Below are 255507 nucleotides of genomic sequence, written 5' to 3'. Positions count from 1 at the left end.
AGCCCTCTCCAAGAAGCCGAGACTTGGAGGAAGAGGAAAAGAAAATCCGGGAATCAGTGTTATGGGCAGAGCAAACAGCACATACAAAGGCCCTGAGGCAGGAATGATCTTGGCATGTTTGGAGAGTAGCAAGAAGGCCAGTGTGGGGCTGCAGCAGAGGGAGGGAGGGTAGGGAAAAAGGTCTGATCACGTAGGGTTACATGTTAAAAGTTTGAGTTTTAGTTGCGTTGGGAGGCCATTGGTTGTGTGGGTTGGGTTTCAGCAGAGGAATGACGTAGTTCTGTTTAATTCAGGTTTCGAGATCGCCCCAGGCTGCTGTGAGTGTTGGACGGGGATCAATGTGAAAACAGGGTGTGGTGGGAAAAAAAATGATAACCCCAAAATGTCCCCGGATTAATCTCTGGAACCTGTGAGTTTGTTAGGATACACAGCAAGGGGAATTAAGGATGCTAATCAGCTGCTTTTAAAATAAGATTAGCCTGGATTACTTGGGTCGGCCCAGTGTAATCACAAGGGTCCTTAAATGGAGAAGAGGAAGTCAGAGGAGTCACAATGGGAAAGATGCCATGTGAAGTAGAGTCCAGTGGTGATTGCTGACTTTGAAGGTGAAAGGAGGCCAGGAGCCGAGGAATGTGGGCATCATCTACAAGGTGGAGAAGGCAAGGAAATGGATTCTCCCTGGGAAGCTGCAGGAAGGAATACAACCCTCCTGGAATCTTGATTTTGGCTCAGTGAGACCTGTTTCAGACTTCTGACCTCCCAAATGGTAAGGCAATAAATGTGGGTTGTTTTCTAGTTACTAAGCTTGTAGTATTTGTTACAGGACCAATCAGCAACCAATACACCAGGGAGACCCATCAGAAGACTATTGTAATCGTTTAGATGAGCTTTGGTAGTGGCTCGAGAAATGTTTATTCACCCTGCCCACTAGGTGTTGAGATCTGTGTTAGGCCCTGTGTTGTGCTGGTCCTCAAGCCCCTTGTTACCTCCACAGAGGCAGGATTTGGCCTTTCCTGGGCCCCTGTCAATATATTCACTCTGAAGTACAACCAGTCCTCGTGCGTGGGATTCCGTGTCACCCGGCAGGATCGACACCTCGTGGCAGTGCCAGGAGCAGACAGCTTCGGAAAATTAAATGGCAGGACACCTCACTGAGCCAGTGTCTGACGGTGAGCTGTGCACTCAGACTGGAAGAGGGATGGAGGTTGTGACCATCACAGATTTGACCTGGCCGCTCACCTGAGGTTTGGAACCAGGAATGCAGGGGAGACGCAGATGCCCGACCCACAAAAATGCACAAAGGCAACCCTGTACTTCTTTCTCCTGACACCCGATAAACAAATCTCTATTGGAAGAAATAATAAACAAACAAATCCATATTGGAAAGGGAATTCCTTCTCTCTGGGACTTCTCCAGAAATGATGGGTGATGCTTGACTAGTTTTTAGGCCTCTTTTTTGCGTGCGTCAAAACTGGAATTCAAAGTACGTGGGTTCAGGGGCCTGTTTTCATAAGGTAACTCTCCAGGCTCAAATAGTCAACATCCACGAGTATTTTTTAAGGATTGGTAGTAAGCAATGAAGGTGGATGCTGTCTTAGAATAATTTTTTTTTTTCTTTTTGTAATCAGTGGCCCAAAACTGTCTCTTATATTTAGAAGCCTGGATCTAGGGTTACGTATCAAGATACATGCATAATGCTGTTTTGCTGAATGCAGCTGTCTTGGTGTAGGCCAGAGATAATTTGCTGATCCAGGAGCTGAGGCCAGCGATTTTATGTCTGCATCTGCTTCTGCCCATAACTTGTGGCCAAAGATAGGGCAACTTCAAGGGCTGTAGCCGTATCAGCCTTAGCAATGCACGGGGCAGTGGGACAGGGACATTTGCTCCCTGAGGCCTCCCCTCTCGGGTACAGCCAGCGGTCCCTCCCGCCAAGTGACAGCATGACACTGTTCATGCCTGTCTTAGCATCCTAATGTTTTCTTCTAATTATCGTATATGTGCCTGCTCCCCACTGTGAACCCTTCCCAGGGATCTCTTTTTTTTTTTTTTATTTTTTTTTTTAACATTTTTTTTTTTTTATTTTTTTGGGACAGAGAGAGACAGAGCATGAACGGGGGAGGGGCAGAGAGAGAGGGAGACACAGAATTGGAAATAGGCTCCAGGCTCTGAGCCATCAGCCCAGAGCCCGACGCGGGGCTCGAACTCACGGACCGCGAGATCGTGACCTGGCTGAAGTCGGATGCTTAACCGACTGCGCCACCCAGGCGCCCCTGGGATCTCTTTTTATCATATTGGAATCTCCAAAGCCTCACCCATGGGTGAACAGGTGCTCTGTAAATAGCCATCGGACAAGGGAGTGGATGAGAGTGACAACAGAGTGGGGAAATTGTCTGAAAAGCTATTACATCACTTTTGGCCTGTTTGTGGCAGGCATAGTAAGAGGCAGCATGCCTAATACAGACAGTGGTTGTTTTTTCTGCTTAGCCTCTGTCTCTCCTTCTTCTGGTAAAAGCACTTTGGTTTTCCTTTGGGAAACCATCCTTTTCCTCCACCCTCGACCCATAAAGTTTGGGTGGATCTGACTTCACCCTCAGTTACACTGGCTGAACCGTGAGCCAGGTGCGGCCAATGAGGGTGCCATACACCCCTGGCCACGGATTCAATTTGTGTTGGGAGGGTGGCCACGCCTGTTTGTTAATGGCTGGTATCCAGACTGATGGACTGGTTCTGGTTCTGAATCAATTTTGCATTATTATTATTACTATTATTTTTAACATTTATTTTTGAGACAGAGAGAGACAGAGCATGAACGGGGGAGGGTCAGAGAGAGAGAGGGAGACACAGAATCTGAAACAGGCTCCAGGCTCCGAGCCGTCAGCACAGAGCCCGACGCGGGGCTCGAACTCACGGACCATGAGATTGTGACCTGAGCCGAAGTCGGACGCTTAACCGACCAAGCCACCCAGGTGCCCCTTGCATTATTTTGAATTGAACGTTTTCCCCCCTGTAGCTGTTAGGGGACAGACACATCATTTCTACAGGCATTGCTAAGCAGATAGGAGAAGCCTGAAGCTGCTGACAGCCAGCATGCTGCTATGAAACCAAAATGAACTCAGGAAGTTGAAGCTGAGAGACCGGTAGAAGTTCTTAGTGCTGAGCACCAAGATCCAGCCATGCCTGAAGCTATTTCTGGAATTTGCAGTTAGTTAGAGGAACCAGTAAACTCCACTCTTTGCTCTAGCCATTTTTTTTTTTTTTTTTGGTCACTGTCTTGCCGAAAGTCTACCCTGGCTGATTGATGCACTTGGTCAATCCTTTTTCTAGCTGTTTTTTTTTTAATTAAAAACAATTTTTTTTAAATGTTTATTTTTTTGAGGGAGAGACACACAGCGTGAGTAGGGGAGAGGCAGAGAGAGAGGGGGGCACAGAATCCAGAACAGGCTCCAGGCTCTGAGCTGTCAGAGCCTGATGCGGGGCTCAAAGTCACAGACTTCGAGATCATGACCTGAGCGGAAGTCGGACACTTTACCGACTGAACCACCCAGGCGCCCCTCTGACTGCTTTTTGGAGTGGAACAAGGATGATCTCAGCCTTGCAGGAAGCCCTGGAGGAGAACATCATCCCAATTTATCAGTATGAAAGCTCTCTGCCAGGTCCCAAGGCCCAGCAAAATTCAGACCCCCTCTGGAGCCCAGGGACCTTATTTAGTGACTTCAGTGTCTAACATTTTCAATGCCTCCTGGAAGGGCATTTCAGGCCCAAGTTAGTTCTAGGTTGACACCTCTCCAGCCCCATCCCCGGCCTCTCTCTGTCTTCCCTACAGGCTTAGACTGGGATCCAGGAACCCATTCCCTCTAGAAGGTTGGGAACCCCGAGAAAACACAACTTTACACACCATGGAAAACAGGCTTACTTAAAACCATTTTTATTCTGCCTCTCAGCAACACTTTTCATTTGATTTGGGTAAAAGATCAGGGACCCAAACACAAACAAACAAGAAACAAGATGTCTGAAACAGAAATCAGGATCCAATATACTGGAATGACGTTAGGATCTCTGCGTGCCGAGAATTCGTGGCCCTGATTCAGTTTCCTCCTGGCACAAGTGCTGGCTCATGACAGACATCCGGCTGAGATGACAGGTGGAATCTGATGCCCATCAACGTTTATTTTTTGCTGGGGTCCAGGATTTTAACAAATGCCTGAGATTCATAGTAATCTAAGAACACTGCTTTGTATTTGTATAGCACTTAGAATCTCCCTCCAGGGGCATTCACATCTATTATGGCGATTAATTCTTGTTAACAACACTCTGAGGTATGTAGACAGGTATTCTCATTTCCATTTCCCAGATGAAGAAATTCGAGGCACAGAGAGGCTAAGAAACTTGCCTAAAAATCAGCTTGCATAGCCTGTGAGTGGCAAAAAAGGCCTTGGGACACAGGTGTTTTAATTCTCGGCCTCTTGTTCATTCACTTAGAATAAGCTGCCTTTTCTCTTGCTTAGGAAAGTTCATTACCACTGTATTTCTGATAGTAGTTCTTGAAGTTACTTTTGCCACGTGTACATATCACCTGTTGTGTTAATCCCTTGATATTTTCTTTGAGTCCACTTATTTTTCTTAAGTAAATTTACTTGAATAGAAACAACGTATCACGTCCCTAAGGGGAAACTGTAAATGGAAGGTAATTAAGAAATACAACGAAAACAGGACTCTGCTATTAAATTATATCTAGACAGAAGACTTTGAACCTGAGGCCTGCTCTTCCTTTATGAAGAAGGGAAAAGAGCCAAAGTAACAGAAAAGGTGTTCAGGACCCATGAGCACTAAACAGAAGCTTTCTCTTTGCTGTAATCGGCATTGAGAAAGAATAGAAAAGGGGAAACATGCTTTGTGATTGGCATCACTTAATGTTGTGTCTATAAACAACTTAAAAATGACCTTTGTGTACCGCCAGTGGTTTGCCCTGCATCTGAGAAACACTGGGTTGGCAAGTTCTGGCAGGCAGAATAATGGCATCATTAAGCCAGTACACTCACACCTGAAGGGGTTACGTTTGACAGAAAAGAAATACGGTGGGTGGTATTTCCAGGTAGGCATCCAGGAAAATCAAAGATCTTGCCTGAGACTTGCTAAAAAAGAGTGGGGGGCGGGGATGGTTTGAATAAAGCACATTCCGTAAACAGCCAGTTTATCCCCAAAACTGGGATGGGGAAGGTGCTCCTGTACCTAGAATTGATCACTAAGTACAGTCTCAAGAGTCTTGAAGTGAAAAGTGAGGTGAGCAGCGGTGGATACAAGCAAGGGAGAGGACCATCGGAAGATTGAGGTCAGGACAAAAGGCCAGAAAGACCCTTCATTTGTTTTCTTTGGTGCGTGATGTGGGGACTCTGGGGGCTGTGGCAGGGAGCACCTGATGGAGTGGGACCCACTAGCTATGACATGTAAAAATAAAAGGGGACAAAAAGCACAGATTCAGCTCCATTGTCAACTTTAAACATGCTGCAAATGTTTGCGCTCGACTTGGCGGATGCCAGCTTCTAGGACCTCCCTCTCCCCCCACATGTAGACCCCCAGCCCCCATGTAGAAATACTGAGATTTCCTGAGGCTCATCTCTGCAGAAGAGGCATGGACACAGAGGCCTTCACTAGACTCAGACAGTGAGACTTGAGTTTTTCTTTTTGTTTAAAAAAAAAAAAAAAAAATCTGTGATGGCTGATCTGTCTGTGCTGCTTGGTTTTCCTTAATTTTGGACTTTTTTTTCCTTCCTTTCTTTCTTTTTTTTTTTTTTCTTTTTTTTTCTTTTTTAAGTTCATTTGCCAGGGACCTGCCTCTGGAGAGTCCTGGAGGAAAAGATCTCACAGTCTGAAGTCAAGGGTCCATTCCTCAGAAACTCCGGTGGGGTGTGTGTGGATGAGGTCCGTCCTCCATGCTCACGGCTGACTGCTGGCCGCTCAGGCTCTGTGGGGTACACACAGACAGTGAGAAAGAGAGAGAGAGAGAGAGAGAGAGCAGGCCTGGGCCTTCTCCACCCAAGGGCTTCCGTTCTCTGTAGGGATCAGCCTTGATTAAACAAGTGCAGACCTGGGCCAGCATATCTGCACAAGCACTGGCTTCCTTTGGAGAAATGTCACATCTGAAACATATTTGATTTTACACTTGGCCCATGCAAACAACAACAACAACAACAACAACAACAGCCACCACAACAACAACAACAGCCACCACCCACAAAAAACAGAAAAAAATCCGACCCACAAATGATACAGATGCAGCAAACTGCTTTGTGAGCATTTCTGAACCTCATTCTCCTCCGAAAAGGTTAGCAGTACTGTTTAGCATTTTGTGTGCATCTTCCAGGTGATTTTCTCTACATTTAAATCTGTAAGTATGCACTTAGAAATTCATCTTGTGTGTGTTTATATACATGGGATAATGATATATCTATATATGATACGTATGTATCATATATATGTAAGATATGGGTTACACACACACACATATTCATTCATTAATTTACTCAGTAAATATTTACACACCAGGCCCTGCTCTAGGTGTTGGTGATGACAGTGCCCAGCAGTTACATAGTGAGTACCGTGTGTCAGGCATTGTGCTTTACACAATTGAATCTTCCCAGTCCTGTGAGCTAGGTGCTGTTTTATCCCCACTTTACAGATGAGAAAACTGAGGCACAGACTGGTTAAAAGACATGCTCAAGAGCACACAGCTACTTAGAGGCAGAGCCTGGATTCAAACCCCAACAGTTTAGCTTCAAAGGAAGAACCGTAAAATGTTATGCTCTATTATTATGGGCAATGACAGAAGTGAAAATGTTTTTGGGGCGCCTGTGTGGCTCAGTTGGTTGAATGTCTTGAGTCTTGATTTCAGATCAGGTCATGATCCCAGGGTCGTGGGATTGGGGCCCCACACTGGGATCTGCCCTGAGTGTGGAGCCTGCTTAGGATTAGGATTCTCTTTTCCTCTCCCTCTGCCCTTCTCCCCTGCTTGCGCTCTCTCTCTCTCAAATAAAAAAGAATGTTTTTGGAGTCTTCATCCTACTAGGAGGAAGTAGACCATAAAAGTGTATGATTATATGCATATTAATATATAAAATGTATAATTTTATGTCAATATAATAAGTTACATATAATTATATATTATACAGTCAGTTTTGCAAGGAGTGGTAAGTACTAGGAAGAAAAGTAAAGTTGGAATAAGAGGACCAAGGTAATAAGGGTGGGGCTGTGGGTGCTATTTTAGAGAAGTTGGTCAGGGGTAACCGCTCTGCTAACAGGTGACCAGGCGTCTCAAGGATAGATGGGAACAAGCCACTTGGGTATCAGGAGGAAGAAAATTCTGGGTAGAGGGACCAGCAAGTGCAAAGGCCCTGTGGCAGGAGCATACTTGCATTGCTCAAAGAAGAGAGGGGAATTCAGTATAGCTGAAGTGGAGGAGTAAGGGGGCAATGTGCTGGGAGATAAAGAGAGGCAGCAGTGAGATCATGTGGGGCCTTCTAAAGCCATAGTATGGGAGATGGACGATGTATATTTAAACTGTGGTGTGGTATCCCGTCCTATGAATAAACCACTGGGTACTTAATCATTTTCCCACCCATGGCCATTTAGGTTGTTCCATGGTTTCCCAGCTGCGGTGAACATCACTGCACATCCTGGCTGCGTTAGAGTCATCTGGAGAGCCCTAAAACCTATGAATGCTTGGTCCTATCACTGGAGATTCTAATTTAACTGATCCAGGGTAGGCCCTGGGCATTGTTAGTTTTTAAAGCTCCCCAGGTGACACTAATGTGTAACCAGGGAAGAGAGCTACTGTTTCATGTGCCTATTTGTACACTTGTATCTAGGGAGGATACTCAGAAATAGAATTGCTGAGTGGGTGGGCACATGGATTTTCAAGTTTAATAGATGTATTCAAATTGACCTTCCAAAGACTCAGTTTACTCCTCCACCAACAGTGTTGTTTTGTATCCAATTCTTCATACTCTCGCCAACCTTGATATTATCCATCTTTTTAATTGTTTCAATCTGACAGTCAAAAGACCCCATTATTTTGTTGTTGCTCTGGTCACTGGTTGAACATCTTTTTAACGGCTATTTTGATTTATTTGTCAAAGTCCACAAGTTTATATCCTTTTCAAAGCCACAGTCTTTCCATTGTTGATGACGACTTAGGTGTGATTTGTCTTGACTTCAGCTTATGTGAACCAACAAAGAAAGGCCCTTCTGACCTTTTGGGAATAGGTAATGTTCCCCATTTTTCATAATGGAATCACAAAAATTCTCTGCAGACACGTCTGTGGAAACCAATCCCCAGGAAGTTTTACTCCAACCAGTAATATAGAAAAGAAGATGAATTTGCTTTTATGTTTTTGCAAAAAGGCCAACTTTTTGCTTCTTTCCTGCCTTGACACATATGCTTATTTCCAATCCTAATGCAATGAAGGATATTTTGAGGCCAGGAAAGGACTCCTTCCGGTTTATTTATAAGCCATAAGCTTTACCAGTGCATAATGGCTTAATATTTGCTAATTTTGTGTCTGCTAATGGAAGACACATGGGATCCTTAATCTACTTAGGAGGCCAAGTTCTTCCTGAATGAAAACTTTGGAACATGAAGGCTTTTATTGCTAAGAATGACAAAGAAGCAATTTTAATACATGGTAGGGCCCTGCCTGGCTATTTAGATGCCTACACAGCCATCCAGAGTCATAAATTCAGTGGAGTTGCATTGTACGTGTGAATGAACGTGTGTGTGTGGTGAATGAACCATACATGTTTCTCAAAAAGAAAAAAGCAACTCTTTAAATGGAGCTGGAGATTCTGGCCATCACCCTGTACAATGGTCATGAGGATGGGTGGGTATGTGACTCCTATTCCTTCTGTGTGACTTTGGGGCGTGGTTCCAGTGTTGAACATATGCCATGCCAACTATTTCAGCTGGTGTTCAACCCAGGGAATGTCATCTCTTCCAACACCGGTGGGAACACTGGGTCTATTGGGCTGACCAGGATACAGGGTGGGTGTGAATCTCTAATAGGGCATCCCCCCACCGTAGATGCTTCCAAGATGAATTTTGATTATACTCAAAGCTCACCTGATGCCCTGATGTTCGAACTTCACCCCTCAGTAAGGTGAGACCTTCCTGAATATCATTTGTCATATTTCTGGTGGGACATTTGTCTGCTTTATACCCAAGCTTTGTCACAGTCAACTGTTTTTGCAGCTAAGGAAATTCCACTGAATTCTGCAGGGCATCAGATATGTGACCATGAGCCTGATCATGAGGAGAGAGGGAAGAACAAACTTGGGAGGTGTGTAAAGTGCGCTGGGGAGTAGGGACGAAGCAGCAGATGTGTCTTCGAGATGTAAAAAACATCTTGTTTTGTGGCACATATTCATACACAGGCAAGAATGTTCCTCCATCAGATGCAAAGCCCTAGAACAGTGTTTCTGCAACTTTGGAATGCTTAGAACTATTTTTGGGGGGATTGCTTGTGATAATGCATCTTTCAGGACCACTCAGGGTCTTGATTAGAGGCCACGAATCTGCATTTTCACAGACATCCCAGCTGAATTTGTCACAGGTGACTCCGAGACTTTGAGAAACACGATTGGAATAACCTCACTTTGCTCGAATCCTCAAGGCACCAGCAGAAAGTAGAAGCCTGCAGACAGGTTGATCTAGGCTGGGGACTTGAACGATTCGATTGATAAATAGACTGCAGCAACGTTTAAATTTTTCAGCTCTGTGCGATTCATTTCTTGCCTTTCCCTAGCAGCTGGAGAGCAGAGAGTTTTCTGACTTTGAGAGCCTGCAAGTTTCTGATTCTGTTTGCACCAGAATGGTTCTCTTCTGAGAGTGCCACATTCCGTCCCAAGCTGTTGAATATTTTAGTGTCAGTGATTCCCAGTTTTTGTGGATTTGATGTCCCAAATCTCTCTTTAACTGCCACATGGCTTACATGGATATCCTATTGAAAGAGACCTTTTTCTGAGTTTGGGTCAAGACTCTTAGGACCCAAGTTTATCCACCTGGGATTTCCATCATTTGGGAGGGAAGGGATTGGTTACAATTCTCTCGATAAGGACACGTAGTAATTTTTTAAAAGGTCAGGACTTCGGGATTAGTTTCGGTGTTGTTGATAAGGATAAAGAGTAATTTTTTTTAAAGGCAGGATTTGACAGTTTTTAAACAGACTTGTCTGTTTATTTCAGACAGTTTTTGAATGAGAATCAGAAAAGTCACCTATTCAAGGCTTTTTGTCTCCTATCCAGGCTTGGGCTCCTCTAAAGTCAGACTTCCCCAGAACCCCTCAGTGCACGCCCTTGCTGCCTTGAGGATTGTTACAAAAGAGCCTTCCTGTGGGTACTCTCCTTGGCGGTAACTTGACTCCCCTCCTTGGCAATGAATGAGATATGACACGTTTAGGATGATGACTTTGCTGATGTAAATGAAAACTGGCCACTCTGTTAAAGGCCAGCTTCTGTTAGCCCATTCTTCCTTCTGGGTTTGGGAGGGAGGGCGTTTGGCAAAGAGGGTTGAGCTGACTACCTGCGTCTAAACCCCAGGGTAGGAATGGGGAGCTGGAAAATGCAGATTCTTGAGCCTCACTTCTGACTTAGCGACTTGGAATCTTTTGAGATGGGGCCCTGATACCAACTTCTTTTAAACTTCCCCAGGTAACTCGCATACAGCTCAAAGTTAGAAACCTCTGTCTTAGTAATTCCACATTGCCACTCGATTCCTCCTAGGGCTGGGAAATTTTATTTCAAAGGATTACTGAGAAATTGGCCCGTTATTGGTCTTAATGGAAGATAGAATTGATTTCATTCTCTAAGGGCTAGTTTCTTTCCTACACACACACACACGCGCGCGCGCGCGCGCACACACACACACACACACACGCACACAAAGCCTTTGTATTTGAGTTTCTCCCTGGGATTCTAACTCTGGAAGATATTTTTGTTTTCTCTGATAACATGGAGGGAAAGGTATCTGAAGGGAACCTGACCATACAGATGGGAAGTAATTCTATCCTTACTTTATGGATAGGGAAATTGAGGCTGAGAGAGTAACTTGCCAGGGTGGTCTATGTAGTAGAAGTAGGATTTGTATCCTAGTAAAGCCAGGACTGAAGTCCAGTCTCCAACCACAGTGAAACATTGTTTCTTAGGAACCACTGCTAACAAAATCTCAATCACAAGCATATACGGGTCCATGCTTCATCTCCAGATAGAAATATTTATATTAAGAATGGAGAAAGTCCCCATATGTGAAGACTTCTGTGTCCCTTGTAGACCTGCTTGGATGGTATCTAATGGGCAAACTGATCTTTGAAAGCCACATTGTCTACCAGAGACTGCAAAGCAGATGATGTCCAGGCTGGAGATGTGGTTTTTGTATGTTTTTTCGTCTTGCTTTGTTTTTGGCCCTCACCATGTGTTTACATAATGTGAATTGGTTGTCAACATCTAAAAAACAGGAGATTCGAAATGAAAACCTAGCTTTCTAATATCTTTTGAAAAATGGGCTCCACGGTCTGCATTCCAAGTGGTAACAATCAGCTGGACTGTGCTCTCGAACACCACAGTCCCCACCACTCATATTATCCTGTAACTGGGAACATTCATGCGTGTTCCTTGCAGTGCTTCCTGCTTCCTTCCTGCAGTGTTTTGATTTTGCTACCCTTGGTCCTGTCTCATCACAGGTTTTTGTTTGTTTGCTTTTTGTTTGCTTTTTGTAGGTTGAAACCTCAGCATACCACCCCCATATAAATCAGCTCTGGAGCTAGCCACAAGTCGAGTGCTATCTCCTGGTTTTGTTACTGAGTATACTAGCTATTGGCTTAGAGGCAGTGTGGCACTGTGGTTAGGAACACAGCTTTCAGGGCACCTGGGTGGCTCAGTCGGTTAAGCATCCGACCTCGGCTTGGGTGATGATCTCACAGTATGTGAGTTTGAGCCCCACACCGGGCTCTGTGCTGACAGTGCAGAGCCTGCTTCGGTTACTGTTTCCCTCTCTCTCTGCCCCTCCCCTGTTCACACTTTGTGTGTCTCTCTCTCAAAAATAAGCAAACGTTTAAAAAGAAAAAAAGAACACAGCTTTCAGAGCCAGATTATCCCAGGTTAAACCCTGCCTTTATCTCTAAGTAGCTGTGAGACATCAGGCAAGTTATTTCTCTTCTCCGAGTCTCAGTTTTCTTATCTGCAAAGTGGGGAGGTTGCTGTGGGGATTCAACAGGGATTAATTCATGTAAGAGCTTAGACAGTAGCTGGCCTATTAAGTTCTATGTCAGTGTCGGCTGCTATTATTATAACCCAGCTCAACACTGATCTGGGCAGTATGTATTTTCACAAGTTCCCAGGAGTTAGGCCAAGACTTGGCCTTTTTCCCCTGGAACACTGTCCTTTGAAATTAGCTCATGAGTGCAAAGCCATGAGCTCTATTTGGTAGCATCTTAAATTCTGAAGTCCTCTCCCAGCCATGTTGATAACAGCAGTAATAATAGGATTAGTAAATGGTTTGCATTTATATAGATATAGATATAGATATAGATATATAGATATATAGATATAGGTATAGATATAGATAGATAGATACATTTTAATGTTGGGGCACCTGCGTGGCTCAGTCAGTTAAGCATCCGACTTTGGCTCAGGTCATGATCTCACGGTTTGTGGGTTCAAGCCCCACATCGGGCTTTGTGCTGACAGCTCAGAGCTTGGAGCCTGCTTCAGATTCTGTGTCTCTCTCTCTCTCTGCCCCTCCTCTGCTCACACTCAGTCTCTCTCTCTCTCTCAAAAATAAATAAAAACTTTATAAAAAATGTTTTTAATGTTTATTTATTTTTGAAAGAGAGAGAGAGAGCATGAGCAGGGATGGGGCAGAGAAGGAGACAGAGAATCTGAAGGAGGCTCCAGGCTCTGAGCTGTCAGCACAGAGCCCCATGCGGGACTTAAACCCACAAGCTGTGAGATCATAACCTGAGCCTAAGTTGGATGCTCAACTGACTTAGCCACCCAGGCGCCCCTGCATTTGTATATATATATATATATATATATATATATATATATATATATATATATATATATATATATATATTTAAGTTTATTTATTTATTTTGAGAGAGAAAGAGAGAACAAGAGAAGGGGAGGGGCAGAGAGACAGGGAAGAGAATCCCAAGCAGGCTCTGCACTGTTAGTGAGAGCTCGACATAGGGCTCAATCTCACGAACTGTGAGATCATGACCTGAGCCAAAACCAAGAGATGGACGCTTAACCGACTGAGCCACCCAAGTGCCCCGAATGGTCTGCAATTTTTGTGCACCAACTAAGGAACAGACATCATGCTATACACATGTTGTGGGTCATCTAATTAACCTTCACAATAACCTTCTTAAGTGGATTATACGACTATAATCCTCATTTTACAGAAGAAGAAACTGAGGTTAAGCACTTGGCTGACCGTCAGTCTCACAGTAGGTAAGTGGCAGAGGGGGAAACTGCGCCCAGGCAGTCTGTTGCCAAACCGGCACCATTGGCCCCACACCCCACAGCCCCGTACTCACACACGAGCACATTATGCCTTCCTTAAAGGATAAAGTTGGTGTGTGCACATCTGTTCTCTACCCATCTTCTTCATAGACCAACACCATCCATTTTCATCTTGCAGGCAAGAAACTTCCTTTGATGTTTTAGTGTCCCTTTTTCCTCTCTTTGGTCAAAGCCATCTATTCCCCCCCCCCCCCCCCCCCGTGACACTTCCTGTTTTCCCATCTTCCTCTCCATTCAGCCGCCCTGATTGTTCCTGGGTCTGGCTCCTCTGATAGGAAGTTGACATGGACTACCCTCTTGGCTGCCAAGGTTGGGTTGGCTGATTTGACAGGCTGATGGGTGTCTGCGTCCTCCCTTGCCCACCAGGTGAGCCTTTTCTGAAACCAACTCAAAGAGGCTGACCTTCTCAGCTTGAGGGACATGGTGTCGGGGGGGAAGAGCTAGAAGATTTCTCAGAGTCCTTATCTGCCTTGCCAGGAGCTACACAGTGAGGCAGAGATGGATCTGGGCTTGTCATTTCCAGGTCTTGATTGTCCATTGCACGACCTTGCCCCTGTCAAGCCTCTGATGGAAAGTGTCATTGATTCTAGCAGATGGAGCCCATCTGAGCTGGTTAGAGAAATCAGGATAAATGTGTCCAAATCCAGAGAGAAACAGCAACAGCATCCATCTCTTTGTGAGACGAGAGCACGTTGGCAATACCAAAAATATGTGGCACCCTTCTGCTCTTACAGTAAGAACAGGTCGGCTAGTTGAGTCAAAATCATGAAATCATTCAGCAGATCAGATGGTAAGGCAGAGGAAGGGACTGAGGCAGTGAAAATCCATGTGGGATTCTCCCGTCTTCCTCTCTCGTCTCTCAGAGATGGGAAAACTATGGCCCATGGGCCAGATACCAATTTTTGTAAATAAAGTTTTATTGAACACAGCCATACTCATTCATTTGCGTATTGTATATGGCTGCTTTTGTGCTGCAGTGGCAGTTAAGTAGTCACGACTGAGATGGTGACAGAGGCCTACAATATTTACCCTCTGGCCCTTTATGGAAAAGTTTTGTTGACCCCTGTTCTACACAGAGCCACTAGAAGATGGTGGAGTTTTGGATAGCCTGGACACTGAGTGACTGAGCAGAGGAGAGACTGTCCACAAAACGACATGGTGTGTATAACACCAGTGAAATGAAAACGAAAACTCTTTTTCTTTGGCATCGTTTGGCACCAGAACATAACCTAACCTGGCCTAACAGATTCCAACGGGCATTTGGGAGAAGGCATTTTACACTGGGACAGATTCAGAGAGCCTACTTACTTCCTTGTGAAGTGAACTGCACAAGAAATACCGATGATCAGAAGGCCAATAATGATGGAGGCGATGGCCACCCACTTGGCATTCCTCCCAAGCCGCTTGGATCCTTCGATGTCTCCATCGTTGTAGCTGTTCAGAGACTGGGGGACACAAGGGAAGAGCTGGTGATGACAGACAACCCACAAGGAAAGACCTGTGTTTCTCAGGCTGATCTGATCATCACCTCCTCCAGGAAGCCCTCCCTGGGCTGACTGACTTCCCCTTGCTGATTATTTTCATCTTAGCATTTACCAGAGCACATTAAAATGATTGATTGGGCCTCTCCTATTAGAGTAGAAGTGCTATGTGGGCAGGGACCACTATCTGGTGTTCAGCACAGTGTACCAGTGCCTGGTGCCATATTTGTTCTGTAGAAGATTCTTGATAAATATTTGTCTAATGTACAGGTATGCATGTCTCGTCCAACAGAATGGGGTTTGCAAACTCTGGCCCATGGGCCAAGTCCAGCCTACTGTTGCTTTTTTAATGCTTATTTTTAAGAGAGAGAGAGACAGAGAGAGACAGAGCATGAGCAGAGGAGGGGCAGAGAGAGAGGAAGACCCAGAATCTGAAGCAGGCTCCAGGCTCTGAGCTGTTTGCACAGAGCCTGACACGGGGCTCAAACTCATGAACTTTGAGATCATGACCTGAGCCGAAGTCAGACACTTAACCGACTGAGCCACCCACGTGCCCCCAGTCTGCTGATTTTTTATAAATTAAGTTTGTTGGGCACACAGCCACACTCATTTGTTTACTACACTCATTTGTTTATCTGTGGCTGCTTTTATGCTACAACAAAGTTGGGTAGTGGATCAAAGACCATACTTACTGTTTGGTCCATTACAGAAAAAGTTCACCTCTCCTGCACTAGAAGTTCAATCCGTGAGGTCAGGGATCTTGGCTGAACTGTTCACCTCTATCCCCAAGCCAAGCTGTCATTCAACTGGTACCTACTCATATGGCTTTCCCAGCTGGTAAAATACTGAACTACTTCTGGCTGGCTGGTAAATAGCAGTTACCCCTCCCCTCCTGGCCCCCCAGCCATCGTGCGTGGCCCTCACACCTTTGACTCCCCGCAGACTTCCCCATGATCCAGCAACTTCAGGGTTACCAGTTGGCCCCATCCTGATTGAATATTTAGTTGTGTATTTAAATACTTGTTGAATATTTTAAATATCACCTTAGTTGCTAGTACTTTGAGCAGTGTCTGGTACATGGTAGGAGTTCAAGAAATAGGTATTGGCTAGTGGGTGAGAGATGTATATCCATTTCCCTGCAGAATATGAGTTTGTTGGAGGGCAAGGTGGAGGTGCTCAGAGAATGTTTGCTGCTGGGCTGATGGCCAGGGCAGCTGAACAGTCCTGTAATAAACCCTCCTTATCATAACTCCTACTGCTGACGATCCCCTCAAAAGTTCTGCTGCAGCTCAAAGAAGTCTGGAAATAAGTATTCATGAGTTACAGACGGAGGTTGATCAGTGTGGTGAATTGCAGATTTCAGTAGGAACCTCTGTTCTTCATCCCGAAACCGCCGCACTTCACTGATAGATTGTTCCTCTTCTTGGACTTTTAAGGGGGATGAAGCACGTGTAGACAATTACAAGCCAGGGAAACACCCAGTAGAACACCAAGCTTTCCACTTCCAGAACCTTGCATTAATTCTTGGATTCTGGCCACCTTAGCAACAAGCTGGGGGCCTCAGCAGTGAAAGGGGCCTCGGCAGTGATGGGGCTTGCTCAAAAGACTGGTGTGAAGGGGAAGGCAAGAACCTGCAATGATATCCAGAACTTCCAACAGCATGAGCACCGGAATTCTGGAGTGCTCAACCCTGAGTATTTACTACAAACATGTGGCTAGTGATTTTTGTTTGTTTTATTATTAGTTTTAATATTTATATATTTTTGAGAGAGAGAGAGACAGACAGACAGAGTGTGAGGAGGGGAAGGGCAGAGAGAGAGGGAGACACAGAATCCGAAGCAGGCTCCGGGCTCTGAGCTGCCAGCACAGAGCCCGACGCGGGACTCAAACCCGTGAGCCATGAGATCATGACCTGAGCTGAAGTCGGATGCTTAACCAACTGAGCCGTCCAGGTGCCCCTCTTTGTTTTAAAAACAGATAGATGTCCTGAAAAGATTCAGATTTAATTGGTATGGGGACCAAATACCAGTTTTCTTAAAAAAAAAAAAAAAAATCGGTAAAATACATATAACATAAAATTTACCATTTTAACTATTTTTAAGTGTGGGTTCAGTTGCATTAAGTGGCAGTCACTGAAGTGGTTTTGTGACCATCACCACCATCCATCATCCCAAAGTGAAATTCTGTACCCATTAAACCCTCCATTCTTCCACCCCCAGCCCCTCCCCTGGCAACTGCCATTCTGCTTGCTGTCTTTATGGATTGGACCACTCTAGGTACCTCACATAAGTGGAATCATACAATATTTGTCCTTCTGTGCCTGGCTTATTTCATTAAGCAGTGTCCTCAGGGTTCATCCCTGTTGTAGCATGGGTTAGAATCCCCTTCCTTTTTAAGGCTGAATAACATTCCACTGTCTGTATAATATCACATCTTGTTCATTTATTCATGTGTCGATGGACACTTGGGCTGTTGCTGCAGAATTTTTTTTTAAGATTCTTAGAATTGAAAACCTTTGGTCTAGGCAGCTGTCCTTAATGCCCTACAAGGTCAAGGTGCCCACCACCTTATGATTTATCCCTGGAGCACCTGGGTGGCTCAGTTGGTTGAGCGTCCAGCTTTGGCTCAGGTCATGGTCTCACAGTTCATGAGTTCTAGACCTGCATTGTGCTGTCCGTTATCAGTGCAGAGCCTGCTTCAGAGCCTCTCTCCCATTCTCTCTCTGTCCTCCCCTGCTCACACTCTCTCTCTCAAAAATAAACATAAAAAAAAAAAAAAGATTTATCCCAAGGAAGCATGTAATAGAGCATGGGCTCTAAATCCAGAGAGAGCTGAGTTCAAATTCCATGTGTTAGTCGCTGTGAGACTTAGAGGAAGTTATCAACCTTTCTAAGGTTGATACATCTGTATAGTTCTCATCTGTAAATTGGGAGCAATGATAATAGCATCTCCTTCACAATAGAGGAGCCAACGACTTAATAGTAGTAGCTAGCATTGCCCCAGCACATAGTATATACTCAATAAATGTTAGCTTTTACTGTGAATTGCCACTGTCTATCTTGTTCTTCCTCCAACACTAAGATCTTTGGGGTACAGTAGAATCATCTGGGGTACTTATCAGAATTATAGATGATCAGGATCTGCCTCTTGCTGGAGCAGAATCTCTGAGGACCTAGGTTTGAGGAACTTTGGGTTTTTTTGTTGTTGTTGTTTATTTATTTTTTGAGAGAGAGAGAGCAGAAGAGGGGCAGATAGAGAGGAAAGCAGGAATCCCAAGGAGGCTGTGCACCATCTGTGCAGAGCCTGATGTGGGGCTCGAAGTCACAAACCATGAGATCATGGCCTGAGCCGAAATCAAGAGTTGGATGCTTAACTGACTGAGCCACCCAGGCACCCCAGGAACTTTGTTTTATAGTCTTCAGATCAAAGTCAATGTGTAGAATGTTAGACCCCACAATCCAGTTCATTTTTTTAAAATTATGTTTTTTTGCAATCCAGTGTAAAATTACGCACATTCAAAATGCTCTTAAATTGATCATTACCCTGTTGTGTTGCTTTGGAAAACCGAGTTCTGAGATGCACTTAGTTAGGGCAACGCACTGGTGTTGATGTAATCAGAGGGAAAATATAGGGAGACTCCTCCCTCCCCGAATATTGTCAACTCCTGGCTGTTTGGATGAAAACACCAGTTCCATGTTCTCAAGTGGGAAGAACAGTAAGCCTGTGCCATACTGAGGGGTACATCTATATATCTGTGCATTGCCCCTGAGCAATGGAAGCTTCCCGAGCCACGTGAGTTGTTTGCTACAGGTCAGCAGAGCCAGGCTGGTGACCTGGCCGAGGGAGATTTGGGTGCAAGCCATGAGTGAGTCTTGTTCAACCTTCATCACCTGCTGCCACTCTGGCATCTTGTATGTGACCCTCCTCTCTGCAAACCACCATGTTGCCGGGGCTCCTAAGGGAGGTGCTGAGTCGTCTAGAATTGAGGCCTTGGTTGGCTTGAAAGACAGATGAAAGCCTCTCTCAGTATTAGCTATGGATTCTCCTTCCACTGCCCCCCCTCCTCACCCCCGCCATGAGTTCTCTTATGAATCTGTTTCCTCCTCTGGTCCTTGAGGAAGGGGCTGTCTATGGCATATCTGCTGGGTAAATGTTAGGATATGGAGAGATGACTGTGGCAGCTTTAGAACTCCCAGATTTCACTCTGAAGGACCTCACTGGTTGGGACTCTCGGGGTTCAAGGTGGAGATCTAATAATGAAGCGAGAAGGAATTAGTTCCTCCCTCCCCCATTCACTGGCTGTCATTCTTTGTGTCTCCCAATTTGGAATTGCATGCTAAGGGTCTCCTGGCAGATGCTATGGACTGAAGAGGTGGAGATGGGTTGTAGAGAAAATGCGTGGTTTATAAATGTTTTTCTGAAAAGCTTAGAAAGCAAACTATCCCATCTGCTGTGGAAGAACTAGAAAGAAACAGGGGATGACTTAGATACTTAACATTTATATGATCTTATTAGTTCCTTTACAGATTACAAATGTAATTTGTGAACACGTAAAGCATTCAAATGCTACAGAAACAGCCAGTAAATAGTAAGTTCTTTTCCTCATCCTGTTTCCCAGGGATAACCGTTGTTTGCAGTCTGGTGCATTTGCTTCTAGATCCACCGCCTTCCCTCCCCCCCCCCCCCCACCTCGCTCAGCCCACCTCCCACCCCCTGCCCACGACTAATATGAAAGGAAAGCTAACACTTTCTCTTGCTTCCATTATGACTAAGTACCTCGTGTCTATCAGTCAAGATAAAGAAATAGCAATTTGTACCCTGAGATAAACCAAGAATACAGGGTCAGTCTGTCGAGCCTACATCCCTCCAATATTGAAACCTTGAGTATTTCCCATAAATCTTGGCAAAGACAACTTCATCTCTGTCTTTTGCGATGTTGGTGCCCAAATGGAGGTCACACTTTTGTGGATATTGTAATCTCTTGAGAGAGATACTATTTTGCTTTGTTTATTTGTTTATTTTTAAATCGTGAACAGATTATTGTAAAACTTGGTTACCTTGGCAGTTTCGCAGTTGTTTTCTTTAAATGCTTGTGTTGTGCTTTTTATTGGGCTAGCTGGTCCTTTTGAAGGTGGACTCCCTTGCATTTCTTTCCAAGTGAATTTTTTTCTTTTCTAAATGTTTTGGCCTCTGAGTCTTTCTTTGACAAAATAATAATGATAACAGGTAACACTGATTGAGCATTTATATATGCTAGGCACTGTGTTAAGTATTTTTCTAGGATTATCTCATTTGTCCTCATAACAGTCCTGTGAGGTAGTTGCTTTATTGTTTCCATATTACTAATGGGAAAGTTGAGGCACAGACAAGTTAAAGTGATTTGCCCAGAGTCACACAGCTAGTTTGGTAAAGTGTGGATGTGTGTATGTGAATGTTTGTTGGTCAAATGTAGTTCTTTTTGATGAATTTTATACTTCTATCATTAGTCCAGTTTTCTATTAGTTTGTCTTTTTCTTACTGATTTGTGGGAACTTTTTACATATTGTAGATCCATATTGTGCAATAGGAATATAATGGGAGCCTCATATGTAATTTTAAATTTTCTAGTTGCCACATTAAAAAATAAGAATAAATTGGTGAAATTAACTTTAATAATGTACATAAAAGTCTGTGTGTACACACACACACACACACACACACACTCTTAGAGTTTGTCTGTTTGTTTTATCTTTATTCCAAAAATATGAATAATAATATACTATCCTGTTCCGCAACTTGCATTTTCCCACTAATATAGGGTGTGCACCTTTCCAAGCTAGTGCTTCTGCGTCTGTCTCATTCTTGTTTTCTTTCTCCAGGCATGACTTAAAAACAGTCATATTGATGGATTTCCTAATGTTGCATTATCCTTACATCCTTGGGGGGAGTATCTTAATTTGTCATGGCACTTTTTGTTGTTGTTGTTTTTAGGTAACTTTTTGTTTTCAAATAGCTTCAAACTTACAGAAAAATTGTCAGTGTAGTTGTCTCATTCTTTTTAGTGGCTTTGTCACTTACATGGTTGCACCTCACCCATAGACATTTCAGTTACTTAAAGGTTGTTGCAATTACTTAATATGCTTCAGTAGACATCCTTATTCGTAGAGTTTTGTGTGCGTTTGAGCCTCTCCTTAGTTAGGATGGATTCCTAGGAATGAAACTGCTGAATCAAAAGGTAGCTGTGGTTATGTTTGGAGAGACAGAGTCAAATTGCCCTGCAAAAAAAAGGCTAGACAAATTTACACCACCACTAACAGTATTTAAGTGCCCTGTTCCTCACGTCCTTGCCAACCTTGTTTATCTTTTTTTTTTTTTTTTTTTTTTTTTTGCCACTCTGATAGGTGAAAAAGAATCTCCAAATAACATTTCTTTGGTTTAATGGTGAGGTACGGCTATCTTTATGTCCTTCAGACCTCTGCTCAAATGTCACCTTCTTAGAGAAACTTTCTAAGAACAGTGTATTTAAAACCCTCTCTGGGGGCGCCTGGGTGGCTCAGCCGATTAAGTGCCCAACTCTTGACTTTGGCTCAGGTTGTGATCTCATGGTTTGTGAGTTTGAGCCCTGCATCAGGCTCTGCGCTGATGGTGCAGAGCCTGCTTGGATTCTCTCTCTGCCTCTCTTTTTCTCTCTCAAAATAAATAAACTTAAAAAAAAAAAATCGTTAAAAAAAGAACCTCTCTCTGGTGACCAAATACAGTGCCTGAAACATAGGAGATCAATAAATACTTGTTATATGAATAAATGTTTATTGGTCACCTGTATTTATTCTTGATGAATTTTGTACTTATATCCTTTATCGAGTTTTCTCTTGGTTTGTCTTTTGCTTATTGATTTGTGAGAACTTTTTATATATTACAGATCACCACTGTGCAATAGAAATATAATGGGAGCCACATACGTAACTTAGAATTTTCTAGTAGCCACATTAAAAAATTAAAAATAAATAGGTGAAGTTAATAATATATATTTGATTTAACCCAACACATCCAAAATAATATCATTAAAAGCTTTGGTGCCCCATATTTCAAATACTCTATAGTCACATGTGGCTAATGGCAACTGTACTGAATAGCACAGCAGATGATATACCTTAACCTGTTACATATATTGCAGAATTTTCCCCTAGTTTCTTCCAGTCCATTTTTCCCCAAAGTATAACTTCTATTTTGATATAGATTGAAGCTCATAAGAAGTTGCAAACTATAGATAGTACCAAGAGTTCTCAAAATGCTTCACCAAGCTTCTCCTAATGATGATATCTTACATAACCATAGCACTTTGTTAAAACCAGGAAACTGACATTGGCATGATACTATTAACTGAGATGTTTTTGTTTGTTTGTTTTGGTTCATTGTTTTGTTGTTTTTGTCGTTTTGCTCTGTGTGTAGTTCTGTGAAGTTTTGTCTCACGTAGATTGGAGTGTCCACACTCAAAGAAATTCTCTCATATTACATCCTTCCCCTGTGTCTGTGTCTTTTGTCTTCTAACTTGTATACGTGGTGCTGGGATGTTGCCTGGGGTTCCTTTCTGAGCTGTAGACCTCATGATTCCCTAAACCAACCACCCTTATTTTCAGGTGCTGGGTGGTAAGGTGTCATCTCTGTTCACCATGAAAATTATGTTGAAAAGAAGGACTTTTAGTTTCCTTCCAGTTTTTATTTTCCTCCGTGAGGCAAATGAAACTTTCTCAGGACGTAGAGCAAAGAAGGCCTCACCACACATTTTATAAGGCTCTTGAGAGTCCCCAGCAGAGCATTTGCTCTGTTGTCCAAGCTTGGGCTTATGCTGGGAGAACGGAATAGTTATTATAAAACCTAAGGACAGCATCCGGGTCTTGGTCAGCTGCCTCGGGCCGGCAAAGGTCACACTTTGATAGAAACGTGGGTAAGTTCCTTTCTCCTGTAGTAAATACTAATGATGTCACAGTCACTGCATCAAGTTATTTCAGGCTTATTTATACATCCCTTCCCTGGATGGACACCTGATACTCAAATACCCACGGAAGGAAAGTTGGTCAGGAACCAGAATTGAGGGTGACTGTTTCTAGGCCCAACTTCAAAAAAACCGTAGCAGGGACCAGCAAGACTGTGTCGTGAGGCTGCACAGCCAGGACGCCTGGCTGCCTGTCAGAAGGTTCAGACGACTCCTGGCATCCACATTTGCAAGAAGGAGAGACTCAGTATAACTCCATAAATTTTGCTAACTGGAGTTGAACACCAGGGGAGCCAACGTTCTAGACATTTGTGACACCTTACATCAAACGGTAAAACTGATCGACTGTCCTGAGCCAGACAGATATGGAAAGCACTTTGTCCTTTCTCTCTGGTCTTAGAGCAGAACTCTTGACACATTCTGCATGATCCCAGATGAGATGGTGTCACCTATGGGGTAACTGCTGTGCAGGCCTGAGATGCAACTCTTCAAAGTCATGCTTTTTAAATTCTCCTATGTTGGTGGTTCCCAGCCCCCAGCTGACCTTAGAATTACCTGTAGGGACTTCACAGATTCCTATGCCCAAGCCCCCTCCCAGAGCAATTGAATCAAGGTCTCTGGCGCTGGGACTCCAGCTTACTTTTTTGTAAGCTTCCCAGGTTATTCTAGAAAGAGTTGAGAACCACTGTTGTAGATGGACATCCATCCATCCATTCAAAAGCTATTTGTTGAGCACCAACTATATGCCAGACAGTGCTCCCCACCCACATGGAGCTCACATTCTGGTGGAGACTGAAAATAAGTAAACAGGCTAATATGATGGTTACAGAATCTTACTGAGGCAAGAAAAATGGGGTATACGGAGGGAGCTTTTGCTGAGGTGGGGCAGGAGGCTGACATGTGAAGATTTGAGAAGGGGCCAGGCCTACAAAAAGAGGGTGGGGGAAGAAGAAGCCTGGCAGGGGAAACAGCACATGCAAAGGTCCAGGGGTAGGAAATAGTTTTCTTGTTGAAGGTACTCAAGAAAACCCAGTGTGACTGAAATGTAAGTGTGAAGGAAGGAGGGGGAAGGAGAGAAGAGGCTGGAGGTGAACCAGAGGCCAGGTTAGTTATAATAATAATGAATTATGGTAAAATAATAGTTAATATTCACGAGGTATCTATTTTATGCCAGACCCTGGACTGACTGTTTATGCCATCACATAATTGAATCTTCACAATGACCCTCAGGGGGGGGTGAAAAATTTCATGTCCCATTTTACAGGTGAGAAAACTGAGACTCAGAGACAAGGAAGCAAATAATGTTTCCACATTCAAAGACAACTCTCTAAGAGGGCTACAGACTTAAGCAAATGACCATAAGTTAAGTGACAAAGCTCTTACAATAACTACGCCATTATGTCCACAAAAACCTATGAGCTTGATTCAATACACTGTTGATAACCTGGCTTCAGGAAGCTGACTTGATTCTAATTTAATGAAAACTTGGCCACTGATGTAAAAAAAAAAAAAAAAAAAATAGGGCAAATATATCTCCAATCTGTGCTACGGATCTCCCTGTCAAAGATTTTGAAAAATTTTTCATTTTCTTTGTTCTTGTCTACCACCAAACGTGCTCAGAAATCCCACGTTCACCCTCAAACAGAATTAGCCCCCAAACACAAAATAATAGCCATGAAAGACATTGTCAGTTGTTTGTTTATATTTTGGTGTCCTGGTCCTTATGGATTAAATGAGTTAATACACGTGCAGTGCTTCGAGCAGCGCTTGAGAAATAGCGTGTCAGTCGGTAAGTATTAGCTATTACATTGATGTTATTATTATTTTGCCATATGCCGATTGACAAAGATGAAAACAAATGAGCTATTAAATATACTTTATTTAATATGCTCTACTTTTATTTAGTATGCTTTATATTCCCCTTGCCCAAATGCGGCCTCTTAGGATTATGCCTACTGTTAAGAAAGAAAGACCTCATAAAAACCAAGAGGTGTCTTCCCCCTTGGTAGGGCATAGAAGGCACATTTCTGTTACCTGGGACAGGTAAGCAGAGAAGCCCCAGCAGCCAGTGACACCACAGTGGGAAGCAGCTTTTTTGGAAGGCTCTTGATGTCTGATAATGCGTAAGAGAAGAGAGCATAAGTCACTTGTATGGGGGGATGGGATGGGAGTGCCGAGTGGCCTTGGCTGGAAACACATCCTTGGCTCCCCATGGCCCTGGAACAGATGCACATTCTTAATCATGGTCTCTGACATCCACCTGCCTCTCCAGCCCCACTTGGAACCTTCCGCCTTGCTCCCCACCTTCCTTTTTCCGGCCCCCTGGTCTTTGTCCTGGTCATTTCTTCTGCTGGGAGCCCTCTTCCCTTGATGTCTCATGTGGCCAGTGCCTGCTCATTCTTCCCGTCTCAGCTTTCATGTCTGCTTCCTCAGGGCGGCCTTCTCGGGTCAGGTCACTCCGTCTTCACTAGGTCCCCTGACCTACACGCTGAGTCAGCCCTCGTCTCTTTCCTTCATGGCATCTAAGTGACTCAGTTATTTTACTCTGTTGCTTATTGACTCGTTGAGCGTTTGACTCCACCATCTGACTGTGAGCTCCATGAGGGTGGGCGCCATGTCTCTTTTTACTCATTATTCTTTTCCAGTGTCTGATGGAGGACCGGACACAATATTTCCTTAACTCTCTTCGACGAGGTCAGGTTGACAGAAAAGCAAACAAATAACACAAACAGTGCAACCAAACACTGTAATGAAGCAGTTGGTTAACTTAACTTTCTGACCAAGGTAACCAGTCATTTTGGTACTGGCAGAACAGAGGGTAAACTGAGTCATCTAACTTCTGTGTCAGAGTCCTGAAGCGTGGGCTTCTGCCTTAGGATAGCAGACATGGGTTTGCTGTCTGAATGACCAGAATGAGGAATTTTTGGTTTGAGGTCAAATGCTTATGAAGGGATTTCAGCTGCTTTCACTTCAGAAGCCAGAGTCACTGACAGTTTTTCACTTAAATGGACCCCACCACCCCAGTCCTTGTATATGTGTATGTGAATTGTGCTATGCCTCATTTTATTACAGACAATATTTACAATAGATGTTTGGATCTTTAATAGGGTAGTAGCTGAACTCAAAGGAAAATAAGGCCTTGTGTGGATGGCTCTGAGTCTGTTTTCCTCACTTGTAAAATGGGGGTGATAATGTCTACAGCACAGGCTGGTTGTGAGGCTTAATTGAAATAATGAGCGTGAAGGGCCTGGTATTACCTCATTTAATCTTGAAAACAATGCGGAGAGATCCGCATTAACATTCCCATTGAATAGGTGGGAAAACCGAGGCTCAGAGAAGTTAGATGAAGGGGTGGGGCTGGGATTCGAACCTAGGAGTTGACTGTAGAGCCTGAACCACAAGTGTCTGCCTTTGAATCTGTTGCCAGTTCTTGTTGGGGAGTAAACGAGAGAGAGGCTCCGAGCAAAAAAAAAAAAAAAAAAAAGTTGTTTCATTGAAAACTTTGCAACACGTAGACCCCCCCCAATGGTCACAAGGCAAGTGAAAGAAACAAGGACCAGACAACCCACTACAGAGGAGACAGTATTGCAGATTACATATGGGATAAGGGACTTGCATCCAGAATATATAAAGAACTCTTACAACTCAACAATAGTAAACAAACAACAATTCAAACAAACAATTAAAATTGGACAAAGGACCTGGGCAAAGGATCTGAATAGACATTTCTCCAAACAAGATGTACAGATGGCCAATAAGCACATGGGAAGATGCTCACTATCGTTAGTCATTAGGGAGCTGCAAATCTAAACCACAAGATACCCAGGAGGGTGACAGGAATAAAAAGACAAACAATGACAAGTTTTACTGAGGATGTGGAGACACTGGAACCCTCCTGCGCGAAAATGTAAAATGGCATAGCTGCTTTGGAAACAGTCTGACAGTTTCTCAGAGTCGCCATAGAGTTACTGTATGACTCCACACTTACACTCCCAAGTATATACTTCTCACTTGAGAGAAGTGAAAACATGCATACACAAAAACTTGTCCATGCACGTTCATGGAATGTTATTTAGGATAGCCAAAAAATGGAGTCAACTCAAAAGTCTATCAACAACTGAATGGAAAAACAAAATATGGTCTTTTCATACAATGAAATATTACTTATCTTTAAAAAGAAGGACTGACGTGCTAAAACATGGATGAACCTTGAAAACGTTAGGCTAAGTGAAAGAAGACAGTCGTAAAAGATCATATAATGCATGATTCCATTTATCTTTATTATTTTTAAAGAGGTATTCATTTATGTTGAAAGAGAGAGAGCGTGCACAGGTGCATGTGTAGGGGAGGGGTGGGGGGGGGCAAAGAGGAGGGCTGAGAGAATCCCCAGCAGGCTCCGCATTGTCAGCCCAGAGCCTGACGTGGGCTCGAACGGAGCCAAAATCGAGTTGGACGGTTAACCGACTGAGCCACCCAGGTGCCCCCATATGATTCCATTTATATGAAATGTCTAGAATAGGTAAATCCAAGGATACGGAAAGTAGATTAGGGGTTCGGGGAAAGAGGTGTGACAAGTGATTTCTAATGATTATGGGATTTCTTTGAGGGTGATGAAAATTTATTGGATTTAAATAGTGGTAATGATTGCACAACCTTGTGAGTAGAATAAAAATCACTTGAGTTATATACTTTTTTTTTTTTTTTTTTTTTTTTTAAGAAGCAAGGCCTGGTGACAGAGCTTTTGTATCTTGAGGGCTCCAGTGGACCAAATGGTGGAGGCCAGAGAATTGGTAGTGTCAGGCAAGAGATGATGTCAGGGCTGAGAAGCAGCTTGAGGGTATATGACTGTTACCCCAATGTCTGCTGGAAACAGCACGAGTTAACCGTTACCACATTGCAGTTTTGTGTGAGAATGTGAGAAGCACCTCTCAGAAATACAGAAAGGAAATTTGTGGGAGGTGACTTAGCAGGGAGGGCCAAGAACCAATGAAGCCTGGGCTATTGTTTGTTTGTTTGTTTTTTATTTTTTTTTAACGTTTATTTATTATTGAGAGACAGAGACAGAGCATGAGCAGGGGAGGGGCAGAGAGAAGGGGAGACACAGAATCCGAAGCAGGCTCCAGGCTCCGAGCTGTCAGCACAGAGCCCAGTGTGGGGCTTGAACTCACAAACTGCGATATCATGACCCAAGACAAAGTAATGACCGGAGCCGAAGTCAGTTGCCTAACCGACTGAGATACCCAGGCGCCCCTGGGCTATTGTTTATTAATGTCTGCTGTATTCGCACTCACAGGCCATTAATGCCTAGGGAAACTGAGACCCAGACAGAAATAGATCTTCTTCAGTGACCAGATTAATTCTGAGTGATTGTTCTAGTTTAGAATGAATTGAAGTAAAAATAAACCAAAAATTGGTCCTAAATGTGGGAGCAGGTTGGCTTGAGGCCTGGGCAAAGTAATGATCTGTGAAGAGCTCTTGTGTGACACCTCATCAGATAACAGAAGCCCTAGCTTTCTATTTGGTGACCGATTCTGGGATTCCTTCCTGGGGGAGTTAGGTCCATTTTCAGTGGATGACATAGATATCATAGCATATGTCCCTGGAACACACCATGCTTTTTCTACCCCTGGGCCTTTGCACTTCCTGGTTCCGCTCAGATCTTGCCATGACTGGCTTATTTTCATCCTTCAGCCTTTGCCAACCACACTTTCTAAAGTAGAATCTCTTCTCCACCACCTGCTCCCACTAGTCCTTCTCTCTCATACTTCTTGTATATTCTCTTTACAGCATTTACCACTCTCTGAAATGATCTTGTTTATGTGCTAACTTGTGTATAGTCTGTCTTCCCCCACTAAGACAAGTTCTCAGAGAGCCAAGACCTTGACTGTCTCATTCAACAAGCAGGGGAAGGCTGTGGTTGTTCTGTGCTGCCCATAGAGTGTAGGGTAGGTGTAGGTTGGCTCAATTTGGGGGCAGAGTAGATCCCTTTGGAATGAACAAACAGATCATCTATTTGTTTCCTGTATCTTATTTCTTAACAAGTTCAGAACTCTAGGGGGAAGAAGAGAGGCTAATTCACTGACCCAACATGTGGGCTGCTTCTAGTCACTGAGAACCAGTTAGCTCACAGATGCCCAAAAGGTTAGCTGTGTAAAGCTGACGTTTATCTACAGGGTCACCATAATGTCTGGCACATAGTAAGTGTTCACGAATTGTTGAATGAGTGAATGAACGTAGGAGAACGCCTGCTCCTTGCTTCCTACCCTTGATAAAGTGGCCAGAGGGTTCCTAAGTGCTGTGGTGTCTTCTCTGAGGGGACCAGGCGTACTCAAGTGACGTTTCTTTGTGTTGGCTTAAAGCTCTCTTCCCTCAACTGAATTCCTTTTTCCAGCTTTTCCCTTTGAAGCTCAGGCCTAAGTGCCACCCAGCCAGCTTCCTACCATAGTGTCAGGGGTCAGAGACACCATAACTGGAGGAGAAGGCTAATGACCCAGGCTCTCTCTGTCTTTGGTCGTACAGATGTCTATTTGCAATACCCCTGCCTCTTCTGTTTTCCTTCTTGTTGAAAATGGGCTTTGGACTTCGTCACAATCAAGCACAAATATGGAAGGGACTTTTTTGGGGGCTCATGGGATGTTGAAGTATTGAAGGTATTCTGGCCAGTGTCCATTTACTTTTCGTTGGTAGATACCTAGGAGATAGTGTGGCTCAAGGGAAGGCATTATGAGCCACGTGTCCTTCAAAAGCATGAAGAACGTACCTCAGGAGCATCAGGTGACCTCTGTGCAGTTGAGAGAACAAAAAAGTGGGCTTCGCTATGGAAAACAGTACGGCATTTGAAATTTTTGTTATTGTTTGATGTGTCGGGTTGCCAGTACTGAAATCCCAGTTTTGGAACGTGTTCCCTTTCCTTCAAGACACGTCTTCTCTCTTACAAGACCATTCTCATCTTCACCATCCCTGTATCTCTAGTACATATTTGGCCAGTGGGAAGTGAAGTTACCTCCCTTTCTCTGTCTCTCTTTGTGTATGTATCTCTCTCTATCTCTCTGTCTCTCTCTGTTTCTCTCTTACACACACACACAGACTCACATACCTGTATAGACTTACATCAATGCCTGAACATAGCCTCAGATACTTTTGTTCGGGCGTAAGAACTCTTTATATAGATCAGTATTGTCTTAGATCCCCAACTCCTTAGTAGCAGGCTCCATCAAAATAGCTTGATGGGTGTGGGTCCTTTAGTAATAATGTGAGTTTTCAGATGACTTTCAGATTTCTCATTTAGATTTTGCTTGCTCCTAAGTTTCTGTGCCTAGAGGTAGTGCTGGAAATTTAGAGATGGGGCTTGTAGATCACAAGGCACATTTCCTTGTCATCACCCTTCATTCATTCATGCTTGTCTGTCTCCTTCTCTTGCTTCTGGGCTGTTTCTCTCCATAAATATCTTCAAGGACAAGTGAGAATTGTCCTTTTGCCCGTCTATCATTAAAACCAAAAAGCTAGGGAGGAATTCTGCCAGGCTTGACTGAGAGTATTACATGATGCTTCTTTTATTGATGGGGCAAGTCTATTAAAAGGGAAAGCTTTCAGAACATCAAAGCTGTATTCCTATCAAAGAGCGAGGCATAGCCACCTGATTATAATCCTTCAAGAGGCTAGATTATAAACTCCATGGGGCAAGGACCATCATGTTTGATTTTGCCCACTAGTGTCATCTTTCTTTCCTTTTTTTAAAAAAAATTCCAGTGTAATTAGTATACAGTGTTATATTAGTTTCAGGTGTACAATGTAGGGATTCATCAATTCCATATGTTACTTAGTGTTACCTTTCTGAGCCTTGCTTCCTTGTGGATAAATGGGGCAAACGGCTTTCTTGCATATCCTTGCTGGGATTTTGTGAGGAAAAAGTGAAGTTGTGTCCATATGAAAATGCTTTGAGAAGTAAAGACATATGGACAAATAAGATGATGGTGATGATGATGATGATAATGGCGATACCACACTACCAAAATTGTCCAGAACAAAGAACAAATGAAATTATCAGAAGAGGGAGTTAAACATAGAAGGCCTCCTTCAGTTTGGGAGAATAGGACACATAAAGAGTAAAGGAAACAGAAAGACGAATTTCTGAATTTCACCTACGGGAAAAGAGAGAATGAGGGAGAAAGAACATCAGCAGAAGTTTGGGGAGGGAGACCCACTAAAAACACCTCTGTTGGAAGAAACACCTCTGTTGGAAGGGGGGAACCCACTAAAAACACCTCTGTTGGAAGAAAGTGGGGAGAGGTGGGCGTACAAGACAAGAATGTTAGGGATGGAACACTTCCGTATCAACAATGGCTCAGTCCGTTAAGAGTGAGAACCTGTATCATTAAGAACAGTATTTCCCAAAGTGTGCTTTGTGGCGTATTAGCCTTAGGATCAAAGGGTCCTGGGCTACATGTTAAGCAAATTATGCCCTCTGTTAACTCTGCCACTGAAGAGCCACAAGGCACAGTGTTGGCCACACATTCTGAGAAACCCTGAAGAAAAGGAAACAGTTTACTTTTGCTAAACTTAGCATTTGACCTCCCAATTTCATAACCCCCTCCCCGCCCCTTTTTTTGGTAAAACTTGTTAACATTGGGCAGAACCAATTGTCCAAGAAGCATGGTTCTGGGAAGTCTGGCTTAATTCTTGACCTTGGAGTTTTGAGATACGAACTTAATGCCAGCATAACTGGAGGTTTTCAGATATGTTCAGGCTCATGCTTTGAAGGCATCACATTTCTGGATGAGTGGCTCTGAACTGAAGAGAGTCGTCCCATGGACTAGCAAGTTGAGGATAGAGACCAGTTTCTAAGCGTGGACCCACTGGTCTGCAGTGTGAGGATGCTGGTGGAGCTCCAGACCAGCCAGGAAAGTTATCGTTGGGAACCAAGCTTTGGCCAGCCTCTCGGTGAATCATGGCATTAGCCTAGTAGATCTCCTGGATATTTTTCAAAAAAGTTGTGGCAGAAATGCAGAACATAGCTCAGAAGCAAGGAGCATCCTCAGAGATAAAGGTAGGAACAAACTTAGGCCTCTGTTTCATTCATCCAGTTCATTCATTCATCCAGTTCATTCATTCATTTATCAAATAAATGTTATTTATTGACAATGTGCTCTGCATTGTGCTAGGTGAGCTCAAGGGGCACACGTGCACAAATTGGTGTGAAGAAATAAAGGTGCACTGAGAGAAATCTATTCCAAGTATAGTGGGCACAACCTAGGGTGAGGGAGAAGGGCAATCAAAAAGGCCCTCATGGAAGAGGTGGTTTTCCAGCTGAGTTTTGAAAGAGAAGTAAAATCTGCATTTTAACAAGATCCTCAAGTGCTTGAAATTTGGGAAGCACTCGTGTGGGAGGTGAGTCCTCCTGCCTGGTCTCCCCTTGATGATTCTTCACAAGTTTCCTCCGAAGTCATCATTAAAATTCATACGTTATAAGTCAGAAATAATTTGCTTATTAATTAGTGACAAACTGCCCCTCAACCATGGCCTGTTTTGCTGACTCATTTAATGGCTGCTATTGTTATCTGGGCAGTGTGTGATGACTTTGGGAAATAGGCTCTGGTTGGACTACTTTTTTTTTTTTTTTTCCTTTTTCCTTTCAAAAAAAAAAAAAAGGTGTTATGGGGGCGCCTGGGTAGCTCAGTCAGTGAAGCATCTGACTTTGGCTCAGGTCATGATCTCCCAGTTTGTGAGTTCGAGCCCCGCGTCAGGCTCTGTGCTGACAGCTTGGAGCCTGCTTCAGGTTCTGTGTCTCCCTCTCTCTATGTGCCCCTCCCCTGCTCATGCTCTGTCTCTCTCTGTCTCTCAAAAATGAATAAACGTTTATGAAGAAAAAACAGCTATTACAGAATTTTTTTAAACATGAAAAAAATCATGTTCCCATGACCCAGCTTCACGAGCCATCCATTAGTGGTCAATCTTGTTTTATCTGTATTTCCCATATTATGTTATGATGCAATCGTCATATCATTTTATCAGTAAATTAAAATAGTATTTAAAATGTATTTTCTTTTAGAGAGGCAAAAAAAATGTTTTCTTTTATAGGAGCACACAGATTAACATCTTGAAATAGATGTAGTCTGTACCTCCAATAACCTAGGACTGAAAGGACTCAGCAGTTTAACGTCTAGATTCCCAAGTAACAAATGTCAGTGGCTACCCTCTGCCACATAGTAACAAACAAAGCAGGGGCTGCTTGGCTGACATGCATATCTCTAAAATCTGCAGGCATCTATAACAGAAATTTCTAACAATGCCACACTTCAGGTAAGGTTCTTACCATCTGGAACCGTTTTTTTACCCTTCAGAGCTTCATGTGCCAGAATTCATAAGAAATAAATCACAAGGGTCTCTTAATATTAATACCCCGTTTCTCAGCTGACAGTCGTGTGGGAAGAGCTAGAGAGGGTTGGGAGAACCCAAACTGAGAGGCCTTATTGGGTCTACAGTAGCTTACAGTAGCAGTAGACCCAGTATTGGGTCTATTGTAGCTTATTGGCTACAGTATTTAGAGCTCCAACTTGTGAACAGTGTTAAATCTCCTGGGTCAACTGCCTGGACTGAGAGATCTGTTATTTCCAAGTTCTGCCTTGGTCACACACACACACACACACACACACACACACACACACACACACACAATCTCCTCTCTAAATTTAATTGAAGTCCGCTTGAAACATAGCTTTGATGGATGAGCAGCCCCTGGTGGAGCCTGGGTCAGATGGAAAGAACAGTCAGTTTGGTTTGCCTTTCATCCTGCGGGTATTTACTTTCTCTTTGACAAACCTTGTCTTCTAGAGCAGATTTGGTCAGGCGTGGGGCAGGGCTATAGCTTACTCTGCCAGCCCGCGACCAGATAATGGATTTTGACAATGGCTTTCAGACCACCCATCCATTACCCACTGAATCTTCTGCGGGTGTATGAGACCCATTGCCTTGTTATGAGGAGGATTTCTCTTTGCCTCTTTTCTGTGTTGGATCTTTTTTTGCTGGATCCTGTGTCTTTCTCTTTCTTGATTTACTGCTTTGTGCTGGGGGAGCACATCCTCCCATAGCTTTCTGAGAAATGGTGTATGGGAGATAGTTTTTGTTGTTGTTGTTATTGTTGTTTGGGTTTTTGAGGGGGGGGGATCTTGAATGTCTGGAAATATTTTTATTCTCTCCCTTGACCAGTTGTTTGGATGGGTCTAAATCGAGGTTGGAAACAATTTTCCTTCGGGATTTGGAAGTCATTGTTTCACTGTTTAACTTTCAACATTGCTGAAAACATGGCATGCTTTTTCTTCTTCTAAGTTTGTAGGATTGGGGAGAAATTTTACCCTTAAATATCTGAAATTTCACCATGATGTGCTTTGGTACACATTTTATTGGGTATCAGGGGACTCTTTCAATCTGGAAACTCAAGCATTCAGTTCTGAACATTTTTCCTGTAATCATTTATTTAATAATTTCCTCTCTTCAATTTTCTTTGTTTGCTTTTGGAATTTTCCGATTAGATGTTGGATTTCTGGGAATGATTCTCAAATTTTCTTATATTTTCTTGAGTATTTACATCTTTGGGGGAGAAAATATCCTTCCTCATTTTTTTTTTTTATTGTGACAAAATATACATAACATTTACTCTCTTAACTATTTCTAAGTGTACATTTTGGTAACATTCAGTACATACATACACATTGTTAGGCAGCCGTGGCCACCACCCTTCCCCAGAACTTTCCCTGTCTTCCCAAACTGAGACTTTGTATCCATGAAACAATAACTCCACATTCCCCTTAGCCTGCAGCCACTGACAACCACCATCTCCTTTCTGTCTCAATGAATGTGACTACTCTATGTACCTCATGTAAGTGGGATCATGGAATATTCGTCCTTTTGTGGCTGGCTTATTTCACTCAGCATAGCGTCTTCAAGGGGTATATTGTAGCATGCATCAGAATTTCCTTTCCTTGAAAGGCTGAATAAATATTCCATTGTATGTGTATACCACCTTTTATTTATCCATTCATCTGTTGATGGACATTTAAGTTGCTGCCACATTTTTCCATCTTTTTGATTTTTGTATTACTTCCTTGAGTTTATCTCAACTTTGACTTCTAATCCTTCTGGTTTTTTTTTAATCTACCCTCATATTTTTAAGTCCCAAGCTCTCTGTTTTGCTTCTCTGATTTATTTTTTTCCCCAACCTATTCTTGTTTTGTGGTTACCACCCAGTTTCTTATTTCTCTGAGGATGTTCATCATCTGTCCTTGAAGTTTTCTTGCGCTTCTTGGCATTATTTATTTCCTTGCACTTCATTTCTCCTGTAAACCACAGGTCTCTTAATTCAGAAGAATTGCTCCCATGTCCAATAATCTGTGACTGCCTGTTCATATTTGAAAGTGAGACACTGAAAAACTTCTTGGAAGTTTTGTGTGTGAGGATGGGGCTTGTCGACGGGTGGGTGGCCTGGCACGACTGGGTGGCAGTTCCATGATTTCTCTGGGGAACCTCTAAATGTTTGTGTCTGCAGGTTTGTTTTCTTTTGGTATGGCCACATTCTTGAAGAGAAGTTCTCCAGTCTCCTACCTGGATGCCAGGGTAGGGGTACTAAGTGGGGACAGGGGCTAGAGCCTTCCTTGTTCGTGGTGTCTTAACTGTAACCTCAGATGTCTAGAGCCATTGTGTTTAATCTCACCAGAGAGCAAATCTCCCATCTTTTGTCAGGGTTGTTGAGGAAGTAGGTGCCTACTGCATGGGCTGATAGATGACCTCTGGTAATAATGACTTCTTAAACACTCGCAAAGATTCCTCCTCTCTTTGGCCCTACTTTTAATTCCTACCTTCAGAAGTGATATCTTCAATGGGTGCCTCCAATTTCTGAGTCTTTCTAGAGTTTTTTTAGGGTACGCTGACTTTATTCTTGTTGGCTTCTTCTTCTGCAGGATTCAGATTTCAGTGTTATCTATTCTGTAAAGTCAGTCAGTGTTGAGCTAGCCATTTTCCATGTTCCAAGATTTTGTCACCTCTTTCATTTCTTCGCCTGTTCTCCTAATTTGTCCTTGGGTGTTTGTGCCCTTTTAAATTCACTTACTTTCATTTTAAGTGGTTTTGGAAGGGAGTGGAGGAGAGCAAGCATGTTTAATATTCCGTGCTTAACCAAAAGTCTTCCTTGTTTATTTGTATGCATTCCAGTTTAGCATTAATATTTACTTTTAGGCTGCAACAGTTATTTATTCCAGTGACATATTTTCTTGTCATTGCTTTTGTTCTTACTGAATTTTCTAGTCTCAATAAAAAGAGAAAAACTGCCACTGAAAAAGCAATGGCTGTGTCCCTAACACACCGTCATCTCCGTCATCATCATCATCATCATCATCATCATCATCATCATCGATACTTATTGAATGCTAGCTGTGTCCTAGGCATTGGGATGAAAACATTTAACTTTTATCATCCAGTCTTCACAGCAGTACTTGGGTAAGTACTATCACAATGGCCATTTTCCAGGGTTGGAAAACCAAGCCTCAGAAGGACTGAGTCTGTGGCATGAGATCACAAAAGTAGCAAATGGCAGAAAAGGATTTGAACCTCAGTGGTTGGTATCTAGACAAGTTCTCTAAGTGTGAGGGACCAGTTCTGTTGAAAGAAGGCTTATACACCACCCAGTCAAATGTCATTGGCTGTTTCATATTCACTCTTAAGAGTGACCAGATTGGTTCAGCTGTGCAAATGACTGTATCACGTACTCATCAAGTATGGAGGCTCAGCATGGATTCAACTCCAGTCTCTTGAGCCAGGTAGCAAATTCCAGCCACACAAACAACAGATGGTGAACTCAACCTGAAATTGCCAACACTCCTGCAATTTGCCTGGAACCTTTCTTCTACATCTAAGAGCACAGAAATCTTGCTGATCTTATTTACTGCTTGACAGAGGTAAAGGAGTATATCGACATCTGGAATCGAGAATGGCACATAATAGATGCTCAAGAAATATTTGTTGCACAGACAGACATTCTTTCTCCAGAGTCAGAAGCCGTATGGAAGTTATGGAGCTCCTTTTGGATGGAATAAACAAAGATACCCAGGGATGGATGGGAGCGTGGGGAATGAGGCTTGAAAGCCAGCCTGAAGCTCCGTTTTCCAAGCCATATGGCCTGATGCAGGGCTCCATCTGTATGCAGAAGGGGTGCCATTTTCAAATTCCTACGAATGTGCAATTTGGGCTAGAAGTGGCTCAGGCCAGGGAGAAGTTCTTGAGACATCTGTCCCTGAAATTGAGTACAGGTTAAGTGCACTTTCAATGCAGGCAGAAGCAAAGATGTCTATGTCTCTGCCCCTGGCAATGCTTGGCTCATCAAAGTTTGGATACAACAAGCCATGTTGTACCAATTCTCACCTGTAGGGCACTGACTGCCTCACAACTCCCAGGACTTCCCTACCTCCACATGGGGGTGGTGGAAAGATCACAGATGCCCACACACAGCTTGAAGAATGTTCTTCCAAATGTATATTTTTCAAAGTAGTTTTATTATCCCTCAACATCTCCAACTGTGTAATTTATAGAAGGCTTCTCAGGCTTGGTTTAATAAAGAATCTCGATTGTTTCGAGATTTGCCCGTTCTTCCTACAGTTCTGGGAACTAGTTATTTTGAGCCTTATCAATATTTTCCATACATTCACGTTCATGTGACTTTGTATTATCTTTACCGTGTTTCTTGATTGGGGTGTTGTTGATATTTGGGGTAGGTCAGTTCTTCATTGGGTGACAGACTCCAGCATTGCAGGATGCGACTACTCTTAGCTCTTTCCAACAAATGCTGGTAGTGCCCCCACATCACTGCGACACCACAGTTTTTGAGTGCCTCCATGGGGAATGGCATCACTCCCAGCAGCGGTGTGCCTGACTTTACCACAAATTATGGATAAGTCAGACTTGGAAATAGCCAGATGGAAGCCCACAAGACACCCTCGGGAAACATACAGCTGGCCAAGTGGGTCAGCCACCTCCTTCCTGCACACCTTTCCTCTTCCTCTTTATTCTTTGGACTTTGGAGTCTTTATCATGAAATGTGTCGAGCCCAGATCCACATGGTTTCAATGGGAAAGCACCTCAGAGGGAGTGCGATGGGGAGGGTGTGGGAAGCTCTTTTTTAGAATTTGGGTTTCATTTATTTGATGTTCTGTTTGGCTTCGTATGTGACATATGTTGTTTCCAGGCTCCAGATCTATCCATCTGTCTGAAAATTATTGCATGTACCTAGCACAATGCTGGGAGCTCGACATGCTTTATCTTGTTCCATGCTTATAACGCTTTTGCTCCAGTTAAAACGCTTTTCAAATTTCCATTTTCTTTCTTTTTTTTTTTTTTTTTATAAATTGTTTTAAATGTTTATTCTTGAGAGAGAGACATACACACACACAGAGTGCAAGCAGGAGAGGGGCAGAGAGAAGGAGATATGGAATCCGAAGCAGGCCCCAGGCTCTGAGCTGTCAGCACAGAGCCTGATGCAGGGCTCCAACTCACAAACCGTGAGATCATGACCTGAGTGGAAGTCAGATGCTTCACCGACTGACCCATCCAAGTGCCCCTCAAATTCCCATTTTCTAGATGAAGAAACCAAGGCTTTGAGAAGGTATGAAACTTGCCCATGGTCAACATTCCCAACTCCAGTGTCTGGTTTCTGGCATTGGAGTGGTGTCTTGCTATAAAACTACTGGAAAAGTCTTGAGAGAGGGAATGGGGAGGAGGGGGTCAAAAAAAGAGGTTTCCATTCAAAGCATGTACCAATCTTATCCCCAGGACACACCAAGCGGCATCATTAGTATCCAACCTGTCACTACCAGCTGGAGTGTTAGCTCATATCCGATCAATGAAGGAAAAAGCCTTTGCAGGCAGTTTTATAATTGGCACTGGGAAAGGGGTGAACTGTCTGCTGATTCATTAATAAATCAGGATAGAGTGTGGGCACCGATTCCAGCCAGAGTGTCTGCTGCTGCTTGGGGAATTTGGCTGCAGCATCCTCCCCAGTTCGCTGCAGAAAACCCAAGACCGGATATCTCTCTGGTGAGGAAGGAAGGGAGGAAACTGGCTGGCTGGTTCTAAGGAACCTGATACCACGGTTTTCCTGGCTCCAGTGGGGAAAAAGGCAGCAGGAGTTGAGCAGACATCATGATCCATTAACACCATTCATTCATTCATTCATTCCCTCACACATGCATTCATTTCATGTATTTATGGAGCATCCATCACCTGCCAGATTCTCTTCTAGGTGCTGAGGATACAGCAGGGAACAACACTGGCAAATACCCCTACCCTCATAGGGCTTATACTCTAAGGAAGGGACACAAACAGTAAGCACAGTAATAAGTAAAACAATGTATCAGATGGAAGAGAAGTGCTTTGGGCAGAAAACAGCAGGGAAAGGGGAGTAGAGCTTGTGGGGATTTTGATTTTCAACACTGACATCTGAGTAAACATCTAGTATTAACGTCATGCTGGACACTTGTTCCAAGCGTTTTATAATCATCTCATTAATACGGCAACGTCAAGAAATTATGGCTATGATTATTCCCATCTGACAGACAAAAAGAGGCGGAAGGTAAGAGAGGTGCAGCGATTTCCGGAGATCGTACAGCTTAGTCTGTGGTCGGAACTCGTGTTTGAAACCAGGCAGTCAGAGTTTCAGCGGCGGCCCGCTTGCATGCTGGTGCAGACAGCGGACAAACGGGGTTTGGGACAGAGCAGGCTGAGCGTGCAGATGAAATCTTTGTGTGTGCCCACCAGGCGAGTGCGGGCGGACTTGCGTGGGGGACGGGGGCGGATCTTCAGCTCGATCTTCCTGAGCTGAATCCCACTCTCGGTCTGTGGTTGCGGAGTTGGGTCGCCCCAGCTGCAGGCGAGGTGGACCCGCGGGAGAGGGAGCTCGCTGCAAGGGTTGTCCCGGGACAGTGCCGGTCGGAACCTCACCCCGCCGCCACCCCCGGGCCAGCTGCTCCAGTCAATAAGGCGAGGGCCTCGAGGACGCTCGCCGCCCTCCTGGTGGGTTTCTCCCGGGAGTTCCCACCGGGGCTGGAGGGGGCCGCGGAGCCCAGCTCTGGGAGGGCAGACTGGAACACCAGCAGCGTCTGGGAGACAGAGGCGCGCGGTTCGGGAGGCGGGCGCGCACAGGGCGCGAGGAGTACCCCAGTGCATTCCCGGGAGCGCCCCGGGACAGAGCGGTGGAGGGGTGCCAGGGAGCCGTTGGGGGACGCCAAGAGAGGCGGAGATAGGGTAGGCGCGCCGCAGAAAGAGTAAAAGAGAGGCGAGGGCGCGTGTCGGAGGGGGCGCTCAAGAAAGGCCTGGAGAGAGTGCAGGCCGCTGGAGAGAGAGGGCCGGGATGGTGGGTGGTGGGTGGTGGTGGAGAGTGCCAAGGAGAGGGAGCTGGCGTAGGAAGAAGCGAGAAGGAACCGTTGCCTGGAGAGGGGTGCCTAAGAAAGCACGGGACCAGGGTCAAGGAGAGGGCGTCGGAAATCGCTTGGGGATCCCCAGAAAGACTGTGTGCTAAAAGAGTGCCACGCGCTGGAGAGGGGGAGCCCCGGGCGCGGCACGGAGCGGGCAGTAGAACCGGGGCGCTCAGAGAGTGGGGCGTGCTGTTGCCCGCACGGGTGGCGCACTTGGAGGTTCCAGAAAAGCAGGTTGAGAAGAGCCGCACCGTGCCCAGGGATGTCAGAGGAGACAGGGAAAGAAGCCGCAGAGTCCACGGAAGAACTCCCCGTGTTGGAAAGAGTGCACCCACCATGGGCGCTGGAAGGACGTGGAGAGCCGGCCTGGGAGAGGCTGGGTCAGGGCTCTGAGCGCCCCAGGGAGCGCAGAGGAGGCGCTAGTGGTTGGTGGCGGAGTTCTGAGAGCCTGAGGAAAAGGAGGGGGCGCAGAGGACGGAAAACCCCGGGTGCGCCGGGCAGTGCGTAAGGGAGCGGTGGAGAGCGCGCTGGGTCCCCAGTACTGGCGCAACGCTGCCCAGGTCTCCCCTCCCTGATTGCTCCAGGTCCTAACTCACTCACCATGATGGAGAAGACGAAAGCCACGATGTTGATGGGGTACGCGGGGCAAAAACACGAGACGATGGCGAGCCACAGGTAGTTCTTGGGCCTGGGCAAGTCCTCCTCGGTCTTGTCATCCTCGGTGTTGGCCTCGGGACTGCTGTCCAAAGCCCTCTTGAAGTCCGCGCTGGGGTCGTTGTACTGAGACATGGGCGAGGCCGGCGGCACAGGGAGGGCGGAGGAGCGCACGGTCGGCGTGGTCTGGGACTCTGGCCGCCCGCTCTGGCGAGGCTCTGAAAAGCCAGCGGCGCGGGGCTCGAGGGAGACGTGACCTCACTTCTCCGGCGTCCTCCGCCTGGGCTGAGGGACCTGAGCCAAGAACCTCGGCACAAGAGGGAGGGAGGGAGCAAGGGGGTGAGGAGAGGTGGCGGGGAGGAGAGGGAGCCCGCCCGCCTGAGTAACAGGGGAAAGGCACTTCTTGCAGACACACCCAGAGACCATCAGACGCACAGACTCACTCCGAGTCCAAAATGGCAGGAGGCACAGGGAAGGGGAGAGCAAAGGCCCTTTAAGGTGCAAACTGGCCCGCCTTCGGTCTGAAGAGGACCAGGTATCTTTTCGAGCTGCTGTATTTGAATACACTAAGTGTAACGGAGGGTAATGCAACCTTATCCATGTGGCCACAGAGTTCCTACTTCCCCTTGACTAACAATTTGCTTTTCCTGACCCAATCCCTTCTGGTACTCAGACCCTGAACACTGAGCCCCAGTAATTTCTCTTCCCCAACAGGTGGTCTGGGAGCAAGGTACTAAACTTCGGGCCCAACCTTCCAGGCACTGCAGAGGGGGCCTCTGGAGACTGCAGCAGGTAGCATGGAAGAGAAGTGCCGGTTGCCCTGGACTTTTTCCCAATTGTGCAAACAAGGAATCCTCTCCTCTCCATTTCTCCACCTATGGAGCCCCTGGAGGGAGAAGCAGGTGGATCTCGTTGGTGTAGACAGTTCAAGTGGATAACTGGGATGGGGAGAAGAGAGACGGGTCCACTTTCGGAACCCAGATGAGTACAGCAATTGCATCACTAAGCAATTCATGGGAAGGGCTATGACCAGAACTGAGGCTCCAAATCCAGACAGAGGTGGGAAATTGTCACATTTGAGCTGAATCACCTCGGGGAAGTCCTTTCACCTCACTGGGTTCCAACTCCTTCATCTGAAAAAAGTGGGTAATAGGGACCCTCAAAGGGACTTTGTGAACACTGTTAAGTTGCATTTCAAACCAGGTGAATCTAAGTGCTCAATACATGTTAGTTATTATTAGGAAACTATTTCTGCAAAATATAGTCCTTCTGCAATATCTCAGACCCAACGTCCATTGGTGAAAATATTTCACCAAAAATCCAGATATTCTGAGCTGGCCGGTCACAGAGAAATGCCAAGTAATTTTATTATGTGTGGTTTCAAAAATAGTTGCTCACATCATAATACATCAAAAGTATTAATCATCTGCTTGGCTTTCTCGGAACATGAACTGATTATCTGGGATGCTTCCACTTCTCATGGGGCCATACTGATTTCATTATCTGCCTTCCTCACTGGACTACAGACTCACTGAGAGAGGGGACCATCTTGTTCATCTTTGTATCACCACTGGCACAGTGCCTGGAACTGAGTATGTGCTTTACATAGCTTGCTGGGTGAACACATAAAAGATGAAATAGTGCCTTCTCCACCATGCCTTCTCCCCCAGTTTGGTTGGTTAATCAAGTGGGAATAAACCAAAACATTGGATCAACCAAGTTCTCAACCAAGTCTTTGCTTTGACTGTTCCCTCTACCTGGAATGCTGTTCCCTTAAACGGCCACATGGGTGGTCCTTATTTCTCAGCTGTCAACTCAAAGTCACTTCCTCAGAGATAGATCTTCTTTTTAGATTTATTTAGTGTAGGTCCTCACAGTAAATATTACCCTACGTTTTACCAGCTTTTTTATGACATGTATCATTATTGTACTTTGTTTATGTGTTTACCATCGGTTCTTTCTCCACCCTGTATGCTTTGTAACCTGTTCAGAGATCTGTCTCCAGCACTTAGAACTTTCCTGGCACATGGTGAGAATGCAAGGAATACTGCTTGAATAGATGAGAATTACCCGTGAGTATAGCAAAAACGATTTCCAGATTTTTTAAAAAAAATTTTAATTATTTTTTGATTTCTGGATCTTCACCAAGACCTACTTGAATTAGAATTTCCCTGGGTGATGCCCCAGAAATCTGTATTTTTAGAACATTCATCAGCGATTCTGACACAACTGAACATTTTCTTGCATGTCACCACTGTCCCTCGTTCTCAGGACGAAGTCTTGGATCTTCAGTTTGGAGATCCCCTCTGGAACTTCGAACTCAGTATGTCAAAGGGAACACGTCTAACCTCCTAAGAACCTGCGTCTCAAGGCTTGGTCCTTAGCCAAGTCCTGGCCACTTGTGCAACCATCTGTCCTACCAATTCTCTCCTCTCACTATACTTCAGTTAATGAAGGTATTTTTGCTCTATTCTCAAATACGCCTAGCCTTTGCCCACCTCAAGGACTCACATCTGCTGCTCCTTCTTCCTCGAATGCTTCCCCTTCTCTCCACCTCGTGGGCCCCTCTCATCTTTCAGGACCCATCACCGCCTGTGTTACCTCCTGAGAGAGTCCTTCCCTGACCATCTAAATATGGCCCTCTTATTTCCCACCCCATTACCCTGTTCATTGCCTTCGTCACAGTTATCACCACCGGAAACTGTCCTCTTCGTTTATTTGTTTACTGTTCACGGTCTGTCTTCCCCATGAAAAGATAAACTCACAAGAGCAGAGATTCCCCAACCCCCCGCGCCCTGCCCCCCCCCCCACCCCGGTTCACTGCGGTATCCCCCGTGCCTGGAATAGTTCTTGGCCCTTAGTAGGTGCTCTGTAGATACTCATTGGATCAGTAAACTTGTGCATTTAGTCGTCCAGTTTGGGAACTCTTCTCTTTCCTTCAGTCTCTACATGAGTCTCTACCAAACCCTACTGATTCTGTCGCAAACACACTCTTCCCTTGGTTCTCTCTTCTCTTTCCCCAAGGCCAGTGTTACAATTGCAGCTCTTATCAACAGTGCAAAGGCTCAGTGGATTCTCTCTGAGCCATGTTTGTGGTCTGAGGCTGGTGAATTTAGTTGGTGTGACTAAGCCCAATGTTTGGGTACCCAGTGGAATTTTGCTGATTCAAGGTCATGGACTGTATTGTTTGCTCCAACCCACTTGTGCCACCCAGGGAAATACAAAAGAAGGAGTTGTTGACTCAGCATGGCCCATCTCCTCTGCCAGGGAAACACCTGTTCAACACTGGTCCGACACTCCAGAATCACCAAACATTTACTGAGTACCTACTGTCTGCCTTTGATGCATTCCCTAGATGCATCATCTCATTTGATTCCTACAGCACCATTGGTGAGGTACAGATGAGGGAACTATGACAAGCTGGGTAAAGGGACTTGTGTAAGGTCTTACAGCTAAGTGGAGGTGCCAGAATTTGAACGAGGTCTAAGCTACTTGTTCAGCTAACAGGTCCAGGCAAGAGAGTTAAATGGACATCTCTGAAGTTTGCTGAAGTTATTATATTCCACTCAGGAGAGATGGTTTAATAGCTGTTGACTTATCTGAAATGTAGCAGTGAAATTGCAATCACTTGAAATATTTACAGTTAAATGGAAAAGAAAGTGCCCACACCAGAAAGTGTAATGTATATGGTGCGGATTCTTGAGGGATGCATTAGACCACTCAGTAGGGGTTTCCAACTCTAATTTCCTGAGCTTCACTAATTTTCTCTTGAGAGGTCAGTTTATTACTCTTGGATGAAGCCTACTGCCTGATTGCTTAATAGTGTGACAATACCTTCCCTGTTTTAAAATGAGAGGGAATAGCCTGACTGGGAGAGAGAGAAGACTTAATTGGAGCTTTCTGGAAGCTGATGTAGCAACTTACACTTTTGAAATTTGAAATAAGTTTATTTCCAAATGTAAAAGTAATGTGTATTCATTCTGGAAAAGTTCGAAAATGAATGAAAGCATAAAGAAGAAGAGAGCTCAACCTATAGCCTACCATCCAATAGTAACCACCCCCTAAAATAAGAGAATATTTCCTTTTTGTTCCCTTTCTACATGTGTATATTTTTCTCCAATAAAGTGGGATTGTAGGGGCACCCAGGTGGCTTAGCTGGTTAAGTGTCAGACTTCCGCTCAGGTCATGATCTCGCAGTTCAAGAGTTAAAGCCCCGCGTCGGGCTCTGTGCTGACAGCTCAGAGCCTGGAGCCTGCTTCAGATTCTGTCTCTCTCTCTCTCTCTCTCTCTCTCTCTCTCTCTCTGCCCCCTCCCCCCACTCACGCTGTTTCTGTCTCTCAAAAAGTAAATAAATGTTAAAAAACTTTTTTAAGTGGGATTATATACAGTTTTGTTTCCTGCTTTTCTCAATCAATGTTATATCACCTTTACCATTCTTTACAGATACATTTATGATCTGCATAATTTCCCATTGATTTGATGGATTGTGACTTATGTAACCATTCCTCGATCATTAGGTATTTAGGTTATTTTTGGTGGGTTTTTATTGTTAAACAAAATATGAAAAATGCTGTGACTTTGTACTCAATTATTAGCATTTGTGATCGTTTCTTTGTAACTCGTGATTTTACAGGGGAGAGATCTGTCTTTGGAAGGGCAGGAAAAAAAAACCCTTCAGATTGGCTGGTTGAGAAATTGTAGCATGAGATATGTACCAAAGGTAAAATTAAAATGTAGGCCAAGGGAACAGTCACAGATTCAATGGACTACAGAAATGAAGTGATTCGAACAAGATGAAATGAGGTGAATTCAAAGAATAGCTTCTCAATGCCAAATGGACCCCCAGATCTATGATATTTAATAGGGTGATTTTAAATCTATGCCTTTTGGTTTTAGGTATGTCTAGGATTCCAAAATAGAAGGAAGGAGGGAAAGAGTGAGAGATAGGGGTAGGGGAAGAGAGAGAGAGAAACGGAGAGAGGGAGAGGAGAGGGAGAGAGAGAGGGAGGAGACGGAGAGAGGAGGGAAGGGGAGAGAGGAGGAGAGAGAGAGAGGAAAGGGAGAGAGGAGATGGAGAGAGAGGGAGAGGAGAGGGAGAGAGGGAGGGAGGGGATGGAGAGAGGAGGGAAGGGGAGAGAGGAGGAGAGAGAGAGAGGAAAGGGAGAGAGGAGATGGAGAGAGAGGGAGAGGAGAGGGAGAGAGAAGGAGGAGAGAGAGGTTCTGCTGATCTGTGAAAATGGAAGAGTTAAGGCTCCAGATCTTTAGGAATGGTAAGAAGTTGAATGCATCTGCTTCCAAATTTTGCATTAGTCTCAAGTACCAGCCTCTGACAGTCATAAAGTAACTGCTATGGTCTCAGGGGTTTGCTGCAGAAGAACAGTGTCTTTTTGGCTAATATTATTAGAAAACCATTTACCGGGGCGCCTGGGTGGCGCAGTCGGTTAAGCGTCCGACTTCAGCCAGGTCACGATCTCGCGGTCCGTGAGTTCGAGCCCCGCGTCAGGCTCTGGGCTGATGGCTCAGAGCCTGTTTCCGATTCTGTGTCTCCCTCTCTCTCTCTGCCCCTCCCCTGTTCATGCTCTGTCTCTCTCTGTCCCAAAAATAAAAATAAACGTTGAAAAAAAAAATTTTATAAAAAAAAAAAAAAAAAAAGAAAACCATTTACCTTTCCAGTGTCCAATAATTTTGATCTTCTCACAAGGATCACAAGTGGTGGTGGTTGAGGGGGAGCAAGGCTGGAGAGAGAAAGTATGAGGGGGAAACAGATTCTGTACTGTTAATTTTTTAAACCATGCCTTATTATGAAACCACTTCCGGGTAGAGGGGCACAAAACACAAATTCTCTGACTTAAAACGCAGTCCTTTTCCCATTCATCTGTCCTCCACTCTACCAGAGAACATGCCATTTTTTATATACCAGTATACCATTATATATATCCATACATGCATATATAATATAATATAATATAATATAATATAATATAATATAATATAATATATATACACATGTAGAATTATATAGATAATATATAATATCCAATAATATTATATAATATATATGCACATGTATAATATATATTGATAATGCATAATAATTGATAATATATAATAATGCTAATGCTGTGTTGTGGACTATCCTGTACAACTCCTGGATGAACCAAATAATTAGCAAATGTTATAGCAATAGTCCTAGAAATCAGAAAGAAGTCACCCACACCCCAATATCCTAGCTATTGATATTTCCCATGCAATTTCTCATGCCTTGTGTATATCCAGGTACATTCCCACACACTTGCAGTGAAGGTGTACACACAATTTTGTATCTTGATTTTTTTGTATCTTAATGCCCTATGTTAAATCCTTCCCACGTTGTGATCCTCTGTTGAATCGTCTTTGATGACTTTAATTAAATTTTATGATAACTGTTTTTCTCTCGTTAATTTTGGAGCTCTGTCAACTTTGGTATTAATAAGGAAAAGGGGATTTTTTTTTTTTTAACAAAGATGCTTCCAAGCCCTTCCTTCCTCCTCTCACTGCCCTACCCTGGAAAGTAGGATGAAATGGAGACATTCCAAGCAGCTGCCTGCGCTGGAGGTGTGGGAGAGGTCTTCTAAAGCAGAATCATTTCCAAAGAATGTGGATTGCAAACCATTTACAGTTTGAAAGGTTGAACATCGATGCGTGGAATTGGAACCTGCAGTAATGGGAGGGGGAGTTCCTGGGGGTGATAGATGAGCAGGCTTGGTCTGGAGAGGGTATTACGAAGACTGAAGTGGAATAGACAAGAATTACACTTACACGTGGACTGGAGAGGAGAGCTATGTTTGGAGGGTATCATTTGGTGCACCTGAGTTAAGGAGACCAGATGTCTTGTCAGCTGTGTCACACTGTATTAGTTAAGTCTTCCCGTGCCTTCAGAAAGATTTATTTGAGAAGCTACCGTGTGTCAGGCACCGTTTTGGGTGCTAGGGATATGGTGGCAAGCAATAAAGCCACGGTCCCTACTCTTATTGAAAAACAGGTAAGGTGCTTACAATTTGTGCTGAAGGAAATAAAACTGGGTAATGTGATAGTGACTTGTAGTAGGGGACACTTAGATGGGGTGGCTGTAGAAGGGATGCCACATAAATCCTGTTGAGCCCTGGAGACACTCTCCTCCTTTCTCCACCCCATCTTCTTTTTTTATTTTTATCTTTTTAATGTTCATTTATCTTTAAGAGAGAGAGAGGGAGAGAGCGTGAGAGAGAAGCAGAGAAAGAGGGAGACACAGAATCCGAAGCAGGCTCCAGGCTCTGCGCTGTCAGCACAGAGCCCGGTGCAGGGCTCGAACGCATGAACTGCGAGATCATGACCTGAGCCGAGGTCGGCGGCCGACTGAGCCCCCCAGAGGCCCACTCCACTCCATCTTCTGACCCAGCGGTCTGCCTTGAATGTTCTACATCCAGGCCCAACACCATATGGCGCACTGCCTGTTTCTGTAAATAATGTTTTATTGGAACATAGCCACACCTGTTCATTTATGTATTGTCTGTGGCTTTTCTCATGATATGATGTCAGAGTTGAGTCATTTTGACAGAGACTGTATGGCCCAGAAAGCTGAAAATGTTTACTGTCTGGCCCTCCGCAGAAAATGTTTGCCAACCCTTTTCAGCTGCAACAAGCTTCTTTGTTCTCTGGCCTCAGATGGGTTTGACCAACACGGAATCCTGGCAGGAGTATAGAAGGAGGGAGGAGAGTGATGTCGGGATATTTTCTTCCTTGGTTCTCTCCTTGCTGAGTTGCCTTGAGCTGGTGAATCACTGGGTTGAAGGTCATGGCTCCTCCAGGGAAGCCTCTCTAAGGAACTCTCATTTGGGGTTCCAGAGAGCCCCATTACCCTCTTTCCTTCAGGACCAGGAGTGACACTGGCCCCTCTGTTGCTTCTGGGGTAACGTACTATCCATTGTGGCTCCCCACACCTTGATAAGTAGTCCTAATGTTCTAATGGGAATATGCCAATTGAGTCTTGCTGGGTCCATGACTGACATAGAAGGTCTCCTTGGGGAGGTGACATTTGAGTGGAGATCTCATGGCTAAAGAGAAGCCAGACATTTGAAGAACTGAGGGAAGAACATTCCAAGCAATGAGAAGAGCATGTGGAAAGGCTTTGAGGTGGAAAAGAACTCAGGATGCTTAAGAAACCGAAAGAAGGCCAGTGAAGATAGGAGATGGGGTAGGAGAAATAGGCAGGGCCAGATGATGCAGGACTTTTCCAGCACAGGTAAGGAGTCTGGGTTTTATTCTAGGAATAATAGGAAGCCTTAGAAGCATTTTAAACCAGATTTTGATGTGAGCCGATTAATGTCCTTTTGTGCTAATCAGTTGGCATTAAGTGAGTTGCCAGATATAGAATGTGACTAAAATTGGCTTTGGGAAATTTATTGGAAGGAGGATTTATTTCATGAGCTCCAAGAAGAGTTAGACAATGTGACCTTGGGACAGGCAGGACTCAGGGCAGATGGGGACTTTACCATAGGAGTTAGGGTCTTCTCGTCTGGCTCCCGACCCACCTATGTCCGTGGATCAAATTCCAAACTCTTGTGAGAGAGAATCTGGCATAACTCAGGTCTAGTGTCCCTTGGGCTCCAGGTAATGGGCTGCGTAGAAGTCATCTGTTCCTTGATTCTTTTGCAAATCTTGTGCCAGATGTATGCCTTGTACTGTCCTAGGTGCTGGGGGTGGTTAAAATGATGAGCTAAACACACCTGTCCATGCCCTCGTGGAACCTGTATTTCAAAGGAAGAGAACCCTTCCTTTTAGAAAAAAAAATGTAAATAGGAAATGCCCCTTGTGGGCAGGGCCTTTATCTGGTCACAGTTCTGTGACCAGAGAACAAACAGAGCCTGGCACAAAAGAGGTGTTTAATAAATATTGGTAGATTGACAACAGATAATAACAAGGGACTCACTTAGGAGCGTCAAGGAAGGCCTCACTGAGAAGTTGACATTTAAGTTGAGGTGAATAGCATGAGAAGGAGAAGCCATGTGAGGAGCAGGGAATAAGCCCACTAGGCAGAAGGAATAGCATGAGCAGAGGCTCTGAAGTGAGAGAGTATTTACACACACACACACACACACACACACACACACACACACACACAGGCTAACACACACACATCTTAAAGGAAGGGGGAATTGGTGTGAACTTGGACATCCCCCTTCCAAAGGGATGTAATTCAACAGACATGTAAAGAAATGGCTGTGGCAGTCTCTACTTCAGGGTCTCAAGTGGACTAACTGTAAAGTGCTTGAGTTGCCTTGCGAATGACCAGATCTCAGCAACTCTTAAAATGGAGCCATTCGTGACTGATTTTTAAGTGCTTCAGAGTTTGAAGAATGCAGAACTTTATCCCTTCCCACACTCATTCTTGTGGTTTCTGAAATACTTTGAAGCAAAAGCATCTAAACTTGGGGTCACATGAGTTCTAGGAACCTCTTTGGACTGGATCTCTGCTACCTTGTGACCTCCGTGGAGATCATGCTTTTTCGTCGTTTCTGGCTGTTTTTGCTCTTTGGTTCTCTGAAGCCTCTCTTTCCTTCCCTGTTGTCTTTTTTCCTCTGAGCTCCTGTATCATATGCCATGCCACTGGTTGGAATGATGATGGACACTTTCCCCACAGCACCAACTCCCCCCCACTGCCCCCAAGGTTGTGCACCCATCACCTGCTCTTCTACAGAGAAGGCCCAAATCACTTTACCTCCTAACTTCTTTTTGTCATTTGTACGTTGCCCAGGTTTATAACATTTAGATTTCTTCTCTATAATACAGAAAAATTAATTCTTTTGGGTTTTGTCCAAAGGTTAAATTGAAACCATAAACTGATAGTTTCAAAGTGTTACATAAACGTCACTTACCAAAGAATGAATTTGTGTGATTGGACTTACTGGACTTAGGTGTCATTACGGTTGTGTCCTTTATTTTTTTTTTTTATTTATTTTTTTTATTTTTTTTTCAATGTTTATTTATTTTTGGGACAGAGAGAGACAGAGCATGAACGCGGGAGGGGCAGAGAGAGAGGGAGACACAGAATCGGAAACAGGTTCCAGGCTCTGAGCCATCAGCCCAGAGCCCGACGCGGGGCTCGAACTCACGGACCGCGAGATCGTGACCTGGCTGAAGTCGGACGCTTAACCGACTGCGCCACCCAGGCGCCCCAACGGTTGTGTCCTTTAAAGGAGATACAATTAGGGCACCTGGGTGACTCACTTGGTTAAGCGTCCGGCTCTTGGTTTCGGCTCAGGTCATGATCTGATGGTTTGTGAGTTCCAGCCCCACATCGGCCTCTGTGCTGGCAGCGTGGAGCCTGCTTGGGATTCTTTCTCCCCTTCTCTGTCTGCCTCTCTGCTTCTCTCTCTCTCTTTCTCTCTCAGAATATATAAATAAAATTTTTAAAAAGTTAAAAAAAAATAAAACAAAGGAGATACAATTAATAAAACTTGGGAGGAGGGATGGTGGAAAGGGGAAAGTATATGACATATTGTAACCATATGGCTATTGTTATTTCCTCAAGCCTGTCTAGAGTCTGTGTCAAATACATTAGATGACTTATCTATTTTTTTTAGAGCTCTCTGACTTCCTGTTATAATTTGGGCCATTTGTTTTCATACCCACTTGCACAGCTGTTATTCCTGGGATTTGTTTTTATTGCACTCCTGCCTTAATTGTTACGGTTTTTTAAAAAGTCTGGATGTTTGGTAGGACAAAGCCAACTATCTTGCTTCCCTTCTTGGCTCTTCTTGGCTATTCTTTTGGCTGTTCTTGGCCCTTTGTTCTTCCTTGTGAAATGTGGGTTTTTGATCTCAAGTGCAGAGAGCTGAGTTAATCATACTCCTCTGTTCATTGTATGTGTTATCATTGGCCTGTTCAAGGTTCTTCCCTTGTTTGGTTTTATTTTTTGACCCCTTTATTTTCATATTCTTAATCCCCTTCCACATCTTACCCACCTGCTCCTGCCATAGGCACCCACTCAAGTTTGATATATGTGTCTGGAGACCTGTGTTTCCCTGTAAAATGGATATTGTTATTTTAGGTGTATATGTGTTCAAGTGATACAAACAGTATCATGCAAAAGATTAAAAAATTTTTTTAACGTTTTATTTATTTTTGAGAGAGAGAGAGAGAGAGAGAGAGAGAGAGAGAGAGAGAGAGAGACAGAGCATGAATGACGGAAGGGCAGAGAGAGAGGGAGACACAGAATCTGAAGCAGGCTCCGGGCTCTGAACTGTCAGCACAGAGCCCGACGCAGGGCTTGAACCTGCGAGATCATGACCTGAGCCAAAGTCTGATGCTTAACCAACTGAGCCACCCAGGCATCCCACGATACAATTGTTTCTTAATTCTTAAAAGCAATATCATGGTTTTCAGATGTATTATGTGCTGTTTGTACCTCTAGTTAATTCCTCTGAACTGTTTGTTGCAAGGTATGCCAAAGCACACATTGGTTACAGTTTTGTTTTTAAATTTTATTATTTTTTTAAGTTTATTTATTTACCTTGAGAGAGACGGAGAAAGCAAGTGGGGAGGGGCAGACAAAGAGGGAGGGAGAAAATCCCAAGCAGGCTGCATGCTCAGCACAGAGCCTGCTGTCAGGAGCTTGAACTCACGAACCGTGAGATCATGACCTGAGCCAAAAGACACTTAACTACCTCAGGTGCCCCTGGTTACAGTTTTCTATTACATTTCCCCCAGTGATGGACATCTAGCAATAGTTAGCTCCCTACTACACAAGCGGGTTTGCAATACACAGCCTCATGCATGTCACTGTGTGCTTCTGTGTGAGAGTTGCTATGAAGTGTATGTGTTCAGGGGGAGGGGAAGGTTCAGCAAGGTTATTGCATATACTGACAATATACAGGTATCTGTAAAATCTCTATAGTACAAGAACTAGGTCCTAGGGCTTACATTGATTTCCTTTCACAGAATACTGCCAGGTTGTTCTCTAGAAGGATGGAACCCATTTACATTCCCGTCAGCAATGCATGAAGATTCCAGTTATTACCTTACTTTCCAATCTTTGCCAGTCTGATAGAATAAAGTGGTATCTTACTGCTTTAATTTGTATGTCTTTGATTATTGGTGAGACTGGGCCTTTCCTCATTTATTTGTCAGCCATTCTGGTTTCCCGATCTGCAAATTGTCAATATCCTTTTCTGAATTTTTCTGCTGGAGTTTACATATTCTCTTGTTGATTTTGAGTTTCTTTTGTTTTCTAGACGTGAATCCCTCATCAGTTTTCTATGTTTCGAACACCTTCTCTCAGGCTACCATCTACTGGTTAACTATGTGATTTGTTTTTTCAACAAGAATCCTTAATTTCGATGTACTCAGAACACCAGTTTTTCACTTATGGCATGAGATTTTGGATTTTATTTAATAAGTTCTTCTCCATGGGGCGTCTGGGTGGCTCAGTCGGTTAAACGTCTGACTTCAGCTCAGGTCACCATCTCATGGTTCGTGAGTTTGAGTCCCGTGTTGGGCTCTATGCTGACAGCTTGGAGCCTGGAGCCTACTTCAGATTCTCTGTCTCCCTGTCTGCCCCTCCCTTGCTCACACTCTGTCTGTCTTTGTCTCAAAAATAAAATAATAAACATTAAAAAAAAAAAAAAGTCCTTCTCTATTTAGAGACCACAAAAACTCGTACAATGTCTTATGTTAGATTTCTGGTATCACATTTGGCATTTAGGTCCTCAAGGAATTTGGTGTTCACCTTTGTAAAGGACTGTGGTAGGGATCCAACTTTGTTGTTGTTGTTGTTTTGTCCAAATAATGAGCTAGTTTTGCCAAATCATTCATGAGTTTGGATTTGTTTGGTAGCAAATTCCTATAACAGAGCTTCATGGTTTTTAACGCTATGACCCTGTATGATGTGGTAAAATTTGGTAGGGTGAAACTTCCTCATTATTCTTATTTGCAAAATTGGCTTAGCCCGTTCATATTCACTTTTAAATGCTTAGTTATGTATTTGTCAGGGGCGGGGCAGAGATAGAGGGAGACAGAGAATCCGAAGCAAGCTTCTCACTGTCAGTGCAGAGCCTAATGTGAGGCTTGAACTCACGAACTGTTGAGATCATGACCTGAACCAAAATCAAAAGTCGGACGCTCAACCAACTGAGCCACCTAGGCTCCCCACATTCACTTTTAGATAACTTGCCTGAAACACGCACACAATATATTTCATGGATGGGAACAAAATTTGTCACATTTTCGAGTGTTTCCAAATTTACATATATTTATTTAGGACTTCTTGTAGGTATTTCAATCTTTTATAGTTTTCTTCATAAAGGTCTTCTATTCCTAGGTATACAATAATTTGTGTTGCTGTTTGAATAGGATAGTTTTCCTTTTACATGTTCTAACTACACATGTAACTACATGTAGTTCTTGGAATATAGAGATTTTACAGATACCAGTATGTTGTTAGTATATGCAATAACCTTGCTGAGCTCTCTTATTGGTTCTAATAGTTTATCTATAAATTATCTTATATTTTCTCTTTACCCAATCATATTGGTTATAGAACTTTCTTCTTGTATTCCATTTGTTTAAAAATTTTTTTTTTATGTTTTTTAAAAATTTTCTATCTGAGAGAGACAGCGTGAGCAGGGGAGGGGCAGAGAGACAGAGACACAGAATCCGAAGCAGGCTCCAGGCTCCGAGCTGTCAGCACAGAGCCTGATGCAGGGCTTGAACTCATGAGCTTGCATGAGATCATGGCCTGAGCTGAAGTCAGACGCTTAACTGACTAAGCCACCCAGGCACCCCAAACATCATTTATTTTTGTTGTCTTGTTGGAGTGGCTGAAATCTCAATTACAATTTTAACTGTAAGTAGCAAGTATGATATTTGATTCCTGACATTAATGGGGATGTTTCTAAGGTTTTAACAATTCATCTGTTTGTGGTAGATTTTTCAAGAAAATGTTAATTCTTTTTTTTATGAAAGTTATGTTTTATTAGAACTCTAAAGTTTACATGTATATCTTTTCAGGTTTGGGTGGAATAGAATTCAGTAAAACTATGTAATTCAGAGTGATGTCTTATCAGTTGTTCTAGAGGTTTTTTTTTTTTTTTTTGATAGATATCCTTTATTGGTTGAGAAAGTTTTCCTTAGTGTGTTAATTTTTAAATCATTAATAGATGTTAGATTTTACTGAATGCCTTTCTTGCATGTATCAAGATGATGCTTCTGTTATTTTTAAAATTATTTTTTCGGGGCGCCTGGGTGGCTCAGTTGGTTGAGTGTCTGACTTCGGCTCAGGTCCTGATCGCTCAGTTTGTGGGTTTGAGCCCCGTGTCGGGTTCTGTGCTGACAGCTCAGAGCCTGCAGCCTGCTTCGGATTCTGTATCTCCCTCTCTCTCTGCCCCTCTCCCACTCATACTCTGTCTCTTTCTCTCAAAAGATGAATAAATATTAATAAAATTAAAAATAAATAAATAAAATTATTTTTCCATTTCCATTTTCTGTTCTCATTTCTGGGATCTCTTATTAGACGTACTTTGAATGTCTTGGGTTATACCTTTATAGTTTTTTAGTTTTCATACCATATTTTGCATCTCTTTTTCTCTCTTTATGTTCTGGAAGATTTTCTCAGATTTTTTTCCAGGAGGTCCACTAAATCAAAAATTGTAGGCAATAAAGTTTTAATTTCTAGGAACTCCTTTGTATTTGCTGCAAACTTCGGTATAATTAGGACCTACAATTATCATTACTAATAATTACTATTATTTAAAAATGAATATCTTCTTGAATCTCTATGAAGATACCAATTATAATTTTAGAGAGTCTTTTTTTTTTTTTTTTTGAGAGAGAGCACATGCACACAGCAGGGGAGGGGGAGAAGGAGAGGGAGGGAGAGAATCTTAAGCAGACTCCACGCTCAGCACAGAGCCCAATGTGGGGCTCGATCCCACAACCCTGGGATTATGACCTGAGCTGAAATCAAGAGTTGGATGCTCAACCAACTGAGCCACCCAGGCACCCCCTAGAGATTTTTTGTTTTTTTTTTTTAATGCTTTCTCCCCTTTGACTGTAAGTCAGTTGTGTTCATCTCAGTTCTCAAATGTCTGGGGACCTTTGGTTGGCCATTGATATTTACAATGGAATTGGTTAACTAATCCTAGAAGCTACTGTGGATTTCTTCCACTTTGTATGAGACTGTTTCCAGCAGGACTTTTTCCCTGAATGGAAGGCCGTTACCGTGTATAACCTGCAGAGTAACTTGTATTGGTTATCTCTTGCTGCAAAACAAATTATCCCAATTATCCCAAAATGTAGCAGTGTAGAACAGTATGTATTATGTCATGGTTTCTGTGGATCAGGAATCTGGGTGCATTTTTGATAGATAACCCTGACTCAGGGTGTCTCCTAGGCTGGGACTGCTGTCCTTTCAAGGCTTCACTTGGGGGAGATTCATTTCCAAGGTTGCTCTCATGGCTGTTGGTTGGCCTCATAGCCTTGCTGGCTGTTAACATGGCAGCTTGTTTCTCTAGTACAAGAGGAGAGAGGGAGGAAGGGAGGAAGGGAGGGGGAGAAAGAGAGAGAGAGAGACAGAGACAGACAGACAGACGGGGCAGTGCGGGGAGGGAGACAACGTTTTTGCAACCCAATTTCAGAAGTGACATCCCGTCATTATTGCTGTTTGCCACTGGTTATAAGCAAGCAGTCACTAGATTCAGCACATACTCAAGAGGCGGGGATTGTACAAGGGCATAAATGCCTGAAGGTGGAGATCATGGGGGGGCCATCTCAGAGGCTGCCTGCCATAATACCCTAGGTCCTGTTACTAGCTCCCAATGAAGAACTGGGGCTGAGTAAGGTTAAATCGCTTGCCCAACATCCCACACCAGTCAGTCGTAGAGTGAAGTCTGGAACTCAAATGGAACCACTTTCAGAGTTTTCCCTCTTAATTGTTATGACACCATCTTCCAAACTGTAGGATGCATCACCGGTGGAATGTAAAATCACTTCAGGTGATACAGAGAATCTTGGGTTGGTGCTAACATGCCTTTTATCCCTTTAACGCTCATTAATCTCCCATTTAACCAAGAGAGAACTGACCTGGAGCTCAAAGTCTTGGGAAGACAGGAGTATCTGGCTAGACTTTAATAACATTATTTTCCATTAATGATGTTTACTTCCAGTTGTGGCAACTAGGAGTGGCTTTAAACTAATGATAGTGACATAAAATTTTCTTTTAAGAATGCACCCTGAACCTGGGAAATATGTTAATTAAAGTAAAAACGGAAATAGCAAAGATGGCGTTCAGATATGGCGAACATAGTGAAGGTGATGCATGGATTGTTCAAGCTTGGGAAATACTGCCTAAATTATAATGCTTCGATTCCGAAAAGGACCTCAGGGATAATAATCGCATTCTTCTGGTTCAGTCTTTTCTTCCTTTGTTGTATAGACATGTAAAATGAAATTGAGAGAGGGTGACTTCCCCAGGGGTACACAGTTCCCATGATCACAGCCCAAAGCTCCATGGCCTTCATGCCAATGTTTTCTTTTCTCCTTCTTTTATCTCTATTAGTTGTCAGCTTGAAATACTTTTTTTTTTTTTAACTCTCCCTATTTTAACTCCACTGTTTCCAATTCACTTTTCTCTAATCAGAGTTTCTCAGGAGTGGCACTGTTGGCCTTTGGGGCAGGAGAGTTCTTTGTTGTGGGGTGTCCTACGCACTGTAGGGCGATGTGAGGCATCCCTGGCGTCCACCCTACTCGGTGCCAGTAGTATCCTCACCCCCAGTTGTGGCAACCAAAAATGTCTCCAGACATTGCCCAGTGTCTCCTGGGAGGCAAATTCAGCCTCGTTGGGCATCACTGCTCTAAAGCAGTGGGTTTTTTGTTTTGTTTTGTTTTGTTTTTGGTTTTGTTTTATTTTGACAAGATCTCAGGTGCTGGTGCTGCTGGTCTGTGGACCAGGCATTGAATAACATTGCTGTAACTACATAGCTCACTAAGGTGGCTATTTTTTTTTTTTCCTTACATTTTTGGAGACTGTGCATCAGAATTGTAATGCAAAATAACACTCCATTCAGTACAGTATTGCTATGTGGAAGGTGGGGACTCCAGCATTACATTTTCAGAAACAAATTGTTCCTGAGGGGGTAAAAGGGAACATCATCTAGTTTTACTCCGCACCCTTAGCAAATTAGAAATCGACTGGATAAATTAAAAGGAAATGTTCATCAAAAACAGACGTTTCGTTATTTGTTATTTTTAAAGAAGTTAACGTGCCTCACCTACGTATTTAGCAAAGCACAGTTTGAGGAAAGTTTATAGAATGTGTACCCTTGAATAGCCGCTAAATGTGCTGCTATAATCCACAGTAAGGCGGGGGGTGCTCAGACTCTTGCTAGGGGGCAGAATTACCATTTTTTTTTTTAAATTTTTTTTTCAACGTTTTTTATTTATTTTTGGGACAGAGAGAGACAGAGCATGAACGGGGGAGGGGCAGAGAGAGAGGGAGACACAGAATTGGAAACAGGCTCCAGGCTCCGAGCCATCAGCCCAGAGCCTGACGCGGGGCTCGAACTCACGGACCGCGAGATCGTGACCTGGCTGAAGTCGGACGCCCCACCGACTGCGCCACCCAGGCGCCCCTAGAATTACCATTTTTAATTGCTTAAGAGAGCTTCCTGAGAGAGCTGCACATTAGTGAGGATTTGGAAGCAGTTTGTGTATAAGCAGGAAGAGTTGTAATGCTGTCCTAAGTATCTTCAATTATACATGAAGGAGTGGGCTTTCCATCACAATCCAGCAAAAAAGCCCTTCCTGGGCTCTTGGGGAATTTTCATGCATTAAGGATTGAAACTTCCCTGGATCTTTTTGTCCAATGAAGGTACAGCATGCTTTTGGTAAGGGGGTGGGGGGGGCGAATCTCTGTATTGTTCTTTTGAGTAAGAGTGAAAGTGGGTTTTTAAAATTCAGAATCATAGTTGGTAGAGCCCATATTTGACTCCTTCTCTTTCTGTCCCCATCAACTGTCTCCTCTCCCAACCCCCGTCTTCCTTTTTCTCTTCTTTCTATTCCTTTGATCTGTTTGCAGAGTGGGTATAATGAGGCACACATGTGACTCTTTTGTTTCATGATTTGTACTCTGAGATGCTCTGTTGTTTTTTTTTTTTTTCCTTATAAAAACCAGAACAAAGCAGCATAGTTCCAGGAAGTGGGATGTAAACTTGTTTATCATCTATAATAACTTTCAACCACATGGCATTGGTTTTTGCTGGATGACTCCCATTTCTTCAGGCAACCAAAATTTGGGAAGGGCAGAGTTCAGGCAATGAAGAAAGAAGGTTCCAAACATTAGGACTAATCAAACTGGTACGTAACGCAGTCCGTTTCTGAAAGTTTCCCGGCAGAGTCTGCCTATGTCAGGAAGGTCGGGCGGAAGGAGCCAGTCTTCTCCCTGGCTGCTCACCAGAATCACCTGGGGGAGTTTTCCAGAAGAGGCAGATGTATTTTTAGACTTGGGTTCAAATCCTGGCATCTCTATTATTATTTTTTTTTAATCCTCCCTAAAAACTCAGATGGAGCCAACTAGGCTCTGGTCCCAAATGGCATTTGGAATCAGTCAGTAAATTAGCAGAGCTAAAAGGTCCGTTAGAAGGGCCAGAGGACTCTCTGAGATCCTCCATGATTTTAGGAACTAATTTAGGTCAGGGATCATGTGCACCACGTGGAGAATAATGGTAGTCAGTATTGTGTAACCTAAAATGGCATGGCGCATGCCTGGACAGGTCAAATCCTTGGTCCCCCACTTGCTTGGACAAGTCACCCAGTCTCTGTGAGCCTTGGTTTTTTTTGCCTGTAAAATGGTGCCAGCCCTTCTGGGAATATTGTGTTGATTAAGGAGATAACGTATGTGAAGTGCTTAGTTGGATCCCTGACACATAAGTGCTTAGTAAGTGTGAACTATTAGGGGGTCGAAAAGACTGTTATTTTTATGAAGAGGACGTGAGGTGGCACGAACTAAGCTAACCCACTGAGATGCTTCAAGTTAGAAGACAGAAGCTTGAGAGTAGTTGTGATCTGAATCTAAACTCAGGAAAGGGATAATGGAGATGCTTGGTTTTTAATTATCTTTTTCAGTTGTTCTTATTGTTATTATAATTTACTTAGCTTCTATCTCCCCTGCTAGTACAGAAACCTTCTTTTATTGTTGTATCCCAGGCCTTAGAACTGTGCCTAGCACATAGGACATGCTCAGTTAATATGGTCCAGTAAAAAAAATACTGAGTGAGTGAATAATGATCAAGAGAATGAATGAATGAATGAATGAATCACGTGACATATAGATGTCAAAGTCATAATTAAAAAAAATTTTTTTTTCAACGTTTATTTATTTTTGGGACAGAGAGAGACAGAGCATGAACGGGCGAGGGGCAGAGAGAGAGGGAGACACAGAATCGGAAACAGGCTCCAGGCTCTGAGCCATCAGCCTAGAGCCCGACGCGGGGCTCGAACTCACGGACCGCGAGATCGTGACCTGGCTGAAGTCGGACACTTAACCGACTGCGCCACCCAGGCGCCCCTAAAACATTTATTTTTGAGAGAGAGAGACAGAGACAGAGCATGAGCAGGGGAGGGTCAGAGAGAGGGAGAAACAGAACTTAAAGCAGGCTCCAGGCTCTGAGCTGTCAGCACAGAGCCTGACACAGGGCTCGAACTCACAACCTGTGAGATCATGACTGGAGCCAAAGTTGGATGTTCAACCAACTGAGCCATCCAGGCGCCCCTCAAAGCCATAATTTTTATAAAGAAACCAGGGTATCTGTGGACAAGCATTCTTAAGACTTAAAGGGTCCACCAAGATGATTAACTTCAAAGTATTTATTTTTAGAGGGGGATGGTATCTTTAGAGATTAGGACCAGGTTTAGTGCCCTGGTATCCAGGCTTTTTTTTTTTTTTTTTTTTTTTTGCATCCAGATGTTTTTAAACCACCATTTTACTCAGTTACCAAAATTTGAGCATGTGTCCCACTGAATGTAAGGATACGCACAATGGCAAGGGAACTACATTTTTGAAATTAGGACTCTGGCCATATTGGTTGTGTTGTCCTGAAAAATTGGAAATAAGTGGCTATAGGTCTTGGAGCAACCAGATTATCCTCCTATCACATATCCTGACAATGAGAGTCTTTCTCAGGGTGGTGGTTGTGTGTGCCTGAATGCTTTTTTCAGCATTTGGGATTGTTAAGGTTAATCCAAAAAGTGACTGAATTTGACTCAGGGAGTCTCCTTGGGCCTCGATGTTTAGTTCTGGGACATCGAAGGTATCAAAGCAGTAGTCGTAATGAGTAGATCGTATTAGCACTTAGCTTGGCTCCCTGATGTCCAACTGGGGATAACTGCGCTCCACTTGGTTTCACTGGCTGAAGGGGAGGGGTCCGGGAAAATCACAAATGCCCAAATATTCTCGGCTCAGGCGTCTGGGATTGAAACATTCTCCCACAAAAGAGATGTTGTAATGGACGCTTCTATCATTCATTAATTCATTTGTTTAATTGGCATAGAGCCACCAAACGGCTACTCTTATGGGCTGAATTGCGCTTTGTCCCCAAATTCCTATGTTGAAGTCCTAATAGGGTCTTTGCAGAGGTGAGTGAGTTCAAGTGAGCTCCTTAGGGTGGGCCCTAATCCAGTATGACTGGTATCCTCATAGGAAGAGAAAATTTGGATATAGACACACAGAGAGGGAAAACCACGGAAAGACATAGGGAGAAGATGGTCATCTACAAGCCAAGGAGAGAGGCCTTAGAAGAAACCAACCCTGTCAACACCTTGATCTTGGACTTCCAGGTTTGGGAATAGTGGGAAAATAAATTTCTGTGGTGAAGCCGCTCAGCCTGTGGTACTTGTTATGGCAGCCTGAGCAGACTACTACACTCACCCTGTGCCAGGCATTGAGGGTACAGAATTAGATAAGACCTAATTCAGACTGATGGGGAGCTCTTAGGTTTGCGTTCCTGTGAATTCAGCGCGAGTCACTTAAGCAGTAAGAGCCAGATGGTCCTTGCCTCCACCTGCTTACCCAGAACCTCCAGCTTCCTGTAAAGGACCTTTAATTCCCACGTGGCGGACCTTGGTGGTATGTCACAGTGTCACGTAGGCTCCCAGACAGGTCTGTCAGTTGTAGTCACGATGTTGAGTCTCCTGAGTTTGTCATTAGCTCTGGCACCGCGGAGGATACCTGGCTGCTTCTGGACTCTACTCTCAAACTCTGGTTTCCATGCCAACCCTGCTTTCTTAATCCTGCCAACAGTTTGAGGTGCCACAGTAGCAACCTCTGATCAGTGAAAAAGTGGGGAGGATGCGTTCTGTCCCCTGATTGGGAATCCAAGTCTTATAGTGTCCTTCGTGAAAATAGGACCTTTAGTGTAATGGGATGAGTTAGGGGTCAAGATTCTTTTTCCATGTGGATGTCTAATTAATATAGCACCATTAATAATTTGTCCAAATACACGTGGGCCCATTCTATCGGTTGGCCTATTTGTCTCTCCTCATAGAAGTACCTGTGCTGTCTTAATTCCTGTATACACATAGTAGTCCTCTGCCATAGAATCTCACCTCCTCTATGTATCTTTTTTTTTTTTTCTCAAAATTTTTTTTTCAACGTTTTTTATTTATTTTTGGGACAGAGAGAGACAGAGCATGAACGGGGGAGGGGCAGAGAGAGAGGGAGATGCAGAATCGGAAACAGGCTCCAGGCTCCGAGCCATCCGCCCAGAGCCTGACGCGGGGCTCGAACTCACGGACCGCGAGATCGTGACCTGGCTGAAGTCAGACGCTTAACCGACTGAGCCACCCAGGCGCCCCACCTCCTCTATGTATCTTATAGTGGGTGGATTCCTTCAGCTTTTGCTGGTATGTGTGTATTTAACTTCCATTGTGTTAAATTAATTTATGTTGAAATAATTTCAAACTTACAGATAAGTTGGAAGAGCAGTGAAAGCAACATCCATATCTCCTTTACTCAGAATCCCAACTTTTTATCATTTCACTGTATTGATTCATCATCCTCTTTTCCTTTCCTCCTGTATATGTCTGCGTGTGTGTGCAAACTCATTAGCATTAGTTTTCACAAACCATTTGAACATAAGTACATACACGTTGCCTTATCACCTCTAAATTACTCTTTGTGTATTTCCTCCAAGCAAAAATACTCTTCTAAGTAACCGCCATATAACCCTTCAAGTAAGGAAATCTGTCTTGATACAACCCTGCCATCTAATCTATACACCTTGTTTGGATATTGCTACCTTCTTCGCCAGGTGGTCATCTCTGGTTCCACCTAAGAACACGCATTACATTTTGTTATCATGTCTCCTTCAGTTTGGAATGGTTCCTCAGTTCATCCCTAACTTTCATATCCTTGACCATTTAAAAAAAAATTTTTTTAATGGTTATTTATTTTTGAGAGAGACAGAGATAGGATATGAGTGGGTTAGGGGCAGAGAGAGAGGGAGACACAGAAGCAGAAGCAGGCTCCAGGCTCTGAGCTGTCAGCACAGAGCCTGACGTGGGGCTCGAACTCATGAGCTGTGAGATCATGACCAGAGTCGAAGTCGGACGCTCAACTGACTGAGCCACCCAGGCGCCCCGATCCTTGACCATTTTTTATGATTTTTCAATTTAAAACATTTTGGGGGTGGGTGTTTTGTTTTTGTTTTTTTTTTTGGTGGGCCAGAATATGATCTGCCTTGGTGAATATTCCATGGGCAGTAGGAAGAAAAATGTGTGTTCTACTATCAGTGGGTGGAATGTTTCATACATGTCAGTTAAATCCTGTTGGTTGATTGTGTAGTTCAGATCTTCTCTATCCTTGCCAGTTTTCTTTCTAGTAGTTTTGTCTGTTGCTGAGAGGGGCATGTTGAAATCCCAACTATAACTGTTTCACCTCTCATGTATCTTCCGGCTCTGCTGTTTGGTGCACACGCAGCTGGGATTGTTATGTCTTCCTAAAGAACTGATCCTTTTGCCATTATGTAATGTCCTTCCTTGTCTCTAGTAATTTTTCTTTGTTCTGAAGCCTACTTTTCACGATACTAATATAGCCACTTCTGCCTTTTAAAAAATTAGTGTTTGCATGACATGTCTTTTCTCATTCTTTTGATTTAACCTACCAGTATCATTAAGTTTGAAGTGGATTTCTTGTAAGCAACGTACAGTTGAATCTTTGTTATCCATTTTTGCCAATCTACCAATCTCTGCCTTTTAATTTGGTGTATTTAGACCACTTCTATTTAAGGCAATTATTGATATGTTAGAACTGAAGTCTGCCATTTTATCATTTGTTTCCTGTTTGTTTCCCTCTTTCTCTTTTCTTGTTTCCTGTAGGTTATTTGAATGGCTATTTGATTCCATCTTGAGTTACTTCTTGTGTTTTTATTTATTTTTTATTTATTATTAAATTTTTTATTTATTTTTATTTTATTTTTTTTTTTATTTTTTTTTTGGGACAGAGAGAGACAGAACATGAATGGGGGAGGGGCAGAGAGAGAGAGGGAGACACAGAATCGGAAACAGGCTCCAGGCACCCAGGTGCCCCTTATTATTAAATTTTTTAAAATGTTTATTTTTGAGGGGCGCCTGGGTGGCGCAGTCGGTTAAGCGTCCGACTTCAGCCAGGTCACGATCTCGCGGTCCATGAGTTCGAGCCCCGCGTCAGGCTCTGGGCTGATGGCTCAGAGCCTGGAGCCTGTTTCCGATTCTGTGTCTCCCTCTCTCTCTCTGCCCCTCCCCCGTTCATGCTCTGTCTCTCTCTGTCCCAAAAATAAATAAACGTTGAAAAAAAAAATTAAAAAAAAATGTTTATTTTTGAGAGAGAGAGAGACAGAGCCTGAGTGGGGGAGGGGAAGAGAGAGAGAGGGAGACACAGAATCCAAAGCAGGTTCCAGGCTCCGAGCTGTCAGCACAGAGCCCGACATGGGGCTCAAACTCATGAACTGCAAGATATGACCTGAGCCAAGGTCGGACGCTTAACCGACTGAGCCACCCATATGTCCCTCTTGTGTTTTTAGATGTTATCTCTTTGTATAGTTTTTTGTAGTGATTATGTTATATATATCTGTCTAACACACATATATTATGAATGATGCATATGTTTATTTTAAATTTCATGATGTAAAGGATTTGTAACATTCACTCTACAAATAATTAAAAATGCAATATTATTATTATAAATTTTAAATATCAAATTATCACAGAATTTTTTTGTTGATTTCCACCAAACTCGTATTCTTAGCCAACCTATGATTGCGTTGATGAATGAGTGTAGTTTTGACAGGAATGTTAGTTGATTTTTTCTTTTTTTAGGTTAATGAGCAAGACAAAAGTGAAATGATGAAGATGTGGGAATTTCACTTATTTGTAAATGACATGAACTGACTTTTTTGCTGAATTGGATAGCAGTTTCAAGTACTGGAAGAATATTTTTCCTTTGTTGTTATTCCTAATGTGATGACTGCTTGTAAATTTAATCCACACTATTAACATGTTTCCAGATTTACTGGGATATATTTGACGTATAACATTGTGCACATTTAAGGTGTACAATGTGATGATTTGAAACAAATGAATAGATTGTAAAATGACTACCCCAATAAGGTGAGTTAACATATCCTTCACGTCACAGGGTTACCATTTCATTGCTGCTGTTGTTCTCGCGAGAACATTTAAGATCTTCTCTCTTAGCAACTTTCAAGTATTCAGTGCAACATTTTAACTGTAGTCATCACACTGTATATGAGATCCCCAGAACTCAGTCCTCTTCTAACTGAAAATTTGTACTCTTTGACCAACATCCCCTCATTTCCACGACCCCCTAGCCCCTGCTAACTGTAAATATACTCTCTACTTCTGAGTTTGGGTTTTTAAGATGTCACATAATCATACGGTATTTGACTTTCCCTGTCTGACTTATTTCACTTATCTTAATACTCTCAAGGTTCATTCATGTCCAAACACCCAAATGGCAGGAATTTCCTTTTTTAAAAAAAAATGTTTTTTGGGGCACCTGGGTGGCTCATTCGGTTAAGCGTCCAACTTCGACTCAGGTCATGATCTCACAGTTCATGGGTTCGAGCCCCGCATTGGGCTCTGTGCTGACAGCTCAGAGCCTGGAGCCTGTTTCAGATTCTGTGTCTCCCTCTCTCTCTCTGCCCCTCCCCTGTTCACGCTCTGTCTCCTTGTCTCAAGAATAAACAAACATTAAAAAATAATAAAAATAAATAAATAAAAATAAAAAAATGTTTTTTTAAATGTCTAGTTGCAACTGCATATAAATGGTTAGAACCTCCTGGAAATGGTTACAATGTAGTTGCTGGTGTTTGAGGTGAGCTTGAGGGGATTTTATTTTATTAAAATTTTTTTTTCAACATTTATTTATTTTTGGGACAGAGAGAGACAGAGCATGAACGGGGGAGGGGCAGAGAGAGAGGGAGACACAGAATCGGAAACAGGCTCCAGGCTCTGAGCCATCAGCCCAGAGCCCGACGCGGGGCTCGAACTCACGGACCGCGAGATCGTGACCTGGCTGAAGTCGGACGCTTAACCAACTGCGCCACCCAGGCGCCCCTGAGCTTGAGGGGATTTTAAAGCGGAGTCCACTTCGTATCCAATTCAGAGAGAGACTGATACTGATGAAAAACAAACCATATTCCATGGCTTTGTGTGCCATTCTTTCCTACAACCTCTGTAGGGCTGAGATAGAGACAGATTTTGGGTGGTATTATTTGAACATCTAGATCCTGCTATGTCTGAAGCTGTATGTTTGGATTTGTTCAGTCATATAAACCAGTGTAATTTCCTTTTTGCTTAGGTGGGTTGGGTTTTTTTTCCCCACCATGTAGCTAAAAGTTTTCCCAGCTGTGTTCTTCATTTATTCAAGAAGTGTTTTTTAAATTTTTTTTTCAACGTTTTTTATTTATTTTTGGGACAGAGAGAGACAGAGCATGAACGGGGGAGGGCCAGAAGAGAGGGAGACACAGAATCGGAAACAGGCTCCAGGCTCCGAGCCATCAGCCCAGAGCCTGACGCGGGGCTCGAACTCACGGACCGTGAGATCGTGACCTGGCTGAAGTCGGACGCTTAACCGACTGCGCCACCCAGGTGCCCCCAAGAAGTGTTTTTTAAAACTTACTGTAAAGAATTGTGGTAAGATGCATACAATATAAAACATACAATTTTAACCATTTCTTTAATTTTTATTAAAACATTTTTTTAACGTTTATTCATTTTTGAGAGACAGAGTGTGAGTGGGGGAGGGGCAGAGAGAGAGGGGGGACACAGCATCCGAAGCAGGCACCAGGCTCTGAGCTGTCAGCACAGAGCCCGACGCGGGGCTCGAACCCACAAACTGGGAGATCATGCCCTGAGCCGAGGTCGGATGCTTAACCGACTGAGCCACCCAGGTGCCTCCAATCTTAACCATTTCTAAGCGTAAAGCTCAATAATGTTAACTATATTCACATTTGCCATAACTTCTTCATCTTGCAAAACTGAAACTATACCCATTAAACAAAAACTCTCCCCTTCCCTTTCCCCCCAGCCCCCGGAAGCAGCCGTCCTACTTTCTGTTTGTGTGAGTTTGACTGCTCTAGATACGTTATACAGGTGATACCACATGACATTTGTCTTTTTGTGATTGGCTTATTTCACTTAAACACAAGTATCTTCAGGGTCCATCCATGTTGCAGCAGGCATCACAATATCCTTCTTGTTGAAGGCTGAGTAATATTCCATCGTATGTATATACGACGTTGTGTTTATCCGTTCATCCATCGATGGATGCTTGTGTTGCTTCCACCTTTTGGCTGTTGTGAGTAGTGCTGCTGTGAACATGGGTGTACAACTATCTAAGACCTTGCTGTTAATTCTCTTAGACACATACCCAGAGGTGGAATTGCTAGGTCAAATGGTAATTCTATTTTTAACTTTTTGAGGAACTGCCTTAACTATTTTCCACAGTGGCTGTGCACCATTTTACCCCCAGCCACGCTCAAGGGTTCCAACTTCTTCACGTCTTCACCAACACTTATTATTTCCTGTTTCTTTTGGTAGTAGCCATGCTAATGGCTGCGAAGGGGTATTTCATTGTGGTCAATAAGCTTTCATCATGTGCGTTGCACTGTGCTTAGTGCGCACGGCGGGCACGCTGGGAGCTTGTGCACAGTAAATATATACAAATAACTGATTCGGTTTGTGCAAATTGTTCTAAGGGAGAAATTACAGGGTGAGGGGTGGAGGGCTTGACTGATTCTGGAGGAGGGGCATCTCTGAAAGACGTAGTAGTTCACTCCATGCATCCTTCTTGGATGGGACCTTTCCACACTGCTCCCTTAGACGGCTTCGGGGAGGTAACTTTCTGGCTGCTGAGTTTTCTGAGGCCCACGGGCCCTTTCATAGTACACAGCAGCTTTTGGGACTGGGGCTTGCCAAACATCTTCAAAGGTCCCCAAAGAGCTCTTACTCTGGCAAACAGTTTCCCGTCAATAAACAGGGCAGTGCTTCCTGCCCAGTTGCCTGTTAAATTTGTCTCCTCCCACAGAGGAGTCACTCTTAGCGAAATGTTCTTGTTGGGCGGGATGCTCTGGGTTTCTCTGATACCATTTGCCAGTTAGTGAGCAGAAGTTGGATGGTCACTGGGGGAGGGAAAAGGCATGGTAAATGGGGCCAAGAGAGGTGGCAGGATAGCTGCTGTGTGGGTGCATTTTCTGTAACTCCTCTTCTAAAACTCTGATTTTCTTTCCTAAAGTGCCAGAGTTGGGCTTGATGGCTCCCATCTGGCTTGGCATTTGGTGAGTTTGAAAGGAGGGGGCTAGGGTAGCTGTTTCAACACTTCCTTTAAAAAGAGAGAGATAGATAGGGGCGCCTAGGTGGCTCAGTCAGTTAAGCATCTGACTTTGGCTCAGGTCATGATCTCACGGTTCGTGGGTTTGAGCCCCGCGTCAGGCTCTGTGCTGACAGCTCAGAACCTGGAGCCTGCTTCAGATTCAGATTCTGTGTCTCCCTCTCTCTCTCTGCCCCTCCCCTGCTAGTGCTCTGTCTCTCTCAAAATCAAATAAACATTAAAAAAAAGAGAGAGACAGATGTAATGGAGGATGTTCTTAGGGTGACCCACCCAAAGTCATGCTCAGTTCTTAGAAGCGTAGCTGCAGTGGCACTCTCGATCAGAGAAAGGGATAACCTGGATTCACTTATCCCAGAGCTCATCATTATGCTCATGGACACCTCAGCTGGAGCCCCTCTTCTCCAGCCTCCACATTGTAGAGCCTGCCTATTTTCCTAGTCAGCCGTGCCTTTGACCTTCTCTCCCCCAAGTCAGTATTGAAGCCCCTGGCTCCCACCTTCCCACTTTGTTCCAGAGATAGGAGAAACCTTCTTTCTCTCCCCACCCCTTTAGAGAGATGTGTCTCTGCCCTCAATAGAGACCTTTTCAGAATAAGCCTTTCCTTCCCCTTCGCTTGATTCAGAGTTCTCCAAGAGTGATCGTCTCAGAAAAAATCGAAGTCTTTCCTCCCCTTCTTACTACGATGAACTCAACCTCTACCTGAAAAGCAAATGAAAAAATACCGGTGGCTTTAAAATAGGTGTTTGGGGCACGTGGGTGGCTCAGTCAGTTAAGCGTCCTGACTCTTGATTTTGGCTCAGGTCATGACCTCTTGGTCATGAGACTGAGCCCTGCTTATGGCTCCCAGCTGGGCATGGAGCTTGCTTAAGATTCTCTCTCTTTCCATCTGTCCCTGTCCCCTGCTCTCTCTCTCTCACAAAAGAAAAAAAAAATAGGAGTTTGTCTTTTGCTTCAAGCTTACAAGGTGCTACAAAATATCAGGGTCCAGTTTCACAGCACAAATGAGTAAATGAATGATTGAATGGATTCTCTATGTACACATATATGTACATGGTAAAATATAATCTATATAATTTTATATAGCATATGTAATACATGTAACACATAGTACTGTATGAACATATGTACTTTTCTCTAGATAGCACACATATAGTAAAATCTATTTACTATATGTAATAAATTATGTAGTACCTTACTATAAATATTTAATTATTTTAAAACTTTGGCCCTTTATGTTAGCGACCCATGATTATGACTCACCTCACAGGGCTTCTGACTCAGCGCAGTTAATCTCTGGTCCAGAACTTCTGGACCTGAGAGAAGGTGCCAATGCCCAAAGTTGTAAGACGAACCAGAGTGGGCTCCTTGGCTTCACTCTTACTTTTCTACGCGTGTAGTCGGGGCTCCTGCTCCAACCTCAGTTACCTCTGCTGTTTAGGCATGATCTCCATAGCCTTCAGGATTGGGGGCAACGGAGGTGAAGGGGTGAGCATAGGACAAGTGTGGGTATAGACTGGTGACCTCCTCTTCCTGGAAGCATTCTTCCAAGCGTATGCCCTACCGGTGGCAGGTTATTCTGGGCTTCTGAGTCTGTGGGGGTGCGATGGTGTTAATAGCTTCACCTGTGCTGAAGGGCACGGATGGACGAAGTGGATACCCAGGAAGCTGGAGGAAGGCAAGAGAGGTCTTGGGTGGGTTTACAGGCTGAGCAAAGCACTTTGATGTTGTACTAGTGGTATCTGGTGTTAGCCTCTGGCTGCGAGGTCCTGCAGGGAACAACGGCCACGATGGAAGATCCGGTGGTGTTGGCAGAGGTGGTGGTGATGTTATTGGCAGTGGCAAGAAAGACGCTTGTTTATGTGTCTCTTCTTTGCGTTTTTTCCTGTGTTGAAACTTAGACATTCATTGCGTACAATTAAAAAAAAGGTAAGAAAAGCCAAGTTGGATTACATTACTGAGCACTTTTGCCAAAAAATATCTATGGAGCTTCTCCGATGCTAGGTTCTAGGTTCTGGGAATAGAGAAAGAATTGAACAGACACCCTCCTTCCTGGAATTTATAAACAGATGAACAAATGAATAAGATGTTTTCAGAAAGTGATGAGGGCAGTGGAGAAAATTGGGCACAGAGAATAGCTTGATGGGAGGTTAGTTTCAGCGAGAGAGATGATCATTATTCACATCTTCGTGTGTGTGCTTTTCAAGGTCTTTTTTTCCCCTCCGTATCTGTCCTTCTCTTTCCCTTTTGATCTAGTTACGTACCATCTATATAAAAATGGGATCATGATGTACATTCTGTGTTGTAACCTCGTTTTTCTCACCTAATATATTGTGAGCATCTTTCTGCTCCATTATTTATTCATCTGCTTCTTCATTTTTGTGGACGCAGAGCAATTCATCACGAAGGCTGCACCATCCTCTTATATAATCGGTTCCTTAGGACTGCACATGGGTTGTTTCCAGTGTGCCGAAGGGGTGATTCCTCGGGAGCCTTTTTCCTTCCATCATTACTGTCACCTTCCTGACTCAGGCTTGCGCTGTCCCTCACTCGGACCACTGAAATAGCCTCCCAGCGAGTCCTGTGTCTGCATTTTACATTCTTCTAAATAGATTTTATACTTCTGATCATGTCACTCTTCTGCTTCTCAACTGTCACTGGCTCCCTATTGACTACGCAACAAAACCTAAACACCTTAGTTTTATTACTCCTGGGTTGTGCACCAGTAACACCTGATGGCTTGAATAAGTACGTGAAAAGATGCTCAACATCCTTAGTCATTAGGGAAATGCAAATTGGAACCACAATGAGGTCCCCCTTCGTACTTACTAGGATGGATATGTATATATAATGGAACATAACAAGTATTGAAATTGTAGCCCTGTACCTTGCTGGCGGAAATATGAAATGGTGCAGTCTTTGTGGAAAACAGTTTGGGGGTTCCTCAAAACAACTGTAAGACCTAGCGATTCTGCTTCTAGATGCATACTCAAAAGAACTGAAAACAGAGACTTGAGCAGATGTTTGTACGTCAGTGTTCATTGTAGCATTATTCACAACAGCCCCCAAAGTGGAACCAACCCAAGTGTCTATCAGCAGATGAATAAACAAAACACGATACATTCGTACAATGGAACATTATTCAGCCGTGCGAAGGAATGAAGCTCTGGACCATGCTACAACACATGATAAACCACGAAGACATTATGTTAAGTATATAAACCAGACATAAAAAGATAAATATTGTATAATTCTCCTTATATGAAATATATGGAATAGGCAAATTCAGAGAGACAGAAAGTAGATTGCCGTGTTCCAGAAAATGGGAAGTTACTGGCTAATGGGCACAGAGTTTCTGTTTGGAGTGATGGAAATTTTCTGTAGTGGTTATGGTTGCACAACAGTGTGAACATAATTCATGCCAATGAGTTATACACCTAAAAATGGTTAAGGTGGCAAATTTTATGCCATGTATATTTTACCACACACACACACACACACACACACACACACACACGCACGCACACACACAACTCAATGGCTTGTCCATACCTGCCTTCATGCCTTTGCTCACCTGCTGTGCTCCTCTTTGGAGACACTTTTCTTACATCTCTGCTGTTTGGAATCTCACTCATTTTCAAGGCCCATCTCAGATGGTATCTCCTTCCTTGATGATTTTCCTAACTTAGTTGTCTCTTAGTTTTTCACAAATCAATGTGATGTTTAATTTGTTTGAGCTCTTAGAGTACTATATATCTTCCTTTTGGGCTATTTCCTTGCCTTAAGATCCTACTAGGCTGTAAGTTCTTTGGGCAGCGAGACCTTACCTTATTTTTTCTTTCTTTTTTTTTTTTTTTCAACGTTTATTTATTTTTGGGACAGAGAGAGACAGAGCATGAACGGGGGAGGGGCAGAGAGAGAGGGAGACACAGAATCGGAAACAGGCTCCAGGCTCTGAGCCATCAGCCCAGAGCCCGATGCGGGGCTCGAACTCACGGACCGCGAGATCTTGACCTGGCTGAAGTCGGACGCTTAACCCTGCGCCACCCAGGCGCCCCGAGACCTTACCTTATTCATCTTTGCATTATTCATTCAACAAATCTTTATTGAGCTCATACTGTGTGCCAGCTTGGAACACAATGCCAGCATTCTGTAAAAGTTCAATTAGTGTTAAACTGAATTGAAATGCCATAGGTGGTCTGAGCCCCAAATCCCCAGAGGAATTTCAGAGTGATAGAACTTTAAGGAGGAGTCACTTTCCTTCTTACTTAAAAGCCTTGTTGGCTTTCATTCTTGGAAGTAGTGGACTAGGATAGGTTTTTTTTCCCCCTTTCTTCTGGGAACATATATCCTCCTTCTTTGGGGAAATTGTTTTCCTTTCCCCTTATCCGGAGTGTAACCCATGTGGTTTGAGTGGCCTGCCCTCTTCTTACATGATCCTGCTGTCTTGGTCACTGCTAATTGGTCCAAAGTGGACAAGCTGGGCAAATCAGAGCTTTTTCCTGGGATTTCTGAAACCAGAACAGAGGAGGGGAGCCTGTAGGAGGCCAGAAATCATAGTGCCACCTGTGTAAGAAGCAGTGGGATAGGCTATGGCTGGTGCACAGAAGCGGAGAGGCACAGAGAAAGGGCCCCTCTTTCCAGCAGCTTCAGTGATCCAGATGTGTCCTTGTCCATCCTATAACTTGCTGTGTCAACCCTTCATTGTATTTGTTGAGGCCACCAATTCCCATCTAGTGGAAGGCAGTCTGAGTTGGGTTTCTGTCGCTTGAAACCAAATCACTGCACCTCTCATTCTGAAGTGATGCTCGTAACCCTCTCCCCGTAGAATTGTTTATAAAAAACGTGATGTGTATACAGTTCTTAGGATAGCGCCAAGCACATAGGAGGTGCCCAATAAAAGTTAGCAGCCATCGCTATTTGAATCAGCACCCACGGTGCCTGGAGGCAATGTGGGAGCTCAACATTCTTGGGTAAGAAAAGAGATGGCTTTCCTTCTTCCTTCAGCACTGTCCAAGAGAGAAGGGTCATTCTTCAACACTTCAGGGCCTCTGTGCCCAGCCATGGCTCCTTCTCTGACAATGACCTGAGTCCTGAAGGCCCCTTATCACTTTCAGTCAGTTCTCATTGAGGTATCTCCCACGGTGGGGGCCTGAGGCACAGATGGGCTGAGTCCATACTCCAAATGGAGCCTCACCTCGCTCCATTCCCATTTGGCTCCAGCTGGTAGATACTCCGCGCAGCTCCAAAGCTTAATTGCATTCTGCTTTTATGTTGCCAAACACTAAAACCTTGTTGTTGGATTTAAGTGTTTTTGGGAAATGGGCTGTGTTATTTTACTGACGGAGGCTTGAAAAGTTGGAACTGCTGAATGAACTGCCAGAACGGACGTTGGTCTCCAATTGGCCCCCCTCTGCTTACCAGGGAGGGACACGTTGAAACGTTCCTTGTGAGCTCCGCAAATTAATTTGGAAGATGTTCTGCTCCTACAGTGGCGTGCAGTGATGCAGAGTAGGCTCTCAATTACTATTTTAAATAGATTATGAATTATTTAAGACATTAAAAGTGTAATAACAGCATACGCTTACATTATGGGTGTGCCGTGCCAGACACTTTTTAAGCATGCCACATCCACTGACTCAAGGGTTCATAAACTGTGCTGCATATAAGAATTACCTGGATAACTTTTAAAAGTCCTGATGCTCAGGCCACACCCTACACCAATGAAATCAGAGTCTTGGGGAATTAAAAAAAAAAAAAAAAAACACAACTCCCCACGGGGTGTGAATGTGCAGTGAAGTATGAGAATCGGTGAATGAACTCATCACAGCCACTCATCTGAATCCTATGAGGTAAGTGCTGCTACTACTCATATTGTACCATTGAGGAAACTGAGGCACAACAGACATGTTCAGGGACGTGTCCAAGGGCACACGGCTGGTACATGTCAGAGCCAAGTGTGGAACCAGGCTCTGTGGTCTGAGTCCATCTCTTAATCCTACAACACTACGACCACACACAACACCATAGCCTGTGACAGAGATCTACACATCTGCTGTCTTCTTTTCTCTTCTTTGGTGAGTTTTCTGGAAATGTAAAACAATATTAGCTTGAAGAAGAGGAGGGAAGTGAATCTGCTTTATGTGATCAGTGGTTCATGAAATAATAAAGTACACATAAAATGTTTGTAAATGAGACCACATTTCAGATGCCCTAGAATCGCTGGATGTGTAATGGAATGTTCTCATGAAGAAGAAAGAGCATCAAATTTATTGTTTTTGTACATTCTCCTGTTGGGACTGCTCACAAGTGAGATACCACTGCTGTTTTATTTTTGTTTTTTAATTTTTTTAAAGTTTATGTATTTATTTTGAGAGAGAGAGAGAGAGAGAGAGAGACAGCATGAGAGGGGGAGGGGCAGAGAGAAAGAGAGGGATGGGGAGAGAGGAGAGAGAAGGAGAGCTGTGCACATGCGTGCACAAGCAGGGGAGGGGCAGAGAGTGAGAGAAAGAGAGAGAGAGAATCCCAAGCAAGCTCTGAACTGTCAATTGGACACTTGACCAACTGAGCCACTCGGGCACCCCTCTGCTACTGTTTTAGCAAAGTGGAGGATGGTGTCTCTGTGCCACCCCAAGTAAAAAAAAAAAAAAAAAAAAAAAAATCACTCAGGGATAGATTATCTGCTTCTTTACTCCTCTGAAGCGTCAAACCTCTTTGTTATCATGGCTGAGAGAGATAATTAGAGTGCACTCAGAAGAGCCACTTTGCAGGAGTAACTAGAAGACATTGCAGAGTGTTGTTTCATGCTCTGTAATTCGGGTTCTTGACCTTCTGACCTCCTAGTAGTCTTAGCCAGGGGAAATGGAACCACTGAACTGGGACTTAGGGAGAAAACACAACTCTACGTAAAGTTAAGCTTCCTAATTGAACAGGTTGGGTCCATTGTTTCTCTTGGCAACCTCAGTTTCGCTGGGAGAGAATCCAGAAAGCTAAGGAGGAGAGAGATAAGGGGTTAATCAGGAAAGCATTTGTCTGGAGCCAGTTAGTGCACATTCAGGTAGCAAATCCCCCAGTACCTGAGAGCATCACTGGGGTACAGAGACGGCAGTGCCCATATCACAGGCATACTTGGTGTTGTAGAAATAATATGGCAGGCATTAAAGAGGAGGCATTGAAGAAACCAAACTCATAGATACAGAGTGGTTGCCAGAGGTGGGGTGGGGTTAGTTGGGCAAAGGTGGTCAAATGGTACAAACTTCCAGTTGTAAGATAAATAAGTATATAATGTATAGCATGATGACTATAGTTAATAGTACCATAGTGTGTATTTGCAAGTTGCTAAGAGAGTAAATCTCAAAAGTCATTATCACAAGAAAAAAATCATAAATATGTATGGGGATGTATGGCATATATATATATATATATATATATATATATATATATATATAAAATCATTATGTTGTACACCTAAAACTAATACAGTGTTATATGCCAATTATAACTCAATTTGAAAAAAAAATTAAAACTGGGGGGGGGGAAGAAGAGGCATTATAATTTATATTGGAAATAAGGCTGGGGAATGAGAAGATAATGAAGCCATAATTAACCTCTTCATATTGTGGAACTCTCATCTCCTCTTGGGTTTCCTGGCTTAAGTGTTTGATCCCAGGTACCTGGTGCCATTCTTGATATAGGCCGAATGAAGGTTCTAGAGCTAATCCACATCTCAGTTACCAGTAGTGCTTAAAGTACACTTTAGCTAAGATAACTACAAATATAAGTTCCAGTATTTTCTTCTGCTCCCTAATGGATTGTCTTGTGCACCATCACTCTCCCCACCTACCCCACTTGGGAGACCACTGAGCTAGGAAATCCACTTACCCAGCACTCTTTTCACAGTGGTAGATAACATGAGGGTTGGCTCTGATAACAGTCCCCACCTTACATTTGTTTCATGCTCTTTTAAATCCAAATTGGCACTTTCACACCTGCTGCAAAGCTGAGTGATAAAACATCTGTGTTCCTAGTCTTTCCCTTTTCTTTTGATTGATGTTGTGGGTTTAACTGGAGATTTTCTCTTAGCTTTACCTGCGTGATACATCTGATGTTAGTCTTTCTCCTACTATTCCGCCAGCCCTGAGAGGAGGGGCCTCTCTTCAGGGTGTCTAGGATTTGGTGAGACCTGCTCAGAGATCTCCTTTCTCTCTCTTTTTGCATCCATTGGATCTTCTTGTTGCAAGGGAAGAAAAACAAACAGAATCTAGCTTACGCAGAAAAGAGAATTTGTTGGCCCCCACAACTAAACATTTCAAAGGTCTGGATAGAACCAGGTGTTCAAATGAGGTAACCAAGATTTGGCATACCTCTTACTGCAATCTCAGCTTGGTTTTCCTCTTTTTGTGTCTCTGTATGTGGTGGCTCCAGGAAGCTCTAGGCTTATTTTATCCTTATAGTCAACGATTCCAGAAGAAAGCTCTCTGTTCTCACCAATTCCAGTGAAAGTTCAGGGATTGACTTTTATTGGGTTACCTTGGGTGTCAAGTTCCTGAATCATTTGCTAAATGATAGGTAATTGTAATGCTTGGATGGGATGGGTCTTGGTCACATGTCTACAGCTGGCACCAGGGTTTAAACTCTCATGATCCACAACGAATAAGAGTCAAGGAGAAGGGGCTGCTACCTAAAGAAGAGAGCATGAGCAGGCACAAGCTATACACGTCTTCTGTATTTTTGACGGAGGCCTTGACTTTCCTTGATGGAGGCCAAACCTCAGTGTTGGGACAATGTAGTCCTTTGCCTGGATTATAGATTTCTCCTTACAAGGCAATGGTGATGCTAACTATGCAGAGTTGGGTCACATCTCACAGGCTAAGGACACTGTCCCCAACAAGAATGCCCTCAAGATATTATCCACAAGTTCAGGGTTCCCCAGAAGTCACCTACATTTCTGACCAACAGGCTACAATTTGGGAGTTCCCATAGCCCCTCAAGATGGAGTAATTTACTAGAACAACTCACAGAACTTAGGAAAGTGTGGTAATTATGTTCAGAGTTTTATTATAAGAGGTACAAATCAAGACCTTCCAAATTAAGAGTTTCACAGGATGAGGTCTGGGAGGGTCCGAAATGTGAAGCTTCCAGGTCCTCAAGAAGCATCATCCTTTTGGCACATCAGTATAGGATTACTGACAAGGGAAGCTTACTGAAGCTCCAGGCACTCAGAATTTTTATTTGGGTTTATTATGGAGGCATGACTGATTGAATCATTGGCCCTGTGGCTGAACCGGATCTCTAGCCCTTGAGGACAGACTCATATCATATGACTCGAAGCCCTGGTACTCTAATCACATGGTTAATCTCTCTGATATGGCCTGCACCTGGTCTAAAACTATCTAGGGGCCCACTGTGGGACACTTCATTTGCATAAACTCAGGTGTGGTCCTAGGGGCTCCACATGAGTAACAAAGATACTCCTATCATTTGGGAACTTCCCAGGGTTTAGAGGCTGCCTCCAGAGAACTAGGGATAAAGAGGAGACAATTTCTTTTTTACATAATGTTCTTCTATGGTGGATCCCAACTTCTTCCCAGATGTGGAGGTTAACCACTATCTACTCTTCTCTTCTGCAGCCACCACTTCTAGACTCAACATCAACTTCCAGCTGGGACTTACAGCATCTCCCTCCCACAGCCCCATGGGAGGTCTCTTCTGGGGTCTCCCCCTATACCCTACTTCTCCCTATTCCCAGTCTTACTCTCACTTCCTTCCAAAGCTTGTGGCCTTGGAAAAGTTCACCACTCTGTGCCTCATTTTCTTTATTGGTAAAATATGAATTGTGGGTTGGTTTCAACTCAGCTGAAATGGTACTTATTCCAGGAAGCTTTCTCTACAAGACATTTTTGCTTTTTTCTGTGGCTAGCATGTGAATCCCTCTCTCTCTCTTTTTTTTTTTTTTTGTATCTTGCACTTTATGAGATGAATTTCCCTCCTATTATAAAAGATGAAAAGTCCATACTTGCTTTCTCAGCCTTTCTGGCAGCTCAGATGCGATCATGTGAGCTAGGTTTTGGCAATCCGAACATAAGTTCTTGGAGGCAGCAATTCAGGGTTAAACTAGTCAGAATCAGATTTTATCGCTTATGTCTAAAGACAGTGACTGATACACCTTCCTTGACTTGCCTGACTGGGGAGGCAGCTTCTGTGTGCTCCATCTGCACCACTTTCTCGGTCACCACTACCATCGTTGTCATAGCTAATGTGTATTGAGTTCTTACTAAGAGCTGGAGGCTTTATACGTGTTATCTTACTGATCCCTTGGTGGTATAGCCATTTTACAGATGACGTGTGTAGAAGTGAAGATATCTCCTGAGGTCATGCAGCTAGTGAGAGCACAGTTCAGATCTGAACTTAATTCATCTGACACCAGGATCTTCTCTCTTAACCATCATGCTGTAGGGCCATCATTTAACCCTTCTGCATTTAAGCCTTCTGCATCTAATTCTGGAGGATAGGGTCTAGATGTCTCTATTTTTATAACTCTGGCATCTTGCACGTGGCCTGCCACAGTGGGTGCTTGAGCTCAAGTAGATGACGAGATCTCACCTGGTTCAAATGCTCCATGAACATCAGTGAGCTGCCTCTTCCCACCTCCCACCCACCAAATTTTTGCTTTCCCTCCCCTTAACTCCTTTCTTCCAGTTGTCGTCTCCAGGACTTGTTTTTCAATCAGTGTGAATCATTCCCTACCTTCACATACCTGTTCCCATGAACACCTTCTTCAAATCAGTGTGAAATTGAAAATTTGCCCCAATTTCCAGTGTTTCTTTTTCACCTCTGTTCCTAGATTTGTGGGACTTTGGGAAAGAAGGTGCCTCATAAAGCACCTTATACAGTATCATGTCCTCCAGCCTCCAATTCTTGGTGAGAAGAATTTCACATTCTTGCTACGAGTTTAAATCTTCAGAAAAGGTTTTGGCATTGTTAATTTCTCTATTTGGAAGACCTGTTGCCTTTTTGTGGAGCCCCAAATAACAAATCTGGATTCTCCCTGGCATGAGGGCACATTGCTTACAAGAGTCAAAGACTTTCTCTGAAATTTGTGAAGAAGGGCATTGTCATTCAAATTGCCACTAAAAGAGCAGATGTTGGTTAAGCGAGAAGAATGATAATGCTAATTCGCCTAGTTCTCATAACTGAGTGTTTTTAGTTGTAAGTAACAGAAAACCCAGACTCAACTATTGAAATAATGAGAGGCTGTATCATCTCATCTCACATTGCAAAAGTCCAAACTAACCTAATTCTCTTGGCTCTGCCCTCTCTTGGCAATAAGATGCCTGCACAATTCTGGACCTATGTGATAACATCCAGGGGGAGGAAAGACTGTTTTCCCCATGTGTCCGTCGTTCAGGAGAAAGAGAAACCTTTTTCAGAAGCCTTCTTTTGCAACTCATTGGTAAAACTCATGGGTCACATGATCATTTATAAATCAATCCTGGCATGGGGAATGAGATTACCAGTATAGATTTAGACCAATTAAGGTTTACCCTGATTCACATGGGGAGGAGGGGTAGACACCTGTACAAAATTAGGACCCCTTTAGCAAAAGAAGACCGGGAGCTGGCTGTTGGGTAGCATTAATAGTAATGGATATAGTCCCAAAGGGCAAGTGAGGAAGACTTTTCATGGGAACACAGAAGATGGACTGGGAAAAGGATGGAAGGAGGGTATTAAGTGATGGGAGAGCCTCTGCTGTTCAATAGTAATCTTGTCCCAAGCTTTGAAAGTATCTTTTTGTCACTTTTAAAAGTCTGAGGTAAACGGAATGCCTCGGCTCTACTCTCCCTAACATAGTGAGTCATGGTAGTAGACGTGTTTGTGCTGGTTTTGCTTCAGTACACTAAGCTTCTGGTTTATTTCTTATACCATTAGTCCCCAGCTTTGTCAGGATGGGTAGTTTTGATTTGGCATATCTGCCACCTCATGGACATCCATATTTCCCAGAAGGCAGTAAATATCTGAGGATCCTTCATGAAGCTGACCCTGATGATGGCTTTTCTCACAGTCATCCATGCGTCCATCTGCTCCTCCACCCAGCCATCCATCTACCCATTTATCTACTCATCTATCCATCCATTCATCCATCATTCATACATTCATTCATTCGTCCAGCCATTTATCTATCTATCGATCCATCCATTCACCCAACCATCCATCTACTCATCCATCCATCCATCATTCATTCATTCATTCATTCATCCACCCAATCATCCATATACCTATCTATCTACCCAACCATCCATCCAACCATCCATCCATCCACCCATCTAACCATCCGTCCATCTAACCATCCTTCTGTCCATCCATCCACCCAACCATCCATCCATCCAGTTGATGCCAGGAGTCCTAAGAAAGGTGCTGGGGATATATTGATGAATAAAGCAGATTCAGTCCTTGCCTTCATGGACCTAAGTCTAGCTGGGGAGACAGACAATAAACAAGCAAATAAACAAACAGAAATTTGGGGAGCTATTTTGACACTAGAGCTGAAAGGACGTTAGGACGCTGTCCCCCACAGTGTGAGCGAATGTGGCTCCTGTGCTCAGTCTCCCAGGCTAGTGAGGTGAAGAAAGCTCGAGGATCAGAAAGCCAGGTCCATATCTCAAGTTACTGGGTATGTCCTGTCTTTGAAATGTGAGTAAGACCTGCTTTGCACATCTCAGAGGATTGCTTTGAAGATCATAGGGTATTAATGGATGTGAACATCCTTTGACAGATGTAAATGTTTTTTTTTTTTTTTAACTTATCACTAAAGCTCTGCCCCCATGGAAAGATGACCAATATGAATCCCAACACAAAAGCCTCTATATAAGTAGAGAGGCAGTGAAATATAGCGAAAACAATATTGCAAAATCTCAAGACAACGAGAATTTGAACTCTGGATCCATTGCTTGAAAGTATGTGACTTAGACAAGCCACTTTACTTTGCTGAGTCTCCACTTTTTTCATCTGTAAAATGAGAGTAAACACAATAATGCCAACCTCCTAGGGTGATTACAAGGATTCAACCAGTGAATGAATAGGAATTAATGATATGATATAATGTCTGGACTAGTCAGTCAGAAAATTATCCCTTTTATTAAATTTTTACTCTGCCTCATCTGTATGTGGCTTCCCCTGGCTACCTCTGGGACTCAAAACAGGGGAGGACCCTCAACCTCAGCCACGCAGAGTGAGACTCAAGGACTGAAATGAGTGGTTTGGATAACGAGGGAAATGTTGTGGGAGTGGTTTTATTTTTTGTTTGTTTAAAGTCTATTTATTTCGAGAGACAGAGAGTGAGCAAGGAAAGGGCAGCAAGAGGGAGAGAGAGAATTCCAAGCAGGGCTCTGCACTATCAATGATGAGCCCAATGTAGGTCTCAAACTCACAAGCAACGAGATCATGACCTGAACCAAAATCAAGAGTTGGATGCTTAACTGGTGCCCCGTGGGAGTGGTTTTAAAGTTAGCTTAGGCTTTCATTCCAGTATTTCTAGTTGGTCATATCTTTTGGTCCAGGTCCTTCCTGATCTGGGATCCATGAAAAATGTCAAGACAGGATGGTGATGACAGTGCAACTCTTGGTTTCCATGGTACGAAACTCCATGGTAGGAAACTTTCCTCCTTCATATGAAGTAGGAAGATAATGAAGTGAGATCACCACCAAGATAAATGAATGCAAAAGTTTGTATATAAGGCTCACTATTTGTGTTAAAAATTAAAAAAGGATATTCACCCAAATTATGTAGCTTTGGGCAAGTTCCTCAACTTTTCTGCACCCCAGTTTCCTCTACTGTAAATATCAGAGTGATACTTAGAGCTGCTCTCAGGATAACTAAGATTAACATGCAAGGCACTTAGAACTATACCTGGAGTACAGTAAGCACACAATAAGTGCTACATTTTAATTTATTTATTTTTGGCTTGTATATGCACAGAGTAACTCTGGAAGATACACAAGCTACTAGGTACGGTGAGGTTGCTTTCTAGATGGTAGTGGGGTCTGAGGTCTGGAGGGGAAAGAAGTACTATTTAGCATATGTCCTTTTGTGGTGTTAGAATTTTTTTTTTTTTAATTTTTTTTTTAACGTTTATTTATTTTTTTTGGGACAGAGAGAGACAGAGCATGAACGGGGGAGGGGCAGAGAGAGAGGGAGACACAGAATCGGAAACAGGCTCCAGGCTCCGAGCCACCAGCCCAGAGCCCGACGCGGGGCTCGAACTCACGGACCGCGAGATCGTGACCTGGCTGAAGTCGGCCGCTTAACCGACTGCGCCACCCAGGCGCCCCAGTGGTGTTAGAATTTTTAACGCATGTGTACATTCCTTTTCCCCATTTCCTTTAAAAAATAATGTTTATTTATTTTTGAGAGAGAGAGAGAGAGAGAAAGAAAGAGAGTGAGCCTGAGCAGGGGAGGGGCAGAGAGAGAGGGAGACACGGAACCCGAAGCAGGCTCCAGGCTCTGAGCTGTCAGCACAAAGCCTGACATGGGGCTCGAACTCACGAACCGTGAGATCATGACCTGAGCTGAAGTCGGATGCTTACCTGACTGAGCCACCCAGGTGCCCCCACTTTCCCCATTTCCTAAAGGAAATGTAAGATTCCCTAACTATTGTGAATAGTGCAAAAAAACCTTTTGTCTACATATTTACCATATTCTTTTCACCAGTTCTCCCTGTCTCAGGTTTTTTTAATTTTAATTTTTTTTAACGTTTATTTATTTTTGAGACAGAGAGAGACAGAGTATGAACGGGGGAGGGTCAGAGAGAGAGGGAGACACAGAATCTGAAACAGGCTCCAGGCTCTGAGCTGTCAGCACAGAGCCCGATGCGGGGCTCGAACTCACGGACCGCGAGATCATGACCTGAGCCGAAGTCGGCCGCTTAACCGACTGAGCCACCCAGGTGCCCCTCCCCGTCTCAGGTTTTAGGGAAAACTAGAAAATTCCCTTTCTTCCTTCAGTTTACGCTCTAACAGGGGTCAGTAAATTATAGCCCGTGGCCCAAATCTCGGTGTAGTCTGTTTTATACGACCTCCAGTATAAGAATGGTTTTTATATTTTTAAAGGGCTACACATATAAAAAGAATATGCAACAGATATTTACTCTCTGCTCCTTTACAGAAAAAGCTTCTGTGAGGGCACATATGGTTTTTAAAACTCTCAGGATAGCCACCCAGGTGGCCTGGTCAGAGCAGCAGGACAGTGGATCCTGGTCACCTGGCAGAGGCTTGACGCATAGTAGGTGCTTAGTTATGATTCTGATGAAGATGCTCACAGCAAAACTTATTTCTCCCTGTGGCTCTTCTTTGAGCCTATGATCTGGGAGGTGATGTATTCTTTCCTCCTAGTCCCCAGTCTATCCTAGCTGTCAAATGCCTTTGTTGTTTGAGTAAATACTCCTTGTCTAAGCAGAATGGTCTTGTTACTCTTAATGCTTGCCTTCTTCCTTTTTGGCAGAGGGTTCTGTTCCGCTGACTAGCATGATGGGAGCATAATGTTGATACCGACCACTAGATGGAGCTACAGCTCTGAGAACTAGGCTCAGAAAGCTGCCAGCAGGAGGGCCCAGTGTCTTGTGATTTTCGGCATGTCCCCTGCCCAAAACAGATATGTTTGGGACTTGGCTCCTCCACTTACCGGCTGTGTGATTGTTGGCAGATGACTTTAAGGTTTGGTATCTTTACTATCCTTACTTGTAAAATGTGGATTAGAACAATGCTCACCTAAGAGCGATGCTGTGAACATCAGCTCAGCTATTACTGGAGTATGTTTTCTTATTTGCACACTGTGGAATGCGCTGCAGCTGTAAATAAATACGATGCCAGGAAGTCCTGCCAGTAGAGCTGTTTCTTTGGTATTTCAAAAGCAAGATAACTTTTGTGACCCCCTCGTCTCATACGGTGAGGACTGGGGTCAGAGAGGGCAGCGGTGGAGGTCGGGAGGGAATTCAGAGTCAGCAGGACACTTTTGGGAGGCTCGATTTCATCGTCTCTAGAGCAGGTGAGCCTGGCCTTGCAGAATCGTGAAGATGAAATGAGATAATCCATGTCAGGTGTTTTCCACAGTGTCTGCAACAAAGCAGTCCCTCAGTCAATGCTAGGTTGTGAGTGGGTTGCTTGATGCTCTTGTCCGTCTGTCCTCAAGGCCTTCTGTGTCTTCTCCTCTCCTAACCTCTCCTCCCACTTCCTGCTTTAGCCATCAGGGCCCATGCGATGTTGATGTCATATTTCTATCTCCACTGCACCCTCTCTCCTGAGTTTCAGATCCTTCCACTTGATATTCCCACTCAATATGCTCAAAACAGAACATTCAGAACTTTCTTTTCTTCCTTTCCTCCTGGTACATTAAAGGCACCATCCTCCACGCGGAGATCTAAGCTGGAAAGCCAGACATGATTCCTGACACTCTGCCTTCTGCCTGCTTGTCACTCACCACACCAGGTTCTGTTGATTCTTTTAAAGAGACTTTCATTCCCCACTGCCATTGCTCTCCCTGCAATCACTGTGACAGCCTTATCTTAGCTCCCTGCTTTCTGCCTTGCACTTACACGGTAGCCTTTTCTTTTTTCCTGAATACAAATCTGATTATTCCCCTGCTCAGAATCCTTCTGTGGCTCCCTATTGCCAGTGAGTTGGTCTTAACCTCATAACATGGCCTAGAAAGCATCTCCAAATTTGTCTCTACCTCCCTCCAGTTTCCCTCCTCCATCTCCCTACCCTGTCAACCTGATCTTACAGTTTAGTCAGACCTTGTTATTTTAGTTTCTCAAATGACATCAATTTTCTTTTTGCCTCTAGGCCACTGTGCACACTCTTCTCTGTACCTGGAACATTCTTCCCTCCCTCCTTACCTTTCTCTACCTGGATCCCACTCATCTTACAGGTATAATCACCTTCTCTAGAAAACCTTTCCTGACATCTCAAGTATGAGTTGAGACCCACTCCCTCCTACCACCCCCAGCCCTATGTCCCCTGGGATGTTCTTGTACTTGCTTTAATTGAGCACCATTGTGCTGATTCTCCAGCGTAATTAAATGTCACCTGACATTTGAGAGATGTATGAGATATATACCAATTTGGCAGAGTCCCATCCCCTGTCTAGTGGGGGGCCAAATGTACATACAGGATTTCTGTAAATCTAGAGAGCTTATGGAATAGTAGTCTGTTTCTGACTTTCTGCTCCTACTAAACTCTTTACTGTGTTCATTTCTGAGTCCCTCAAGCCCTTTCTTTACCCCCAGGTAGACCCAGATGTAGAACATAGCCTTTCTTCCTATTTCCTCAAAACATCACTCACAGATGGCACTTGAGTGTGTGATAGAAATGACTGAAGACCCAAGGTGATACAGTGGAGGGGGTTGGTTTGGTTGGTAGTTCCTGGCCAGCCCCACCTTGGGGACTTTTCCCTGGTTGGTTTTCTCCCTAGTTTCCTTCTCACTCTGTTACTCAGCCCCCTTCCCTTCTTCCTCTTTTTTCCTCCCTTGGTTCCTCTCCTTTATTCTCTCCTCCCCCTCACCTAAATTCCTGTTTAATACAAAGAGGTTTGGAATCTCTTAACTTCGCAGACTTCTTATAGGCAGTGTCTCAACTTTGCACCTCATGGCTTGTCAAGGTATCATGTTAACAAAGGATGTCAGTGTGAAGAGACGTGTGATGCTATGCAATCCCTATGCCCATCCCATTGCCTATGCAATCCCATTGCCGATCCCATTTGACTTGTCTGTCTCCATGTAACATCCAAGACAGAAGGCACCTTGTTTGCTTTGGTCATTGCTGTATCTTCAGAACCTAGAACTTGGTTGATGCATATTGGACTCTCAGTAAACATTCTTTGAATGAATGAGTAAATGATTGACTAGGTGAACAGAAAAAAAAGATGTTGCTTACACTGAAAAATAGTTCTGGTTCCACACTCCTCCCTCCCTTCCAGATCATCATGAAGAGATGTGGAGGGCCAGCCTATGTGAGTGCTCTGCCAATCTGGGAATAAGAGCAAATCAAGTCCAGTTGTTTAATCATTAATCAGCTGGGCCATCAGTGAGAGTTAAAATGACTACAGGTTCTATAACTTAGTGAGAATATAGGTAAGCATAAGACTAAAGTGAGAAAAGAGGTAAAATGGTGATGAGTCCATACACAATTTGAGATGACAGGAAGTTGAACTTCCTTATGCAAGCAAGAGCACCAGAAATATATGAGGACTATTAAGGTGGAGATTTTCTTGCACACCATTTGCCTTGTTGGGGAATGAATGCCCTATCCATCCATCCATCCATCCTCCCATCCATCCACCCATCCATTCATCTACCCACCTACCCCACTATCCATCTGTTGCCTATACTTAATGTTGAGAAATACGCTGTAGCTCCAATGGTGGTAAATGGGGACGACATCACCATTCCCTACTTAACCAAGTTATTGTGAGAATTTAAATGATATTATCAGGCAGAGGCACCTGGGTGGCTCGGTTGAGCATCCGACTTCAGCTCAGGTCATGATCTCATGGTCCGTGAGCTCAAGCCCTGCATCAGGCTCGCTGCTGTCAGCTCAGAGCCTGGAGCCTGCTTTGGATTCTGTGTCTCCCTTTCTCTTTCCACCCCTCCCCCACTTTGGAGCGTTCCCTCTCGCTCTCTCTCTCAAAAATAAATAAACATTAAAAAACATAAATGATATTATCAGGCAATAAAATTTCACCCAACACTGGGGGCCTATTGCATAATGAAAGCTCAATAAATGGTAACTGTGGTCATTATTAGGATCTGAATATCACACCCAAATTCCACAGCTCCAACTCTTTCCCAGCCAGACACCAAATATTCAGCTCCATTTTATTAGCCAGAATTTGAGGAAGAGGAGTAAGGTAAAGGAATTTGGAGAGGGAGTGGGTAGAGTCAGACTGGACCAATGAGGAACAGACACTGGGAGTTTGAGGCGGGGTGTGAGGTTCAGAGGAGTTTCCACCAGGGAGTATCTCCCTCTAGAATGTTGCCGGAAGTCAGTCTCATATATTCTAGTGGGTATCCATGAGAGTAGATAGGAAGGAAGAACCCGGATAGGAAGCAAGGATACTGTGTAGTCTAGTTCTCCTCCACTGGGACAGCTGGTTGACCCAGGCCCAGTCTATGTCCGGAGACTGTGGGATCGGATGGGGATATTGATCCGGTTCTGCAGCCAGTTGATATAATCCTCTTGAGACATATGGATGATGTGTTCACGTACAAACTGTGAGGAAAACACAGTGGCAACCTGAGATTTGGTCTGAAAGCTAGACTCCCTTTCCTGCCCCACCTCCAAGATCCTAGAATATGTGTGATTGAGGTTGGTGGCTCCAGGATACCTTTAACCATGCACATACTCATAATGCCTGGAGCATCGTGATGGGGGTTGTTCTCTCAAGAAAAGAACACCTTTCCAGCTTCCTGGTTCATCAGACTAAGCCCCTTTTTGTCACTGTTGACCCAGAGAAATTTGGGGAGAGCAGGAAAACCCAGCTGTCTGCATTTTTCTTTCTGTCTTACTTTAATATCTTTTTAAAAAGTCATTTGTCCTTATACTTTTTTTGGTTTGTAGCCTTCTTTGAGAACTGATGATAACTTGCTTCCAGGAAAGGTTTAAGATACAAAATGTAGAATTTCATATAGGCTCTAGGATTAAGAGACCCCCACATTCTGTGATGTTCTCACTGAGAGAGGAACATGCTAAATTTTACTAGCCAGGGTGGTGAACTCACCTCAGAGAATGGGGGAGCATCCATACCCCCTTTATCTTACCCACTCAGAGATTGCCTCTTCTATACCCCCATAGCTGGCAGGTGGAAAGTGGACTCCATAATTGGCAAGTGGGGAGTGGAGAGTTACCCTCGAGTTAGTTTTGGACTAGCCTACCAGTCCTTCCTGAAGGAGCTTCACAAGATATGGGGAGTAGAGTCTGGACCTAGGGATTTGTCCACAGGGTTATCCCCCATCCCTGGACTCCTCACCTTGCACCCACATATAATCACCCAGGTCAGCCTGTGGGAGCGCCAGTCTGGCATGAAAACACCCAGAGGACTGAGAATTCCACCACTAGAGTCCCATCTTTATCTTGAGACATTGAAAGCCCTGTGAAAATGTACATATGCCATGGGGTGAAATTAAGGAAGTCACTCTGTTAATCTCTATTAATACCTTAGGATGGAATCCCTCCCTCTCCTCCTATTTGCTGATAGCTTTTGATGCCCTAGGAATGTCTAGAGTGGGTAGTGATGATATACTATCATTAAAAACCATTCAGTGGCTTCCCTGCAGCCTCAAGATGAAGACTTAAATCCTTAACTTGACTTTCAAAAGTCTGCACAGACTGAGCAGTCCCCTTATATCCTTGCACCTCCTTGCTTGCTTCCTCCCCAACCTATTGACTGCCTAGGAGTCCCTCACACAAGTCAAGTTCTGTTTCAGCTTAAAAGTCACCTTCCCCACTCATCCTAGTTAAGATAGGTCCGCTGTACATTTACCTTAAATCAGTGCTCCTTAAACTTTATTGTGCATACAAATCACCTGGGATCTCATTTACATGTAGGTTCTGCATTGGTTTAAAGCCTGAGATTCCAGATTTCTAATAAGCACACAGGTGAGGTCTATGCTGCTGTTTCACGGGCCAGATTTAGCGTGCTTCTTCTTAAGATCGCCAGTTCCTTTATTCATGTGTCCCTTTACTGATGTGTCTCCAAAGCCTCCAAGTTTCCCCAGGGGGCACCATTTACATAGACTATAATGTCCCCTGGATTTGAAACCACCAAGGTCATGTGATAATCCCTCGCCTGTTAGATGATGAGCTCCGTGAAGGCAGAGACCTTATGTCTTTTTAATTGTGTGTGCAGCACTTAAATGGTGCCTGGATGTTGAGAGATGACTGAATGAGGACACTGGAGGCACAGTGAGGACGGGAAAGGACACAGTAGTTACCTCAATAGCCACAGCGATGTCCGGAGAGCACAGTTCCCAGATTCTCAGGTCTTGTAGCACTTTCAGGAGGACATGGGGCCTGATCCTGAGGTCTAGGTTTTCCCCAAACTTCTGTAGTTTCGCCAGGATCTTTTTGACAGGGCGGAAATTCTTCAGATCTTTGGGGAGTTTGGACAGCAGATCAAAGTACCTTCAGTTCCCAGTCCCAAGAAGAGAGAGCCAGTTAGGAACCTGATGGGAGGTGGGTCTGAGTATCTTAGAGCTTCCACCCCCACTTTCTCTTTCTACCACTCATGTAATATCTCCAGGGCAGCACGTCTTCACCTGGGAGGCTTGCCTCCATCCGAAATGTAAACAGCCCACAGATCAGGCAAGTCTTTTTATTTTTTTAGGGGTAGTAAAAGCTGGAGCATGATTTGCATCTCATTAAAAAAACAAATTAAGGGCATGCTTTAAAGCATTTATGATTTTTCTATCAAGCAGACAATGTGAAAAGCTAGAAGGAAGGAAGGGGCACTGAGATTTTGGATGCTTCTCTTTTGAGGGCTAATCAGGCCAGGAGGACATGGGCATATCTGTGGGATACCTGCCAGGATGCAAGGGGCTCTTAAACACAAGATGGAAGAGGAGGAGGGGGAGGGGGAAAAGGGAAGAGGAGGGAGAGGAGGAAGGGGAAGTGTGTGTGTATTTTCTATGTCTCTGATAGTGAGTAAGCTTGGACCACAGCTTTGTGTGTTTCAGCAGGTTTAGAAAACATTTCTGAATGCTGCAGCAGTCTGAGGGTGGTTTGGTAATCCATTCTTGAGATGGTGGGAACAAGGTAGATTCCTACCTGGAGGTGGTTCAGGTGTGACCAGGGTTTAAGGCAGGAGATGGCATCTCTTTAAAAAAAAAAGGTGGGGCACCTGGATGGCTCAGTCGGTTAAGCGTCCAGCTTCAGCTCAGGTCATGAACTCACAGTTCATGAGTTCCAGCCCCATGTCAGGCTCTGTGCTGACAGCTCAGAGCCTGGAGCCTGTGTCTCCCTCTCTCTGCCTCTCCCCGCCCCTCTTCACACTCTGCTTTCTCTCTCTCTCAAAAATAAATAAACATTAAAATTTTTTTTAAAAAAGAAAAAAGGTCCCCCCCCCCCCATATAGATGAATCAATTGTAGAGAAATTTGAAGAAGAAACTGATCATTTACCGTGTACTTTGGGCTACTTGTATTGCTTTGTATTTTATATTTTGTGGTATAGATTCATATATTTATTTGTGTCTCCTTGTAAGTTCCCATTCTACATTATTAAAATCATGGAAAGGATCCTGGGTACATGCTTAGACTTTCTCATCTTACTCTGAGATCTTGATTTACTCACCCTGCCATGATGGGGTGCATGGCAGACTCTAATTCTGTATCTTAGATGAGCATAGAGACTGGGGTCAGACAGGGGTTTAAATCTTTCGGTTTCCTTGTTTACAAAGTGGGTATTAATATGTAACTTTCAGGATTTTTGTGGGGAATAAAATAAATAAGGTAGGAAAATTTCTTAGGTTAGTGTCTGCCACCCAGTAACTGCTCAGTCCATGTTGTTTTTTCTTGTATTTATATTATAACCCCATGCTGGGGCACAGTGTTTCTAGGATATGCCTTCCTGGTTTTATATCCTTAAAGGGTCAACTTATTTGGAGAATGTAGGGATTGCCCCATAAACCTCACAATCTGTAGGAATTTTCATGTGGTTTGCCTCATCTGCATTTTCCAAGAGGCTGGCAAATTAGTCCATATTTGATAGTCTGATCCAGACCGAAAATAAATATGGAGAATACAGTTGTTGGATTGTCTGTGGTTCAGGAACTGAGGGGTTCTTGCCTGACAGCCTGTCTATGGCCAAGAATTGTCTTGATCAAATGTGATTTTCCAACAACAGCCCCTTTCCCCTTCCCTCTTCCCCCATCAAAGACCATCTTATCTGACTCCGGGGATCTTTACCAGTGGTCTGCAATTTCTTTTGCATCTCCTTTTATCATGGAGACTTGATGCCTCATTTTTGCTATATCCTTTTTAAAATTGGAGACAAAGACAAAAGAATGGAACTTCTGGAGACCTCTCTCTTCTTGGCGCCTGCATCACAGGATGTATGAAAAAGAAGAAGATCAGACCCCCTTCTTCTTTATCCATCCCAGTTGCCCTTTGAGATCTGACTTAAACACCTTTTTCTCTATGAAGTCCTCAGCCCTCTCACTCTTCAGTTTACAATGTGACTCAGGCCACAAGATGACACAGCTCTCTCCAAGGTCCTGAAACGCTCTTTTCTTGTGAAAGCCAGTCACCTTTTATCATTCTCTCCCTACTTTATATTGTATTTACACAGCTTTCTAATCTGTAAAATGGAAGATAATAATGGTCCTAGCTCTCAGAGGTGAGGATTAAGTGATACAATGTGTGCGAAGTGCGGAGCTTAGTGCCAGATGCACAGTAGGTGTTTAACTCAGGTTGGTTCCTCTCTTCTCCACTCCTCTTACTGTTTTGGGCATATGCCCTAGCTCTCTAAGGAGACTTTGCATTGTAACTGTAACCAGTGCATTCACCTATATATGACTTTCAATGGCTTTTAGTTTTACTTGGAATAAGGTTCCCTGAGTAACTTGCCCTGTAAGGCTCTGGATTATTCAGTCTCGACAGCATTTTCCAGCTCAGCATTTTATGCTTTAGCTCATGAACAAAGTTCTGAGATAAAGTTCAACCTCTATAGCTGGGCTAGCAAGACCTTTTATGATCTGGCCTCTGTCTCTCTGGTTACCTTGAAAGCAACCTGAACCCCAGCCACACCTGACTAATGGCAGTTCCTGGTCCCCTGTGCCCCTTCTGGCCTTTGAGACTTTGCTGTTGCTTTTCCCTGGAGCTCCTGTCCCTCCTTCCCACTTTGTGTGTGACTCTCTGGGTTCAAATTCCATCTTTACTACTTAACCACTGGGTGACCTTGTCTTGAGAAGACATTTCTGAGCCCACTTTTCTCATCCATAAAATGGGTCTAATAACAGCACCTATTTCCTAGGATTGTTGTAAGGACTCAGTGATGAATACAAAGCTCGTGGGTACATATCAGGTGCTCTGGAAATCTCACCAATTTTTATGAAACAGAAGATGTTGTTTCCTCCAGGAAGACATTTCCGGTTGCTGCCTCAAGCTAGGCAAGACATCCTTCCCCTGTGTTCCCTTAGCCCCCCTGCTCACTCTCATGTTGGCTGTCATCAGCCTGTCTGGTCGTTGTCTGGTTACTTGTCTGGATTCTTCACTAGCCTGGGGGCTCCCAGAAGGCGGAGACAAGTCATCTCTGAAACGGTGGCCCTGAACCCTAACGCCTCCATACTGAAAGGGTGATAGAGCACAGGGTGGCCGTGCAACTTTCATCGAATGGATGAGTTGGGGGTGAATGGTCACCGCAGTCAAGGGGTAGGCTGGGAAGGGAGACAGTTACTGGGTTGTCAGCATAGGAAAGAGAGGCTTCCAGTAGCCCACTGGTGCTCTTAAAATCAAGTTCCAAGTCTTAAGTGTGGCATTCATGGCTGTGCATAATGCAGTTCTCACTCCCCACTTCTCTCTCCTCTGCAAATTTTCCATGTCCCTTCCTGACTTGGAGCTTTGTATGTACTTAGCCTGCTGCTGGTGTACATCATCAGCTCCTCCTCATCTGTCAAAGCTCAGCCTGAAGTCACCTCCTTAGAGAAGTCCTCCTGGATTACCCGACCTAAATTAGTTCCTCATGGTTTCTCTGTCTCATAGTACCCTGTCTCTTCCTGTATAGCAATGATTATAATTTGTACCTATATATTTATAAATTTAGTTATTTGTTTCTGCCCATATTTTCCAGGAGACAGTAAGCTCCCTGAGGGCAGGAAATATGTCCTTACTCCCTGCTAAGCCCCAGCACCTGGCATCAGTGGGCATATGGTGGGTACTAGATGAATGTCCTTTGGAGGAAGGGATATATGTGTGCCCTTACTTCATGAGGATTTCCATCTTGTCCTGAAGACAGAAGCCAGCTTCCTGGGCCACGCTGTAAAACTTTGCCCTCATGGTGTTGCACACGCCACTCTTGCACTGGATAATGTCCCGGTTGGTACGGCTGTAGACACAGATAAGAAGGGCTTAGGGGACAGGGTGCAAGATCAGACCCATGATGTGGCACTCCCTGGGCCCCAAGGTGTTCTGCAGTGGAATGCTTCTCTCAGCATTCCCCTGGATATAGGAAGGACAGATCTTCCCAATATCGAGCTGGTGGTTCAGGCTTTATTAAATAAGTCCACAGGGAGACATCCGGTCACCTGAGCCCAGTGAATGTTAAGGACAGTGAGATGAAAATGGAATTTGGAGCTGGGAGACTCCAGTTCAAACTCCAGTACCACTACTTAGCTATGTGGCCTCGGGCAAGACATCTCACCTGGCCAGGTTTCAGTTTGCTCCTCTGTAGAATGGGATAACACTCCTGCCTCATAGGATTGGTTTTGAGGAATAAGCATGATGGTGAATATAGAATGCTTCACCCAGTGCCTGGCACAGAGGAGGAATTTTTTGCCGTTGTCTGCGTTGGCACCTTGGCCATGAGTCCCTTTCCCTGGGCAACCCTTGTCTTTAAGCAATGTGTATGACTTTGGGGAGTCTGGTCTGCATTGGGTTGTTTCCATACCCCTGGGAAGATAGAGGATGTGATTACCATAGTCCCTTTGGCCAGTTTGTTCCGCTGCCCATCTGGCTTACCTTTTAGACTTCTTCTGGATGAGCAGAGTGTGGCTTTCTCCACTTGTATTGCTAGATCTTTCACTGAAACACAAAGGGATGGTTTCAAGTTGCCTGGAGCCTGCTTTTCACAGAAAGGGTGTCTTCGGGGCTCCTATGACACCTGCTAGCCTCCAGAATTCGGGTAAGGGAAGTGGCTCTAATCAAAGGACCAGTCATAGAACTCAGTGTATATTGTTCTCAGTGTATATTGGCCCTTGCTTCTACCCATGTCCTCTGCCTGGAGGGTCCTTCTTGTTTCTTCTCCACTTTCTCAAATACAACCCCGTTTCATGGTCTACAGCAAGTTCTGCCTGCTCTGAGTCTTGTAGTCTGACTTTGACCTTCTGTCTCTGCATATTGTCAGGATGACATATTTTCTGGATCCCAGTTTCATCTGTACAAAATTGATCTTTCCTTCTGGAGGACAAGTTCACTTGGGGCCCTTCCGTTTTTCTCTCTACACCAATTGGCATGTAAGCTGGGGATGAGTGCAGATTTGGGGAAGGGATAGTCAAGTCTTTCTAGTCATGATGTCGATTTTCCCAAACCCAGACTGCTTCTTCATTCAAGGATTGTCTTCTCTAAACTGGACTCTGAGCTGAACACTCACTTCACTTGATTTTGGAGGCAGACAGAGCTGGCTCCAGAGCCCATCCCTGGCACCACCAGCTCCTAGTCTGTGGGCAAGCAACTCAGCTTGGGATCATCAGTGTCCTCATCTGTGATCAGTCAGCTCTCATGACATTGAACCCTTCCCAGGTATGGGCTGATTTAATTCCTTGAGTGGCTACTCCCTCCTGTGACTTTGCCTGGTCAGAGTTTCTAGAAGGGGTGAAGCTCCATTGTGCATGCCTGTCCCTCCCCTGCACCTTCTCTTGTGTCCTACTTTAGTGGTCTGGTCCTTCAGCATCAGTGTTTCTCACCTTCTCTCTTGCCCTGTCTCCCTTTGTTTCTACAAAATGCTTGGAAGACTTACTTGATTGCCTTATCTGTGTGGTTCTAGAGAATAACCCTGTTTTTCTTATCCCTGTGATGTGCTGCTGACCCTTCCCTTCTGGCCCTGTAGTGCCTGGAACTTCTTTAGGTAGTCCTGCCACTTCCCAAACCCCTCTCCGCAGGAAAGGTCCTGACCTTTGCTGCTTTTCCCCAGAGGCTCAGGGGACTGGATCTAGAGGTCTTAGCCCTGGTAGGTGATGGATTGAGCCCTTATCCCACCTTACTGGGATGCAGGCCCCAGGAGTAGTACCCAGAAACCCTTGTGTTTGGATTCCAACCAGCAGCCCCAACCCCTGCAGATACATTCTTTGGGAGAGTGGGTTGGCTTTGATCTTCCTCCTGATGGTCTGGAAGGTGGCTCTCTTCTTTTCTAGGGCTGATAGTGTGACTCGGGGGACGTGGGAGGTGAGGGAAGTAGTGGCATTCACTGTGATAAACAAGCGAACAGAAGTAAATAACAAAGGACCCTTTGCCTGTCTCTATCTCCCTTTTCCTTGGCCCTCCTTGAGTTTCAGCCATACTGATTTCTGCTCAATGCCTCTATGCTTCCTCCTGTCTCAGGCTCTTTGTACATGCTATTCATTTTTCTTGGAACACGATTCCCATCTATCCCAGCCATAGGCTAGCTAAGTCTTCTTTTCTTCAGGTCTCAGCTTAAATGTCAAACTCAGTTTTGGGCCCCTGGTGTTCAACAATCACCCAATCCTCCTTACTTTTCCTTTAGAACACTTTCCATAGTCATGATTATATGGCTAACTCTGTGGGATTATTTAATAAAGACATGGCTCTCCCATTAGACCAGTGATTCTTAACCAAAGGCAGGATTCAAGGAGCCCATGAATGCAGATGGAAAAAAGGTCACATCTTTATTTCAACTAGCCTTTAGCAGGAATGGAAATCGCATGTATTTGCACCTTGCATCACAATTGTGGCAGATATTTTGAAAGATCATTTATACTCAGCACTAATCTAAAATTATAGTAGTTATTAGATGTGCTAAGTCTTGGGGCGCCTGGGTGGCGCAGTCGGTTAAGCGTCCGACTTCGGCCAGGTCACGATCTCGCGGTCCGTGAGTTCGAGCCCCGCGTCGGGCTCTGGGCTGATGGCTCAGAGCCTGGAGCCTGTTTCCGATTCTGTGTCTCCCTCTCTCTCTGCTCCTCCCCCGTTCATGCTCTGTCTCTCTCTGTCCCAAAAATAAATAAATGTTGAAAAAAAAAAAATTAAAAAAAAAAAAAAAAAAGATGTGCTAAGTCTTATTATATAACTCACTGCTAAAGAAGCTCATAGGTTACTATATCCCACATTTGGTTGTAATGTCATAATCTGTATTACTACAGATTTCTTTGTAAACTTTTGTTATTTACAGCACGGACTTAAAGGCATTTTTCTGAAAGGAGTCCTCAGACTGCCAGAGGGTCCGTGGCACATGAAAAAGTTACAGCTTCAGTCCAGATAGTGAGATTTATGATAGCAGACTGTTGAATCCCTCCAAACCTAGCACGGTTTCTGGCACACATGGGGATTGATGAGTATATTTCAGATGAATAAATGAAATGGGGGCAGACCTCCCTTCCCTCATTACAAGTTGCTCAAGTAAAGAGGGAAAGGGCAGTCCTGTAACACATCCTCCTTGCTTCATATCCCTCTACTACAGGAAGATTTTTAACTTTATGATATTCATTTTGGGATGTGGGGAGAGACACCTGGATACCCCCCGCCCCCCCCCCCCCCCCGCCCGCAGGAATTAAGAAGCTTATTTCTAATGAAGACGGAAAAAGTCCCTCCTCCCTGCCCCACCTTCTATAGTCTGGTAAGGGGCATCTCCGCAATGGTCCCTATAACTGTGGGGTGTCTCCTACCTTGATTTGCGGGTGGTCTGCACGTCTTTATAGGCAGAATCACTGTTGGTTTGTTTGAGCATTGACAAGATACTGCAAAGCAAGATGAGTCTCTTAATAAGGCCTTCAACATACGGTGCCCTGGAGGCAGTCAGTATCTGTGGGAGGATTCTCTTTCGAGAGCAGGGATCCTTAGACTTTATGGGGCATAGGAATCACCTGGAGACCTGGAGAGATTGCTGCTAATACAGAGCCATACTCCCAGAGATTTGGGTATGTTAGGCCTGGAGCGAGGCCCCAGAAGTTGCATTTAAAAACCACACACACACACACACACACACACACTTCTGATAACTGGTGTGCAGAGAGCACATTTTGAAACCTTAGAATTTCTCAACATACTGTGAAATAGTGTTCACTTGGAGTGCTTGTTAAAAAATAAAGTTTCCTCTGGAGATTCCGATTCAGTGGTTCTGAGATGAAGACTAAAAATTTGTATTTTTAACAAGGATCCAGCTGATTCTGATCCCCAGAGACACTTAGAAAATACTGCTAGGGGCGCCTGGGTGGCTAAGTTGGTTGGGCATCTGACTTCAGCTCAGGTCATAATCTCGTGGTTTGTGGGTTCGAGCCCCACTTCAGGCTCTGTGCTGACAGCTCAGAGTCTGGAGCCTGCTTCGGATTCTGTGGCTCCCTCTCTCTCTGCCCCTCCCCCACTCCCTTCTGTCTGTCTCTCAAAAATAATAAACATTAAAAAAAATTTTTTTAAAGGAAATACTGCTGGCAGAGTTTTAAGAAAAGGTCATCTTCCTAGGTGATGTTATGGTCTGAATGTTTGCATCCCCCTGAACTCATCTGTTGAAATCTTAATCCCCAAGGTGAGGGTATTAGGAGGTGGGGGCATTTGTGAGATGATTAGCTCATGAAGTCAGAGCCCTCAAGATTGGAATTAGCACCCTTACAAAAGAAACCCCAGGGTTTCTTACAAACCCTTACAAAAGAAGCCCCTCCCTTCCCCCATGCAAGGTTACAGTGAGAAGACAGCCATCTGTGACAAGGACTGCCATCTATGGGGAAGGCCCTTGCCAGACACCGACTCAGCTGGAACCTTGATCTTGGACTTCCCAGCCTCCAGAGCTGTGACGAATAAATACCTATTGTTTGTAAGCCACCCCGTCTGCGGCATTTTTGTTACAGCAGCCTGAACAGGACTAAGATGGCCAGAGGGCAGTCTGGCTTTGAGGCTGGGGGCTGATCCAGTTGGCTTTTAGGGGTTCTTAAAAACCCCAGAATTCTCTGTCATCCCTGCTGGGAACAGATGTGGGGCCTAAATTGAAAAAGCAATCCAGATTCTAAAGCGAGGAGGACAAAAGAAAATGTGCAGCTTTTCTTAACTGTCTCTCTACAGCTCTAAAGAGAAGCCTCCAATATCTGCTGCCTCAGGGAGAGATTAGGGAGATTTTTCTCCCAGAGGAGTTGAAGATGGGACATCTCAACAGGTTCTCGCTCTTGTAACCATGGTTATTGTATCACTGAAGTGAACACAGAGGCCACGCGGTGAGTTTTGTGTTCTCGCGTGGTTCTGTCTTTTGAGGACCTTATGCATGTCAGTCATCGCCCTTCTTCTCCATCCGTGTGGTGGGGCGTTGGTAATGGGTAGCTGTCAATACACCCGCCTCAGCAACATGCTGCGAAGATTCTGTGGGACGCCACGTGTGAAACAAAAGTACCACCAACACCATCACGGTGGTCATCATGTATTGAATGCTTACGATATGCTAGGCAGGTGCTAATATTAATATGTTAAATGCATTATTTCAGCTAATTCTCATTGAAATAGACATTATTTCCACAAGTATAATATTTTACAAAGATAAGGCTATGTAGTTCTCACTACATCTCTTTGAGGTAGGTTGTTAATGAGTCTCACTTTACAGAATTGGAATCAGGCTCAGAGAGGTGAAGCAACTTGCTCGACATCACACAGCAATTAAATTATGGGGATGGAGATTGACCCTAGCCTCCTTGGTTCCAAGGCCAACGCTTCGAGGCCACACAGTCTCATCCTATAGACGAGAAAACTGAGGTTTAGAGAAAGGCTACATTGACCTGTTCCGGGTTTCAGATGCATGTCAGTCTGCCTCCAATGCCAGTGTTCATGCCATGAGTCCTTACAAAGGAGAGAGACCCGGGGAGCTGATGCTTCATCATTAGCGTCTGTCTCCAACGCTGATAAATCAGTAACAGTGGCCAGGGCCTGAAGGGCTGGCATTGTCTCTGGATGCCTCCCAAGTGCCACCCTCTGAGCCCCGATGCCAGTTGAGGCAGCAGCAGACAAATTCGTCTTTAGCAAGCAGTGGCGGGTGTGATGCATGTGAAAGTGCTCAGTGAACTGTAATTATGGTAATAACAATAACCAATAAGTCATAGCCGGCATCCCAGTAGGCTGAAAGCGATGAAGAACCTCTTCCAGTGTGTCATTTATTTTCAGGAAGTCATTTGCTTACTCAGAAGGATCTGTACTTGGGAAGGGAACTCCAGCTCTAGCTTGCCTGCTCTCTGAGGCTTTTCGAGGTCGGAAGTCCCGTGGATAAGGCTTCCCGCCAGGAGGAGGACACTTCAGCTTCAAGTGCAGCGCCACGAGCCAGTCTCGCCAGTCTCTTAGGGTGGAAACCAGAATCCTGGAAGTGGCCTCTGAGGTCCCCAGACAGACTGATGCCTCTCTCCATCCCATTCTGGCCGCACTTCAGTCCTTGAAGGTGCCATGGTCCCTCCTCACCATGTTTGCACATGTGCTGCCTGAAATGTTCATCTGTCTCCTCACCCCGCCCCCCCAAACTTTGGCTGGGTAGCTCTTTTTCTTTTTTTTTTTTTTTTTTAATTTTTTTTTTTTTCAACGTTTATTTATTTTTGGGACAGAGAGAGACAGAGCATGAACGGGGGAGGGGCAGAGAGAGAGGGAGACACAGAATCGGAAACAGGCTCCAGGCTCCGAGCCATCCGCCCAGAGCCTGACGCGGGGCTCGAACTCATGGACCGCGAGATCGTGACCCGGCTGAAGTCGGACGCCTAACCGACTGCGCCACCCAGGCGCCCCTGGGTAGCTCTTTTTCATGCCTCATCCACAATCTCTTATAGTCTCTTCCTTGGAGGGAACTTCTCTGATCCTCATCCACATCCCAGACTAGATCACATTTCCCTAGTATTCACCCTCTTAGTCCGAGCTTCCCTTTTACAATGCTTCCTGTAATAATTAGTACCTAGTCTATACATGGTCATAAATATTCAGTAAAAGAGTGGATGAATAACCTTACAACTCCTGGGAAGCAGGGTAGCATGGTGGTTAAGAGGATGCTTTTTGGAATTAGAAGGTTTTGTGCCCTTACCGTCGTTGGCTGGGTGACCTTGAACAAGTTACTTAGCCTCTCTGAGCCTCATTTTCTCATTTGTAAAATAAAGACCACAGTATCTTCCTTAGAGGGTTGTTGTAAGAACCCAGGGAGGTGACATACATGAACAAAGTACACAGCTCAGTGCTTGTCACAGAGAAAATATTAAGGATTCAGAACTGCTGTGGCTAATGTTATCACTGTTATTCTGATATCCTGTATTTGCCCCAGGGGTCAAGAGAACAATACCTGGGCGCTTTCTTGTGCATCCCATTTTCCATTATGACTGTCCTCCGGGCATCTTCCCGAACCATCTCCAGGAGCTTCTGCAGATCTGATGGGAACATGAGAGGTCATTGTCCAGAGGGCAGGCGGGGCTGGTATCCCCTCCGCTTCTGGGTGTGGGGAGCTGGAGAGGGTAGATCGGGGTCTAGGCAGCCCACAGCGTTTGGCAGGTTATACACCCGGTGTTATCTCCCTGCTTACAACCAGTGACTGACTCATCGTTTTCCTTCTGGACAGCATCCACATTTCCTCCAAGTGGCCTCTCAGGCTTTGCAGGGTCTGGCTGCTTGTTTTCTCTCCTGTCTCATCTCACTCCCCTCCCCGACCTTAAACTCTAGTGTAGCCAGAGACAAAACGGTTTCTAATTCTCAGAAGAAATCGTCTCGTTCAGGAAACCCTCTCTGATCCCACAGACCTGATGTGGCAACCTGGTGACCCACAGGCTGAATCTAGCTCACAGGTTTTGTTTGATTTGATGCAGATGCCCAGCTTTTCAAACTGGAAGGTTTCACATAAAAATCCAGACCACCCGCTCCCCTGTAAAAGACTCTGAGATGGGGTTCATTCTTGCTGCACGCTGCCGGTGGCCATTGGGCAGGCGTGCACGCTCGGGCTGCCCCATTTCTCCTGCCTCTAGTGGACTTTTCCCTGCATACTTAATGTTGTTGCTGTTTTCTATAGTGTAGAAATACATGTTTGTACCTGACTGTTAGGGGTTGAAGTGTGTCTTCCCAAAAGATATGTGGATGTCCTAATCACCCAGTATCTCAGAACGTGAACTATTCACATTCTTGTTTGGAAACAGAGACATTGCAGGTATAATTAGTTAAGTTAAGATGAGGTCACACTGCAGTGGAGTGGCGTCTTAATCCAATATGACTGGTGTCCTTATAGCAAGAGGGGACAGACACTCAGGGAGAGGATGGCCTGTGATGGCAGAGGCAGATTGGATTGACAGTGCATCTAGAGCCAAGAGCTGAGGGTTGCCAGCTACTGTCAGAAGCTAGAAGAGGCAAGGAAGATTCCCCACCTACAGGTTCTGGAGGAAGCATAGCCCCATGACACCCTGATTTTGGATTCCAGCCTCTAGAACTGTGTAAGACAATAAATTCCTGTTGTTTTCAGCCTTCTGGTTCATGGTACTTCATGACGCAGCCCTGAGAAACTAATATTAGAAAATGAACTGTACTTGGAGTGGGACAGTAGAAATCCTATATGTTTTATATGGATACAGATTTACAAGTACCTGGCACTGTGCTTGTCATCGAGGGTTCTCAGTCAGCATTTGCTGAGTAAATAAGTGGATGGCTAAGGAGAGAAAAAGAGGGAAGAATTTGGAAGAACTTGAGCTAGATTTGGGGGTTCAGTGAAGGAGGACAGTGCCAGTGGGGACCCTTTTCACCCTTTGTCAGGTGCCTGTAGTCAACGCAAGTGCAGGTCTTAAAAGCCATACCTAGAAGAGTGAGGCCCAGTGCTTGCTATGGCCATTTGTATCCAGCCTTGTTTATGAATGCAGTCAGTGGGTGCTTAGGGCAAGGGCGTTCCTCTTCAATGACCTTGGAGCCATCTAGGCTGTGAACAACACCCTCATTCAGCCATTTTCTACTCCACCTTCTTCATTCTCAAGTAATCTATCTTCCCAGTAATTTGAGGGCATGATTCCATTTGACCTGAATCTGATCTTCCTCGTTGTCTTGTCACACCCACCTCCCCTACTGCTGCACATCCCAGAATCCTTGGCGAGTGTCTAGAAGCCTATGAGTAAGGCACCTGTAGCTGGTTCCTCCACTTTCTTCCCATCTCCTCAGAACCAAGGAGCAACATCTGACTGCTCCCCCACTCCTGCCCTCACTCACAAGCAAGCCAGCCTAGGGGTGGGTGGATACCAGCAAATGACCCTAGTGACCTGGCATGTCAGGCAGCTTTCCTAGAGAATCATATAGAAGGCTCCTCGCTCACTTAATGCACCGAAAAAAAAATTTTTTTTTCTGCTTGCCGATAATGCGTCTGGGAATGTATGGTGCCCAACCAAAATCAGGCTCCATTCATCATGTACCTGAGTTTGATTACATATGAATTAGAATAAAGCCTGGGGGCTTGGAGGCCCACATCTACGCCTCATGGCTACCTGGGAGAAGATACTTGTTTGGAAGGGGAGCAGGTGACACAAAATAGGGTTTCCCTGAGGAAGACAGTCCTGGAATGGATGCCCACACTCAGAGGAACCTGCTCAGTCCTGAGTCCCCAGAGCAATGGAGAGGACACTACCCTTTGCTCACAGACAATGGCATCCTGTGTTTTCGAGTGCTAAATCACACCGCCAAAGAAAAAAAATTCTGACTTCTGTCCTCCACCTTCCATCTACAGCCTGTCCACACAGCTCACTCTTGAGTGACAAAACTCATTCCTTCCTCTTTAGGGGAAAATGGAGGAGGTCTTTTTGTTGTATGGGGTTGGGTTCTGGGGGAACGTTAGCCACCGTGGGATGCATCTTTTCTGGGTTGCTATTTAAGTGAGTTTCTCCTCTTACAGTTCCAAGACTGGGAGCTTCAAGACTGGCAGCAGGAATGGCCTGGGCTTTGGTTTCTCGAGAATCCCCTTGCCATTGATTTGGGGAGGGGATCAGTCCATGGAGAGGCCACAACCTGCTGTCTCCAGTGATTTGCCTCCACAAAGACTTCATTATGCAGCCAGCCCTGGAAATTAGACCTTGGTCAAATGGTGTCTCTCAGAATAGGATTCATGAATTCAGAATAAATTTGAGAAGGTTTTAGAAGGCAGTGAAAGTCTGGGAAATTAATCTACTTTTGTCAAGGCTCTGACGAATGGGATGAGGATAATGTATAAATAGAGGGGAAGGGTGAGGAGGTGGAAATAGAAAGACTTTCTTTTTGGGACATAGATATCTGGTGGAAACGTATCTCCTGGTCATTGTTGTGCACCTGCAGTGTGCCAGGCTCAAGGTGAATAAGACGTCATTGTTCCACACCAGCAGGGAGCTCACATTCCTTTCCCCCCCCTCTTCCTTAGTAATAGAAATATGTGCACGTGCACGCACGTGTGTGTGTGTGTGTGTGTGTGTGTGTGTGTGTGCTTTTATGTGTGTGAGGGTAAGCCTTTACTAGACCTGTTGTCCAACATCTTTGCAGCTAGGTGTGCCCCTGTGACTAAATTCTGGGCAATGAGAGTTTAGTAGAAATGTTGTATGGAGCTTCTGAAAAGATTGCTTCAATTCAGCTGGGAGTGAGCAATTTCCTACTTCACCTACTTTCTTCTGCTTCCAGCCTAGCATGTGGCTGTGATGGCTGGCATTCTAGCCATTTTAGATCGTAAAGTAATGCTGAGAATCATGGCAAAGAAAGACAGAAGGAAGCAGGTTTCCTGATGACCTTTTGGAGCCATACCAGCTGTGGACTGGTCTTTTTTAATCTGTAAGAAATATAAATATCTTTCTTAAGCTACTATTTTTCAGATTGCTGTATCTAGCCAAAAGGAGTTCCTGATACACTGAGATACAATTGTAAGTTAAAATTAAGTACTCAGTAAAACCAAATATAAGTACTAAGGGAAATGACAGGGAGGGAACCCAGGAGAGTCAGAGAAGACTTCACAGGGAACATTTGAGTTGGGTCTTGAAGGTTGACTACGAGTCCACCAGACTAAAGTGTCACAGGTTAAAGGGCATTGCAGACAGAGGACAACATGAGAGAATGAGCATTGTTTAAGAAGAGGAAAGCTATTTGGTGAGGTTGGAGTGCCTGGTGGAAGGTATGAAGTGGCGAAAGCTGAGCCTATTGTAACAGCTTGGGACAAGATCAGATGCACTGTTTTAGAGGCAGTGGGGAGTCTTGAAAGATGTTAAGCTGGGCAACACTGCATCAGATTTATTTTTAAGTTTATCTATTTATTTTTGAGGCAGAGAGAGTGAGCAGGGGAGGGGCAGAGAGAGGGAGAGAGAATCCCGAGCAGGCTTTGCACAGTCAGCATGGAGCCCGATGGGGGGCTTGAACTCACGAACCATGAGATCATGACCTGAGCCAAAATCCAGAGTTGGATGCTTAACCAACTGAGCCGCTTAGGCACTCCTACGTCAGATTTTTAAGTTAGAAAGTTCCTTCTGGCTCAACATGGAGAAGAATCCATGGGCAAGTGAAGGCAAGACAGGAAGCAGGGAGACTAGGAAGCTGTTGCTGTCATGTAGGTGAGAGGTAATGAGACTGTGGACCTGGGGGTTCCAAACTCAGGTACCAAGAAGGGTCAGGTACCGGGATGGATGACATGAGCTAGTGTAAGAAAAATCAAATTTTGTGTGACTTGAGGGCTAGACTGGATTTCCTGGGTTCAAATTCTGGCCTCATCACTTATTAGATGTGTGACTTTGGTCAGATAATTTAATCTCTTTGTACCCCACTTTTCTCATCTACAAAAAGGCATAAAATTGTGGGGACTCTTTGAATTTACATGCAAATATATACATACACATAAGTGTGAATTTATATATGTACACAGTATGTATATAGTAGAAGCTAGAATAGTGCCTGATACGTAAAAGTCTTCTTAAGCATTAACTCTTGTACTGTCATCATCGTCATGATCATCATCATCCTTATTCTAAGGAAAATAGTAGGGCACATGATATGATAAATGGCCATGCACTTGGCCAATTGGGAGCAATGATTGGGGGTAATAGGGAGTGGTGGGGATTGTGGAAAACTAGCCAGCACGTGCCCCCCCCCTAAGAGGGGCAGCTCCATTTGGATGTAGTGCATGGTTGCGGGTCCACTCTTGCCACAGTGGTGGTGGTGGTGGTGGGTTTTTAATCAAAATTTTTATGTAAAATCTTTCAATCTTAGAATATCACCCCAGTTTTTTTTTTTTTTTTTAAACAAAACCTTGTGTATTAAAATGTAAGTGGCAGGAACTAGCCTGCACGCCTCAGTTTTCTATCTCTAAACGAAGATGAAAGTGACGGGAATGAAGAGAGAAGGTTTAAAGGAGTTTTAGGAGGTAGGACTGAGGGGACCAGTTAGCTGGTTAGATGTGGTTAGGAGGCAGCGACTGGGGACAGGTCTGCGGTGTCTCAGAGGCCTGGAGAGGTGGCACTGTTCACCCGTCTGCTCATCACAGATACCTTCCCCCTCCACCCCCTCCTTCCTTCGGCATGCCTGCTTCCTCTTGGGGGACACTGTGCCACTTCTGGACTGAGGCAGTTCTTGGAGCTGGGGACACTTCTCTTCTTACTTAAGAGCAGGGCTTTTGGGGCTGAAAGACACACAACATGGATATAACATTGATAACCACACAGACACCTTGAAGAGAAAACCAGATCTGGTTAGTCCTGTACTGAAAACCTCCCAGAGACTTCCTGTTGCCATTGAGATCATTCTGAAGTCCTTACCTTACCCTACAAAGGCCATGCCCACTCTGACTCCTGCCTCCCTCCCCGGCTTCATATCCTGAGACCTCAGCCTAAATGGTCAGAGCTGAGAGAGGCTTTTTTGATGACTGTGGCTAAACTAGCCTCAACCCCACCGACAGTCTCTCTCTGGCCCATGTCTTGTTTTATTATCTTCTGATCACATATCATCTGCAACTGACTTGATATTTGCAGTTTTGTTTATAATCTGCTTTTTCCTTCTAAAACATAAGCTTGGGGAGGCCAGGAACTATAATCCTCAGTTCCAGGTGCTCAGTAGCTGATCAGTAGATATGTGTTGAATGAAAGAAGGTTCAAGAAATCCATAAGAGTCATACGTCTGCTGATGGCTGATCTTGGTTCCTCACTATCTTAGATAGTCTGTTCAGCAAACAGCTTTTCAGGGCTCGGAGCCTTTCATGGATTTTCATGGCTTTCACCCTGTTGACAAGGGTGGGAATTTTTCTCATTGGCAGTCATTACTCTGAGTCCTGACCACTTACTGGATGCTTTGTCCTTCTGTCCATTCTTTGTTTTGATGATTAGGGCCTCAATCAGGCTTTCTGGTCTACCTTGACCCTTATTCAACCTCCTTGAAACTATCCTACACCCAGTTCTTTTCAGCTCAGCCTAGCCCAGCCCAGCATTGGTTGCCACAGGCATTCTAGATGGTCTGAAAGAACACTGGCTAAGAAGGCAGGCCTCCGCTTGGGCACCACTGAGGGGACACAGGAGATGTGGTGGGAAGGGGTCCATGCACCAGAGTCCATAATTTTGCATTGGCCAGCTCGTTCATGATCCTTTCTTTTTCTCTTCTATTCTCTCTATCTTTCTGCATAAATCCCTTCTTTCCTATCTCCTTTCACTATACAAGCTCAACTCAGAAAGTTCTGAGAATAATTTTTTTTGCATGACTTATGGAATCTAGTTACAATTCTATCTGGTGGAAGTCCATAGGCTGTACCTAAAAGAGTATGCAAAACTATGTATATATGTGTGTATAAATTTTCTTATGGAGAGAGGACTCCTAGTTTTTAATAGATTTTCTAAAGCACCTGTGTCCCCCAGATTGTGAACCACTGAAAATGCATCTTCCAGAGCAGGGGGAGGAGGGGATGAGTGTCACAGAGGGATACAACTTCCATATATAACATACTTGGAAAAGACAAATCCCTAGAGACAGAAAGTAGATTTGTGGTTGCCTAGAGCCATGGGATGGCAAAGGAGAGAGACTGCCAATGGATATGAGGTTTTCTTTTGGTTTGATTGAAATGTTCTAAAACTAGATTATGATAATAGTTGCACAACTCTGTAAATTGACTAACAGTCATTGAATTGTACATTTAAAAAGAGTGAATTTTATGGTATGCAAATTATACCTCCATAAAGTTATTTTAAAAAGTCAATGCTGCATTTCAAAAACTTAGTATGAAAAAATGTGAAATATCTCATTAATAATTTTATATTGATTTCATGCTGAAGTGACAACATTTTATATAAGTTGGGCTCAATAAAATATAATTATTAGGATTTAAAAAAAATTTTTAATGTTTATTTATTTTTGAGAGAGAGAGAGACACAGAGTACAAGCAGGGGAGGAACAGAGAGAGAGGGAGACACAGAATCTGAAACAGGCTCCAGGCTCCAAGCTGTCAGCACAGAGCCCAACACGGGGCTCGAACTCACAAACCGTGAGATAATGACCTGAGCCGAAGCCGGACGCTCAACTGACTGAGCCACCCAGGCGCCCCTATCATTATTAGAAATTTAAAAGGAGCAATTGATGACCATGGGCTGTCTCTCGAGGAGAAATTGCTCAGAGTAACCCAAGGTACAGAGTATATTTCCAGTCTCCCCTGGGGAAAAGCAAAGGGGACTGAGGAAATTGAACAGGGCTAGGAGACCCCTGTGTCTCTTTTAACTGAATGGGGGTGGAGGTGGAGTAGGAGGGGTTCTTGATGTCTAGCTTCAAGGCAAAGAGTCCAGGCAGATTGTTCAGATCTCAGGTACGACTTACTGATATGGAGAGGTTCTTCGTCAGGCTTGGTCGAAGAGGATTCATTGTCCTCAATGTCCTTGCTGCCTGTTGCCTGGGTGATCACACTCTGGGGCTCGTCTGAGCCGGGGTTCATGGACATCATACTGCTCTGGGGGGATGATGCCCCACTGGTCCGAGACAGACTGAGGGTGGAGCCTCGCCGGCTTGGCTTGCGGTTGGTGACACGCAGTATAGGAATTTTGAATTTCTTGGTCTGAAGAAAAGAGAGAAGAGAGAGGGGTCTCAGAAAGAAGGGAGGGAGGACAGAATGATGGAAGGAAGGAGAGAAGGAGGAAGGAGGGTGGAAAGAAGGGAGAGAGAAGAATAAATGAGGGAGGGAAGGAAAGAAGAAAAGAAAGAAAGAAAAAGTGAAAACCTGGCTCTGAATGTGAATTTCTTTTGGCTCTTTTCTGAACACCATGAGACGTATCCTGGATCTGTCACAAATCAAGATAGTTTAAAATGTGTATGATTTTTTTAATCTTTTTTTTAAAAGATTTTTTTAATGTTTATTTTTGAGAGAGAGAGAGAGAGAGAGAGAGAGAGAGACAAAATGTGAGCGGGAGATGGGCAGAGAATGAAGGAGACACAGAATCCAAAGCAAGCTCCAGGCTCTGAGCTATCAGCACAGAGCCCGACACGGGGCTTGAACTCACAAACCGCGAGATCATGACCTGAACCAAAGTTGGACACTTAACCCACTAAGCCACCCAGGCGCCCTTTTTTAATCTTTTTATTTAAAAAAGTTTTTTTTAAATGTTTATTTCTGAGAGAGAGAGAGAGAGAGAGAGACAGAGTGTGAGCAGGGGAGGGGCAGAGAGAGAGAGGGAGACACAGAATCTGAAACAGGCTCCAGACTCTGAGCTGTCAGCAGAGAGCCCGACATGGGGCTTGAACTCACAAACCACAAGATCATGATCTGAGTTGAAGTCAGACACTTAACTGGCTGAGCCACCCAGACACCCCTAAAATGTGTATTATTTGAAGCAAACATTATGGGACTTACTCTGTTCAGTGAGTGCCATGGCTGTCCACGTAGTCAGCACAAGAAGCCAAACGCATATTCTAATGATATTACCAGGGAACAGAAGAGCTTTTGACTTTTCTTTTGTAATAATCATCAGAGTTGATTTTTAAACTGTGGGAGGATGGGTCTCATTTCTCCAGCTACCTCTTGGTTTGACCCCACATTGCATGTATCAATTTCTTGTTCCACTGAGTTGACGCCAGGCCCTCCAACAATGAAGATTTGTGTTTGCTGGAATCTTCTGAAGAATGTAGGATGGAGAAAATTCTATAGCTGACGTTTAGGAAGTGGGATATCGGGGAAGCAGATTTGTCTGATGAGATAGCACTCATTGTGGGAGGAAGGAGAGCCATGGTTGTGGTGGACAGAAGGGTCTAGGTGACAAGCCCTCGAAGGTAGTAAGGGGTAGGTAGAGAAAGCCCTGTAAGGGAAATGTGGACTTTTGGGAGGAAAGGAGTCAGACAGGATGGGTTACCGGTGCGTGTTTCTGCACACGTGTGTGTGTGTGTGTGTGTTCACCCGCTTGCATGATTGATGTCACTTCTGAATCTACTGTGCAGGGTCCTGTCTTCGTTTAACTCATGGCCCAAGTCTTCCAGAAGGTTTCTAACTGGCCCAAGGTCACACACAGCTAGCATGTGGCAGAGCCGGGATTCAAATCCAGGTCAGGTCAACACCGATGCTAATTATTGGGCCTTGCTTGAAAATACTTTAAGCAATGCTCTTTTCTCAGTGGCATTGAAAATTACCCTGAGGGGCGCCTGGGTGGCGCAGTCAGTTAAGCGTCCGACTTCAGCCATCACGATCTCGCGGTCCGTGAGTTCGAGCCCCGCGTCGGGCTCTGGGCTGATGGCTCAGAGCCTGGAGCCTGTTTCCGATTCTGTGTCTCCCTCTCTCTCTGCCCCTCGCCCGTTCATGCTCTGTATCTCTCTGTCCCAAAAATAAATAAACGTTGAAAAAAAAAATTTTTTTTTTTAAAAATTAAAAAAAAAGAAAAAAGAAAAAAAAAAAAAGAAAATTCCCCTGATCCCATGCTGATGAAAATACCAGGTTTACAGTGGGACACAGTAGGTCCTCAGCTGCTCCAGGGTAAGAGCTCAGTAGCGCCCTGGGCTATAGTTTATGCTCGATGAATGGAAACAGTTTTATTTGAGAACATTTATTTATTTATGTATTTATGTTTTTGTTTTTTTTTTAATTTACGAACTTTTAAAATGAATGCTCCTGCAGGGAAGACTGAGGTCATCTTTCAATCAGACTCATAGTGTTTGATACCTTCAGAAAGCAGATAGGAAGAAGAGACAGCACTGAGGCCACACCAACATCTAATAAATAGCTAACAGGGTGGAGAGAGTTGTGTCCCTCAGGATTCGTATCATGGAGTCCACGGCATGTGGGCAGAAGTAATTTTTTGGTGGCTGCCTTGTGGGGCCATGAGTACAGGTGGAACTTCGCCCCCCACCCTGGGGGGCGGTCTTCTGGGGAAGACCAGGGGAGGGTCTTCCTGGTTGCACAGGGGAAGAAGAAGGTGGGTTTACCCAGATCTCCAAGGGGGCATGTTCTCTCCTTTGTCCAATCAGGAGCTTGACACAGCATCCCCTTTGTCCTGACATTGCAACTGGGGATAATATATGTGGAAGTCACCTCATCCGGTCTCCTCTGGCACAATATGAATTCCTGGCTCTGGAAACCAGACTCTTTAGATCAACATCATTTATGAAGGCCGGACACATCGTGTCCCAGGGGCAGCCTGGAGTCTGGCAATGAGCACTGGACCTGGATCCGGGGCCGGGTGGGGGGAGGGGGACGAACATCAGAGGGGCCTTGAGCAAGCCACAGCCTTGCCTCAGTTTCTTTATTTACAAAACAAAGAGAATAGACTGGGGTGGTCTCAAGGAGCTTTCTGCATCCAGAGCTCCGTGTGGATCTTCCTTGGGCTAGGATTTCATTTTGTGCTCCAAAATTTGCCATTAATTAAAATTCAATTAACAACCTCAGCCAGGAAATCCGAAGTGAAGGGCTGACACTTCTGATTAATTGAGAGTGGCAGAAAAATAAAATGTGGGGGGAACATGTGACAGGCGTTTCAGCATCTTGCTTACCCTTTATTGAACTGACTCTGTCTGAATTGACTTAAATCCCCAAATGCTTCTTCCCTATTTTTTATATTTCACTCAGGAGCAGTGTTAACCAGCTGCTGTGTTCCACCTCAGTAGGGACTGCTTTTGGCAACAAAGGAAAAGATTTCCCTGAGTGATTCCTTATACTTTTTCAGAAGCAAAGGGTTTCAAACTGGCGGCCCGTGGGGGGTTGGGGGGGTGGGGACATGATTAACTGCCCGGAATGTTACAAATTGGGGAGGTTTTTATATAGCAACCTAGGTTATTAGTCTCTCTGAAAAATGATAAGCCCCAGACTTCCATTCTCACATGGCAAAATGGCTAGAGCTGGGCAGAAGTTCTTCCCTTTAGCTGAGCAGGCATATCCCTGTTTGCCACAGACCTCACCACTCCCTAATGCATTACACCCATCCAGATTTTTTTCATATACCCAGTTTGCCTGGTTCTTACACAAACATGATCTTGGCACTGACAAGCTCTAAACACACAGAAGAATATCAGTTGCTGTGGGAATTGATTGCAGCCCCTCTTTCAAAGCTCTCATTTTAGAGGCTCAGAAACTGAAGTCAGGAGACAGGAAAGGACTTGTCTGAAGCCACACAGTGAACCGGGTCACCGTGGCTAAGCTAGGTCTCCTGACTCCTAATCCAGTGCTCCCTTGTCCTCAGAATGGACCACACTTCAGCCTAGAATGTGACCTATACATTTCCTAGGGAATTCAATTTTGTGAGAGTTCCAGTGTGGTGATTTACTGTCCCCTGTTGCAATTTTTGTCATGAATATTCCTGGAGGACATTTTTTTTTTTTTAAGTTTGTGGTTCCTGCTGCTTTTTCTGTGCATCTCTGGAGACAGATGTACACAGTGTCTCCATAGCAACTTTCTGTGATAAAAAATAAAGGCTTCTATTTCTCGGATCTAGGCACACCCTGATGAAAGAGCAAGAAAATAGTGCAACTCTTCATGAGGGGCAATTATAATCGTGACACCATGGAGGACATGCATTTGACGAGCTCAGTGTTTAATAAACAGTGTTTCATGAACAGACCCAGGATTAACTCTTCGCTCTGCCATTACCCGGTTGTGTGACCTCATGCAAGTCACTTAGCCTCTCTGAGCCTCAACTTCCTCCTCTCCCAGCTGGGGATTAGAATTGTGCCTCCTGGGGCAGAGCTGGCTAATGTACCCAAAGCATTTCCTCAGCATAGAACCTGGCCCATTGCAATTATGTTAAAAAGTGGCTTTTAAAAATTATATAACCATGGGGCGCCTGGGCGGCTCAGTCAGTTAAGCGTCCGACTTCAGCTCAGGTCACGATCTCACAGTTTCTGGGTTCAAGTCTCGTGTCAGGCTCTGTGCTGACAGTTTAGAGCCTGGAGCTGCTTGAGATTCTGTGTCTCCATCTCTCTCGGCCTCTCCCCTGCTTGTGCTCTCTCTGTCTCTCAAAAATAAATAAATGTCAAAAAAATTAAAAATTATATAACCACAATAATTATCAACATTTTACCACTTTCTTTTTTTTAAATTTATGTTAATGTCTTATTTATTTTTGAGAGCGAACAAGCGCACAAGTGGGGGAGGGGCAGAGAGAGGGAGACACAGAATCCAAAGCAGGCTCCAGGCTCTGAGCTGTCAGTGCAGAGCCCGATGTGGGGCTCGAACCCACGAACCGTGAGATCATGACCTGAGCTAAAGTTGGACACTTAACCAACCGAGCCACCCAGGCCTCCCTACCCCTTTCAAAGTGAGTTGGCATGGTGTTTCCTGAGGTTCTTTACTAACGTTGTGAAATAGGCAGGGATAAACATTATTCTCATAGTGTGGGGAAGGGCACAGGTGTAGGAAACATTCTAGGTGCCTGCTCTTTCAACTACCTTTACTTATCTAAATATTACCTCTTGTCAGGGTGCCTGGGTGGCTCAGTCAGTTGTATATCTGACTCTTGATCTCTGTTCAGGTCATGATCTCACGGTTCGTGGGTTCGAGCCCCACACTGGGCTCTGTGCTGATGACTCAGAGCCTGCTTGGGATTCTCTCTCTCCCTCTCTAACCCTCCCCCACTTATGTGCACTCATGTGCCCCCTCCCCCCCCAAATAAATAAATAAACTTAAATAAATTACCTCTTGTCATTATTACTTTACGGTGCTTGTTTGTTGGGTAGATGAATTTGGGAAGCTTTGGGTTTGGAATAGTTTTGAGTGAAAAGAATAGACCTCTCGATGTTCCCTTGGTGGTAAATGCGCGTTCTTGTTTGTAGAACACCCTATCTGTTGAATCACCTACTTCTTATTTTCTGGCTGAGTTGAAAAGAGAGTGAGAGATCGAGAGAGAAATGACTGGTATTGATTAAAAACATGGAGTGAGGTGAGTCCATTTCCTTCCGGTGACATGTAATTGAACAGCTCCGCAGCTGCTCCTCCCCTTTCCCGTGAAGTGGTTTCTGGCCAAATGTCATGTCTCCCGTAATCCCCAGATAGCCGTTTTAATTAAAATTTACAAAAACCATCCAACAGCATGTGGTTCTGATTTCTCTTCACTCAGAGAACCAACTAGAAAAAAAAAAATCCCATCAGAGAAGAGACTGGCAAAAAACGCTCCCAATGCAAGTCAGGGCTGGTAGCCAGACCAGAGCGTCGTGTGCTGGTAGTTACCTTAGGCGCTGTCACGAAGTGCTCCCACCTCTGTCCCATGGACTTGTCCTTATTGATTTTTTTTATTGTGCTCTTGCTTCCACCCGGGTCCCTGAGTGAGAAACAGCTTAATGAGTTTTCCGTTCCCAGAGCCTCGGTTTTACTACAAGTTCTTTTAGGAAATGCAATGAATGGATGATGGATGGTGGCTGTTCTCTGTTACGGTTTCTTCCCCCCCCCACCCCCCCCGCCACTCCCCCCACGTTTGCGTGAAGAAGTGAGAGGCACAGTCCTCCATAGCTGGGTCCTGCCAGTGAAAATTGAGGTTAGGAGAGACCACCGCTTACGAGGTGGGGCTGAGGGAGGTGAATGTATTTGTATTCATTCTGCATCTGTTTGCGATTTGGACTTGGGTCCTCTCCTAAACTCCAGGGCAAGTCTGCAGCTACTCCTGGGGGGTGAACTGAAAGGCATGTTCATTTCTGAATCTCTGCCTGCGGTGGTGTCCAAGAATCCTACCATGAGGGGCACTTGTGAGTAGCATGGAGAGAGTATAACTGAGGGGGCCTGTGGAGAGGTTGTAGGGGCAGGTTTTTGCACAATGAAAATCACTGGTTTGGAGTGTATTGAGCAGAACTCTGTAGATGCTACGTGCAAGATGCTTTCTCACTGAATTGTCTCAGTAAAACCTTGCGATGCAGTCACTGTCACCCCATTTTACAGATGAGAAAACAAACGGGGGCGAGGGTGCTCAGGTCACTCACCCAGGTTCAGATTTACAGTGAAACTAATGACTGTCACTTGATGGGTCCCTGTGGGGCCCTGAACCTAATTTTCCACTGCAATTTTTCTATTCCTTTTCTTAAAAACACCACCATTCCCCAGTTAACTAAACTTTGGGTACCCTAAATCCTGGTTCCTCCCCTCAGGGGTTGGGAACTTTCTGGTTATGAGACTGAGCCTCCAGCAGGTTTTGTTGGTGCTGTGCCCGTAATCCCTCATCTGAAACCCATAGGACCAGATGTGTTGCCACGTTGGCATTTTGGGAAGGATATATGCTGCCTGTGCCATATGTTAACGTAATCCTTCCAGAAGCAGGGACTGGGACAGCATCCTGTAACCAGACACATTACTATTTCTGCAGTGACATATATGAATATTTACTCTAGGTGGGCTAAAGACCTGTAAATAACTTCAAGTCAGATTGTGCCACCAAGTCAGTTTGGTTCATGTCAAAGCTTGCTGCAGAATGAGTTATGGAAAAATTGTTTCCAGAGCCTTTTGGATTTTGGACTTGGGGCTATAGGACAGTGGATCTCTGTTGATAAACAAGCAGGAAGACTCAGTGTGTGCTCTTTGAATTCCTTCTACCTATCAATCAATGATTGATTAACGCACTGATTTCCCTTTCCGTCCGTCCATCCATCCATCCGTCCACCCATCCACCCATCCCTTTCTTTATCTCCTTTTTCTCTGCAGAAAGGATTTTGGATGGCTGGCATCCTTTAAATCATTTGGCTGGCTGTCATCTAGTATAGAGCAGGGACTTGAGGAATTGAGGTGGCCAGACCAGGTTGATGATGGGAGGCACTGACAGGGGTCTAGACTTCTCAGGGGCTGCTGAGCGCTGATGAGGGAGGTGGGAGATGCTCAGATATAGGAGGTAAAGGGTGATCAAGCTCAAACTTGCATAAGACGGGCTTCTCATGGCACAAGGCTCTGGGTAGTGGAATCGAAGGCTTTTACCAGCCCAGATGTGGAGCAGGGGCTGGGGCTGGGGGTGGGGGGGAGGTGTGCCCTCCTCCCTGGCAGGACTTTGCTGAATATTTATCAGCCCACAGCCACAACCCAAGAAACATACGTAGGCGCCAAGGTGGAAGTCAGGCTGGGGAGGGTGGGGCGGGGTGAGAATGTGCCTTCAAGCTTTTTGTAAGACTTTATGTTTGATTACACAATAAAAAGCCCTCTGAATAATTAACAGTGAAGCTCATTTAACGTTGGTTCTGCCTGCTTCTCCCCCGAGTAATCAAATTAGGGAATATTTAAAATCCAGCCAGAGGAAGGAGCAGCAATACTTCAGTCCTATAAACAATATTTAAACTAGCGGCGCTTTTGAAGTCTGATTTAAGGCTCACCAACTGGAAGCTTTAGCAGTTTCTGCTTTGGAGCGTTTCTTTCAAGACCACAGGGCTTTGGGGCTCCTTCCTTTCACTAACGCAGCTCCTGCTGTGCCTCCAGCCTTCTTCTTGAAGTTCAAAAGCAACCCCCTTCCCCTTTCAAAATTAAATCTGGTCCCAGCCAAGCTTTCAAAATCTTAAATATTCAAGCCCGATCGGGAAGATGGGGAGGCTTTCTGTTAACGCTGACTTCCTAGATGACCCGAAATCTATTGCGACTCCAGGCAGCAGGTAAATGAGTTAAAAATGCAGCGAGGCTCCCAGAGATCTTAAACAGCCCTTGCACCCTTGCTCGTGCAAAGCCACTGATAAAGAAAGGGCCCTGGTTAGACAGAATCAGTCTCTCTGATGTTTCATTCTCAGTAGCAAATAAACCAAAAAAAGGAAGATCAAACAGGGGCAGGAAAAGAAGTAAACCACCTGTGTTTCTTTGTCCACAGGGGGCTGGCTGCACACCTTGTCTGAGATGGGCACAGCAAATTGACAGTCCGTCCTTCCCAAGGCTTGGTGGGGTGGTCATTAGTGCTGTTTACCAAATAGTCCCAGGTCTTTCCGGCTCCTTGAGGACAGGGGTAGTGCTGTGACTTGCTTTGTTTAAAAGCGATTAACCTTTTTTTTTCTTTTTTTTTTTTTGACCATAAATTTCATATTTAAATAAATAAATAAATGCGATTGAATGTGGCGTTTAGGGTGGATGCTTTAAGGGCCAGCCCTCAAGGCAGATTCCCTCTGCTGCCGAGTTGATGGTGGAAGCTTATGTTGACAAGGAGCTCCTGTCAGCCTGAGTCCTTGAGCGACTAAGGAGCACAGCCCCATGTTGATGACACGTAGGACGCCCAGGAAATGCACTTGTGTTGCATTAAGCTTTTGAGATTTTAGGGTTGTTCATTCCGGCAGCTTAATTTAGTTTACCTAATTGATGTCCCTGATCTACTGTTTGTGTGACCTCAGGCAAGTCTCTCTGAGCAATAGGACCAGGAAAGCAGTGCATGCTGGTGGTTAACAGTGGGTTTAAGAGTCAGGTGGCCTGGATGTTCGAGTCCTGTGCCTGCCCTCCTTCCGAGGCCTGTCTTTGTGTAAGTTACTTAGCCTCTCTGAGCCTCAGTGTCCTCATCTGTAAAATGGAGGGAATAATATTAGGTATGTCAGAGGATTGCTGTGAAGATGAAATTTGGGGCTTGTTAGGGGCTTGGCGGGGTGCCTTGTACAGAGAACTGAACACAGTTAAACTATTAATAGTGTGCTTTTGTCAACAGCGGTCTAAGTGTGGCTTGGAGGAGGGGCTGATGGTGGGGAACGAGGCACTAGGGCAGATCCATAGGGGCAAATCTGCTACGATTTTCAGACCATAATTTCCCCTTGCTGAAGCTTTCTGGGGGATCCGATTTGCTAGCAATCAAGGGAGGAAAGCGTTGAGCCCCGTCGCATCTCATTTAACTGTACCCACCAAGCACATTTTGTTCCTAGTGTGTCACTTGAAATGTCTCTCCACAGCGGCCATCAGAGTGTTTTTCTCAAATACTTCACTCAGCCTTTGCGAACCGTCATGTGGGGTAAAACACCTACTTCTCAGAGTGGAAAGTCTGTTGACCAGTTTAGAATGCATTCACGAGTCCATGACTGAGTTTGGAGATCGGCGGTAACTGCTGATTGTGCACCAGGGAAGGAGGGGACAGAGATCAGAGCTCCCAGGATCTCCCAGGCAGGTCGCCTCCCTAGTGACAGGTGCTCCCATCATCCTGCCAAGGTCCCCTACTCCTGCAGAGATGTCCTCTTGAGTAAAGCAGGGGAGGCATTTTGCAATTAAATCAGTGCAGAGGGGAGAGCAGGTGAAATCCAAGATTTCACTCAAATGTCACCTCCCGAGTGAGTCTTTCCCGGATGACCCAATTTAAAAGTCACCCCCAACCTGCCACTGTCACATCACCCCGTCAATTTCTTTGTGACCCTTGGTGCTATCTCACAGCATCTTGATTGTTGCATGTTTATTATCTGCTCCCCTAAAGCTGCAGAGAACAGAGATGTTACCTGTTTCCTTCACTGCTGTATCCCCAGTAGTGCCTGAAAACAGCAGGCTTGAGGAACATGAGAGTTTCCGGGGTGGAGTGGGGGCGCACATGACAAGGGAAAACCAACTTAAATGTAATAACTGCTATTTTTGCATGTTCTTCAGAATGATGCTGCATTTTTCCCCCCACAAGATTGACGATCTGGCAAAGACTTAAAGTTCTTACAGGACTTGGTTAAATATGTTGATAAACTCCACAGTCATTAAAAGTGGTTCCAATATGGAGAGACGGTTCCCATATGTTAAGTTAAATACCAAAGCCATAAGTATAGAATGGCCTTTTTTTGTTGTTTCTTAAAAGAAAATGACACACGCACATGTCACATCATCTTGGTAAGCTGCAGTCCCTTTTGTATCCTGGATGCCCCCTCACAAATATTACTTTGCAATGAACTTTTCTTTTTGCTTTTTGACACCAGACCGTGCCCTACATTAATTGAGGACTTTGGGGCTTTAGCTAGGAACAGAGGAAACTGCCATTTAGTGGTTAAGCACGTGTGCTGGGCCCACCGGGTTACCGGAATTCAAATTCTGACCTAGCTTTTACTAGCTATGCAATTCTGAGCAAGTTACTTAAATCTTCTGTGCCTCAGTTTCCTCATCTGTCAGTTAGAATGAGGCTCAAATGATGTAAAGTACTCAGAGCAGTGCTTGACATCGGAAGCACCCAGGTGCGAGCTATTTTCATTATAACACAGTAGGTAGATTTAGGAGCCTGTGTCATATTTGAAACATCAAAGTGTGGTTGCCTTTTAGCCTTCCATGTTTTTCTAAAGGAACAGCAGGTTCTTCGTGCCTGGGCAGCCCAGCCCTTGAGTGTGAGGACTTTCTTTTTTTCTTTTTCTTTTTAAAAAAATTTTTAAATGTTTATCCATTTTTGAGAGAGAGACAGAGACAGAGTGTGAGTGGGGGAGGGGCAGAGAGAGAGGGAGACACAGAATCCGAAGCCGGCTCCAGGCTCTGAGCTGTCAGCACAGAGCCCGATGCGGGGCTTGAACTCACGAACTGTGAAACTGTGAGATCATGACCTGAACTGAAGTCAGATGCTTAGCCAACTGAGCCACCTAGGCGCCCCAAGTGTCTGGACTTTCTTTATGAAAGTCAGGATTATACCCACCTGGACTCCCCGATTAAGAGTGGGACAGTCCTAGGCAATAAGACATAGATGATTGTGCTGCTTGAGTGTGTCCAGGGGACAGCTCCTGACACCTTCACCCCATGGTGTATGCTGTACCCTGCCTGGAAGGTAAATCAGGAACTCTTTACTCCCCTGCTTGGCCAGGAGTGTGCCCAGTTCTTTCCCACGGGAACTAGGGAAGATAGCAGCGGGGGGGGGGGGGGGGGGGTGGTGAATGGAGTTGGGGAAAAGTGGCACTAAGGTTTGTAATGGTTGCTTGCATCTATCTCATCTTGGCTGCTTCTCTGTAAAGGCCCATTCCTTTCTAGTCAGTCCTTGGAAAGTTAATTTCTAGAAAAAAACAATACCAACACAGGGTTACAACCCTTATCCAATTCCAAAATCCAAAGGGTGTTGAAAACTAGAAAAATGTTGGGGCATCTGGGTGGCTCAGTTGGTTAAGCATCCAACTTTTGGTTTTGGCTCAGGTCATGATCTCACAGTTCTGAGATCAAGCCCTGTGTCGGGTTCTGCCAGCACAGAGCGTGCTTGGGATTCTCTGTCTGTCTCTGTCTCTACCTCTGTCTCTCTCTCTCTCCCTCCCTCCCTCCCCTGCTTTTTCTAGCTCTCTCTCTCTCAAAATAAATAAATAAACTTAACATTTTTTAGGGGCACATGGGTGGTTCAGTTGGTTAAGCTTCCAACAGTCTGTGGGTTTGAGCCCCTCATCGGGCTCTGCACTGATACTGATGAGCTTGCTTGGGATTCTCTCTCTCTCTCTCTCTCTCTCAAAATAAACTTAAAAAAGGTTTTTAAATAGCTTATTTGGCAGCAAAACATGACCTGAACTGATGGTAGGCTAATGATGGCCTTTGTTTATCTTTATTATACACTTAGTGTAAATATTCATTCTTTTTTTTTTATTCCTGCAGAAATACAGTGTTGGATGATAGTTGGCTACCCTGTCCTCTCGGTGTGTGTGTGTGTGTGTGTGTGTGTGTGTGTGTGTGTGTGTGTGTGATGTTTTCTATGGTGTTTGCCCCATATTTCCTTTCTAAAATACCAAAAGAGAGAGAGAGAGAAAAAAAAAAAAAAAAAGCAGTTCTGAAACACAGCTGGTCCCGAGGGTTTGGATAAAGATTTGGGTACCTTTATATATACAATAAGTCTTACTTTGCCAAAATAGAGGCCTGCGTCTCTGAGAGAAGGGTAATCAGCATATTTGTTATTGAAAGCTCGGTGTCTGCTCTCTCGTGGACCCAATCACCTTGTCAATTGAAATAAACTCTCCTGCTGGCCGTGGGATTAATGAGGATGCTGGGAAATGATAATGTGTGTGAACTGCCACATGATGAAATTGGGAAGGCCTTCCCTGACCCCGCTAAGGAAAGGGGGGACTCAGACGCAACTCGTATGACATCCTAGAATCTGTCATCTGTCCATTCACCCAACCAGCCACCAATTCCAGCCAAATATGGGATCTCCCTGCAATTAACAAAGATCACCTTCTGCTTGCAGCACGGGAGCTGCCAATTAGCCAAAGTTTGCTGCCTGGAGAAAGCCCATGTTGAGGTATTGAACCACCCCACTTTCTTGCTATAAAATCCATAAGAGGGCAGGATTTGATCTACAGCCATCATCATGCCTAATAGAAGAGAAACCTCTGGGACCTGCAGGTCCCCGATGATGGATGTTTCCTTTTGGAAAATGCAAGGTGGGTGTCAGGGCTCAGGGTTTGTGTTTCAGATGCTTGAATAGCAGGAGATGCTGGCTGCTTGATGGTGGAAACTTAGAAAACACAGTCAGGAGAACTAGAGGTTTGGTGTTTCTCTCTTGGGGTCATTCCGCGATTGCTTATTTTTGCAACCAGATTTTGGTTGACCTTGCTTAGCTTTTTTTCTGTCTGTCTGTATGTTTGTTCATTCTTCCAGTGACATGGATCTCATCTGTTGGTAAAACTCTGCTCAGAAGTTTCTTTCTTTCCTTGCCTTGGGTCTCAATGGTATTGATAATCATACAGCCAACTGCTCTTTGAAATGGGGATTTTAATCTTGAATAGCTATCATTTGGCTGTGCTCTCAGTCATTGGGATAAATGCTCTACGTTCTTTATCTTGCTTGATGCTCACAATAATTCTTCTGAGGCCCGCAGGAACCCATATGATGGATGAAATAACAGAGGCCCAGAGATGTTAAGCGACCAAAGTCACATAGCTACTAAGTGGCAGAGCCTGAACTCATCCATGTGCTTGTTCCTACTCACTCTTAATTCTTCTGGGCTCTAAAAAATGCATTTGAAGATTTGGGGAAATTTGAATTATGGTATCAGGATGAAACATCATAAATAGGGCTTAGGCATTAAAGAGAAAACATCCTTCTCCTTTCTTGCTAACTAAAAAGATTTTCTGGCACTTTTTAGGAAACCTAACCCCCTGCCCAGCCCCCACCCTCAGATTCATATATTTTTTAAAAAAAATCAACCCCCAAAAACGGTGTGCTGGAGTTGGCTCATGCTGACTCACAAGAATTGAACGTGTTCTGAACTGAACGTGTTCCCGGCCCCAGGTTCAATGGCATCACATTGGTAAGCCTGAAATCAGCCTTGGCTGGACTATGCCCACCATAGATATTGGCATGGCTTTTCCTTCTTGGAGAACTGTTCTGTTTATTACACATTTACCAGCATACCACTGACCCCAAACTAAAATCACCATCAGGATCAAATGGTTCACTAGAAAAAACAAGCCCCAGCAAATACTCTGACTTCCCATAGGGATCTTTCTGGATGTATTTTTCTGTCAGGCTGATCTGGTTCATGTTCTGCTCTGATAGAGCTCGATATCCATGGATCCCTGATGGAATTCTGCCCTGACAAGTCACAGGTAGAGCCTCCACTGCTCCTAACGTGACCACTCTTTTTTTTTTTTTTTTTTTTTTTTTAACCGCAGATAACCATTTTGGACTCATTTCTGGGCACATTCTGGGTCACATTTCTGGGCACATTTCTAAAACCAAGCAAAGGAAATGAAGATGTTCCTTTTTTATCTTCTCAAGCCAAAGCCTACAGTATGTTCTTGCCTCAGTTTGGGAGAATGGATGCCCAAATGTTGGAGGCGAAATTGTCCCCGTAGCTTGCTCGGGGACATGAAATGCTATTAGAAGTCCACTGGCCGAGGGTGTTTTTTCTTAGAATCTAAGCAATCAACTGTGAAAAAAATTAGATGTTGCTTTGACCCAGAAATTCCATTTCTCAGAATCTAGCCAACAGAAATATTTTCAACTGGGTACAAAATGTGTGTACAAGGATGTTCTGCGCAGTACTGTTTGAAATGGCAAAAACTTGGAACCACCTTAGTGTCCCTCGATAGAGAAGTGGTTATCTAATTTATGGTCCACCCATACCATAGACCATAGGTAACCATTTCTTTATTGAAGGATGGTATGCTGTTTACAGGATGATGGAAACTGTCAAAAGAATGTGGAAACTTTGTATGTCCCATGGAAAGATGTCCATAAGACACTTTAAAGGGGAAAATAGAAAAATGTACAGGATAATATTTAGAGTATGATTCCAATTGTGTTTTTTTTTTTTTTTTTAAAGTAAGTCTATTAGTAAGGGGAAGACATTAGAAAGGTCTGGAAGGAGGAAGGACATACCTCAGATCTTTAAAAGAGGATTCCTCTAGAAAAAATAATGTGTGGGAAATGCCTTAAGACTGTGGTTTTCAAACAAATTCTGTGAACCACAGAGATATTTTGGAAATACCTGGGGTACTTTGTGGGGGATGGGAGAGAGTTGGAGGGGCCCTAGATCCCTCCGGTCTCCCAACCTCCTGCTTCATGTAGAAGCTCCATTTTGACAAATTTGTTTTATACTATCGGGGTTTCCATTAAAAAAGGGGGGGGGGATTTCTGCTGCTTAAAAAAATAAAGGTTATAAACCAGAGCATTAAGGGAAATTACAGTTTTCAGTTCATCCCAACCCCAAACATGGAATCAATTGGAGTTACCAGTCTATAGATGCATGATTTATATTTCTGGTTGTATTTGATGTTAGTTTATCTGGGCGCTGGTGCATGAGATGAATTAGGGCAGGGGTAGGGAGGGGGTTTGGGAGTGGGTGGTAAACACCTTCAGGAGGAAGGAGTTAATTAAGATTCAGGAAGAGAACGGAGTCTGAATTCTGAATTCGCCTTGGTGGTGGGGCGGGGAGGGGGGGTGGGACTGTGAGAAAGAGGCCATATTAGTTTATTGGGGCAGGAGTGTTGGGTTCCCACTTATGGAGGACGGGGAACTATTTTATTTCACTCAGCATGGGATTTTCACAAAGCGACTCCCAATTCCTTAAGTCAGGGAGTCCTCCCTTTTTCCTCATTCTTAGAGACAGCATGCCTCTCTTTAAAGAACCGATGCCTTCCATGCCTGCCTGTTCCTTGTTCCGCCTTGTATGCAATGGAGTTCCTGCCGTAGTGGCCTCAAGGCTTTTGCATGAGCCCTCCCCTCTGGTGGGGACACATCTAACACTTGCTCAGGCTAGACCACAGGCACAGAGCTTCAGCCCAGCTGCTCAGGACCTGAGTGCTGAGTATTCCCTTGGGTCCAAGTGGAGAAACAGCCACACCAATATATGTTCAAACAAACAAAACCTTAAGAAAAGAAAAGCAAGAACAAAGTGAAAAGGAAGAGAGCAAATAAAGAATAGTGTTGGGGAGGAGCGCCTGGGTGGCTCCGTTGGTTAAGCATCCAGCTCTTGATTTCAGCTCAGGTCATGAGCTGAATGGTTCGTGGTCGTGCTCAGCTCATGAGGCTCAGCTCATGGTTCATGGGTTCAAACCCCATGTTGGGCTCCATGCTGATGATGTGGAGCCTGCTTGGGATTCTCCCTCTCCCCCTGTCTCTCTCTGCCCCTTCCCCACTTGTGTGCGGGTGCTCTCTCTCTCTCTCTCTCAAAATAAGTAAACTTTATTTTAAAAATCTTAAAAAAAAAAAAAAGTATAGTGTTGGGGAGACATGGTCCAAGAAGAGCGGTGGGGAGAAGCCTGGCTGTGCAACCAGTGGTGTGCTGGTCTAGCTGGCCAGTCCCTATGGCGTCAACACTCACAGCATGGCTGGTTGATTCCAAGCGTCCAATGTGACTTTAGTGAATGTGGAGCTGGGGAGACTTTCTGGGAGGAGATGCACACCGTTAGCTCCCACAAGCCTGTATGGCCTGTATGCCCTGGCTCCGAGCTGACCCCTGTCTTGGCCCCACAGAGCACATAGGAAAACTCCTAAAGCAACCCACCCACCAAAAGTAGCAAGAGGAGGGGAAGAACAGATAGGAGGCCCTCCCCTACTGCACAATCTGCTGCTAGTTTTGGCAGGTTGAAGGGCTGAGACCTACTTTGGATTCCAGCAGGTGATCACAGGCTTCATAGTATGGTGGGCGTGGTCGATAGTCAGGGCCTCCAGGAGCCAGTGGAGGGCACAGAGCTGGCGGAAGAGGGGCTCCCTGCAAAGACAGAAGAGGGGTGCACAGTGGGATCCTGATGGAACTGCATCCTTCACCATAATGGACACAGAGACAGTTGTGCTGGCTTCCAGTTAGAGAGGCACGGTAAGTATTTTCCATACCTCATCTCATCGAGCCTTTGCAGTGGGCCCATGAAGATATTCACGGGCTCATGTTACAGATGAGGAATGTGAGGCTCAGAGAAATGAAGGAACTTTTACCAGGTTGCTGGGCTAGCAGGTGTCAGAGCTGTGATTTGATGTAAGATGACCCTAGGCTGGTTATGGGGGCGGTTTTCATGTAGGAGCGGGGGAACAATGGATGGGGTCCCACCACTAGAGGTCTTGACTCAGGCAAACAAGTGGGTTGAAGGACATTCATATCCTACAGATATCTCTACCTGTTCACCTGATAAAAGTATAATAAATACACTAAGAATGTCAAAGAAGGCTGGGAACACAAGGAAGCTGGATTTATTGTAATCTTCCTCCTCCCCCCAGACTAACAGTTGGGCCCATTGTTTTAAATTTATGGGTCCTTGGCCTGAAACTGTAGCTGGATGTTGAAGAAAACCACAATGAACATGTTATTAGAAAATGTAACTAAAACACTGTATAAAAGTATGTCTAACCTATATTTCCTGATTTGGGGTGACATCTTATATTATAATGAGCCAGCCTTTGACTAGGGCACTTTACACACATTATTTAAATCCTCCAACAACTTGCGGGGGTATAAATCATTGTCCCCATTTCAGAGAAGGTTATGAATCATTGTCCCCATTTTAGAGAAGAGGAAACTGAGGCTTGGAGAGGTACAGTCACTTTGCTGTAGGTCACACAGCTTTTAGTGACAGAGATGGGATCTGAACATCTTATCCAGTGCTCTCAACAACCCTTAGAGGGAGGGTACTGTTATTGTGTCTTCTTTGCAGGTGAGGGACTCAGGGGAAGGAAGTTGCTCAAGGCCATACTCCTAGGGATTGGTGAGGTTCTGAAGCCAGCTGTCTGTTTAACCCCAGAGACTGTGCTTCTGTGGGCCCCAGCTGTGTCCAAAGTGCTGCCCGAGCCAAAGTGGTGGTCGCCCTGGGAGTGAGGTCAGGAGGGGGTTAACCTGCTGCCTGCATTTGTTCCTGGAAACAAGGTGGAGTCCCGACCAGCCACCACCTCCCTGCATCATCTATCCTCTTACGCTAATGGGTGAGATGCCTCCATTATGAACCTGTGTAATTGCTCTTCTCTGAGGTTGATCTTGATCAATAATCCCCAGGGTTCCCGGGCCTGATGTGCAGAGTGGCAAGGAGGGATCCACCCTCTCTGCTTCCAGGAAGGCACCAGTGCAGAAGGTAGGGCCCAAGTACAGAGCTGACCCATGGCTGTCCCGGTGAATCCCTTGAGAAACGTCCGTTTCTCTCAGCTTGAAGGGAAACATCCCCCACTACCTCACCCTTCACTCCCTCCAGGGTGGCCATGCCCACCAGGTCTTAGAAGACCGTGGTCAGCAGCTATCCTTTCTTCTTCTCTGGAGCCCTTCCTCCCCGCTTTCTTTGTTTCCTTACCTTATTTACTAACATCTGCTATTCCCTCGTTTCTAATTGAAAGGTCCTGCAGACCCGTAGGCCTTCCGGTTCTTGTCTGTCTTCCCCCCTTAGCACCATCTTGGTCCCTACAGGTGCCTTTTGGCAGCTCTGAGCACTGGGCCACTTCCAGCATTTTGCCAAGAACAGCAGTTAACTGTGCCATGTGCCTGGCACCTCACGTCACCCTCGCCATAACCCAGAAACTTGTGGAAAGCCCAGGAAGATGCCTCCTCCTCTGTTCACCATAGAGAGCCCCTGCCAGCCTGGGCTTTGGGTTGTGTGGGGCAGGGACTGGGAGGAAGGGATGAGCAAAGGGAGTTAGTTGGCCAGGTGGGGCCCTGCCTGGTCATAGGTGGGGGATGTGGGGCATGTGAGCATCAGACTCATTTCTGCAAGTGACAAGAACAGGTACGAACCCGACCCTATGCCTCCCTCCCTTGCTTAAAATCTGCAGACTCCCTACACTCTCTGTGTTGGGCTGAATTGTGTCTCCCTCAAAATTCACATGTTGAAGTCCCAACCCCCTAGGACCTCAGAACGACCGTATTTGGAGATAAGGCTTTTGAAGTGGTGATTATGTTAGAATGGGGCCCTAAGTTAGGGTGGGGCCTAATCCAGTGGTGTTCCTGTAAGAAGAGGAAATTTGGACGCACAGAGACACCAGTGACGCACATGCTTGAAGGATAGACCATGTGAGGATGCAGGGAGAAGGGGGCCTCTGAAGAAACCGACCCTCTGCTAATACCTTGATCTTGGACTTCTGACCTCTGGAATGATGAGAAAATAAATTTCTACTGCTGAAGCTGCCCGGTCTGTAGCATTTTGTTTTGGTGGCCCTGGCAAACTAATGCACCGTCATCTGTGAGACCCCTATCCACCTCGCTGGCCTTGAGTCTCCCCTCTTCTGTCCTCTGCAGCTTGGTGGAATTCTGCTCCATTGCTCAGGCTCACCCCTCTCTCACTTGGTGCTGCCTGAGTTAAAATCCCAGCTTTGCCACCTACCAGCTATGTGCTCTCGGTTAAATTACTTAACTTTCCTGGGCCTCACTTTCCTCATCTATAAGATGGCAGGAATTGCTAGAGTGAGGGTGAGGAGAGGTGGCGGGGACTGTTCTCTGCTCTGATATATCTTCCTCTTCCTCCTCCTTCTCTGTCATCTCCATCAGGAAGCCTTCCTTGATTTCTCTAGGTCTGGGTTAGCCTGTCGCCAAGCATCCTAAAGCATCCCATCTCTATAGCATATCTTTTTGCCCCTACATTCCCAGTCCTTGTTCTAACTACCTGTTTACTTCTCTCTCTAGCCCACGAGCCTACAAGCCACAGAGTCTTGTCCACTGCAGGTTACTGTCGTTGACTAAGGTCATCCTTATAACAACCGTGTGAGGAAGGTACTATTAGTATCCTTATTCGGCAGATAAGGAAACTGAGGCCATATAACTTGTCCAGATTCAAAACAGCCAGCCAATGGCAGAGTTTAAATCTTAGCCCAGACAGTCTGGCTTCTGAATCTGTGCCTCATCCACGATATTCGTGCTGTCTCTTGTTACTGGGGAGAGCCCTCCCTTTTCACCAGGATAAGGGTTTCATCCAATGGGTCTGGACCTTATTCTGTATTTACAAAATGTGCCTCTCAAAAACCTGCACAAGGTATTTATATAGAGCAGCTTTATTCAATTGCCAAAACTTGGAAAGAACCAAGATGCCCTTTAGCAGGTGGAGGGATACATAATCTGTGGTACATACATCCGGACAGTAGAATATTCAGCGCTAAAAAGAAATGAGCCATCCAGCCACAAAAAGACATGAAGAGACCTCAAATGCATATCACTAAGTGAAAGAAGCCCATCTGAAAAGGCTACATAGTCTGTGATTCCAACTGTATGACGTTCTTGGAAAGGCAAAACTATGGAGACCGTGAAAAGGTCAGCAGTTGCTAAGGGTCACGCGGAGCACAGAGGATTTTTAGGGCAGTGAGAATACTCTGTGTGACACTACAGTGGTGTATACATGTCATTCATTACACATCATCTGTCCAAACCAACAGAATGTGCAACACGGAGGGAGCCCTAATGTAAACTGAGGACTTTGGTTGAGGATGATGTCCAAGTAGGTTCATAGGCTGTAACAACTGTACCCCTCCGGTGAGGGATGTTGATTAATGGGGGAAGCTGAGCACGGATTGGGGAGGCATTATAGTGGGGATCTCTGTATCTTCTCACTTTTTCTCTGAACCTAAGACTGCTCTAAATATATATATTATATATGTGTGTGTGTGTGTGTGTGTGTGTATAATAAAGTCTTAATGAAAAAAAAAGCGCCTCAAACCTGATGATTGTTCATCTAACATGTGGTAAAATCAACTGGAAAGAAGAAACAGAAAGAAAAAGGATCCCCAGAAACATATTTGATAACAAGTCAGTACTTCCTCATAATGACTGTGTGTCAGGTCATAGCACACTATCTTGGATTTTATCGACTTAAAAGAGAGGCCATTTTTTTTCTTAAATGCGGGACACAATAGACAAAAACACTGGACAGGGGAGCACAAAGCCTGCTTCTAAAATCCCTGCATTCAGAACTCCAGATGAGCACACTCAGATAGCCCACTCTATCGAAACAGTTCTACCACCCAGAATACGAGTGGGTGAAAACGTGCCTGAGAAGAGAACAACGTTTGGTGCTTTTCCTAAGAGAAATCAGAATATATCTACAAAGCCATTTCAAGCACCCCATGCTGACTGCCAAGGACAAACCTGGACAGGTGACAGGCACTGCTCTTGCTGAACAGTTGCTTACGGAAGGCTGTGAGGGGCAGCCCATCATCCCAGAGAGGAAAGGAGGAGCTCTTTCTCATTCCTAGAGACCATTCCCCCCACCTTTTTATACGTAAAGATCAAGTCTCCCTTGACATGATTGAACTGATCCCCATACAGCCAATTCAGAATATTCAGCCAGCTTTGGGATCAGCTACTTTGGGTGGAAGGGACTCAGCCGGCTCTGATCCACATTGGCTGATGTGACAACTGAGGATTTGAGAACTGATCAGGCACGCCGTGCCCTGATGCCTTTGGGTACACTGGTTACAAAAAAAGCCCCTCTCTGCATCTACACACTTTCTGGCGTGACTTTGCATCTTCCCCATCAAGAGGTGGAATCTTTCCCCCAGTCCTTGTGTCCTTGATGCTATGGCCAATAGAATGTTGTGGATGTGTCACTGTATCCATTCTGAGCCTAAGCCTCAAGAGACTTTGGTGCTCAGGCTCCTGTTTTTGGAACCCTTCCCGACTGCCTGGGCTAGCCTGCTGCATGATGAGAGACATGTGGCCCAGTCACTCTTGTCACCTTGGCAACTAGTCAACCATAGACCTGCGTGTGAGGCCACCCTAGATGGCCGCCCTCCTGCTCACCCTTCATCTGGGCACACGCATGCACAAACCTGGCCAGGATCAACCAAGCCAACCTGGACCAGCAGAACCACCCAACTGACCTGTAGACTGTGAGCAACGAAAAAATGGTTACTGTTTTAAACAACTCCATTTTGAGGTGTTCAGTAATACAGCAATGAATTACTGATACGTCATCAAATGCAGCCAGAGCCTTTTAACAGCCAAGGAGAAGAAGAGGACAGCATTAGCAAACTGTGGCCAGTAGGGGTACTGTCTCTTTGCAAATAAAACTTTATTGGAACACAGCCACAGCTTTGCATGAAAGCTGCAATGGCAAAGTTAAGACGTTGCGAGAGAGACCGTCTGGTCTGAAAAGTCTAAAATGTTAGTGTCTGTCCCTTTAGGACAAAGTCTGCTGATCCCTGGTAAAGAGTTTAATAGAAACCAACAGTAAGTACTGTGATGATAATAATATTCATCATCCTGGCCTAATGAACTTGGTATAAAGATCTGATTTAGGAGTGAGGAGGTCAGAATTCCTGTTGTAAGAATTTTGGCAGGTTCTGCCCCTCTCTGGGCTTCAGTTTCCTTATCTGGCATTGAAAGGAGATGATTAAGAAACTCTCCAGTTACTTCCAAGGTTGATACAAGCCTCAGTTTGTTCAGACCAAATGAATTGAGGGTGGGGCCCAGAAACATCCATTTTCTTTAAAAAAAAATTTTTTTTTAAGTTTACTTATTTGAGAGAGGGAGAGCAAAGAGAGAGAGAATCCCCAAGTAGTCTCCACACTATCGGCACAGAGCCCAGTGTAGGGCTTGAGCTCAAAAATCGTGAGATGATGACCTGAGCTGAAATCAAGAGTCAGATGCTTAACCGACTGAGCCCCCAGAAATAGGTATTTTCCAGACATCACCCGCACCTCCATCCCCAGAGGATTCACATGCAAATGAAATCTTTAGAACCACAGATCTACACCATTCTGTTTCAGAAGGTTTGTCCATGGGACAGATGGGCAGAAGCACGTTTCCAAGGGATGCGATGAGAAATTACAAAGCCTATTCCTGCAAGAAGATGTTTTAAGAACACAAGTTTAGGTTTCCAGTTGGAATGTGCTTGAACAAATAAGTCTATCAAGAATCCAGTCATAATATCAATCAAAGGGAAGTCGGAGGAAAGTTGAGAGTGGGCTCATCAAAAGCTGGAATATTGGGGAGAGATGATGATGATGGTGATGGTGATGATGGTGGTGGTGGTGGGTGGTGATGGTGGCATCTTCCACCCATAAACTAAGTGCTCTTATTAATGATTTTATTTTTTTCCTGCCATCTCATGGTATGATTTCTCTCTTGCGTTGTTTTATTCTTCGAGTACGAGACCTGGCTCTCCAAACATATCATGAGCTCCCCAAAGGCAAGGCTTTGAGATACACTTTCTGTGTAGTGCATGGTAATGCGTGTTTGGGCTGTGAAGTCAGACAGACGTGGCTTAAAAGTCCAGCCCAGTGACATGCTGAGCTCTGTGACCTTGGGCAGAGGAGCACACCTCTCGGCTGCTTTGTCATCTGCAGAGAGGGGATAGTAATACACCTGCACAATAGGGCCGCTGAGAGAACTGAGTGAGATCTGCCTGCAGAGCAGTTGGTAATGCCGTGATCACTATGCATACGGTAGGGACTTAATAAATATTTGACAGATAAGCAGACAGAGGAGTCTGCAATCCATTGCACCATTTTCATTGCCCTGAAGCAGTGGGTCTTAATGTGGGGGAGTGGTGAAGAGGGTAGACATGATTTTGCCCCCAGGGGACATTTGTTAACGCCTAGAGACATTTTTGGTTGTCACAACTCCAGGGTGGGGCGCTACTGGTATCGAGTGGATAGAGGCCAGGGATGCTCCCAAACGCCTTGCAATGCACAGGTCAGTCCTTCACTACAAAGAATGATTCGTCCTCAAAGGTCAGTAGTGCCAAGGTCGAGAAACCCTGCCCTGGAATCAAAAGCTTCTGTCTTTGTGCCCCAAATCTTCCGGTTGAAAAGTGCTAACTGGCAAAAGAGAGAAACATGGGTTTGTAATTCTTTGGAGTTGACACAAGGGGAAGAAGATGCCGAGGTTTTAGGAAGCCACGGTGTTCTTTGGAGGGTTGATGAGCCCCTGTTATACCACGCAATCATGAGTTCATGCCTCGGGTCAGGAGACAACAGGTGCTTCTCTGGGAAATAGCTCCTTGAGTTTTGGGGGAAACGCGTCCCCTGAGCCCGGGCTGAGATGTTGTTGCACGCGCTCATTGAGAGCTACAGACAGATTTTATCAGGCTTTGCAAACTATTTGACATTAGAGCGTCTGGCTCGGTGAGGAATGGAATGGCTCAGTCCCAGCGGATCTGCCACTTAGCTCTAAGCAACACGTCTGCTTTCTGTTATTTCTTCGCGTCAGATAGCGTCGCTGGCTCCAGGCTCTATGTCCCTTTCAGGAGGACAAAGGACGAGCTCAGCAGCCTCCGATGCGTTGTTGGCTCTTTGAGCCGTTGGCTTGAACTGAAAAGCAAGCAAGGCAGATGAGCCAGAGAAGGGACTACTTACACGTGAGCCTCGGGTAGCGAGGATGAGATGATGCAGCTGTGCACGGGGGTGAATGGGCGAAGTACGACTCCAGCGCCCATCTTCCTAACCTTGGCTTGGTCGTATGTACTGAAGGAGAAGCGGAAAGAGAAACAGAGTGAGCAGTGAGCAGCCGTTTTAAACACCTCCTTCTGTTGCCAGTGGTTATTTGGCAGATATGATCGGCACCTACTATGGGCCGGCTCGAGAGATGAGGCTTCTAGAAGCAGCCCGTGAACAGATCATAGGAAAACCCCTGCTCTTGTGGAGCACATATTCTGGTGGAGGAGCAAAGAGAATAAACAAGATAAGTAGGGAAATGGTATGGTATATTAATATAGATCAGGGGTGGGACATGTTTTCTTTTTTTTAAAAAAAATTTTTTTAATGTTTATTTATTTTTGAGACAGAGGGAGACCGAGCATGAGTGGGGGAGGGGCAGAGAGAGAGGGAGACACAGAATCCGAAGCAGGCTCCAGGCTCTGAGCCGTCAGCACAGAGCCCGATACGGGACTCGAACCCACAAACCATGAGATCATGACCTGAGCCGAAGTTGGACGCTTCACCGACCGAGCCACCCAGGCGCCCTGGGACATGTTTTCTTAAATAGGGCCAAATATTTATGACTTTGTCAGACATGTGGTCTGTGTCACAACTACTTAGTAGAATGAAAGCAGCCATTGACATATGTAAACAGTATGCAGATGGCAGTGTTCCAATAAAACTTTATCTATAAAACCTGCCTTAGGGCTGGATGTGGCCCCTGTGCTAGAGCTTGCTAACCCTCCCTCCCCTGCGGGGCTAAACAGTGAGACGTGCTGTGAGGGATAAAAAACAGAGAAGAGGGTTCAGAAGAGCTGGGAATTACAATTTTAAATAGGGTGATGAAGCAAAGTTTGACATTTGATATCTGCAGAGCATAAGGGAGTGAGCCATTCAATGATGTCTTGGGGCAGCACATTTTAGACAGAAGAAACAGCAGGTACAAATGTCCTGTGGTGGGATTGTGTTTCAGAGATGGCAGGGAGAGGAAGGGGAGGAGGGGGGGAGAGAATAGGGGACTTGCAGCTAGTCTTGCAGGGGACTTGGGCCTTTTCTCTAAATGAGAAGGAGAGTAAAGGATTTTGAGCCAAGAGAAGATGTGTCTGACTTGCGTTCAGAAAGGATCCTTCTGGCTGCTATTTTGAAAATGATCTGTGGCGGGGGGGGGGGGGGGTGGAGGGCAAGGCCAGAGGCAAGGAGACCAGTTAGGGGTATTGCAATAATTCCAGCCTGAGAGAGGAAGGTGACTTCAGCCTGGCCATGGGGATGATGAGAAGTGGAAATGAAGGCATGAGACACAGCCAAGGAACTGCCTGGAGTTAGTGTTTCCTGTTTCTGGCCCTTTCCTTAAAGAGGCTTCATTCAGCTCTACAGACTGCTGACTAATTGGTTGGTTGAACCAGCCATGAAGTGTGGGGGATCTCAAACTTTAGAAGCAGGCACAAGTGTGCCCCTAAAGATGAGCCACAACCAGGCATACCTCTGCGGCCACCAGGCTGGCTGCTTTGGGAAACCAGAGCTTCATGCTCTGCCCCCACAGAGAATATGGAAGCTTCCTTCCAAGCCAGACACCATCTGGGGATAGGGGAGGAGGGGGCTTGCTTAGAGAAGGGAGAAATAGCCCAGACAGGCAGTTCATCTTTGAAACCACTGGACATTTACCTGAAAAAGGCTCTTTCAAAAGGAAACATTAAATTACATTTAATACCATATTAGATTTTTTTTCTCCACCATCATAGAGCAAATTATTTCATTTATGTAAAATACTTTTTTTTTTCTAGCAAGGCTGAGTCATAGGTTTTTATTTCTTTTTGCCTGTGACCAAATCTAGCCAATAGACACATTTTAACAAGCCTGTGTGTGTGTGTGTGTGTGTGTGTGTGTGTGTGTGCGTGTGTGTATGTCTGAATCGATTGTATTTTAACAGTGGGAAATTTCACATTAAAATGGAAACGTTTTGGCTCTGAAAACTTGCAGGTTGTTGCCACTCTGGGTCCCTGTTCTGGCTGGCCAGAGTCAGGTGGCACCCAAGATCAAGGTTGCTGCCTGCTTTACCCTCAGTGTGGGCTTCTCAGTGGGTTGCCTGCTTCTTGCTCCTTGTCTGCCTTAATGCTTCCCAGGACGTGCAAGTTCCCTTAGGGCCTTTCAGTTTCTGAGCCTCAGTCTAAGTCCCTCCATTGATTGAATCATTGACAGGTTCCCTGGTTTATTCACTTCTACCCGGATTTATTGAACATCTCTTTGCTGGAGGCTTGTGCACACAGCAATGAATGAGACAGACCCAGCCTCTCCCCTCTGAAGCTCAGAGTCTAGGGACAGAAATGGGCTTGACCAAACACGCAGTTGTGATAAGGCTGAGTAGGAAGAGTATATGGTTCTTTGACAGCACAAAATAGGGAGTTGGGCTGAAACGGAGCCAGGGAATACTCATTGGAGGAAGTTGTGGCCATTTAGAACCACATACCCCAAGTTCTTTGACTCTCTTCCAAGGCAGAGATGGCCGTACGTATCCTTCCCCTGGAATCTTGGTTTTGTGAGTGGTTGAGCTAACAGAACATGTCAAAAAGAAATGGGTGTGATGCCATTTCTGGGCTCAGGCTCTAGGAACCGCAGCTTTTCCTTCTCATGTCTCAGGATGCTCACTGTTAGCACCCAGCCGTGGCCACGCTGTGAGGAAGCTGACAGCCTATGAAGAGATTCATAGGGAGAGGAGCCATGGCTGCTGGGTCTCAACCCCGGCTGAGCACAGCTGACAGACAGCTCTAAGTTGTGGCCCATGTGGATGCGCCATGTTGGAAATGGACCCTTCAAGCTGCCGAGGTTAGTCATGGTAGAGATAGTCCTTCCCCCACTTGCCCAGATCAAGCAGCAGATTTGTCAGCAAAATAAGTGTTTGTTGTCTTGAGTTCTTTTCTTTCTTTAATTTTTTAAAATGTTTTTACTTACTTTGAAAGAGAGAGAGAGAGTAAGAGAGAAGGAGTGTGCAAGCAGGGAAGGGCAGAGAGAGACGGAGAGAAAGAATCCTGAGCAGGCTCTGAGCGTCAGCACAAGCCCGACATGAGGCTCAGACTCACAGACCATGAGATCAAGACCTGAGCTGAAATCAAGAGTCAGAGGCTTAACCCACTGAGCCATCCAGGCACCCCTGTTGTCTTGAGTTGTTAAGTTTGGGAATGGTTGTTCACAGCAGCAGTAACTGGAAAAAAAGTAAACAATCAGAAGGTTAAATGGGAATTAGGTAGGTGAATGGGATGGGGGAAAGCCCTCCTCTGGGGGGCATATTATGAGGGGGAAGGTAGGGGAGTATGTGTGGCTGGGGCTGAGGGAGAAAGACAGGACTGGCCCATCCAGAGTCTTGTAGCCCCCTGCCCAGACTTTGATCTTTATCCTGTGAGGAATGGCAGCCATCCGAGGGTTTTAAGCTGAGAGCAATTTACGTCTTGAAAAAATCCCTCTGGTTTAGTGTGTGTGGTGGGTGGGGGAATGAGGCGGAAGGGGGCAGAGGAGGTGGAGTGGGGACACACGTTAGGAATTTACTTACTCCTGAGAATTCGAGGACAACCCTGGGGTCACAGAGTTAACTAAAAAAATAGGACCGGTGGGGCGCCTGGGTGGCGCAGTCGGTTAAGCGTCCGACTTCAGCCAGGTCACGATCTCGCGGTCCGTGAGTTCGAGCCCCGCGTCGGGCTCTGGGCTGATGGCTCAGAGCCTGGAGCCTGTTTCGGATTCTGTGTCTCCCTCTCTCTCTGCCCCTCCCCCGTTCACGCTCTGTCTCTCTCTGTCCCAAAAATAAATAAACGTTGAAAAAAAAAAAAAAATAGGACCGGAATCCAGGTCCCCTGATTTCCACTTGCATGAGCTCTTGATTCAGCCCTAGAGCTGAGGAAACCACAAATACATCGGCTTGCCCAGTTTTACTGGCTCAGTCATGTCCCCCAGTGGTTTAGATTACATAGAAATTAACCCAACTGTTACAGTCCTTAATCTCTGGTTTTCTGTCGCCTCTCAACCACAATAACAAGACGAATTTTACCCGTTGTTTTTTTCACCTTTTCAGCTAAATTTGCAACTGAAAAACGAGGTCATTGAGCACAGTGGGAAAGACTGCTAGCAGGCAGAAATCTTTTGGGACGTGCTTGATTTCCTTTTTCCCTTTGCCTACTTTGTCAGACTTAAAACTTTTGTCTGAAAGAACTGATCCTATGGTCTTGGATCCAGGGAGGGGAGGGGGGAATAATGTCTCCTGCTTTTATAATGCCCAAGATCAAATACCTCGTTAAAAAAAGTATTTTAAACGAACACTTGTCTTTTTGATACTTCTATGATTGGAATTATATTTATAGCACCTGGCTCTTAGATGAGAGATGCTTTCTAGCCTGCCTGGAAGTTAAGATTTTTAGCCATAAATCTGAGGATTTTAGGTAATTGAGGCCCACAGAGATCAAAGTCACCTTATTGCATAATAATAGCTAGCAGTTACTGAGGGAGTCTCCTTTACCAGGCTCTGTTCTAAACAGTTTCATTCAGTCCTGAATAACCAGCCTGGGAGTTTGGTACCATTCGTAAGGGTGAAGGAGGCTCAGAGAGGTACGGTGACTTACCCAAAGTTAAATAGTCGTATGAGGGAGTCCTGTGCTCTTAACCACTACCCTGTACTGGTATGGAGAATCCCAGTGCTATTTTATAACCCCTGCTTCCCCACCTGCATTTGATGGCTACACTGCAGTCATGGCCTCCAGTTTTATTTTAATAACCAGACTTGTGCAGCTCATAGAATCCACCAGATAAGACACAGCGAGACCGATGTCTGTGAGAAGGATGATCTCGTGCATATTTAAACTTATTAAACTTTAAATAAACCATGTCTCGCACACTGAAACATGGATGGTAGAAGAGAGAATTGTGTTCTATGACCGTGGATTAAAACCCCATCCAAACAAGGGAGACGTGGCAACAGAACTATCTAAATAGCTGCAGGAGAATCTTTAATAGACTCCTCTCCCCTTTCCCCAGTGCCTATTCCTGTGCCCATTCATCTGAGTGCAGCTTGTTCAAAAAAAAAAAAAAAAAGCCATGAGTTCATTCCTTCTCTGTCAGGGAAAGCCTGCCAGCTGGCTAGTGTCACTGGGAGTACCAGACTCTAAGCACCATCAGGCTCAGGGAAGGCAGACTTTGCACTTAACTCTTGGAACCCTCGTGGAAAGAGTAAGAACCCCCTTACTCGTTGAGTAAACCTTCTGTCTATCATGTGCCCCTGTCCTGTGAGGATCCTTCATTGGTAGCCCGGTGGGTGGCTGGATGCGGGTGGCTCAGGCCATGACTTGCTTGCTTTTTTTTTTTTTTTTTTCACTCTGAAGATAATGTTGCTGACTTTGTCAAAAGATGACACCATCAACACCTTCCTTTTTCAGCCCTGGCCTTCCTAATCAGAAATGCTGGCCACCGGCAGTTCTGGTGGGCTGATACTGCTGTGTCTAACCATGTCTCTTTCTATTCAGCATTAAAAATCCTGCTCACGAATCATACTTCTGGGGATTCTATACAGGCTCTCTTTTCACCCCCTAACCAGGAGGGGATGGACATTGTGAGACAATAGAAGCCGTATCTACTGGTCTCTGCCCCTGGCTTCTGGGACAGAGCTCCTAAAATCCTGGTCATTTCCTAAGTGGCAGTAGCACTAGGAAGATATTTTGTTCTAATATTTGGTCTTAGACTCTGGTTCTTGACACAGAACTTCTAAATCCTTTGGAATTTCCCGCGTGGTCGGAATGTCTTTTGTTCTAATGAGACAACTCTTGGTGGGCTCCTGGACAGTTTCAGGATGAGGGCTGGTCGCCAGAAAGACCAGGCCATCACCTTTAGAAGCCTGGAACTTTCAGCCCCACTCCCCATCCTGCAGGAAAGGGGAGAGGGGCTGGCGATTGAGTTAATGATAGATCATGACTACATAGTGAAGCCGCCATAAAAATCCCAAAAGTTCTGGCTTGGTGAGTACATCCGCATTACAGGAAGGTGGCACTCCTCAACTCCAGGGGGACAGAAGCTCTTGATTTGGGACACTTCCAGGCCTCACCCTCTTTATTGATTTACCTCTCCGTCTGGCCATTCACCTGCATCCTTTATTATATAAGTAATTGGTAAATGTAAGTCAGTGTTTCTCTGAGTTCTGTGAGCCACTCTATGAAGTGATCACACCCGAGGAGGGGGGTCATGGGAACCCTGATTTATAGCCAGTCAGAAGTACAGGTGACAGCATGGGGCTTGCGATGTGGGGACAGTCTTGTGGGACCGAGCCCTTAACCTGGGGGATCTGATGCTACCTCCTGGTAGATAGCGTCAGAATTGGGTTGGATGGTAGCATACCCAGCTGGTGTCACAGAGAATTGCTTGGTGTGGGCAGAAACCCCACACATCTGGTGTCAGAAGTGTTGTGAGTGTGGTCATGGCATCACAGTAAAGGGGAAACATGGCAGGAGTGTTTTTCCTTCACATGCATCCTCATGGTGCTTTGTTTCGGTGCTCCTACCAAATGTGGTAGGGACTGTCCCTTAATCCTTTTCATATCTCAATGCCCCCAGAGGCCCTGCACGTAGTAGGTCTTCAATATATAATTATTGGTTGTGCAGTGAGAAGGGGGCCTGGATCAAAGTAGCCTTCTCACCACCAAACTTACTTTCCACTTGGCCAAGATGAAGGTCCAAGAATATCTTGCACTAAGGGGCCATTGATTCTTCACTGAAGATCTTGGAGGGAAACAGAGAAATGGATTTACATCTCACACTATGAGGCAGAACCTCATGAAAATCTCCATTAGATGTCTCTGTTCTCGAGGGTCCTGGGTGGCTCAGTTGGCTAAGTGTCCAACTTCGGCTCAGGTAGTGATCTCACATGGATTCGAGCCCTGCTTTGGGCTCTGTGCTGACAGCTCAGAGCCTGGAACCTGCTTCGCATCTGTGTCTCCTCTCTCTCTGCCCCTCCCTGTTCATGTTCTGTGTCTCTTTCCAAAAAATAAACGTAAAAAAATTTATAGACATCTCTGTTCTCTCCTAGTGGTGGCTGCCTTTTCTCTTTTCTGTCCCCTAAAAGGTCCCTTCTGCTCACAGTTTTGGTGAGTCTTCTGGATGTCTCCATTCTGCCTCTTAGGTGAAGCCCTTCTGCTCTTTCTCTGTATCTACATACTCCCTTAAATACTCCCTGCTCCCCTTAAAAAGACTTCTCTTTGGGATGCCCACTCCTTAAAAGGCATGGCATGGGGATGATAAATCTTAAATATTTTATCTCATTTTAGAATGGATAAGTGAGTTACTAAATGAATGCACAAATGGCAGGCTAGCTTATTTGGATCGACCCTTAGGGTAAAAATAATCAAGAACATTGGACAAAATAGCAAAAAAAAAAAAAAAAAGGGAAAAAAGCAAAGAGCTGACACCAAGTGGGAATCTTTGAGCCAAAATGAAAGCCAGAGATGTAAGCAAGCATGGGTGCTAACTTGGTGTTAACGACATTTACCAATTTAGAAAAGGTTAACTTTTCCTTCTAAAATAGCACGCAAGGGGATGCCTGGGTGGCTCAGTCGGTTGAGCATAGGACTCTTGATTACAGTTCAGGTTTATGATCCTAGGGTTTTGGGTGGAGCCCTCTGTGGGGCTCCGTGCCCAGTGTGGAGCCTGCCTAAGATTCTCTCTCCCCTGCTCACTCTCTTTCTCCCTCTCTAAAGTGAAGTGAAGTGAAGTGAAGTAAAAGTAAAATAAAATAAAATAAATAAAATAAATAAAAAATAATAAAAAAAATAAAAAATTTAATTTAATTTAAAAAAAAAGCACACAGGGCAAGGAGGAGAGAAACCATAGCCCAGGGTCTGCACAAATGAGGCATCAAAGAAAAGGCCCTTCTTACAATAAGCTGGGATTCCCAAGGGCTGCACTTTCAGGAAAGAGTATCTACAAATGTACCAGCCTCTCATAGTCTTGCACTCGGGGTTTGTATCTATCACCCGGAACCTTGAGCTTTAAGGAGATCCCCGACCATTAGCATTCTGGGAAGTGAAACAAGCCAGATGCAGAAAAGTCACACATTGTAGGATTTCACTGATAGGACCCTTGTTTTTGAGAAGCACATATTGGTACTTCTCTGAGTTAACACTGCAAAGAACATAATTTGGGACATGTTGCAGAGGAGAGGGGGTATCTGCTGTGGATTCCGTTTGCTCTTTAGCCTGCAACCTGGCAATTTGGGTCCCTGAAGCCCTAGCACAGTGGCTCTCAACCTCGGCTCCACGTTGGAATCATCTTGGGGAACTTTAAATGTTCATTTATTTTTGAGAGAGAAAGAGACAGACAGAGCACGAGCAGGGGAGGGGCCGAGAGAGAGGGAGACACAGAATCCGAAGCAGGCTCCAGGCTCTGAGCCGTCAGCACAGAGCCCAACATGGGGCTTGAACTCAGAAGCCGTGAGATCATGACCTGAGCTAAAGCCGGGCGTTCAACCAGCTGAGCCACCCAGCACCCCCATTTTGGGTAACTTTAAAAAATACTTTGTCCAGGTAAAACCCCCAGAGATTCTGACATAATTGGTATGGGAAGCACCCTGGGCATTGCTATTTTGTGCTCTCTCACTGCATCCTTGAGATGTGGTGAGCTTAGGGTCCTCCTACTCTGCCATCTTTCCCTGGGCATTGGTATTTTAAAAACTGCCCAGGCAATTCTAATGGGTAGCCAAGGTTGAGACCACTACTGCTCTAATAGGACAATGGCTCCGGGGGCAGTCCATTTCTACCACATATTTCCTTTCTGCCTGCCTCAGCACCTCCTTTCCATCCTGATTTGTGCCTCATTTAGTCTGCACAAGCTATGTATCCCAGGAGTCTGTCCATGCAGAATGGTGCAGCCTAGGAATTTTGGTGTCACTCAAAAATTGGGACTCAGGGATGCTTTCTAACTTATGACCTTAGTCACGGGGGAACTAGGTGAGCACTTCTAAACTTTTGTCCTAATCTGTAAAAGGGGGGTAATAATAGCACCTATGTAAGGAATGTTTTGAAATTTAGATGAGAAGATATGCATAAAGCACATAGTAGACACTCATAATTATTGTTGTGGTTGTCACTGTCATCATCACTGTTGCTGTTACCAATGTAAATGGACATTTCATAATGGGCCAGTCTGTTGATGGTCCTCTCCCAACCAGAGAAAGACCTTTTTTTTATGGAGGGAGCGGGCTACTGTATTCAACAAACCAACAAACATTTCTTGTGCACCTGTTTTGGGTAGACAGCTAGGATTTGGGGATGCAGCTGAAGGCCTAGAATAGAGATATTGACGTGGGTTAAGGTGAACCAGCACACAAACACCTTACAGGAACCGTGAGTCCAAATGAGGTCTGGAGGGGGTTGGGCTGAAATCCAGGAAGTGTCAGGAAAGGGTAGCATTTAAGCTGGGCTTTAATGATAAGTAGAACTTCAGTTGGAAGAAGATGTGGGGAAGGGTATTTAAGGCCCAAGGAACAGCATGGGGAAAGGCCTAGTGGTAAGGGCAAGCCTGGTAAAGAGAGGGAAAGAGGCATATTTGGGGACCAGCAAGAGTTCTTGTATAGCTCTTGGCATCAGACGTGAGGACAGATATCTGTAGTAGAAGATGCTCCATTGGGTACCAGAAGGTGAGGCTGACAGGTAGGTTGGAGCGGACTAAAAGAAACGGTCAGACGCCACACCCCAAGATGGGGCTTCCAGTCTGAGACGGCTGCCATCCCTCAGCCCAACCAGGTGGTGTTCACTCTGCGTGGCCCTTCCCCGGACTGTGGACACTGTAGCTACTGCCATCTACTTACGTCAAAAGAATATCACCATAGTGGACTTCTGAGATCTTTTTGGCTGGCTGGAATTTATGTCTTTCTTCCTCTTTCAGTTGTTGAAGGTACTGTTGCTTCTTTTTCAAGGCACTCTCCTCCTGCAACATGCTAAAGTAGCTGCGGCCTGTCTTCACCGACCGAATCAACATGCTGGAGATGGGGGATGGGAGGAAGAGGGAGGGAGAGACATCAACAGAGTTGAACCAACCATTAAGATGATGCTGTATTGTCCTGGGACTAAGCATCTCTGAAGGGCACTCTCCTACCTGCAGGGCAGGAACCTTCTTGCATTTGGCACTCCGGGGTCAGATGGACCTGACCTTGAGTATTTAACCTCTCTGGTCTCAGTTCCTTCCTCACTCCACAATTCAACAAATATTTATTGAGCACCTACTGTGTGCCAGGTACTCTGTTAGGTGCTATGAAATGGGCATAATAATCTGCACCCTACAGGATCAGATACCTTCATGCATGGAAAGGGGCTTGTCCATGATAATCAGTAGCAGATCAGTACTGTAAGGCCCAGGCCCCTTGGCCAAGGCTGCCTTCTCTCAGATTTGCCTAAGTGCTCACCTTTGCTTCACATTTTCCTAGGGCTGCAGAAGTGGAGTGAATAAGGTCAACGGGGGCTTGTTGTGTTAGATGACATAAGTTGAGACTTCATGATTCTTTTCTTGCTGACTCAGCCACTGGTTTCTGATCAGACGTCTTGATACTGGCCAAGACATTCTGCGCCTGATGGTCCACACAACTCCCCGACTTTGCCATTTGTCACCTTGGGGTTGGAACTCGGCAGCACTGTACTGGAGAAGGAGTGGACACATCTCTCGGCCTGTCCCCCTGTCTTCTGACTCTCTGGGAAGTTGTCAGGCACCATGTTGAACCACCGCCATGTTTCCCCAGGCATGAAGATTGGTTCTGAGATTCAGTTTTATTCTTAAAATCCCTGTTGAACAACCAATGTGTACTAGGGATTGTGCTGACCATTGGGGATACAGTGATGAACAGGACCCTGGGTCTCTAAGAGTACATGGAAAGTCAGTGATGACGGAGAAAGATGGCAGTGGGAAGGACTCTGAGCTTTTTAGGAAGAGGGCACCGAATTCAGACCAGGGGGTAGTTGGAGACATCTTCTGGATGAAGTGACATCTCCTTTCCTTTTTGCTGAGTACCTCTTTGCCTCTCCTGTCTTTCCCTTGCTCTCAGTTTTGGATGGGAATATTCTCAGCAAGCTATCATGGTTAGATTCTGATGTGACCAATTAATCCTTGTTCCTTTTCTAGGAAGAGTTAAGGTATTACTGGGGCATTTTCTTTTCAGCAGTGGACTCTTGTATTGTCCATTGGGAAAATGCTGGGAGGCAGGAGGTGGGGCTTTTCCAGTATTTTTCAAATTGCATCTCACAGTGATAACTTTTCATTCATTTATTTCTCTGGTGGGCATTGCCTGAAAACCTGCTAGTCTAGACACCTGTGAGGAGACTGAAGTTACAGAAAGCAATAAGACAAGGCATCTGCTCCCAGAGAGTTCATAGTATCATAGAGGAAGCACACCCAGAAACATACACTCTGAACACTCCAGTGCAAAGAGCTACAGGAACCTAGAGAAATCTAAGAAGGCTTCCTGGAGGAAGTGACATTTGGGATAAGTAGGAATTTACCAGTAGGAAACATGGGAACTGGCATACGAATGGATGGAATAGCAGTTGTAAATGTAAAGAGGTGTGTTAGGGACTAAATATTTATGTCCCCTTCAAATTTACGTGTTGAAATCCTACCCCCCACCCCAGCATGATAGTATCAGAAGGTAGGGTTTGGGGAGGTAATTAGGATTAAATGAGGTCATAAGGGAGGAGCCCTCATGAAAGGGATTCTTAGTGTCCTTGTTAGAGTCACGGGAAAGCTTGCTTCCTCTCTCTACTGCCCACCCTGTGAGGATACAATAAGAAGCCAGCAGCCTACAACCCGGAAGAGGATCCTCGCCAGAACCTGACCATGTGTGCACTTGATCTCAGACTTCCAGCCTCCAGAACTGTGGGAAATAAATTTCTGTTGTTTACAAGCCACTTAGCCTATGGTAGTTTGTTATAGCAGCTGGAATGGACTAGGACAGGTGAGTCTGAAGATGGCCTGTTTAGGAAAGTACAAGAATCTTTAAAAAGCTGGAGCACAGAAGGAATGTGGGAGAGTGGCCAGAGCTAAAGCTGGCAACACTGGCAGGGAACAGGTGGTGCAGGGCCTTGGGGTCTGGACGGAAGTGAGCCCCGATCTGGGAGTTGCTAGAAATAGAACTTTTAGAAATGCTTCAGGAATCTGCAAATGTTTGAGTTTTCATGAACAGTTTTCTAAGCTAATAACAATACAAAACCCACAGAACATCCTGTTATACACCAGATCAATTTCATTTATACAAGCGTTTCCTGCCATTTCTCTTGCATTGACCAGTTGTCCAGTGCACAACTTTTCACATCTCAGCGTGTTTGTGGGTGTGTCTGCCAGTCACTGCCAGCCAGATGGCAGTTGTATTGTGTTTGTTATCACCTACACACTCAAACTTGGTTGTTACTCCTAACAGCCTGATCGTACAACAGCCCCCTGAATGTTTTAGATCACAAAACCACTGGATCATGAGCTGTAGTCTGAAACATCCTTCTTCTTTCTTTCTTTCCTTTCCTTTCCTTTCCTTTCCTTTCCTTTCCTTTCCTTTCCTTTCCTTTCCTTTCTTTCCTTTTCTTTCTTTCTTTCTTTCTTTCTTTCTTTCTTTCTTTCTTTCTTTCTTTCTTTCTTTCTTTCTTTCTTTCTTTCTTTCTTTCTTTCTTTCTTTCTTTCTTTCTTTCTTTCCTTCCTTCCTTTCTTGACATTTCCTTATAATCAAGACAGTGCCAATATCAAAATTTGCAGACTGGGAGTCGGCAGCTAGGAAGAGACTCTTGGAGACAATAGCAAAGCATCCTTTTAAGAAATGCTGCATCCAGAATGGTTGACTTGGAGTGGAACCGTGTGATTCAGAAGAGCTGGGCTCTAAATGTGAAGACGTTTGACGAAAACCTTAAGCAATGTATTTTCTCTTATAGTTTCCCCTTTTATGCAAACAGAGAGCAATCTATAAAAAATTGTCTAGGACAGTTAAGAAGAGCTTTTAAAAATTAGGACACCCTATTTTTAGGAAATAAAAATTCTAAAGGATAAGCAAGCATTGTCTTAATTTAATTGACAGTGTTTTTATTTCACTCTGTTTTAAGCGATGTGTCTTAGCTTCAATGGCAGCTGAGACGAAATAATGGTATTTGAGTTTCTTATAAATATGTCAGTGTCAGGTCATCAGTGATCTTCTTCTGAACTTAGACCCTGCTTCTTAGCTCCTGTCAACTCTTCTGAGTGTCTACACTACATGTCACATGTCCAACCCAGCCAGCCGATTGCAGGCAGGGATCGGGCATTATCTGCCCAGTTCATATTCTTGTCACAGCAAAATGATCTCTCAGTTTCCCCTTAGTCAAAATTTCCCAAAGTGAAACCACATTACAGATAAATTTGGCCCTGAATTGTCAGTTCTAGATGCTTTTGCCAGGCTTTTATTTATTTACTTACTTTAAAAAATACTTTTTAATGTTTGTTTACTTTTGAGAGAGTGAGGAAGCAGGGGAGGGGCAGAGAGAGGGGGACAGGGGATCCGAAGCAGGCTCCGTGCTGACAACAGAGAGCCCGATGCGGGGCTTCGAACTCACAAACGGTGAGGTCCTGACTTGAGCCAAATGCTTAACCAACTGAGCCACCTAGAAGTCTGCCCCACCTGGCTTTTATTTTTAAGTGTAGGAATGCGAGCTGGTTGATAGGATGTGGAATTCGTGTTTGAAACAACAGAGTGCTTCTGTTTTGCTTTCGAGCTTCTCTGAATCCACTCATCAAAGAGTGTCCTCAGGTTGCAAGATTACCCGGTGAAGAGAAAACTGTTACCATTGGCAACCCCTTAATTTCACAAATGACGGTTTTCTTGCTGTAGCACAAACAACAAATGCAGAGCTGACCTGGGGACTGAGGCTCATGTGACAGCAACCACTGTTGTGTTACTTCTCAGAGACCCCTCGCGCAAAATTTGGTTCGGAGGTTGAAACTGACCCCACAGATGCACCAAAACTGTGTTGAAGCGACTTAATACTCATGTGATGAGGCTTTCTGGGCAGAGCAGGAAAGGCTCCCAAACAGGTCTGAAATCATGGAAGGTTGACTGCTTAGGGTTCTGTCATGATCAGGGAGTGGGGCTGGGGTGAGCGGTCCCTGGTCTGTGGCTTGAGCTTCCCTCTCGCACCTGGACTTTCTTATTAGCTTGCCCAGACGTGGACAGAAGAGCAAGAAGTGGGGGGCGCTTGAAAGCTGTCAACTTGTCACACGTCAAAAATGGAGTCAGATTCCTTATTGCATTCATTCACACCCAACTCACTGCATCATTATCAACCATTCGACAAAAATGTATCGAGTGCTTTGCCGGGTGCCTGCCAGGCTCTGTTCTAGGTGCTGAGATAACAGCAGCAAACAAAAGAGCCACAAAATTCCTGCCCTCATGAAGCTCATATTCCAGGGGGAGTGGAGACAGACAAGCACAACAAAGTAAACTGTAGGCAGTATGCTAAGTGCTGTGGAGGAACATAAAGTAGGGGCATGAGGAGAGTGACTGCCAGGGGTGGGGAGGTTTGATCCACGAAAGGTTTTGCTGAGAAGGTGTCATGCCAGTTTCTGGGGGAAGAGTGTTTCAAGTAAAGGGAATATAGCATATGCAAAGGCCCTGGGCAAGTCCAGTTAGATTAAGAAAGTTTAATTTTCATTGGATAAAATGTGATATTGCACCATCCATGTGTGCTACTGGTATATTGTATTTGCTTTAAGTTAAAAAAAATTTTTTTTAATTTATTTTTGAGGGGGGGGGTGGAAGGGGCAGAGAGAGAGAGGAAGACACAAGCTCCGAAGCAGGCTCCAGGCTCTGAGCTGGCAGCACAGAGCCTAGTGTGGGGCTCAAACTCACGGACCTTGAGATCACGACCTGAGCTGAAGTCGGACGCTTAACCGACTAAGCCACCCAGGCGCCCCTGTATTTGCTTTAGATATTGGTGTTCTCTTTAAGATTTATGGCAGAATGGTCTTGCTCTAAAAAAAGGAAGGAAGGAAAGAGGTGGGGGGGAGGAGGGAAGGAAGGAAAGGAGGGGGGGAAGGAAGAAACTGCTGCTCTGGGCACCTGTTGCCTCCCCACAGCCTTGTTCCTGGGTGCTACTCCAGGAGGCAGTAGATTTTACCATTTTAATTAAGAAGCTCATTGCTAATCACTCAATCTAACATCCTCTTGTGCAGTAACAGAGCTATAGAGGCCCCTTTCTGCCATTGGACTTCAGGAAGACTTAAGTACGTAATAAATCATGCAGATAAGAGGCCTTTGTATTGAACTAGGCAGTGATGTGCTTTCACGTCTGTGGTAGAACTCAGCCGCACCCTCCCAACCCCCTCACTTCTGGATGCATGAATTAATTGATTTATCCTCACAGTAGCTCCGTGTTGTAGGTACTGCTGTTGTCACTGGGTCTCAATCCAGTGGATTGAATGGGTGGAGTCCAGCGGTCCAGTGTGCTGCTTTATAGAATGTCAGGATGTTTCCGTTAGAAAGTCTCACCTGCCTTCCCTGGAAATCACTTTCATTGACTTTAGAGAATCTGTGGGCCACTGGGTCCTTGGCTGACTTGAGAGGATTGTCATTGACTGGCAGGTGTCACAGCGCCCCTTGAGCTATGAAACCTCCCTTGGTGTCCTCTAGATTCCTTTAGGGAGTGAAAGGTTGTCACTGAAAGCTGTCTGTCCCAGGACACACCATGGTCTTTAGGGGCAGGGAGTGGGGACAGGCATGGAGAAGACTCATCATGTGTGTTTACTGTGTACAACAGTGGAGGTGGTCCCACTGACACGGGACAGACCTGGCCACTTTGGTGGGCTTTGGGCTCTGATTTCAGTGTGATGGGACAAAAGCCTCTGTCTTCCCCTGAAGAACCTGTAACCAGCTAGATCCTGAAAGGTATGTATTATGGATTGAATTGTGTCTTCCCACAATTCACAGGCTGAAGCCTTAACTCCCAGTATCTCAGAAAGTGACCTTATAAGGTCACTGCTGATGCAATTAGTTAAGATGAGGTCATGCTGGAGTAGGGTGGGCCCCTCATCCAAGATGACTGCTGTCCTTATAAAAAGGGGAAATTTGGGGCCACCTGGGGGGCTCAGTCGGTTAAGCATCTGACTCTTGATTTTGGCTCAGGTCGCGATCTCACGGTTCATGGGACCGAGCCCTGTGTTGGGCTCTGTGCTGACATCGTGGAGCCTGCTAGGGATTCTCTCTCTCCCCCTCTCTCTCTCTGCCCCTCCCCCACTCATGCATGTGCACGCTCTCTCTCTCTCAAATAAATAAACATTTTTTTAAAAAAGGGGGAAATTTGGACACAGGCAAGCACATGGGGAGAATATGAAGCCATATGAAGATGAAGGCAGAGATCGGGGCGATGTTCCCACAGGAAGGAGCACCAAACACGGCTTGCAAACCATGAGTAGCTGGGTGGAGGCATAGAACAGAGTCCCCCTTACAGGCCTCAGAAGGAACCAACCCCGCTGACACACTCATCTTGGACTTCTAGGCTCCAGAAGTGTGAGACAACACATCTCTGTGGCTGAGCCACCCGGCTGGTGGTGCTTTGTTATGGCAATGCCAGCAAACTGTTACATAGTGTGATCAGATATCTAGGCCGTCACGCACGGGACAGCCAGCCTCACTGTGTTGTCTTTGTCCATGAGGGTTAACAACATCCTTCTTAAATTAATTTATAAAAAGTGGCAGATTGATGGTCCATGCCACAGTAAAGAAAAAGGGCTTGAACATTATGTGGCATGCCTTAGGCTGGACACCTGTTAAGGGTCAGACTCTGCATCAGGCACTGATTATAACATGTTAAGTTCTGTTCGGGGCACTGGCATTGCAAAGGTGAACGCATCCTCGGAGGATTCACAGTCTTCACCTCTGAGTCTTAGTTATGCATTTTTTTTATTGTAATTAAGAGGTTGGTGAGAGATTTGTTTGACTCCTTTTTGCCCTTATTCCAAAAAAGTATTAGAGGCAGAAAATTCAAAACAAAACAAAAAAAAAAAAAAAGGGATAAAGGCAGGAAAAGCAAGAAGGCAAAAAATCAGATAAGACAGGTGCCAAAACCTGTACCACATTGGGGTGCCTGGATGGTTCAGTCGGTTAAGCATCTGATTTCGGCTCAGGTCATGATCTCACCGTTCGCGAGTTCAAGCCCCGCATCAGGCTCTGTGCTGACAGCTCAGAGCTTGGAGCCTGCTTTGGGTTCTGTGTCTCCCTCTCCCCCACCCTCACTCTGTCTGTCTTTCTGTCAAAAATAAACATTAAAAAAAAATTTTTTTAAACCAAACCTGCACCACATGATCTAGTGCACGATTTGGCCCTGAGCATCCTAGTGGCTAACGCAAAAAGGGACATACAATCCCTCATGTGATTCCCAATGACCGTACGATTTTTAAAAAGCTGTTCAGGAGATGCCTACTTATTCCCGGTGCTGAAACTAGGAAGCGATTTTTCTCAAGGATCTGTACAGGGAGGACATGCTGTGTAAAGCCATCTCTGTAACAAGACCCTAAGTGCCGATAGTGACGAATGCCTGAATAACACACAGAAGGGGAAAGGGAAACCCAGCTTAGCCAATTTGAGGAATCAAGTTTTCTGTTGGAATTACCACCCCTTTTCATCCAAGGCCGCCAGACTCCCAGCTGCTAGATCTTCTGGAAAGACCTGGGTGAGAGATGAGCAGAGCTGGTGGAGGGTGGGGGGTGGGGCGGGTCTGGGCCCTCATGTCAGACACACCAGTCTATTCTAGGAATTTCAGGCTACAAGATGTTCATTCATTGAGCTGCGAAGCACTCCCATGGTACCGTGGAGGCCCATTTAAAAATGCTTAATATTTCAGCAAATTCCCATTTAATTCCCTTGTATGTTCCCTACATTTTCTCCATCATTATTGCTGATTACCAGGCTATTTGTGTGAAGGGAGCTATTTGCAGGGAAGAGCAGTATTCGCCTTTAAATCCACTCACCCGGGGCCTCCTGTTCACTGCTTTCCATGCTGTAAAACTCCCCTGGCTAACATCGCAAGAGGAACGATGGGGAGTAAAATAATTAACTGCATCAGGCAAGCGGAGGAAGCAGCCGATTATAAAGTGGAAAGTTTCCTCTATCCAGTGTGACATATTCTTATCCAGTGCATGGGGATGGGTTTTTATTTTTAAGGGACATGTGTTCTCTGTACGGGAGTCTGTGTGTGATCCCATGAATGGAGATTGCTCACTTCGGGAACAGCGTTCTCAGCAGGACTTAGCTCAGACCAAAGGGACAGAAGTCAGGAAGCCCAGGTTTCTCCCAGGCCCCTTCAGACTTGAGGAGCAGTAAATACATGGTGAGGCTTGCACGGAACAGCCTCTGCATGGGACCTTTGCCTCTCTCTCAGGCAGGTTTTAAACCTCTCTGAACTTTAGCCTCTTTATTTTCAAATGGGGAAAATATTGGCTCTTGCCTCGGAGGGCTCTTGGCAGGATTAAATGAGATAGTGGACCTAAACAGCTTACTATGGTGCCTACCACACAGGACTCTGTGAGTGAGAGCTCTAATTATTATTGCCAACTCGCTCACCGTCCTGAGAGGTTAGTGTAATTTACAGGTGAGAAAACAAGGAAAGGGGTAAGTAAATGATGAGGGTCCGTAACAGCCGGAAAGTGGCAGAGCAGGCATCGGAAGCCAGGAGGGCTGCTTCCAGAATTTCTCCCTCTCCACCTGCATGCTGCAAGGTGAATCACATTCAACTGGAAGCTTCTAAAGCTTTGATTCAGTGGCTTAGTTGGTTAAGTGTCTGACTCTTGGTTTCGGCTCAGGTCCTGATCTCGTGGTTTCATGGGTTTGAGTCCCGTGTTGGGCTCTGCGCTGGCAGCGTGGAGCCTGCTTGGGATTCTGTGTCTCTCTCTTTCTCTCTCTCTCTCTCTGCCCCTCCCCCACTCATGCTGTCTCTGTATCTCTCAAAAATAAAATAAACTTAAAAAAAAAAAAAAAAAAAAGCTTTGACTTTGCATATCTCCAGGCTGTATGTTGTGTAGGGTTCACCTCTAGGCCTGCAGACTAGAAACTGGTGGCTTACCTTTTCCCCCTTTAGACCATGTTTTACCCAATCCAAGATACCACCTGTAGTAGATTAAGTCAGTGCTCACATTCCCCCGTTCCCTGTATTCAAGGGTGGAGTGTACTTCCCAGCCCCCTGGCTTTTGGCTTTCACGTAACTTCCTTGGCCTATGGAAGTTAGCAGATATGACTTGAACAGAAGCTTGAAATAAGCTTGTTCAGTTGGGCCCATGACAATAACAAAACCCACTATTTTGCTGAACCCAGAAGAATGAGAAAGGCATGGGGAACAGAACTGAACTCAGCTAATCTCAGCCGAGATTGGCCAAACCCCAGTTAACCTACAGACACATGAACAAGGAAGAAATACTTACTGAAAATTGCTGAGTTTGGGGAAGCTCGTTACATAGCATTATGGTGAAAATAGCTGACCGATACATTATCTATTATAAGACGCACTATTATTTTTGAACCACAAAGAGAAACCCAGGCCAATTAAATTAAGATATAATTGTACATTACATCTCCAGCTCAGAGATGTTAAAATGTGAGAAAAAAAAATGCTCCTTTTCGATATGATAAAATATGGTATTAAGAAGGAAATTGCCTCAGACCTGAGAAAAGATGGTCCGGAACAGACCTTAGATCATAAAGTAATTAACAGCCCCTTCTGAGAAGTATCTAGCATACTTGATGACACATTTGAGCAAATTTCTGATATCTTCTGATGAGTTGAAGAGCCCTTTCTGGGTGTTAGATTTACCCACACAGCTGGCCCATCAGATTTGTAACAAGTCTGTTAACCTTTAGCTGTTTGTCCTTTTGAGTGATGCTTTGTAGCTCCAAGTGCGGTGGTCCTTGGACCAGCAGCATCAGCATCAGCATCACCTGGGGCACCGGGGTGGCTCAGTTGATTGAGCGTCTGACTCTTGATTTCAGCTCAGGTCATGATCTCACAGTTTTGTGAGTTCAAGTCCCACATCAGGTTCCACGCACTGACCTCGTGGAGCCTGCTTGGGATTCTCTCTCTCTCTCCCTCTCTCTCTCTGCCCCTCCGCCCGCGCTTTCTCTCTCTCTCTCTCTCTCTCTCTCTCTCTCTCTCTCAAAATAAATAAATAAATAAACTTAAAAAAGAAAGAAAGATAGAAAGAAAGGCAGAATCTTGGGTCCCCACTCAAACCTCCTGAATGAGAATCTGCATTTTAATAGGACCCGCAGGTGATTCATTTACACATTGAAGTTCAAGATGCATTGTTCGTCTAACTGTCCCCTTTCCCCTATTAAAAACAAGCCAACAAAATAAAGCAAAACATTCTCCAAAAAGAGATCTTTGAACTGGCTGTGTTAGAAGCCCGTTTCCGTTGCTACAGGTTTCAAATAGAACTTTGACACACGCTAGTCATCACTTCATCTCAGAAAGTTCTTTAAGCACATCAGTAGGAGACATGGTCTCCCTTTGAGGGCATTCTGCTTGTGGGGAGGCTCCCATTACCTGAATCTGCCTCCATCCCCAGGGCCCTTCCTGAGAAATAGGACTGAATGGCGTCAGAAGCAGCCCCAGATCTTTTCACAGGGGCCTTGCAAAAAGCTGTGGGAGTTCTGGAGAGCTGGGGGGTGGGTAGCAAAGGGAATTCTTGTTCACCCTTTCCATCATGGGGGTGGGGGGGGGGACATAGGATTAACCACCGCAAATCACTTTGTTAAAAACCAACAGCCCAGATGTACTTAAAAAAAAAACAAACCAACTTTTAATGGTATTACGTCTCTGCATCCAGCTGGTTTTCACTCACATTTTCTGTCTCTGCCTGCAAGAAATATGAGGCTATAAAGCCAGGAGTGCTTCAACGGGAAAGGCAGAATGACATTAAAATGAACAAACACTCCTGGCAATCCGATTTCAGGGATGTCCTGCTCTTGAAGACGGGAATTGCCTACACGGGAAATTTTCACTTAACAAATTTTACTGTTTTCAAATAATAGCAAATAAATCAGTTTCTTTTCAGTTTGTGGAGGCTGGAGACTTGGAGAGCCCTCTTCGTCTGGCTGGCTGATGCCTTGCTTTGTCAGCCCACCCAGACGTATTGATTTCAGAGGGGGAGAGAGCACACCTGATGGAAAGAAGGGATCTGAAATGCCATCCTTAAATTCTTGAATTTTCAGGCAACCTGTACGGGCAAATTAATAACGCGGCCCCAGTTCAAACGCAGCGCCGAGCAAATATTTTGCATTTAAATTCCCGCATTAGAATGCCCTGTTTATACAATAACTTAATAAATCTAGCCTGGCTGCCAAATTGACAAGAAGGTGAGAATCATTCATTAAAATGCAAATACAATTGAGATGAAATTTGGAATACATTTATTACAGTAATTGAACTTCAGTCAACTGTAGTCACAACACAGATTTTGAACTGCCTTTCAGACAAAAGGACGTGTTGTGTTATTCCCCCCCACCACCACCCAAGTTAATATCTTTGTCAGCATGCAAATTAAAGCCATTTCCTGAGTGCTAATGATTTGCAATGGAGGATTTCACTCTTCTTTATAGGACAAGATTGCCAGAGATAAAGGTCAACTGCATACACAAAAGATTGCACTGGTAGCATATTGTGTATACAGCAAATTGATGGCAAACATATTCTGAGGGCTTATTGCAACCACATTCTTATTAAATCACATCCGAACATCTCTTTACCATCCCCGGGTCATTTGCTAATTGTAATGCCCAACAATGGGAGAATTGCCCAGTCGGGATTTCACCTCTCATATCAAAAGGTTCAGACAGATTCTGTCCTTCCAGAATGACTCAGCCCCCAAAGAAGTCCGGTGTGTGGGTTCCTTTTGCTCATAAAGCAGACAGAAGAAAAACGTGGCTGTGGGGCTTGATCCTCACACGGGGATGCCATTTTATATGCTGCAGCTTTATTTTCTCTGGCTCCTTCGTAAGAGTCTTGGGGGGCATTTCTGAAGTGTGGGCACGGTGCACGTGCAGCTAGCAGGTGCCATTTGAGTTGGAAGAAGGCATAATGTGGAGGGTTCCTTTGGCCACAAGCGTGCTGTTCGGGAGTTGCTCTAGGGTAGCAAAACACAGCTTGTTTCACCTGTAGAATGGAGACATTACTTTTGTCCCCTTCAGCCTCTTCATACCCACTAACTGATCAGGAAGTGATGCCAACCCCACTTCTTAAACATCACTTGACTGTCTCCCTTCCTGTTGCCACCATCTGAGCCAGAGACCATCACTGGTTGCCTCTGTTACTCTAAGTAGCTTCCTGGTCCTTTCCCTTCCCATCCTGTGCCACGGTGCTCCTTCTAAAATGCAAACCTCACCATTCCCATCAGAGTGCTCCAAACCCTTCCATGGCTTTCCACTGTCCTGAGGACCACGTCTAGACTCTTTTCCATGACAGCAAGGTCCTCTAAGATATGGGCTTTATCTTGAAGGGAAGTAGAGCATGCCACTCCTGAATACACCAGGTGGCTTATTGATTATTTTAAATTAAAGTGACTTAAAGATGCAGCCAGGGCAAGGAGGACGCTTTGACCTTCCTTTGTTCCCCTGAGAGTAGGAAATCCTTCTCCCTTGTGCATGGTACCCACCCTGTGCCAAGAGAAAGAGAGGCGTCCTCACCATCAGACAGAGGGAATTCAGGGCCGAGAAGGCTGTGGAAACCACCCTTGCTGCTTCACCGCTAATTTGCGACCCCTCGCCCAAACCCTTTGTTCTCGATTCTTTACAAATGTGTTGTCTGTCTAGGAGGTACAAAAGCTGCCTGCTGTGGGCACTTCTTTGAGTCTCCTTTTTCTATGGGCTCCTGTATGTACAAAATTAAATTGTTTTGGGTTTTGTTTTCGTTTTTGCTCCTATTTTCTGTCTGTTGTCAATTTAATTATTAGACCAGCCTAAGAACTGAAACAGGGTGCTGTTGGAAAAAAACCACCAGACGCCGAACAGAAGCGAGGCAAGATTTTATTCACGGCGGGGCCAAACCTGATCTTAAGGAGAAAAGTGCAGAGAATGGCCCCGAACAAAGGTAGCAGTGAGCATATATGGATTTTAGCAAGTCAGAGTACGTCATTATTTAGTTAACCAATTACAATTTACAGCATTTCATGGTAGCCAGTTATATTGTGACACACAGACGTTAGTTTTGGCGGGAACCTATCAATTTAAAGTTCTTTGTCCTAAGAGGGTTTAAAATGACCAATCATAGTTAGACACCTAAGATACCCTGGGGCAGTGAGTTCGTGACTTTGTACATGTTGGTCTTGCCTAGGCCGGATCTTGGTAGAAGGGGTGGGGGAGCGTTTTGCATCCTAAGTTATCTATTTAGCAAGCAGGCGAGGTCACAGAAGCAAGATAGGGCGGTTAGTAATTTCCGATAACCCTAATAGGGAAGTACATAAGCTTTTATCTCAATTATTCATGAAAGGTGAGTTTAAGCCGAACTTATATACAATAAGCTTTCTGATATTTTATAAGTTGACCTATTACAAGAACCTAGAAGGGAAGAAGGGAAAAGTTTCCTGTCTGCTAGTCTTTAACCACTCAACCAGTCATTTCTTTGCCTCTCCCTACCCCTGAACATTACACATGATTTTGCTTCCTCCTGCAGTGCCCTTTGCTGCTTCTTCACTTGGCTGATTTCTGTTTGTCCTTCAAGACTTGGGAAGAATTGTCCAGTGTTGACCATTCGATCTCACACTCCCCCACTCTCCTAACTCCAGGCTAGTTCAAGTACCTCCTCCGTGCCCCTCCCCCTGGCTTCTTGTGCTTATGTGCTTCTCATTATTGCACTTATCGCACTCTATGGCAATTGTCTATTTTTTGGTCTGCTTTTCCTATTTGACTATGGGCTCCTTAAAGACCGTGCCTGGGAGAGAGAGCGTGGGCGATCAACACTTGTTGGTTTTCCTTCCCTACCTCCCTTCCTTCCTCCTAATGGCAGAAAGTGCCAGTTACCTACCAAATATCCATTTCCCCACCTTCCTTAGTAACAGACCACATTCTCTTGGGCTTCCAAATGCCTTGATAAAAACACCAACAAAACAAGACAACACACAAAACTGTGCTTTCCAGTTGCCCTTGCAGATAGGACAGGCCAGTGAGATACAAGTGGAAGTCATTGGGAGAGGCTTCTGGGAAAACTCTTTGAAGGATGTTAATACAGCTGGGGGCATGTGCCCTTTGGCCTTTTTCCCCCTTCTTCCTTCCTGCTGCCTGAGACTTAGCTGTAATGGTTGCAGCACCAGCAGCCACTGTGTGAGCATGAGGAAACCTTGAAGATGGAAGCAAACGCTAAGGATAGTGGATTGAAAGATAGAAGGAACCTGGGTCCTACATGACCATGAAGCCACCATACCTATTCTTCCTCCAGAACGGAAACCTCTTTTATTGGAGGGAGCTAAGCCTTTACCTTGGTCAAGTCCTGGTAATCTCCAGCTCTGTTTACCATGCAGCAGCATGGAGTCCCAGCTGAGTCTCTCTCTTTGTCTCTCTGTCTTTTTTCCTCAACTGAACTGTCATGATTCTCACCTTTAATGTGCCATCATCCTTGGCTAAACTGCTGGCCAGGGACTAAGGAAAGCTATTGGCGGGAGGTTAGTTTGGATAGTGGGAAACAGACAAGAAAACTTGGAAGCATGAAATTCTGCCAAGAGAAGTAGGTCTTGGAGGGTCTCCATTGAGGGTGTCAGGAAACAGATACAGGAGGGTCTGAGCCTGTAAGAGTGAGAGCTGGGAGTCAGGGGAGCATCTGTAGTTGAAGGGAAGCTGGTACCTTTGCAGGAGGTGGAAAGGTGTGCATAGTAAGGGCTTGAGCAAGTTGCTGAACTAGGGACTCCCATGTACATGATCTCCTTGAATCCTCACAATATCCCCAGGAGGCAGGTAGTTGTCCCCATTTTGCTGATGAGCAAACCAAGGCTCAAAGAGGTCAGGCAGTCTAACCATAGCTTAGTAAGTGGTGGGGCTGGAATTTAAACCCAGGTGGTTTGATCCAGGTTGATCTAGCATGAGGAAAATGTGCTGGTTTTGGAAATGGTCTGTTCTGGTTTTAACTAGTTAGCATCTCCTGATCCCTTGGTGTCTGTGACTTTGGGTGAGTCATTTCTCCCTCTTCCAGATGCACTTTTTTTCATCTGTAAAACTGGGCTAAATGAATACCCATCTTAGGACATTGTTGAAACCATATACGACAGGCACTTACAGGCACTTAGCATGGTGCCTGGCACCTTGGAGATGTTCGGGAAAATGGTAACAATCATCGTTTTCATCATCATCACCATCAAAGCCGTGAATGATTGCTGTTACAGCCTTCCTGCTGTGCACACAGCCAGGGTGGTGGTTTGGCTCTAAGTCCCACAAAGCTTCTGGGAGGTGGCACTTGGTTCAAATGGTGAGCTTGGGAGGTTCTTTTCTTTGAGGGTGGCGGCAAGAACAGCATAATTAGACCGCAATTATTTTGGGATTTGGTAAATTGCATTATGCAGTAATTCATAAGGGTCCGTGAATCGGCTGCCCATAGTGGTGGTGGGAAAAACACTTGGTCTTCGTGTAAGTAATGAAATTTATTAAGCTAAAGGGCCAGGGAATTAACCTCTGCTCTGCTAAATAAGAAATTACATGCAGAAACCTCCTAATTATTTTAAGTGGTTTTCTTTTCTGGATTCCTCCTTTACTTAATCTCTGAGATCTTCAGGAAAAGAGAAACGAAGGAGGAGGAAGGGGAAGAGGAGGAAAAAGATAGAAGCATCTAAGGAACCCACTCACAACCCGGTGGGTGTTTCAGGGGAAGACGGCTGGTAAACAGTGAACTCACATCAGACCTATGGATTTAGGCAAGAGTGGGACGTACGTTAATGTCAATTAAAGTATTTTTTTTAAAGTTTATTTATTTATTTTGAGAGAGAGAGAGAGAGAGATACAGTGCCAGTGGGGGAGGGGCAGACAGAGTGGGAGAGAGAGGATCCCAAGCAGGCTCTGGGCTGGCAGCAGGATCCCACCCGGGGCTTAAACTCAGGAAACCATGAGATCATGACCTGAACCGAAACCAAGGGTCAGTCGGACCCTCAACCGACTGAGCCACCCAGGCACCCCCATTAATGCCAGTTAAAAAGCCGGGTTCTAATTCTCACTCTCCCAGCAGCTGGCTGTGTATATAGGGAGAATAGTTAACCACTCTGTTCTATTAGCTAAGGGAGAACCATCAGCACCATCATGACCCCCACCATGACCATTGTCACTGCAGCTAGAACAGGAACAATTGCCATGTGCTGCTAACTAAAAAAAAAAAAAAAAAAAAAAAAAAAAAGGCTTTGCAGTTCCTGGATTCTTCGATGTCTTTTTTTTTTATTTTAATGTTTATTTATTTTTGAGAGAGAGAGACAGAGCATGAGCAGGGGAGGGGCAGAGAGGGAGACACAGAATCCGAAGCAGGCTCCAGGCTCCGAGCCGTCAGCACAGAGCCCAACGCGGGACTCGAACTCATGAACCGCAAGATCATGACCTGATTTAAAGTTGGACGCTTAACTGACTGAGCCCCTTCAATGTCTGTAACCAATTCTGTGAGGCAGGTATTAGTAGCAGCGGCAGCCGGATCTCACAGTAAGGAAAGTACGGAGAGGTTCAGCGACTTTGTGTGAGGTTACCCAGATGGGGCAGACTGGAGGCCTGGGTCTGTCCTCCTCACCTGTTCTTTGAGATAATATCATCTCATCTGACTTGTCATGAAAGCCAAAAAAACAAAGAAATGGTGTGGAAGCATTTGAAGAAGTCGTGCAAAAGCTAACCATGGCTGGAAATTGGGAGATTCAGAACTGCTTTGTGAAGAGGAAGGATTGGCCCTGGCAGTCTGATCACAGTATTGCTGATTGCCGGGGCCACATTCGGGGAAGTGAGCCCTCTCATCGGTGTGGGGTACACGCACTTGCGTGCGTGCGCGCACACACACACACACACACACACATCTGTGTGTGTACACAGATGAGAAGGGGATGAGTGCAGATTGAGATGCAAAAAAGACAGCACCTCTGTGCAAAAGGGTTTCAGAATTTGGGCTAAACTCCTCTCTAGAAATGAAATTCCTTGAAGGCATTCACCGTATCACACTTCCCACGTGTCTCCCCTCACCCCTTCCCGTTCTTGGGCACATGATAGGAATATAATATTATTTTTGATCACCAATTAAAGAAAATGGCTAGTTGATTCAGTGAGTTTAAAAAAAAAAAACAGAAGGGTTATGTTGATTATTTGATCTGTTGAAGGTCATTTCTCTTCTTATCGATCTCTAGAATTAGAAACCAGCATTTTCAGGCATCATTTTTCATGATTCCCAAATTGGCTGTCAGTGAGTATTTGCCTAATCTAAATCTCTTCCCTGCTTGCCGATGCCATTTTTATGTATCCTGCCTCCTTCTGAATACACTTCATTCAATTCCTTCCTTCCTGACATCCTTATTGGACATGGACTGTGTACAAGGTGAATTGGGGCCAAGGAAAGGTGCCAAAATTATAAGATTTGGCCTTCGCTTTCAAAGAATTTGCATTCTAGTTGGCGTTTGGGGACCAGAACCCCCCACTCCTGGTGTCCGCAGCTCAGCCTTGGGCATCATTGTTCTGATCTGAGTCAGAATCTAGACTGAGAATTTTGGAAGTGAGAAGACCATTGGGGAAAGCTCTAAACCCTCCTTTTGCAAATGAGATCCAGAGAGGAGAGGTATCGAATGCAAGTTGGAGGCAGACCCAAGACAGAAATGGGGTTTCTGGATTCCCAGTTCAGTGCATTGTCTCTAAACCCTCGGTCACCTCAGGCATCACTCGATGAACTGAAAAGCAGGAGCTGTTTAGCTGGAGGCTTGATGTTTAAAAGTTTTGGCATGACCAGGGGCACCTGGGTGGCTCAGTTGGTTAAGCTGCTGACTTTGGCCCAGGTCACAATTCCATGGTTCATGGGTTCGAGCCCCTAGTTGGGCTCTGTGCTGACAGCTTGGAGTCTGGAGCCTGTTTCAGATTCTGTGTCTCCCTCTCTCTCCATCTCTCCCCTGCTCGGGCTGCCTCTCTCTCTCTCTCTCTCTCTCTCCTCCCCCCTCACAAATAAACACTTTAGGGCGCCTGGGTGGCTCATTGGGTTGGGTGTCCAGCTTCAGCTCAGGTTATGATCTCGCGGTTCGTGAGTTTGAGCCCCACATCGGGCTCTGTGCTGACAGCTCCGAGCCTGGAGCCCGCTTCAAGTTCTGTTTCTCTCTCTGTGCCCTTCCCTTGCTCATGCTCTGTCTCTCAAAAATAACTAAACATTAAAAAAATAAAAAATAAACACTTTAAAAATAAAAATAAAAATAAAAGTCTTGGCATGACCAAAATATTTTTGCTTCTTAACTCTGCTCCTCTGATGTTTTGGTTCTCCGTGGTGCACAGAACCATCTTCCTCAGCGTGAGGAAGCATATCGTGCGAAGAATGTTCCGCTCTGCTGTTTTAAGTCCTCCAATGGCTCCCTTCTGTCCTCTCACTGCTTTGTCTCAGGGCTCTACCCTTCTGTGGGGCTAAGTACCAAAGTCTTCCCTCCCAGGCACCATGCTCTAAAATCAGGCTGCCATCCTGTGTCTCCTCTGGTATCTGCCACTCCTTCTTCACTGGCCTCCCTGCCTTGGACATCTTTTCCTCCTCTGTCCTCACCAATATTGCACATCGTCTCCAGACCTCCCAGTGCAGCCCCCAGGGCTCTGCGTGAGCTGGATTTGTCCTGTCTCCTAGACCTCTTCCTCATCAAGTGATGCTTAGCAATACCAAGCTGCAAGACAATGGTCTTCCCCATGCCAGTGCCTTTGCTCATAGGCTACCCTGCCTCGCACGCTCTTCCCTGCTTCTCCACCTGGCTGACTTTTACTTACCCTTCAGAACTTGCTCAGGTAACCCCACCCCTCCCCAGCAGTCACCTCTGCTCTTCCCGGGCTGCATTAGGCACCCCTGAACTGCTCACTGACTTGTCTGTCCATGCACTCCCTCCTCCCATCCCCACCACCAGACAGAGCTCCCTGAGGGCAGGGCCAATTTCTAAATCTTTTCTCTATCCCTAGAACCAGCACAAAGGAGAGCCTCATAAAATATTTACTGCATGAATAACTAAATCATTTGAAATTCTTGCATTTCAGAACCTAATTAAATACACGCTGACTTTCTGGCACATAATACCACCGCCACCCTAGTTCGATGTGGTCCCTTTACATTCTCTCTGGATGGAGCAGGTGTATAGAACCGTCCGTGCAGAAGCTGAATCATCCAAACAGGAAAGAGATAAATGGATGTCTTTGCAATATATATATATATTTTTTCCAACTGGGAGCTAGAATATAGCTGTGTTCTAAGAAGTGATCAAATGAAAGGGGCTCCCTATGTGCCTCTCAGGGAAGTTATTTCTTTAGCTTGTAATGCGGTCTCTGACCTACCTATGCCAAATGACTGCAAGAGGTGTTTAAACCCCCCAAAAGGAAGGCACCTCTAGCGTCTAATATCAGGCTACACGGTACGCACATGTTGCATTTTGATTGAATTTCCTGGACTTGGCAAGCTTCATATGACCTCCCTGTTCACACAGGTGCACACACACCCGCGTCCGCACACCATCCTGCCTTCAAAAGTCGCCTCAGACCTTGTAAACATCCTGAAATGCAAACACAGTGATGGCGACCTAAAATGGCCATTTCATCGGAGGCCGCCAACCAAGGCCGCCAGCCACGCCGGCTTCTGTGGGGTTAAAAGGTGCCTTGGCCGAGGGCTACTCTTTAATTAATGTGAGTCAGCATTTGTATGGGAGGACTGCATCTCTTCTGGAAGAAGAAGAGGAAAAACCTTCGAAGTGTCAACAAACAGTTCTACATGCATCCCAATTAGGGTGATTTCTGGAAGGGAGCAGAAGCCTACCACAGCTCTCCGTTTCTAGGCAACTGCTATTAGGAGTTCTGCACCTCACTGGGGAGGGAATATTGGCAAGTCTGTTCGTGTGCAGGAGTCTAATGTGCCTCTTCCTGTTCCCCTCACCTCCCCACCTCCCTTCTCGTCTGTTTGCCCCCTCATATTCAGAAGCAATTACAACTTGGAGGGGGGCTCGGAAGAAGCCAGATATCCTTGAGGGCAGAAACCCTGGAGAGGACTGAGGCTTGGAAAATCATCCTAATGGTAGCCATTACTTACAGAGCACTTTCTGTGGGGGAGGCCGGGCCCTCATGCCTCACCCGTGTTAGCTCATCGAATCCCTTCAGTAGCCCTACGAGGCAAGCACTATAATTTCAAAGATGGGGCAACTTTGAGGCTCACAGAAGTGAAGCGCTGGGCGAAAGTCACCCAACAAGAAGGTGGCGATGTCAGGATGTGCACACTCTGGTCTGTCTGAATCCAGGAGCCAGTGTCCTAACTGTGGCGCTCTCTTGGTGCCGTCCGCACACAGGCGCTGAGAAAACAGAAGCTTGGAGAAGCCTCTGGAGGCAGTTGGCTTTCAGTTCTGAGATACACTGATTGACTTTTTTTTTTTTTAAAAGGAATGCAAACCCCAGCCTGCAATGCACATTATTACCTATTGTGCTTAATGACTAAATGGAATGGGAGAGTTGTTCGTCACAGACCTGCCAGTGTGGATGTAAATGCATTAGCAGGAAGAGAGGCTTTTTTGGGAGCACACCAGCCATCTCCGAAGCACTCCTGGTTTAGAATTTCCAGACAGACAACAGACAATGGAATAAGGCACAAGACAACCAGGCTGCAATCTTTGGACCCATGTTCTCCCGCTTGATTGACGGCAGGGATTACTTGCTGGAGACAGGGTGCACTCCTCAGGAATTCGCAATGGCTATGTCACTCCGAGTCAGTACACAGGGAGATGGGAAGGGTCTGAGGCGTGGTGCAGTTGTGTGTGTTGGGGGTGGTGGCCAAAGGCTCCATTTTTGAATTTACAACTTGGGTCTTGCCTGTCACCGTAAGAAGCAGCTTCTCATGGCCTCCTGGTCCTAGTGTGGTTGTCTGCCACTGCCTGTCCTTGTCATAGTACATTCAGATGAATCCCAGAAGATGCAAAACGTGTGCCCAGAACCACAGGCCAGCTCTCTCCCGTTCACTCAGGGTCTGCTGAGCTGTGTCAGCCTGAAAGCTGTTTGCTTCAGGGTTTGGTCCCCAGGGTTAAGCTGTCCTCTCTCATCTTCCTCTCACGGTTGAGACGACCTTACGTCAAGTCCTAGACCAGTGCCTGACGCAGAGGAGGAACTTGGCAAAAGGTGTCTATAGTCACCCAGCCTTCCGGGTCCTGTCCTGGCTGTGATCATGTGCATAATATTTTCTCTGCGTGAGATACCTTCCCTTTCTCTCTCTGTTTTACCTGGTCACTTCCCATTCACTTTTCTAGACCAAATGCTTCTGATAAGTGACAACTCAAAGACCTAGATGGGTATTGCAGGGAAAGGTACATGAACCTGAACATGCACTTACGGCTGTGTCTAGTCTGCGATCCACCTGAGACACTCTTACCAATAATCTGGTCTCTCTCTCTCTCTCTCCCTCTCTCTCTCCACAACACACTTCCTCCCACAAGCCGTGAGAGCTCTTTAAGCTCTTATTTTTACCTTTCTATCACTACCAGTAAAGGGCTGCTCAATTGTACAACCCCCCGGGGTATTATTATTTGTATTCTACAAATTGTATTTTGGGGGCTCTGTTCCCCCTGGGGCACACGTTGTAAATGGTGCCCCTGGAATTGTGCAAGAGAGCAGACCTGCTCGGAACATACACTGCCTCCCTGAAAATGCTTGTGCTTTCCTGAAGTAGACTTTGAGGGAAAGAGTTCACAGGACCTAAGGGTGAGCTGTCTCAGGGCAGGGATGGGGATTCAGATTCCCGCCTTAACTAGTTGCTTGGATCTTGCTTCATTGCAGAGATTCCTAAAAAATCTCTTCTGATTCAAAGAATTTTCTTGCAGAATAATGTTCTAATTGATTTCTTTTTATTTTATTTTTTAAAATTTACATCCAAATTAGTTAGCATGTAGTAAAGCAATGATTTCAGGAGTAGATTCCTTAATGCCCCTTACCCATTTAGCCCATCCTCCCTCCCACAACCCCTCCAGCAACCCTCAGTTTGTTCTCCATATTTATGAGTCTCTTCTGTTTTGTCCCCCTCCCTGTTTTTATCTTATTTTTGTTTCCCTTCCCTTATGTTCATCTGTTTTGTCTCTTAAAGTCCTCATATGAGTGAAGTCATATTATTTTTGTCTTTCTCTGACTAATTTCACTTAGCATCATACCCTCCAGTTCCATCCACATAGTTGCAAATGGCAAGATTTCATTCTTTTTGATTGCCGAGTAATAGTCCATTGTGTGTGTGTGTGTGTGTGTGTGTGTGTGTGTGTGTATGTATATATATGTATATATATGTGTGTATATGTGTATATGTATACATATATGTGTATATATATGTGTATATGGATAAAAAAGATGTGATGTGTGTGTATGTATATATGTGTGTATACATATGTATGTATATGTATATATATATATATACACACACACACACACATGTATACACACACACACACACACACACACACACACACACACACACACACCACACCATATCTTCTTTATCCATTCATCCATCGATGGACATTTGAGCTCTTCCCATACTTTGGCTATTGTTGATAGTGCTGCTATAAACATGGGGGTGCATGTGTCCCTTTGAAACAGCACACCTGTATCCCTTGGATAAATACCTAGTAGTGCAATTGCTGCGTTGTAGGGTAGTTCTGTTTTTAATTTTTTGAGGAACCTCCATACTGTTTTCCAGAGTGGCTACACCAGCTTGCATTCCCACCAACAATGTAAAAGAGATCTTTCTCCGTATCCTTACCAACATCTGTTGTTGCCTGAGTTGTTAATGTTAGCCATTCTGACAGGTGTAAGGTGGTATCTCATTGTGGTTTTGATTTGTATTTCCCTGATGATTAGTGATGCTGAGCATTTTTTCATATGTCTGTTGGCCATCTGGATGTCTTCTTTGGAGAAGTGTCTATTCATGTGTTTTGCCCATTTCTTCACTGGATTATTTGCTTTTTGGGTGTTGAGTTTGATAAGTTCTTTATAGATTTTGGATACTAACCCTTTATCTGATATGTCGTTTGCAATAATCTTCTCCCATTCCGTCAGTTGCCTTTTAGTTTTGCTGATTGTTTCCTTTGCTGTGCAGAAGCTTTTTATTTTGATGAGGTCCCAGTTCTAATTGATTTCTTTAACTTTGCATCCACATGCTGCCAGGAAACTCTTGTTTGGAGCTAATCTGACCCAGAATGATTCCTAAAGTGAAACACGTCAGATGTGCTGAAGGGCCAGGCCATGCATTTTCTTTAAATGGCACCCATGAGACTGACAGCAGCAGAAAGACATTCAGAAATTCCTGACCCTCAGACTTTGTCTGCCTCAGACGCACCCTAAGAGAACTTCCTGAAGCATCATTAGACACTTATCAGGCTCTTTGATTTGGCTGTCCTGCATTTTTTTCAGCTCAGGGCAGAAGAGTGCTTCTATGAGCATTCTTGCTGACTCTGTTTTTGTTTTCGTGGGAAATTTTGAGAGGATGAGATCTAGGTAAGCTTCTAAGGGGTTGCCCTAATGTCCCCCATCCATCTGATGGTATAATACGGCTGTAGTGAAGTTTGATTTTGGGGAAACATTTTCACTCCACATCATTGCTCATCTATTAAAATGATTTATGTAACATATCTTGGCTTCTCAATAGGAAAAAAAAATTGTGCTCTCCTTGTAAGTTCCCTCCCCCCCCCCCCCCCAAAAAAAAAGCAGCCAGAAAATGGGTTTGGTCAGATGCTTGGACAGCTTCCCTCAGATTGAACAGGGATAGGGCATCCTGGAGCCCCTAAAGGTAACCTCCCATGTGCAGGTAAACTGATTGTCTGGGAGAAGGCATCTAATGAAATCCTATGGGTTTTGAGAACTATGATGCGGATCAGTGAGATGTCAGCAAAGAAAGGCCAGTATGGTCTGGCAGATCTTGGAGGACCTGTTCTCTACAGCGACACCTTGTGGTAGTGAAAAGCAATGGCAGCGGAGGACGCTGCAAGCGCAAGCTTTCTCCTCTGGGTGTGCAAGGTACCCAATGAACCTCTGTTTATTAGACAACCCAGAAGAGGAAGTGAAGCTTCTAGAGGGAGACCCTTGACTTCCTGAAAATAACTCATGTGATGGCTCATATGGTCAACTGAAAAAATAAAAAGAAGCGTGACTCAAATTTGTAGCCTCTTTCATGTTACAGAAAAAGTAGTCTGTAGGATGAAATTGCTTATTTTCTTCTCAATGATGGGTTTGTGGGTATGGAGGAAGGACGTAGGTTGGTTCAGTTGTGATCCATCCTTTTTTCTTCCCATTGATTCAAGCTGTTGACTCCACTTCCGATAAAGGTAATACTAATAAGAAAAACGCTGATAATGACAAGAGCCAACACTTACTTGGGCAACTCTATTCTAAATGCTTCCTGTGGACTAACTAATGTCATCTTAAAAACAGTGTCTGAAAAGGATCCAGCTCTTTGTCTGTCAAGGCAAAGGCCAAACTATAGTGTCCTAAGCTTATTACTGTTGCACATCTTCCGGCACCTGGTTTTCCCATCAGACAGGAATGAGACATCTCTGGGTCCCCTCACAGGTGGTAAGAAAATCTCACCGAAATTAAGTGGACAGAAGAACCCCAGTGGCATGGTCAAGCAGTTGGGGTGTGGTATTAAACACCAGCCATCAGGAGTATTGGCCCTTCTGGTTGTAGTGTGTACTTAACAGATGCAGTCCAAGTGCTGGGTACATGCATCTTGACTCATATTCTGTTTTCATCCCTGCCCTGTGAAGTAGATTTCATTATTATTCTCCTCATTTTACAGATGAGGGCAATGAGACTCGGAGATTAGATAGCTCACCCACATTTAAACATCTTATCAGTGGCTGAGCCAGGATTCAGGCTGGTTCCAAAAGCCATCACATATTATGCTATCTGTCAGTACATTAGATCAGGTGAAGGGTAGGTGACGGGAAAACTGGTTTTAAAGGTGTTTCTTGTTCTTATCCGTTTCTGGAATAGAGTCATGAGGAAATGAATACCTGTTGAAATATATTTACAAGCATTAATTTCGCAATAACAGAGTGTGAACTGCCTGCTATTTTTATTATTGTTATTGCTTTGCGCTCCCGTGGGTTGTGGGTTGGACAAATGACAGAGTGTCACTTCTCTCCCAGTGGGCGGCCGGGTGATTTTTGGTCTAGCATCCCAAGTGTTGCTCCTGAGCACAGTTCAGGAGTTCAGGTGTTCTGAGATGAGCTTGGTGAACCTGTGGGGTTTCTGGCTTTTTAATGCAGTTTTTTGTTGTTGTTGCTTTTTTTTTTTTTTTTTTTTTTTTTACTTTAAGTGAAATCATGACTGCAAAATGTTAGTTCATGCTACAGAAAAGACCCAGGCAAAGATGTGGTCAAAGACTATAGTCTGTTCAGGAAAAGTCAAAGTTTTCATTTGCTTTGCAAAAGGTGCATGGATTATAGCCCCGGGCAATAGGCTCATCTGGGTGACAACAGTCACTTCTGGAGGGGCTGGGATTACAGGAAGTGCTAATAAGTAGGGCAGATATTTTACGTGAAGAATCCTGGGGATGGGAAATGATCTCACTGATGCAGCCTGGTTCTATCTGTGGCTCAGCTGGATGTTGCCAGTAATTTAGGAGGGATTTATTTCATGAACACTTTATGTTTTCATTTTGCTTTCCATAGCATCCCCATCCCCACTGCTGAAGACTATACTAAAGCGAAAAGTGCACAGTCATGTGTCAAGTATTTTCAACCTCTCACCCTGTATTTCTTGCTTTTCTCTCATTTCTTATGAGAAAAGCTCATTTTGTTTCAAACATTTCCTGAATTAGCTACCTCTTCAGAACTGAAACACAGTGTAAATGTAGACTTCAGTGAAGGGTCTAGAATCTTAAAGATGCATGCTTTAGGAGTTCATCCTAAGCAACTAAAGTAATAATGATCTAACTCCGAAGATGTCCCTCTAAGCACTGTTTATATAACAGGACCAAATTGAAAATAATGAAGAAGTCCAGCAATAGGAAATAGGTTAGGTGAATTTTGCTGCATTCTTACACTGGAATATTATACAGCTATTAAGATGGTTGTTATGCTTGAGTGGATATTTGATATTGAAGAATTATTGCTAATTTTTAGATGTGGTAATGTTATTATGGTTTTTGCTTTCAAAAGAGTTCTTCTGGGGTGCCTGGGTGGCTCAGTCGGTTAGGCGTCCGACTTCAGCTCAGGTCACGATCTCGCGGTCTGTGAGTTCCAGCCCCACATCGGGCTCTCGGCTGATGGCTCAGAGCCTGGAGCCTGCTTCCGATTCTGTGTCTCCCTCTCTCTCTGCCCCTCCCCCGTTCATGCTCTGTTTCTCTCTGTCTCAAAAATAAATAAACATTAAAAAAAATTTAAAAAAATAAAAATAAAAAGAGTTCTTCTGTAGATAGTCGTTTAAATATTTACAGATAAGATAATAAATGCTTGAAAATAGTGGGGGAAGGGATGCCTGGGTGGCGCAGTTGGTTGAGTGTCTGACTCTTGTTTCCGGCTCAGGTAATGATCCCAGGGTCATAGGATCAAGCCCCACTAAGGGCTCTGTGCTGAGAGTGGAGCCTGCTGAAGATTCTCTCTCCCTCTGCCCCTCTCCCCTGCTAGCTCTCTCTCTCTCTCTCTCAAAAAAGATCTATATATTGTTAATATTTGTTAATATTCTTAATATTTTAGCTATATATATTGTTAATATAATTAATATGTATTAATTATATTATTCTGTCTGCCTTTATGGATATCTGAACATTTTCATACTAAAAACCTTAAAAAATGGAGTTGTAGATGTGCATTTATTGCATGGAAGATGTTCATAATCTGTTGCTGAATAAAAAAAATCAGGTTACCAAATGGTGCAGGCAGAGTGGTTCTCTTGCCTTATTAAAATTACATGTCTGTATAGAAAAATATTGGAAGTTGATATGCCAAAATATGAATAATCATTCCTTAGTGATGTACTTGTGTGTGGTTCCATTACTTATTTATATCTACTGATCTGTATTTTCTAGTTTTTCAAGATTGTCTTATTGGTGTATGTTTTGAAAGTTGTTTAAAAAATAGAGTTTGGGGGGGGGGGGGCGCCTGCGTGGCTTAGTTGGTTAAGTGTCCGACTTCGGCTCAGGTCATGATCTCACGGTTTGTGGGTTCGACCCCAGCGTCGGGCTCTGTGCTGACAGCTCCGAGCCTGGAGCCTGCTTCAGATTGTGTCTCCCTCTCTCTGTCCCTCCCCTGCTCATGCCCTGTCTCTCTCTCTCTCTTTCTCTCTCTCAAAAATAAATAAACATTAAAATTTTTTTTAAAAATAGGGCTTGGGATACAGAAGTATCTAGTAATGCTGAGCATGTGCAAACTCGATGAGCAACAATTCCACTTTTAGGTATATTTGCAACAGAAATGCGTATGTTCAGCAAAACACATGTACAAGCATGTTCACAGCAGCTCTGTTCATAGTACCCCCTCAAAGTGGAAACAACCCAAATGTCCATCAATACCATAATGAATGCGTCGTGCTATCTTCACCAAATGGAAATTAGAAGGGACCTGAGAAAGACCAAACTCCATCCAGCTTTATGAGACAGTATGGAAAAGCCTTAGAAACATAATGTTGGATGAAAACAACCTGATAATATAAAGAGCTCCAACTGTACAATTTCATTTATGTAAAGTTTGAAACAGGAGGAGCTGATCTCAGCCTCAGAATTCAGGATAGCGATTTTTGGGGGTTGGGGGTGGGGTAGTGACTGGAGAGGACACAAGGAAGCTTTCTGGGGGAGCCTTGGTAATGTTCCTTTTCTTGATGGGGGTGTGGGTTAGCGGGGTGTGTTCGTTTTGCGAAAGTCTATTGAGTTTAATCATTTGTGTGCTTTCCTGTATTATGCTATATTTCAATAAAAAAATTTTTTAAAAATTACAGGGCTTAATGCATGCAGCGTCTGCTCTAAGTGGTGGATTAGTGCTTTATTGTGCAGCCTGTGGTTACATCCATTAGAGTAATGGCTTGTTCAACAATCCCCATAGGAAGAGATTTAAAATTAATCTGGAAATCCAGTACTAACCGCTGATTTGCACAGTCTCCACTTAGGAACTATCCTTCTTGACTCCCCACCTCTCCCTATCGTATTGGCTCTAGCTGGCCTTAAAACATAACCCTCCAAGGTTCAGAATCTGGGATTGGGTGTGATATTCCCGCACCTCATGCTGCACTGTGCCTGGAGCTCCCTGACTAGGGACAGGGAGGAATCCATGAGATCGCGATCATATTGTAAAATAGTTACAGTCACTCGGGGTACACGGATGATGTAAGATACACAGCTACCATTTATCAAGCACTTACCATGGGTCGGGCACTGTTCTAAATGCTTCACATGTATTAACTCATTTAATCCTCACAAGAGCCCTGTGAGAGGGAGAAAGTATTTATGCAATCCCCACTCTGGGACTCAGAGAAATTAGGTAGTTTGTTCATCACTATGTGGCTTGTAAGTGGCAACTCTGAATTCCCTGGTCTCATCTCTGTTCTCAGAGCATTAGAAGAGCTAAGGGAAGGAACGAAGTGGAATAGAAGATATGATACACCTTGTCTCCTTTTGTTCTCATCAAAGAAATCCCTGGAAGGAGACATTGATTCCATCCTACAGATGAGAAACTGAGGTTCAGGGAGGTAAAATGACCAGAGCAAGACCACTTAGCAGATAAGGGACAGGGCTGGGACTGTTTGTCTCCAACGTTGACGCTTTTTTGTCACTGCCTGTGAACATTTTCAGATGATCTCACAAAACCAGCTAAAAAACAAAGACTACCTTTTGTTGACTTATTCCTGCATTCCTCACCCATCTCTGTTCTCACAAATGCCAGCAACAGTGTGAAGCAGATCTTGTTATCTCTGTATCCCATACCATAGATAAAGAAACTGAGGTCTAGAGAAGTGAGTTGATTTGTTCATGGACGCCTAGCTAATTGCTGGTAGAGCTGGGATTTGAATCCACCGCTGACTCCAAAGCTAATGCACTTCCAACTGTATTATGTAAGGCCCCAAGCCTAACTATAGGACTGAGCACATTGCCTGTCATCTGGGAAAGAATTTCAGAAAACGAAGTATTGTGCGAATCCTTATGTAGCCAAAGGTTCAAGGGTTCAAGTTACTATGATGCTTAGATTTGAAAACATGGCCTTTTAATTCTTTTTTTTTTAATTTTTATGTGGGATCCTCTGAGGTAGCCCTAGCCACAAGGAAAAGAATTAAAAAGATATCTACCCTCAGTGGAGAGCGGTGTAAGAAAAGCAGAGAAGAAAACTTGCCCTCGATCTACGGTTAACTAGAGGTGTCAAAGACACACGAAGACACCAGTAACAGAGAAAAAAATGGGCAGGGCCTCTGGGTCACATTCAAGATGATAAAAATGCAATTAACTTGAGCCAGGTTCCTCCAGCCCACAGCGGTGACCTACCCGTTGGGCACGCGGCTGTGTTTATCAGTTCTGGGCTAAGGACGTAGGGCCAAGTGCTTGCCTTTATGGAACATGTAGGGGACTCATTAAAGTCCACCCGCTGGCTGCAGGGTGTGGGGATGATGTGACATGGGGGGGAGGCACTGAGGGCTTCTTTGAATGATTCATAAGGTGCAATTCAGAAGCCTTAACTTTGCCTGCATCCGAGGCGTTGACCAGCATGTAAATCCATTTTTCTGAAACAATTCTGGGGCTTTGAGGCAAGTCTCAAGTCAGGGGGAGGGGCTGGTGGGCCAAGTCAGGCTTGAACTTGTAAATGAAGACGTTCTGAGTTACAGGCTGTGGACGCGGAGGTCCTGGGTGTTGAATGGTGAGACGTAGAAGTTGCTGAGAACCGCCAGTGAATGTCTGAGGTCAACAATAATTTTTCCAGCTATTTAAATTCACTGGTTAAAAATCAGCCTCATTCATAAAGGGATTTGGTTGAGGTCTGTTCCTCCTGTTGGTCTCTTGCATGCCAACCCTCAAATGGAGTTAATAAGGTGTCATTATAGACACCAGAGTCTCCTTTTGAGATGGCAAATAAATTACATCCTGTGCACAGAGGATTTTCAAGACCAAATCTGGACTCAGACTGAAAGAGTGCTGTGATCCACTAGTGATGTCTGCCTTGGACACAGGAGAGAGAAGTGGGAGTACACGAGCCGCCTATCTACCATCCTGGATGTAACTTTTAATTAATTTATTAGTCTCATCTCTAATTGTGTCCAGGAAAAAAGAAAGTTGGGAAAAACTCATTCTACTTACCAGCTCAGACACAAACCATATCTCAAAGTGAATGTCCCTTATTAAACGTTGTTGCCTGATAAAGAATTAAGTCATCCCATCAACAAACACTTGGGAACTGTGACAGTGGACATGATATAGTCTAGGCTATGGTAGATCTTATATCCTAGTGAAGGAGGCAGAGGTATCAATGAGTCATTGTAGCACATTGACCCTGCCTTTCCCTTGTCCCCCACATCCAATCCATTAGCCAGTCCTGTGGCTCTAAATAAATCCCGAGTCTACCCACTTCTCTCCAGTTCACTGCTATTTGCCGGCCAGACCATTGTCAACTCTTACAGCCTTTCAGCTGGGCTCTATGCAGCATATGGAATGTTCTGTTAAGAATCAGATCATAGCCAGGGCGCCTGGGTGGCTCAGTTGGTTAAGTGTCTGACTTCAGCTCAGGTCATGAGCTCATGGTTCGTGGGTTCCAGCCTTGTGTCAGGCTCTGTGCTGACAGCTCAGAGCCTGGAGCCTACTTCGGGTTCTGTGTCTCCCTCTCTCTCTGCCCCTCCCCTGCTCAGGCTCACTCTCTTTCTCTCTCTCTCTGTCTCTCTCTCACAAAGATAAATAAACATTAAAAAAATTTGTTTTAATCAGATCATATCCTTCTCTTGTTCGGCACCCTCCAATGGATTCTCATTACATTTAGACTAGGACCCAAATGCTCACCATGGCCTATGAGGCCCGAGGTCCATTTCTCTAATTTCATTGACTGCTTCTCTCACCCTCTCTCACTCAGCTCCAGCCACACTGGCTACTCTCTGTTTCTCTAACACTTCCAGCTTGTTCCAACTTTGGCTCCCATCCACTGTTTTCCTCTGGAATACACCTGTTGTCCTCCACCCCCCTTCCTCCTATATCTTTATGTGAATGGTTCTCACCGTCCAGATGTCAGGCCGAGAGCTCCCTTTACAGAACAGCCTCCTCTGGCCACTCAAGATAAAATAGCAGCTTTCTCCCCATCACCAGGCTATAGGCATCACCTTGGTGGTTTTGTTTTTTTAAATTTTTTTTTTTTTTTTAAATTTTTTTTTTTCAACGTTTATTTATTTTTGGGACAGAGAGAGACAGAGCATGAACGGGGGAGGGGCAGAGAGAGAAAGGGAGACACAGAGTCGGAAACAGGCTCCAGGCTCTGAGCCATCAGCCCAGAGCCTGACGCGGGGCTCGAACTCACGGACCGCGAGATCGTGACCTGGCTGAAGTCGGACGCTTAACCGACTGCGCCACCCAGGCGCCCCTGTTTTTTTAATTTTTAAAAATATTTATTTATTTCTGAGAGAGCACGAGCGGGGGAGGGGCAGAGAGAGAGAGGGAGACACAGAATCCAAAGCAGACTCCAGGCTCCGAGCTGTCAGCACAGAGCCTGACACAGGGCTTAAACTCACAGACCGTGAGAGCATGACCTGAGCCAATGTCAGATGCGTAACTGACAGAGCCACCCGGGCGCCCTGCATCACCTTGTTTTATAGTCTCATAGTATATAACCAACACTCCCTTCTCCATCCTATTTCATCACCCACTAACTTGTTTGTTGTCTTTGCCCCATTTTAATGCACACCATTGCCTCTTATTCACTGAGGACAGGGATTTTGAATGTTTTGTTCGCTGCCGTGTCTCCAGTATATCCAGTCATGCCTGGCGTATCCCTGGTGATACCTGATATTCAATATTTGTTGATGAAAATGAGTGACCACAGAAAACTGAGGAAGAACCAAGAAGTGCCTAACCTCTTACAAAGAAAAAAAAGCTTCTTCCTTTGCCAGAATTCCACCTTTGTTATTTCTAACTGCCTTGCTTCAGCTGTCTACCAAATGGAGCTCTAAAGCAAAATCTCAAACACTTGCATAATCTGTACCCTGCTGGGGTCTGCTGGGGAACTTGTGGGGGGGCGGGGGGGGGGCAGGGCGGTAATTTCTCCCTGTGTCTTTGCAGTTGCCTTCACCTAACTAAACTTTGCCATGGGCAGATCATAGCTCCAAGTCAATGTTTTAGTTTTAGTTGCAGAGATGTTTATTTTCCTTAAAACATTTGCAATAAAAAGCACCAGCAGCTTTGGAGAAAGATAGGTTATCGGCTTCATGAGTCCAAGAACTGGGCACATGCGGACACCCCGATTGTCAGCTTCCACTAGGAGAGATTCCACGAGCAAGCGCGTGGCAGGCTGCCTGGTGCCACTGAACATCTGGCAGAGCAGGCGAGGAGGAAAGCAGTTAGGTTTTTATTCTTTCTAGCATCATGTTAAACTGGCCATGAAACTAGGGATGGTGTCATTGAATTATAAGAGGGCTGAGGTATTAAATAAAAATCCAGGAGGTAGTCGGGGTGCCTGGGTGGCTCTGTCGGTTAAGCGTCCAACTTCGGCTCAGGTCATGATCTCACGGTTCGTGGGTTCGAGCCCCGCGTCGGGCTCTGCGCTGACAGCTCCGAGCCTGGAGCCTGCCTCGGATTCTGTGTCTCCCTCTCTCTCTGCCCCTCCTGTGCTCATGCTCTGTCTCTCTGTCTCTCAATAATAAATAAACATTTAAAAAAAAAATCTAGGAGGTAGTCAAGGTGTTTGGTTCAAGGTAGGCTAAAGTCTAATCGGCGAAGTGGGTTTGAAAAACAGTAAGTGGGAAAGACAACATCTTTGCTAATAATTCGCCTCATTTGACACTGGGAGATGGGCACACAGGGTTTGCATCTCTTGGGGAGGAGATTTCCTCTGGAAAGCAGGATGTTTCCTTCTGAAGGGGACTCGCTGTTTCCTTAAATGTCAGTGGAATCCGAGAGCGTGGCCAGGTGGAACACTTTATTGTTGTTTCTTGTTTTCTTGCTTGTGGCTTTTCTGTGTGGCCTTTTCCACATTCTCTTTCATGTCCAGCGTTTGGACAGGCTAAGCCTGTCCAGTGAGGATGTTAAATTCTAGCTAGTTTCAGAGCCATGGTAAATGCGTCTGGCAGGAGTGACAGTCTCAGCCTGCCAACTCAGGGGTGGCAGAAAAGCCACTGTCTTTATCACCTTTTGACTAAAGCCCCTATGTTCTGCTGGCTTAGTCCAAAGTTCAACCTTGGTTGGTGGGGGAGAGGAAGCATGTCCCCAGGGATGTGCCGGTGAATGCTCCACAACCATCTCTCTTGGCGGGGGAAGGGAGGGGGGTACAAATAAGCCCTGATTTGTAGCATTTGTGGATTTCTGTGCCGTGAATATTTCCACTGTGGCTGATTTTGAGCTACCGACGTGATGTCAGTGAATGTAGAGCTGGGCAGACATTTGCCTGCAGCCGCTCCTGTTCTACAATATTTCCACCAAACAGATACCATAACCAGAAATAACGTCAAGAGCACAGAGAAGAGTGAAATGTATGGCATCATTAGGAAGTGATGGGTTTTGAGTATTTATTACCTTTGTTTTAATGTGATGCATTTAATTGTGAGTTCACATCATTGAATTTTAAACTGTAGCTGTGTCTAATAACTGGCTTGCAAATTTCCTGAAAATTTCGCATTCAGTTCTGGTTTGAGCTGGCTCAGCTTTGTCGCCCTCCTTGAGCTGGGTTGAGTCTTGGTATCTGGAATTTACATAGGTCAAGCCGTCTGTTGGTACCTTTAGTTATCAGCTGTTTGTCTACAGGATACAGATTAATATGGAAACTCTCATTTCTCAGGCTCCCAAGATTCTGGTATGTATTTGCAGCTGAGGCTTTGGGTCAGAATCATCTACCTCAAGATTGATAATATTCAGCTGGTAAGAACCAACCTGGTTACAATGGTTGTATATGGCCGGTGTCTGTTCCGATTGTTTGGTGCCCATGACACACAGATGGTTCTGTATTTTGAACTTCACCTCTGATCCAAATTCTGTGCTGCACCATTCCTTCTGAAGCCTGGAATGTCCTCCAGGCATGGCCGTGGAGCAGAGTACAGATCCCAGTTGAGGCGTTCTTTCTCAGCTACACGAGCCTCTTTCTTTGCTGCCCCCATTCAGGTAGCTCTTGACTTTCTGACACTACTCCCCCCAAGGTTCCCAAGGCCTGCGCCTCAAAAGCCTTCTCGAGCCTGGGTTCAAATACTCTAGAGGCCAATATGTCCACAAGTAATGGAGGAGTCCTTGTGGGTCTGAGCCCTCAATTCTGAGACCCAAGTTCACATGCCATCCCTGTGCTCAGCTCTACACGAGCTTCTGAGACTGGGGTCCATCCGCTCTCGAGCTGGGGACATTCTCTGCAGGATTACCTCGACATTGACTATTAGTCTGCTTAGGCTGCCATCACAGAATACCACAGCCTGAATGGCTCAAACAACAGACGTTTGTTTTCTCAGTTTTGGAGCCTGGAAGTTCAAGGTCAAGTGTCAGTAGGGTTGGTGTCTCCTGAGGGCTCTCTCCTTGGCTTTCAGACAGTACCTTCCTGATGATGTCTCTTCCTCTTCTGATAAGGACACCAGGCCTGTTGATTCAGGGGCCCACCTTTATGAACCCCCACTTAACCTTAATTACCTCTTTAGTGGTCCTATCTCCACATATAGTCATTGGGGGTTAGGGCTTCAACATGTGCATTGGGGGGTGGTGTGCAATTCAGTCCATAGTAACTACTGAGCACCTGAAAGGTGGTTGGTCCAAACTGATGTGTGCCCTGAGTGTAATTCATCACTGCTCATTTTGTATCACTTTGTCACTTTTCATCACGTATGAAGAATGGAATAGAGTATTTCATCAATATGTTTTATATTGATTACATGATGATTGATAACACTTCGGCTGTGTTGGGTTAAATAGAATATGGTATTAGAATTACTTTCACCTGTCTCTTTTTACTTTTCAATAGTAGTGCGTCTATTCAAAAATTTAAAATTACATGCACAGCTTGCAATTAACGTTTCTCCCGGACAGGGGGTGTTGATGCGTGCCTTCGTCCCTTCATGCCATTCTTCCTCCCCACCTTTCACGCCCACACCTTGCAGCCCCCTCTTGGGCTCTTGCATCCAGTACCATCAGCTGTGCTCCTGGACGGGGAAGGTGTGGAGACGCAGATGGGCAGTAGAGACAGAGGGAGCTTCCGAGTGAGGGAGGTGAAGAACGAGAATGTGTTGCCCTGACTTGCATTGTGGTCTGGTTCAGAGTGGGAGACACAGAAGATAAACGGGCCTTCCACACTGCCTGTATGACCCCCCTCTCAGCACATCTTTACGTGTTTTGTGCTCAGAGAGTCTCCATCTCTTCCCGCGCCTTGAGGTGTTTTGCCAAAAGTCCCATTTATGATCCTACCTTGGAACGTTGCAGGTCCCAGGACAGAGTCAAGAGGTGAGAGGGAGAAAAAGCCCAGCTCACCGTCCAGAGATGACTAAGATAGGGTTAGACCTCAGTTTGTTCATGCTATTTTACAGGAAGGGGTTGGGTGGGGTGGGAGGTTGGATAGGGATGGCATTGTGTTAAAGGCCACACAAGGGGCACTTTAGCTGCTTTATTTCACCCAGTCCTTCTAACAACCTCATATCATATTCATTTTACAGATGAGGACACAGAGACTCGGGGAGGTTCAATAGGTTCTGCCACGTTACCAGCTGGCAGGTAGCAGGGCCGGTGTTTGAGACCAGGTCTGTCTGACTCTGGGCAACCATGATGTGCATCTGGAGTAAAAAGGAGAGATTTTTCTGGAGCACATGGGAACTGTCTTGAGTTGGATTCAGGTCCAGGAAGGAACACAAAGGGAATTCTAGGCAGTGATTGGCAGCTAGTGGAGAGGTTAGTCCAGTAAAGATACTCTCTGGAAAGTCCAGCCAAAGGACACCCTCCTGAAAGTCTTCTGCTTAATGTTTAGTGTTGGGGACCTTGGGATTTAGCAAGGACTCGTAGGGACTGCCCTGTAGCCTGCTCATCTCTGTCAGGGCATCTATGGGTTAATCCTTGCGGGCTCACTCACCGGCTTCGTGCAAGGTCTTTTTTGAGGCTTATGATTTCCTTGTCCATGTACTTGATGCTCTTCATCGGCTTGTCTGGAACCTGATGGGAAGCCAAGAAGTGAAAGAAAAAAGTGTTAGTGCACCATTACAAATGGCGCCAGGCTGCAGGAGGCTCAGGCATTCATCCAAGATCTCTGATCAGGTTGGAAGGGGTCCTGGGCAGCACAGTGACCTCCTCTACACCAGAGAGGGGCCATGTGCACAGCGGAAGCAACAAGGGCTTTGGAGATAGGCAGACCTGCCTCTTACCCTGGTTCTGTCTGGTGACTGGCTGTTTGATCTCAGACAAATTGCTCAACCTCTCTGGGCCTCTTTCTCAGGAGGAATAATTCTTACCTTGGGACAATTCATCGCCAAATTCCTGACTCGTAGCAAGCATTTGATAAATGGAGGCTCTTGATACTAACATTATACTCAAAGCAAAGCAAAGAATGAAATGTTAATAATCATTGTTGGCGGTGTAGGCAGCTGATTTGGAGAAGTGAATCTTGTCAATGGTACTTTTTCCCCCTCGCCGTGCCTATAGCAGGGTTTTATGAGTGAATTAACCAGGTGATTGTTCATGGGTTTTTCTTTGCCTTTCCGGTAATCATTGGCCTTGCCTAGCCATAAGGGAAACCTCATAAGACTTAAATTCATTACTCAGAGGTGGATACCAGGTCAATGTAAAGAAGAGAGTTAAATTAACTGTATTCTAATATAAGAGTCACTTTTCTCAGCCCCAGTTTAGTGGAACAACAGCAAGATCATTATCTGGATTACCCTGCCTGGAAATGAATGCCTGAAGTACTAATTCTTTTTTTTTTTTTTTTTTAACCAAAGGAAGTGCCAAGACATTATGGGAAAGTGGGTGGTTTCAATGAAGCTGGTGGAAGAATACGTTGTGGTGACTTTTCTGAAGGGTGATGCGTCAGCGCACCCTAAATGCTGCCCCAGTGTGCTTGCCTCAGGGTATGATGATCCTTCGGCTGTCAGGCGTCCCGTGGGAATATCCCTGCATGGGCACGGAGATCCATCAGCAAAACCACTCCCTGGGATGCTGCTTGTAAGAGGAAACTCACGGCAACTCCCTATTCGTCTTCACAGTAGAAGACAGGTCAAATAATTATGGTGCATCTAAACAATGGAATAGTATACAGCAATTAAATGTGATGACAGTATAAGGATGGAAATATATTTATTGACATACGGAGATGTCTGAGTTCTTTGGGAAGTCATGTTACAATATGTAGTACTCTCCCTTGTGATACTAGCTCCCTCACTAGACCATTTGCCCCCCCCCCCCCCCATGGGGCACTTGCAGCAGGGGTGGTCCTGAGTGGCTGAAGCCAAACAGCACAGCCCATCCCCCATCACTGTGACTGGTTAAGGAATGGTCATGTGATGTGGTTTGGGCAAATGAGATGCATGCAGACATTTGCCAGGGGCTTCTAGAAAGCATGGTTCCTAGAGCCTCTAAGGAACCACAGGCGGAGAAGTCCTCTTTCCTCATTGACTATAATTGGAGGAGCAGATGATCTGTGGGAGTTGCTGGCAGCCATTTTGTGCCCATGAGGAGCACCTGCCTCTAGTTGAAGAAGATGTGGGGGAAGACAGAGAGGAGAGTCAAAGAAAAACTTGTTCCCTGGTGCCTTGTTGAACTAATCAGCCTTTACTAGGCTTTTCATGAACATTTCCTTTATTATTTAAGCCAGCTTGAGTTAGATTTTCTGTTACCCACAACCATAAGATTTCTATCCGAAAAATGTCTTCCCTTGGGTGTGTGCCAAGCCTGACAATAGATAGAATTATTTTAACTAGGGGCACCTGGGTGGCTCAGTGGGTTAAGTGCCCCAACTTCAGCTCAGAGATCATGATCTCATGGTTCGTGAGTTCAAGCCCCACGTCAGGCTCTGTGCCGACAGCTCAGAGCCTGGAGCCTGCTTCAGATTCTGTGTCTCCCTCTCTCTCTGCCCCTACCCCACTCACACTCTGTCTTTCCTTCAAAAATAAATAAACATTAAAAAAAAATTTAAGAATTATTTTAACTAGAACTCATCCTCTTTTCCCTTCCCTTCCCCTCTTGTGTGATCAACATCAGATGACATCCATTTTGGTGCATTTCGCAGTGAAACCAATGAAATTGGCCATGTTGAGATCAAAGTTTGAAGTCATTGTTACCTATCTTCCTAATCCCTCTCTTTTTCTGAACCTTCTATAACTCTTCCCTACGGGACCAAAGTAACTTTCTTAAAAGATATTGTAAATTAAAAATATTTATGAACAATGAAAAACCAAACACACTCAAACTTCAAGATCCAGCCCCCAAATCCCTGCAATTATGTCATCATTTCAGTGAATTCTCAGGAAGCGATTTTCACAATAGTCGCTCAGGAAGTGACTGTTATTTAATTACAATTATAATAAGCCAGCAGTAATAATGGCATTGAATGAGGGAGTTCCGGTTGTCAGGACGTTTACCAACACTATTTGATATTAGCACAATTAAAAGTACACACGACATCCAAGAATCACCATCTTTACAGCTTTCTGGAGGGCAGTTTAGCCGTGTGTATATGTAGCCTTAAAAACACATACGCTCATGCCCGGCAATTCTGTTTTTACCCAGGAAATTTTTCAGCAAGGATAAAAAGATTTATCCACGAGGATTCGTATCACAACAGTATTAATAATAGTGAAAAACATTTAAGTGTCCAACAGTGAGCGTTGAGGGGATAAATCATGGTCTATCCAGGTGATGGCATACAATGCATTTGAATTTGGTGCTACTAGTTAATGTTGCTATCGATGTATATTTGTTGCTATGGAAAGGAATATAATTTCAAGTAAAACCACATGTCACAAAAATGTAAAGAACTTAGATCTAGAGAGTTTTAAGATTCATATTCATAAAAATCTGTAGATGTTTCTAAAAATACGTATACACTAATACAAATTATATGTTAAAGTAATGATATATACATAGGGGCACCTGGGTGGCTCAGTTGGTTAAGGTTCTGACTTTGGCTCAGGTTGTGATCTCATGGCTTGAAGGCTCGTGAGTTCGAGCCCCTTGTCGGGCTCTGTGCTGACAGCTCAGAGCCTGGAGCCTGCTTCGGATTCTGTGTCTCCCTCTCTCTCTCTCTGTCCCTCCCCTGCTTGTGCTCTCTCTTTCTCTTTCAAAAATAAATGAACATTAAAAAAATTAAATAATGATATATGGCAAGGTATATATGCAATAACATAATAGGTTGAAAGTAAATGTAACAAATTGTCAGTAGGGATATTATTGCAGGATGTTTGAATTATAGGTAAGTGGTAACTTGTAATTTGGGTCATCTTTTTCTCTTCTTTAAAAATAACTTACCTTTATTAATTGTCCAATAAAATAATAGCGTGTTCGTGTTTGTAAAGCAATTCTGACTGATTCTATCAATATGAGCTAAGTGTAAGTTTTCAGGGCTGCTTTAAATTGAGTAATCGGAGTCTGGAGTGATGTAGATTAGTAGATTATTTTAGCACACTAGGCTAAAATGATGTAAGTTAGTAGATTATTTTAGCAGGGCCTAGGCAGGAAACAGAGCTCATGCCAGATAGTTCAATACAGGGAATTTCATATAGGGAAGCAATCACAAAGGTGTTGGAAGAATTGAAAAGCTAAATAAGGGATGACATGACAAGCTGGAGATTGACAACCTAGCTTGGATGGAGGGGCTAAGGAGAGAGGCAGCCTTCAAAAGCCCAATCCAGGGGCGCCTGGGTGGCGCAGTCGGTTAAGCGTCCGACTTCAGCCAGGTCACGATCTCGCGGTCCGTGAGTTCGAGCCCCGCGTCAGGCTCTGGGCTGATGGCTCGGAGCCTGGAGCCTGTTTGCGATTCTGTGTCTCCCTCTCTCTCTGCCCCTCCCCCATTCATGCTCTGTCTCTCTCTGTCCCAAAAAATAAATAAACGTTGAAAAAAAAAATTTTTTTTTTCAAAAGCCCAATCCAGCCCAATCCCCCTGGCAAAAGGTAGGCTCGTGGAGGAGATGTAGTTTCATTTGGGAGCTGCCACCAGAAGCTGAGTGGGGGAAGGAGAGAAATACTCTGGCTTCTCCCTTCCTCTGACCCTCCAGTTTCCTCTTCTGGAAGCCAGCTGGCAAGGGCACCTGGGAAATGTAGTTTGCAAGGATCAGCCCCCCCCCCCCCCCCCCCCCCCCCCCGTGGGAGCAGGAAATGAAAATGGAAATGAAGGCCAACATCAAATGGCTGTGGTTATAGTTTATGCTCTGGGTGCTGACCAGGTATTTTTGGACTATAAATCTGGTTTTCCTGATTTGTACGGATCCCTTTGCAGATGGTAACTTTGGATATTTCTTATCTTTGGGTCCTAAGTTTGAGGTTCTTAGAATTTTCCTTGGCTGAGATGCATATCCAGAATTTGGATCATTCTTTCCAGAATTGGGATCATTCTTTCTCTCTCTCAAAATCATTATCACAATGCAGGTTTCTAGAGTATCCAGAACCCACCTACTTCTGCCAGTTTCTTTTCCCTAGGAAGTATAGCTGACCTGGAACAGCATGGGTTTGAAATGCGTACTTCCACTTTTACTTGGACTTTGTACAGAAGAGTACTGTACATGTATTTCCTCTTCTGTATGATTTTGTTAATAACACTGTCGTTTCTCCAGCTTACTTTATTTTAAGGATACAGTATATCCTACATATAATACACAAAATATGTGTTAATCGATTGTTTATGTTACCAGCAAGGCTTCTGGTCAACAGCAGGCTATCAGTAGTTAAGTTGTGGGGGGAGTCAAACGTTATATACATATTTTTGATACTGTGTGTGTGTGTGGGGGGGGTGCTCTCAGTGCTCCTAATTTCTGTGTTGGTGAAGGGTCAGTTGTATCATCTATTCCAGATCTTCATAGCCCACTTCCTCTTGCACCAAAATTTATATGTCCTGTGCTCCACACACTTTAAGCACTTATCCCGGATAAACAAACTGATGCTAAATATTTCTTCCCTGCTGACACTGATTAACGTGTCTCCCTACCCTGGTAACACGTTTGCAATACAACTCTATGTTTAAGATTGTATTCTCGTTATGAAACTAACTAATGAACATTGTGGAAAATCAAGAAAAGATTTTTTTAAAAAGTTGGGAGAAAATAAAAGTCAAGTATAACCCTATCACCATCCCTTTGGATGTCCTTTGCCTTGCTTTCTGTGACTACTTCCAGCCAAGATTAATAAAAACCATCCTGGGACTGTTGACTTTAATTTTCTATCCTTGCTTCCCTCGGGAGTGCCATTGGCCTTAAGAGCCTTCGGTTTATTCTGTTGACTTGTAGAGTGTAGGGGATGCCTTCATTCTTTGTTTCCTGGAAAACAAAGTCAAATCTCTGCCATGTCCACATTTTCCTACAGCGTGTGTCCTTATTCTGATTGATCTATAAATGAGTCTTTGACAGCGTCTGTGAGAAACACCACATGACATCCTGTAAGGTGTCAGGTTAAACGCTGATAAATGTGGCGGGGAGAGGAGGAAAACAACTCATTGGAGGCTTAGCTGGGGTTGGTTTGGGGGCAGGTACATTCACATTTAATATTCATGTACTGTGAATATTCAGATTCATAGTAACATTTGGAAGCGATTTGGTTTAACCTGATAGCTGAGAAGTGGGAGGTGGCAGGAATGAAAAGAAAGAGCTTTTTTGTCTGAAAGACCCAGGTTTGAGTCCTGGCTCTGTCACTTAGGAGTTGAAGAACTTAGGCAAGTTGCATATCCTCCCCAAGTCTGTTTCCCCATCTGTGAAATGGAGTTAATACTGTCTACCAACAACATTATTGTTCATCTATGTGCCGTACATTGTTCTAAGTGTGTTTTCATTTGAAATACATGATTCCATTTAGACCTTGCCATATTATTATCCCCATTTTATAGAGGAACAAGCTGAGGCTTTGAAAAGTGAACACAACATGCTATCAAATGGCAAATTGTGGGTCTGAACTCAAGTTCAAGTGACACCAGAGCATGTATTCTTTTTTTTTTTTAATTTTTAAAAAATGTTTGTATTTATTTTTGAGACGGAGAGAGACAGAGCAGGAGAGGGCAGAGAGAGAGGGAGACACAGAATCCAAAGCAGGCTCCAGGCTCTGTGCTGACAGCTCAGAGCCTGACGTGGGGCTCGACCTCATGGACTGTGAGATCATGACCTGAGCTGATGGCGGATGCTTAACTGACTGAGCCCCCCAGGTGCCCCCCAGAGCCTGTATTCTTAACCATGACTTCATTCTGATTCCCATTTTGCATAGTGGGGGCTAAATAAGGGATAGCAGTTGCTAGCTATTAATTTAAAGATACTGCCTCCAAAGCTTGCCCACTGGATTTTGTCACAAAAATTTTTATATGGCGAAACATCAGAATGGTTTGTTGGCAAGCCGATCTTTTAAATATCTGTTGTTCTCTGTCTTTTTATCAAAGAATGTTCCAAACCCATCTTTGTTACTTCTTAAAATATGATCTACTTCCTAGAATCAGATTAAGATGGAAATGAATTCCTGCTAAATGTACTTGGGCTGATACAGACATCAGGGGAACAGCTGGGAAGCTCTGTCAAGTGGTGAGGGGGAAGGGAGACCATTTGAAAAGCTGAGAGCACTGAGGAGCAAGGAAGATGATTAGCAAATTTCAGACTCCTTATGGAGAAGCTGTAAAGAACAAAATAGGCAGAGAGTGGGTAGGATCCATGGCAAGGGTATATGCATGAAACCAGAGATCATAGTTTGCAGACTGATATTTAAACTTTGGGTGGTTTTATGATGGTGACCGGCACTTTCCTTTGGGGGGAATGAGGGTTTTTGTTTGGTTTTTGGTTTTTGGTGTTTTTTTTTTCTTAAAGATATAAGACACGTACCTACCTATGTAGGGATGACCCAGAACTAGTGACCTCATTCCATGTAGACACTTCAAGCTGAAATAGGAAGTGTGCTATTGAATTTTTTAAAGAATTTCTTCACGGAAGGCAGGGTGCATCCTTTAGAGTATTTTGATTTAACCATTCTTGTTTTTCTCAACTCCCAGGAGAAACGACATGGGGGGGGGCTGGGGAATATTGGGGCCCTGGAGAGTAGTGGGGTAGGGAAAAGGGGATGGTTAACCAGGGGAGGGATGAAGAGTGAGTCTTATGCTGGGACCCTAAGAACAGAATAAGCAGCAGGAATCTCTGGGGGAAGAGAAGGATGACAATGGTTCCTGGGAAGAAAGCTTCTGATCTCCAGCTTCTGACACAGTGTCTGACCCTGAGTTCAATCCATCATTTGCTGAATGACGAGATGAATATATCACAGTCTCAAGGTTCAGCCCTACAGATTAGCTGTTAATTACAAAGGGAACAAGGTACCTGCATAAAGACAAGCTCTGGCAGATACCTCCTGAACCAGTGTGAGCACACTCAGCATCACCTGTGATGGGACAAACTGATGTCATGTGCCCTGAAGCAATGCACTGGGGAGGACACAGTATCACCTGCATCGTATTTCTCTCTCTCTCTCTTTAAGTTTATTTATTTATTTATTGAGAGAGAGAATGAGCAGGGGAGGAGCAGAGAGAGAAGGAGACAGAATCTCTGTCAGCACAGAGCTTGATGCAGGGTTCGAACCCACAAACCCATGAGATCATGACCTGAGATGAAATCAAGAGTTGGAAGCTCAACCAACTGAGCCACCCAGGAGCCCCACCTACACTGTCGTTCTGTCCCAAATGCCCAGTCTGAATGTGGTCAGGAAGGAACAATCAGAAAAATAAAAAGTGAAGGTCATTCTGCAAAATAAATGACCTGGAATCTTTGAAAACTTCAACATCTGTGTCTGTTGGGGCCTCTGGGAAGCAGACACTGAGACAGGAGTGCAAGAGGCTTATTGGGATAAACTTGTGAGAGAGAAAAGAGGGAAAGAGCAAGACTGGGTAGAGAGAGCCTCAGACCATGATGGGGATCTAGACAAAGTCTAGAGCAAACTACGAGTCCAAACGTAGGGCAGAAATGGCCAGCGTTCTTTGGCTGGGGACAATGGGTTGATCCTGGCCTCTGAGGTAGGTCCTACAAGTGCCAACAGCTGGAGGCTCTCAGCTACCTGGAGTCCTTAGGGTTGAATGGCAAGTTCTTTCTTGGAAAGAGGTCCAAGAGACACACCTTCCACGGTGTCAAATCTTTTTTTTTTTTTTTTTTGAGAGAGCACAAGCAGGAGGAGGGGAGAGGGAGAGAGAGAATCCCAAGCAGGCTCAACATTCAGCGTGGAGCCCGAGGTGGGGCTTGATCCCACAACCCTGGGACCATGACCTGAGTCAAAATCAAGAGTTGGGTGCTTAACTGACTGAGCCACCTAGGCGCGCCTCACAGTGTCAAATCTTATAAACCACCACCTGCATCTGTCACCAGCAACATTCACTCTGAGGGACAATGCCCCAACTATGTCAACAGCTTGCCTGGGGACTGGATGGGGAGTCTGTGGTTGGGGCCCTTTTTTACATTGGTTTATTTGATCCTCATGCCAACCTTTATGAGGTACTCTTATTCCTATTTTGCTGAAAAGGAAACCCAGGACTGGAGAGGTTAAGCCGCTTATTCAAGGGCCCATGGATGATCCGTGGTGGAGATTAGTGTCCTGCACTCCTTGACCATCCCACTTCACCCTTATCTAGTCTAGGGGCCAGCAAACCACGGCCTGCTGTTGACTTTTGTGAATCGGGAGTTTTTACTGGAACACATTCACACCTATTTGTTTATGACTGCAAAACCTAGGCGAGTCTGTTTCCCATCTGTAAATGAGAGACAGAGATGTCAGGCTGGTGGCCTGCAGGATTCATTTGATCTGTGCCGTGTTTACAATTATTTGGAATTCATTTCCTACCTTTAGAAACTATGATCTTTCATATACACACTCAGATTTCTAGCTGTGCAACAACGTAAAGGGTTGCAGAAAACGTGGACTGTGAGGGCTTCCTTTGCTTTGTGAGTGGGGGTTGAGTGGAGGGAGGGGGAGGTGGCTAAGTCTTGTAAGCTGACAAATTATTGTGGAATTGTTCCACATCAGCACCGTGTTTAGCATTTTATGCCTTTACTCTCGTTTGCTTCTTCCAACAACCCAATGGGACAGTTATTAATAAACCCATCTTACAGAAGAAGAGCACAGAGGAAGTTCATTCAAGGTCATACAGCTGGCCAGCTATCACAGCAAAGAATAGAACCCCCATGTGATGGCTAATTTGAGGTGTCAACCTGACTGGGCCACAGGTGCTCAGGCACTATTCTGGGTGCTTCTCTGAGGGTGTTTTTGGATGAGTTTAACATTTAAATTGATAGACTGAATAGAAAAGATTGCCCTTCCTTTTTTTTTTTTTTAAGTTTATTTATTTATTTTGAGAGAGGGAGAGAGAGAGAGAGAGGGAGAGAGAGTGCAAGCGGGGAAGGGGCAGAGAGAGAGGAGAGAGAGAGCATCCCAAGAGAGAATCCCACTTGTGGTGCAGAGCCTGATAAGGGATGCAAACCCACGAACCGTGAGATCGTGACCCGAGCTGAAGTCAGATGCTTAACTGACTGAGCCACCCAGGCACCCCAAAGATTGCCCTTCCTAATGTCGGGTGGGCCTTATCCAATCAGCTGAAGAACAGAACAAAAGCCTTATCTCCCCAGACTCGTAAGAGGGAGCTCCTCTTGCCTGATTGCCCTTGGAACTGGGACATTGGATGTTTTTTTTTCCTGACTCTGGACTTGAGCCGAAACGTTGGCTCTTCCTGGGTCTTGAGCTGGGAGGCTTTCAGTCTAGAATGCACACCACCGGCTCTCCTGGGTCTCCAGCTTCCCAAATGCAGGTCTTGGGTCTGGTCAGACTCCACCGTTGCACAAACCAATTTCTGTAATGAATCTCTTTATCTATATGTGTCATATTGGCTCCATTTCTCTGGAGAACTCTAATACATCCAATCTTCCTGTAGTTACAACTTGGGTCCTCAATCATTAAGCCTCCCTGAAAATTCAAAAAGTCTTTTGCAATTCTTTGAGTAAAAGGGAAAGACAGCATCATTTCATTATTTCATCGTTTCTCAAATCCTCCTTGTTTTTAAGGAGGGTGATTGATTTGTTGGGAAGGGAGAGGAGTGTGAAGACGGATTCTGGGGAAACACAGAGAGAGGAGGAAGGGTTCCAGTTGATAAACGCAGAGTCATATATCATGGAGGGTGGGAAGAGAGCCTTGGGGTGGGGCAGGCGGTAACTCACATCCAGTAAAAATGCACCAGTGAAAAGACTGTTTTAGTGATTTTTCCTCCATGGGGCTCAGTGTTACCCTCCATTCCATCTCTTCCATGAACCCTCCAGTGAAATCCACATTACACACTGGAATTTCTAAAGTAGGAGTTACGCTTTGAGGGGGCCAGACAAGGTGTGAGCCAGGCCCCAAGGTGTGCAGGGGAGAGCAGAGGTGGGAGAGTGACAGATACGGAAGGGATATGAGGATTCAGAGTCCCAGCTCCTTGCCCCTCTAGCTGTGTGACTCCAGGTCTGTCACTCCCCTCCGGACATCAGGGCTCCCACCTGTCACCTGCCCAGTCTTCATCCAAGGAGCTGTGAGGGTACTGAGAGGCAGCTTGGTATTTTGGCTTCGTGAACTAAACACATCAAAGAATGTTACTATCATTATCACTATATAGTGAGTATCTGGAATTTTTTTTAAAAAATTGAATCATAAAGACAAAATATAACTTGAATGACTTATTCTCAAATAAACTCATGAAGGACAGATGAAGGCTATCAACAACCCGGAGACGGTCAGAAATGGTAGCGATGCAGTGATATAACAGTAGGTGGCACTAGATGCCATAGCTTTCAGTCAAGTCCCAGTTTCCTTCAATCTTTTTCTCTGCCACCCTCCACTTGCACTTGATTGAAATGGAAATTGGCCTCCAGCATCAATGAGCCTCCATCAGCCCAGGGATTGAGCTGGTGTGCCAGCAGCCAATGTGCTATATCCACCCAGTAAAAAAAGAAATTTTGTTTTTAATCAAATACATTAATCTCACAAGTTCTTTTGAAAGACGAGGTATATGAGGGGCCAGCAGTCCGGTTGTTGGGCAGCAGTAGCCAATGGGAATCCATATGATGGGCTGTCATTCAAAGTCCTGGAGGAGCTTCAGGATATGGGCCCCAGGATGTAACAACCATCTTTTGCCAATAGCACTTCTGTTTAATAATTATGCCTAAATTTATGCCTAAAAAATTATGCCTAAATTTTCAGTACCTCCCGTGTGTTTGGAAATGTGTTAGGCTGGACATGGCAAATGGGCTCTGTCCATCTCCAAATGGGCATCTCCAGTGCCAGGTTCAATCTACATTAGTAGGAGTGGCTGTCTAGAAGTCCCTGCAGTCTGATCTCATCAGAAGAATTCTGGGATTGATTAGCAATGTCTGCCATGGTTCCAGGAAGGAAAAGTAGCATCATAACACACAACTGCCATTCCCATGCCAGGCACTTTACATGTGTGTGTGTGAGGGGTGGGGATACGTCCCCATGCACCCTCAGTTTCTTTTCTCTCTCCCTGGAGGAAGATGGAAGTCAACATCTTTGCAGAATCCCAGTGAATCCCCTGAAGGTCCAAAGAAACCCAGCCTTCCATGGGTTAGTAATTCATTTAACCTCATTTTCCACACAAATAGCAGAAGCAGAGAGATGAGTTTAGGACTGGGGGGACGGGGAGAGAAAGGGAAAAGAGCCAAGATGCAGAATTGCTGGTGGGGGCTTGCATTCCCCTGGGGAGGAGCCTTCATGTGCGTCCGGGGCTGCTTTGATATGAAGCAATGCTTCCACAATGCTGTCCACAAGATGCAATTCAATGCCAGGTTACATGGGCCACATTAGGACATTGCGTGAGGGACCAGAGACTCAAAAACTTCTTAAATACCTGCTGTGAGTTTGAAACTGGCCAGAGATATGATGCTGAACAAGACAGCCTCCCTGCCCTCAAGTAGCTCATGGTCTAATCGGGGAGACAGATACCAAATAGGCAGTTTAACTATAATGTGGTGAAGTGCAGGCATTGACCTCAGCTCGAGGCAGGTTATTGGCCGCGGCTGTCACTGAGCTGAAGTGGAGAGAGAGCTGTTTCAGACAAAGGGAACCAGGAAGAGTTGGAACATAAGGTGTGATGGGTAGGTGGGAGGATTATGAAGGTTCTCCTGAAGTCCCCAAGCAGGAGAAAACATGCCCAATGCTGGTAATACTGCTGAGAAGCCATGGGAAGCCACATCAGCTTAGAGATGAGGGCCCTAACTAAGGACCAAAGATGAAGCCTCAAGTTTTATTTCATTTTTTATCTTAGTTTTTCTTTTGAATAGGTAGCATTTTCAAATGGTTTAAAAATGAACAAAAGGGTAAATAGTTAAAAAGCATTACTTCCATCTTGTCCTCAAGCTAGTCATTTCCCTCCGCAGAGATGACTAGTGCTACCAAGTTCTTGTGTATCCTGCCAGAGAGATTTTATACTTTGATAAGCAAACACACACACACACACACACACACACACACACACACACACACGCCTGCACCTGCTCCACCACTTGGACGGGACATTCATGCCAAGGACGGTCAGAATACTCCCTCCATGGCCCCAGAAGCCCCCGTGGTGTCTGCACTGGCCCCATGGGCATCATGGTGACTGGTCTGGCATCTCTCATGATGAGCAGATGTTTGTTCCCAGCTGCCCTGAGAGTGATATTTCCAGCCAGTGTGTTCTAGACCAATGCATCCAATGCTGCAAAGGCTCCCTGTTGAAGGAACTTTATAGACACAAAACAAAACTGCAGCTATGATGTCTCTCACTGTGTCTCCACCCCTGGAGGACGGATATGATCCCCAGTGGGTAAAATCTACTGTTCTGGCTTCAGCCTGAGGATCACTGTGGGGAAGACAGGTGGGGCAAGGCCTGAGCACCAAGACTCTACTTATATTCACAAAGGAAAAGAAAAACCAGCAATTCTAACTTAAAATATTTGTTATAGGCAGCTTACCTCTTTATTATGTTTCTTATTTTTAATATAAAGTTAAAAACCACTGATTTAAACAGCTATTATGCTTATGTTGTAAGGTGTGTTTTTTCCCTCCCTCCTCTAAATTGTAGCCTTGCAGTGCATATAGGGAGTGTGACCTTGTCATATTGCCTCTTTGGTCTCTGGCACAGTGCCAAACCAGAGTGGTTTCTTGGCAGCTATTTGTTGAGTGGGTGGATGAGCCATTGAGAAGGAAGCTGTAATAGTCTTTGATTTTCAACTTTTAGATTCAACTCATAGACAAAGCCTGGGAAACTAACTATGGGCCCAGAACAGAATGTGGGCTGCCAATCTTGATGATGTAAAAGTAGTAATAAAAGACACAAGGGGAGATGATGAACTAATCTCCTCTATAAAGTGAGGAGTCAAAGATACTTTCTATGATGAATGGGGACAGAAATGCAAGTGTAACATAGTTATATTTAAAATAATTTTTAAAATTAAGTTTATTTATTTTGAGAGACAGAGAGAGCACAAGGAGGGGAGTGTCAGAGAGAGGAGAGAGAGAATCCCAAGCAGGGTCCTCAGGGTCAGTGCAGAGCCTGAGGCAGGGCTCCGGCCTACGGAACTGTGAGATCATGACCTGAGCTGAAATCAAGAGTTGGACGCTTAACTGACTGAACCACCCAGGTGCCCTGAATGTAATATAGTTTTTTAAAAATATGTTTTTTTTTAATATTACTTTAAAATTGAGCAGAAGGTACAAGAGAATTCCCATGTATTTCCTGCCCCCACACATGCATAGCCTCTTGGATTATCAGCATTCCCCACTAGAGGGGTGCACTTGTTACAGTCGATGAACCTATATTGACTGACTCATCATTACTACCCCAAGTTCATGGTTTACATTAGGATTCACTCTTGGCGTTGCACATTTTATGGGTTTGGACGAATATATGACGACATGTATCCATCATGATAGTATCCTATGGAAGAGTTTCACTGCCCTAATAACATATTTCTTAAAGCTACAGAATTAACCAGAGGTAGAACTAAAGGTAATACCATTTGGGGGAGGACTTGGAGATGGGGAGTGTGTAAGGATTCCAAGAAGCCAGATCTTCATTTTTCATAGGAGGCGGTCATTAAAGTCTAAAACATACAAGCTGAGAAATAGAATTGCAACTTAAATGATTTGGAAACGTAGATCATTTGAGGAAATAATAGGAAAGTGTTAGAAGTGCCAGCCTGGGGAATGCCTTCAGGAGTGACAAATAGGCTGGGAAGAGGAACTTCTACTCTTTGGTAGAAGACTTTTCATGTTTGCTAATTTTTTTAAACCAGTGTATGTTTTACATTATTTTTTTAAAAATTAAAATAGTTTGAGAGCCCTGGTCAGAATTAAAATACAGAGCCCCACTTTGTTCCTATGAAAGCCAACAAGCACAGCAAGCCCCTAATATCCATTCTCATTTCGAAGTCAAGACAAAATTAATTTAGAAAAGAAAATACAGCCGGGGAGCAGAGTTAGCAACCTCAGGAAATTCAGGGAAATGTAATTGAGTAAGAATTATCTCCTTAATTACTTCTGACCAAATCAATAACAACGCTAGATGAGAAACCACGGTCGTCACCAATGAGTATCAAGTTACTGAGAAACGAATTGGGGTTCAGGCTTGTTTGAAATAGCACAACACCTGCTTCTCACATTCAGCAGACATGGTTCCTGGGTGGGGGTGGTGAGCGGAGGTGGGAGAGGACAGTGGCAGGTAGCCTGGGATGGGTAACCTGTGTATTGTTTTCAAATGTGAAAGCCTGCACAGAGAGCCCTTCTCTTCTCCAAAGAGGTGAAGGCATGGATGCCCTTGATGGTGTCAGATGTTCATCTCCATGCTTTGCTGGTGCTCACCAGGGAGAGGCCAGTTAGCCATGTAAATTAGAGGGAGGTGAACCAAACACTCCAGAAGTAGTGAGTGGGAGAGTGTTTTTGTTTTCCGAGTACAAGATTCTGTGTGGGAACCGCACAGATGTTTTTGAAATCATCTTAGATGTGCCTTTCAGGAGAGGTGGTAAGGATCCTTGTTCCAAAAGGGCCCTGCTAAGCACACCTTCTAGATCTTTCTGGAACATGGTATGTTTGCCTGGGTTAAAATTCTGTCTGAAGCTGGAATCCAAGCATGCACCATTTGCCTAATCTCGTGCAGACCTACCTGTCTCCATTAATGTTGGGGTCTTTTGACAATTGTCTAGGGCCTTCTCACTTCTCTCTCACGCTCTGTGCTTTGCTCCTGGCCCTCTTGCCCCCTTGGACTTGTCAATATGTCATCCCACTGTCCAGGACACGTTGGATATTCTTTTGTTCAAAAAAGATTTATGGTGTTCTTCTTAGGGTTCCAGCGTGGTGCTAGGATATACACACTCTTCCCAAAGCTCTTGCTCAGAGTCTTGTCAGGGGGAGGGTAGGCAGACAATTAAGCAAAGTACAATATCATGTAATGTAGGCAGGGATGCGAGTGGGCCGAGGGGCCATGGGTGCATGTGACCCAGCCAGGGCAGGCAGTAGTCAGGGATGAAGGAAGTGACTCCTAAGCCCAAGTGGAGACTTGAAGGATCAGAGGGTAGAAAAGAAGAGGAAGGAGGATGCTCTTCCAGGCAGAGGAACAGCATGTGCAAAGATCTGGAAGTGATAGAGAACATTCCTATTTAAGCATGGCTGATGGGAGCCTGCTCAGACCCCTGGGATCAGAGGTGGGACACTGATTTGCAGCTCAAGCTGGTCAAAGCCCAAAGTTATGCTCTTGAAGCCTTAGCCTGGGAAATCTGCAGACTGACAGCTAGTGCTGCAGTAAACTTTTCCTAGGCACAGACCCAGCAGTCGCCTTCCTGGGTGAGCCCCTCTCCCACCTTCAATCCATGTAGCTTCAGGGACAGGCACATAATGTAGCCCTGGCCAGTGAAAATGTGCCATCAGCTCCCTGGTCACAATGAGGGATTGGTTCTTTTATGAATCTGAGACCCAGTGCTGACCGATGACTTTCAATCCCAGGATACTCACTATAGCAGTTAGGAAAGAGATCTCTTTCCATAGGGGTTGCTGAGCTGGGAGAATGTCAACCTGGAGCTCTTGGTTGGTCATCTTGGTTACCATTTTGGTAAAGACTACTTGAGAATGAAACCAACACAAGAGAAAACATAAGAGAAAAATATTGTTTGATTACTGGACCCAACTATTCCTGAAACTAGATTTACCTATGGACTTTGTGTTTACTTGTGACAATTTTCTCTTTTGCTTCGGTCACTTTGAATTGGGTTTTTCTATCATTGGCAGTCAAAAGGGTCTTGACCATGATTTTGTTTGCATATTGCAAATAGTTAGCATATTGTGAATAGTCTAGATGACCCCACACTATACGTAGTAGAGTTGTACTATTTCCCTGTGGCTAAAACCAAAACCAATGGGAGAGCACTGATTTTAAAGTCATTAGAGATCATCAGAGTTGAGAGATTACCCAGCACAGCCCCTACATCATGTGACAGATATGCTAAAGATGGCCGCCATTTATTGAATGCTTACTAAGTTGTTAGGCATGGTTGTAGGAGCTTTGCATGTATGAACTCATTTCACTCTTGCAACACGTTTTGTGGATAGGATTGTTATGAACTCCATTTCACAGATTAGAAAATGGAATCACAGAAAGGTGAAGTAAATTTACAGACTTACGTGATAAGTAAGGGACAGAGGTGGAGTTGAAATTCAAACTACAGTTTGGTTCCAAAGTCTGTACTCTCCTTGCTCCACTAACAGATGAGCAATCTAAGACCCAGAGAGGCTAAAAATCTTCCTAAGGCCACACAGGAAGGCAGCAGAGACTCAGGACAAGAATACTCAGGGCTTTACTTCCCAACATGTCACCCAGCAAGTACAATAAATCAAAGGGCAGCTATGAAGGATTTGGAGTCACATAGACTGGCCAGTGCCTTTGACAAATACAACAGCCCTTTACGCTTCAGTTTCCTCACGCACAGAGCCTACTTCACAGGGTTGTGATGGAGATGTAATGTGCTAATGTGTGTCAAGTTCTCAGGACAGAGCCGGGTTTATGGGGTCTCTCAATAAATGCTAGTTGTTAATGTAATTGTTATAATTAATAAGCTGTGCTGTTAATGAAGGTGTAAAATGCAGGTGTCTGCCACATGACCACGGGCAAGTTGCTGAGTTACAGTGGCCGTTGGTCCCGTTGGTAAAATAGGGTTATTATCTGCCCTTTGCTCATGACACCAGAGCATTATGAGGATTAATTAGAAGTTTTATAATGTGCTGTGCACTTTGATGCTCTATAAACAGAGAAATGTGATGGTTGAATATTTATATAATCCCCATTACTAAGGATTTTGAATTGCTTTACTGATGTTTAAGAAAATTCCAATTTTCCAAAGGTATATAAATCTGTCTGAGTTGAATAAAAGATTGGGCTTTTATTATCTGCCAACAGCTTAGAAACTCAATAGGACTGAGCATCGGGGCATCGGTGGGCTGATGGTAAAGTCTTGATGGTGCTAAAGTCTTGGGAATGGAGAAGGAGATGTTGAGACTGTGGGTCTGTCTCTTCCTCTACATTTGAACTCTTTCAGGGCTAAGACTGAATCTTGTCCTCCAGTGAATCGCAAGCACAGGGCTTGACATGCAGCAAGAATGGGATGGACGCTTGATGGAGGGAAGGATGGACAGATGGACAGATGTAATCCTTAACCTCTTGATGATAAAAAATTAGGTGGGTCTGGCCCCAAATACTATGGCCAAAGTAGATAGGGTGCCACATCAGGTATTAGACAGAAAGCCACTCAGGCAGGGTGACAAGTTGGAAAGGCATTTTGCCCCCCACAGAACTGGGTTACCAGCTGTGTGACCTTGGCCTTGGATCAAATCTCTTTCTCTTCATCTGTGAATGACAGTAATGTCTGTTAGGATGTTCTGAGCTGAAAGCAACGTAAACTCTACCTACCCGTGCTTAAACAATAAGGAAATGCATTACTTCATGTAACGGGGAGTCCAGAGTAGGATTTGGGGTTGGTTTAGAGGTTCTATCATGCCACTGAGCTGCCCATAGGGTCAGCTGTCCGTAGAATCAGCTTTATCCTTAGACATCTTCCCTTCACGTTTGTAAAACAGCTGCTGGTAGCAATCGGGGTCAAGGTTTCTTTCCCAAAAGCCCTGGCATATCTTTCATGTCTCATTGGTCCAAATGGGCTTGAACTGGTCCATCATTTGAACGAATCATTGGCTGGGTGAACAAGATTGCCATGACTAGACCCATGCTGTTCAAATTGTGGTCCCATGGACCAGCACCATCAGCATCCCTTGAGAGCTTCTTATACCTGCAAAGTCATGGGCCACATACAACACCAGGTGAATCAGGACCTCCGGTGGTGGGGTTCAAGAATCTCCTTCATCAGGCTTTTCTGAGGATTCCTCTGCCTGCTAAAGTCCAAGAACCCCTGGGTTACACGAGTCAGCTGGGATGGATGTTGGTGAGTCAGCCACAAAATGTGGATGATAGTGCCAACTTTGGAAGGTTGTTATGAAAATAGAAATAATAGATATGTAAAGACTGGCTCACGGTAGGTGTATGATAACTTCTAGTTTCCTTCTCTTTCATTCTCTAGTGATGTCTAATATTTACTCTTCCCCATTAACTATTCCTTCTCTCCAGCCCAAGGTGCCAAATACCCTCATGGTGTTCTGACCTATGGAAACCAGGCTGTAGACTAATTTATACTAAGGTGGGAGTGACATAAGGTATCACCGAGCCTAGTAGGATTTTCACCCTGAAAATGGAGTGCAGGGAGTAAGCAATGCTTAACCCAATGCTGTGCTTGGCAGATGTTGTAATTTCAGGTATGCACCAGATTTGGTGCATTGGGGTACGTTTTAGGGTGAGACCATGGTGGTCCATCCTCAGATGACATTCCACGGCTGACCCGTTACTCTGGCCACACCAAGAAGACCAGTTGGCTGACCGGGATGCCCACTGGCAGCCATCACGGGCAAAAGCAGATGAGCACAGGAAGCTATGGGGGGAGGGAAGGCTGATGTGAGTCAGGGTGATGGTGTCAGCCCCCGCCCTGCCCTTCCCCCTCTGTCTTCGGAGTCCTGTTGGGGCATTCAGGGAAGAACACGGCCCTTCTTGATCTTTGCACCTGCAAGTTCCAGATTCCCTTTGAAGAATAATAATAAATTAAAAGAAAAAAACCCCTACAAGTATTAAAAAATAAACAACAACACCCAAGCAGACGCCAGCTATCTGGGCATGATGGGTTCCGTTGGCAGTTTCCTGATTCAGCAGCAGGCTTTGCCTGCCAGGCTCAAAGGGAGAAAAGAAGTTGGCCACTCGTTCGAGGAAACCTTATTCTGAATAAGCTGGAGCTGAAAAGGTCCCTTAATCCCCAGAGAGGAAAAGGCTTCTTTCGAACAGACAGGAGGGCAAGGGAAATGTTGGCAGGGAGAAGGGGATTAATTAAGTCGGAGCCTTAGCCCCTCACTTGACAGGAGGGTGTCCTTCTGGGTCCTATATGCATCTCCTTCTGCACTCCCCCCACAGACTGGGGTGGGGGGGTGACCCCAGTTTGTCATCCAGGCTTCCAGAATGGTTTCTTTATCCCAAACTAGGGACATGGAAACTCTTTCAATTGGACTGAGATAAATTGATTGGGCTTTCATACCCCACTTCCCTAAGCCTATATATTTTTCTCAATGGTGGGTTCTTAACAAATGATTCTTTTTATTTTAGAAACTGCTTTGGGCATCATGTGGCCCTGGGTGCTGGTTCAGCTTTACCACTGGGTGACCCTGGGCAAGTTATAACCTCACTGAGTACAAAGATTCTCACCTCTTAGATGAGGACATTCATAATATGGCTTTTCTTTTCAGACACGATGTGAGAATCACAGCTAATGAATTCAAGGCGCCTCACCTGGCATTTAGCGTGTGCTTAATAAATGTTGGCTATTAAGACAATTATGAGCTCTGCCAATAAGCTCCATAGCTCCTGAAGGCCCTGTCTAAGCTAAACCTTACTAGAGAAAGCCAGTATGCATTAAAAAAACAATCTTAAGAATATAAAGGGATCCTTGAGATAGACTATCCGGTTGTAAAATACTGGTTCCACCACTTAATAGCATCTGTAACCACTTTTATCAATAAGCAGAGGGAAACTGGACGCTCTGGTTTCTGAGATCCTTTCCAACAGGGCTCATTGTTGCCATTACCTCCCCCTTCCTCTCAGGAAGAGACCCTCCTCCTGGGAAGGAGGTAGAGACTGGAGAGATGTACACACAAGCCCAGGAAAGCGGAGGGTTGACAGCAACACCCGGAAGCTAAGAGAGAGGCGTGGAACGGGTTCTCCCTCTATCCCTCCAGAAGGAACAACCCTGCTGTACCTTGATTTTGGCCTTCTGACCTACCGAACTGTGAGAGAGTAAATTTTTGTTGTTTTAGGCCACCCAGTTAGTGGTAGTCAAGGCAACCCTAGAACGCTAATATGCCATCTTTCTATAAAACAAACTTGACTATTACTCTTTTTGTTGAAACCCTTCAGTGGCTCCCCATTGACCTCAGCAAAGTCCCAGTTCTTCAGGGTTTTCTGCAGAGCCTCTCACGCCTGCATCTGCTGGCTGTACCTCTCCCCCCAACACCCTGTCCTTGGCTTCATCTCTCTAAATACTTTTGAAACATGCACGCTCCTGGGAACGCATTATGTCTCCTGCAGGGGATGCCCTTCCTCTCCTCTCCTACTTTGAAAACTTCTGCTCATCCTCCAAGACTCCATTTAAATATCACCACCTCTGTGGAGCCTTCCCAAGAACCCCCTTCTTCAGTTCACCCTCCACTGGCTAAGTCAGGTGCACTTCTCTTTGTCCCCATTGCACATTGGACAAGCCTCTCTCCTTGGAACACAGAGCTGCATGCATTGGAGCTGTTTGATGCATCTGTCCCGCTTCTGAGATCAGATGGTCTTGTCTTGGTAAGGGATCAGTAAGTGTCTGTGGGTTGACTAAACGACTCTGTGGGGATGTGTAATGAAAACGAGGGGACTGATATTTCATAGGAGGCACAAGAACCAGAAGTAACGAAACATACGCAAGACTGAAAAGGACACAGAGGATCAAGATCATCGGTTTTCCTAACCAGTCTTGGGGAGACCAGTTGCCCATGTTTTGTTCCATACTATGCCTTGGACACCCATGAGAATTACTGTTTTCTGTGTAGCCGGGAGCCTGCCCACTCTGGGAACGATTAGAAGGTGCCGCTGTGCTTTCAGGGTGTGCCTGGAAGTGGGTATAAGACTCTCGGTGCTTAGCAGGAGCACCCAGGAGTAGAGTCCCTGCATGGACTACCACATGGTGAGGTGGTGCTAAGCACACGGACCTTATCCCCTGCTTCCTCATGGCAGGCAGAAAGAACTAGAGCAAATGCACTTAGGAAGCTAAAGGGGAGGGTTGGAGAGCTCAAAAGAAGGCAAGAGCATGGACTTTAATGTCAGACACAGACTTCAAATCCTCAGTCTTCTGCTTTCTGGTGGGGTCTCCCTGGACAAGTGCATTAGCCTCTTGGAGCCTCAGTGTTCTTACCCCTGAAATGGGGAAATGCTCCCCAATAATGCCTGCCTCGCAGGGTACTTGCGACCGCTGGAACTAGTGTGTATAACTCTACATACTTTTGGCATGTAGCCCGCTGTTGGTAAATGGTAGGTCTTTTTTTTTTTTTTTTTTTTTTTTTTTTTGTCTAGCAAGAATATTATTAATTCAACAGATATTTTCTGGGGACCCATTAAAGGCTTGTCACTGTTCCCGGATCTTGGGACTCAAAAATGTGTAAGCTCAAGATGCTTGGGGCTGTTAAACACTTTTTGCCAGACCAAAGAAGGCGTGTGAGAGCGTTCTCTTCCTGAAGGTGCTTGTTAATGCCTGATGGCTTCACTGTTTCCCTGCTGGACCAGAAAAGGCCATCTGACCTTTTGTCATCCTGACCACAGTGCTGAGGGGAGTTCCATTAAATGAGTCCTTATTTCCTTGCTGGATTCGTTCGCTGAAAATGTCACACAGACACAGGAAGCTACAGACTGATATTTCTCTCCTCTTAAAACCTGCCACGGTGTGGACACAGGTGCTACTTCGGAGGCTCTTTTCTAAACCATTGGGAGAACATTCTGTCCACAAAACTTTTCCCTGTGACTTGTGCTCTGAGGGTGAGTTGATTAATCATGTGTTTGTCTGTGTTTGTCCAAGGTACATTTCGAAAGTCGTTTATTGCGGCTACATTTTAAAAACATAAACATTCTCCCCAGTTAATGCAGGTACAAATCTCCAGGACGTGCATTTTTGAGCCCACGGTGTAGGTGGAGACTCAGACAACATAAATACTGTTTAGGGGTAGTGAATGCAGAACAGGAACCATTCAGAAGAGGAGGGGATGGCCGCAGACACTATAAAATGAGAAAATACGCTGTGGAACTCTTTGATGCTGTTGTGGAACTCATCCCCCACCCCCTACCTCCCTGACAAAAGAAGACTCAGACCATATTTCCTGCACTATGAGCCTAGGCTCCGAAATGGCCCAAATCTCATTTTAACGAATACACATGATTGAGTTTGTCTAACTAGAGGTGTAATGACCTGTAAAATGTATTATGAGCACCTGGAAACTCTCAAAACTCTTACATAGCACCTGCACCTCACAATGCGAGGGGCTGTGGGATGTTCAACTTGGTTTTATTCAAGATACAAAGTCCAGTGTTTGGAAGAGAGAAGCATTGTGCACAAACATGAAGTGCATGTCTTGGTATACCTGAGCATCATCAAAGAGCATGGGTGACTTCAGCCTATGGCATTCTCTCGATTGATTCATTTATTTATTCCAATAAATATCTGTTGAGCACCACTGGATGCTAGGCTGGGAAGCTTGGCCTTTGGAAGAACAATGATAATACCAGTGGAGCTTTCCTGGGCGCTCACTGTGTGCCCTGGCTTGGGCTAAGAACTTGGCATGCACTCTTTTTACTAATTGCACCACAGTCCGACAAGGTAAAGATTACTGTTATCATCACCATGTTGGAGGGGAGAAAACCAGCCAAGACTAATCAGCCTCGATTCCAGAGTCCCAAGGAAGAATCTGATTGGCCCAGCTTAGGTCACGTGTCCACCTCTGCTCACCTACGAGGTGAAGATTGGGCAACTGCGGTGCGTCATTCAAAGCTGGCTGCAGTCCAGCAGAAGGCAGTTCTCAGAAGAGCCTGCAGCCACCTTCTTCCATGAATGCTGGTCTGCAGAGAGGGGGTGTGGGCAGAGATAAAGGGACAAGAGGCGAACGATGATGTCCTGGGTGCTGGGGCCATTCTCAGGAGGCTACACTGCAACTTCTGCCATTGAATGACACAGGACATCCCTTGTCCTTAGGGTAAATTCCCCCTTTTTTGATCAAACTTCTCTGAAAGAGTTTGTGTTACTTATGACCAAGAGGGCATGGGTGAACTGATCTTGCGATGACGGATACCTGAATGTTTCCAAGGCCCTGCCCCAAGTTCTGACCTCTCTGTCCCTTGCAATGCAGCAAAGCAGGTGAGCACTTAGTGGTACCAGGCAATCCCCAGACACACTGCAGGACCCCACTGCAGAAGGCTTCTAGAAGTAGCAAACCGAGGCCAAGCAGTTTTCCAGGGTTCAGAAAGAAGAAAAGACAGCAGACCTTCATTTATCCTAATGCAGAAAGGTCCTTTCAACCTACACATCAAAATTCTCTTAGCTTTCTCCAGGGGTACCAACAATAATAATGTAGCGACAATAACACACTCTCATTCACTGACGCTTGCTGTGTGCCAGACCCTGCACCACCCACATTACACACACTGTTCTTTGTGCCATTGGCAACAGCCCTTTCAGGTAGGGATTATTATTGCTGTCATTGTAAAGAGACAGAAACTGAGGCTCAGAAGGGTTAAGTAACTTGCCCAATGTCACACAGCTACGAAGTGTGAGAGTTGGCACGCCAGCGCAGATCAGTCTGAGACTAGAGTCCAAGCTCTAACATTTATTTCCATGCCTAAGGCATTGAGCCATTGTCTGGCACCCCAGTAATTTAATGGTTAGTGTCCAAGTCCTCAGAACATCTTCCATAAATCCTGAAGGCACCCCGAGGTAGATGACATTTAAGAGAAGATAGCATATAAAATGGTATAGCCAACTGTGGCAAAACAGTTAGGACCGTTCCTTAAAAAGATTAAAACTAGAATTAGCATATGATCCCGCAGTTCCATTTCTGGGTATAACTCAAAAGAACCTTATATGCCCAGGAAGCTTAGAGTCTGGTAGGAGAAAAAGATATTCAACAAACATTTATTTAGTTCTTATGGTAAGTACCACAATGGGAAAGTCTGGTAAGCACAGCAAACACCACGTTACAGAGGGACCTGGGCTGCTTAGTGGCACTTGGAGGAGGGGTTAAGGAAGGCTTCTTGGGGGGCAGGAGGGGGCGTGATGTCTAAACTAAGACTCAAATAATGACAATAGTGCACGTATTAAGGGAGGGTTCTAGCAGCAAAAGCAGCTGGTACAAATGTCTGGAGGTGAGAAGAGGTTCGGTGCATTTAAGACTACAGCCCTTGTCCCCCGAATTTTGAGAGTGGCATTAGTGTAGCATTGCATGGAATGGTGAGACGTGACAGGGAGCCCCTCTCCCCTCTAGGAGAGATGTTTGATGCCCTGTTTATTTTACATATGCAAATGCACATAGTTACAGAAGAAATCAATGGTTTCCCTATGAAGAGAGTCTGCTCTTTTACGTGGCCACTCACAAGAGTCAGGGTCCAAGGAGAGAGAAGCGTCTTCATCTCCCTGTTTTCATTTTCATTTTCTGTTAGTTTGCAAGTCCGCAACCACGAACAGTAACAACGTAGGCTATAACCACCACAAATAACAGGCTCAGTGCACGTGTGCACGTGCATGTTGTGTGTGTGTGTGTGTGTGTGTGTGTGTGTGTAGGATTTGTGGAAGTGAAGGGGGTGGGGACTCTAACCCTCAAATGTTTTAGCCCTGGACTTCAGACCAAGCATTGTGTGCAACCCCCTACCCTCTTCCAATCGGTCCATTCTTCTGCAAATTTGCCCAGGACATCACAGCTTTATAAGCACAAGTAATGTATTTGGGGTGGGGGGGTGATCCCAGGAAACACCAGCAAGGGAGTGAGACAAGGAGAGGAAATTGTGCTAATGAGCAAGTAGGTTACCACTGTTGGTGAGCTGGGCTCATCCCAGGTAGATAGGAATGGTATATAGAGTGAGGGTCAGTCAGCAGACTTGTGCGGAATGGGCCACACTAAATATTTCAGGCTTTGCAGGGTATACAGTCCCTGTTGTGTAACTCTACCCTCGTAATGTGAAAGCAGTCAGACAGTATGTATGATGTATAAACCAGTGGGTGTGGCCATTTTCCAGTAAAACCTTATAAGAGCAGGTGGTGGCTAGATTTAGCTGGTGAGCTGTGGTTTGTCGACCCTTGGTACAGAACGTGCCACAGACTTGTTGCATCTGAAAGAAGTGTAGGCTGGGTCCTTATCCACCAACATTTGTCTGCCGTTGGTGGAGGGCTGCTCCTGAGGGCATTACCTTCCTGCCCCTCCTGGACTGCCTCAGACCATAGACAGAGAGCCATGGATTTGCATGAGCCTGTAAGAGCCAAGGGGACACCAGGAGAGCATGGATGCATCTGCTACACTCCCTAACAGCCACGTGAGGACTAGAGTACAATGAGGATAAGGCTCAGATAGACGGAATGATGTGTCTGAGGTCACACAGTGAGAGGGAGTAGTCATGAGCAAACAACAGAGCTGGTCCCTATGGCTACTTGTGATATTGTGGGACTCTGAAAGACAGGACATTTTCTGTGGCGTTTCCAAAATGTATTGTGACACCTGGCAAAGCACTTCCATTCTGAGGCACACCCTTTGGAAAGCATGTCACCCTAACCTTTTCCACGCAACACGATTTCTTTGTTTCCTGAACTCTTACAGAAGCCCTTGAGAATCCAAGGAAGGACGAAGATAGATGATTTTAAGTGTTCTTTTTTCTTAACAATCTTTTAAAATTTCTTGATTACGTGTGTCCAGGATGTATATATCGAACTCCCAACAAATCAATAAAAACACAGCAAGCTGTCCAATAGAAAATAAGGCGAATGATACAAATAGGTAATTTTCAGAAGAGAAAATCCAGATAAACAATAAATATATAGATGATCATCCATCTTGTTAGAAATCAAGTAGATGCAAGAAAACAACGAGATGCCCTCTTTGCCCATCTTATTGGCAACAGTTTTAAACATCTTACTAAGAGTAGGTGAATATGTGAAGAAATATATTTTCAGATACAACTGGTAGACTGCAAAGGATACATATTTTCTGGATGGCATATTGATTAATGAAATCCATTTTCTCCCCCATCTTCCTCCAAGATCCAGAGGAGGAATCATGGCGGTCCATGCCAGTCGTGATGGTTGGTTACACTGCCTTCCTTCCAGTGACTGGTGTGTATGTTACCTGGCAGCTCAGTCCAGGCTGATAGGAAAGTTGAAGATCTTTCGGCAGGGTCACGTAGAACATCCCTAGCTATCATGTGACCACTGGAGGGAGGCATTCCCATCTTCTGAGGGTGGCAGAACAGAAGGATGGAAAGGAGGCACCTGGGTCCATGATGGTGGCACCGAGCCTCCAAATTAACCATCTTTGGAACTGACCTACGTTAGACTTGTCGTAAATAAAGCCCTTGTTGCTCGGCTGTGCGTTTTCTTTTGTTTGCAGCCAAAAGCATCCTAACTGCTATAATTGTCTCTCCCATATAGAAATGTGAGCTCATATGTCCAAGGAGGCGACGTACGAGTATTTTATTGTAGCACCGCGTATAATAACCAGACGTTAGGAATCGCCTGAATGTGCATCAATAGGGACCTAATGAAATAAACTACTGAATTCTAGGCAGCCATTAGAAACAAAAAAGTAAGTTTTTATGTACTAAGTCCACCATGAAAAGATCCCCAAGAGTATTCTTAAGTTTCTAAAATTTGTGCAATAAGGGGCGCCTGGGTGGCTCAGTCAATTAAGCACCTGACTTTGGCTCAGGTCATGATCTCATGGTTCATGAGTTTGAGTCCCGTGTCGGGCTCTGTGCTGCCAGCTTGGAGCCTGCTTTGGATTCTGTGTCTCCCTCTCTCTCTCTCTCTGCCCTCCTCCACTAGCTTGCTCTCTCTCTCTCAAAAATAAATAAACATTAAAATTTGTGCAATAAGGGGCACCTGGGTGGCTCCGTCGGTTAAGCGTCTGACTTCAGCTCAGGTCGTGATCTTGCGGTTCTTGAGTTTGAGCCCCGTGTCAGGCTCTCTGCTGACAGCTCGGAGCCTGGAGCCTGCTTTGGATTCTGTATCTCCCCCTCTCCCTGCCCCTCCTCTGCTTGCACTCTCTCTCAAAAATAAATATTTAAAAATTATGCAATAATACATATGGTAGAATCCCACTTATGAAAAACAAAATTATTCTCAAAGTAAAACATGCGTGAAGATTCCCACGTATACATTTATACCTATAGAGAAAGGGTGTGGGAGGGGCCACATCATCCACAAAAGTATTTACCTCCAGAGATGGGAGATGGACAGGAAGTCATACTCAACAGAGACTTTTGCTTTTATATGTCTAGCAATTGCCTTTTTTGCAGCACAAACAGATTTCATTTATATGACTTTCGCCATTAAAATGTATAGAAAACATCCTGCATGCACATTAGGGAAAAATTGAGCAAATTCTAGAATGTACAGATGCAAGTTTTGTTCAAACAATATAAGCCAGAGGTCTTTTCTTTCTTTCTTTCTTTCTTTAAACCATTATTTTAGGCTAGCAACAAAGGGAAACTTCTCTTCAGGCCCTCAAATGTTTTTCTTGTGTGTAGTACAATTACTTGGGCAGAGTTCAGTGTTTTTAATCAAAAGCTTCTTGTCAAGTAGGCAATGCCACTTTTCCTAGCCTGAATAAACAAAGCTTGGTGGAAACTGGGTTTGGAAAACAGAAGAGCTGTACCATTTGGATTGAAGTGTGTGTGTGTGTGTGTGTGTGTGTGTGTGTGTGTGTGTGTGAGAGAGAGAGAGACAGACAGACAGACACACACACAGAGAGGAGAAAGGGAAATACAGGAGGTGGATAAGATGCTCTGTGTATGGCTCTGGAAAATTCTCCATTGAAAGATCTGTCCTGTTGTCCCCAAGTTACCAGCTCTTCTCTTTCAACTACTTGGCACCGTATGAATTTGACCTTCCAGAGGGGAAGGGCTTCCCGCAATGCTCAGATGGTTAATGACAGAGTTGTAGGCATGGATGGTAAGATAATTGCCTTCCAGTTGTCTCCTACATTTGCCTGGCTCTGATATCTGGGTTGGGTACCATTAGTTTCAAGGTTCCTGTCATGCTGCCATTAAATCGTGGTTTTCTCTGACCATGCCGTTTCTGCAAGACCCTGGAGGGAGAATACTGCACAGCCCCCTAGGATGAGAATGCCACCACCTGGTCATTATGCCCAAGAGCTCTTGAACGGCTGCTCTGAAGACTCATGCCTTTGTTGTGACTGCGCAGTGTCTCCCAAGACTGAATGGCTCTGTTGTATCCCGTGTCGCCCCCGTGCTTTTTCAGAGTAGAATTAACATGGTGAGGAAGCAGCCACCAGCACTAATTTAGGAGAAGAGGTCTGGCAAATGGATGTAAAGAAAAGAATGACAGAGGAAATACTTTTGAGAAATCAAAAAGGATGCTTCTCTTAGTGTAATACTTATTATTATTTTTCACCCCCCAGTGAGAAAGAAAGTCAGAATGTTTTCAGACAGGGTCCTTTTGTCATCTGAAATAAATGGTTGAGAATGGGGAGATTTGGGGTCTGCTGAACACAGAAGATGAGGTGGGAGGGATAGTCCTGGTGACCAATTTCCAGCAGCCGAGCTGTTGCTGAATGAAGAAGATGCCGGTCCGCTTTTGGCAAAGCACTGAGAAACCAAGGGCCTGTCCCCACTTTTGTGATCAGAATTCATTCATTCAACAGATGTTGGTGGTGGCTCAGTTCCAGGCACTCTTCTGGGCCCTGGGGATACAGTAAGGAAGCAGGCCAAGTCCCTGTATCCTAGTTGGGCTCCCAGTAGGAAAGAAATGGTGCAGGCAAGCCAGGAATTTGAGGAGAGTAGAATAAAGACACTATTTACAAAGGCAAGGCAGCGTATAGAGAAACCTATAAGGGTAATGCAGTTCTCTAGGGCTTAGCAACAGCCAGAGGTTTCCCCCACTCTTAGGGGCAAAGCCAGGGAGAGAACCAAACAGGGGAGCTGTATGGAGACACAGGTCAGGAGCAGGACCCTGGCAAAGTCATGACCCACAACATCAACAAGGCAGAAAGGACACAGGGAATAACTACTCCAACCTCTGTCTTCTCCCACTTTTGATCTCCCAATGGTGTCTCCTGTGGGCTGAGTCCAACCAGGAGCCTGAAAGCAAGGGAGCCCACTGACACAGGCCATGGAGGTGATTCTCTCTGGGCATGGAGAAGGGAGGAGAAGGGTGGTAAGTGGACCTGGAGAGACAGGTGGAATATTCCCAGCACAGTCACTGCCCTGATGGAGCTTATATTCTACTCAACAGAGATGGACAATGAATAAGCCAGGGGCTCTCATATGTAATGTTGCCAGGACCTTCACTAATCCAAGCAGCACCTTTGTGCAAATTAGGAAAAGCCACCTCTCTCCAAAGGCATGCAGCCTTGTGCCAGAGTATGTGGTTAATAAATGTAGCATGGCTAGATCTCAGCCCCCATTTGCCCTTTGGATCAAGGCCTTGTGTGGGACTCCAGCCACAAAACACCATATCCCCTGACTGTCAAGGAATCAAAGTGTCAGACATAAGAAGATCAGAGGACAGTGGTCGAGAAAACAAGGCAAGGGACAACAGTGGGGTTCCTGTCCATGTTTGATTTCTCATTGTACCAGGGTCCTCTGCTTTCCTATTAACTCTTCTGCCACCCAGAGCCGCCATCATGACCCCAGGATGGACAGGTGACCCACACAAGCACCTTTTCCAGAGCTTTAGATTTGGTCCCACCAGTGATACAAACATGGCTGATGAGGGGCTCCGAGATGGTCCAAAGCGGTTGTGTTCACCCACAACCAGCCCCCCAGCAAACCCCACAGGCAGGCAGAAGCCAGGGCAGGTCCCCAGCTGAAGTCAGTCACTGGTGGGAGCTACTTGGAGCTGGCAGGGGATGGCCTGGCTGTCTTCTCCCGGCTCCAGATCCCTGAACTGTAATGAGCAATTTGTCTTTCAGCCTTGATCTGCTGTCACCGGGGCTGACACCGACTCGGAGTATTAATTTCTTCTCGAGCTGTCTTACACTGCAGCCAACAAAGGGGCGAAAAATGAACTGGGACTCACTGGGTGCATAAGCCCATCATCAGGCTGCTTTTATTAGTGGGAAAGCCATGGTGATGGATGCAGCCTGAGCTGTGCTCCTTTCTTTTATTAAGAAGCAGAATCAAAAGAAAAGAGGAAGAAGAAGAAGAAGCAGAATCAAAAGAAAAGAGGAAGAAGAAGAAGGAGGAGAAGGAGGAGGAGGAAGAGGAGGAGGAGGAAGAAAAAGGAGCAGCAGCTGACACTGGACCCCTAATGAAGCATCTTTCATTCTGTAGCCACGTTTGACATCTTTGTCCCATTCCTCTCCATCATCTGGGTACTATCTTTGCTCTGTCTCTTTACAGAGGCCAGGCAGAGCTATTACAGAGAAACCCATGGACACCCCAAATCTTCATGTCACCCCTGTCATGAACATGCCCTCTTGAGGGTTCTTGTCTCTTTTTTTTTTTTTTTTAAGATTGTGTTTTATTCAAGGATCTGTGGTTGACAGGAATGGAAACACATTCATCCAACTCAAGGGGAGAAAAGATGGACTCCAATGGCAGGAAAATTTAGCTACTTGCTCTGTCTCTTGGGCTCTTCCAAAAGGCACCAGCGCTCAAGACCACTTATTTCTGCACATTTGCTTCCTTATTCTTTTCCAGTTGTGGCAAAATCGTGGTCCCAGCCCTGGAGTTTACTGGACATCATCTGCATCCTCTGTGGCTGCCTGGGTCAGTTTTGAGGTCCAGATTCTCAGATGAGAGAATCTGATTGGTGCGGCTTGTATCAGGTGTTTTTCCTCTGGTCCAATCATCTGTGGCTCGGAGGGTGGGACTATGTAGTATGTAGACCTTCCCCTCTCAGAGACAGAGGATGTGGGAGGAGCCAGAATGACTTCCTTAGAACCTCCAGAAAACAGATCTGGATTTAAATGCCCAGTCCTGTAGCTACTTCCAGATCTGTGGCCTTCAATAAGTCATTTAATTTATCTAAGACTTATTGTCTTCGTCTGGCATGTGGTGGTGGTTAAGATTTACCTCACAATGGTTTTGGGTGGGTTGAATGGGTCAAGGCGTGACTAAATGTGGGTTAACAATCTGGCACAAATAAATGCCCCGCGAATGTTACTTAGTGGCACCTGCTATACCTTCTTTGTCTTCCTCCAACCTCAGCTGCTGTGGTAGAGACAGCTCCTGTACACTATGGCAATGTCCCACATCTCTCATTTGCATCTCTTCCTTTCTGCCTTAGGTCTTTCGCCAAAGCCCACAAGTTTGGGGGAGTTAACATCTCAGGGGTGACACCACCCAACAGAGGATGGAAACAAGTAAACAACCCCGTCTCCCATTCTGTGGTGGTTTCCCAGAGGGCTTGCATGGTGGTTGGCCCACAAGGGCAACAGGTTCAATGATGCACCCTTTATTGGCTTGTCTTCCTTTTCTCTCCCTCTTCCTGCTCCCCCATTCCTGTTTCTCGGGATCACCTCCCCTATAAACTCCTGCACTCAAAGCCTTGTCTCAGGCTCTGCTTTTGTGCGAACGAAAATGAAAGTAAATAGTAAGTCGGGTTAGTTGGTTCGTTGACTTTGGAGAAGGGTCTAGTGCAGCCCCCACCCACAGTCACTCTTGCAAGCTGAGCCTCAGGAACACAGAAAACAGGCAGGTACAGAGTGGTTCCTCCGTGTGCAAAACTACTGGAGGAATGAATGACTGGTAGGGATGGAGAGAAAATTCCCAAGGGTATGGGCATTTTCAGCTGCCTCTTGGCATAGGGGACAAATTAAGCTTCCTATTGACATTGGAGGGTGTCAGGGTGGGTGAATGATGGGGTAGTCACAGCTCAGTGGCCCAGTATTTCTGGGGAAGCATAAATATGACCACATCATTGTGGTTTAGAGTGCTTCCATGGCTTCCCCTCAAAGTCAAGATCGAGGCCAAAATTCTTTGTAACAGACTTCAAAGACATCATGGCTGGCCTAAGTGTATGTCCCCATCTTCCTCTCCCACTGCTCGCCTCGTACCCTCTGCTCCTTCCTATGCTCCCTCATTTACTCACCCCTTACTGAATGCCCACTATGGGGCCAGCCCCATAGCGTGGACCACACTAGACCTCTTGGAGCTCCTCCTGCTTTGTCATGGCTCAGGGACTTTGCAGACACTCTTTCTCCTGCCAGAAACACTTTTCCTGCTGCTCCTTCACCATTCAGGTGCCACCACAGCACTCTATACACTCTGTCCCCCTCCCATTACAGTGGTAAGCTTGTTGGGATGTCCACAGAGGGCAAAAGTGATGCCCGTCTCGCTTCCTTTGTATTGAAAGTGTGCCTGGCACACAGTGTGGCATCAGGCAATGTCTGCTGAATGGGTGAAGCAAATTGAAAAAGGGTTGGGAGAGACATCCCTGCCTCATGGTCAAATATGACAGACTGCTATTGAACTCACTCACAGATTAAGAAAAATCTTAATGACTATTGAGAAGAGAAAAAGAATTATGATTAAAGCACCTGAAAGTGTGCTCTCTGTTTGCTGAAGGGGAAGAGAAGGATGAATCGGCCCAGGTGAGGCTCAAGTAGTGTCTCTTCTCCCCCTTCCTTCCTCCCACACTCTCCTGTCACCAGCGATAAATCTGGGACAATCACAAGAAAGTGCCAGATGCCCGCAGAGAGCCAGCCTGCTTCGTGTTCTCTTACTGCACATTCTTCCGACTTTAGAAAACCAGATTTTTCCTTAAAGGGTCTCTGGTCATAGCATGGGTATCTCCCTTGTCACCTGCTTCGGCTTCCCGTGGCAGGTCTGAGGGTTCGAGGCCGGAAATTCTTGTCGTGAGCTAAGAGCACTGACTTTGGAGGCTCACAGGTCTGCCTAGGAGTCCGGGTTCCGCTGCTCACTGGCTGGGTGACCTTGGGGGCGTGACTTCACTTCTCTGAGCTCCAGCTTCCTCATCGGTAGGACGGGGCAGTGATGGCAGAGACTCCTGGAACGGTGAGGTGCAGGGGAGAATGCGTCTGGAGCTGTCAGCGTGGCTCCTGGGGCACGGGAAGCCGTGATACCCAGCAGTTATCAGCTGCCATTGAGTCTGAACATCAGGACATCGCGTGGAGGGGCTTCTCCAAAGGGTATAGAGAAGGAGCTGGCGGATGTAATTCTAGAAAGATGATGCCTCAAAACAAATTATCCTGCCATTTTTGCTCAATTCTTCTTGTAGAGGAAGAGCAGCTTTGACAGGAGAAATGTTGACACATCAAGGGCAGAATTAGACCTTCAGGGACATTATGGCTCAGTTCACCACAAAGACCCAAAAGTCCATGACAATTAATGGGGGTTTCGAGCAAAAGACAAACCAAGAATGGAAATTAGAAAGCTTGGGGACTAGGAGGGTTTGGTCCAATAGATGACTAGTATAGAAAATACGTTTAATTTTAAAATGATGGTGGTATGGTGGAGAGGAAGACAAAACAAGCCTTTTTAAATTTTTAAATTTTAATTAATTTATCTATCTATCTATTTATTTATTTTTACAATAGGCTCCTTTCCCAGTGTGAGGCTTGAACTCAGGACCCTATGATTAAGAGTTGCTCTAGGGGCGCCTGGGTGGCAGTTACGCATCAGACTTCAGCTCAGGTCACGATCTCACCGTTCATGAGTTAGAGCCCCGCATCGGACTCTGTGCTGATAGCTCGGAACCTGGAGCCTGCTTTGGCCTTCTGTGTCTCCCTCCCGATCTCTCTCTCTCTCTCTGTCCCTCTCCTGCTTGTGCTCTCTCTCTCTCTCTCTCAGAAATAACAAATGAATAAACTTAAAAAAAAAAAAAGAGTCGGGTGCTCTACCGACTGAGGCCAGCCAGGCACCCCAAGCCTTCTTTATTTGAATGGGACATTTCACTGATTATGGTAACAGAAGAGATGCCTCCCTGTGTCTGGATATATTCCAGTGAAGCTTGCCCGACTTAGGGTACAGTCCCTCGCAAACCATCCTCAGGAAATTCGCCATTTCTCAGCACCACCTGTATTCTCAATCGCTTCCTATTTGTCTTTAAATTGGCTTATTTGAAAACACTTTGTAAAAAGAAACCTTGATGCCACCAATGCGGGTAGGAAACCATTATTGCATGTCACAAAGAGAAGGTATCTGTAAATGCAAATACAATAAAACAAAACAATGTTTGTAGTCACGGCTAGGCAGGGTTGCTTGCACAAGCCTCTGGGTTGAGGCCGGAGCTCCCTTCGTTAACAGGGAGAGTTACAAACGTTAGAGAGAGAGGCATTGAAGATGGAACTAGCACCGAACGGAGACTTGCTCCTTTGCATAATAAAAACGGACAGAAGAGAACTGAAAAATGATTACCTTTTCCACTATGCGATTTCATGTTACAGTCTGTGTAACACCGAAAAATCATCTCACTGTCTGCTATTGGAGCCTGTTTCATTGTCAGGGAAACCTCTGGGAGAATTCTAGCTCCAAATCTGAGACAAGGTAAGAGATCTAAAATCCCTTCCAACTCCGAGATTTTATGACCCTAGGATATAATTTCTTTTTTTTTTTTTTAATGTTTATTTTATTTGAGAGAGAGAGAGAGCAGGGGCAGGCAGAGAGAGAGAGAGAGAGGGAGAAGGAGAATCCCAAGCAGGCTCCACACTGTCAGCACAGAGCCCAACGTGGGGCTCGAACCCACCAACGTGAGATCATGACCTGAGCCTAAATCAAGAGTCGGTCGCTTAACTGCCTTGAGCCATCCAGGGGCCCCATGGGATAGACTTTCTTGATAGGAATTTCCCACCCAGTAACTGCTGGTAAATGTTGAACAACCTGCTTTCCAGGGGAGAAAAAGAAAAAAAAACAGCCCTGATTGTAGTGTTTTCCAGTTCCAATAGTGTCCCTACTCCCGCCGTGGCTGATTTCAAGCTACCAACACGATGTCACTGAATGCAGAGCTGGAAAGACATGAGAACAGTGGGCACTCGGGAGGCAGTGTGAGCTGGCACCAGCTCAGGAGTTCTCACGCAACTGTGGCTGTCCTCTGAAGGATATAAAGTAGACGTGCAGAGGGGCGCCTGGGTGGCTCAGCCGGTTAAGCGTCCCACTTCGGCTCAGGTCATGATCTCACAGTGCATGAGTTCGAGCCCCCGTGTCGGGGTCTGTGCTGACGGCTCAGAGCCTGCAGCCTGCTTCAGATTCTGTGTCTCCCTCTCTCTCTGCCCCTCCCCTCTCCCTGTGTCTCTCTCTCTCAAAAAAAAAATAAACATTAAAAAATTAAAAAAAAAAAAAAAAAAAGTAAACCTGCATGAAAGAGATTTGGATCTGATATTTGGAAATTATCCAGAATGGTTCTGAGACCCTTGGCCACCTCCTAGAGCATGAGCATGTGGAGGATGAACTAGAAGATTCTTGTAGTCCCGACTCCACAGTCAGATTCCATCTGTGCCCATTTCAGGGACACGAGGTACCTTCTTGCCTGCATCCTCAGACAGACAATTTGGTCACCGCCAGAGCTGGGCTTGACTTTGTCCACTTTCTGCACATCTGTACTTAATTCACATCCGCGTTTCACCCGCTGTAGATGTTCGGCTGTAGCTTTGCTTTGTATCCCCGGAAGGTGTTCAGACTCCCACCTGCCTGACTGTGAAGCCACCACATGAGGGTTATTACCCCCTTCAGTAGCTTCTTTGGGTCAGTTCACACCAGCCAACAACCTTTCAAGGTCTAGCATCTCCCACATGTCAATTCCCATGTGCATCCAGAGTTTAGATGCAGGTGAATTATTATGCGTTATTATGGCAGTTAAATCTTCACTTCATCTGTGTGCACATTTCACTGGAAATATATTCAGGGACGAATTGGGTCTAAATAACATTTCATTGAGGGCCCACTATGTGCCAGACATTCTATGATTGTTAGAGTACCATTTCAAAGAGTGGTGGTGAGGATCGAATAGACACTAACCCATCTCTGCCACGCTATGCCACGCTTTCTCTTTATTCCTGTGTCCTGACAAAGCCCAGAACAGTGCCGTGGGTCCCCTGGGCCCCCAGTCAACACTCACAAATGGCAGTGGGGCTGCCAAGAGCTCCAGATGCAAGCCCTGGCCGTTCTTCAGTCCAGGCTGGCCCGCCCAACACCTCCTGGGTCCCCAGACCATGAAGCATTGGAGTGTCCTCCACCTGCAAAATGATGTTCTATGTATCATCACTTAAGCTTAATTGTGAGTGGCTTAGAGGACACCCCACGTGGGACGATTTTACACGGGGCTCTTATGTCGACATATGCGTTTCATGATCTGTGGCCATCCACGGCAGCTATTTTTAGCTTTCTAACACAGCTTTGGCACAAGCCCCTGTCATGGTTTTTTTGTTGTTGTTGTTCTCCTCTTCAATGTCAGAATTGGCCCCTGTCTGATATGACTTCACCAGGCTGAGCTGCGGGTCTCCAGGATGAGAGGAGAACCTCTGGATGAAGCTGGGCATCCGATGACCGTGCTCCCTTGATCCCAGAACTGCCAGAATGTGTTGGCTCTGGCTGAGCGTCAGCCGTTACCGACATCTTAGATTAGCGGCTTGCCAGCATGTACAGAGGGAGGATTCCATCGGTGGGTCTGGCTCTCTGCACACATCCGGCAGGCCCGCTCTCTGTGTCGTGACAGTCCCGTGTCAGCGTATAGGGCTTTCCCTGTGATGGTATCCGGGCTTGTGCCTTGGGGAGTTTGGCAAAAGAAAGCAATTTCAGCAATGCACTTGCTACTTGTTGGAAGGGGTATCAAATTTCAGTCGTGTCCTGGGAGGTAGATGTCATAGTTGACAGGCCTGGGTTCAAATGCCCTCTGTGACACTCATTATGACCAGTTACAACCTGACCCTCAGTTTGTGCGTCAGTAAAATGGGATCAATAACACCATCCCTCCTAGGGCTGTCGTGAAGATTAATTGAGGTACTTAGCACTGTGCCTGGCATACAGTTAGCACTGCTTCATACTTCCTGGCAAAGCATTTAAGAGCCTGTGTTCACAGAGTTACATGTGGTGCAGGAGAAAACGGTTAGAGGTAAAATGGAAAGACTGTGGAACCGTGTGGTCCTGGCTGTGATTTCAAGTTTGCTCCACTTCTAGTTGTGCATGAGAGTGGGGGGGCTGTGGAAGGAATCACTGAACAGTTAACAACACCTACTTCTGGGTTCAGCGGGGCTTTCGGCCTTATTTGTGACATTGTAATTGTTTGCAAGGCTAATGTATTTATGCTATCACTTGTGCATGTAAACACTGAGAATAAAAAACTAGAATTGGTTGAGTTTCCCAGATTTTTGTGGGGCTTTATGACAGTTGAGAAATACTTCCTATTCTACTTCTCTGTCTCTGGTGACTTGGTTTGGAATAGAAAGGGTATATAGTCCCCATCCACACGGTCTCTTAGCCGCCTGCAAATACTCTCCCACCCAGACCAGGGCAAGGTCTTTCTCCAGCCCAGAGTCCTTGCAGGCGCAGAACACCCCCCTATATTCTGACATGGGGGAAGTGACCTCCACTCCCAGTTGCTGACACCCCATCACCTACAGTGTGGCCCCAGTGTGGGGAATACATAGGACAAACGGCTTAAAAGATAAGAATCTATGTGAGGATCGAGAATGGGCAGAACAAAGCCAACATCCTGAGATGCCCCTGCCTTGCACTTCGGTCAACCCCCCTGAGTCATTTAAAACCAAAGCATTGGAGCTGAGGACACTCACTCCCTGGACAGCCTCGGCCAGTAACGGAGCACCATGAGCACCCTAGGGCTTGGCCATTTCTGCCCAACACGCGGCTCCTCCAGCAGGCAATCTTTGTTCTGGAACTCTTCATGAGGCTGGCCAAGACTTTCTCGGAGCTGGACGGCAGTCCGATGCTCTTCCTACTCAACACCTCTTCCTATCTTCTCTTCTATCCCCGCCGTGGGACTTCATCCCAATCTGAATGCTTTGCCTGCTGTGTCCTGTTCCCTCTCCTCCTCTTCTGACTTTCACACGCACCACCCCCAACATATCTCCTGCGCTTCTAACTCTGTCTCGGTACTTGCTTTTCCAAAGGACCCGCACTGACACGAGTGCCGATGTTCCTGTGGCCGCCTCGAGCCCACGTCTTCCTTACGGTTAATTGGACACCTGCAGGCATTTGCGGAAAGGCGGCACAGGAGGAAGCAAGGCGGTGGAGGAAGAGTCTTGAGGTGTAAGGAGGTTTGGAAAACCCCCATCAGCCACTCGGAGAGGGAGTTCTCCACTGCTAGGACCGAGGGAGCTGAGCTGCACTGGGGGAGGCAGCAAGCGGGTTTTCTCTGAAGGTGGCCACGCTTTCTGAGTTATTAATGAAGTACAGAGAGGAAACGTGTCCAACACACGAATCTGCGCGGGAGAGTGGGTGTGCAACACAGTCCCACTCCCTGGTGTAATGTGACCTTTCCGTCTGATTACCAGTCTGCTCTTTTCGCCAAAGGAAAGCCAGAAGAGGTATTTTTAGGAGACAATAGTCAAGTTAATTAGGCGACTCTACATTTGTCAGACTTTACATTAAGAGCTCCGGAGGAAGGGGGTGGCCGTCCTCTGTAGGAAGGCGCTGTGGACTTGATTCATTTTGGAAACGGGCTCCGGGGCCCTTCGGGGCAGCCTCCCGCATTACATTTCACGTGCACTAGAAATACATGAAATTTTAATGACATCAGAGCCACCTCCCCCTCCACAGCTCCAGGCTGTCCGTCTTGCTGAAAACCATCACTGTTGTGTGCAGGGAGCCACTGGGGGTGAGGAAGGGCACTGTTCCCCCCCCCCACTCCCTGACCCGACGCCCCATTAGGTACTGACCCAATCAAACGCAGCCTTCGGTGAGTTACCCACAGAGAGCTAGTCCGCGGCCTTATGCACACATTCCGTCTGTCCACACCAGCACAGCCTGCGATGTGGCCCAGGAAAGGCAGCCAAGGGAGTCTTTCCAGGGAAATTACTGGAAGTCAGGACAAAAAAATGCTCTGCTAGCTTGTGCATGTGACTTGGTGTGAACTGACCATGCGTGTCTCCTTCCCAACTTGGCCTTGGTGGCTTGGAATCAGCCACGGTGGGGGTATTTACACCACAGAAATAGGCAAACACTACAAACTAGGGTCTTTTGTCTGCTATTTATTTTTTGTTTTTCCTGGAGACTGGCTGTTAAACATTTACCAGTACATACGTCACTGGGGCAAAAATTTCCTGTCTGTATAGACCCATTCCTGGGAGACATTTTCCCCAAACCCCATCATGCCTTTATAGCATTTCTTGTCACACTCTTTCTTTCCCAGTTGTAATGATCTGTGTGTTTACTATTTCTATAATGTTTCCTTTCCTGGTTCTACCACTGGCTACCTCTGAAGTGGGGCTAGTTAACCTCTCTGTGCCTCAGTTTTCTCATCTCTAATATGGGGGTAATAATAGTATCAAAGTTTACTCTGAGAAGGGATGTAATACATTCAGCATTTTTTGAAATGTTTATTTTTGAGAGAGAAAGGGAAAGAGTGTGAGAGGGGTGAGGAGCAGAGAGAGAGGGAGACACAGAATCCGAAGCAGGCTCCAGGCTCTGAGCTGTCAACACAGAGCCCGACATGGGGCTCGAACTCATTAACCGAGAGATCATGACTTGAGCTGAAGTCAGACGCTTAACCGACTGAGCCACCCAGGTGGCTTTAGTTTTAGTATATCTAATCCTTACAGTAACCCAGTGGCATAGGTATTATTATCCACACAAGCAAGAGGAAGGCCCCGAGATGTCAAGTAACCGGATGAAAGTCTCCCAGCCAGTTAAGTGGCAGAGGTGGGATTGGAACCCAGGCCTTTTGGAATCCCAAAACCTGTGTGTCCAGCCACCACACTGAACCCCCTCCACAGCATATGCCTTCTCCTTTGGGCAAGCCGGCTTCCCACCATGCAGCCTTGGGCAAGCCTTGCTGTTCTGCCAAGAGCAGAAAAAGAAAAAGATGAAGTTCTCGTTTCCTTCAAAGAAACCTTTCTCGCCTCCAAGAGAGAGGGGAAAGGAATTGGTTTAAGTTCATTTGGAATTCGGAGTTCATTATCCACGCACTTAAAGCCTGTCGAGATGACAAATGAAATGTGAAAAATGCAGTCAATCACCCACATGTTTGGTCTCTGCGATGTCAGAACTGGTATACTTCAGAAACATGTGGATGGCTGGAAGAGGGGCCAAGCCAAGCTTCTCTTAATGAGAACTTGGGGGAAATGAATGCGGACCCTCCTCCGTTTTACAGGTGAGGGGACCCCCCCCCCAGAGGGGAAACACCTTGCCTGAGGTAACACCGGGTTGGTGGGAGAACAGGGGTATAAACTCTAACCAGCGTGATGTCAAACCCATCACACTGTTCTGTGTTGGATGGCATTGTTTGACACGGGGCCAGCCAGGCACACAGTCCGACATGACTAGGCGTGTAGTAAGTGGTGTGGGAATGAACGTGTCGAGAAAGTGCCTTAACTTGGATAAGCAGGGCTGGTCTGATGAAAAGCCCCATCTCAAGTGAGGGAACTGAGGCTCAGAGAGGTTGAGTAACTTGCTTAGGGTCACAAAGCTGCCGGTGGTGTAGAATAGGATTGGTTGCCCAGCCTTCCCTTAGGTCAGTCTGCCCCAACCACCTATGCTTGAGCACCAGAATAAGACCGTGATTGTTTCCCCAGCGCGTATTATGCGCGAGGCATTTCGTGACCGAAAAAGAATTGGAAGATTCCCATTTAGCATCGGCGAGTTAATATTTCTCTAGGGTTGGGACCTGACCTGCATATCAGGACATTTCTGCATCTTAAACCTGACCTTTCCCCCTCTGCCTGATCCCGTGTTTTCCATAATCCAGACTTCCACCTATAATCATCATAATCTATTGTATAATTTTGTATAATCATCATCATCTGTTGTGGTATCCATATAGATACTTACGTGGTTTTTTTTTTTATTAACCTTAAGTATCTATTTCGTTTCCTTCTCAGCAATAATATCCATGACTTTATGCCTTTCAAGTGCTTATTAAATTTTTTTCTGATGCACCATCCAAATTAACACATGATTATTGAGATTAAAAGTGGCTGCATACATAAAATCATCCTTCAAAACCCAGCCACCACTGGTGGCTTGTACAGCGACCTCTGGGCAGCAGGGCCTGGGTGTTGTGTGAAATCTATGTTATGCCTCCTGACAAGGTCGCCTGCCCTTGGGCAGCACCGAGATGGTTCTGAGCATGGAGATTCTTTGGTGGGTGCTGAAGACTGAAGAACTTTCAAGAAGGTTAGGAGCAAGGCACTGCTTGACTTCCATGGTGCGGGGGGTTCTTCCTGTGTCATTCAGACCTCTAAGATTTTGCCAGATGATGGTCTTGGCCTTAATTTTTGCTACCCTGGCACCCCAGAATCCATGGCTATGTGAGGATGGCTCTCAGCTACCATGCTTCTTTTTTTAAAATTTTTTTTATGTTCTTTATTTATTTTTGAGAGAGAGAGAGAGTGCAAGCAGGGGAAGGGCAGAGAGAGAGAGAGAGAGACAGAGAGAGGGAGACACAGAATCGGAAGCAGGCTCCAGGTTCTTAGCTGTCAGCACAGAGCCCGACGAGGGGTTGGAACTCAGGAACCGTGAGATCGTGACCTGAGTCAAAGTTGGACGCTTAATCAACTGAGCCGCCCAGGTGCCCCTCAGCTCCCATGCTTTTTACACATCAACTCTAAAGCTCACAATCCCTTAAAAGATTCATATTATATATACCCCAACTTTCCAGACTCAGAGAGGCAATGTGGCACAGCTACTAAGCAGAAGAGCCCAGCTTCAAGCCTAGCTTCACCTAACTTCAAAACCCAGACTCTTAAATATTATGCTCAGCCGTCATACTGGACTGTGTCTTGATGTCATCTCCCACCTGAGATGGGCAGGTTTGGGAGGGTCTTTGGGTGGGATCATCGCCACAGGAAACCAGCAGAAGTGCCTGTCAATAGTGGATGTAGTGGATGGTACCTCCAACAGAGAGAGAGGCACGGGGTTCCCACCCAGGTTCTGCAGGAGGGAGAGGGAGAATTGCAAGGCAGTGTTTTTCTTGAGGTCTAGAAGCGAGCCTATTCCCAAAGAAATGAACAACCTTTGGGGTAAGAGAGTGCAGCTGCTTGGAGAAACAGGTGGATGGTGGGGTTTATTGTAGAGAAATCTAAATAGCGGCTTGGGGCAGCTTCTGAGATTCTGACAGTGGGAAGACTGAGGCTCCAACAAGAAGTGTCTAGACTAAGGTTTTACAGCATACAAGTGAGGATCTGGGATTCTAACCCAGTTCTGATATAAAGACAGTTGTTGTTCCTGACACATCAGCCACCGAGTCCTTCATTCATTCCACAACTATTTATTAAGCCATTGCTCTGTCTAGGCCTTGCAAATAGGTTGGGAACTATGAGATTTGGGCGCTGGAGACAAATCCCTGGAATTTTCTGGATTTAAGCCTCTCCCCACCCTACCCTCCACTCACTGTGTCCCCACCGGATGCAGGCATCACTTGCGGGTCCTGCATTGTTTTATTAATCATCTCAATTATCTATTTGCTGATGTAGCACAACTTCATGATCTTGCTCTCTCATAGAAGGAATCAATTCCCCAGCGGTGGTTACTTAATGAAGAAATAGGAGGATGTTTCAAGATACAGAATCAGGTAGGGAGGGCGAAAGCACCCAACAATAGCCGAGGCATCTGGGTTCTAGGGCTCAAGCTGATTAGACACCTGCTCACATATTCTAAACCTAACAGTTGGAGCACAAGTGTTTTTGACGAATGCCCCTGCCACTTCTAGGCCTACATTGTTATCACTGAGCATATGCCTTTCAGCCTTTGAGTCCTAGGCCGGCGGGGGGATGTCAGAGACGAAGCCGAGATGGACAAGAAGGAACATCCTCAATGCCCCATCCATGTGACCCCTTCAAATAGATTTCAGACCCTGAAGTACAGGTTTAAAGAGCTGTGTTGAAAAGAGTCTTCTCTCAGCCATGCGACTGTGATGTGTGTTTGGGATTGTCGCCTTGTAAATGAGGTACAAGGTGTCACCTTTGAGAAGTAATTCTCTTCTCAGCCCAACATGATGTCCTGGATCCGTGCCCAAGCCTAAGTGAGCACGGCAATTCATTATTATGACAACTTAAGCCACAGTCCCAGACGTGGACAGCACCACGGAGCTAGCCAACTGCCTGACGTTTGGTGACTTTGCCAAGAACTTAACAACAATGAGTGATTGTATTTGATATGCTTTCGTTAATTCATTATGGATGCTGTGGGTTGGAGAGAAACTGAACCCATTAAAAATGGGTTGTGTTGTATGGAATTGTCTCGAGTGCAGGGATGGGGCTGTGACTAAGTCAGATTTGGGACAGGTTGGGACAGGTTGAGTGACCACTGTTTCTGACACAGTCCCAAGGCAGGGTCCGGCCAGGACTTCCCTAGTGTTTCATAGAGAGCTATGTGTCCTCATGTGCAAGCCTAGTTACTCGTTTGTATTTCCTACCTAGTCCTTGAGGGCATTTAAATTTGAAATTCTTGCTTGCAAGAAGTAGATTAAGAGAGAAAAGTGAAAAAATTAAAAACAAAAAAAGGGGGGTACGCCTGGGTGGTTCAGTTGGTTAAGCATCCAACTTTGGCTCAGGTCATGATCTCATGGTTAGTGGGTTTGAGCCCAGCACCGGGCTCTGTGTTGACAGCTAGGAGGAGCCTGGAGCCTGCTTTAGATTCTGTGCCTCCTCCTCTCTCTGCCCCTCCCCCACTCATATTCTGTCTCTCTCTCTCTCTCTTTTTTTCTCTCTCTCTCAAAAATAAATAAACATTAAAAATTTATTTTTTATTTTATTAAAAAAATTTTTTTTAATGTTTATTTATTTTTGAGACAGAGACAGAGCATGAATGGGGGAGGGGCAGAGAGAGAGGGAGACACAGAACCGGAAGCAGGCTCCAGGCTCTGAGCCATCAGCCCAGAGCCCAACGCGAGGCTCGAACTCATGGACCACGAGATCGTGACCTGAGCTGAAGTTGGACGCTTAACCGACTGAGCCACCCAGGCGCCCCCCAAAATTTTTTTTTTAAAAAAAAGAAACAAATGTGGGTAATGAGGCACTTACTGATTCCTTTGGCAGGGCTCTGGACCCCCATTTGATCACATGCATTCATTTCCCAATCACCAACTGGCAGCGACTCTATGCTGGGCCCCGTGCTAGGTGCCAGGGCCCTTGGCGGACGGTGGTAATTAACACTAGGTGGCGATTACTTAACTTGCCAGATACTGTTTCAATGCGTGACCTATTTGTCCTCATAACAAACCCTCAAGGTATTACTGTTGTCCTCATTTTATGGATGGGGATGCTAAGGCTCAGAGAGGTGAAGTGACTTGCCCCTGGTTGCACAGCCAATAAGGCCATATTCTTAACCACCACACGTCACTGTTTCTCAGGCAAAAATGATTCCTAGGGACCTTACGCTAGCTTTCAATAACTTGTTTGGCTTTAAACTCCCGCCGCTCTCTGAATCTCACCTGCTCTGCAGATTCGAGAAACGCAATGTGATACAAGTGTTCTTTAACCCGGTGAAACTGGAAATGTAATTTGTCAGGCCTCCGCTTGCAATTCTCACCCCTTTCTGGACTTCAGGAAAGACTGGTCGGAGATAAGCCTCGGAGTTTTGCGCACCGTAAATCTTTCTAAAACTACACTGCAAGCGTCTTCCTCTCCAAATATAGTGACTTCACCAGCCTACATTCTGCGTCCGTTCCCCCAAGCAGAGGTGAGGAAGGCCCCAAATAAGGGCACACCTGGGTCACATTTTCATGTCCTTGTACAAACCTGTCCGCCTGGTTTTTATCCCTCACGTCCCTCGTTCTGCAGCTACCAGTTGGGGTTCCTCCTCCGTCGCCCAAGAGAACAGGCTTTGTCTTTCCTCCTCTCTTCTTTCCTCCTCCAGAGGTATTAATTAGCAAAAAGCAAGAAAGAAGAAGAAAGAGGAAAAGGAACAGGCTGACACCAGTGGAGGAGGAGAAATAATTAGCACCTATTAAATTTGGGGTATTAAAAATAAAATGGCGAGTAAGTGGAGGGTAGCCTGAACCCAGGAGCCGTGTGCAACCCTGGCCGCGTTAATTAAGCTCAGGGAGTCTCCATGGAAACCCGAGTTGGGCACATTTATGAACCTGCGTTAATTATATGGAAATCTCCACACTGGAAAACCAGTGCTCCAAAAGGGCAGGAGGAGATGGGCTCCCGACGCCCTGATGTATTCCTGCAAGTCACGGCTTCCGGGGCTGCTAATGACAAACTGAATTTCCTGCGGTTTCTCTCGTGGTTGCAAACTTTAAGCTCAGAAGTCTCTAGTTCTTCTTTGGTTGGCAAGGACTCATGCTCTGTGCCCCACCCCTGGCCACCCCAGTCCTCTCCTCCACTGCCCCTGGACCTCCTCATGATCCAGCAGCCAAAGGGTTAAAGAGTCTGGAGGCCTTGCTGTGCTGATTGCTAAACATTTTCGTATCATTGACCACCGTCCTCAGCTGTTACTAGACAGGAAAAGGGAGGCCCAGGCAGCTAGCTGAGGCTGCACGGCTACACGGTGGTAGGTCTGGTATCTGACCCCAGGCTCCAGAGCTCCCTCTTCCTCCTCTTCTTCCTCCCCTTCTTTCTCCTCCTCTTCCCTCATTTCTCCTCCTTCAACAGCTTTATTGGGATGTAATTCACATACCACCCAGTTCACCCGTTTAAAGTGCACATTCTCATGGTGGTTTTAGTACATGTACTGATCTGTGCAACCGACACCACGGTCAAGGTTAGAACATTTTCATCAGCTCGGAAAGAAACTCTTTAGGTATCGCTCCATTATCCTACCGATCTCCCCAACCCCTGGAAACCAGGAACCTATTTTCTGTCTCTAGAGATTTTCCTTTCCTGGAATTTCATATGAACGGATCACATGCTATGAGTACTTTTGGGTCTGGCTTTTGCAAGGCTCATCCATATTGTTGCATGGATCGGTACATCATTCCCTTTTTGTGGTCAAGTAATATTCCACTGTGTGCATATGTCCCATCTTGTTTATCCCCCCGTCAGCTGATGGGCATTTGAGCAGAGCTCACATGTTGAACCGTACATCACATAAGCTTCGTGAAGGTCACGGTGAAGGGCACACCTGGGACTCAGATCCGGGTCTGCCTCCTGAGCTCATGCACGCAGGCATTAACATGGAGTGCTTGTTCCATATTAGTAAGGAAAGGTGCGAAGCTCCCATCTGTCAAATGTGGAGTTCAGGGGGGAATCCAGGATGCAGGATTATCATGTGGGGAAAGAAAGCCATGAGTGTTCCACAGAGGAATGAAGGGAAAGCTTGACAGCTCTTTCTGCAGAGGTAAAAGGCTGTTATGTGAAGGATGAGGGATGGAATTAATTCAGAGGGTGGGACCGTGGACCTATGTGGCCTCAGAGAAGCCACTTAACCTTTCTGTTCTTCAGTTTCCTCTTCTGTAAAATAGATGATAACAGTATCTACCCTTTAGGGTTTATGGAAGCTAAATTAGTTCATTCTGGGGCGCCTGGGTGGCTCAGTTGATTAAGTGTCTGACTCCTGATTTTTGGCTCAGGTCATGATCTCACCATCTTGAGACTGAGCCCCATGTTGGGCTCTGTGCCTACAGTGTGGAGCCTGCTTGGGATTCTTTCTCTGCCCTTCCCCCACTTGCTTGCTCTCTCTCAAAATAAATAAATAAATTTAAAAAATTACTCTTTGTGAAAGTGGTTAGAACAGTGCCTGGCACATGACACACACAATAGAAGTGTTTGCCATCACTTCTATTATCACCTACGAGACACCTTCTGGGGTGGCCCCCCTTGATCCTGCAGGGATCCTGTGGGTGCCTGAAGGCTGGATGTCTTGTGAGAAACAAACATGATGCCCACTGGCCTTGCTGTGGACCTCAGTGTTCCTATCCATCAAATTAGGAGAATGGGCACATGCATTCTGGGAATGTTACAATTCTCTCTGACTGCTTGGATTTCCTCTTGGAGCATCACCCTTCCCCCTCCATCCCCAGAGCACAATTTCTCTGTCTCCATGGGAGTGGGGTTTCTCAGGCCTTCCAGCAGGGAGTGTCTGTCATCTTGTGTCCCACCTGTGCTCTCTCTCCTCTATGAGGTGTGGATCCTGGATAAAGCAAAGGTTTAAAATCAAGGGCTTTGGTGAAAACCAGAAGGGGCTTCTGGTTTCATACTCTGGACCAAGTTATTAAATGTCTGTGTCCTCAGTTTTCTTTCCTCTAAAATGGGAATAATAGGATCACATCCCTTCTGTGTTTGTTTGGGGATGAAATGAATGAGTTCATGCAAAACACCTCAATGCAGTTTGCATATAGCAAGTAAACTCTCAGTGTGTCTTAATCATCTCTATTACTGGGGGGCTGGGATGCCAGGTGGGAGGCACGGTTCGTTAAAAATATTTTTCCTTTAACGTTTATTCATTTTTGAGAGACAGAGACAGAGCATGAGCGGGGAAGGGGCAGAGAGAGAGGGAGACACAGAATCTAAAGCAGGCTCCAGGCTCCAAGCTGTCAGCACAGAGCTCGACGCGGGGCTCGAACTCGTGGACCAGTGATCATGACCTGAGCTGAAGTCGGATGCTCAACCCACTGAGCCACCCAGGCACCCTGAGGCACGGTTCTTTTAAACACTGCAGTGTCGGCCCCAGTGCCCTTCCCTTATTAAGCAGGCTGCAATTTGTGAATTTACTCGAGAGAGACCGTCTCTGATCTCCATCGGCTGTTAGGCCCCCGCCTGTCTGTTTCCCAAGAAAGTCAGCCTCTGCTGGTATTCTAATCACATCTCCCAGTTAATACCACGTATTTCTATGTGAAAAGGGGACAAATTACATGCAGATGTCACCAAAAATGAAAGCTCCCAGTGACACTTTCATTGTCCAGGCAGCGTTCTCTGCTCACTGCTTCTGAGAATATAAATTAATTGTCAATACCATTTATTCCACTTTGGTTAACTGATAGATTTCTCTGCCCTTTCGTTTGTAAACACCTCTTGGTGTTTCTCTGATCCCACTTTTTTCTAGCTCTTGCCTCTGACCCAACACACACACACACACACACACACACACACACGCACGCACCATCACCACCACCAAAGTCTGTATAATGCGACATTGTGGGGCAGAATGGATAGGATTTGATAAATATGGCAGTGATGTTTGTTTTTAAGCAATTAAGTAAATACAAATGAGGAAATACAAACAATATGCTAAAGATTTTTTTCTTAGACATTTATTTACTTAATAAATATGTATATATTTTTTAGTGTCCATGGGTCTTTCTCTAATCTACTCCTGTCTCTCCATCTTCCCTGCACTCAGTCTAACCAGGGTTGACCTCAGGTCAGGAGGGAAGCATGGGCGTTGGGAGCCAGATGGAGCTGGATTTGAATCCTGGTTTACCACTGACTTGTCATCTGGGACAAGTTATCTCATTTCCCTGAATCTCAGTCTCCTCGTTGGTAAAATGGCACTCAGATACTTCCCACAGTTGTTCCGGAGATTAAATGAAATAATGTATTTTTTAAAATGTCTATCGCAGTGCCTCTGTCACTGTGTAGATTTCAGTGATGCACTAATTGTGTTGGCCTTCCATGTACGCTGAGTGTTCTTTTACACCCCAGACCCTGCCTCAAAGTTCACTGTGTTCCCCCTCCACCCCCACCATCCTTGATTCTCATCTCAAATGTTTCTCCAGGGAGGTTTTCCTGAAGTCCTGGACTAAACTAGGTGTTCTTGACGTTTGCTCCGTGGCAGCCTACGTTTGCCTTTCTGCAACACTCATCATGCTTGAGATCACTCACCCCACCGGATCTGTCCTCTAGGCTGAAGCTTACACAAGGGCCAGGACTCTGCTCTGTTCACCAGGATGGGCATCAGTTACGAGATTCACTAGCAAATTACTCATAGCATTGCAGATTTCAAAAAGGAAGAAAAACGGAACCAACTCAGATGTCCATCAACAAGAGAGTGGATACACTTTGATACTTTCATACAATGGAATACAATTCAACAATGACAAGGGGAAAACTACTGGTATATCCAACAACATGGCTGAGTGTCAAAGACATGTTGACTAAAGAAAAGCTAGAGATAGAAGACTATGTATTTTATGATTAAATTCATAGGGAAATTGAGAGCAGGCAAAAGTCATCTACGGTGATAAGGTATATCAGTGGCTGCCTGGTACTGAGGTGGGAGGAAGGGCTTGACTCCAGTGTGGCAGGAGGGACTTTTCCCAGATGATAGAACTGCTCTCTGTTTGAACTGGGGTGGTGGGTGGTCATGTGGTTGCCTACGTTTGTCAAATCTCGTTGAACTGGAGACTTAAAATGTTTGCATTTTATTGTACGTACATTATACTCCGACAAGTTGATTAAGAAATAAATGAAGCAAAAAACGCAAAGGGAAAAATGGAAGGAAAGAAAAAATGGACAAACAAAAAACGAGTGAAGGAAGGGAAAAGGGCAGCAAGCTTGAATTTTCCCCAGTAAGAGGTTGACTTCAGTTTCTGAGCTGATGCGCCAGTTAGTGGAAACTGATTGTTCTCACTGCAACAAGAAGATAAAAGGATAAATGACAAAAATAATATTTTCAAAGACCCTGAAAAGCTGTGGAAATGAAAGAAGAGGAGATGGACTAAAATTCCAGAGAGGGAAGCCTTCTTTCTAGAAATTATAAAAGCGATCAGACAATGGAATGACATCGTTAGGGCCCTAAAAAGCAAAAACAAAAATCCTGCCCACCTCTAGTTCTGTAGCCAATAAAAATATCCTTCAAAAATGACAGCAAAATAATGGCTTTACAAACACACAAAAGCTGAGGGAATTTGTCACCAGCAATCCTGCACCACAAGAAATACTAAAGCAAGTCTCCAGGCTGGAGGAAGTTGACCTCAGATGGAAATAGGGATCCACAGGAAATAATAGAGAGCAGAAAGAGTAGATGCATGTTCACATTGGTAGAAGATGGACTGTTTAAAGCAATATTAATAACTATGTCTTGTGGCTTTATATAAATATAGAAAAAAGCAACCATTATAATACAAAAACGTTGGAAAATTAGACTTCATTAAGAATGCTTGCTCATAGTGGGTAGGCACCATTAAAAGCATAAGAAGAGCCTATGTAGATATATACATACATGTGGCAAAAGACTCATATCCAGGATATATAACGAATTCCTACAAATCAATGATAAAAAGACAAATAACCCAATGGAAAAAAAAAAGAGAAAACTCAGGTAGTTCACAAAAGAAGAATCCAAATGGCTAGTCAACACATAAGAAAAGATGGTCAACATCATTACTCATCAGGGAAATGTAAACTGAAGACAGAGTCAGCTCTCACTACCCATCTACCAGAAAGGCTAAAATTAAAAAGGCTGTTTTGATGAGGATGTGGAGGACCTGGAACTCTCCTACGTGGCTGACACTTTGGAATGTTGGTGATTTCTGATAAAACTAAGTATACCCCTATTCTGTGACCCAGCAATGCCTACAAGAATTTGGAACCATTAATATATGGTTTTATTGTATGGAACATATAATATATGTTCACATGAAAGACGTAAAGGAATGTCCAAGCAGATTTATTCATAATAGCCGCAAACTGGAACCACCCTATATGTCCATCAATGGTACAGCATTTAAATAAGTTATAGTGTACGCAAACAATGAAACACTACCCACCAATTAAAAAAAAGAATGAACCACTGATAAATTTCACAGGTGTAATGGTAGCAAAAGCAGTGAGAAGTAAGAGAGAACATGCCCTATGGTTTCATGATATGATGTCCAAGAATGGGCAAAACCAATCTCTGGTGAAAGAAGTTAGGAGAGCCGTTGCTTCTGAGTGAGGGCAGCGTTGATAAGGAAGAGACTTGAGGGAATCTTCTGGGATGATGGGCACATTTCCTATCTTGATTGAGGTGGTGGTTACACAGGTATATAGATAGGTAAAATTTAACTGAGCTGCAATTTAAGATTTGAACAGTTTACTGCATGTAATTTATATCTCAACAAATAAAATAAAATACCCCCCCCCCACTTTTACCCTTCTCATATATTTTTTTAAGTAAGGCCTTTTTTTTTTAAAGTAAGCTCTACACCTGGTGTAGGGCTCGAAGAACTCACGACTCCCCCAAGATCAAGAGTAGCATTCTTTTACCAACTGAGCCAGCCAGGCACCCAACCTCCAAATCTTTATTAAATAAAGGCAAATTATACACACACACACACACACACACACACACACACACACACACACACATACACACACACGTAGATAAATATACAGACATAGATATACAGAAATTTTAACAAATATGGGATTATAATCCTGGCCACTGTTCATATGTGTTTTCCCAGGACAATCTCCAATTATATATGTTGTCCCAGTGTAATTAATTATATCCCCTCCTTTCACCCCGATAAGTGTCCAGTTTGGACAAGAAATCACATGGTCACACTCATTGAAATGTACATACAGCACTCACCTTTGCCCTCCACCAAACTATATATATACACATAATGGCCATATTTCCATGTCTGTACATATGGATCTACTTTATTTGTTTTAGTGGCTGCATAATATTCCGTATCATGCATGTACATGACATTATTTGACTCTCCTATCGATGCAGATTTTAGGTTGTCCTCAGTTTTAAAAATAATACTGATGTTGTTGGAGTAGACATGTTCTGTTTTTTGCCTTTTCAGCATTTGGGTTGCCTTCTTTGGATCAAAGCATCTGGATTTTCTTCTCAAGAACTTACCCTTCCCCCACTCTCAGTGCCTGAGGTTCAGGTGTGGGTGACCCCAGTTCTGTCAACTCCAAGGGTGGGCAATATCCAGGTGGATAATTCAGGGATGGGACTCTTGATGGTTCATTTGGGAAAGAGAAGCTTCTTTTTTCCTACTGTTATTAAGCCAGAAGGATTTGAGCCTGGAGCTGCTGATGGCCATTTTGACACACAATGGAGAGCTTTTGCATTAGAATAAAATCAGCCTGGATGGAAATGAGGCCAGTGAGTATAGGAGGCAGATTCCTGACGACCTTGTGTAAGCTCCCAGATCCTGCTAAATCCCCTAAAGCCATATTCTCTAGAGTTTTCTGTAATGTGAATCTCTAATACCTCTTCACCTTCTTGTTTGCTTGTGCAAGTTTGAGGAGGTTTTTTTGTCACTGGCAACCAAAATATTTCTGACAAAATATAACCATGATAAGCATCTTTTGTGTGTGTGTGTGTGTGTGTGTGTGTGTGTACATGTGTGTGTATACTCAAGAACATATACATTTCTTGAACATATGCATATACCTATATTCAAGAATGTATGCATATTTTAAATATTTTTTGTATACATATTTTGATTGTATGCATATTTTTTCATTTTAAATATTTGTTGATTTATTTTTGAGAGAGAGGGTGCAAGTCGGGGAGGGACAGAAAAAGAGGGAGACAGAGAATCCCAAAAAAGGCTCCAGGCTGACAGTATGGAGCCAGATGTGGGGCTTGATCTCACGAACCTGTGAGATCATGATCTGAGCCTAAATCAAGAGTCGGCCACTTAATCCACTGAGCTACCCAGGTGCCCCTACATGTAGCTATTCTTGAGAACAGTACTTATAGGAACATTTTTGTGTGGTCAGTACCTAAAAGTGAAATGGCTAAATAAAGAATCTTAATGTATTTAAAACCATGCTCCAAAAATGTACAGATTGTCACTCCCGCCCTCACTGTTCGAAAGTGCCAGTTTCCCCCACACCTGGCAGTGGATCCTAGATGTGTATCTTATACTTCAATAAAAGGTGGTTTTCTTTTAAAGTATTTGGGTGAGAATAAAACGATTTTGGAAAAAATTTAATAGTGGGAAAGACTTCAGAACACACAGGTGAATGCTAGAAACTCCAAAATTGGTCCTGACGCAAGATATTGCAACTGCGAGAGGCCAGTTCTTCAGGCCTTTGTTACAAACCCACGGTGAAGCATCTGATATAATTGCCATTTGCATTGCCAGGAATTTAATCTCTGGACAGACACAGGAATAAAGTGAAAAATGGACCAGAAACCAACAAAGGAGGAAGCTTTGGGGAAAGTTGACCACAGTGTATGTATCTTGGGGGTGATATTGTACTGTGAAGGAAGAGAATTCTGGTCATGTTCTGCACTAGACTTTAGAGAGAGATGTTCTAAAAAATCTGATGAAAAGGTTCATAGGGACTCGTGGCCAAAGGCTCTTTTAGAAAGAAACACGGCGCTAGATGGGTGGGGGGGACTCCGGAAAATGAATTTTGAAAGAAATGAAAAAGAAAGAATGAATAGGAGTGAAATGAAATGAGTAAGTAAGCAAAGTTCTGATAACCAAGCAAGGGGGCAGCGTTTAAGGCAACCTAGTCTTCTATAAAGCACCAGTGAGCTAGAGAGTCAAAGAAATTTCACCAAAGATGGCAGGGAGGGCACGTTCCCAGAAGTGGACAGACTTCTAGAATATTGCCAGAAAAGCTAAAGGCCAGAATGAGTGGAAACGTAAAAATGTATATATACCAAGAGCAATACATTTTAAAATAGGATTTGTATTGTTCAGAGCAAGCGGATGTACAAGGAGATAATAGGTCTTCTCCTTGGGGCAGATCTTGAAGTAATTTATTCAACAAATATTTATTGTCTTCCATGAGGCTGGCACGTAACAGATGTGCTGCAAATAGTTGTTGAATGAATCGGTCAATTCAAAGAGCATTAATGGCGGTCCCTGCTTCAGTGACCCTCTCTGTTGGTGGCGACACAAGGCTCATGAGCAGATGTGAGATAGGAGCTATAACTGTGGAGTTGGGGAGGGAGGAGACAAGGGAGACAGCCAGAGAAAGCTTCCTGAAGCAAAGAAGTTCCTAATCTGTCTTGGGTTTTTTTTGTTTTTTTTTAATGTTTTATTTATTTTTTAAAGAGAGAGACACACACATAAGAGTGTGAGTGAGGGAGGGGCAGAGAGAGAGGGAGACACAGAATCCAAAGCAGGCTCCAGACTCTGAGCTATCAGTACAGAGCCTGATGCAGGGCTCGAACTCACGAGCTGTGAGATCATGACCTGAGCTGAAGTCGGACGCTTAACCAACTGAGCCACCCAGGCACCCCTGTTGTGTTTTAATAAGCCCTGAGTATCTGCCTGGACCCACTCAGCATTTTTATCAGCAAGTAGGAAGATAATATAGATCAGACCACATCTAAGTACTGCACCCACCTCTGGTCAGCCCTCTCCTAGGGAGACCAGGATACTCTGGCTACCTAATTATCAGGATCCTAAATGTAGGGACTGCCTGTATTCCCATTTTGCCAATAACAAAACTGAGGCTTGGAGCAAAAGGTGATTTGCCCAAGTCATACAGCTGGGCAGTAGCAGAGTGGGGCTCATCCTACATCAGGCAGACTCCAGAGCCAGCAATGTTACAATCACATTTCTCCTGCTTTAGATAGACAACTGGATAGATGCCCTTTGAGGTTTCTCTAGGACTCTGTGGTTCTAAGTGATAGCTCCTCATCTTTAAAATTTCTCAGAACTAGGGGATCTGTTGGTCTGGATTGTTCTGCTTCCTGAACCTACAGAAGGAATTCTTTGGCTTGGGTTCTGTTGGCCTGAAATCTACCTCTGTGTGAAAACAAAGACGATGTCTGAGTGCTTGGTGACCCTGACTGAATCAGCAGCAACAGCCCGCTGGTAAATTCACGCTTTCCACACGGCTGTACCATTTCTGCCTTGAACCCGCTGGGCCTTTGTGTCATCTATTCATTTTTTAAAATTCATTTGGGGCCAGTAATATGCTTTGTTGAGATCCAGGCTTTGTAAAATGAAGGAATTAGCTGCGATGACATCGCGTGGTCTATATTAATGAGTTATAACTGGATATCAAGTTCATTATCAAAACAAACCCCCTATTTGCCTGAAGCCCTGTGCTCTGTGTCTAGCTGGAAAGAAAGCTCCTTTTTCTTTGTTAACGCAGAAAAGCCAAGCTTCAGAAAATGGTGATTTATGCTGAAAAAGCCCTACACACCCTTAACCGACACAGCATGAATTGTGGTCCTGTCATTTACAGCTGGAGACACCCTCATACTGTTCTGCTTTCGGTTTAAAACATTACCTGGGCCGCTCTGTTATCAATCTTATCCAACGATCTATTTACCTAAAGTACACAATTACAGAACAAGTTCCATTACAATCCCTGCAATCCAGGGCTGACGAAAGAACATTAACGAAACCGTGAGTTGGCAGGCTTGGATGGGTTAGCAATTGGTCTGAAATGCTGCCTTCCCCTGGTGTCCAAGTGGCCAGGCTGTCTAGGGCTTTTCTCCCCCCCCCCCACCCCCTTTTTAAGTTTATGTATTTTGAGAGAGAAAGAGAGAGCACACATGAATTGAGGTGGGGAGGGAAGGGCCAGAGAGAGGGGGAGAGAGAATCCCAAGCAGGCTCCTAATTGTCAGCACAGAGCCCCACGCGGGGCTCGAACTCACGAACCACGAGATCTTGACCTGAGCCGAAGTCGGATGCTTAACCAACTGAGCCACCCAGGCGCCCCTCTTTTTCTCTTTTAAACACATGAAATTGTTATAAGAATTAACAAAGCTAAAAGGAAGCATAGGAAAGAGCTAACAAATATTGTGTCAGTGTTACGATACAAAGAAGAGAGTGAGGGAAGAGGACAGGGGTGGGTAGAGAGAGACAGAGACCCACAGCTTCCAAACTTGCAGAGAAATAACTACTTTCTGGGGAGTGGCGGTTTTTGATTTTCTCTGAATTGGGGCTGGCTGCTTCGGGGGGTATCTGACCTCTGACCACCATCCCCGCCCCTTCATTGAGGGCCCTACCTTGGATTAAATTCGGGTCCTTTAGGTGCCAGAAGTGGCTATCATCCTTCACAGACAAGTAAGGAACAATAGAGTCTGGCTTCCTTTCAAGTCAGTTTGCAGTAGGACCATGTTCTAATATCAAAAAGGAAGAAAGAGGACACTTTGTTTTGTGAGTAACCATGAGACGGCTGCATTTGATGTGACTTCTGTGGACAATGTGACATTCTCCCCCAGGAAGCTCCTGTAACTTCTGATGAGCCCAGAAAGACTTTGGTGACAAGGAGGATGGGCTGTAGCAGTGTGGTCTGGAACTGAATTTGGAGACTTGAGGAGGAAGCCGGGTCCCCATCCCAATGGATATTAACAGCTCTGGGCCTGCAGCGGAGAGGACAAAACGGGCTTTGGAGCAAGACTGGCCTGGGTTTGAGTCTCAGCCTCTCCATCCCCCGAGTCACCTTTTGTTGTCTGAGCCTCCTCATTTTTCTTACCTGTCAAAGAACCCTCAGTACCTGGCAGGATAGCAAGATGGACTAACAGGTAGGGTAGTATAGGCCGGGGAGCTGAGATACCTTGGGCATCACACTCCAAATGAAAGAGAGAGAGACCACCGTGAAGGAATCTTTGAGGTAGCTGGAGGAGAATGGGTCCCTGGATCCTTATCCACTTTGAGAATGTAAAAGCAGAGAGTGGAAAGGGAGAGAGGGATTTCTGGAAGGGATTTCTTCAACAACACATGCTGGGATGCTTTGAATCCTGACCCCAAAGGGAGGAGGATGCTTCATCTTTCACTTCAAACCCAAATGAGCAATTGGTGGGAATGCTCAGGAGCTTAGAGTGTAGATTCCCTGCAGCTGGGGGACTGGCGGGCTGGTCCCTGGCCCTTTCCTGGAAAATCCCAAGGACAGAGGCAGGCTAGGGAGTGCTCCTGGGGCTGGGGCTGGATTAGCAAGTGGTGCTTGTTTTTGATGGTGTGTCAAGCGTGCGTGAAACCTGAGCACCAGGTAGGACACCCCAGGCAGGAATATCACCCTGGGGTTCTGCTGACAATAATTCCCACCAGAAGCCCAGGACACTCCGGGGTCAGGAGTCCAGGTGGAGCGGACTACTGGTAAACTGGAATCTGAGGGGAGTGCCTCCAATAGACCATGGGTGGAGAGCTGGAATCATTTAGAAGGCTGCAGTAAAGAACTTCCAAAGAGCCAGCAGAAGTGCCTACAGGAGAAAAGAGCCAGCTTTAGACACCTGCTAGGTCCTAGAAGAATACCTGTGAGATCTTTCCCATGCTGCCTACTTTTCCTCCCAGCCAACACAGAATGCTAAGGGGAGAGGGGCGCCTCTGTGGGTAAAAGAAGGGGGATGCTTCACACTGTCCTCCCTGGGGGCAGGTGGCCTGCAGGAAGCCGTCCTAAGCCATCCTTAACAGGCAGGAGAGGAAGCACACTCTTCTCCTTGAAGGAAGGTCGACGTGTTGCTTAATACATTAATACCTAGAATCCATGCCTTTAATTTCTGAATCATGACTGTGTCTTGTGGCTTGGAGAGACCACGATGCTGGCTACCTCCCAAGGGCAAGCGGAAAAGGCACTGGATACATCGTCTTTATGCCGGGGCTGGAGAAAAGCTTCCCCTGCTGAAAATCGTTGGGCAGGGGTGGGAGGTGCAAAAATAACTTCGTGTTTTGATTAGATCCCAAGCGTCATTCAATGGACAGGTTGCTCTCGTAATGCTGGCATTACAAAAGATGGGGCGGAGGCTTTGTGAGGGTTTTGGCAGTGGGATGGGGAGACGGGAGAGCTCAGTACAGTGCATGTTAGTTGCTGACTTCAAGGACTTCTAGGGTGACTGGAGTATCCTTGAAACACCCCCTGGACTTTGACCTTGCCCGATGAGGACAAACTAGAAGTGAGAAGCCTGTGAGATGCAGTCAGTATCTTTTCTACTTCCCCAAAGCCCCTCCACGTAGGTGGTTTTCCTTCTTCAATGCTCTTCTTTTGAGAGTGGGGATGTATCTTCCCTCAACCCATCCACCCTCAGAAAAACTCAGGCTTATTTTACAAAGTAATACATAATGGTTAAGAATAGGGGCTTGGTCGGGGCGCCTGGGTGGCGCAGTCGGTTAAGCGTCCGACTTCAGCCAGGTCACGATCTCGCAGTCCGTGAGTTCGAGCCCCGCATCGGGCTCTGGGCTGATGGCTCAGAGCCTGGAGCCTGCTTCCGATTCTGTGTCTCCCTCTCTCTGTGCCCCTCCCCCGTTCATGCTCTGTCTCTCTCTGTCCCAAAAATAAATAAACGTTGAAAAAAAAATTTAAAAAAAAAAAAAAAAAAAAAAAAAAAAGAATAGGGGCTTGGCAGTCTGACCTGACTTGGGTTCCAATAGCAGATGGACAACTAACTAGCCGTGGGACTCTGGCCAAGTTACTTAACTTCTCTTAGCCTCAGTTTGCTCACCTGCACAATGGGGTAAGTAGTGCCCACCTCTTAGCATTGTTGAGTGGATGGGATTGGATAATTCACATCAGAACTTGGCATGGAGCATGACACATAGGAAGTACTCAACCAATAATATCATTGGTTATTGGTTATTATTTCTATTATTATCATCACAACTATATAATGTGCCATTTGTTTAATTTTAAAACATCAGGGGCACCTGGCTGGCTCAGTCGGTTGAGCGTCCGACTTCAGCTCAGGTCACGATCTTGCGGTCCGTGAGTTCGAGCCCCGCTCGGGCTCTGGGCTGATGGCTCAGAGCCTGGAGCCTGCTTCCGATTCTGTGTCTCCATCTCTCTCTACCCCTCCCCCGTTCATGCTCTGTCTCTCTCTGTCTCAAAAATAAATAAAATGTTAAAAAAAAATTTTTTTAAAAAAACATCAATGTCATTTTTAACCCCATGGAGGATACAAAAACATACTTCAATTTTGCTATCCCCAAGACAACCTTGAAAAAAAATGATTCATGAGGAGGTAGATTTCTTTCTCAATATGACATCATCAAACACACACACACACACACACACACACACACACGCACACACGCACACACACACTGACGTTGCCATTACACACAACAGAATATGGGGGCAGTTGGGATGTACAGAAGGCACCAAAAGGTTGAATGGTATTAATCAATCTCAGCTATTATTCTGGACCCAGTTTTTATGGACATATCTTGAATCTTCACAAGATTTGATCACATTTAAGAAAAGGTAGCATCAGAGAAGTGAAGCAGATAGCCTAAGGTCACAGAGCAGGCGAGCAGCAGCAGGCTTTAAGTCCTGGATAATTCATGGCCCAGGTGCTAAGTCAGTCATGCTAAGATATGAGTTTGTCTGGGGAAGTCAAGAATTGCCCTTTATTGAGACAATTTAAACCTCAAGCCCTGGCGCTGCAGAAAAGGGGGACAAGGAGGGTGATTTGTTGGTTTGAGGCATGGAGGGAAAAGGTGAAGAGGGCTAGTTAAGGCTAAAGAATCATCCAAGCTGCCTACTGCAGAGAATGCTCCCCATGCCCGCCATTTTTCCATTCCATTTCCATCCCTAGGCAGATGCCACATTAATAGCTCAAATTCCTTGGTACCTGTCAACAAGCTTTGCTTCCTGAGTTTTGAAAGGCCTCTTGTAAAAGGTCTAAAAATATCGAAGAAGCAGTTTGATTAGTAGAAGATGGGATCAGCTAATAAGCAATAACAACACAGGCAACAGTCAGGCGCTAATTGCCTTGTGGGCATTTTCTTCAAGGGCCCTCGGAAATGCAACATTTTAGTCATGTTACTCTTTTGGCTGCCTTTTTCTGAATGCATGAAGACGATCATCGTGAGAGTCATCGTTTTTGGAAATGTCAGTATTTAAATGTTTTAATCCTTGATATTTGGGAGCCAATGGCTTTGATCCCCAAGTGGAAATATGAAAAGATAGCATTTAATGAGCACTTACTACATAGTAAAAATGGGGCTTACGACATAGCCGGGGGCTTTTCTGAGCATTACCCCATTGAGGCTCCCAACAACCCTACAAAACAGGAACTGTTTTTATTTCCACACATGAGAAAAGGAAACTGAGCCACCAGAGTTTAACTTGTCCAAGGTCACACACATAGCAAGTCCTAGAATGGTGTCCGTATTTGTGAGGCGCACACACACATGCTAGGGACTAAAACATTTGTGGCCCTTGTCCAAATGGATTTACAGTTACCTGAGGGAATCCAGGTACTCAGTACCTGGAATTATCCTTGATCTTGACACTAAAGAATACTGAACTTCTATCCGTTGTCAGGCATTGCAGTAGTCTCTGGGGATGGAATTGTGAGCAAGGCATGGTCCTTTCCCTCACGAAGCTCCAAGTCTCGTGGTGGGGTTGAACAAATAAACAGGCAATTATGATGCAGAATATTTTTTTTTTTTTTGTAGAAAATAAAAAATTCAGTGGGTCAGAGCTTGGATTCAGACTGAATCCATTTAACTAGATATTTGCCCAAATTATTCAACCCAATTAAGCTGTTTACGATTATCAACATCTCAGCCACCTACAACCCAGAACCTCATTCCTCATTAGCTGGGCCTGTTGTCCATTCTAGCAGGTCTTGGAAGTGTATTGACCCAGGATCAAAATATGCCTCTCTTAGAAATGTGGCTTTAATTAGAAATGGCTTGTAAATCTTCATCGAAATAAACATTATTTAGAAAGAAGAGCCTCAGCCACATACAGGGATCCCCCCCCCCCCCCACCGCCCCGACTCCATCCTTCGCTGTGTTTCTCTTCCAGAAAAGCTCACTAGCATATTTTAGCAAGAGCTCAAGAAAATGCAAATGTCCTTGTCTGTGGTCACGGGCACAGTCACATTCTTGTTTGCATTGCCTACAGCTAAAATTGTCACTTTCCTTTTTTTCTGTCAGATACTTCTGAATATACTCTTTATAAAAAAGAACCAACAGATGCCCCTTTTGGAGAGATTTTTGTTTACTTACTGCTCATTGTTACTGCAGTCAACAGGCTTATCTTAAGGGCACAGGGTCTCTCCAGTTAATCAGTCCTGAATTCAAATCCTAATGACACCAACTACTTTTCTGGGTGTCTTGGAGCAAATTACAAAACCTTTCCACACCTCAGTTTCCTTCTCTTTACAAATAAGGGTAATGATGGCATCTGCCCATGACATGAGGGATTATTTTAATAACTTATGCTAAGACCCTGATGCACTTCAAATGCTCAGTAAGTGGTAGCCATTATTTGCTCCCTAGAGTCCCATGGAAGGAGGGAGACCTAAAACTGGGAGGTTAGATTTCCTGGTTCTGTAGATGAATGTGAAGAAACCAGAGAGGTTAAGTGATTTGACCAGGTAGTGGGAAGAGCTGGGATCAGAAGCCAGCCATGCCCGTCCCACCACTGTCCAGAGCTCTGGAAACATCTTGTCATGGAAAACCGGGGGGGAAAGGGTAGGGGACATTTTAGAAGGAGGAAGAAGATGAAGGAGGTGGTATATTCAAAAACCAGTTTGGCTTCTGAGTAGGGGCCACATAATGAGAGTTGAGGAAGGGAAAGTTGGCAGGGACCTGATCCTGCAGAACCTTTTAAGCGCCATTATAGATATTAATCTTCATTTTAAGCGCATTGGAGGGCCACTTGATTGTTCTATCGAGTGGAGTGGCAATATCATACTTGCATTGAAAGAGAATGGGTTGGAAGAAGGTCAAATTGAAGGTAATGAGGGAAGAACACCTGCCCTAAGGCAGCTGGTTGGACATAAGGGATGATGGAGGGAGGGGTCAAAGAGGAGGCTTGGGTTTCTGCCTGAACAACTGGTACACAATGGCATCACTTATTTAAATGGGGAATGTTGCATCATCAGAGAAGCATTCAGCTGGGGAAAGATGTTCAGGACTGTAGTAGTCTTCCACTGCCATGGCTCTCTACCGGGGATAATCTTGCCCCTTAGGGGACATGCGGCAAGACCTGGGCACAGGTTTGGTTGTCACAACTTGGGGAAGGGGTTGCTACTGACATCGAAGGGACAGAGGCCAGGGATGCTACTCAACATTCTCCAATGCACAGGACAGCTCATCGGCCCCAAATGTCAACAGTGCCAAGATGGAGAAACCCTGCTCTGCTGAAGTTCAAAGCCTTGAAAGAAACAACACATTGGACCTTTCTGGTTATTGAAAGCTTTAGCGAAAATTCATGGAGCAAAATCTTCTCTAATTTGACAACTGCCCTGGGATAGAAACTTCAGTAACTTTATGTATGAAGAAGGAGAGTATGCAACGGTTTGCTTACTGGAGCTCTGAGGGAGAGCATTTCATCATACAGGGTTCCAGAAAGAACATGCTCCTTGGGGAAGCATAGTAGTACTCTGTCTTGCTTCCACCCTTATTAGAAAATAAATTCTAGGGGCGCCTGGATGGCTCCATCGGTTAAGTGTCCAACTCTTGGTTTTGGCTCAGGTCATGATCTCAAGTTTTGTGAGTTCAAGCCCTGCATCAGGCTCTGCAGTGGCAGCACAGAGCCTGCTTGGGATTCTCTCTCTCCCTCTCTATCTCTGCCCCTCCCCCATTTGTGCTGTCTCTCTCTCAAAATTAATAAACTTAAAAACATTTTTTTAAATAAATTAAAAAGAAGAAAAATTGTAGCTTTGGTTTAGTGTCTCGTATTACTCAACCTCTTTCCAGCCAATGTTGAGGATTCAGACCAGATAGCTTCTCTGTGCATTTCTTCCCATGATAGAATTTGTTTCTATCTCCAAGCTCCTATATATTTTTTGCTTTTCTTTTTGGTACTTCTTTTTTTTTTTTAATTTTTAAAACAAATTTTTTTTTTAGTGTTTATTTTTGAGAGAGAGAGAGAAAGAGAGAGTGCGAGCTGGGGAGGAGCAGAGAGAGAGGGAGACACAGAATCTGCAGCAGGCTCCAGGCTCCAAGCTGTCAGCACAGAGCCTGATATGGGGTTCAGACCCACAAACCATGATATCATGACCTGAGCCGAAGTTGGATGCTTAACCGACTGAGCCACCCAGGTACCCCTCTTTTTGGTACTTTTTATTTGCTGTCTTGATTCACGATGTTTATGAATTCGTTCTCCAGTGGAATTGTGAGCTCCTTGAGAGAAGTCCCCAGGTCTGACCCCCTAAGCATCTGTCATGGTAGGTGTTAAATATACACCCCGGAAGGTGACCCTGCCCATGTAACCAGGCTACTGTGGGACATTATTCTGTCTTTTCTACCACTGAGATACCATGAACCTCTTCAAGCCGCTGACAATGCTGAACCCACCCCAGAAACCATCCCAGCAGGATAATCTTCTCATTTTGTGATACCCAGAAACCCCGAGGCACTTCTGGACATGCAAGCCGATCGCCAGACATGACTAATTCTCGAGTTATTAAATAAAACTAGCGATTGCATAAATTCCAATTTAAGCAGAAATACATTCGATCGAAATTGAGCCCTACAAGAAATTTTCTGAGCAGAGTTTGAAAACAGGAATTTAGAAGGGAAAAATGCCACCATCTCAGGATAGAAGGTATCCCATTACCACCCATTATGATTTTGAATGTAGCTGTCAGAAAGATCTCTGAGAGAAATATGTTGGTTTATTCAGTCCAAGAAAGGTTTACTTGGCTTCTGTCAGATTTCATGTAGGTGCTTACTTACCACCAAACCCTGCATGGGTTCTGCAGCAGCTTCTGAATTTAACAGCTCACAGCTGAGTATCTGGAGGCTGCAGTGGGTGGGTGGGGGGTTGGGGGGGTGGGGATGTTGATAGGGGGTTGAGGACAGGGCTCCTTCCACAGACGTGTAAAGACCTGTCTAACTGGAGTTTCCTCAAGCTCCCCTCCCTCAAACAGCGAACCAGATGGGAGTCACAGTAATAACAATGGCACAGGTTCTGCTGTGCCAACTCTCTCTCTCTTCCTGTTATTCTTGTAAGTACATGTTTTTTCAGAGTTTCCAGAAGCGTGTCCCATAGGATTGCCTCTTTTCACTTCTGTATTCCCAACACCTAGCATCATGGTTGGCATATACAAATACTCCTTGAAGGAACGAATTCTTCCGTTGAGGGCCTCTACCCTTCCCCTGCCCCCAGAGCCTCACAGTCACTGGGTTGCTTGGGTCCACCAGTATCTGAGTTTTTGGGAAATCATTTGTGATTCACAGGCACTGCTGATTACTCCAACCGATACCTATTTCCCATTCTTTCATCTCTCCTTTGCCCCTGCTTTCCATGCTGTTAGATACACACTTTCCCAGCCATTCTTTTTTAATTTTTAAATGTTTATTCACTTAAAAAAATTTTTTTTAATGTTTATTTGCCTTTGAGAGAGACAGAGTGAGAGTAGGGGAGGGGCAGAGAGAGAAGGAGACACAGAATCCAAAGCAGGCTCCAAGCTCCGAGCGGGGGCTCAAACCCTGAGATCGTGACCTGAGCTGAAGTCAGATGCTTAACCAACTGAGCCACCTAGGCACCCCTCCCAGCCATTCTTCCAGTTAGAAAAGGCAGGCGACACTGTTCTGGCAAATGGAGCATAAGAGGAAAATAGGAAAGTTCTTGGAAAGCCTTCATTTGCCTCATAAAAGGGACAAAGGTAGTAACCCACAATCTCCACTTTTACCTCTTTCTGCTGGGGTAGGAATTCTATGACCATGAGGGGAAAAGACCTGCCAGTTCCTACATTAATTAGCAAGCTTCTGAACCAATACTAGTAGGCATTCACCTCCAGATTTCTTACATGAGAAAAATAAATTCATATTTGTTTTTGTCACTGCTTTTCAGTTTTTCTCTTGTAGCCCAAAATGATCCTAATTGATACATAGAGTTTTCCTCTTTTTTTTTTTTTTTTTTTTTTTCTCACTTCTTTCTGGTTCTCCATCGGATTCAAACATGAGTAATGGGCTTGGGCTGAGAGTTAAATCCAAGAAATGCAAACTATAGAGACACCTCCTTTTCTACAACCAGGGTTTTTAACTGGGTCGTGCATTTCTGCCACCAGAACAAATTTTCTCCTGCAGGGCACCTCATCCTTCATGCAGATATACTCTCATGCCAGTTCTAAAAATCATCCCTAGACCCACTTCTTCCCTTCTACCCTTAAGCTGGCACTTAGCCTCACTAATGATGGCCCCAGTGCGTGACTTGTCAGCTTCCTCCAGACTTCATATCTGGGCTGGCCGCGTCTTCAAAGTGGTGATGGTGGCACTCCCGTCCAGTCGGAGGACAGAGAGGGGCACTGGTAATAACTACCGCCATCAGGGTCGGGGGAGGGCTAACGGTGTCCTGATATCGTGCTCAGTATTTCACATGCATTATTTTATTTGAACCTGCCAAAACATCGATGCAGTAGACCCTATTATAATTCAGCCCATTTCACAGAACCTCCTACTTGAGACTGTCAGAGAGGGGATTTGAGCGCACCTTTGTATGACCTCCAAGGCAGAGCTCCTACCTAGTCACTAAGCTAATATCACATCAACTAGACTCTTTGCTGTGTTTCTTCCGCCCTCCCCACCCCTTCCCCACACTGAGCAGTTGCCTCTTTGCAGCTGAGACAAAGAGCTTGCTTCATTTTGTCCAGCACAAAGAAAGTGCCTATCGCTCTTCCTGTGTCAGGAGGTAATGAACACGCACCTTCCCCACAATTTATCCTGGAGGGGAACTCACTGTCACATTGACCTGCAATTAGACACAGCAAGATTCACCAAGGCAGGCATTACCAGTCTGTAGCATCGGCATTGGGGCAGAAAGAAAAACAACACAACAAAGCAACTTGAATTCTGCAACCGTCTCCTGCATATAACAATGGAGCCAGAAGTCATGAGTCGTATAAAAATGAAGGCGCAGCTGGTGGGATTCTTCAGAATTGAATCTCAAGTGGTCATGAGAGCTTTTATTCTATTTTGGTTTTGTTTTTTGTTTTTTGTTTTGTTTTCTGTTTTGTTTTGTTTTTTCCATCGCAATCAGTGATTCAGGGCAGGGGGCGTGGTCTCTGTGATTAGAGGCCAGAGAAATCACCCAGCGCTGAGCCCACTTCCAACAAAGAGGGGTGATGAGTCGTTGCTTACCTCTACAGGCCAGTGCCCCCCCGTCTGGACAAGGGGGAAAATCATTTCATGTTTGCAGCTGGAAACGTCTTCTGTGGAAAGTCCAGGTTTCTCTTGTTGGGGGATCTCCTTCTAAAACATGTTAGTTCTCCTTTTCTGATTCCAGGCAGCCCGCCCGGGTGTACCCTGGGCTGGACTCCTGAGACCTTCTCTGGGCATTTCTGTTCTCATCACAGGGGTTGGGGGGGGGGGGTGCGGAGGCGGAGGTAGGACGGTAGGGAGTGGAGGGGCGGGCAGAGATGCTTGGGCCAAGCTTGGGCCAAGCAATACTCTCTATACCTGGGATTCTGCTTCATTTGCCCCCTTCTCCCTTCTCAGCAGAGAACCAGACCCTGGGGCTCTTCCAGCCTCAGTCTACCCAGGTGCAAAAGGGGGTTAATAACAACCCCTCTATCCTAGAGCCGATAGAGGATGGGACGAAACAAAAGCCATCATGGCTAACATTTCATGGTATTTACTCTGTGCCAGGCCCTGTTCTAAGAGCTTTGCCCACATGAGCTCATCTAATCCCCACAACACCCTATGACAGGGGAGCATTTTTAGCTGTTTCATCTATTCTGAGATGCACATTTTATTTTCACATTTTAGCAACTCTGAAACTGGGGCACATCTTATAATGGAAAGTAGGTTATAGTTTAATCAGTAGAGTTTTCTTTCTTAGTGGCACAAAACAAAATTACGACACCTCTTGAAATGGAAGGCGTCTTAGATTAGATAAAATGCGACATCCCCGTGAAACCGAGGCTCAGAAAACTGATTTGTTCAAGGCCACACAACTGGTAAGTGGCAAAGTCGGGGTTTGAGCTCATGTTGTTTGCTGAAGAAACGTCTCTTTAAGTCACTAAGCTATGATAGGAGTAGAGTGCCCAGGATGATTACTGGCTGTTTCAGGATCTGCCCAAATTAGGGATCCTTCTTTTCCCGCTGGGTGTTTAATCTCAGCGAGGTAGACACTTCAGGCACCAAGAGACAGAGCTTGTCTAAAGGATTCCACAACTTAATCGTTTTTGCCAAAATGCCATTTCTGCATTTCCATTCTGCAACGTGGAGGGGTGCGTGCTAAGTGCCCTTCTTCTTTTAGCTCCCTTTCAGGGAAGAAAATGTATGTCCACGGTAATCTGCACATGCCCTGCTCCCTCCCTTCCCATGGCTAATCCCATTAAACTTCTCTTCTGCTTCCTTGAAAAACAAAGGGACAAGGAACTCCCTAAAAGATTAGGGAGCCCCACATAAGGGCGAGCTACAAGGTTTCCTCAACAAAAGCCATTCAAGCAGAGGATTTGCATATATTATTCATATTTTTTAAAACTACAGGAAGACACTGGGCGAGGCAGGGTGTCACTGTAACATTAGTTATGACATAGCAACTTCCATTCTGTGAGAAGGAAAATACCTAGCTTCGGAGGGCTTCGGGACCCTTTTCGGGGGGGAGGTCTCTGCATGTCATTACACTAGAGCATGGTGGACCCGTAGTCAGTGGTATTACGTACTACCATGCAGCCCAGTGTGGCCTCATCCTTCTCCTCTGAGAAACCAGATCCTTCCTCAATCACTCCTCATTAGACACTTACCTGGCTGCCTGGCATTTGTTATTCTTTGTCTATATGTCACCCTCTGCCCCCCAAATAAACCCGAAAGTTATCTGAAGCCAGGGGCCACACTTACACCTTCATTTTGTATACCCTTGTGGTGTATGCTAACCTCTATCACTGCCTGATTAGCGTGGGGAGGCGGGGAGCGCTGGAACCCTGGAGAAAGATCCAAGTTCAAATCTGTTCCCTGCTGGCCAGTGTCCTTGGATAAGGGACCTATTTTCCCTGGGCTTCCACGTTGCCATCTATCTTGTGAGGAGGTAACAGTTCACCCTGATGTGTTGTAGATGGTTCTGAAAGATCTAGCTTAGGACCTGGCACATGATAAATACTCAAGACGTGCTGACTATTACCATTGTTATTAACGTCACTGCAATTATTATTGGTTTGATTGGGTTTGGCACCATAAGTTGATCCCAATTTGTACATATTTTCTTTGTGGCTTGGCACATTCTAGTTAACCTCACTTAGGGTAACCAATGCTTTACGGTAGCTCTAAAATGTTGCAATTTCTACAAGTATGATAATTCAGATGTGAGCCAGTGACACCCTAGAGTCTTCATTATTTCCTAGAAAGTGGGGCAGGGGCAGCGGGATTTCAATGAAGCTTTTGTGCCTAAAGTCTTAGTTTACCCAACAGTTCCCTGGAAACCTTCTTCCCTTTTCTTGACCTTCCTGGTTCCACCAACCCTCTTCCAAGACATGGTCATTCCAACCTCTGTACCTCCCTCTACTTTTCTCATCTCTCTGTCCCAAGATGGAAACCTCTACTGCATTTACTTGGATACATGGGTTCTTCCCTCCGCAAATCTGACACACACGTGCGCGCGCACACACACACACACACACACACACACACGTCCGAGTTAGCTGTCCTCTGCATTCTCACAACACCCAATGATGCTTTTCACTTTGCATTACAATTATCTGTTTCTTATCTTCCACTTTCCATCCCAAACATACACACTATAGATTATGAAATTTTTAAAGGCAAGTCCCATTTGTTACAAGAGCAGGTGGTTAGCACATAACAGGTTCAATAAATGTTTGCCAAATGAATGAAATAACAATATAACTAAGTTCTAAGGAGTGTTCACTGTGTGTCAAGAACTGTTCTAGGAGCTTCAGATAGATCATTTAATGCTCACCAGCGATCTCATGAGAAGGCATAACCATACCCGCCTCTGACAGATGGTAACACTGAAGCAGAGATGTTCTGCAAGTTGCCCAGGGTCCACAGGGCTGCTAAGAGGCAGATCCAGGGCTCAAACCCAGGCTGTTTGGGTCCACTGCCCACACCCCCTCTACTTCTGAAAAGTCCACCTCACTCATTCTCCTCACCCCCTCTCCCGGCCCCTGCTAAGGAAGTTCAGTCCCCGAGAAGACTGCTCTGGATGGGACTTCTGTGTAGCCTTTTGAGATGAAAGGAGATAGATGAGAACTGCATCTTTCAGAGTGAGCTCACTGAGAGAGCAGAACAATGGGGGGTGCATACAGATGTGGTAATTCTTGGAAGGTAGGAGCTCAGGAGCACTTTGGGCCACCACATAACCATGGGTGAGTTTTAAGCTCTCCTTTGTGCACTGACTTCTCCCCAGGCCCTCCTTCCTGGGGCAGGGTTCTGAGCCATAAGATACCCCACAGTGGGCTGGGGTTGCCTGTGACCCCCTCTCCCACTGTTCACCTATCTCAGTCAATCAGTGGTGATATACAGGTTTGCAGATACAATAACAAAGACACAGTTACCAAAGACAGAACTGGCCTACCCAGTTATGATCCTTTGAAAACAGAAACACTTGACTGTGGCCATTACATACATATTCATGATTTTTTTTCAAATCAACAGCAGTATTTCATGTCACATAAACACATTATCAAGTGTTTGGATCATGTTAACCAATTTCCACATCTCCTTAGTCTTAACACTGTTTCTGCCTAGTTGAAATTCCTGTTGTCACTTTGCAGACACGAGGAAATAAAGGCTCAGGGATGCTAAGCAACTTATCTTATGTCAACAGTTTGCGAGTAGCAAAGTCAAGCTTCAAAACCGAAAGTTTGACTTCGCATTCTTTCCATAAGAGAGAGGATGTGCACGTACCCCGAGCCCAGTGGATCTCTGAAAATAATTTCTGCAATGGCAAACCTACAATTCATCTTAATTTTTTTCTGATGTTCTACAGTGTCACTGCTGATTTATTCTATCATTTTGGAATTACTGGCTAATAGGATGGCCCAGCTCAGTGTTCTAGCTGGCGTTTTCATTCTTTACGAGAAACCAACCATTGATAGCAACAGGGATGTGTCTCGACAATTTAATTACACCATGACTCCTCTCTTCCCCTGTCTCTTGTTGGCCTGAAGGCTAATTCCTATATCACTTGGTCTTGAAAACATGATTGGTTTTGGCAGAGAGGGGAGACCTACCTGTATTAGATGTTCTGAGGCATAAAAGGGCCAGAGGGCCCCTGCGTTGGGGACGCTTTGCACCTTCTTGGTGGCTGGTATTTTGGTCATCTTGGAAATCCCTCAGGTGTGGCCTGTGCCCCCTAAAGAGAGGTCCCCCCCCCCCGAATCTTCTACTTCAGCAGCCACTGGTGTGAGAGGCTCCAGCAATTTCTCCCTGATTTCCAATGCCAATTACACAGACTCCAAAGAGGCTTCTGATCCAGGAGTAAGGAGGCAGGTCATCTGGGTTTCCCATAAACAGGATAAGGAGGTCCAGACTGGGTAGAATCAGGCAAGCTTGGAATTATTCACTTCTTAGAAAGTCACAAACTTTCATGAGCGTTCCCTCTCTTTGGAAGGGGATATCTTTCTCTCTTATAAACGAAAATAAAATACGAAGTAAAAAAAATAAAACTCCACTGATAAAGTCTGAAGGGAGCCCACAGGGGGGCCCCCGGATCCCTATCTTAAGGCGGCCCCAGTGTGAGACTCAGGTTCCCAACGCTAGGGAGAGAAAATCGGCTAACTGCAAGGCCGGGGCCAACTCGGTTGCCTGGCAACGAGACGCCGTGGAGGACTTCCTCATTGGTTGGGATTGGTGGGGGCGGGGTCGCGAACTCAGGAGTTGCAGGGAAGACGGCTGGGAGCTGGAGACTGGCCAGGGAGCCCCATTCTCCCAACTCTGGTTTCTCCTCTTAGGTCTGAGGACCTTAACCCTTTCTCTCCGTCTAACTACAAGAGACTCCTTCCTTCTAAACTCTGCTCTGTCCTGCCAGTAACCCACTAGTGATTTCTTGTGCCTTGGGTTGGGTACCTCAGTGTGTCTTTAGCCCCACAGTTACTTTACCTTGAGAAGCATATTTCCTTCCTCTTTCCACCTGACTCACTCCTACTCATACTTCAAAGCCCCCACATATATACATACACGCACACACACATGTATACATCTAAGGAGTGTTTGGAATGTGCTAGACATTGCTCTGTTTTACATATATTGGCTCATTGTCTGCAGCACATCTTTAAGGAAAGTATTTTATTACCTTATTTAATGGACTAGGAAGCTGAGGCTCAGAGAACTTGAATGACATGCTTCAGGTCACACAAAGTGGCTGAGCTGGAATTCAAAAGCGAGACTTGTTTGAGTCTAAAACCCAAGCTCTTAACCACTTAGCTGCATGACCCAGGATACGATCCCTAAACTCTGCTGATCCTTGGCTTCCATATCTTTAAAATGGGAAGAATCACTTTTGTACAGATTGCCAAGGATTAAAACAGATAATGTATATAAAGGCTGAGCATGTGAGGAATCCTAGTCAAGTGGCAACTATTATGATTATTTCCTGACATCCCATCCCCAGAAAGAATTACTCATTTTTACATGTAGTGTTCATTTCACAGCTGGTATTCATACTAATATTTATCGATAATTCGCCTGGTGCCAGGTGCTCCGCTAAGCACTTTCCATACATTAATTTATTTAATTCTTCCAATAACCCCATGGGGTAGGTTCTCAGCTTGCAGAAGATTTATTGCACAATTTCTGATTTGCATGCTTTATCCTTGGCATTATTTCACGTGAAATCAATCTAATTCATGTTTTATCTCTAAACCTTGAGCTTGTGCAGGTTATGATGTCACACGATAATGACCTCAGTTTCTCTCTTTTTAAAAAAATTTTTTAATGTTTATTTATTTTTGAAGGAGAGAGAGTGTGTGAGTGGGGGAGGGGCAGAGAGAGAGGGAGACACAGAATCTGAGGCAGGCTCCAGGGTCTGAGCTGTCAGCACAGAGCCTGACGCGGGGCTCGAACTCACAAACCTCGAGATCATGACCTGAGCCGAGTTGGACGCTTAACCGGCTGAGCCACCCAAGCGCCCCTACCTCAGCTTCTCTTTAGAAGGAGTCCTCTGCCAGATGACCCTCTATTCAATACACAGTGCCCCGCCCCACAGCTCTAGATGCTGATACTTGGAAGTCATTATTTTCTGGCCATTGTAGGAAGACTGAGTCTGACCTTCCCTTTCACGGGAACTTTTGGTCTTCCTGCTTCCGTTGTGGGCAGCATTAAGCAATCTGAAAGTGCTTTCAGAAAGATGCAGACAAACTAGGGATGCCTCGGTGGCTCAGTCAGTTCAGCGGCCGACTCCTGATTGGGGCTCAGGTCATATCTCTAGGTTCATGAGACTGAGCCCTACGTCGGGCTCTGCACTGACAGTGTGGAGCCTGCTTGGGATTCTCTGTTTCCCTCTCCCTCTTCCCCTTTCCCGCTCATGATCTCTCTCTCTCTCTCTCTCAAAAATGCATACATAAACATAAAAACGGAAACAAAGATGCAGATAAACTGAATTGTATTCAGTAGATGGGCTGGGGATGAGATGGGATGAGAAAGCAAAATGGGATGGAAAATGTTCATCCAGCTTGGAGGGGCAGGCTCGCTGGAGAAGGACTCAACAAGTTCTGTCTGAGTCCAAAGAGTAGGAAGAGGTTTGGGCTCAATATGAGGAAATACACATCAGAGAACCATTTTAAGAGGCATAAACTCTAGAGCCGGACTGATTTGGGCATTGAGCAGCCTCAGAGGTAATCTGTGATGAAAACCAAATGGATTGTCCATGTGAAGCACCATGCCTAGCAGAAAGGAAGTGCTCAGTTAAGGGTCAGCTCTCCTTTCTTTTGGTGTTAATGGCCACCTGTCAGAGCTATGTGACACCTGGAAGTAGAAATGGCTCTGGAATTGAAAAGACGTGTGTTCAAATCTCGGCTCTGCCATGGACTGGTGATGAGATCCTGGTCAAGGGATTTTACCTCTCCTAGCCTCAGCTTCACCGCATATATAAATAGTGATGGTTATGCCCACCTCATACAGTTGGGATCACTAAGTGCAATAATGCAATGTATAGAGCCTAGTACCCCATACAGGCTTGAGACATGCTGTTTCCCTTTTCTGTTTATGAAGGGGTATGTTCCATAAGGAGTGAGTGAGCTCCCCAGCACTACAGGGATTCAACTAAATAAAGTCACATTCTGAGCTACTAGGGGTTAAGACTTTAACATATGAATTTGAGGGAGGGAGGAGGTCCCCAAACTACCCATACCACGGAGTTACCTCAAATTAGCTCATACAGTGTTGGATAGATGTTACATCGTTTCCCTCAAATATTTAAGATATCCCTATCCTCTGCTATGGATTTTCTGTGGCACCCTGGGGTGCCTCAGTGCGCACCACAGGGCCAGAGGTCGGTTTTCTCTCTGAACCGAGCAGCCTTGGATGTGCAAGAAGTTAAAACCCACAGGAGTCGATGGAAAGGGGTGATGAGCAGGAGTTTGTGGTTAATACCTCACCCGCTCGCCCCTCAGGTAGGTAGGACATCTCTGGAGTGTGCTCTATATTCCCCAGAGGTCTCCTTCAGGACTGACTTGCCTGTGGTAGATGCCTGTTCATGGATGACCCAGTGTTGGCTTCTTCCCTTTCCCTGTTTCGCTTCCCCACCCCCTTGAGGTACTGCTTGGATGGCCCCCCAAGTAAACCGCCTCTATCCAAACTCCTGTTCTGGGTCTGCTCCTGGGGAACCTGATGTAGGTCAGTGTGGACGGCAATAACCAGGGAGGTCAGGGCGTCCCCCTCATCTTGTTACGTGGACCTACCACCTTCTTTGACCACCTTGCCCCAAATCTCTTTCTGGCTGTTGTGCTCGTCGGTATCCCAAAGAGTTTTCTTTCTATTCTCCACAGCCCGAACACACCGAGAGGCCGACATGTTTTCAGATATGCAAATACGTCTCCCAACAGTGAAATATTTGACAACTGAGATATGAAGTGATTGTTTAATTCTTAATTCCTGGTTGATTTATGCAAAATATGAACGGAAAGACGTGGAGCGACAGGCACTCTCTTCCTCCCAATTTGCCAAAAAAGAAAGGCATCTGAAGGGATTAAAAATAGACGTATCCAGTGGAGGCAACATTTTGGAATGTGTCGGATGCCAGCTGGGGTAGTTGAAGTGAAATCTCAGAATCTGCTATGCACTCGAATTTCAGTGAGGAGTACATATGTTTGGCATTAAAAACCTATTGGAAAAGTCATTGTTTTCTGAATATCTTTAATATACTTTTCTGTGTTGCGTCTAGCACCCAAAGAACTCCTTCTGGGTATTTTTACTGAAATGCCAGCACCGGATTTACAAATTATGGGGCCCAGGGCAAAAGTAAAAGTGGGGGCTCCCCTGACACCCGATAGCTGGCAACCCATTGACTAATTGCTGCCAGGACGAAATATCACTGGATAATGTGTATTTGCACCACCTGTGAGGACCCTGTATTTCATTCTGTTCAAGAAGGATTACCGCTTGCTACATTGACCCTTGGGAGCCCTGTGGTCCCACGGCCCATTCCTACCTTATCCTCCAGACCGCACCCGGAAGGGGGGCGGTGAACGTGGACCTTTGTAAATGAGGACGAAAAAATGCGGTGTTTATGACCCTCTCTTGCTCTTTCTTTCTTTGCTTTGGTATAACAGGTGCGGTCGTGGGGGAAGTAGACTCGCCTCCAGGAGTATTCTTAGTGAATTTCCCCCACTGGATTCTAGGATGTGGCCCAAGCTCCCTCCGTGACTAATGCTTTCCATTTATTCATGCTTCATGTCACAGCGGGCAGGGCTGCTGCAGGACAGGTCGGAATTACGGAATTATTAATCCTGTTTTACAAAGGTAGAAACTGAAGCTCTGGGGATTTGGCACTTTGTTAGTGGTGGAGATTGCCGGAGACTAACCCAGTTTTAGGGCTGAGAATTCAGCGACTGACTTCAGCACTCTGTCGCACAGTCTTGATGCTTTTTCATTGAAAGAGGCCGCATGTGTGCGTTCAGCAGAACAACCTGGGGGTGTATCTGTAAGCCCTGCAGACAACTGGGGTTCCCAAGCCATCTGGAAGATTTTAACTTCTCTAGCCTCTGCGGGGAGGCCTTGTTTTATTTAAATATATATTTGTAATGTTTATTTATTTATTTTTGATTGAGAGAGAGAGAGAGAGAGAGAGAGAGAGAGAGAGACCAGAGCACAAGTGGAGGTGGGGCAGGGAGAAAGAAGGAGACACAGAATCTAAAGCAGGCTCCAGACTCCCATCTGTCAGCACAGAGCCCGATGCAGGGTTCCAACCCACGAACCGTGAGATCACGACTCGATCCGAAGTCAGATGCTTAACCGACTTAGCCAACCAGGTGCCCTGACCTTGCTTCATTTAACACCCACTTAAGACTTCTCAAACCTCCAACCCAGGTAGGAAAACGCTCCCAGGCCAGGTATTCCCATGGATTTCCAAGTAGCCCACAATTTCCTGTTCAGTACATGCTCTAGCTTGCTTCCTACCTGTATGGGTAGAATTGTGCACCCTTCAAAAGAAGTGTTCAGGTCCTAAACCTCAGTGCCTGTGAATGTGACCTTATTTGGAATAAGAGTCTTTGCGGACATAATCAAGGTATGGTGAGGTCATACTGGATTAGGGTGGGCCCTAAACCCACGACTGGCATCCTTGTAAGCGCAAGGGAATTTGAACAATTTGAACGTAGAGAAGACCGAGGACACACAAGGTGAACGCCATGTGACAGTGGAGGCAGAGATTAGGGTGATGCCTCTACATGCCAAGGAGCACCATGGA

The 255507-nt window shown here is 45.1% G+C and overlaps 2 protein-coding genes across 3 annotated transcripts; both read right to left on the bottom strand.

The window, feature by feature from the left end:
* Positions 1–3909: 3909 nt before the first annotated feature.
* TMEM233 (transmembrane protein 233) lies at positions 3910–41405 on the bottom strand. 2 transcript variants are annotated; one of them, XM_086681813.1, is made up of 3 exons: positions 41079–41405; positions 14881–15017; positions 3910–5962 (listed from the first exon to the last, which is right to left on the bottom strand). In XM_086681813.1, the coding sequence occupies exons 1-3, from the start codon at positions 41265–41267 to the stop codon at positions 5956–5958; spliced, it is 333 nt and encodes a 110-aa protein (XP_086537939.1). In that variant the 5' UTR covers positions 41268–41405; the 3' UTR covers positions 3910–5955. The 2 variants fall into 2 exon arrangements, with proteins under 2 accessions (XP_086537939.1, XP_025789445.1); XM_025933660.2 differs by lacking the exon at positions 3910–5962 and having other exon boundaries at positions 14877–15017.
* Positions 41406–87876: 46471 nt separating this feature from the next.
* On the bottom strand, positions 87877–250388 carry CCDC60 (coiled-coil domain containing 60). The gene is made up of 14 exons (XM_086681812.1): positions 249836–250388; positions 179336–179415; positions 142785–142955; positions 132900–133007; positions 125248–125355; positions 114525–114615; positions 108707–108941; positions 101238–101322; positions 97621–97692; positions 94745–94807; positions 93990–94112; positions 91976–92107; positions 90006–90195; positions 87877–88284 (listed from the first exon to the last, which is right to left on the bottom strand). The coding sequence occupies exons 1-14, from the start codon at positions 249923–249925 to the stop codon at positions 88183–88185; spliced, it is 1650 nt and encodes a 549-aa protein (XP_086537938.1). The 5' UTR covers positions 249926–250388; the 3' UTR covers positions 87877–88182.
* Between the last annotated feature and the right edge of the window lie 5119 nt (positions 250389–255507).

Source organism: Puma concolor, chromosome D3 (assembly GCF_028749965.1).
Source record: "Puma concolor isolate L17-30 chromosome D3, mPumCon1.1.hap2, whole genome shotgun sequence".
Classification (NCBI taxonomy): Eukaryota; Metazoa; Chordata; class Mammalia; order Carnivora; family Felidae; genus Puma; species Puma concolor.
Note: the sequence above shows the minus strand (reverse complement) of the source record. Positions and strands in the feature narration are given on the sequence as shown.

What these genes read in the sequence shown, in the direction of transcription:
- CCDC60 (XM_086681812.1), bottom strand. Translation starts at nt 249,925, where the DNA reads ATGACCAAAATACCAGCCACCAAGAAGGTGCAAAGCGTCCCCAACGCA. An exon ending in CAGACCACCCGCAAATCAAG is followed by an intron (nt 94,808 to 97,620) that starts GTAGGAGACACC and finishes TTTGTGTTTCAG; the next exon opens with TGAAAGATCTAGCAATACAA. An exon ending in ACATCGCTGTGGCTATTGAG is followed by an intron (nt 88,285 to 90,005) that starts GTAACTACTGTG and finishes TTTTCCTCACAG; the next exon opens with TTTGTACGTGAACACATCAT.
- TMEM233 (XM_086681813.1), bottom strand. Translation starts at nt 41,267, where the DNA reads ATGTCTCAGTACAACGACCCCAGCGCGGACTTCAAGAGGGCTTTGGAC. An exon ending in CTTTCGTCTTCTCCATCATG is followed by an intron (nt 15,018 to 41,078) that starts GTGAGTGAGTTA and finishes TGTGTCCCCCAG; the next exon opens with TCTCTGAACAGCTACAACGA.